Genomic DNA, 240,147 nt, shown 5'->3' with positions numbered 1-240,147 from the left:
CGACAATGCTCGAGTGACGAAATCCAGTTAATGATTTTCATGTCACCGATCAATTTAAAAGCTCTTATTTAAATATTGTCCAAGAGGCTTAAAAAAGTTACTGGAGCACCAGCTTAAAGAAGAGAGTTATATTCAAGTTTCGAACGTATATTTATATAGCTTTTGTAGATTGTAGCCAGATCAGACGGAGAGACAAATTTCTTGGAGGGTATATCTCGCTTTAACGATACAAGACAGCATTGGGTTTTCGAAACATTAAATACCAGACGGTTTTTTATTCCCCATTGTACAATGCTGTGTAGGTTCGAATTTAATGAGCTAATCATATTTTGCCGTTGAAGTTCCACATCCGAAGAGGAGGGATGTAAGTCTGGAAACAAAGATGAAAAGCTAAGAGTGCTATCGCCAGCCAAAACAAAGTATTGGATTAGAAGTAGCAGATGGGAGACGATTTATAAAAATGAGGAAGATTTGTTCCACTGTTCGGTGAGATGAACCATGAGATCACCGTGGACCTACTGATATGAAAGCCGTGTTGCCGGTAATTATGTAAGCAGCTTCCGTTCCTCAAGATATTTTCTACACTGATAATTAATCAGCATTTCCATGACCTTAGAAAAAAGGGAGGATTTGAATTGCTTCAATATTTGTTAGATTGACAGTTTTAATCGTCACTAAGTAAATTTCCAAAATATAAAAAAGTTGTTAATAATGAATTGCCAAATCTAAGTGTCAAAATATTTTTAAATATGTTGAGCTGTCAAATCATAGATAGTGACTATCGAAAATTCTCAAACTTACTTATTTACTAACTAAAGGCGGCGCTACAGTCCGGGGCACACCTGGGCCTCAACCAACATGCGTCTCCAGCCAGCTCGGTCCCTAGCTAGCTGTCTCCAGTTTCGCACACTAAGTTGGTTGAGGTCCTCTCCCACCTGGGTGCGCCACCTGAGTCGCGGTCTTCCTCTACTGCGCCGTCCCTCGGGATTGGTTATGAAGACCTTCCGGGCTGGAGCGTTGATGTCCATCCGCTCTACATGACCTAGCCATCTAAGCCGTTGGACTTTGATTCTGCTAATTAGGTCAGTGTCGCTGTACAGCCCGTACAGCTCGTCGTTATATCTTCCCCTCTATTCTCCATCTATGCGTACGGGACCAAAAATCGCCCGAAGAATTATTCTCTCGAAGCATCCTAAGACGCTCTCATCTTTCTTTGACAGGGTCCAGGCCTCAGCGCCATAAATGAGAACCGGGATGATGAGTGTCTTATAGATGGTGATTTTACATCCTCGAGAGGACTTTACTTCTCAATTGCCTTCTAAGTCCAAAGAAGCAGCGATTTTTAAGAGTTATTCTTCGTTTGATTTTAGCGCTGGTATCGTTGTCACCATGTCTTGCCCTCATTGACCACTAAACCCATCTTCTTCGCTTCCGAGGCAATGCTCAAAAATGCTCCACTGACATCACGTTTTGATCTTCCACTTATGTCAATACCATCTGCGTATACGAGTAATTGGATGGACCTTTGGAAAATTGTGCCTCTAGTGTTGACGGTTGAGTTTTACACAATTCTTTCCAGGACAATGCATCGCCTTGTCTAAAACCTTTTTTGACATCAAATTTATCGGTAAGATATTTTTGTCATTCTGCACAAACGAATAAGTTTGACAAGGATGCTAAAACTAGACATTGCTCGGTAGAGCTCTTCTCTATAGATGCTGTCATACGCGGCTTTAAAATTGATAAAGAGATGGTGGGTATCGATTTAAAGTTCCTGGGTTTTTTTCCAAGATCTGCCGTAGTGTGAATATTTGGTCGAAAGTGGACTTTCTTGGTCTGAAGCCACAATGGTAAGGACCTATCAGGTTGTTGACGAACGGCTTCAAATGTTCACATAATACGGCAGAGAGGATCTTAAATGCAATGTTAAGGAGACTGATGTCTCTATAGTTAGGGTAGTTTAGAGGGTCTCCTTTGTTTTGTATCGGGCACACTATGCTGATATCATCAAGCAAGCTTTCTTCCGACCATATTTTGCAGATGAGTTGGTGCAAGGTCCGTACTAAGTCATCGCCTGCTGCTTGAATAGTTCGGCAGCGATGCCGTCAGCTCCAGCAGCTTTGTTTGACTAAAGTTTAGATAGAGCTATCTTCACTTTGTCAAGGTCGGGTAGGCGAAGAGGAGAAGAGTCGTGCGTCGATCGCAATGTGGTCAATCTGGTTGACGGTTGAATGATCAGGAGATTTGCGCTCAAGAATTTTTGCCTGAGTCTAGTTCCAACAACAAATCCACACCCAGATAGACGCTGTCTTTGTTATCGGTAGTAGTCGCCGTAGTATACATCGCAGTCTTTTAGTTTGCATTTGCCCGTACCATTCCATCGCACGTCTTGGATGGCGGTTATATCTGCCGTGGTCTGTTAAAAATTTTATGGACTCGTTACGGTGTATTCAAGTCAGAGCGAGAAACTTCAATTGAAGATAGTTTTGTTTTCGATTTGACTTTTAATGTGTTGATTTGACGTTCCCATACGAAAAAAGTAAAAAGTGTCTCGAAAAGCATTTCTACAGTTAATCAAATTTATGAGAACCGGCATTCATATTATCTTTTGAAGAGCATAACATAGGTTATTCATATAGTATGTCTTTGAACACTCAATACAAGAACAATTTGTGATCCTGGTTTCTATCTGGGACAATTTCAGTTACCTTAAAATTGGTTTTCATAATGGCGGATAGAAGGCTATTTTGTGTGTTGCGTATGTTAGGGTTCAGGTAGCGCTCACAAGTGGAAAGTGGAGGCTGGCATGGTTACAAAAGATTTTGATTGGAGTTAGGTGAGAACTCTTCTCTGAGTCCTTAAGTGTCTATTAATCTTTCCGGCTACTTGATTGTGCCAGTGTTTTTTAAGTGAAATTTCCAGCAAGCAGAGGCAAAATACTTAAATCAAACTTATTAACCCAAAATAGAAACACAGCTATCTGCACTGATATAGCAAGGTGGTTATCCAACAATATCGAGATGAACTACACAGCCCCAACATAAACCCCGTGTCATAGTGGCATTGATCGAAATGAACCCGAACGGACTGGTGAGTTGGCCTGGGAAGGATTGGTCCATCATAGCTAACTTGCGGAAAAGCTAAATATTCCTCTTGGAGCTATGAAGGGCAAAATATTCTCAATTTCTCTGGCATAAAACATAATCCAAAACATTCTAATGGACTGTACCACATCCATGAAGATATGGCTTCCCATAACAAAAATCCTTAAATCGAATTTTTATGCAGACCCAGGCATGATATAGCCATGATCACTGCAATATGAACTGGACGGACATTCCCCAATAGGAGAGCATGCAGCAAAGGTGGGTATCTCTCATAATCATCACTGCCGTAGCTGTGAAGACCGACACGATAAAGATACTGTGATTCATTTTCTCTGTAAATGTCCTGCCCTGGCCAGTTCTGCAACGTTAAGCTTGGGAAGAGCATTCGTTGAAGATCTTGATTAACTTTCCGAGATGAAAATCAAAAATCCCTAATTTTGGAAATATAAATCCTGCATAAAATTATCTTTTTTTCCAATTTTTGCATGCTGCATGACACAATTAGCACTAGCAAGTTCCTCGTTAGAAGCCCCAGGTAGGTCTAACGTGTCAAGCAGAAACGTCTACTTGTGAATCAATGAAAATCAATGTTTTTTTAAACCGTTTTTAACGTTTTTCTTACTCTCTTAACGCTTTTAAATTTTGATACAATACATTCAAACAAGGCACTTATTGGCCAACTAAGAGCTACTTTTAACTATGATTTCTTTTCAGCATTGAAACTAATCATTGGAATTTTTTGAAATGTATTTAATAAGCTGAATATTTGTAAAATGAAACAAAACATTCAATTTAAACTCGGGGTTTCCTTATTACTATAAAAAGCATTGTCAACTATTTTCTTGAAAATATACATGAAGAAAACGATGAAACAATCATTGCTATCCAAATAAAAAGTGTCACACAACACAAATACGCCGCCTCGCCATCTATACATCAAATAAAGTACTATCCGCAACACATCCATGTATCGCGAACCAACTCGCACATCGATGATTTCTACCAACAATGCCCACATCGCATTGACATCAACTGTCAGCCAGCTGTTGTCATTTTTGACACAACACAAAAATACCCCCATATCTAACACGAAATCAGAAATCACAAAAATGCAGCAAAACAAAATTTCAAATTTCCATTCAATGATTCAATCGAGTTTTTGTTCTTCGCTCGGTAGGTTGACGATGAATTTTTTTCGGATTAATATAAAATTATCATAATTTCCCCCTCAGTCTCAACAACAACACAAAAGAATAATTCCAATTAACGTGTTTTCAATTGAAATAAAAATAAAGAAACCAAAACGACTTCAAAAAATTTTATAGAAAAAAGAAAAATTTAACAAAAATTCGAATGCAATGTATTCTTTGTGCAATCGGTGCGCGTGATAAAAATTCATAAGATTAAGAATAAAAATAAAATGCATTTAATTCGTTTGCTTTTTTTGTGTTTTTGATTTAAGTTTTTGTTTAGTTTTGCTGCACAAATAAAAGAAAAACAACAATAAATTGAAGATAAAATCCACCAACAATCTCCTTGGGGCATCCAACAACAGAATTCCAATTTGAACAACAAAGAATCTCTCAATAACTCTCAACCAACAAATAAAACAACAACAAAAGAAGAAAACGTTTAAATAAATAATTCTATTTTTGTGTTTAATTCTACTTCTTCTTCGTCATCGTCGTCGTCCCCGTCGTTGTTTTCGTGTTTTTTTCTATGTTTTGTCTTCTTGTTTTGTTCATTCTTTTTGGTCCCTTGTTCGTTTTCCGGCTTCGTCTTCGGCTACGGCTCCAGCTTCTCTTGGTTGTTTCTTTCAATTAATTCTTAATTAATTAAAATTATTGTTTAATAACTCGCGCCCACTGAGTGAGTTAACAAAATAAAAATAAAGAAATAAAGGAGTGAGAATAGTGTGTTGTGTTTTTTGGATCTGGCTTCTGGCGCTGCGTGCTGTTTTGTGTGCCGTGCCTTGCCTTGTGCCAAGAAGTCTGTCTCCATCGCATCCCAGAAATAAAGTGCATTGTATTTTAGTGCGGATTGAGTGCTGGCCGCTGCGCTGGGTCTTTGTTTTGTTGTTGTTATGGGTTCCTCCATAGCACCATCGTCGTTTGTTATAATCAAAAATAAAATAAATAGAAAAAGTATTCAAAATGCTGCTGCCGCTGCTGCTAATTCCCTTAGCATCGTTGTTTTGAGATTAATTGCTCCAGCTGCAACTGCAACTGGAACACACGATTCAAATGTGTTGCAATGTAATGAAGAAATGAAGAGGAGAAATATAAAAACTGCCACTGGTGATAGGAAAAATGCAAACAACACAATCTCGATGGATAGATTCTGCTTTCCCATCTCCACTTACTGGTTCCTGATTACACTTCTACTGGCTGTCGATGTGGCACACGCTCACAACGAACACACTTTAAGGAATAGCAGATCTGAATCAAAAGGTACGTATCTGAATGAGAAAGATTCAAAATGATAAGGAATCAGTTCATATTGTTATACATTTTGGAATAAAATAGAATTCATTTGGTTTTAAATAATAGTTACAACTTTAAGACAAGGAAGTAGAAATAAAGGGTAAGTCAATTCTACGAATCTCTTAAAATATTAGGAGAAATAAATTTACGTCTTATGCACAGAAGCACTTGTGCTATGAAGTTAAAACTTGGTGCATACTAGCTTTGCAGGAAGTGCAAATTTGAAACTTCTTATTTTACTGCATTTTGTATTAGAAACAGTTTATGATTCATTTTTTTAAGTTTGTCCATGTAAAAAGATTATAATGCCTATGAACATTTTTGGGTATTGCCGCCCCCTTTGATAAGATGTCTTTAGACTTTGAACCACAATTTTGTATGCTGTGTTGTAAAGAAATATTAATTACTTCTTTTTTCAAATTGACAAGAAACCCTTTTACAGAAAGCATTAAATAAAGTTGTGCAGAAAATAAATAAATCATTGAGTAATAAAGTTCAGCTCTCAGTTGAATGAAAAAACATGATCAACTGTCATTTTGATAGAAGAAGTCTTGACTTGAAAGTTAGGTAGATTTTTCTTGACTATCTTTCCACACAACTTTCCATTAAAGTTGCCTTAATTGGAAGGTACATTTTTTGGCATCTGTCCAACCAAATACTAGAAACTTGCCTAACTTAAAAGTCCCTTATGTCGTCTGAACCTGCCCAATATGTAAAATTTAAGCTTAGAAGTAGAAGTCAAAAATTATTCCTAATTTAAATGTTGTCGCAAAAGAATGTAATGTTTCTCAAAACAGATGATTTTATTGGCAACTACCTAAATCAAATTTGTGATGTACTTACGAGTAAAATTCAAAAATCCTTTAAAAACAGTTTTACTCTATATCTAGTTTTGAAGAAACTCAATAACAGGATAACAATCAGGCAAAGTGGGGATTTTCAGGTGATCAAAGGGACTTGTAAATAAGGCAAGTTTCTTGTCTATGGTTAGTCAAATCTTGGCTGGAAAGTAAATCAAGACTATTCTTCCTTAAAAACAACTAAATTCTACTTAAGCTAAGTCGACAAGATTGGATGATCTTTTTTTTATATTCGATAGGTGAATTTTTAGATAGGTTGTATTGAGATAGCTGTCAAAAAATAAAAACACGATTAATAATTTACATGCGAAATGTCCGATTTTTAACGATTTACGTTAACAGAAAACTATCGTTACAGAAACGAGAACAAATTCTCTAAGAGTAACTCTTGTTAATATCTATATCTGGGAAACACCCCCAAGTTCTCTCGGAACTTCTACAAAATGCCTTAAATAGGCTAACAAAAAGGGCTAAGCAATGTGGCTTGGACGTCAATCCACATAAAACAGAACTAATATTCTTTTCGAGAAGGTATAAAATTCCTCAGATTAGCCCACCCAAGATTAAAGGAATACCATTAAGCTTTTCCGACCAAGATAAATATTTAGGCCTCATTTTAGACAAAAAACTATATTGAAAGGCAAATATTGATGAAAGAGTAAAAAAGGCTACTGTAGCGCTTTTTTCTTGTAAAAAGGCCATAGGATCAAAATGGAGCTTCTTCTCAAAAATATCTCACTGGCTATACTTCGGTAATCAGACCGATACTCATTTATGGAGTTGTCGTATGGTGGACCGCACTGGACAAGATGGTAAATCTAAATAAGCTCATCAAAGTCCAGCGGTCAGCAGGTATGTGCATCACAGGAGCACTTCGCTCAATACCAACCGCAGCACTGGAAGTGCTTTTAAACCTAACACCTCTTGACATCTTGTCCAAAATGGTGGCAGCCAACTCATGTGTGAGGCTTAGAGCCACATCTCAATGGAACAGTAACAATACTGGACATACTACTATTCTAGACAATTTTAGAACTATCCCAGATCGCTTAGACTATACCACCCCAAAAATGGTATTCGGCAAAAGCTTCCATGTGTCCATCCCTTAAAGATCCTGCTGGGAAGAAGAGAGACCCCTGGAAGACGATGCGGTACACTTCTATACAAACGATTCAAAGACCGATTACGGAGTTGGAAGTGGTATCTATTAGTAACAACTGAATCTCAGTCTATCATACAGACTTCCCAATCAATGTAGTGTATTCCAGGCAGAAGTAATGGCGATTAAAGAGGCTCAAAGAAAACGTTATATCTTACAAGGATATACGAATCTTCTCGGACAGCCAAGCTGCTCTTAAATCTCTCGCGTCTGTCTCCACAAACTCTCAAATAGTCCACGTTTGTCGATCATCTCTGAATGAGATGACGGAACAGTTTAATATTCACCTCATTTGGGTGCCGGTCCACAGTGACATTCCGGGAAATTGCGAAGCCGATGAGCTCGCCAAAAACGGAACACTTCTACCTAATGTTAGACAAAAACATAAAATAGTAACAACACTTGCTACATGCAAATATCTTCTCAAGCAATATGCTCTAGAATCAAAAAATGCTAGATGATCACAGAGTACCACCTGCCTAGCAACCAAGCAAATATGGCCAAGCATAGACTTAAAACGGTCAAAAGGGTTGATATCCCTGAGCAGACAAAGTATAAGCTCTTCAATTGGAGTAATAACAGGACACTGCCTCATAGGAAGACAAGCTCTGAGGCTAAGGGTCTACACAAATGACTTCTGTAGAAGCTGCAGGGACGAGGAGGAAGAGGAAACAGTCCAACACCTTCTATGTACATGTCCAACACTCTCCATTAGAAGGAATAACTTTCTCGGTAATCCCTGTAATACCAGTGAACTGGCAACGATTCACATAAAATGTGTCTTGTTTGTTTAAGTTCATTACTCTGCCATGAGTAACCTCATTAGTGGTATCACAATGGACCCTTGAGGTCTAGGTGAGTGAATGACATCTGGACAGCCACTCCAACCTAACCTTACCTAACTCTTGTCATGAAAAGTTCTTTTTCAAATTAGCAGTTCGGATTCGGCATATAAACTGTAGGTCCCCTACATTCCTGACAACATTACTCGCACAGGAATGGGTGAGAGTTGTAAGTCACTAGGCCCTAGGCCCTAGTTCTCAACGGACTGTTGCGCCACGCAATTTATTTATCGCTTCTTTAAAAACCGTGTTAGGGGCACCATCAACTAGAATAGCCAATAAAATGTGAACTTGCTTATTAACGATTTCAAGTTATTACTATCTCTTGCACAAAGTGCAGCCAAATAAAAAAACGTTTGCTTTCTAAAAAAAATTGTTATTTTTTGTTTGGGTCTTAAGTAAGCAAGAAAGTTTCTTATCAGCTGGAGACAGGTTCAACTTAGCTAAGAGTTCTGCTCATTTTGCATTCAGCGAAATTCTCCAAGTGGTATGTTCATTGCTCGGAGATTGTATTAAATAGCCAACTGTTCAACCTTATAACAATATTTCTCAAGTAAAATCTTCTTCACTTAATTAAATTGTTAAGTGTAAAGATATTATTTTCCAAAATAGGCATTCCGAGAAAAATCTGGAGGCTATATTGTTGGTGCAATTAACGGTTGCCATATAAAGGGTGTCCCAGAATTAACGCAAGATTTGAATTAAATAGAAAACTCCGTTTTTAGTCTTTTGATAGTTATTTTTTTATTGACTCGTAAAGTACATAGGATAGGGTTATGTATGGAATAACACATCGGACAAATGGCCTCCACGGCTTTGCATGCACATGCGCACTCTTCTGTTGAAATTTTCCATGACAATTCTGCATAAATGTGGCTGAATTTCGTTGATGCTTGGGCTTGTTGACATAGACTTAAATAGGCAGAAAGAACTGTGTAATCATGTCGCGATATCGAGCAACAGTAACAGTCACTGCTTGACCAGCGTCATTTTCAAAAAAATATGGCCCAATTATGCCTCCAGCCCAAAATCCACACCATACAGTCACGTGTTGTGGATGCATTTGTTTTTCGCCAATCACATGTGGGTTCTCCGAACCCCAAATGCGGCAATTTTGCCGATTGACAAAGCCATCAAGATGAAAATGTGCTTCATCGCTTAGGATGATTTTTCTCGAAAAATCAGGGTCCATTTGTTGATGTTCAATAATCCATTCAACGAACTCTCTTCTCTGTCCATAGTCATTAGGCTTCAACTGTTGTGTTAATTGAATTTTGTAAGCATGAAGACACAGATCTTTGGTGAGTATACGCTGTAGAGAGGTTCTTGAAATTTGCAATTCTTGTCCACGACGTCGAATTGAGGTTCCTGGATTGTCAGCAACACTCTCACGCACTGCTTCGACATTTACATTTGAACGGCTTGTTTTTGGACGACCAGTGTGTTTGACGTCTCCAACGGATCCAGTCTCCATGAATTTTCCAATTAATCTTTTCACAGTTGACGAAGTTAAAACACTATTCCGACCATATTTTGTATGAAATTTTCGAACTGCAGACGCCAAGCTTTCACTATTATAAAAATATTCTTTAATAATGAAGACACGTTGTTCTATCGTGTAACGCTCCATTTTTAAAAACCCTATACTGTTAGCTGTCAAATTGCTTTTTTTTCAGGGTTGCCAACACTTCACTGCACAAATGGCGGCAAATTCAAATCTTGCGTTAATTTTGGGACACCCTTTACAAATAAAACAACCTTTACGAAACCCTATTGATTATTATGATGATTATTGATTAATATCATAATGATTATTATGTACAAAACATCCTCAAATACAACTTCAACTAACATTTTGTATCTTTTTGTTTACCAAAAAATACAAAAAGCTGAAATCAATTTTCAAGTTTCTTGAAATTCATCAGTTGTTCTGTCACATACCCCAGAAATTCTTCGTTACCTTTATATTTCTTTTTTATCATCTTAGCTGTTTTTGATCACACGTTAAACACTAATAAAAAGGTATCCGGATACCCTATCTGTTTGAGATTGAACGCAGCCATTGTCTACTAATCGGATATTAAATGATGGACAGGTTCAGACAACACAAGGGACTTCATTTGCAATCAACTTCAACCTTTGAACGTGAATTTTGACCAAGACAACTATTAAGTTTTTCAAGTGTCATAAGTTTCAAATTCAGAACTTTACTTCAAAACCCCTACTTTAAGTTCATAAAGCAAAAAATAACAAAAACATTATTGACATCAAAACATTCATAAGGCAAGCTACAAGTCCAACACGGTTTCTATTTTGTTTTGTAAAGAAATATTACTCATTTCTTTCCAAATTGACAAGTAACATTTGTACGCAAATCTTTAAATGAAGCTGTGCGAAAGTAAATAAATAATAGCGTAACAAAGTTTAACTTACAGTTGAAGGAAAAGACATAATCAACTGTCATTTTGACAGAAGTAGACTTGACTTGATAGTTAGGGAGATTTTTCTTGACTAACTTTCCAGTCAACGTTCCAATGTAGTTGCCTTAATTGGAAGGCAAACTTTTGTCAGCTGGCCAATCAGATACTAGAAACTTGCCTTACTTTCAAGTCCCTAATGTGGCCTGAACTTGCCCGATGTTATTGCCAATAAAATCATACAATTTTTAATTGGCAGACCTTTTTCGGGCAGAAAACAACACTAAATGTTTTCAAGATTGTGAAAGAATTTAAAAAGTACGAAGATAGAAAGAAATAATAAGTCAACCAAAAAAAAACGAAAAAGAAGTCGTAGGTACAAAGAAAAGTTAAAAACTTTACAATTTATCCAGGAGATCGAGACCAAGCAGGTGCGTAGTATAAACTACCTAAGGACTTTATGTATGTAAAGCCAAATGATCAAACCTCCGCACAATCTTAGATTTTCACTCTTGTCAAAATGCGTAGAAAAAATTCGACTTAGCTCCGAGCGATACTTTCTTGATCTTTTTGAAATTTTTTAAGCAAATGCTGGTTTTAGAAATGAACAAATTGTATTTCAATGATTCTACCAATATTTTGTTTTTTAAGTCTTCCAGCCGTGTAAATAGACAATTTTTAATAGAAAGACAAAAAACATATGCAATGTTCAGCGATTGGGTAGGTTCGGAAAACATAAAAGAGTTGGAAGTAGTGCAAGTTTCTAGTATCTGATTGCTCAGCTGTCAAAAAGTTACCATCGAATTAAGGAAAGTTAAGTGGAAATTTAGTTAAGAAGAATCTCCCTAACTATCAAGTCATGTCTACTTATGTCATAATGACAGTTGATGGTGTTTTTTCATTCAACTGAAAGCTGAACTTTATTACTCTATGAATTACTTATTTTCTGCACAAATTCATTTAATGTTTTTTAAAAAATTTTTCTTTCCTAAATTCGAAATAAGTAAAATTACCTTTCTATACAAAATACAAATCATGATAGACGTTAAGCTTGTCTGAAAATGGTTTTGGAAACAATAATAACTTTGGTAGTTTTTGTAACATGAACTGACGGTAGAAGTTAGTGAAATAAAGTTTTGAGTTTGAAATTAATGACATATGAAAATCATACCAGTTGCCTGAAAGAATGCAATTGACTGCAAATGAAGTCCCCAATGTTGAATGAACCTGCCCATTTTCTACCCAAACATTTTCTAATATTTGGATCAAATCAATCAATCATATAAATAGTTTTACATATCGTCCACGGTAATGTCAAAATGTTAGCTGACCATGTTTTTGTTTCAATTCAACTGAAAGCTGAACTTACGTTGTTTAGATACATGCATTAAAATGTTGAACAGTCAAAGTGAATGATTTGTTTACAAATAAGCAATTCATATAATATTGCCTTACATTTTGCAATAGAGAATTTTTGAGAGTTCTAGGAAATCGAATAAAAATAATTCTATTTTCAGTATTCTGATCTCAAAAGTGTGAAGTTTGTATGTTGTTGTTTATATTTCTAAGAATACTGAAATATCTGAGATCTTAGAAATATAAACTTGCCAGATATTTTGTTTTTTGGTACTAACTTCAAGTTCAATATAGTTCATGGACAGAACAATCTCAGATTTTATGGCATCCCACCTCAAACTTCCTTCTATTAAAATTATAAAAATCTAGGGTTTGGGCCACCCTATAAGACAGAGAAAAAAGGCTTTTTTTAGAGATACTACAAATTACATACATACATATTTGTGTGTGTTTGCAGTAATTTTTTTGAAGCGTTTTATTTCAAAAAACGGCTGCGGACTATCAGCTCCTGTTATTTCTTAATCATAATGTGGCGATCAATTTTTGTTGATCATCAGTATAATAACTGCTATGCATGTACTTAGGAAATTCGAAATTTATTGATTTGTGGCTATTCTTAAGCGCAAAGTGGAAAACTTACCCGAAAAAATTCTACGTACTTGCAAAGCGAATGTGTTTTCTGAGATTTGTACATATATTCAAAATTTCAAGTCATTTGCTTAAAAATTTGTCTATAACAACAATTTCCGCCTTTGTTGCGAATATGTGCAATTTAAAAGTGTTAATTTTATATATTTTTCAAGTTCGAGATTTCACAAAAGAATAGTAGTTTTTAAAACAGATTTAATTCATTGTAGAGAAGAAGACATACAGGATAATCCATTTTGCGGTTTCAAAAGTAAACGTAAATAAAACTCAAATTAATTATTTTATTTCATGATATTCCTTTTTTATTATAAAGTTTGAACTTTGACATTATGTATGAAATAATACATCATTTAAATGAACAGCACGCCAATTGTTGCAAGCACCAATTCTTTTTTTGTAATTTCAAACCACTTTATGACACATATTGGGCGGTTTAGTGAATGTTGGTTTTAAGTGCTCAATAGATAAAGGTTTACCTGCATAAATACGGTCTTTGGCGTAGCCCCACAACAAAAGTCCAGCAGTATCATATCGTATGATCTTGGTGGCCAGTTGGTATCGCCACGATGAGAAATTACGCGGCCAGGAAACGTCTCTTGCAATAAAACCATATTCGCTCGAGTTGTGTGGCGTCTGGCCCCGTCTTGCTTAAACCGTATATTCTCAAAGTCGGTTATCATATAAACATAACGCGAATCCGAATTGACGGTGACAGTTTGTCCATCATCGTTTTCAAAGTAGTAAGGTCCAATCACCTCTCCGGATCAAAGAGTGCAAAAAACAGTGACTTTTTGTGAATGTAATGGCCTTTCTTCAATTACTTAAGGGGGTCATCCCATTTGACGGCGTATTTTAAGGAATCTTTAGGATTTTTTTTCACGACCAGTAAATAGATACACGAGTTAGACCGGTATGAACAACTCAACCTCGAAAAAAGGGCTGGCACTTCCTCCACAATTCCGGCTGATTGGCTTATCTAAACCAAAAAAAGTAAACGGCGTTTGAATCTGTGAACCTTAATGCACGGAATTAACTAACTGCAAATGAATATACCAAAAATTGAACTTTTTGGAAACATTTGAAAAAAAATGTCGTGAATTGTGCGTTTTTTTTTTGTTGTTTGTTGCTATAAACAAATCGAAATTTTTGGAACTTTTGCTTGTCGATAGTTAGTTCCATGCCTTTACAAGTGCTGAATCCAATCCATCAAATTTCAAGTCATTCGGTCAAGCCGTTTTTGGTATACGATAGAGGAAAGTTTGAAAACACACATTTTTAAAGTTTCAAGTCCTCTTACCTATGAAAATATCGACTTACTTTTTAATCGGCGCTGCGATGCCTGGTCCATAGAGTATTCCTTTCCTTTTTCTTGAAACTCTTTCAAAGCAGATTGTTCAGCTCTTGAATTTTGCTTGTCGATAGTTAGTTCCATGCCTTTACAAGTGCTGAATCCAATCCATCAAATTTCAAGTCATTCGGTCAAGCCGTTTTTGGTATACGATAGAGGAAAGTTTGAAAACACACATTTTTAAAGTTTCAAGTCCTCTTACCTATGAAAATATCGACTTACTTTTTAATCGGCGCTGCGATGCCTGGTCCATAGTAAAAAAATCGATTTTTTGAACCCATGACATGGGATGACCCCCTTAAGGATTCTCAGAACCACAAAAACGACAATTTTGTTGATTAACATACCCGAGGGAGAAATTTTCTTCGTTACTGAAGAACACCCATTCGACGAATCTACTACGTTGTGATTTGTCAGCTGGCTTCAATAGTTGTGTGAGCTGGACTTTATATGGATCGAAATTCAAAATACGCCATAATGTGGCATTAGACAGTCCTAAGTATTGAAAGAGATAAGTTGGACCATTATGTAAATATGATAATATCGGAATCACCATTTGTAGTATAGGTTTTAACAATTTGTATGCTTTTTGCGATAGTAAGGCGATCCGTTTTCGTAAATGTCGGACTTTCAACTGACAAAAAAAATTGATTTACCAAATTAGTTTTACAGATGTCGAATTCCAGACTTATACTTTTGAATAGCAAAATGGATAACCCGCTACTATTAACAAAGAACACGATTCATTCCAAAAGACAGCAAAAATTTCGCGAAATTTTTCCTGATCTGTATGTCCTCGATAATTTCAATTCTTTCGTCTTTTAGGACTTGAAACACTTTGGACAACAAAGAAACGTCTTATGAAGGTAATCTCAGAATCTTTGGGGAAAACTTTTCTTGCCAAATTGCTATTGTTTTGCAATAACTAACATGGTGAAAATAAATTGGCTTTTTAACAATTTTTTGGGTTATTAACAGAGATGATGATCCTCATTTCTAATCACAAAACTTCAGATCATTATCGAAATGTCCCTAAAAACCATTGACTTAGATTCTAAGGCCATTGAAACGTCGAGAAACGTCAACATTTTTAATTCAACATATTGGACCAATAAAACTAACTCCTTTGGGAAGTTAAAAATCAAGAAAAGTATTAAAAGCTTAAATATTAAAAATCTGTTCAAACTGTGGCTTAGTCTAATTCTATTGTTCAAGTTCACTGCTTTGACACATAAAACCTAACGACTAATTAGTTTCTATGATATGTAAACAAAGTTAGGAGTATAACTGTTTATATAAGTTTCCTTAAAGTATTTAAAGCATTAACTTAGAAATAGTATTGTTTCTGCCCTCCTCCTTTGTCTTTGTTTTTGGCAATGTAGACAAAATAAATCAATTTCCAAAACTCTATACACATGGAAAACTCTTGGCGCCTTTAAAATAAAATCACAAAACTAGGAGAATCGATTTTTGTATATGATGGAAATTTTCTAAAGGCTCCAACAAAGTGTACTTAAGTTTGCTCTAGAAAACATAACAAAAAAACTATCTATAAACATACATAAATGTAGGTACAGTTTTATTTAAAAGGCAGAACGAACAAATTTAACATGAAAACCTTGAGACTTTAATATTCTATTTTTTTTGTTTTTAATTTTTGGTTGAGTGCTCTACTGCAGTATCTACAACAGAGTCTTTATTTTTTTAAGGAGGGGGATTTTGTATGTTTGGATGTATGCATGTGAAAATAGTGTTTTGAAAAATGAAAACAAACCAAGTGCACTCACTTGGGTCATCTAGTTTTTTGATCTTGTAGTTGTTGTTTTTTAAGTAAACCCTAGACTGGCAAATTTAATCAGCAGCGTGACCACCGGCAAGTACCATGAAATCAACCCAAGTCTCAAAAAGTAACTAAGATGATCATCAAGTTACAAGTAAATAAAAAATACAGGGTGCAGGTGCAGATTCGAATTGAAAAAAAAGTATCTTGCGGTGTGGTCCCTGACAAAGACGGTTCTTTGGAAAGAACTACTACTTCCACATCACAAGAGTGTGCTCTTCAAATATATATAAAGATACAGCTATAATTTATGTACGTATGTAGGTACTCCTGCTTAAACAAAAGGTACCTATACCTGTTCCAAAGATAGTTTACCGGCACCCTCTTGTTTTGTTTTATTACCTTTTAGTTCTTTTTATCTTTATACAAATTGAATAAAATATATTGCATAGGTTTTGAACCTGTGATGCTTCTGTCTTCTCTTCCTACCTGTTATAAGATGTACTCGGTACATATATTCTTTTGCACAGCTGGAAGGTAGTGTCGCAAACTATTTGCATTTGAAATTATCTCTCTGAGATACCCAAGAAGAAAATATCTTTTCTTTATTTTTGGTTTGTTTCGTCGAGAACCGAGGACCGAAAAGATACAATTGTAATTATTGTCACTTCCATTATTGGATTTATAATTTACATTTCAAAAGATAAGATAAGTAGGTACTAGGTAGGTTGGTTAGGTACCTAGTTTTCAACTTTTGTTGTTTATTTCCGAAAGAGAGTTCATTAAACTGTTTTGTGCAGGTCTGGAGAGGTAGGTAAGGTACTCAGTATACCCACTTGAAGGCAAGCTTGTAAATTATGTAGATACATACATTGACGTATTCAAAATGAAAATGAAAACAATAGGTGTGAAGTTTGTGAAGTGTTAAACAGATTGGAATTTTGTCGCCGATTTCAAATAAAAACACAAAAGAGTGTTTATGGTGGAAATGAAAATTATTGAGAAGTTATTGAATATGTTAAAGATATTTATATATTTGTTGATTTTTATGGAGGTTTTGATTTGTTTATATTCATTTGGGTAATTTAATATTCAATATCTGTGGCTAGCAGGTAAGACCCTTGAGGTAGGACAAGTTTAACATAGTTTTTTTTTTCAGCGAAACAGAAATAGATAATATTGAGTCAAAATTTTTAAATTGCATAATCAAAGATTTTTTTAGCTTTTAACGGGTTTTTCAACAAATTTTATAAAATAAACAATAATTTGTCATCACAAATTATTTGTTTACAAAAAAGAGCCATTGAAGTTGTCGTGTTTTCATTTCTTAAACAGGTTTGAAAGTATCAGGTGTTTTTTTTAAAGCTTTAAAAGTTTCAACATTAGTACAAAACAAAACTAATAAAGAATGTATTTAACCTTATTAATATATTAAGGTAGATAATTTGTATAGCATCTATTTTTAACATCTCATAGAAAGTTATTGTAATCGGTCCGATTTGTCAAATTAAAACTTTTGGCATATCTCGAAGGAGTTTTTAAGTCTCCAGAATGTAATTCAAAGTTGTTTTAAGAACGATGTCTTTTGGTTTGCACATCCATACGTTTGAGGAACCTTTTTCGTTGGCCAAATGTTAAGAACCGGCAGAGATGTCAACTTCTCATAAAGTTTCTTACACAGATAATACTTGAAAATATAATATTTGGCAAACTAATTCAAAATATATAGAAAGACACAAATTCATTAGTTTGGAAAAAATAAATCAGAGTGTTTTGTAACTCAATCCAGAGTCAAATCAAGGCTGCACCCTTAGTCCCGATCTTTTCGCTCTTAATATAAATGGCTTAGGGAACTGTTTATCTGGTGGTATTGAATATTGAGGATTGCAAGTTAAAGCTCTGCTATTTGCAGATGATGGCAAATTCTTAGGAATTTCTACAGCTTATGATTAACAAGTTAAAAGAATATTCTGTCAAACCTTCTGGTCTATCTGGACACATCCAAAGTAATGATACTAAAAAAGGGAGGTAAAAGAACATGTGTGAACGAGAAATGGTTTAATAATGGAAATCCTGTAGAAGTTGTAAAAGAGTACAAATATCTTAAACGCGAAATATTAAAATGCACATTCCCATATTCAAAATATTTTCGTTACATAACATAAAACCCTAAACAAAATTCTACTTAAAGTTGGTAAAAACCGATTTTCGACTCAAATATCTCGCGACTTAATTTAAGTTATTCAGAATATTTGCTCAAAATGTTAATATTAATGTTTTAAAAAAGTTTTAGAAACATCGATAGACAAACACCAATGAAAAATTTATCAGAAGGGGTCGCAACCCGGTCTATTTCTTATATTTTTTTAATCTGATAGTGAATTTTTTTTTAAATATATTTTCCGGGTATATATTCGCCGCTGCAAATTAGTCCTTTCAATCAGTCCATTGTTCAGTACTTAATGTTTGACGTTAATGGAGTGCCTTTAATATACACTTTAAATGCTTCAAAGACTACTTCTCGAACAAAAGTTGTCAGCAAATTGATTTTAGAAAAAAGTGATGTCCAAACAAACCTTATTATACTATTGCAGTCTTTGTTGCTACTGAACGATGATGCTGCCAGCCAATTTGAATGGAGGCAATTCGGTAAAGGCTCTTTGCCCTATGTACCGACATTTTGCTTATTGACGAAGTCATTTAAATGTCACAAAGAATAAGAAATCTATGATGAATTTTTATACCTCAATAATTACAAATTTTAACATAGTTTTATATTTTTATTTGTCATACCATACACAACAATCACTGTAACATTTCATGCAGCTAAAAAAACTCCCTGTAGAATACGTTTTTCGTTCCAGCAGGTTTAATTTTCGTTAGTTTCAATGCTCAAAGTGTAACTAGTATTCCGTGATTAATTGTAGTCTGAAATCCAACTTGTTTTAATGATAATGACTGCCTTTATTTTTACAAGTTGCAACTAGTATTAGCTTTGCCACCGAGTCGTCTTAAATTGTACACCAATTTGATAGTTAGTATACCAGTTTTATGTTTCTTCTTTCTATTGAAGTATTCGGTACTTATTTCATGAAAATGAAACAGGCATGGCAATAAGATACATAATAGGATTGACAAAGCTTGTAGGTCGCTGTATTTTATGATTGGTAGTTCAGAAAAACAAATGTTAATTGAACATCTGTGAAACTTAAAGTGTGAATCATTATGAGCACCTGTCAAACTAAACTGTCATTTAAAGTGTAAATATAATAGTTGATTGTTAAGTAACACGTTAAAATACTTACTACTTTTTAAAAATAATTCAAAAGTATTCATTTAAGCATTGAATTCACAATCAAAAGCTAAAATATTGGGAAAGGAAAAAAAAAATTTTGAACATTTCTCACTAGCCAGTCAAATGCTTCGCCCTCAACAATATACTGTTTTAATTTTGTCATCAGTCTTTTCATCATAATGATTTTTCACAACGATTTTGAAAAATGTAAAAAATTGGAAATTGAAATCGTCTTAGTTTGGCACCATCGAAAATGCATGCTTTTGGCATTGATGAGTCTCTTCTACTTTTGATAAGAAACTTCCTTTTGAACCGTTCAATACAAGTTTTATTGGATGGTTTCAAATCTGAAACTCATAAAATAAATTCTGGTGTCCCCCAGGGCTCTGTTTTGTCCCCGACTCTTTTCCTAATATTCATTTTTTTTTTTATAATTAGCAAAAACTAAAAGGGGTTTTTATACCTTTAATATGCCAAAGACACAGTGTGAGCATTAGGAAAAGAGGGAAGGGTTGGATAGTAGGTGTCGGTGTACATTGGTTTTAAATTTCTGAACATTGCAATGACAGGGAAAGATAGAGCGTGGCAAGGCGTTCCACATTCGCCTAGTACGGCTAAAAAAAGAATCTCTGTACTTCATAGTACGTCCGAAGTTGGGCTCAAGGGTAAACTGATTTGCATTCCTAGAAGCGCGGGTATTACGGTTAAATTGTTTAAGGAGAGGAATGCAACTGGCTATTTCACTAGAGCATAGTCCGTTAAAATAACGGTAAAAAAGGGTGAGGCAAGAAACCTTGCGTCGATGTTCGAGTGATGTAAACGAGTTGATGATGTTAATGTCACCAATCATTTTAAAAGCTCTTTTTTGAATACTGTCCAAGAGGCTTAAATAAGTTACTGGAGCACAAGCCCAGAGATGAGAGTTATATTCAAGTTTCGGACGTATATAGGTTTTGTAGATTGTAGCCAGATCAGACGGAGAAAAAAATTTCTTGCAACGTCTCAAAAAACCTAGACATCTTGCGGCATTTTTGGCAACATCGCGTATGTGATCGCTCCACAATAGGTGGTTGCTGATGCACATTCCGAGGATGTCAAGATTTTCTGTTTCGTTGATGCAAGTGCCACTCATAGATAGTGGCAAAGACGGTTTATCTCGCTTTAACGATGCAAGACAGCATTGCGTTTTCGAAGCATTAAATTCCACACGATTTTTTATTCCCCATTGTACAATGCTGTGTAAGTCGGAATTTAATGAGCTAATCATATTTTGCCGTTGCAGTTCCATATACGAAGAGGAGGGTTGTGAGTCTGGAAACGAATATGAAAAGCTAAGAGTGCTATCGTCAGCGAAACAATGTATTGGATTAGAAGTAGCAGACAGGAGATCATTTATAAAAATGAGGAAGAGGGTCGGAGACAAAACGGAGCCCTGAGGCACACCAGCGTTTATTTTATGAGTTTCAGACTTGAATCCGTCCAAAACAACTTGTATTGAACAGTTCGAAAGAAAATTTCTAATCCAACGAAGAAGAGATTCGTCGATACCGAAAGCACGCATTTTCGATAAGAGAGCAAGATGCCAAACTTTATCAAATGCCTTTGAAATATCAAGTGCAATAATCTTACTTTCACCAAAACGATGTAAAGATCTGTTCCACTGTTCGGTGAGATGAACCATGAGATCACCAGTGGACCTATTGCTACGAAAGCCGTATTGCCGGTCATTAAGAAGCTTCCGTTCCTCAAGATATTTCTTAAGCTAATAATTAATCAGCGCTTCCATGACCTAAGAGAGAAGGGACGTTAGTGCTATCGGTCGGTAATTTGTGGGAGAAGAAGATTCGCCTTTTTTTGGGATTGGCTGAGCAAATGCAGTTTTGCAACTACTCGGAACCAGCCTAGACGAATAGGATAGATGGAAAAGCTTACGCAGTGGTTTTGCTAGCGCGGAGGAACACCTCTTCAGAAAAATAGCGGGGATACCATCTGGGCCAGCGGATTTATGAATGTTGAGATCTTTAAGAACTCTCGCCACAGTTCGAGTACGAAAAAAGATTGGTCCCATAGAATCATTTACGCGTTCAAGAACTGGGGGAGTCATGACACTATCTAGTAAGGTGGAATTTTCGGCGAACTGCCTTGCAAATAAGTTGGCTTTATCAATAGAGCTAACTAAAGGAGTGTCATTGACAACAAGCGTAGGAACCGAGGAAGAGAAAGAAGTCCTCATGTTTTTTACAAATGACCAAAAATTCTTACTGCCTTTGGGACATTGCAGTATTTTTCGCCGTAATTTTTGGTCATGTAAAAATTTGGTCCTTCGAATATAGGCGTTGCAGGCCTTCCTGGCTTGCTTAAACTTTTTCCGGTTTTCCTCAGTTGGGTTGGCTTTAAAACACCGGAAGCTCACCTCTTTCTCCTTAATAACCTCTTTGCAGCTCGAATCGAACCATGATTTAACCTTGGGTTTAATACTTTTAACCCTATTCGGGATAAACGTTTCCATTCCCAAATGAATCATACTAGAAATCATATCTGCACTGGAGTCTACGTCGCTACCGAGGAAGCATAGCGACCAGTTAAAGATCCTGAAAAAATTATTGAGACCGTCCCAGTTGGCTTTCTCGTACTGCCAAACGGTTCTCTTTGGAGCTCTTTCTTTAACTGGATTTGTTTGACACGAGAAATTAGCAGATATAACACTATGGTCCGATGTGCCTAGAGGCGTCAATGCACTGATTGTGTACTTATCAGGATCAGAAGTGAGAAACAAGTCAAGGGTATTTTCTGCTCGGCCGTTAACGTCTGATATTCGAGTAGGCTCATTGACAAGCTGTGTAAGATGGTTAAACTCAGTAAAAATCTCAGCACACATTCCTCCGGGCGTTGTCTGGCCCGAATGGCGAAGCCACGAAGAATTGTGAACATTGAAATCGCCCGTAATAACGATTTCAGTGTGAGGATACAGGGAGACAATTCTTTGTATGGAGTCAGACAGAGCATCAAATTCCTGAGAAGTTGAAACTCTGTCCAGGTTTGGGCTCCGATAAAGAAAACAATAGTGAATGATGTGCTTATTCACGGAAAGTTTTAATCACATGAAATTAAAAAGGGAGTTGGTACCATGACCGTATTGTGGTAAAAGTTGATATGCAACATCATTCCTAATATATATGGCGAGACCATGGTGTGAGAAGAATAATGGCACTAAGCAATACCCATGAATAAAAAATTCAGCAGGATCGGAATCTTCACCTACTTGGGTTTCACTTAATGCCAAAACAGCTGGTCTATTAGAATTAATGTGGATGTATACAGACAGAAAATTCGATCTTAGCCCACGAACATTACTATAGTCTACTCTAAAATAACCAGTCATTGCAATATAAAAAAATCTTAAAATCAAAACAAACGAACTTCTAAGTATATTACTGTATAAGATTATTTAAAGATCTTTACAATACAACCTCACTACTAGTGTTATGCCTTTAGTAGTGACGTTGAATTGGTCCGGACCCTGACAATCAAAACAGTAATCTACAATCCATTTGTTATTGAATGAACCAACACATACACATCATTGAGCGAGCTTTCAAAAAGCTTAGCCCAATGCATGCACCTGCTGAGCCACTCAACTGTAGAGAAAAATGAAAGAAAGAGTGAAGGGAATGCACTTACTGTGTTCTGGTAGGTTTTTTTTGTATCATTATTATTTTCTGTTGTTTTAGTTTAATTTATTAACGTCTCTTGTTTGTCACATTTAATCCCTTAAACTGTTTCGCTGATGACAATACCCTCAGCTTTGGATTTCTCCGACGTTCCAAAAATTGTTCACCGCTTCTGATCTGGCTGTAATTTACAATTTCAATCGTCAAAATCTTAAATATAACTCACATCTTTGGACAGGTGCAAGTTTAAGTCTTTTTTTTAGTAGGATCCAAAAAAGGCATTTAAAAATGATAGGTAAAAGAACTATAACCAAAACATTTACATCAGGCAATTTTTCACGTCATTCGGTGTGTTGCAGATATTTTTACAAACAATGTTCTATTGAATTAGCAACTTGCAGTGCATACCCCATTAAACAATTCAGCCGTAATACTTACACTTCTAAAAATGCTCATCAATTTACCCTTAAGCTGAATTAGGGAGTACTGTCAAGTATAGAGATTCTTTTTTTAACCACTCATCGAAAATGTGGAACGCTTTACCGAACTCTGTTCTTCCCTCCCATTTTAATATTCAAAATTACAAAACCGATATGCACCGGTAGGTCCTATAAAATCCTTCCCTATTTCAATCGTCTTTTACACAATAATATTTTGATTCAAATCAAAGATGAGGTTTATCGTGCATAAAATTTTTGTCAATATTGTGGCTTTTAAAAATAGGAACAAGAACAATTTAAAAACCAATAAGATTCACTTTTTAACTTCAACTTTTGTCAATTTTAAGTTTAAAAGTTTTGTCATCATAAAATAGAATGACGCAGTTTCGTGGTATGATTTTTCACAACTTTCAATACATAGTTTCAAAGCTATCGTTTTGTATTAAATTTAATCCCTAACATCATTGACTAAAAACTTAACAAAATTCCATGAAACCCCTTTCAAAAAACAAATGATGGCCTGTTTCTTTGTCATAACCGGACAATGTAATCAACGTACCACTTAAGCGAAGCAATTAAGAACGGTATGGAACCATTTGCGTACCGAATGTCTTTGGTGAAATGCGAAACAAAGAAGTCGAATCAAGGCGTATCAAAATAGTTGAAACAACTAAATTTTTAAGTATTCATAATATTGATTCATACAATCTTGGTCCCAAACATCAAAATTTGAATTTTTTAATTTATGCCTTCAAAAACACGGAATAGCAAAGTCTTTTGAAAACTACGCATTAAAAAGTATGTTTTTTGTCTTGAAAAATGTTTTGAAAAACAATAAAGCCATTCAAAATGATGTGTTTCATAAAAAGCACGCACTAACCAAAATCTTTCATTGATATGAGGAAATAAAGAAAACTTGAACAAAACCGCTATAAAATAAAAAGTTTACCTTAATTTCTTGGCTACTTATATTTTATTTCCGTTTAAAAACAAATTTTACGATTTTAAGATTTATAGTTAATAATTTTTAACTTCCCATAGGAAGTTATTGTAATGGGTCCGATTTGTCAAATTGAAAATTTTGACATTTCTCGACGTTTCAAGGTCCCTAGAGTCGAAATAAAAGATTTTTAGAAAGATGTCTGTGCGTGCGTGTGTACGTACGTTTGTACGTCCGTACGTCCGTACGTCCGTATGTCCGTACGTCCGTACGTCCGTACGTCCGTACGTTCGCGACGTTTTTTTCGTTGTCCATAGCTCAAGAACCAGAAGAGATATCGACTTCAAATAAATTTTGTTATACAGATAATAAGGCAGAAAGATGCAGAAAGGGCTCTCACGAAAATTGCGTGGGTGGTTTTTTTACTATAGCAGTTTGAAAAAATGGTGAAAATTTTGGTTAACCCTAAATATCTTACGAACCAAAAACGCTAAAGACTTGAATTAAATTTTATATAATAGATTGTAACGTGATACCAAACAGGTATATTTTTTGAAAAAAATCAATATAACGGTTTTTTTTTTTAAATCAATAAAACTGAAAAAAAAAATTTGTCACCTCCAAAATTTTACGACTGAAATATGATTTTATCTCTAAAACAATTTTGTGCAACGAAGAATAATGTTTTTGACATCTGATAAGATTTTGAGAAAAATCTAATTGACAGTTTTTTTATAAAAAATAAAAATCTAAAAAAAAAACATTATTCAAAGTTCGTAAAAATTGAATATCGATTCAAATATCTTTTCAAAAACTTGAAATTAAGGCTTCAGTTTTATTTTATCTTATAAGAAATATTGTTTTCAACATTCTGAAAAATTTTGAGAAAAATCGAATTGACAGTTTTTTTTACAAAAAATAAAAACCTAAAAAAAAATTTTATAAAAGTTGGTAAAAATTGATTTTCGACTCGAATATCTTTTCAAAACTTTGAGATATTGGCTTTAATTTACTTTTATCTTTCAAAAAATTTTGTTGTCAACATACAATTAAAGTTTGAAAAAAATCGAATTGACAGTTTTTTTTACAAAAAATAAAAATCTAAACAAAAAATTTATAAAAGTTGGTAAAAATTGATTTTCGACTCAAATATCTTTTCAAAACTTTGAGAAATTGGCTTTTATTTACTTTTATCTTTCAAAAAATCTTGTTGTCAACATTCAGTTAAAGTTTAAAAAAAATCGAATTGACAGTTTTTTTTACATAAAATTAAAACCTAAAAAAAAAAATTATAAAAGTTGGTAAAAATTGATTTTCGACTCAAATATCTTTTCAAAACTTTGAGATATTGGCTTTTATTTACTTTTATCTTTTAAAAAATCTTGTTGTCAACATTCAGTTAAAGTTTGAAAAAAATCGAATTGACAGTTTTTTTTACAAAAAATAAAAACCTAAAAAAAAAATTATAAAAGTTGGTAAAAATTGATTTTCGACTCAAATATCTTTTCAAAACTTTGAGATATTGGCTTTAATTATCTTTTATCTTTCAAAAAATCTTGTTGTCAACATACAATTAAAAATTGAAAAAAATCGGATTGATAGTTTTCTTTACAAAAACTAAAAACCTAAAAAAATAATTTATAAAAGTTGGTAAAAATTGATTTTTGACTCAAATATCTTTTCAAAACTTTGAGATATTGGCCTTAATTATCTTTTTACTTTCAAAAAATCTTGTTGTCAACATACAATTAAAGTTTGAAAAAAATCGAATTGATAGTTTTTTTACAAAAAATAAAAACCTAAAAAAAATAATTTATAAAAGTTGGTAAAAATTGATTTTCGACTCAAATATCTTTTTAAAACTTTGAGATATTGGCTTTAATTTACTTTTATCTTTCAAAAAATCTTGCTGTCAACATTCAATTAAAGTTTGAAAAAAATCGAATTGACAGTTTTTTTACAAAAAATAAAAACCTAAAAAAAATGTATAAAAGTTGGTAAAAATTGATTTTCGACTCAAATATCTCTTTAAAAATTTTAAGTATTGGCTTTAAAGTAATTTTATCTCATAAGAAATATTGTTGGTAAAATTTTAAAAAAATCGAATGGACAGTTTTTTTTTACAAAAAATAAAACTCTAAAATAAAACAATACCAAGTTTTACTTGGTAAAAATTTACTTTCGGCTCAAACAGCTTTTCAAAACTTAAAAATATTGGCTTGAAACTTATTTTATTTCACAAAAAATATTGTTTTCGATATTCAGTAATTTTAATATAAAAATCCAACAGTCCGTTTTTTCATATAAAAAATAAAATCTACAAAAAGAGTACGCAAATTTGGTAAAAATTGATACGAGTACATAAAGACAAACTTTTAAGCAAGACAAATCGACAGACGGGATGGGAAGTTATCAGTGTGGGTCGCATCCCAGCCTCTTTTTTTTTTCAAAATCAGGGTTTTAAAAAACATTTTCTTCCTTTTTTACAAACAGAAAAATAAATTAAAACCAAAATGCTGTAAATGTAGTATAACGACACCTCTGACTCTGATCATTCAACTGAACATCTTCTGTCAGCATTCAACTGGATGAGGATGAGTTGATGCTTTGGTTAATATTTATTGTCACCTGTCACCTGTTTGTTGTTGGGTATTTTATCTTTCACGATCTACAATTAATTTTTCCCCCCAGGTTTTTCCCTCATAATATCTATATATAAACATATTTTCAGCCATAAACACAAACCAGATTTTTCCTTTTAAAGAACAAAAATTATAAAGAGAAAAACACATTTTATAAATTAGAAAAATTGGAAAAACGAATTAAGAAAACAAAAATAACTGCAATTCAATGATCTTTGTCTGATGATGATGATCATGATGATGATGTTCTTGACACTGCAATCTGCTTCTGCGTCATTTCTTCCAAGATTCCTGAAGTCAAGAGAGCATATACAAATGTATGTACGCATAGGGAATCCGGGATGAACTGGCTGTTATTTATTGTTTGTTGTTGTTTGTAAAAAGAAAACCAAGAAAAAAGAAACGTTCAACAGAACAACTTTTTCTTGTTAAAGCATCATTTAGAGGAGCCCCCAGACTCAGCTGCTGCTGCTGTCCGCGGATGCCAAACCAGGTGTTTTTAAAAATTGTTTTTTTTTTTCTTTCTTTCTAACAAGAAAACAAAAACAACGCTTTGAGCCTTTCAACATCACGATTATCACCGATGGTATTGAAATATGATTCATATTTTCTTATATTTCTTACCTTAGCCTTCAAATTGGTGAAGACCATTGTTTATTCATTCGTTAAAGAAACACACAAAAAAAAAAAAAACAAAAATATAAATAAACCATGAAGAAGTTTGATTGGACTTTTTAAAGATTTAACGGTCTTTTGCGTCACTCAACTTGTTTAAAGTTGTCAAAAAGTAATATGAAAAATACCAAACAAAAAATGAGGGATCCTATGTTTCAGTGAATAAGATATCATTTTAATTCCAATAACCCGTTCGTTGTATTATTAGCGCTTGAATATTACATTATTTGTAAGGGATTTACCAAACTGTCATATTTTCTGTCATTAAACTGTCAGATTTAATGGATTCAAATAATATATTCAAGATAGTTTTGGGTTCGATACGAGTATTAAAACGATGTTGAAATGTAAATTGAATCTTCAAAACAAAGTTCTCTTTTCTAAAGAAAGAGTAAAAGCTAACATCGTTCTATCAACTTTATTTTATTGTTAGTTAACCAAGATTTATGTCTATCTTATCATAGATTCAGAAATAACAATAAATATAAATTGGTAATTGTTATAACAATATCAAAAATTTAACTATACTTTTGCAAAATGGGATTCATTTTTCACCCTCAGAAAAGTGATTAAAATGTAACTTCTCCATAGAAATGTTGCATATGTATTTATTATAAATATATATGCATATGTGTATAGCAGGTATACTATCATAGTTTAAGTAGATATAAGAATGATGTAGTATAAGATTAAGGGAGTCTATAAGAAGAAGCAAACCATAAAAGACCTAAAAACTATTTGACTCCCTGTTCTCTTTGGGTTGAACATAATATTATACATACATATAAATACTTTACTGGCGACGAGGAAAAAAATAAAAAAAAATTGAAAGAAAGTTTAAAATTTTAATTCTCGTGAACTTTTTTTTAGAATTAAATTAACCTTAAACTGTAAAACTTAAACAAAATAATGAAAAGTGCAGCTGATAAAAAAGCAGATCATCTTTTATTGGCCATATAGAGCCTTTTTTGCTTTAAGATGATTTTCAGCAATATATTGAACGCTTAGAACACCTTTTTATTTTAAATAATATCGAGGATTCAAATAAAAAAGTGTCCCTTTTCATAAGTTTCGCGGGTGGTGCCCTTTTTAAAATATTAAAGTCATTGATTGCCCCTAAATTGGTCAAAGAATATACCTTTGCAACCCTTACAAAACTATCACGTGTTTTAACCCAAAATGAAATATACGAGCAGAGAGACACAAGTTTATGTCTTTATCTTTAAGAAATAATGAATCATTGCGTGACTTTATGGTGGAACCTAAAATTTTACCAGAAAGTTGTGATTTTGGTCAATATCTGGACCAGTCACTTTGTGACAAGTTTATTTGGTCGCAAAATGACGAGGTTATTCAGCATAGTCTTTTGAGTTTGCCTATGGAAAAGTCATTCTCAGTAGTATGTTAGACTGCATTGACAATGGAGCGAACGTCGAAAGAGGTTAAGGCCATACAGGGGACAAATAATGGTGGGGGGCAGCGTTGTTGGTGGTACAGCCAAAGATAATTTGGTTGGGAAAATAACGGAGCGGTCAGATTACAATGGAAACAGGCGAGGAAGATCAGTTAGTCGAAATAGAAATTCGAGAAATAGATCCAGTTATAGAAACAAAAGCAAGCAAGCCACGAGGTTTAAAGACAAAGTGTTACAGGTGCCAGAAATGGGGCCTTTATGCTAGTTATTACGATAAAAGGGATTGTAAAAATAAGAGAGATAAATAATGTAGATATTAGCAATAGAATTATCGATAATCTGTCTCACCTTACATTAGGTAATGTACATTTTAATAACGGAAAACAAATAAACGATTCTTTGTTGATTAAACTTAAAATAAATGGACTCATTGTAGACATGGAGATAGACTCAGATGCATGCTTTTCTATTATCTCTCATTTAACTTTTGATAAATATTTTAAAAATTCTAGTGAACTTAAATCATTTTCGAAGAATCTAAATGTGGTTACAGGTGAATCTGTTTCGGTTTTAGGATTTTTTAATGCATGCGTTTTATATGGTAATAGTAATTTGTTATTCTATTAAAAACTGAATTTGTTCCGCTGTGTGGCAGAAACTGGTTAAACGTAATTTTTTTTAACTGGAGATATTATTTTAGTTTAAAGAGTGTTTGCTTGACTAATGTTGAAAATGAGCTGTTCTAACTGTTTTCGATAATAATTTTGATTCAGGTAGAAAAAATCACATGGCAGAGATTATCGTTGAAGAGAATACAACTCCAATCTTTCATAAGGCTTATACTGTTCCTTATGGATTTCGTGATAAGGTAAACGGTAAATGGGCTTCCCCAATTGTCCCGTTGAAAAAAAAAGATGGATCGATAAGGATCTGTATTGACTGTTAAGCCACAGTTAATAAATGTGTCAAAACAGATCATTATCCATTTCCAAGAATGGATGAAATTCTGTCAAGTTTTTATGATTGTGAATGTTTTTGCATTTTGGATTTAGCAGGTGCTTTCCAACAATTAGCTTTGTCTCAGAATTCACAAAATTGTATGACGTTTATTACAGATAGGGGACTTCTTCATTACACGTGATTACCTTATGGTGTCAAATCAGCACCAGCCACTTTTCAAGCATAGCATACTCCACGGTTTGAAGAATGTGAAATGTTACATTGATGTTACATACATCGAGGTTTTTGGTCGAAAACCAATTTTTACTAATTAAAGACGATTTCTTAAAAAGTTTTTTTATTTTTCATGTTAACAAATACAGATTCGTTTAGCACAGGATGAATCCATCTTGAAGCCAATATCTTCATTTAATCACGTCGAAGTCGATATCTAATATCTATCCCTATTTGTTCTTGAGATATGAATTACTAAAAAAGCTTTCCGAACGTACGGACGTTCTCTAAAAATCTTTTATTTATATTCTAGGGACCTTGAAACATCGAGAAATGTCAAAATTTTCAATTCGACAAATGGAATCGATTACAATAACTTCCTATGGGAAGTTAATAAACCAACAAATTTGATTCCTTTTCATCTTCTCCCTTAGTTAACAATTATTCAAAACCTGATATTTTTAGTTAACATTTCCAGGATTAGGAGGCTTTTTTGATTTACCTAATAATAGATTTTCAAAAAGTTTCAATTTTTGTAAAACAGAAAAAAATAAAATAGTATATATTAGAAAAAGCCTTTACCTTGTTCAAAGCGATGATAAAAAAGGGATTTAGTCTTTCAATAAAGAGTCTGAGAATTTTTGAAATTAAGTTATTGATAATATGTATAATTCCTACTATGTAGATTTGTAGTGCAAAAAAAACACCTTTTTAGAATGTTACTATACTCTCGTAAGCGTAAAATAATTCCGACTTCCGAGTAAGCTAAAAGTGGTTAATAGGAGTATATTAAGGCCGGAATAAAACTGTTTTAGTATCTAAATGATATTTTGGCATGTCAAAAAAGAGTTTAAAAGAAAAGTTTTAACAATTTTTTGAAAAATGCAGATGGTTTTATTGAATTTTTGAATGATTCAATAGTTTTAACGACTCAGCTTCGAGAAGGACATTAAAATCCGTTTAATCGCAAGGCAATAACGAATAAAGATTTTTGGTTGAAAAATAGGTTTCGGAAAACAATTATAAAAAAATAAATAAACATGTTAAAAGGGAAGGAGGTTTTTATATGCAAATTATATAAAAATTATACATGTTCAATTTTCTGATCTTTTTTGTTAGTTACGTTTCAATTTCATTTCAGATATATAATTTTTTTTAATGAGTTGGGTTTGTTTCCGTTTAAAGTAACTAGTGATTTAGATTTTTTAAATTTTATAATAAAATAAATGACACAAGTTGGACGTAATTAAAACGGGTAAGAAAATGTTTTATAAATAAGGATTCGTTTGACGTGGCGTAAAGGTGTAGTAATTATTTCGAATCGTTTTAACTATTCCAAAGTTTAAACCATTATAAATGAAATCTGTTACAAATATTTTACTAATTTACAATGACTTCGTTTCTAAAATTAGGGTTTTTTTTTCTTTTTTCTATTTCTAACGAACAGTCACTGTGTGGACGTGTTTAGATACAACTTTTGTATTTGTAGTTTGCAATAATTATCGCATTTAAAAAAAATGTTGAACACAATATTTTAATCAAACATGCCTAAACCATTAGGTTAATTGAGTTCAAATTTTAAAGTCATATATCTAAGACTAACAATAACAATGTTCCTCATATACATTGTTTGGTCAAAATTTCAAAAACGGGCATAAATTTGTACGGAATTTTATCGAAAAACGTTGTTCTTAATTCGGCTTCCTTCGATACGAAAAAAATATCTTATTGCCCAAACAAAATTCAAATGTAAAACGCGTATTTATAAACACTTAATACGAGCATTCCAAAAATATGTCAAATAAAAATTGCAAAACTAGTTAAGACAAATATTTAGATTAAAAAAACTGTTTTAATGATTTTCGAGAAAAAAATCTTAAATTAAGGTTTTTTTGAGAAATGTTACGTAATCTTTTACGATTAACTTATTTTGCTATCACATTTTTAAATCCTAAAATATAGATACTCTTAAGACACAGAAGCAAACTCGTGCGATCCAGTCCTGCATTGTATTTTGTTTAGAAAACTTTGATAAAGTATTTTTAATTTTAAGCTCTTGTATGTTATTTGTTATACGAAAACCATTAAAAATGTATACGTACAATACATTTTATGTTATGACAAATTGCCTTAATGCGCCTGAAGTCACAAAATAAATAAGAAAAAATAATCATATTTATAAAAATGGCTAGATAGGTTTTAATTTGCTTTTCAAGAAATAAGTATCGCGTTTAAAAAATTAAAAAAAAATACCTGAAACCATTGCCTGAAGAAAGAATTTCGTTTTCATAATAAAAATCATAATTTGTTTTTACAGGTTTTGTTTGCGATTAAAATATTTAAGTTTCTTATTTATTTAACTGAAAAAAAAATCACATTAATCATTTTGTTATGTTTTCACTGAATAAATTAAATAAAATTAACAACGAAGAAAAAAAAATCATATTTTTATAGAACTACGTCAGATGCATTTTTGAAAGATTCCAATCATAGGTACTCAAAGTTTACTAATGAATTTTAAAGCATTCTATTAAAAACTTTATTGAAACAATTACACTTCTCATTTAAATTATAGCCTCTTTAAATAAAACTGTTTAGAGTTAAATAAAGAACGATATTATGATCTAGCCATTTATCAAAGTTTTATAATACTTGAAATGAAAGATTTAAGTTCTACTAATCATATCTAATGAAATGAAAAAAAAAATCGAATAGTAGGAGAAATTCTTTTTTAGCAGGAGTTTTAAAAATAAGTGCTGCCAAATGTCCTAGAATTAGACTTAATCATACATTTTGTAGAAATACTCATGGTTCAAATGCACTATTTTAAGACTAACATTGTGTATTTGATACTGAATTTTCAAAAATTGGGAAAAATTCCATATGACTTGTAAGAGTCAAAACATATGAAACACGAATACCCCTAAAGATGATGAATACCCTTAATTGTAGAAAACATTACGTACCGTTCAAAAAATTTACGTTTCTTATTCAAAGTTCTCGTGGTGAAAATAAAGATCTCGTTATGTAAGAGTGAGTATGCAGCCCCTTTGACCCTCCCCCTCTTGGGCACACTATAGGATTTGGAATAAGTGCGAGGTGTATTTTTATTTATGGCAAACCCTACTGTTAAAAGTGTAATAATTACACTCTATTTCACATGGTTTTATTTAACGCCGCGGGGCCCTTATAAAAGATTATAGCCGGAAACAGCTTTTAAGTACTCGTTTTTTTAATTTTAGTATAAAAGATATTGCAAAATTATTCATGATTTTCTACTACTCAAAGCATCAAACGCGTCTGTCTCAATATTTAATTTTTTTTAAGTTGGCTGGACACTTAAATTAGTCAATTCTCAAACGATTTACTTAAAATTTTGAAGCATCCACAATCCACATCTTAGAAAATACCTTTAATTATTAACAATTAATTACTTGACCGGTTTTAATCAAGTTCTTCACTTCCCTCTCAAAAATACTGCGATGTCATTTGCTCGTTATGATTACAAAATTGAAGGAGCTGTTGGTCCTCAAGTAACGAAACGCAGTGCAAGTATATTCTCTATTTTAAAATAAATCGCCTTAAAACTATAATTGTTACAGAAATCTCGTTTCTGTAGTCCCGATTCATTTCGTTGTATTCCTTAAAAAATAAAACTTTCGGACCTACTAGCTTAAGTCTTAAATAACTGAGATCAACTGCTTGATAATTTCAAAACCCAAGGCCAAAGCAAAACACCAAACTTCAAAAACAACTCAGATTCTATTAAATCTGCGTTTTCAGTTTTTCCTTGTTAAAGTACTGAGTATAAATTTTGTACAAAACTAATTCAGTTCGCTGAACTGAAAACATTTGCTTGCTTTGTTAATCTAAACTGTGAGTATTTAACGTCAATGACCTTGACTCTCGATGACGCGACAGGTTTCCTCCAAGCACCAGACATAAATAAATGCATACCTTACAAATCGCAATACCTATTTAGATTTCCTCGCGCTATAAAAGCTTCTTAAAGAAAAATTAAACAGAAAAAAGAAAAAAAAAAACAGGAAAAAAGAATGAGTCATTCGCGACCATGACACATAACGAAGCAAAACGTCATGCCTAACGAACTCACAAAAGGGAAGGAAATAAACTTACAAAACAAAATTGAAATATATGTAAAAATAAATAAGGCGACATTCAATGAGGATGATGATGAGATGGGAGGACCCAAGGGAACACCATCAGCAGAAAGTTATTTACTTTGAATATTTAATCTGATGTCTGGAGGAAATATAGGATTTATAAGAGAGACATCTTAGCCGCCATCATCGATTTCAAAAAAGGAGAATAAAGGAATACTAGTAGACCAAGTGAGCAGAACTTGAGTGGGAACAGGATATAAGGAATAGAAGTTAATAAAAGTGGTATATGGTCATACAACTTTGAGAGTATTACATATTTTCAATAAAGGGGGAAGTTAGACTCCTCATACTGGAACGACATTCGAGTTTATCGTGAATAGTTATTTTATTGAAAGAGGCTTTCAACATTCAACTTTTTATAGATAAATTGTGCAATTTAATGAAATTTAATAATATAGGGTTTTCCAATAGGGACGGAATGATTTTGACAGCTCGTTTCAGCCGTATTGTTTCTTTCACTTTCTGTCAAAATGTATTCTTTTAATCAGTTTTTTAAAACAAATTATCATGGTTACTGGGTGTTTTGTGTTCGCCAATTGGATTTTGTAGCACTTGGAAGTTGATACCAATTTTGGTCTAAAAATAATCTTGAGCATTAGGCCCATTTTTGAAAGAAATTGTACGTGAATAAGCAATATTACCGTATATAGGACGAAAACAATCTACGCGCCAAGTGACAATGCATCTAATTGTAGTTACCATCACCGTCAATAGCGACCGCAATATGTCGATGATCACCATCTTCTTCTGGCCTGTATTGGATGATATGGACACCGAAGTCATGTTGTTTCAACAGGATGTCGTTTCGTTACACACAGCTGAAGATACAATCGATATTCTAAGCGACGTCTTCATGACATGGTTATTTCACGCTAAATAAATTACCCACAAAGCTGATTTGATCCCTTAAGGCTTTTCCATGTATAGCTTTATTAATGCGCGTTGAGTTCGATATCCCTTTGGTTGGGTTTTATAGTCCGGTTTCTTAAAATCCCGTTTTTTATAATCTGGCATTTTATAATTCATACTTCTTATAATGGGGCTTTTCGTAATCCTGTCTCTCCCAGCAAAAAACCCGGATTTTAAAAAGCGGCATTACAATAAGCTTCTTAATTTAAAATTCACACCTTTGACTCTTATTGTTATTTAGATAAATACACGTATTTCTTAAAAAAAGACGGGATTGTCTAGGTTTTAAATAACCGGGTTCTTATTGATCTGGATTCTGAGTAAGCGGGATTTTAAAAAATAAGTATTTTAGAAGACAGGATTTTAAAACTTTTTTCTGGGTTTCTTAAAAATGGGATTTTAAACAGCGGGATTCGAAAACGCTCCCTCTAAATGCGAATTCGAGCTAAACCACAACAGCCCTTAAAGAATACATAGTTGATACCATCTGTCAAATTAAGCTTGATTTATGCGTCAAAGTCATCCCAACTGTCATATTTTAAACCCGGGTCTATTTGACCTGGAGTCTAAATTTAGAATCTAGATTAGTCACAACTTCTATTTATAAGGAATTTGGCAGCTCTGTTTAGCTAGAAAGAGCTTTAAGGCATATTCTACTACAGTTCTAGTACAATTTCACAAAATAAATATGTACTTACTGTGTTAAAGATGCTTACAGTATCAAGCATCACATTGCCTAAGTCGCTTAGCTCGCATACCGAGGAACAAATCTGATATTGGATCTTTGGATGATATGGATCTTTTATATTTAGAAAGTCAATCGTAAACTTAACAGTTTTTTTGTATCGAATCAAAACCTTTCATACAAAACGCCGTATTTTAAAATAAAAGGGAACATTTGGGATAGTGACATTTTAATTTTTGGCTCATTAATGTTTCACAACTTAATCTTCTCAATTAGTTTGTTAATTTTTGACGTTCTATAAATTTAAAGACAGCGTAAATATAGGTTATGTCCTGCTTATTTTTAGACCCTATCTTTATATACAACTTACAATTAAATTAATTTTGAATACTAATTATTTAATAATGAATAAGGTTTTTTAAAAAATCGCTATCCTGAAGGTAATTTCAACCACAACACCTTTTAAGAGTTTTGTGCGTAATTTAAAGACTTAAATAATTGTATATATATTTTTGTGATTGAGGCTTAAATGTATGTCCACCAAATTCCTGCAAGTTCCTAAAAAATAAAATGCACTATTGGGAGGCAAAAACCTTAAAGATTTGAAAATATACCTGCAAAATAAGTTTGTGTTCAAAAATTTAAAAAATTGAAAGGCTGCGTAGGCGAGGAATAATAGACGGACTGAACTGTCGGAACCACTTTTTTCGCTTGCCATAAAGTTCATGCAATTGTGTCGCAAGTAAAAATACCAACATTTGTTTATATTAATCATAAGAGATTGTTTTTCAAATATTTTATTTATATAAAAATATACCCAAAGTTGTTCAACATTTATTACTTTTAAACACTCTGAAACTTTAATTAAATTTAAAAAAAAATTAATTAAATTAATAGGAAAAGGCAAAATCTCAAAGGACTTTTGTGTTTCGGATTTTCGTACTATCAAAATATTTAAGTAAAGCGGAATGTTTTTAAGGCAACAAACAAATTCATAGCTAAAATACACACCACCTGTTATAGGTTTTCACATTGTTATCAGTAGACAATTGTTATGCAAACAAAATTTGAAATTAAGAAATATTTGGTCTCAATTGTTTTAGTTCTTTCTTTTTTATCAATGCACCAAAATCAGGTTCGTTTTACCTTTTATTATTAAAAACAATACGATCCTTTTAAAAGTTGTCCTATTTGTTGGATATGCCTTCATTTTATTATTAAAATGCGCCAAAAAGTAATCTAGATATGATTTTATTCCCTTTTGGTACACTGGGCGTATACGTACTTTTTTTTTTTTAATATTTAATAAAAATATTTCCAGCTTTATGAATGTTCTTTAATTAAGTTTGAATCACGTTAAAAATAAATAAATTGGGTGGCACAACAGTCCGTTTGAGAACTAGGTTGTAGTGACCGACAACTCTTAACCATTCCTGTGTGCTAGTATTGTTGTCAGGGATGGAAGGGACCTACAGTTTTAAGCCGAATCCGAAAGGCAAATTTGAGAAAGCACTTTTCATGACAAGAATTACTCTTGGAGAATTTGTAAATTCCTCACCAGACAGGGATTGAACCTAAGACCTCTGGTATGACAGTTCATCGCACTAACCATCACGGGTACTAAGAAGTTCACGTTAAAACTAACACAAAAAAGCAAAATATCAGAAAAACCCGTGTAGAAAAATATCACAAAGTCGGAAGACAAATACAAAATATTGCGTGGGATAAAAAATATTCCAAATTTTAGTGAATTTAAACTTTTTATTATATTTTTAATTTAAATTTTATTTTTTTAAATTAAGTACCCGAGACATACCGAGTGAGAAATGTGCTTCGTTGTTGCAGAAAATTGTGTTCGAAAAATCGCCTTCCACCTCACTGCCTGTTGTTCAAGCACCCATTCAACGACGACGTTGTGATGGTCAGCTGGCTTCAGTTATTGTGTGAGCTGGACTTTATATAGATGAAGGCCTAGATCCAAATGCAAAATACGCCATGAAGTGCCGTAAGACAGTCCTAATTCCTGTGAACGACGCTGAATCGACAGCTGCAATATTTTCAGTGGTACGAGCGAAACAATGATGCACAGGACTTACAATATCTGTAACCAAACCTGTCTCTTGAAATTTCTTCACAATTTTGCCAATTGGTTGATTAGTTGACCGTTTACCACATTCTTCTCTTGAAGCACTATATGTTTTAGTGGCAAAATGTTTGTGGTAGATTTAAACAATTTTAATGCACTGTACGATAGTTAAGCAATCCATTTTCGGAAATGTCAGACTTTCAACTAAAAAAAAATAATTTGGTCTTACAACTTAGTTTGATAGATGTGAGCCCCATGCTGGATAACCCTTTCCATAAAAATTGCTTTCCCAAATTAGCCTTTCGGATTTGGCTTAAAACTGTAGGTCCCCTTCATCCCTAACAATATTACTCGCACACAGAAATAGTTGAGTGTTATAAGTCACTATTCGCTAGTGTCAAGAGACTGTTGCGCCACAAATTTTATTTAATTTTTTTTTTAAACTTTGACTAACACTTTGTTTTTTTTTTTTTTAATCAAGAAAATTCATATTCATTTAAATGACTGACGTGCATTTTTGTTAATAAATTACATTTATTTGACCCTGAATTAATTCTAATTTAATTAAAATTATGACACTACCAAGTACTTCTTTCTTACTACGCACATTTTTTATAAAATTATTCATAAAACCTATTAAGCGTTTTTATTCCACCTAATTGTTAATTTTGTTTACATATGAAATAATTGAAATTTAACAAATTGGAAAAAAAAGAAAACAAATTGTTGTTTCACTCATGATTAAAACAAAGTTCCGTTTTGAATTAATTACAATTTGTTTTTAAAGCGAAAAACAAGTCATTTTATTATTCATTCAAAGTTACATACCAAAGCTTAGATACTTAAATATACAAATAGGTGAAATTACACCCAATTCTAATTAATTGTTGCTTGCTTAATATTTTTCTTTTTAATAACAAAAAAATGAGTCACACAAAATTAAATACTTTACACATAAGTTGCTTCACGTCTCACGTGTAATTAAACATTAAACAAAATATCCTTCGATCACAATTTGTTTTATGTTCGAGTATTGTGTTGATGACTTTTAAAAATTGTGTCAAAATTAAAACAAAGAAAACGTCTTAAGATTTTCTCTTTTTTCTTAAACGAGTAGTACAGTTTACTGATGAACTGAGTATCTTGATGAAAAGAAAGAAAAAATATAATAGATGACTAAATGAATGAATGAATAGTCTGTAATTAATTAAGGGATCAAAAGTTAAGTTAGTTAACCTTTTTTGAATGACAAGATTTTCAATAGAAAGACGAAAATATAATTATTATTATTATAAGAGCTACACACAAAAGCTTGCAAAACAGAAGAAAAAGAAAAGCAAATACCAAAGTGGTCAGCAATTTTGTAATAATTCACCTAACCTCATTGGGCGGGCAGTTCACCCTGGCGTCGGTCGTCTGTCTATGTGACAGATGACTGCATTTTTCTTACAGAAGCAACCTAAAGACGTTGACAGAAAAATGTCTGACGAAGTTTAGCAAACAATAACTGTCAAAAGAAAGTTTTGAACTTTATGATCGATAGAAGAAAAATGGCTAAAAAAATACTTATTATATTTTTACTTTCATTCAAATAAATAGTTTTTCAACTGCATAAAACAGTACGAATTATACGTATATTGAAATCTATTTCTTAACTCTTAACATATGTTTGTGGTTTTGTAAGAACTTTAGCTCCAAGTTCTGTCAGGAAGAATAAAATGCACAGAAAATCAGAGAAATGGAACAGAGTTCATTTGAACTTTAAACTTGACAGTTCGTATTAAATGAGTGCATCCAGTGCGAATTAGTTTGACTGAATTTGTTCAATAATTGCATTCAGCAAGCACATCTACACATTTTTATACAAAAATATATATCTCCTCATCTTTTAAAGAAATATTAATACAAAATTCGTTTTGTTCTTTTTTACCGTGACTGTAAGTAGCCATAAATATTATTTACGCGACACACTTTACTTATGGTTTCTATAATAAGGTTCTTCAGATGCCACATCATAACATAGCTGACGTTAAAAAATATTGAAAGACTATTATTTATGATGAAAGACAACTTGTTAACTGTACTTACTATAAAAACGTGCTATATCTATATAAGTAGAAGACCATCATATATGTATATGTACTTACATAGGGTTGTGAGTTTAGTAGGCTTTATTAGTAAAGTTCAAGTGGTCGTTGTTATTTAGTTTCATTGAGCAAATTTAAGCAGACATAATGAGAAAAAGAAGTGAAAATTAAATATACACTTGTAAATACGTAGTAGATAGTAAATTTGCAGCTAATGATGCGAATGAAGCATTAACATGTTCATAATTATGAAGTGTAGGCATAACCCTTACAACTTGATCTCGTTTGGAGAAACATTAATTTCTTTTACTTTGCACTTTTCCTTACAAAGGTTAAATAAATGAAAGCTTTTAGTAGACGACCAAGATGTTAATTTACTTTCTAAGTCAACAATAATTAGGAGCAATTAGAGTACGGTTGTGTTTTTTTTTGGGAAGTGAAATAATTTGCACTGAAGTGTTTCATTTTCAAATAATACTTTTTGTTTCTTCAATATACTAAACATGTCGCTCCCGAAAAAAGCGTAAGAAGAAATAACAGACAAATATTTTTTTCTGGAGAAAAAAGTCCAAACGAAAAAACGCAACTTGAGATTTAGTATTGCCGCAATGTTTTTATTTCGGATTAAACAATTAAAATCGCCAAAAAATTATAGTTTACAATTTTTGTGATGCTTATTAAAAAGTTAAATCTCGTAGTTGGCAATAAATCGTCACATTTCTAAAGCTTGTGATAATATCAATCAAGAAAAATGAGGAAACATGTCGTTAATAAATCAAGCAAAAATATATAAAAAGCACATAATGGCATATCTAAGAACTTTTTTAATAGCTCTTAGTTTTTCTTAGGTATATCAGGAAAATATTATGGAAAATTTTTAAACCACTGGTGCCCCATATTTTTCATAAAACTCATTTTGGCTATCAGGTTCAACAGACGTGCACTGGTGTTTGTATTTTATAATGCTTTGATGAATTTTATGGTTTTTAAGTTTATTTTTAATCAAGTTACGTGATAAATTCAGTTTTATTGAATTGAACCAATTTTCAACCAAATTATGCGGGAACTCATGCAGAAATGGAGGTCAAGATAAAAACTTACTTTGTGACCCATTTTTATCATTTCAGCAGCATATTTGATTATGATACAAATTGAAAAATTTGTATTGAACTAAAAAAAAGTTGAACACACGATTTAAAACGACGAAAAATATTTCTTTTTGCCAATAACTTTGTATAGATGTACAATTTTTTTTTTCGAAAATTGTCTTTTTAAAACAATGATGTATTGAAAAATAAGGTTTTTAAGAATATTCTTTTTACAAAATTGAAAAATGTATAAAATTATTTAACAAGTAAAACTTCAGTAGTACCCGTGGCATAGTTAGTGCGTTGGACTGTCCTTGTTAGTGACGAAGGTTGAGCTTCAGCTCATCTTCAACTCAATAAAAAAAAAGTCTGCAGGTGTCGATGGTATACCCAACGTTGTACTAAGACATTTACTGATGGAGGCAATTGACATTTACAAAACACTCTTCAATAATGCACTGAGTAATGCATATTATCCTGTGCATTGAAAGACCGCTATGGTTCATCCTCTCCCGAAAAAGAGAAAAGACAACTCCAACCCGTCAAATCTTCGGTCGATAAGTCTTCTTCCGAGCATCAGCAAAGTATTCATAAAAGATCATCAAAAGGGCTCTGACTAAGTGGGCTGCGGACAACAAAATAATTCGGGATAAACAGTTCGGGTTCAAGGTGTGTCAAAACACAACTCATGCTGCGTCTTAACTCGCTTCTGATATCCAATGGAATAAATCAAAACAACAATGCACGGGTGCTGTTCTGGTTGATCTGGAAAAGGCCTTTGACACCGTATGGTTAGAGGGTCTTTACCTAAAATTGAGTAGGTATATACTTTATGATATGATAAACGGTAGAAAGTTTGTTGTCAAAAGTGGCAATGTAACTTCTACCACAACATTCTCAATTCAAAATGGTCTTCCACAGGGAGAGGTGAATTCTCCGATTCTCTTCAGCATTTACACCAGCGAACTGAAAGGTAGTCTTACAAAGGCAATTGCGTACGCTGACGATCTAATTGCGTACAGAACGGCACGAAAGGTTGAGGTTATTAGAATTCTCTTGCAGCGTGATTTCGACAAGATTTAGCGATATTGCGACGACTGGAAACTGAAAAAAAAATGTCCAGAAGTCGGAGACAATTCTGTTCCGGACTCCGTTGGCTGGGGCCACGAGGGATACGGGCAGCCATTAGCGAGCAAAAGTGTAGTGAAGTACATCGATATCTGGTTAGATCAGTATTTATATTTCGATAGACATATAAATGCTGCTCTGACCAGGGCCAGAGGAGCCTTCGCTCTGACGAAACGGCTATTTTTTAGCAGTCGGCTTGACCCCAGATGTACATGGCCCTCATACGGCCGATGATTGTTTATGGTTGCTCTTTGTGGTTCAACGTTGCACTTCGCAGATGGAAAAGTTTCGGGTGTTCGAGCGGCAGTGTTTACGACGCTGTACCGGTTTATATCGAACAGCCGAATCTTCTTACATGCATAACTATTCCAACGAGGTACCTTACAACGGGGCTCGAATCAACAGAATTGACAATTTCGTGATAAAGCTCGTTCGAGGTCACATTGCAAGAGCTATGTCTTCGACCAACAATTTTATTTTCGGGGCGTTCTATCCGAACGACGAGTATTTTGAGAGTGCACACTTGAGCGGCTTCATTCCACCAAAGGCATTCCTCTTTTTAGATAGATGCTGTTTGATACAGGATAGATTGGCAGTTCCGCTAATCTACCACGTCAGACAAAGAATCGTCGTTAGGCGACTCCTGTACCATCGCGACGTCATGGCACAAGGCGGAGCAGAGCTCCTTCGGTTCAGTAGGGCTGTGTCCGAACGGGACCGAACTGATAGGGTGAAGCAGGAGAACCAGTTTTGGTGACTTCAATCGGCACTTGATAGTGGGTAGTCGGGATGGGGTTTTAAGCCTTTACGTTATATATATGTTTTATAGTTTTAGGGTTTAGTTTTAAGTAGAACAAGAATGGTAGCAAAAAAAAATACAAAAAAAAGCACTTTATTTTATTTCCCAACCCTCCCCCTTCATATGATGCTGATGCAGTGAGTTTAAGTGCATACAAAGCATCACAACAATATGATATTTATCATCATCATCATCATCATCAACATCAGAATCATCATTATCATTATTATTATCATTATCATTACCCTCCGCTCCCATCACGATCTCCATATCTCGCCCACACACAATTTATTTGAAATTTGATGGCAAATGCAATTCATCCAAACAAAACGCATTTTCGTGCGCATCCATCTGTCATTCGATTGGATACGATTTTGTTTTCATTTTATAGGATGTGGATGATGTTCACGTTCTTTTTCCATTTACTAAAATGCTTTGTACTCTGCTCACTCAATGGAACTCTTGGCTATAACTATGCGACTATGACTTAGGCCTTTTTATTCTGAACGTCAATTTTCTATTCAGTGTCGTAAACAAAGAAATTTTGAGTTCTCGCTTTTTAGTTTCGATTCGAACACACAATTATTTTTATTATTATTAAAAGGTGATGGAGAAGAGGGATTGAATGACAGACATCTGAAGGTCTGACAATTATTATTGTTACTCTGTTTCAACGACCTGAACTTCTCGTTGGGGCTTGAAAACAATAAATTCGTTATTAATTTGATTCAAGTGATAAAAAAGGCAGTTCTACGTGAAAATATGCGTCATTGAAAATTTATATAAAAATGGCAAATATGGCAAAAAAAGAATTGAAAAAAGAATCACGATATAACGATTTGTCATATTTTTGTTTGCATAAACACCTGAATTCTTCAGATGTATGGGAATTTAAAAGATTATAAACTATTTTGAAATGCAAAATGGAACAGATGTGCATCTGCAGATAGCAAATACACGAAATATTAAAACGTCTTTACTCATCTAGGAAATCAAAATTGATACAATATCAATCAGGTGTTCGGAACTTAAACAAATCTTGAACAGATGAAAACAATCCAAGTCAAGTAAAATTATCAAATATGACAATAATTAAAGACTTCTGCCACAAAAATGTTAGATTATAGGCGTCTTAAGTGATTATAGTGTCTAGATTTTGCAATACGCATGTGAAATAATGACAAACGCGAAAAATTGTGTGCCAATTTTTAGAAATATAAATAGTTCTGTAAATGTCACTTGTAAATCTCTTTTCTTAAATCGTTTCAAAATACTCTAGTGTGTTAAAAACCTTAATCGTAGTCTTCTTTTGGACAGATAAAAAGCTTTAAGTTTACGGCCAAAGACAGCAAACTTAATGATTTCGGATAAACGTGTGCTTCAAAAATAATGTATCCGGAAACGAGTTGAAAAGGCTGAAACTGTAGATCTCGTCAGCTAATTTATTTCATAAAAAGTATCATGCAGATAATCATTTACAAGTATAAAAACAGAGTGGGAAACAAAACGAAACCCTGTGGAACGCCATCAGATTTTTTTTAGAAGTTTTAGACTTGAACTGGTCCATGAATATTCGTACTTAACGAATAGCTCACTCTTTTGAACGGAGTTAAATAAGTAACATACGAATTTTGTAATAATAAGTGATTTATTAAAACCACCCACAATTATTAAAATAAATTATTAAATTTTAACAATAACTCACAAAATTCAGAAAAATTCATAAAGTTGTTGAAGGATACAGAGTCTTATAAATATTTATTCCATTTGAATATAATTCTAAGAATCATTAAATAATTAGAATATTGTTTTTACTAAAGAACTAAATGATTGAAAATTAAAAAATGAAATATTAAAACTAAACAAGTAAACTAGAAAAAACATCATTTCATTTTATTCGATCACGGAACTTAATCTTAACAGGACTAAGTAAATAATTTAAATGGTCCCAATCATTTATAATTTGTTTTTCAATTTTTATTTGACATCAATTGCTTCGGAATGCAAGCAATTCTAACTAGACTTCCAGTATCAAAAAGTCAAACAAAAATGTTGCTTACGCCAAAACAACCATTAACAATAAAAGTGACACATACTTCATTTCAAAAATGTTAAAAACATTTTGATTCATATCTTTATTTGTTGCATCATCACTAGAGATTATTGCATTACGGAACTCATCTATAGAAGCAACTTAATTAGAATTTTTTGGTTCTGGCTTAGAACAGCTTCGAAAAAGATGTTGAGTTGATCCACATCAAAAACAACATCTCCTTTTTTGTTTTGTTTCAGCACATTTAGACGAAAAATTCCCAATTCCAGAATAGTTAAAACATAGAACATTCAAAGCTGACGTTAATGGAGAAATAGTTGACGAACGATCATGTTCTTCAGGTGATTTCAAAGTAATAATTCTTGAATTGCTTACACCAGTTGGACATTTATTTAAAACAAGTACGTCTCTAAGCTGAGCCTATCTATAAACGAATTGTTTTATATGTGAAAGTCTTCGAGCAAAATACAGAATGGCAATATTAGAAGAACGATAATCTGACTTATATTTGCTCGTGCAGCCAGCTCATACATCATGAGAATATAACCTATCACAGTTGTATTGGCGGAAGCAAAGCTGTTTTCTTTATTCGATAACGGATTTTAAAAATTGTAAAGTTGAAAGCTTGTGGCCAAAATTTGCAAAATGAATTTTACGGAACTCTTGGTAAGTGCTTGAATTATCAATTCGTAGAAATAATTCACCTTGGAACTCAGATTTCATTGTCGAATGCATTTTCACATATCATTTTCTTCATCTAGTTTTTTCCACAATTCAACCAATTTCTTGATTTTTTTCAAATAAACTTAGTTCGATATCATAACTTAGTCATCTCGCATTATTAGAAGACCCAGCAGGAATTGCCTTATTCATACTGGAACTTAAACAATCTTTGTATAGTTTTGGTAATAGTTGAATCGTTAGTATGATCGATATATTCGATAGTACGATCGATATTATTTAATGTTTGCAGATTATTTCATACAAATATTCGCCGTGGCTGCGCCTGAAATAGTTTATCCGCAAAATCTGATTTTGGTTTACTTTTTCTGACATTTCGGCCAGTAATTCACTAAAAAATGCTTCAATATTGGCTGTCAGTGCGTCAGTCAAACCAATGTTGCAATTAAAGACATGAACAATAACATAGCCCCATACAAAATAGTCTAGAGGAACTTAATCACACGATCCAGTCCGCTAAGTGACCACTGTTACAAGTGCTGTGTTGCATCTGGTACCGTCTTGGTGAAATCATATGCCATGCAAGCCAAGCTCTTTTTGTTCCAGTTTAAATAAAGAACACATTTTTATCATCACATGGTAGCGCTTACCATTAACAGTTACATTGCGATTTGCTTCATCTTTGAAGAAATACGGCCCAATGATTCCACGACCCCATAATCCGGACTAAACAATTAAATTTTATGAATATTAATAGTTCTTTTAATGCTTTAGGCTGTTCTTCACTCCAAATTCAGTAGTTCTGTTTGTTAATGTTTTCATTCAACAAGAAATGACATTTGTCGCTAAACCCAATTTGTTAACTATTTAAGAACCCATTTACCAAAAATTCGGCGTTATGCATGGTGCTTTAGTTTCAAATCTTGCATCAGCTGTACTTGAAAAGATTCACACCTTGTTTATCCGCAAAATTTTCCATTTGGAATATAAAATCCCCAACTGGTGCGAACGCCGCTGAATTGATCACTAAAACTGGCCGATACAGCTGTGATGTTTTCCTTAGTTCGCACTTTTTGTAAGCTTGTTGGTGATTCGATGATTAACAATTTGGTGACACAACACGCTTGTAAGCTTTCAAAATCAATCATCCATTATAAATATATCTCTTAAATTAAATTTAAAAAATTCTATGAGATGTAATCAATGCAATGATATACAAATTTCGTTTATGACAAAGATCAAAAGAAGACTAATCATGAAACCAGCGTTGTTCATCATTTGGAAATGTTGGTTCTTTTAGGCCTTAAACCATATAAGATTGGAAACTAAGCTTTTTGGGAATTTTTTTTTCTAGAAATACTACAATGTTAATGAAGATTACAAAAACGCCATTTTAGTAAACATAATTATTGACTGCTTAAAATAATTTTTAGTAAGCGATTTACTGTCAAAGGACGGAGGGTTTGAAGATTCATATATTTATGTTGGTAAATTCAAAAAGTTGCTTCACAACCATCAGATAATTTGTAATAACAAAAAAACTATGTATCAAATCAAATCAAATGGTGTAGCGCAACAATCCGTTGTGAACCAGGGCCTAGTGACTTACAACTTTCAACCATTCATGTGCGAGTACTGTTGTCAGGAATGAAAGAGACCTACAATTTAAGGCCGAATCCGAACGGCTAGTTTGAGAAAGCACTTTTTCATGAAGAATATAAAACAGAATCATACGTGCATATTTTAGAAGATATATTCGAACTTTCAAGTCAATTGGTTGAAAATTGTTTTTGTTATGATTTCCTCCACTTATGCCTTTAATATTAAATTAAATGTCTTTATTGGAAAATTTGATTTGTACAAGATTTAAAAAATTGAGATTTAAGGTATTAAAAACACACCTAGTCTTAGGTGTGTTTTAATAAGTGCAACTAATAATGAAATAAGGCTGATATTCTATAAGCTGATATTGATATAAGCTACCGATTTACTGGAACAGTAATAAACAATTCCATCCCTATTAAAGCTGTCTTGAAACTAAAAATTATTTTTTTTTACAACTTCTCACTTAGTATCTACCAAGAGCATTATCTTGTAGCTCATCCTTTAGGTGTGCTAAGATTAGTAAACCAAACAGCTTTGTTTCTTTTTTTAAACTAGTAACGAATCCCACGTTTTTTGACACAAAGACTATAGTCAAAGAATTCAAAAAAAGTCGAACACGAGGTGTTTCTTTAAAAACCAATTCAAAAAACTCAACAAACATGCCCTCTTATAACAAAACGTAATAGGACTTCGTAGAAAGACTGCTGACATTTTTCTTAACTCCCAGTCATTTCCACACGACGTATTCGTTTTGACAGGAGCTTCGCTAAATTAAAGCTTTTCCGACACTAAACTTTTCAGTCAAGAGTTCGAAGTTTACAGAAATGCTCGTCATGTTGGTAATGCAAAGGTTTTTTGAGACGTTGCAAGAAATTTTTTTCTCCGTCTGATCTGGCTACAATCTACAAAACCTATATACGTCCGAAACTTAAATATAACTCTCATCTCTGGGCTGGTGCTCCAGTAACTTATTTAAGCCTCTTGGACAGTATTCAAAAAAGAGCTTTTAAAATGATTGGTGACATTAACATCATCAACTCGTTTACATCACTCGAACATCGACGCAAGGTTTCTTGCCTCACCTTTTTTTACCGTTATTTAAACGGACTATGCTCTAGTGAAATAGGCAGTTGCATTCCTCTCCTTAAACGATTTAACCGTAATACCCGCGCTTCTAGGAATGCCCATCAGTTTACCCTTGAGCCCATCTTCGGACGTACTATGAAGTACAGAGATTTTTTTTTTAGCCGTACTACGCGAATGTGGAACGCCTTGCCACGCTCTATCTTTCCCTATCATTGCAATGTTCAGAAATTTAAAACCAATGTACACCGTCACCTCCTATCCAACCCTTCCCTCTTTTCCTAATGCTCAATTTGTGTCTTTGGCATATTAAAGGTATAAAAAACCCTTTTAGTGTTTGCTAATTATAAAACAAAAAAAAAAAATGTAGGTGGAGGTGTTCCAATAACGGACAAAAATGCACATTTCTCTTCTTCTGAAGTAAAAAAGATGATCGATTTGGCAGTCTTGAAACATGTAACTCTTATCAATTCAGCATCCATTTGGTCTTCTTTAGCAGCAAAACCAATTTGTACCTACTGTTTAAATTTTACCACTTCAAATATTTATATAGTTCGATAAAAAATAAGAATTTTTAAGAAAATTTAGCTTCAAACTGTTGAATAGTTAAGTTTTACAGCTTTAATATACATGTTTAAAAATATATCTACATTCTTTTTCCAAAACGTTGTATTTTCTAAGAAAAGTTTGTTCCAAATATATTTTTATTTAAAAATTCAAATTTTTGAAAATAGCATCGGGATCGAAATATTGTATGGATTATAATACTATATTTATAGTATTGGCGATCCAAAATTATGTATGAACAAATTATTGTAGAAAAAAATTCGGGCTGGTCAAAATTCAGTATTTCAGTATATATTAATAAAGAAAATCGTGTTAGTTTTAAATTAATAACATTAATTAATTTAAAATACGTTTAAAATTAATAACATGCAAATAATTTTGCCCAGTATCTTCTTCTATATTTCTGTTTATTACATTTTGGTAATGCATTTGTTGTGAATAAAAAAATACTTAACTTTTCTATAAATTGTTCGAAACAAAACTATGCAAAAACAAACTTTTTGGAAATTTAAAAATATAGTATTATGACATGCAGTACATTGAAAATTCGGTTTTTAAAATAACAGTTTTTGAAAATACAGAATTTAAGACAATTGTATAACCAAACTATATCTTAAAAAACTGAACCCGTTCCCTCACAAAAATTTCCAAAAACAGTTAACACGATTTTGAAATAAAAATATACAAATTGTGTTCCATATTACAAAAACTTGTAGAACCAAATTGTGACTTATAAAATATTTTTCTTCTTCTTGTAAATTTTTACCAACTTAAAAACTAGGTGAGCAGTTGTGTGCCTCATTATTATTCAAATCAAGGTTTTTTTTTGTTGAATTTTTTAGCATCAATCTCCAATTCTGCATATAGATGATCCATTCAGCCAGCTAAAAATGGCCAACTTAAAAAAATATAAAACACAGACAATTTCCGGAGAACTTCCGTAGTCTGAATCTATTACACATACTCGTACATAAAACTGCACCCTCTTCTTTTGTTAAATTGTATTTATTTCATTTTCCAAATGAATAATCAACCTATCCAAACTAATTTTTAAGTTTTTCTTTTTTTTTATTTATATGCAAACTTCAATAATAATTAATTGATTTTTGTTGTTTTAGTGAGTCAGCCGACGACGACGAAACTTGACGTTGACTGCGATGACTCGCACCTTATACGTTTAAATGTCGAACAGTAGGCCAATTTGATGACATATAAAAGGAAATACCTTTGTAATTTGAGAATCTCATTAATTTATTCTGTTAGCATTTAATCATTAGAATTACCTCTGGAATTTGATAAATGTATATAAAATGCGGGTATTTGTTTCTTTTTTAAATATTTAAATAAAGTTTAAACCTTAAAGAAAATTCAAGGAAACAAATAATTGGTTAAACATAAGAAATAAAATTAACTAATAATTAATTTTCAAAGCAAGTTAGATAAAAACAAACATTTCATAACTCTTAGACAAACCTGGGCCACTTTCTGGATTAAAAAGTTGTATTTGAAACGCATTTTGCAGAAAGATTATTTCTTAACTTTTTTCGTAATCCCCAAAATAATGTCTAAATCATTATTTTTCCCTTAAATAAATTGCCAGAAAGCCATATGTTGCGAAAATTATGCTTTAATTTTATTCCAATATTTAATTTGTCATGTCCTATTGTTTTTATTTAAAGTGGGAATCAAATCCAACACAAATTATATTGTTTACCTTAAAAATAAAAGAAGAATTAAAGACATAACAAAGAAAAAAAATCGAAATACGAGTCCAAAGTTTCACTTTCTGACGCTTCGTTGAACTCAAACTCAACTACATATGGAAGTGGAAATATAAGTCAACCAATAAATAAAGATTCACTCACTTAATTTATATATTTTTTAACTTAAACAAAATCAAATTTCAATACCCACATTCAGTATCTTAAATTAGGGTACCTCGATACGATAGGTACACAATAATTTCAAAGATACTCGAACATGAGTTGAGTGGGCATCGAAAAATAAAAACAAATATCAATAATTTAGTTTTATTTCAATCCCACCCAACACGCTATCGCATCGAAACCATGATGCAGATGATGATGATGAGGAAGATGACGATGATGGTGATGATAATAATTTTTGATTTTTATGAATATTCAATGACTTTTTAGGTGCAGCTCAAATCGAGACATTTGAAACCAAACTGGGCAATTTATTCGAGGTGTTTAAGATAAGCTAAGAAGGCGTCTGAAATGGCGTCTATAAAGCGACTTACATTTCCAATACACTATAGTTTTTTTTAGCTGCATAATTTAAAAATAAAATATTGATAACATGTTCAGTTCATGAAAAAGTAAAGTTTTGGAAATTTGGTACATGAGAGCAGACTTACTAAGTCTAACTAGAAAATAAATAAATAAGTGGCTACCACTGCTTTGAAGTTTTGGAAAAACAAGAAAATGTGTTGTTTTTTGCAATAATTTTAAAATAAAGAGCTGAAATTATTTTTAGTACCCGTGGCTTGATGATTAGTACGTAGAACTGTCATGCCAGTAGCCTTGGGTTCTATTCCTAGCTGCCATGTTACATGAATGGTTGAGAGGTGTAAGTCACTACCTCCTAGTTCTCAACGGACTGTTGCGCCAACTATTTTTTGTAGGTCACATAAGTATAGAGTTTTTTTACTAAAGGTTGATCGATTTTAAAAATGAATACAACAACTTGTATATATTATAGCGTCTGCCAAATAACTTTTTTTTTTAAACATATTTTTCAAAAAAAGTATGCAATTCTCTTGTTTAGACGATATGAATTCGGTGTGTTTTGAAAATAAAAATACTTTTAAACTGTTTTGTCTTTTTCCTTTTAAAAACTGTCCAGGGGGGGGGGCCAGGGAAGGAGTATATGTTTTTAAAAATTGTGTTTACGCTTAATAAGCTTCTATACTTCATCTTTACCACTGTTTTAAACGTATTTGAAAAAAAAGTTATAGCTTTATGTTTAGGAAAGAAAACTTGATAATCTTGGAAAAAAGAGACTTACATAAATATTGGTACTTTCAGAATAGTTTAAATGAAGCTTTAAATCCTCCTGCTTCTCCACTTCTCTAAAACTGGTACATAGTTGTAAATGTTAAATATCTGTACCCTCAAGTATCGAATCTTTTAATTAAACAGAATTTTCAAACAGCTCTGAAGCATCTCATAAGCACAGGAACTTGTATTCCATCATTTGAATTTCAAAAAATATAGAATATCGATAGCTTAACTTTAAATTACAATGATGTTGAGTCAGCCTTCAGTTATCTTACTTACTTACTTAATTTCTTAAGGTGGCGCTACAGTCCTGTGTGAACTAGAGCCTCACCCAACAAACTACTTCATCTAGCTCGGTCCCTAGCTAGATATCTCCAGTTTCGCGCTACAAGTTTGGTGAGGTCACTTTCCACTTGTGCACGCCACCTGATCCGTGGTCTTTCTCTATTACGCGGTCCAGTGGGTATGAATTCGAAGACTTTCCTGGCCGGAGCATTGGTTTAATGCACTCTACGTGACCCAGCCATCTTAGGCGTTGGACTTTTACCATTCTGGCTAAGTTTACGTCGCTATGCAATTCGTACAGCTCGTCGTTCCATCTTCTGCTCCACTCCCCTTTCTATGCATACGGGTCCTTAGATCAAACGAAGAACTTTTCTCTCGAAACGACCCAAGGTGCTTTCATCCGGGGATGATGAGGGTCTTAGCGACACTTTGGTCCCTCGAGAGAGGGCTTTGCTACTCAATTGCTTTCTTAGTTCAAAGAAACAGCGGTTAACAAGAGTTTTTCTTCGTTTGATCTCAGCGCTGGTGTTGTTTTCTGCGTTTACAGCGGAGCCTATGTAGACGAAGTCCGTGACTACCTCAAAGTTACGTCTGTCGATGTTGATGTTTTAAGTTATTTTAATGATCATAATTAACCTGTACCTGATGGTACTACAACAATTCTATTGAAAACCTACTGTTTAATTATGCTTTTAAAAAGGACATTTTTCTTGACGATTATAAAATTCATTTTATTCCTAAACATAAATCTGTCTCTAATCAAGAAGTTTCTAATTACCGCATTTTATGAAAATTTTCTACCATTCTTAAAATATTTGAGATAATTATTTATAAAAATCTTACCTTTATTGTGATCGATATAAATTCGCCATCTCAACATGGACTTAAAGCTCTAAGATCCACTTCGATCTTCGATACAAATCTTGAAAACGGTTTCCAAACTTATGTTATATTAACCATTGGTGTCCGTTCAAATATTTAAAAATGATTTGCATCGACCCTCAAGGGTAAAACACAATTGGTCCTTATTAATGGCATATATTCTAAAGTAATTCATGGAATATATGGTGTTCCCCAAGGCAGTCACTTAGGACCCCTTCTATTCCGGTTGTTAATAATCACACCAACTTTTATCAACAATGTTCTCTGATTAATGTTTGCGGATGATATCAAAATCTTCCGTTCCAATAAATCTTTAAACAATTGCTTTTTACATCTTAAAGCGATCTTAAACGCTTATCTGAATTGTTCATTGCTAACCTGCTCTGATAGACCTTAATGTAATATTTTACTCCAAACTAATTTTCACATTTCATATTGATTTAGTGGCTGCTAAAGCGAACTTAAATAAGTTTAAAGATTAATTTACCTTTCTATCACTATTCTTTGAATATGGAAGGTCTTCTTGCTCAGTAATTTGGAATGCTTTTTATAAAATTCACTGTTTAAGGATTAAGGATTTAAAAAATCCAGAGCGGTAGATACATCAGCTTTTATTTTTTCCTCTTTTGTAAAATTGATCCTTACAAATAGATCAATATTTCATTAACAAGAAGCTGTCAATTTTCGAAGAAGTCTTTGGACGACACTCAGTTATTCAAATCAGCTTAACTGATATTTATAGCTTTTTGCAAGATTGAGGTGAGACTTATAAGTTTGTTCAGCAAACTTCTCACAATATTGCACAAATCAAGGGAAAACGATGACAAGTAGTGTTAGTATTTGTGCTTTGACATTAATCTTTTACTTTATTGTGATGAATTACTTTAAATTAATCACATTTGCAAACAACTGACAGTTTAAGCAGGAATAAAGACAGCTCTCGAACGCGAATGATTTAGATTTCCTCGAATGTAAATTACCTTGAGTATCACTCCTCTATATTCTGGACTTCTTCACCTCTTTCGTTTTTGTCTCTTCCAATGAAATGAATACCTCCATTTAATACGCACGTTTTGAAGATATACATAGCACATATCACTATCCGCCATCAAGTATCGTATCTGTCCAGATCCAAAGATTCTAGAGTCTAGACTCAAGTCTGCGACTTGTCACATTCTCTTCCAATTGAGTAAATGTTGTTTCTCTGCCACTCGAATGTGACCTCAAAACACTCGATGTTGTGGATATGGACGATGATGATGATGATGAAGACGATGATGACGACGACGTACGATGGATATTGCAGCAGGAAATTGCGATGGATTGTCTTCAATATTATAGAAGTCCTCTCGACTTTATTTGATTAGGTAAATGTAAATGTACAACATGCGTTCGTTAATAGCTTTTATGTTGTGTTGTAATTTTTTAAGAGCACATGAAGACCATTCAATCATTTTATAGTGTCACATCCGTTAGATTTGAATTTAAGTTCTTGGACTTGAAGACACTTTGAGATTAGCTACGTATAAGGAACTCTTGAGTAAAGTAGTTATTTTGTATCTTATAAATGAGCTTAGCTTCAAATGGTTGATTAATTGAAGGAAAAGTTTTATTTTTATCGCTTTGTTAAGTGAGTAGGTTTTGTATATGGAACGAATTTATATTAAATAAAGTGCTGCATATCAGACACAGGCACAGAAGGCACATGCATAATAAATTACTTACAGTTCGTTCATTTTAAGAGGAATTCAATTGAAATTTAATGGAAATGCATTAAAATACTTTCATATATAAACATGTTTCAAATTCAATATAATTATAGTTATGCCTGTTGGTATAAGGAAATGTGTGTTAATTCATTTAAGTGCGTTAATTTTCAATTTGTTTCTTATGCATGAGCCACAACAAATAACTTTATAGGGTTTTGTTAATTTGGAACAAATTTGATTATAATTTGTAGATGTAGGTAGGTTTTTGGGGGTAATGTGGTTATTATATAATGAGTTGTGTTTTATACCCATATGCGGGAACTAATGAAAATAATTATGAAATTACGAAATTTCTTTAAGTTAGTTGCTTTAAAGAGCAATCAATTTAAATTTCAAAATTAATTGAATAAAATCGCCTTGATAGGGCACATTTTAAAAGCTTAAAATAAGTCTGTCAAAAAAGCAGTACCTTTTTAACCATTTTTATGTTAAGTTTTTTCTTTCTATTTTATTTTGTTCTCTAGAACTTACGAAAGACTTAACATTTCAAATGAGTTGAACCAACTTTTAGTAGGGCAACCCTTTGTTATTAGACGAATATTTGGATGCGCTTTCATTTTAAACAAAAACAGACTCAATAACACATAGGATCAATTTTCTATATTTACTAAAGTTTTCAAATTAAAAATACAGGCAACCCTAGGTTATGCCCACTTTTGGTGAAGGAACCCTGTCGTTAGACAGATAACTTAATACAATTTTATTTAAACGTAAAACCGACAAAATAACACATGAGATACATTTTACACACTTAGCAAAGACTTAACACTTCCAATGTAAGCAACCTTGGGTTATGTCAGGTGTTGGTAAGGCAACTCTTTATTATTCAAACCTGAAAAAGCTATTTTTTTATTAAGGCCAGGATATAAGTCGGTTTTTTTCATCTTTTGGCCATGGACGCATCTTTTTCCTCTGCGAAATTCGGAGATGAGAAAATGCATTCGGTATAGGTAAACACACATTTAAAACTAATCTTAAAAGCCCAAACTATGTACAAAATTTAAAACGAAATGCTTATGTTTTGTTATCAAAAATGGAATAATTTGTTATGGTTATGGTTTTTATAGGTTATCTTAGTATCTTCAAAAACGTTAAGAAAAAAGGCTCAAATATTCTTCCCTTTAGATTCAAAAATAATGTTTTTGTTACTCAAGAGAAAAAAGAAAATATCTTAGCTGAAACTTTTATCCAAAATTATACGGTTTCTGCAAACTTAAGTGACATTCAAACTAAATCCCTAGTACAACAGAAGCTTTCTCAAAAATGTAGTTTTTCTATTAACCAAACAGGTATTTAAATAAACTACAACTGTAATCAAAGAATTGAAAATAACAATAACTCCTAACCTTGATGGTATCAATTACCGTCTATTAAACATTACCTAAAAAAGATATGACTTATCTTACTTTTTTGTTTAATGTCTGTATTAAACTCTGTTATTTTCCCGAAAAATGGAAAATAGCAATTCCGTTTCAGAGCAGGTTACTTCACTAATCATCAAACACTTACAATAAAGCAGTATGTTAAAAACAACCTAGAAAAAGCCCTTGTAACAATATGGCATGATAGACTTTTTTAAAACCAGACCTAATCCTTATCAAAATTGTTTGAAAATTTAAAAAAAATAGAAAATTATCTGTTTAAATCGGAATTGCGAACATTTTCCATCCACATTTGTTACGGAGTTCTACAAGGATCTGTGCTTGGCCCCATTCTTTTCAATATTTTAATATTACCTCATTTTGAAAACAATACCAAACTGAGTACGTTTGCAGATGGCTCTTTTTATCTGTAGTGTTCTTCCACAGGAAACGCTAAACAGTTAACAGTGTTCACTTCACAATCTTTTCAATTTCTTAAATAGTTGTAAAATTAAAATTAATGCTAATAAAAGTCAAGCTATATAGTTTCCACAACGAACAAAAAACAAAGCTTCTAAACCACACTTCAAATTAACTCCATTGACGTCCAATGGTCTGAACATTGGAAGAACCACGATGTTACATTCGATAAAAAACTTACTTTTGAAAAACATATATCTATAGTACTAATTTGTTAAAAATGGTGTCAAAACTTTATTACAAGTATTATAGATGTAAAGAATATAACTAAAAACTAACTATAACTCTAAAACTATGTATTCAATTAAAACTGAATATGTAAACCTAAACTGAAGAAAAAATTAAAGTAACTAACAAAATTAAGAAACTACTATTGTTTCCACTTTTGACTCTTGATATGAATTAGAGAAATGACTTGATTTTAGCACAGACTTTATAAGGTGTATGGAATTTAAGTATCATTCAAACATAAACAATAGAAAACTTTTCATTCTAAGTTTTTGAAATGGTTGGAATCCTATCTTAAGGGTAGAATTCAATTTCTTGCATTGACGAAGTTCTTTAAGAACAATTTTAGTTTTATCTGGTGTGCCCCAAGGTAGCCATCTTAGACATCTTCTGTTCCTAATTTGTATAAATGATTAACTTAGTATTTTCCTCAATTCTATTCAATTCTTTTTGCCGATGACTTACAGTTTTTACGATGTATTAAATCTATTAAGGATTTCCATCTATTACATGACAATATTTCGAAATTATTCCAATGGTGCACGAAAATCTAATTACATATATTTAAATGTCGCTAAATGTCAATGTTTTTCATTTTGACGCATCTTTTCTGAAATTATTTTTGACTACACAATTGAGAATCAAGTTCTGAAAACAGGTATTGAAAAGAAAGAGCTTGGTGTAGTTTTTGACCTTAAACTTAACTTTGCTAAGCACATTGAATTTATTGTATCCAAAGCAAAGTTCATGCTCGTTTTTATCAAACGCATTAGCATAGACTTTAAAGACCCTTATGCTCTCAAATCACTTTTTATATCCGTCGAAAAAACCTTAGGTAGCGCGTGCAGGGATTGAACCCACGACTTTTGGCATGACAGTCTAATACACTTTTTTTTTTTAATTCATTTTTATTCCTTAAATCTTAAAACTATCTTATCCTAGACAAAAATTCATAAAACAAGCCTAATTAACCATAGCTTACTGGTCCCATACGGGCACTCTAAGTTAAACAACAATACTTAATTCTAATGCCGATTGAAGCCACCAAATTTGGTTTTCCTGCTTTACCCTATCAGTTAGGTCCCGTTCGGGCACAGCCCTACTCAACCGAAGGAGCGCTGCTCCGCCTTGTGCCATGAAGTCCCGATTGTGCAGGAGTCACTTATCCACGGTTCGTCGGTTGACGTGGTAGATTAACGGAACTGCCAATCTATCCTGTATCCTCTGTCTTAAAAGAGGAATGCTTCTGGTGGATTGAAGCCGCTCAACAGTTAACTCTCAAACGGATAAAACGCCCCGAAAATCAAATTGTTGGTCAAATACATAGCTCTTGCAATGTGACCTTGAAGGAGTTTTATCACCAAATTGTCAATTCTGTTGATTAGAGCCCCATTGTATAGGAATAGTACTGCACGTTAAAAGATTCGGATGTAACTCGGCCATATCCTCATCTAAATTGGTCCAGCAATGTCACGATGAGCTTGCGAGCCTGAATATTAACCTCGGTGTCACCCTGATCTGGGTTCCGATCCATAGTGGAATCGTGGGAAATGAATGGGCTGACGAGCTAGCCAGGCAACGATCGGCCCTTCCTAGCTGACTTGCGGAAATAGTTAACATTCCTCTTGGTGCTATAAAGGGTAAAATCTTTTCTATCTACCAAACTGAATCAAACCGAAGGTGGAGCAATTTACCCAACTGCATTATATCTAGGAAGATATGGCCCAAGGCTATGCGGTTTGTACCGGACATTGGCCTTTAGGAGTTCATGCAGAGAAGTTGAGTATCTCTTACAACACCTTTTGCCGTAGCTGTAGTGACCAAAGAGAAAGCGATACCATAATCCATTTCCTCTGCAAATGTCCTGCTTTGGCAAACACTAGAATGAAATACTTTGGAAAAGCATTTTTTCAAGAACTTGATGAGCTATGTGAGACAAAGATTAGAGACCTAATCTCTTTTCTCAATGTGACAAAATGGCTCTAACATACTCGCTTTGAAGCTTCTCTATAAATCTATCCCTTTCAATCAAAGGTCAAACGAGTTTTTGGTATCAAAACGGCGCACTACAGCGCTAATTGGATCTCAGGCTAGGTTGCCTTGAGATCGCCATTTCAACCTACCTACCTACAGCGTTGTAAACACTGCCGCTCGAACACCCGAAACTTCTCCATCTGGGAAGGCGCAACGTTGAACCACACAGAACAACCATGAACGATAATCGACCGTATGAGGGCCATGTAGCAAATTACCTTTACTCTGCGGCCAAGCCGGCTGCTGTAAATCAGCCGTTTCGTCAGAGCAAAGGCTTCTCTGGCACAGTCTAATGCACTAACCGCCATGATATTTATTAACTTCCTATAGGAAGTTATTGTAACGGGTCCGATTTGTCAAATTAAAAATTTTGACATTTCTCGACGTTTCACGGCCCCTAGAGTCGAAATAAAAGATTTTTAGAAAGATGTCTGTGCGTACGTGTGTCCGTACGTTCGCGACGTTTTTTTCGTCCTCCATAGCTCAAGAACCAGAAGAGATATCGACTTCAAATAAACTTTAGTTAACCCTAAATATCGTACGAACCAAAAACGCTTGAGACTTGAATTAAATTTTATATAATAAACGGTGATTTTTTAAGAGCTTGAGAACTTTTTAAAAAAAAAAAACGCATAAAATTTGCAAGATCTCATCGATTCTTTATTTGAAACGTTAGATTGGTCCATGACATTTACTTTTTGAAGATAATTTCATTTAAATGTTGACCGGGGCTGCGTCTTAGGTGGTCCATTCGGAAAGTCCAATTTTGGGTAACTTTTTCGAGCATTTCGGCCGGAATAGCCCGAATTTCTTCGGAAATGTTGTCTTCCAAAGCTGGAATAGTTGCTGGCTTATTTGTGTAGACTTTAGACTTGACGTAGCCTCACAAAAAATAGTCTAAAGGCGTCAAATCGCATGATCTTGGTGGCCAACTTACCGGTCCATTTCTTGAGATGAATTGTTCTCCGAAGTTTTCCCTCAAAATGGCCATAGAATCGTGAGCTGTGTGGCATGTAGCGCCATCTTGTTGAAACCACATGTCAACCAAGTTCAGTTCTTCCATTTTTGGTAACAAAAAGTTTGTTAGCATTGAACGATAGCGATCGCCATTCACCGTAACGTTGCGTCCAACAGCATCTTTGAAAAAATACGGTCCAATGATTCCACCAGCGTACAAACCACACCAAACAGTGCATTTTTCGGGATGCATGGGCAGTTCTTGAACGGCTTCTATTTGCTCTTCACTCCAAATGCGGCAATTTTGCTTATTTACGTAGCCATTCAACCAGAAATGAGCCTCATCGCTGAACAAAATTTGTCGATAAAAAAGCGGATTTTCTGCCAACTTTTCTATTGCCCATTCACTGAAAATTCGACGTTGTGGCAGATGGTTCGGCTTCAGTTCTTGCACGAGCTGTATTTTATACGGTTTTACACCAAGATCTTTGCCTAAAATCTTCCATGTGGTCGAATAACACAAAACCAATTGCTGCGAACGGCGACGAATCGACATTTCACGGTCTTCAGCAACACTCTCAGACGCAACACAAACAGACGCAATATTCTCTTCTGTACGCACTGTACGCATTCGTGTGGTTGGTTTAATGTCCAATAAAGTAAACTGAGTGCGAAACTTGGTCACAATCGCATTAATTGTTTGCTCACTTGGTCGATTATGTAGACCATAAATCGGACGTAAAGCGCGAAACACATTTCGAACCGAACACTGATTTTGGTAATAAAATTCAATGATTTGCAAGCGTTGCTCGTTAGTAAGTCTATTCATGATGAAATGTCAAAGCATACTGAGCATCTTTCTCTTTGACACCATGTCTGAAATCCCTCGTGATCTGTCAAATACTAATGCATGAAAATCCTAACCTCAAAAAAATCACCCTTTATATTGTAATGTGATACCAAACAGGTATATTTTTGAAAAAAATCAATATAACGGTTTTTTTTTTATAAATAATGTTTTTGAAATCTGATCAAATTTTGAGAAAAATCTAATTAACAGTTTTTTGTACAAAAAAATAAAAACCTAAAAAAAAATGTATAAAAGTTGGTAAAAATTGATTTTCTACTCAAATATCTTTTCAAAACTTTGAGATATTGGCTTTAATTTACTTTTATCATTTAAAAATCTTGTTGTCAACATTCAGTTAAAGTTTGAAAAAATTGAATTGACAGTTTTTGTACAACAAATTAAAAACCGAAAAAAAAAAATTAACAAAAGTTCGTAAAAAATGATTTTCGACTCAAATATCTTTTAAAAACTTTAAGATAATTGGTTCTAACTAATTTTTTCTTATAAAAAATATTGTTTCCAACATTAGGAAAAATTTTGAGAAAAATCGAATTGACAGTTTTTTTTTACAAAAAATAAAAACCTAAAAAAAATGTATAAAAGTTGGTAAAAATTTACTTTCGGCTCAAATAGCTTTTCAAAAATTAAAAATATTGGCTTCAATATTCATTAATTTTTATTTAAAAATCCAACAGCCCGTTTTTTCATAAAAAATAAAATCTACAAAAAATAGCAGATTTGGTAAAAATTGATACGAGTACATATAGAAAAACTTTTAAGCAAGACAAATCGACAGACGGGATGGGAAGTTATCGGTATGGGTCGCATCCCAGCCTCTTTTTTATCTTGTAGTATAAATATAGAAAAGTAGGTAGCACATATATAATATTGATTGGAAACTACGCCCTCCTAAATCTCTTAAACTACGACATATTTAATGCAAAACTTAAAGATATCAAAAAAAAGAATAATGCTACAATTTCGCGAAGCACTATCCTTTATTCAAGCTTGAATTAAGAACGTAATATTTTGAAAATAAAGCAATATATACAGCATTGGATTGTCGATCATCACGTCTACTATATAAATGAAGCGATGTATAGTTCTTTGTTCTTAAGAACATTAATTTTAAAAGGTTCAAAATTGTTGACAATTAACAATAGTTCGATATTTTTCAAAGCTGAAATAAGTAAGAAATTTTCCAAATCAAAACGGCGACGATGACGACGTCATTACACGATTCATTAAATTTTCATAAACATGTGAAATAAAAACAACTTCATGAACAATAGCCTTTGTGTTTTGTTAATTGTTATTATCTAAAGAACTTGTTTTTTAATTAAACTAAAATTAAAATGCATTTTTCTCTTGACATTGATGACAAACCTTAGAAAAAATACGAGTATTAATAACTTTCTATAGCAATCACACTTAAATCTCAATTAAAAAAGAAGTGATATAGGTGCAGTCTATATCATGTTCTATGACAATTTCCGTTTCAATTATTGTAAAATTAATGTAGAAACTTCCATTAGTTAGTAACATTCAAACAAAAATCAATCACTTTAGCTAAGCTGTCATTGAATGATTCATTATACAAAATATTACTTGACTATCGACTGCACTACTCATCCGTATGACAAGTAAATTTACTATCTACTAGATAAGTATTGTCATTAATAATAATAATAAATTGTCTAAGGTATAATTTAGCACGTACAACAAAACACAAACACTTCTGTTTAAATTTGTACAAACACAAAATTACAAATTACAACTTCGTTTATCGTCATTGTCAATGCATTGCATATTATATGCAAATTTATATGCGTGCATTTTTTAGTTTGCATTGTGATTGCAAATTCATTCATTGTTGTAATAAATTTACAATTAAGAAAGGAAATTATTTAAACTTGAAACGTATACAAACTCTAGCGTATCAATTCGCTGTCCCATTTTTATTTTATTTTCATTTTGTTTTTGTTAATAATTTTATGTCGTCTCTTATCACAAAATGTGCTTCCGGGAAATCAAGAAGAAAAAGATGCAATGCATAAATAATTTCGAAAAGCTTTCATAATTTTAGTGGAACACATTGCAATTTCAAGGCAGACCCTCATAATAATTTGAGAGGAAGATGTCATAAATGAACCGCATAAAATTAGAAACATACTCAGTCTATTATGTCTTCTAAAAGCTTGAAAGTGATCTTCTTCCTCACCCTCAAGAAGTTCAAAGAATGTTTTTAAACATTGTTAAAGAGCTTTTAAAATTTCAAAATACAAAGTCCATAAAAATTGTGTTATATTTATGTGCACTTGGATCCGAAAGTTGAATAACCTCGTTAATAATAATGTTTGGACAGTCTTTTTGATTATGCAACACAATTTTTGTGTTTTTTTTTATATTAATTGCAATCGTCTGTCGGCTAATATACTAAACATTAAACAACAATTAACATTTTAATTGCTATTTCAAGCATAAAAATGTATATAATGATAGTGATACTATATCTACATACCATAAACAAGCTCTACATAATAACAAGCTTTAATGTAGAGAGAACATCATGAATTTATTTCCAAACTCTACTAAAGCTACATAAGCGTCAGGGGCTTATCATAATTGAGTTTATGCATATGCATGCATAACTATGCATCTGTTGTACTCTTCTAGGTACTGACACAATAGCAATTTGCAATATTTTGAAAAACAGTAGGATCATTATGTATAGTATAGGCTACAGTTACAGTCTGTTTGTCAAGAAACGGTTTTGCTTATTCTTAAAGTTAGAAGAAAATATCGAACAATTTGCGCCTATTTGTCGTGAACGACAAATCAAAAACTTACAGCTAGCCCTTGTAATCACATATACCCTGAGTCAGCAATGGAAATTATTAATAGTTATGCCTAAGCTACTACTTGAAAATATCCTTCAAGGCTTGAAAATGCCGCTTACGATAAAATGGTGGTAAGGGTTCGATATAATTAGTTTAAATCAGACTTCAGAATTTAGTTCTCCCAAATACAAAATGTTAAGATTATTCATTTAATGGTTTCAAGTTGATAGTAGCGCTGGCATTTGACACCTGTCAAACTTAGATATAATTTTAAGTGTCGTAATATCAGTTTGTTTTTCTTTTACGATATTGAATCGCTTTTCAATTAAACAACGTTTTTATATTATTACAACTTAATAGTTAAGTGATCTAAACGTATCTATTTCTTGTGCACTGATGGGCGATGATTACGATCGTCCTAATCGACTTAATGCTAAAGAATTAGGTAAAATTGTGAAGAATTGTGAATTTGCAAGGTCTGTATCGAATTGGATGCTTTTAAAATATTGCTCCAAGTGCAAGTATTGCTGATGATCCGATTTAATCGATTTATTGCAGTGCGAATGAATTCAACGTGTCATAGACCTATTTTTTGACAGTAGTGATTGAAGACCACGGTTTAGTTAGGTTAAAGCGGCCATGGTTCATTTAGGTCAAAACACTTAGACCAATTTATAGGCCCCTTGTGGTACCACATGAGGTTTTCTTGTAAGACCAATGAAACCAGTTTAAGTCTTCTACGAAACGGGAGAGACTATTTATTTGTATTTGCTTAAAATCGCTTAGATCGTAGTAGAAGAATACTTCTAAATAATTCTTGCGTTCTTGAGCTAGAACAGAAGAGGTGAAGAACTGTTTCCTCCTCTTCCTCATTCATACAGCTTCTGCAAAAGTCATTTGAGAATAAACCTTGCAGCGTGGCGTGCTCTGCTATTAGACAGTCCCAGTTATGTCACCGATTATCGAGCTTGTATGCGATCTGCTTAGAGATAGAAAGTATCTTCAGCGCTTTGAATCTAGTAAAAGCGAGATGTTTTACGTGAGCTGATGTTATTTCAGCTGTTGTTTTCCGTCTTGATAACATCTTGCATTAGCAAAATTTTACATGATGTGATTGGTATGCAAGCCAGCATTAGTTGGTAGAATATGTTGGACTGCAAAATTTTTGTCAAAAAATTCCCTGGAATGTGTCTATGGCCCGGCACTCAGCAAAGGTGAATGTTAAACTGTTGTGCCATCTTCATTATGGAGTTGATTGACAGTTATTGAGTTTTTAGAGAGAGAGTCCAGAGATTTGATAGTGAGTGACTACATGAGAAAATACGGATATCAGAAGTTTTTTTCTGATTCCCTTAGGCCAGGACAAAGCTTTTTTATATCGCCAAAAGTTCCGCCTAGAACACCCTGCAATGATTAAGAGACTCAATTTCTGTCATTCAGAGTACACATCTTCACCAACTCCTTCATTTGTTTTGAATCCATCTTTGTAAAAGTAGACTCACTTGTCTCTAGGAAGGTCCTAACCTCCCAGAAAGATATGGAAGGTATACAAATCTGGAAGTTTCTATCGAATGGAACTTGGGTGATGGTGTAGTTTGTGTGCTTTGAAATTGATTCTAAATGCTTAAGAATTTTAAAAATCATGGCTTTGAAAATATTTGTTTATAAACTGGCTTGATGTTATAGTTTCCTATAATTCACGAATTTCAGGTTTTGTCAAAGTCAGCAACAAATATCAAGATCAACATAACTCAAGTTATGGCTGAGATACTCCCAAAATGTGCTCAGAAGTGGTTAAAATATTCCTCAAAATATCGAAAATTTGTTTGATATTGTGCTTTAATCTTAATGGAAAATTCTAAACTTTATCAAAAATATATCGTTGCGTTTCTTTAAGCTGCTAGAAACTGAAATGTACAATGTATCGACACATAGTTGGATTTACTAAAGAAAACTTAAAACAATATTTTCAAGTATTGGAAAGTAAAAGTTCCAAGTTTTAGATATAATTAAGTACTTGAGTAATATTCCAAGTAATTACTAGTATTTTGTAGCCCATTGAGTTTCTTTTAATTTTCGTGTCATTTTGTACTGAACATTTTTTTTTGAAACTATCCGACAAAACTACTCGTACAATACTTAGAAGTAGATCTAAGCATTATTTTTTTTACTTCTACTTGAAAATTTTGCAAGTACCAGGGCTATTACATATCAATTCCTTTTTAATTCGTCTTCTACTTGATTTTTTTCAGTTCTTTAGACATTTGAATTCCTTCTGTAGTTTTATTTTGTCCAACTTATTTTGCACTTGTAAAAGGAAGTTTAGTGCAAAAGAAAATTAAAGTACTTGACGAATTGGAAATGAATTAAAAAATAAATAAAAGGTACAAGTATATTGTGCTGATTCTTAAAAAATTCAAGTACTAAAGAGCTCTTGAATTTTATTTAAGTTGCAATATACTTATTTCTTTTTCACGTTTGTTTGAAAGTACCGTGAAGTACTTGGAAGCACTGGTCGAATCTTTTGGCACTATACTTGGTACTTGCGACGAAGTATATGCACAGTTCTGGAACTTGCCATTTCAAGTCTAAATATCAGAGTACTTAAATAGTAGTATAAGTCAAAGTTCTTGAGTTCAACTTCTTTGATTAGTTTCATCAAATAAACAACAAATTACAAATAACAAAAGCTAAGAAAAGCAAATACTTTTTTTTTTTACTTGAGTTTTATATGCATCCTTTTCTTGTCACATAAACTTTAAAGTCTTAAAATTAAATCACAACAAATGCCAACAGCCCAACATGGTGTTGAATTTTATTATTCGTACTGCATAACTTTTGTGGGATAAACTGGAATTCGGTGCCAAAAAGAAAAAGAATCAAAAAACAGTACTTGGTCATTGTTCCCAAAACATCAGAGTACAATCTGATGGTTGTTATCGTAGATACTCTGGACAAAATTTAATTAACTTAGTTTATGTTCAAGTTTAATAGATATGCAGACTTGCAGACAAGAAATTAAAAAAATAATAAAAATTAAACAAAAAGATAGAGCCCATAGGAAATAGGCAGTAAAAAAGCTATTTTATAAACATAAAACATCACATATGCGCCCTGCCTTATGGTAGAAAAAACATACTCCACCGCATAAACAAAAAGATGAAAGATTAAAGTCCGTCTGACATTTTTATGCGGACAAAATTGTAGTAGGTAGTAAGTATTAGTCATAGCAGCTTATTTTTTTGTTACTTTTTGTGAACACTACATCAGAAAAAACAACAACAGCAAGAATGTACTTTTATGTGGCGAAATGGTATTTTTGAATTTAATTTTTGTAGAGGGGCATAACTCTTTTTTTTTTTAGATCGCGTGCATGGCTTCCGACAGAGAAAACGAAATACATTTTGTCTGTCTCTTATATAAAAAACAAAGCGAAAAAGAATACTGTTACAAGTCAAGTAGGACTTATTAAATTAACTGACAACCAACTTTAATATTTGTGCAAAATTTTCCTATGAGCTTGTCATTTTACTAGCTAGAAATTGTATGAATTTTTTACAGCAGTAGTAGTACTGCCTTGCTTCAAAAACGTTTTAAATAAAAACTTGTAAAGAAGTTTCGAGTTTTAAGGCTTTCAAAACATAAAACTCGAAGCGCTTTTAAAAATACTTAGGAGTAGAAATTGAGTAGCCACTCGAATATTTTCATCATATGCTAAAGTAAAAAACTATCACCCCTTTTTAAAAAATGAATTATAGGAACCAGGCTTGTAAAAAAGTCAATCTTTTGGGAATGCAATCATTATAAATCATTTATTGAATTCAATTCATTGATTTCAGCTAAAGATTGAGACTTATAATTTTGCAATCACTAATGATTTGACTTCAATAATTGTTCTCCAATCATTTAACTGCAATCAATTGATTGTAATCTTTGAGACTTCGTGCAGTCCTTTATTTATTCACTTGAAGTCCTCCTTGCTTTTACTTGAAATCTGTGCATTCAATTGAAGTCTTTGCATTTATTAGAAGTCTATGCAATCTTAAGTGAAATTTCACTTGACAAAATATACTGAAGTGGCTCAGACAACTACATATACATGTTTAGTGTCAAACACTGACAATTTCAAAAGTTGGTTAAATTTCACTTAAGAATGCAAAGACTTCAAAATAATGTAAGGTCTACAAAAGTATGCTAATATTATAAGGGAATGTAAAGACTTAAATTCAATGCAAAGAATGCTAGCAGTATTGCAGTCTCAAATCATTGCTATTAATATATTGCATTTTCGAGATTGGATTCTTTTAAAGGTCAAATATTTGGACTTTGCAATCTTTAGAAGCATTCAATAGGTTGAAGTCAGAAAAGATTCCATTACCTAAAAGTTGTATCCAAATTATTTGAAATTATTAAATTTGTGTTAAGATGTGTATATTCAAAATTTTAAATAGTAGCCCGCCTTGGTTAGATTCGGATTTAAAAACCTTATTAAATAAAACAAATAAGGCCTATTTGAAGTTCAAAATGTCGAAGATTGATGAGACGCTAATTATTTACCAAGAACTGCAATACGGCTTTGTGGCTCATTAAAACTGTGTGTACTATCAATTCATTTCGAATACTGAATGTGATCTAAAAATGAATTTCCATATATTTTGGATATACTTTAATAGTAAATGTAATTTTGACACATATCCAGAAGGTATAACCTTTAAAAATTCTTCAAGACATCTTCCAAACCATACCATCATTTATGTTGAAACAATTTGTGTTTTCTATCCACTGTTTCATTTTTTTTTTGGGCGAGTCTTTGAAATGCTCCAAGTTCCCAGATCTTTGGAAATATTCATAACTCCAGTGCATAAAAAAGGTCTTAAACATTTAGTTACGAACTATCGTTCTATAAAGAAATTGTCTGCTATTCCTTAATTGTTTCAATCCCTTGTCTGTGACATAATTTCTTTCACTTGTTCTTCTCGGATATGTAAACATGAACCTAAGTTTGTGAAAACAAAAATCTACAATTTCTAATTCATTAAAATTGTTGTGTGGATGCATTCAAAAAACGTTCTCAAGTCCATTGCAGATTCAAAGACTTTATAAAGGAATTTGTCAACTTAAGCTATGACATTTTTTTAATAAGTAAAATGAGACTTAGCGACCATCTCGTTATGTATATTTTGTCATATCTTAATGATAGATATTATAGTGTACTTAATATTACATTGTAAACCTATAAATTTAAAATAAATTCTGGTGTACCTCAAGGGAGTCACCTTGGTCCATTGCTGTTTATTTTATTTTTTATGATTTGCTTTCTGTTTAAAATAATTCTATATTGCATACGATATTAAAATATTTTTAATTATTTACTCCACCAAGACTGTAAAGTGCTACAAGAAGATCTAAATTTATTTTGGGAATGGTACCGTTTTATGTCTAGACTCAAAATAAACGTTTACTGATCACTACAACTATATTACAAAAACAAACTAACAAAAAACTTGGTTTCGACAAAATATTATCCGGCAGCGGTGTGAGATTTGATATATATTAAGGTCTTTAACTGTCCTCACTGTTTTCGAATGACAATTGATATAAAAACTTACAAAAATGTTCATTGATGATTATCAAAATGAAAAAATACATGGGTACATTTTTAAGTGTTTATGGGAAAGTCATTGGGGATTTAGGGTTTCAATGGTAATTCTCTTAAAACTTTTGTCATTTTTGCGCTATCAAAATTTTTATCAATTTGTTTTTGTTTTTGTGAAGTATCTTTTTTTTGTTAAAAAAGCTTTCAATTGAATTCGTCTAAAAAGTTAACTAAACGTTAACAACAGTGTTTTGAATATGATAAAACAAGTTTGATTTAATATCTGTTTTTGTTCCTGATATATTTTTTTAAAAGTTTTATTCTGTAAAAAACTGTCTTTTCGAAATTTCTAAAAAAATAACAAGGTGTCAAAAAATGCTGTCACAAAAAATTCCATACATACGCACTTACCGATATCACTCTAAAAATCTTTGGCCGGGAGACTTTGAAACGTCGAGCAATGTAAACACATTCAGTTCGACAAATCGGACCGATAACAATAAGTTCTTTTGGGACGTTTATTATCACGTGCTTTTTACCATTTCATCAAAAAAATTTAAAAACATATTCAATGTCAACAAAATCACAAACGATGAAAGTCAGTGTCAATATTTTGAATATGAAATTTATCGGTCTCTTTTTGTAACTATAGAGCAAGTATTTTCTATTGTGTACAGAAAATGGTTCCTTCTTAAAGCAGATAGCAACAAATACTCAAAAACATGGTTTTAAAAGGTTTAAAACCTCAAGCTTAAATTTTTCAATTTCTTACTTTCGATTGAAGAAAAAATAACCACTTTCTCTTTAAATCCGATTTCAATCAACCAAGAACTTCGTACCGTAAGGGTTTTCAATGAACTTTCTTAAAAAAAGAAAAAATCCACTATAATCATTTAATCAAGATTTTCCCCTTTGACCTATTGGATTTCATAACCGAAGAAATCAATCGAAATCTTTGGCATACGAAATGAAGTCCTTTCAAAATTTGTGTAGTACGAGTGTAGCTATAGCTGCTCGTTGAGCTGCTATGAGGAGATTTTTAGTCAAAAGGTTCAATTTTTTCCGATGTAACATAAATATAAGGGTTGATGATTACTTTTAATAGGGTTGGTTTTATACCTTTTTATAAACTTCAGCAACAAAAGCATAAGAGGGTAAGTAGAACAAGATATTTTCGTTATTGTTGTTGTTGTTTTTTATTTATTTATTATTTTTATTGTATTTTATCGAAATTAGATTCATGTGTTCTGCTTTTCGACATAATAATGACGTAATCAAGAAAAGGGAACAATGACTGGTGCTAAACGAGAGAAAGGAAACTAAAAGTGTATCTTTTTCTTGAGTTTTTTTAGCTTTTGTTGTTATAATTTTATTTTCAAAACATGAAAAGGGGTTGTCGGTGAGGTACGAGACGTGACGGCAGCGGAAGGTTTATTGGCAAATAAGGGTAAACAATAATGAACGATGATGTTTTTATTTAATAAAATTTTGTTGTACCAATTTTTGTTGTTGTTTGGTATGATTGGTGGATGATAAGGGTAGGATTTGATATTTTGTTCCTCTGTTTTGTTGCATGGTGATTTAATTTTATTTTATTTATGACAAAAAAAGTTCTAAACCCTCTTAATATAAGATTCAAGTTGCAAAGGAGGGTCTTATAAAAAAATGATTCATAGAGAGAGTATTTTATTTTAGTCGGCACGTGGTGTTAATGAGCTTACGAGTTTAATTATCCGTCACAAATATATAAAGGTATGAACATAGAGGAGTGCCTCCAAAGTCACCAGAGCATGTCTAATTGTTTTATTGCACGGACAGACTGATGAAGATCTATAGAAAATTTCTGTGAAGGGTTCCTGGAATGAGTAGTTTATGTTTACACTTTTCCTAGAAACTTTGAATAGAATTTTTTAGACAATAGTTTAGTCATGGATAAAATCAAAATAATTTCATTGATTTTTTGAGACGAAATAAAGAAATCACGTGCCTGACGTACATAATTAATAAAATATTTTGCAGTTTGTGAGGGAGTGCTTTTGTTGTTGAAATTTCGAAAGAAAGTCCATCATGCTTAAAATCCAGTTTTCTAAACGTCCAGAATTTTATAAAACAACAAAGGTTCTTAAAATAGTCGTTATATATTTCTACAACCTGGTTTTAATTTAAAATATTTAAAGACTCTTATTGGTATTGACAAATGAGTTAAATACCAATCGTAAACAGCTAGAAATAAATGTGAAAAATAGTAAGCAGCCTGATTTAAATATGATAATAATAATGATTAGGGTAGTATCAGTGGCATGAAGGTTAGTGCGTTGATCTTTCATGCTAGAAGTCTTGAGTTCGATCCCTGCTTATTTCATCTAAAGTTTTTTTTTTCACTTGTACTGCCTCTTGCGAGGAAATGATAAACTCTCCAAGAGTAACTTTGTCATGAAAAGTTCTTTCTCAAATTATCCGTTCGGATTCGGCTTAAAACCCTTACGAGAACCGTATAACAATATGAGAAAGCCAACTAGGACGTTCTCAACGACTTCTTCAGAAACTTTAGATGGTCAATATTCTTCCTCGATATTGACGTGGAATCCAGCGCAGATATGATTACAAACTTAATTCTTTGTGCAATAAGATATTTCATCCCGAATACGGTTAAAATCTATCAAACCCAAAGAAAACTCATGGAATTATTCGAGCTGTTAAGAAGAACCAAAGACGTCAGTTTCAAGATGTACAAAGGAAACCTCACTGATGAAAACGGGAATAAGTTTAAAAAAGCTAGAAAGAACTTTAACGGGCATATTCGAAGCATTAATTGACACTACGTCATTATCAGTTCTTTAATATACGCTTGTTTTTAATGACACTTCTTTTGTAAGCTCAAATGAAAAATCCAATTTGCTGGAAGCACAGTTTGCTGTTATTTCGATGCGGCCAATAAGTGACATAACTCCTTCTGTACTCCTTCTTTTGCACTCGTACAGTCGCTAGAGACCTTAAAGATCTTGACATTCAGAATCCGCTGGTCTGGATAGTATCACCGCTTTTGTTCTGATTAAGTGTTCATCAACGCTGGCAAAACCACTGCGTAAGCTTTTCCATCTGTCCTATTCTACAGGTCTCTTTCTGAGTCCAATGAAAACATCATATGTCTAGTCTGTCCCTTAAAAATCCGAATCCTCCCCAACCTCTAACAATCGTCCAATGCACTTACGTCCCTTCTTTTCAAGATCATGAAAACGCTAATCAATTTTCAGCTAAAGTAATATCGTCTTAACGACCGGTAATATGATTTTCGCAGCAAAAGGAATTTGATAGAGCTTGGCATCAGGCACTCTCATAGAAAATGCGTCAATTTAGTATTGATTAACTTCTTCTTTCTTGGGGTGGTAATAATCTTTTAGTCCGTTCAGTTTAAGTAGTATTGGACGGGTTCAAATCTAATACCAAAAAAAAAGCTGGTGTGCCTCAGGGCTCTGTTTTGTCTCCGACACTCTTCTTTATTTTTAGAAATGGTCTTTTGTCTGAAATATCTAACTCAGACTTTCATATTCGTTTTTAGATTCTCATTCTTGGTCTTCGGGGGTGGACTTCAAACTACTTAACAGCATTGTCCAATGGGGGATCAAAAACCGGATAGAATTTAATACTTGAAAAACTCAGTGGTGTCCTCCATCGCAAAAGCCTATACCACTATTCATGGGTGGTAGACGTTCTTTACCCTTTAGCCATAACTTAAAAAGCTTCTATTCGTCCAAAACTCGAGTATAATATTGTCATACTCAGGCTGTTGCACAATAACGTACTTCAGTCTTTTGGATACATTTAAAAGGACAGTTCTAAAATTGATTGGCCATCGTTCTTTAACTGATTAATATCATTGTTTTATCGCTGTTTTTATAAACAATATTCTAGTGAAATAGCCAGTTGCATTCCTCCCCTTACAAAATTCAACTATAATACCCGTACTTCTAGGAACGCTCATCAGTTTTCACTTGAGCTCAATTTCAGACGAACTGTTAAGTAGAGGGTTACTTTTCACACACTTTACGAATGTAGAACGCTTTCGAAGCTCAATGTTTGCTTTAAACAACATCTTGATGATTGTCTTCCATGTACAGCCATTTTGCTTCTTGACGAAGTCTCCGCTAAACACTGATTTTTAAAAAATATCGAAAACATAAATTGTGTAAGCTTATTTCCACAATTTAGAAGCGTCGTAGTTGTTCTGGCGTTAAACGATTTTTATAAGTTAAACAATAAGCAACAAATTATCGAAACTTTTGATACAGCTAAAAATATATGCATTTTTTTAAAAACTTTTTGACAATTTTAAGCCAAAATTCATATTTAGATCAACAAAATTCTTTGAGAAAGTATAAGTTCCATTCTCCCAAACAGCGTAATGGAATTGAGTCTCATAAAGGTTGTATTTCCTAGGATACTAAATTGTTTTTTTTTTTTTTTTGAAAACATTTATGCGCATTTTTGATGAAATGAAATTAGTATCTTCTTTGTAAAGACTCATTCCTATTTTTCATTTCTTGAAAATCACAAGAGTTATTTCGAAGAAAACAGCTCGTTTATGACATATCCAATACCAAATTAGACAGAAGAAATATTACCTTACCTCAAATTAAAGATATCAATACACATCAAATATTTTATTAAGGGAATTGAGAAACTGAGAGTCAGGGGTCCATAGATCTTTATTTGCAATCGTTACATTTCTGTATATGTTACGGTGAAAACTGTGCCAATTTCAGAAGCAATTAAAAAGGTTTCCTTAGTTCAGCCTCAATTGAAATTTGATTTTTTTTTTAAATTCATGTTCCTACTTTTACTTTTATCGATTCCATGAATTTTTAATTATATTTGAATGAGTAAATCTCATTTGATTCATCAATTTAAAGATTCAGATAAAATTCAAGAGAACTAAATACACAACAAATTGAATATGAAAAGGTGAGTCATTTAATTATCCACCGAAAGAACATCAGATTCATTCAATTAGCTTTTGCTGATACATTTATTCAGAGCAGGTAATCAGAATCTTCATTAGCAAGTTTCTCATTTTGATATTGAGTGTAAAATGATAATATTAAAGTATTTCAAATTTAAATTTAATGTGAAGTTTTTTTCTTTGTATTGCTCTTTGATTGCCATCACCTACTTTTTTGTATTAATCAATCTTTTTCTTTGATGATGAAAGTGATTTCTTTCATATTGTTTCAAATTTATGATTTTGTATTTTTACAAATTTATTTTTAGCGAAGAATTCCCTTTAGGCAATTTTCACACCCGTAGTCCCAACCAATTTATATAAAATGAGGTGTTAAATGGAAGGTATTCAACTTAACGACCGACGTCTTTGAACTTTCACTTTTTAAATTAAAAAGCAATAAAAGAACGATTATTCTTTTCTCTCTTTTTTTTTTTAAATCACATTCTTGATTGGCTGTCTCTAATTTTGTACTTAAAGTCTGCGAAAACTTCTAGGTTTTGTTGATTCTTTTCTATTTCTTCTACTATAAGTTTAAAATCTAGGTCACTAATTTTTGTTTTTAATATTTTGGGAATTACAACATTTCTGAAAAATTAAGATTTTGATATTTTCACACAATGATTGTAAACCGTCCGATTCTTCTAATTGAAAATTTTTACATTTCTCGACGTTTCAAGGTTCCCAAAATCTAAATCAAAGTTTTTTAGCCAGATGTCTTTGTGTGAATATAGACGTTCATATCTGAACTTTTGAGATACAAAATTATAATAATAAAAAGAGGCTGGGATGCGACCCACACTGATAACTTCCCACCCTGTCTATCGATTAAAAGTTTGTAGGTTTTCGTGTTGGGTTAAAAAAGTTGTCACTTGAATTATTCTTAGAAACTTTTAAATTACCAACAATATTTTTCATATAAAGAAATAGTTTAGTTTGAAAATCTAGTTTTTTTTAAATAGATTTTTAGTCGAAAACATATTTTTACCAATTGAAAAATATTGTCTTCAAACAATAAAAATATTGTCTTCAAACTTTTTTATTTCACAGTAAACGTTGTTTTCGATATTCAGTAGTTTTTTATTATAAAAATCCAACAGTCCGTTTTTTCATAAAAAAAAATAAAATCTACAAGAAATAGCCGCAAATTTGGTAAAAATTGATGTTTGATTCTTGATATCTCTAAAATTAATTTCATTCTTCCAATTTGTGAAAATTTAAGAAATGCTACTTCAATTGGTAAAAAATCTAAAAAGCTGTTTGAGTCGAAAGTAAATTTTTACCAAGTTTTAGTATTTTTTTGTTTAGGATTTTATTTTTTTGTAAAATAAACTGTCGTTTCAATTTTTCTCAACATATTTCCGAATATTGAAAACAATATTTCATATAAGATTAAAATAAGATAAGATTAGTTGGAAGCCATATACTCAAATTTTTGAAAAGATATTTCAACCGTAAATCTATTTTTACCAACTTTTATTAATTTTTTTGTTTAAGTTTTTATTTTTTGTAAAAAAAACTGTCAATTCGATTTTTCAAATTGTTTCCGAATCTTGAAAACAATCTCAAATGTTTGAAAAGATATTTGAGTCGAAAAAAAAAACAATTTTTACTAACTTTAGTTTAATTTTCTTTTGAGTTTTTATTTTTTGTAAAAAAACTGTCAATTTGATTTTTCTCAAAATTTTACTGAATGTTGAAATAATATTTCTTATAAGTAAAAAATTATTTAGAAGTCATTATCGCAAAGTCTTCGTGTCGAAAAACAAATTGTACCACCCTCTGTTAAAATTTCTTTTAAGTTTTTATTTTTTGTAAAAAGAACTGTTAATTAAATTTTTTTATTTAAAATTTTACCGAATGTTGAAAATAATATTTCTTCTAAGACAAAATAAGTTTAAAGCCATAATCTCAAGTTTTTGAAAAGATATTTGTGTCGAAGTTTTATTTTTACCAACTTTGAGTAATGCTTTTTTAAGGTTTTTATTTTTTATCAAAAAAAAATGTCAATGTGATGATTATTAAGTATGTAAAAAACATTATTGTTCGTTTTTTGGAGATCAAATCGTTTTTTATTGGTAAAATTCAAGTCTCTAGCGTTTTTTTTCGTGAGATATTTAGGGTTAACTAAAGTGTTCACCTTTTTTTAAACTGCTATGGTAAAAAAAAACACCCACGCAATTTTCTTGAGAACCGTCGTCCACAATGACACTCCCTATGTAAGCTCAATTGATAGAGCCAATTAGCTTGCAGCACAGTTTGCTGTTAATTCGAAGCTACCGAAAAGTTACATGAGTCCTTCTGTTCTTGAGAGCGTAAATGATTCTATGGGACGAATCATCTTTCGCACTCGTGCAGTTGCAAGAGTACTGAGAGACCTTGAAATACACAAATCCGCTGGCCCGGATAGTATTCCCCCTATTGTTCTGAAGAGGTTCCTTCAACGGTGGCAAAACCACTGCGTTAGCTTTTCCAGCTTTCCTACTCTACAGGTCTCTTTCCGAGCGGATGGAAAACAGCATTTGTACCGCATGTCCCTAAAAAAAGCGAATCATCCACCCCTCTAACTGTCATCCAAAATGATGGAAACGCTGATTAATTATCAGCTTAAGAGATATCTTGAAGAACGGAAGCTTCTTAATGACCGACAGTATGGTTTTCATAGCAATAGGTCCACTTATGGTCTTATGGTCTATCTCACCGAACAGCAGAACAAATCTTTACAACGTTTTGGAGAAAGTAAGATTATTGCACTTGATATTTCAAAAGCATTTGATAGAGTTTGGCACCAAGCTCTCTTATCGAAAATGCATGCTTTTGGTATTGATGAATCTCTTCTTCGTTGGAAATTACCTATTACTATAGTTTTTATAATTTTAATTTAATTAGTAATGATTTGTATAAAACATTATGCATAATTAAATACTGTTAACCTTTAAATAATGAATTTGTTAATACTTTATGTACAAGATATATTTAATGCTTATTGTTACCTTTACGCTATCAATCATTATAATTAAACATTATTTTGCTAAGACAATAATTTTAAACATGAAATGGAAATAAATCATCTTTACCTTTCTAACCGTTCAATACAAGTTGTATTGGATGGTTACAAGTCTGAAATTCATAAAATAAATACTGGTGTTCCCTAGGGCTCCGTCTTGTCTCCGACACTCTTTCTCTTTCTTTTATTCATAAATGATCTTATGTCTGCCACTTCTAATCCATTAACCTGTTTCGCCGACGACAGTACGCTCAGCTTCTCATACTCGTTTCTAGATTCACCGCCTTGTCCTTCGGAAGAGGAACGTAAACGGCAGTGTATAGCTCATTAAATTCTGATCTTGACAGCATTGCCCAATGTTGAGTCAGAAACCGTGTAGAATTGAATGCTTGGAAAATTCAATGCTGTCTCCTGTCGTTAACGAGAAACACACCCCCGATGCCACTATCTATGAGTGGATTTTGCATTGCTGTAATTTACGAAGCTTTCATCCGTTCAAAGCTTGAATATAATTCGTATATCTTTGCAGGTGCCCCTAAAACAAGTTTAATTTTTTTGGATAGAATTAAAAAAACTGCTTGAAAAATGATAGGCGATAGAAGTATAATCGAAACATTTACATCGCTAAAACACCGTCGCAATGTTTCGTTGTTTTATCGATATTTATAAAAACAATGTTCTATCGAATTAGTCAGTTGCATTCCAACCCTTAAACAATTCAGCCGTAATACTCGCACTTCTAGGAATGCTCATCAGTTTACCCTTGAGCTCAATTTTGGGCGTATTGTTGAGTATAGAGATTCGTTTTTAAATCGCACATCGAGAATGTGAAATGCTGTAGCCAACTCTGTTTTTCCCTCCCATTTTGATGTTCAGAACTTTAAGACCAATGTGCACCGGTATCTTCTCTTAAATCTTATTTTCCTAATGCTCGCTCTGTATTTAAATATAAACATAAAAAGGGTCCTTATTACCCTTTGAGTGCCTGTAAATTATAAAAAAAAAATTGTTGTCAAGATATTTGAGTCGAAATTCAATTCAATACAAACTTATTTAGTAGTATTATTTTCAAAAGGGCTGTAATTTTAAACGCGTTTTATAGGTTAACATCAGTAATTTTAGAAGTAAGATTTCATTGTTAACCAACTTTGTTTAAGCGTAGAAAGACTTATTTCCATGAGGAAGGATATACTACATTTTTGTCAAGAAACGTGTGAGAAAAAGTGGTCATTGTCAAAATGGTTTATGATTTAAAAGAAATCAATGTGTTCAAAAATTATAAGAAAAATGTTCCTCGAGTTATATTCAATGGTTTAATACAAAAATTAAATATCTTTAAAATTTCATTATTTTGTTGAAACTGTAACTCGAATGCCTTTGTTTTAATGTACTTTGTTTATATATAATAATCTATGTAAAACTTAACAATTTCATGGCCAAGAAAATAAAACAAAACTTTTCAACTCAAGACTGTAAAATAGTTTCCTTTCATTCAGAAAAACAAAAGACTATCTATGTATCTAAAAACTTATAGAATTTCAAAACAAATAAAATGTTATATGAATCCATAGGGAAATGGAATACAAACAAAATAGGGGTTAGGTAAAGTATGACAGTATGTTTGTGTGTCAAGAATTTTACAAACAATACAAATATTATTCAAGGACATTATGACAAGTCTACAAGCTCGTACTCTATAAACTTATGTGAGTACATGCTCACAAAATATATTGGCTCACTCTATTTCAGTTACGTTATTTATATATTTAGGTGGCTCTAAGTATATCTCTGAGTATGATATTTGTTAAAACTTATTTCAGTTTTATAAAATAAAATAAAAGTACATGAAAATATCTATAAGATTTTATATTTCCTCTCTATATGTTTTTATATTATTGCAGAAATTTGCAGTCACATATGCAATTTAGGTCACAAATTCGTGTAACCATTGATACAATTTTATTCTTTCATTTTATTATAAAGATGAGGTATTGGTTCCATTAAAACATTGATATAAATTTTTGGTTTGAAGTGAAGACCTGATAGAAAACTATTTAATTTTCAAAATCAAATTTTAACGCCTTTCGATGAACTACAGAACAAACTTTTTGACTTATCTTATTTTAAAAAAGGTTTGATTAATAAATGTTTCGCAAAAAATGCCCGAAATCCAAACCGAACTATTCACACGAAAACTTTGTTTTTGAAAAATTTGTATGGTATAAATAAATATCAAGTTAAAAAATTGCTAATTTACTTAATATAAAATGACAATGTAGATAGGACACCTGTCAAATTGCTCACTGCCTAAGTCAACGCATAATTCCATCTTTCGGGTTGTTTCATTAATAGCAGCACAGCGCCATCTATTACTTTCGAAAATCTCTAACTTCACAGAGAATTTCTGCAACGTAAAGTCAAACTATCAAATGATGCCACTTTGAAGGGAATTTCGGGGAAACTAATTCAAATCTTTCACGGTTTTCGGAATTTTCAAGATTTCCACTAACAATTTTTAATCATTATATAATTGACCACAAAATTTCGTAAAGACGTTAATTTTCCAACCACACCTAATAAATAAAACTGCAGACAAGATTTTTTAAACAAATTTTCTTAATCCACCTGTACACGAGGCACTTCGGCAAGAATGCCGAATGTATGTTTAGCAAATATTTTTATTTTTAAGAAAGGACACAATAAATGACACTTTTTTATGTGACAAATTTTTCTTGTCAGGTGTAAACATTAATGTAATTCACTGTTGTCAAATTTTAAACCTTTTTTATTACTTGTAAAATTTCTATTCGCAATTATTTTCTATGTTAAGATTACGTAAGTGTGACATCTGTCATCTTAGAGGGATGTCAAAAGTGGGTTTCCTTTTGCAGCTAAACGCATAACGTCAAATAATCTGAGCATGATCTAATTACAGTATTATTAAGCGCCGAACTGTAAAATTGCATATAAACAAATCTGTTAAATCATCTACATACTTTTTTTGTTCTTTCAATTTGATTTGTTTGACATTTTATTGATTTACTTAAACCTTTAGATAAAAAAAGGACCAAATTTACATTATATAACACATGAGGTTAGACAAAAGTGGAAACATAATAAAGTAACGCTTAATTAAGGAACTAAAATTATTCGTAAAAGAGAATTTGTAAACGACAAAAGTGACATCTCATAATTGAAAATTCACAAACATGAGGTAGATTTGAAGTGAAAAAATTCTTTAAAAGAAGGTTTTCACATTAGACTCTTTTGAACCGATTAATTTTAACGTCTCATAATTTCGTCCTGTTTTTAATTAAAATTGCAAAACGTTTAATTCAGTGCCCTTAGAAAAACTCTAATGTGATTATTTACACAATTTTTTAAATTTTGTTTTACACTTTTAAAGTCACATATATGTTTTGTCAGCACGAAACTACTTACTTCATAAATTGAATGCAAATTAAAATTGTGAGTAGCCTCAAAACGAGTACAGTTGAATAATTGTCACAAACATTTTCAATTAACTTCTTAAAATCTCTATATTTCTTTACCAATAAAATAAACGTTTTCAAGCAAACGAAACAGAACTACAATCTATTAGTTCTATTATACTGTCAAAGTACATGACATTTCACGTCATTTCCAAAAAAAAATACTGCAAAATATTGTAAACTCTGTCTTTTCACTTTACCAATCAAATTAAAAAAAGTTCTAAAACTAAGTGACAACATATTTCCGTATTGCGATTTTGAAGTTTTCGAACAAAGGAAACAGAACTACAATCGCGCTATTATAATGTCAAAGTACAATGACATTTCACGTCATTTCCAAAAAAAATTGTGAAAATAAAAGTTAATTTAAATACACATCCAATAATTGACACTTTCAAGATGTCATAATGGTGACAACACATCAGATAACATGCTATAAAATTATATCTGTTTTCTGCTAATGAAATAGTTTTCATTTAAAATTTCCCCTTAACGAGTTAACTATTTTGCGTATATGTATGTATAATTTTAAGTGTACAAATGTTACAAACCCGATAATCTGCTTTAAACTTGTTCAGGTCAACTTTCACCGAGTGCCAATTTTATTTAAGTTTTATTTTTATTTTATTTTATTTTTGCACCAACCAACTTGCTACGAGCACTGGTATGTCATCCAGAAGCTACGAGTTTATGTTCATATGTAAATTTTGTCCTTCAATTTAGAGTTCCTCAGTTGGTGTTTTACATATTCAATTTTTACAGCAGTGAAAATGTTCATCAGCTACTTTTCTTCTTTTTTAATTTTCACGTGTATTTTACTTTTTGATTGTTGTTAATGCTGTTGTAGCTTTTCTTTAATTATTTATCACCCAGTTGTTTATTATGGGTGATTTTGACAGTTGGGTTTCCCATAAAAACTTTAAAAAAACGAACATGAAAACAACATAAAATAAAAGAACAGAAACATTCTTTTTGTGTGTGAAACAGAAACAGAGAGTCATTTTGAATAATCAGAATGAAATGGTGCGACAGAATTCAGTGGGTGCTAAGTGTTGTGTTAAATGTCAAATGATTAACCTAAAAACCATCAGGCATCATTATCATCATCATCGTCATCATCAGTAAAGAGGGGCTTCATTTGTCCCATATTTAGTACATAAGTGAAAACCGAAGCGCTATAAAAAGTCGATGGATGAATGGTGATTATCGATTCTGTACACAGCACATGTGATGATGATGATGACAGTGGCTTGCCGGTAAAATGTTGATGCACACTATGCATTGCGATGTGTTGTGTTGTGTTTTGTTGGTCAGAAAGTGTATCATTTGATTGAAGTTGAATCTAGGTCAGAATGTATGGCATACACGTTAAGTGAAGTTGTTGTCTTCCGCCGCCACCGGCCATATGTTCCCATCATCGACGACATAGACATAGACAAATGTTTTAGTTTTACATCGACTAATGGGTGTACTCATGTATAACGGTTTATTGTAACCATCCACACATACCAACATAAATGCCTACCTATACGAAACAAGGGAGTTCGATGCAGTAGTGGGTGAATGGCCAATGAATGATTTATAGTGAACTGGAAACGAACTTCTACATTCATAATGGAGCTCAATTTGTACAAAACTCCTACCTACACTGGGGGAAAAATATATGAACTCACGGAACTCAAAAGATATATTTACACGTTGCAAAGATTTTTGCACACCTAGTTTATGTAATTATTACATAAAATTAAATCTTTACTTACAAATGGAATTTATGAAGCTAAAAAAGAACTTTCAGACTCACAAGACAAGTGAAATTCATTTCGCTGCAATGAACTTGTGACTTTAGGCAAATCCAAACAAAATTTCGTTGATTTTCTGTAATGATTACAGGCGCCTTTCAGTGAAATTTAGAACAACTTTTTCAGGATAATGTACTGAGTAAAATTTCAGGATCTATTAGAAACCTATATATAGTCATGACATAAATCTGTGTACTCTTTACATTAACCTGTTTTTACCTATTACATAAATATTACAATAAAATAGGTACTGATTGCATAAATCTATGTACTGATTCCTTAACCATCAACTCAGCACAAGTCGACTGTTCTGAATTTATAAATTTGTACAGGTTTTTTGTTTTATTTTAATGGATTTTGCATTTTAAAAATTGCGGTTGAATACAAATATTTTTTTTTTTTTGATATTGGTTATGAATTCGGGTTTTATGTAATGAATACATATCTTACTGTAGTGCTGTTCAGGGCTGATCTAGATATCCAGATTATGTATTCTGTATTGTATTATGGTTAAAAACGTTTTGTGGACTGATAGGGGTTCCATTTGGTACGTTAAGTGAAATGTAACCATTACATAGAAGTGTCTGGTACATATTTGATTTTTTTTTGTTTTATTTTGATGAATTTTGCAATTAAATATTGCGGCCTGAATATAGACTAAAAAAAATGTTTATTTTTGTTATTGGCTAAGATTTCAGATTTTATGTAGTGAATACATATCTTACTGTGGTGGTGTTCAGTTCTAATCTATTCTTTGAGAGTATGTCGTCTATATTGAGTTAAGGTCAAAAACAATTTTTAGAATGATTGCTGTTCTATTTGGTACGTTAAGTGAAATGTAACCACCGCAAGTAAACTTAAATCATATAGAATATTTTACTTAGAAGTGTCTGGTACATATTCGATACATTTTTTCCTCAGTGTACCTTTACCTTTAACTGTATTACTGATGCACAAACGCCAACAACAAGCGAGCAAGAACAGAAACATGTCGGAAAATAAAAGTAAAGCGGTGAATACAAAATTCTCTACTGCTTCCGGGTTAAAATGTTGGATTAAAATTTTCTTTTTCAATAAAAATGTTACCACCCTAAATGTGTACCAAGTATAGAATATGTTGAGACTAATTGGAAAGCTTGAATTATTTAGAACTTTGTAACTTTGATAAATATAAAACGTGCACAGAAACTTTTGGATTCCTTTATATCTCTGTTGGAAAAAGAGTTAAAACTTAAGTCATAAATAGGGCTTAGTATTTATGAGATGAACTAATAATAAATAAGTTAAACAAGAAATAAGGAAACGCTCTTAATACTGTAGTCACCTAATCTTGATCTTTTAAAGGGTGTCCCAAAATCAATGCAGGATCTTAATGTGTATAGAAGTCCCTTGGACCTTAGTACTGGAAACATTACCATCATAAAAACCTCTTATTTTTCTTAACCTATTTTAATCTTAATTTTGAATTTTTAATGGGTATTTAACTAAGCCGGCTGGATTAGTGACTGTAAATTTGACAGACAAAGCTTAAAAAATATGGCCGCTATCAACTGTCCAAAAAGAGAAGTCTCTTTTGGAAGACCCTTATACAAACATAAATTGATATAAATCAATAGCTTTTCAAAGGGCTTTTTTTCGTTTTATTATTATTATAATCAGTGTTACACACCTGATTCCTGGTACCTAAGCACAGAGGGCTTGAAAGGAAGTATACGTTGTTGTACATTGGTTTTGAAATCTTGAATTTTCCAATGATAGTGAGACACATAGCGTGTTAAAGTGTTTAACATTCTCAAAGTACGGCTAAAGAACAATCTTCAGCACTTTATATAACCACCGATATTAAGCTCAAGAGCAGCTTCTACGATAGCAAACTCTAGGTGGCACAATTTACTTACATGGGCAGCCACAAAACTCATATGGCCTTCATTGGACCTAAAGCGCTCTAAAGACTTGTTTTTTCAAAGCAGACTTCATATTAGCTCAATGATAGTTGTCCTTACGGGACACTGTATTATAGGCAGACACGCAATACGACATGGTGCTGCCTCAAATGACTTCTGCAGAAGCTGTATGGACGAGGAAGAAAAGGAAACAATCTCTCACCTTCTCTGCACTTTCCCTGCTCTTTCACTAAGACTCAAACTTCATCTGGCAGACTACGCTATCAAATATCTTCTTCGCTTTTTAAAAAGCTCAAAATATTTCGAGTAGTAAGAAGTAATTCTCTAGATTCATTCACAATGAGCCTTTTCATTTTGGCCTAAGTGTGTGGATTCTGATTCCGCAGCCACTTTAACCTAACCTAAGCTCAAGCGTAGTTTGCTTCGTTTTTCTGAAGACCGAAGTATCACGGTTGAATTGAATGAATTGAGAAATGCAACTGACTTTTTACTTCAGCATAAGACGGTTAACAAAATGTGAAACAAGGACATTGAGATTGTTGCAAATCATGAATGTTTTAAATACTTTTCAAGGCATTTAAGTATGTTGTGGATAGAAGATATAATCAAGCTTTAAACGAATATAATAAGATAAAAGCCAAATCAGAAGGGTAAAAATACTTAGAAAATCCAAAAATGTTCCTCCTTCCAAAACACATACCGAAGATTTCGAGATGTTAAAATTCCTTCATATAAATCCCAATCATAGATAGTAGCATTAGGTAAATAACGCCTTAATGGATAAAGGCAATATTGAGTTTTCAAAACATTAAATTCTTCATGATTTTGTATTATCCATTTAAAAATACTGTCAAGGTCAACATTAACTAACATTTCCGTTGAAGAAGCAGAGCAACTTATATGAAAAGCTGAGAAATTGGTGGATTATAAGTTTCAGGCAGAAGATCAGAACAAAAATGAGAAAAAGTATAGGAGAAAAGGCAGAGCTCTGTGGTTCTCCAGCCTGTTGCGCCAGTAATTTCTATTCCAACGAAGAAGAATCATTTACAACCTATGTCAAATGCTTGTTTAATATTCAGAGCAATTATCTTAATTTCTTCAAAAAGATTTCATATTTAAGCTAGTCTAATCATTCAAATCCCGGAAATTAAATTTTTTTCCAGACATGCGATTTATATTGTTAACACGTTTCTTGTTACTTTCATATCAATCTTCAATTTAAACACCATTAACATCAAAGTAAAACAGATTTACTGCCTTTCAAGTGTTTCCTACAAGCTTTTAAATTTATTAAATCCCACGACAAATGCCACTAAAGTCGGAACCTATTTGTAACTGTGACAATTTTTTTAACTCTGTTGCTGAAATGCTGACTGATGCCATCAGTATTCCAACCTTACCCACTAAAAAAAAATATCTTTTAAAATAGAACCTACTTACAACAACCTAAACCAACCACACAAGAAAGAAGAATATCCCAACCTTACACCTGCACAATCCCTTATTTTCTATAGGTCTGTAGAAATAGGCTCGTTTTTTGGGGTGTCTATTTTGATATATAGCGTGAGAAACTTTTATTGCTCCCATAATTTCTTTCATGTGTCATTTTCACTGATAAAAATAAGTGACACAACCCAATTTAAGGTGAAGTTTTGTAAAAAGGTTTGTTGCTCCCCTGGGTCTTATCTATCCCAAAAGCACCTTAAAGTTTATACTTATATAGAGCCTCTTCTCTAAAAAGTTTTCTATATGTACTTTGCTTTAACAATGATGTAGACCTAAAGGTATCAATATGAGAATGTGATGTGGGAGTTTTGTATTTATTTTGTTGTTTTTCATGTTCATTTATTTTTATTGCGCTTTTGAAAACTTGTCAGCGTCATCGACGACAAAGACGATAACCCTAAGCTCTACCATAACATGTTTCTCTGATAACATAAGAATGTTAACGTTTATATTTATTTATCTAACTAATAAAATAAAAGTGTTGTTGTTTACTCCCATTTAGTGTTTTATTTTCTTAACACTGTTTTATCCACTAAAACTACAAGTGTTCAATTTATCTTAAATACTTTTTTTTCTTCATTCGTCTAATTTAAAAAAATAAATTATCTTTTTAAGATATTGGAATTATAGAGCATGGTTAACCTTGTTAACTTTAACACCCAATTCAGCTTTATTTTATTATACAGCTAACCATATCTGTCTCAAGGCTAATTTTAACACTTCTCTAGAATATAAAAAGAAAACCGCAAAAATTTGTTGTGGTTTTGAAATTATATCTAGGTTCAGCCATAAATGGTTAAGTAGATTCCTCAGTTATGCGAAAATCTTATGAATTCTTCCTCCATTGGTTATTTTATGGGGGCTTGAATGAATTTTTATGGTGTTATTGTATTGTTTGCAAAAAAACACATTAAAGATACAGAGCACATGTTGGCTTTGACTCAGCCGTTGTTGGTTTTCGTTCGTTTATTGAATGTTTTGAGCTCGTCAGTAATTTATAGTCGCATACAAATTTTAATGCAAATGCACTTAACATCAGGGGAATACCTATAGTTACCATAAGTCTTCCTACTTATGAAAACTGATGGGAATTCTAAGATAAGGTAGATTTGTCAAATGAGGGACTAACCTGATGGTGTAGAAAAGAACAGAGATATTTGTGCTAAATACGTGTTTGTAATAAATCTTTAAATAAGAATAATTTAAGTAACTATATATATAAGTTCAAAAACTTCTCATTTTTCCATTTGGGAAAGTTTAAAAAAGTAGGACTTCTATAAATTTCATCATATTTTATGCATGCAACAGAATATTTTAACATTTACTAAATTATATTTTTTTCTTTTAATTTCAGGTAAGATAAAATTTTTTTGACTAATGTTGGTAAGTAGGTTCATATTTATTAATGTTATTTCGTGTCTTAATTAAAAGATTTAAATGACAGCATACAGTTAAGCACTGTCGTCATTTGCAATAAGCGCGTCTTGTGGAACCCTCTTACAAAAAATTATGAGCAATACAATATTAGACATAAGGGATATTGCTGCCTATAGAGCAGATTGTCCTTCTATTCTCGGACTGTTCAACTTCAGATTTTGAACATTGTGATTTGATTTTCAAGTTATTTTTAATAAATATATTTGTTTGATACAAATGTAAGTATAGAAGTCATTATTGAATATTTCTGTAAACACTTATTAGAAAACTTACTCAGATGAGGTGGTACCATTATTTATCTCGAAGTTATAAATGTTTTTTTTTTTTTTTTTTTTTTTGTTGACTTCCCATAGGACGTTATTGTAATTGCTCCGGTTTTTCAAATTGAGAATTTTCACATTTTTTGAAGTTTCAAGGTATATTGTAACTTCATACTAAACCAGTGTACTTTTTGAAAAAAATCAAATTAATATTTTTTTATAAATCAAAAAAACTGAATAAAACAAAATCGTCAACTCGAAAGTCTTACGAATAAAAAATTATTTTATATCCAAAACAACTTCGACGAAAAATAAAGTTTTTAACATCTGGTAAAATTTTGAGAATAATCAAATTCACGGTTTTTTTTTATTAAAAATAAAATTCTATAAAAAAACATTACTCAAAGTTGGGAAAAATTGATTTTCGACTCAAATATCTTTTCAAAACGTTTAGATTATGGCTTGCAGCTAAGTTAAGCTTACAAAAAATATTGTTTTCAACATTCGTACAAATTTTGAAAGAAATCGAATTGAAAAATAAAAAACTACGTAAATAAAAAATTTATAAAAGTTATAAAAAATTGATATTCGACTCAAATATCTTTTCAAAATCTTGAGATATAGGCTTGAAACTACTTTTTTCGTTCAAAAAATATTGTTTTCAACATTCATCAAAATTTTGAGAAAAATCGAATTGACAGTTGTTTTTACAAAAAATAAAAACCTAAACAAAAAATTTATAAAAGTTGGTTAAAATTAATTTTCGACTCAAATATCTTTTAAAAACCTTGAGATATTGGCTTGAAGCTTAATTTTTCTTTTAAAAAATATAGCTTTGAACATTCATCAAAATTTTGAGAAAAATCGAATTGACAGTTTTTCTACTAAAAATAAAAACTTAAAAAAAATTTAACAAAAGTTAGTAAAAATTGATTTTCTACTCAAATATCTTTTCAAAACTTTGAGATATTGGCTTTTAACTACTTTTTTCTTTTGAAAAATATTATTGTCAACATTCATTAAAATTTTGAGAAAAATCGAATTGACGGTTTTTCTTACAAAAAATAAAAACTTAAAAGAAAATTTAACAAAAGTTGGTAAAAATTGATTTTCGACTCGAATATCTTTTCAAAACGTTTAGATTATGGCTTGCAGCTAAGTTAAGCTTACAAAAAATATTGTTTTCAACATTCGGAAGAATTTTGAAAGAAATCGAATTGACAGTTTTTTTTACAAAAAATACAAATCTAAACAAAACATTTTTAAAAGTTATTAAAAATTGATATTCGACTCAAATATCTTTTCAAAATCTTGAGATATTTGCTTGAAACTACTTTTTTCTTTAAAAAAATATTGTTTTCAACATTCATCAAAATTTTGAGAAAAATCGAATTGCCAGTTTTTTTTACAAAAAAAATAAAAACCTAAAAAAAAAATTTATAAAAGTTGGTTAAAATTAATTTTCGACTCAAATATCTTTTCAAAACCTTGAGATATTGGCTTGACGCTTATTTTTTCTTTTATAAAATATTGTTTTGAACATTCATCAAAATTTTGAAAAAAATCGAATTGACAGTTTTTTTACTAAAAATAAAAACTTAAAAGAAAATTTTACAAAAGTTGGTAAAAATTCATTTTTGCCTCAAATATCTTTTCAAAACTTTGACATATTGGCTTCAAACTACTTTTTTCTTTGAAAAATATCGTTGTCAACATTCCGAAAAATTTTGAGAAAAATTAAATTAACAGTTTTCTTACAAAAAATAACAACTTAAAAGAAAATTTAACAAAAGTTGGTAAAAATTGACTTTCGACGCAAATATATTTTCAAAACGTTTAGACTATGGCTTTTGCAGCTAATTTTAGCTTACAAGAAATATTGTTTTCAATATTCGGAAAAATTTTGAAAAAAATGGAATTGACAGTTTTTTTTTACAAAAAATAAAAACATAAACAAAAAATTTATAAAAGTTATTAAAAATTGATTTTCGACTCAAATATCTTTTCAAGACCTTGAGATATTGGTTTCAAACTACTTTTTCTTTTAAAAAATATTGTTTTCAACATTCAACAAAATTTTGAGACATTCAGTGAATTTGATAAAAATCCAACAGTCCATTTTTCCATAAAAAAATTCTAAGAAACAGTTGTAAAAAAGATGTTCGGTTCTCGAAATCACGACTTCAAATTAATTTCAATCATCCAATTTGTATTTGTTTGTATAAGAAATAAATTTTTTTAAGAATTGCTACTAAGGTTGGTAAAAATTGGTTTCGAAATCAAACTATTTCATCTTATGCAAAATATTGTTAATAATTTTTTTAAATTTTAAGAATAATTCAATTGACAACTTTTTTAACAAAACACATAAAGCTACACATCTTTTAAAAGCAAGATAAAACCACAGACAGGATGGGAAGTTATCAGTGTGGGTCGCATCCTACCCTCTTTTTTTTAAATATTAATTACGTGCTTAGGCTCGGTATTTCGATAGCAAAAATATTATAGAATTATTATAAACAAAAACAGGATTATATATTTAACACTGGGACAGTCGAAACAATTATTTCAGGATCATAAACTGTTGATTATGCTTTCTTGATAGTGATGTTAACCCCAGCGCTGATTTGATCACAAGTTTGCTTCTCTTGATAACAGGGTTAAAAGGATTAGACCCAAGGTAAACGCCAATCTAACTGAGGAAAAAGCCAGAAGGCCGGGAAGGCCTGCAACGCCCATATTCGAAATACCGGAACACACTTTTACATGATCAAAGATAACGGAAACAAATACTGCAATGTCCCAAAAACAGTAAAAGTTTTGGGTCATTCGTAAAAAACATGATTAATTCTTCCTAGCCCTCGTTTCAATGATATTTCATTTGTTAGCTTTCTTTTAAAGCCAATTCAACGCTTCCAGTGAGTGTTCGCCTGTTATTGAGCGCCAATATTCTTTGTACTCGTACTGTGCCGAGAGTCCTTAAAATCTCAACATACATAAATCCACTGGTTCAGATGGTATCCCCGCTATTGTTCTGAAGAGGGCAACGGCCTAGTCACTGGTAAAGCTTCGGTTCCCATCGATCACCAAAATCAAGCATCAGTTACCGTGGTTAGTAGACAGATGGAGGGCCGTCTCGAAACGTACCGCGTGCTGTTGTCATGTGTTCTTTCTGTCTGTTGTTCTTTCTCTTCTGTCTTTTTGTCTTGTATTAATGTCTTGCGTTTTTATCACCTTACATAGTCTAGTCACTCAAGGTGCTGAGTTCTCTACTCTGTACATTTAGCAGCGGAGTAGTGTGTAATGTAATGTAATGTTCTGAAGAGGCGTGAAGATCCCATTCCTAGTGGATCTTAACATCTTTTTGGAGAAAGTAAGATTATTGCACTTGATATTTCAAAAGCATTTGATAGGGTTTGGAATCAGGTTATCTTATCGAAAATGCGTGCTTTCGGTTTTAATGACGATGAATCCCTACTCCATTGGATTAGTAATTACCTTTCCGATAGTTCAACAGAAGTAGTATTGGATGGGTTCAAGTCTGAAAACCACAAAATAGATGCTGGTGTGCCCCTTTCTCTTTTTTATTAATGATCTCCTGTTTGTAACTTCTAATCCAACACATTATTTCGCTGACGATGGTACTCCCAGCTTTTCAAATTTGGTTTCCCTCTTCTGCAGGAAAAAATATGATAAGCTTATTAAATTCCGACTTAAACAGCATTCTACAAAGGAAAAAAAAAACCGGGTACAATTTAATGCCTCGAAAACCCAATGCTGTCTTGTATCTTTAAAGTGAGATAAGCTCCCTTGCTCTTATCCATGGATGGCACTTGCATCAAGGAAATTGAACATCTCAATATTCACCAATCACCTCTTGCAAAATGTCGCAAAAAATTCCGCAAAATATTTGAAGTTTTGCTCCCCCCTGATCTGGCTGTTATCTTTAAGACTTATATACATCCAAAGCTTGAATATAACTTTCATCTCTAGGCTGATGCTTTTCCACTCTTTTTTAACAGTTATTTAAACGATTTATGCTCAAGAGAAATAGCCAACTGCATTGCTACTCTTAAAGAGTTCAACCATAATACTCACGCTTTTAGGAATGCTCATTCATTAGTATACCCTTGAGCCCAACTTTAATCGTAAATTCAAATACAGGGATTCGTTCTTAAGCCGTACTGCGCGAATGTGAAATATCTTACCGACACCGAAATCTTCTTTTCCTTTGTTATAAATGGGCTAGGATCGATAAGTGGGTTTCACTGTAGGTTGTTGTATGCTCAACATTTTTGCTAGTAAGGTAGACATTCGTATCAATTATGCGGGCTTCAATTAACTAAATTACATTGAAAATCTATTTGAAACCAATTTAATTATTCATTCTAATAGTGAAATCAATTAAGCTACCGTGGCAATTAACCTGCAATTAATACTGTAAGTACATAAAAATCTCTATATAAGAGGTAAACGATACATTACGGTTAACACACTAAAAAAGGAAAATTAAATACAATTTCCTTGGAAAACTAAATGTTTACCTCAGGCATTTTATACAATCCCCCATAGTTTATTTGTATGGCGATAGTATAGAAGTACAAATGGCAAAATGCAATCATTTAGCCAACCTCTTTTTCTAACCTAACCATATGGGCTCCATTAAGCCATAAACACTGCAATTATTTGAATTTTATTTGAAGCAAAAAAGGAGAGGTGGGGAAAGAAACAAATCGAAATCAATAACAAATTGCAAAATTGGCTTCTTTTATTTTTGTAGATGTAGATGCATCGCCATCGCCATCGCATTGCCCCAGTCCTATTTATATGCACTTTGTGTGTCGATTTGAACAGGAAAAGTTCTTGACTTGAGGGCATTGGCCATATTATGGAGTTTTTAGTGCGTAACGGAAATGATTGTATATAAATGCAAAATTTATAAGCAGGAAAAGAACAGAACAGAAAAGAGTTATAATTAAGTTTAATTCGAATTTAGTTAGAAAATTAAATTAAATTTTTGAACATTTAGAGAGTGGCTATTCCCGGAAATAAAATATAATCAGAACCATTACCCAAACTTATTTTTAGTGGGAAAATGCAGCACGCGGGTGGTGTTCAACGTTATCGAAATGCGTTACCAGTACCCTAATTTAAATGAAGGGACAAACTCAAGCTTCTTTTTTAAAAAGTAGTAAAATGAACCTTTAGCGCGATGTTTTTTTAAAGGTAAAAGGCAATTGAAAATGAATAGACTGACACTTAAACAACGCTTTCTTAATGTTCAAATTTATTTTAAATGATAACCAGTACCTTGCATATGATCATGTGACCATGGAAGACAACGAAGTCAAAAACGCAAAAATCTTTTCTGAATTGCCTCAAGTATTGTTTTATGAACTGAGTAGTAAGGTGACCACACTACACAACTATGTATATTCAAGTAAAGGTCTTACAAATGAATCGAAAAGAAGCTTAGGGTCACAGAAATCGCGACCAAATCTATTTATGAATCCTAGGATCCTACTAGTTTTCTTAACTATGTAGTTTAAATGCTCATTAAAAGTTAACTTGATATCAAGAATAACACCTAAGTCAGAAAACACTGATACTTTACTTAGGGACGCCAGAATTTTCAACAAATTGATCGAAATACAAAGCTATGCATTTTATTTTTAAAATTCAATGTGATCTTATTTAAGAAGTTGATGTTAAAACCTTGATTGTTTAGTTTTAAAATAATGTATTGTGACCCACCTTGTTAAAGGCTTTACTAAAAGCAGTAAATAAATCAACTTGTCTACGTTTTTCAAAAAGAACTAAACAAAAGGAGTTGAAGTTAGAGTCTGTAGATATCAAAACGGCGCACTACAGCGCTAATGGGATCTCAGGCTAGGTTGGCTTGAGATCGCCATTTCTCAAGATGGAGAATGGTACACCATCAGGGCCTGGACTAAATAACTCATCCAATTTCATGATGGTTTTAGTAATACGAGAAAACTTCTCCGGATTAGTGGCATAACATCAGTATTTCAAGGTTTACCACAAACTTACATCGAAATTATGCTCCAAGGTACCCAATTGATATAATATAAGGAGAAAGAGGTGAGCTTCCGGTGTTTTAAAGCCAACCCAACTGAGGAAATTCGGAAAAAGTTTAAGCAAACCAGGAAGGCCTGAAACGCCTATATTCGAATAACCAAATTTTTATATGACCAAAAATTACAGCGAAAAATACTGCAATGTCCCAAAGGCAGTAAGAATATTTGGTCATTTGTAAAAAACATGAGAAATTCTTTCTCTTCCTCGGTTCCTACGCTTGTTGTCAATGATACTCCTTTAGCTATCTCTATTGATAAAGCCAACCTATTTACAAGGCAGTTCGCAGAAAATTCCACCTTACCAGATAGTGTCATCACTCCCCCAGTTCTTGAACGCGTAAATGATTCTATGGGACAAATCTTTTCTCGTACTCGAACTGTGGAGAGAGTTCTTAAAGATCTCAACATTCATAAATCCGCTGGCCCAGATGGTATCCCCGCTATTATTCTGAAGAGGTGTTCTTCCACGCTAGAAAAACTATTGCGTAAGCTTTTCCATCTTTCCTATTCGTCTGGGCTGGTTCGGAGTAGTTGGAAAACTGCATTTGCTCAGCCAATTCTAAATAAATGCGAATTTTCTCACATACGCGATGTCGCCAAAAATGCCGCAAGATGTCTAGTTTTTTTGAAAAGATGCAAGACATTATTCTCCCGGTCTGATCTGGCTACAATCTACAAAACCTTTATACGTCCGAAACTTGAATATAACTCTCATCTCTGGGCTGGTGCTTCAGTAACGCATTTAAGCCTCTTGGACAGTATTCAAAGAAGAGCTTTTAAAATGGTTGGTGAATTAATATCATCAACTTGTTTACTTCACTCGAACATTGACGCAAGGTGTCTTGCCTCACCCATTTTTACCGTTATTTTAACGGACTACGCTCTAGTGAAATAGACAGCATTTCTCCCCTTAAAGAATTTAACCGTTGTACCCTCGCTTCTAGGAATGCCCATCAGTTTACCCTTGAGCCCAACTTCGGCCGTACTATGAAGTACAGAGATTCTTTTTTTAGCCGTACTACGTGAATGTTTTGCAATGTTCAGGAATTCAAAATCCATGTACACCGACACCTCCTATCCAACCTATTTTCCTAATGCTCACACTGTGTCTTTGGCATATTAAAGATATACAAAACCCTTTTAGTGTTCGCTTATTATAAAAAAAAACTAGACAGCTAATAACATGTTTTTTAAAATGTGTTGCGAAAAATAAAGATTGTTGCATGGACGGTGTGTTATTGAGGTTTGCACATAATTTATTGTGTTTTCAATTTTAATAAAAAACGATTAAAATGGTTTTGTAACACCAACCGACAATAACGTGCGGGTATTCTGAGTCCAAAATGCGTCAATTTTGTTTGTTAACGTAAAAATTGCCTCGAAAAGGGATGATGAAATTCGGTGCTCAATTCAAGCTGTTCTACGGCCCAAACTACGAATACAATAACGGGGACTAAAGATTACACTAGAATTATAGTCTCACGAACTTTTCTAACAACCTTGGGTTTTTAAAGTCCGGTATGTGATGCATTTCATCTAGAACTTCATTTCAAAAAACTCTTTATTGAGTTTAGCTAAATTTATTATGGTAGGTTAGGTTAAGCTGGCTGCCCGTGTTGGAGTAAGACACCCATTAGCCAGTTTAATGGCCCAATGTGCTACCACATGAATCTTGATGCTTTATTCTAAGCTTATAATGAATCCAGTTTCAATCCCTCAGGAAACGTGAAAGACTAATTATGTTAATATGATTGAGTTCGTTACAGAAGAATTCTCGAAGGTAATTCTTGCGTTTTTGAGGTAGAGCAGGGCATGCACAGAGAAAGTGAAGAACTGTTTCCTTCTCTTCCTCATCAATACAGCTTCTGCAAAAGTCATTTGAGAATACACCTAGCTGAGGGGTGTCCAATTATGACGCCGATTATTGATCTTATATACGATGTGCTTAAAGATTGCAAGCAACTTGAGCGGTTTAAATCTAATGTTAGCCAAATATTTGTATCACAGCACTAGTCAAACGTGGTAGAATGTCTTGGAATGTCTCTATTGCCCGGCACCCAGCAAAGGTAAATGTTAAACTGTTGTGCCTTCTCCATTAGAGATAATCGACAGTTATGGACTGTTATTGAGTTTGTAAAGACAGAGTCCAGAGATTTGATAGAATACTGAATGCTTGAGAAAATACGTTTATCAGATGTTGATATCACGTTTTCTTTAAGCCAGGATTAGACTTCTCTTATCGCTTAAAGTTCCGCCTAGAACACTCTACATCTACAGTGATTGGAAAGTCGGAAAGATAGACTTTATTTCAATCGTTCGGAGTACACGCCAATACCAACCCCTTGATTTATTTTTGATTCGACCGTATAAAATTCAATTGACTCTTCCAGGAATGCCCTATCCTCCTTAAAATAATATAAATAATAAAACCCATATAAAACTTACTTTGCTTGTTTCATAACTTGAAATTTATAAAAACAAACACACACAACAAATAAATGCACCTTTATTTAAAATGAATCGATGTAATAACCTTTTTGTTTCGATTGCATGTTGTACACAAATTGTTTTGGTAAAAGCAATTTCAGAAAAATAACCCACCTCCCATCAAAAGTCGAACTATTGATTCGCGATTTGTTTGGGTAATTTAGTTTATTTCGATAGTAATAGTAAATTTGTTAAGTGGTTTTGCTACAACACGAAGTAACTTTACTTGAATGACATGTAATTACGATTGCTCAATTTCAATAGAACTGATTAGCCTTCGAAAACGATGTGTAATTTGTAAAAATTTAAATGTTTGTTTGAACATAAAACGTTAACAAATATTAAAAGCATTTTTCATTGAGAGTGCTGATTTTGAATAGCCTATCATCTTTTGACACTTTGCCAAGGAAAAACTACGTCATTACTATTGAACGTTCGACATTTCAACAACTCATTGAAATAGCTCAAACTTATGAAAACAGTGAAGGAAATTTTGTAATTCGAAAACAAAGGCACTTTAAAGTCGTCATGAATTACTTTCATGAAAGTGTAAAGAGTGCCTTCTGCATATCAGATTGGGTAGTAGGTGATTACCTAAAACTTGGTTTGGGCCAGCAATGAAAGTTTCTGGCCATGTCGAAGTTCTTGCTTTACCTCCTCGTGGTGGCCCCGGGCAATGATTCGTGAATCCCAATATACATAAGTTAGCAAAAATTGCAAGGGCGAAAATTCCTGACTCTTCAGGATAGGTTACTTAGATTAGCACTCTTCGTAACTGAACACCATCCCGATACAGAAACCGAATATACGCATAGGATAATAACCTTGAGGCCGAACAAGCAGGATTCCGCCTTGGATCCTTCTGTATTGATCATATTAACACCCTGCGGATCATTATTGAACAGTACGTTGAATATCGATAACCACTACACCTGCTGATCATCGACTTCGAGAAGGCCTTTGATAGCGTTAACAATTAGTATATCTGGTTATCTTTTCGGAGGAGAGGCATCCCAGAAAAACTGATTGATATTATTAAAGCAGCATATGGTGGGTCTAAGTATCACATTTTGCACGATGGAAGGTTGTCAGTTGACTTTGAAATCCGAAGCGGAGTCAGGCAGGGCTGTGTTCTGTGGCCAATATTGTTTTTGGTGGTGATAAGCGATGTACTTCAGGTAGCGAAGAGATCCAATGGACATTGACATCCTATTTAAAACAGTTGGATTACCCGAACGATGTTTGCTTACTCTCTCATAGGATGATGGATCTCCATTAAAAGACAACAAGTGTGGAGGGAGAAGCAGAAGTTTTAGGCTTAAAATTAATTCTGGCAAAAAAAAATGATCAGCCTCGAAAAGGACCAAACTCTAAAATTAATAATTCCTCGCAACCGGTGGAAAAAGTAGAGAGCTTTCAATACCTTGGAAGCATCGTTTCCATCAAAGGCGGAACCGAAGAAGACGTCATCTTACGCATCGGCAAAGCAAAAGTAACGTTCGGAATGCTGTCAAAAATTTGGAGGAATAACTCTTATCAGCTTAAGAACAAAGCTACGGCTGTTTCGCACAAATGTCGAATCTGTGCTTCCTTATGGGTGTAGCACTTGTAAGGTTACTTCATCCATAACAAGAAAGCTTCAAACCTTTGTAAATAGATGTCTTCGTTACATCCTAAAGATTTTCTGGCCAAACCGTATTTCAAATGAGGTACTTCATAGAAGGACAGGTCAGGAACCTATATAATCTATAATACGAAGACGTAAGTGGCAATGGATTGGACAGACGCTTCGAAAAGGTAACGACTGCATTGCAGACGAAGCAATGCAAGTAAAGTGTAAAGAATGTTAAAGTTTGAACTTTTTAAACACAGGTTTATTGGTTGCTGTAAATAAATTTCAAGAATTTTTACAGACTCAACTTTGCACTATATGCTATAGTGTGCCCAAGTAGTATTGCTCATATGTAGTGTGCCAAGTAGTATACTTCATACTCATCGTAAAAATAAGTTGGTTTTGTTTCTCATAATAATTTGGCCTTTCACTTTGTCAAAATGCAATATAACAAACTGCTAAAAATTGGCCTTACATATGTTTTTTTAAAACCTGAAAATGCTTCAAATTTTTTAACGAAAATCAATTATAATGTCCTTTTTTTACCTAGTACGACAAAAAGTTTAAGAAACATCCAATATTTATTGTTGAAAAGTCTCAATGGCCTAAAATTTTAACTATTTAGTGAATTTTTTGGACGACTTTGCCATAAATTAGCCCAATCCAAAGTGAGCTCTGGTTCAATTCTTTACGTAAGAGGATTGGGCTATCGGTCAACGATTAATGATTATTCACAGACAGAGACGACGTCTTTTTCAAAAAGACAGTTTCGGCACTGTCTGTCACTTAAGGAACAAAACTATAGCAGTTTCACAAAAAAAGTGTCCGCCCAATTCTTGTGATTTGACACCCAATAAAAAATACTTCACTATCAATTTAAGACCTTTTGTCATAGAATGTGTGAAGATATTTAGTTCTAAAGTCGCAAATGGTTCATAAACCTTGAAACCTCTTATTGCAAAATCTTGCATGTGTTTCTGCCTTGATAAAAAACCGCCTATAAATCAAACAAAGTGCATGTGACTTAAATTCTCACAGCAGCAATTATAGAGGTTTCAAATGTTCAACCACAATTACCCCATTTGTCAATTTATATCCCTTAGATTTCCACATCACCATGAGCGTGACCCTCTCTTCAATGTGTTTGTATTCCACAAATACTTCTGTGGTTCAAGTTCTTTCAAACCAAAAAGTGTGTAAACAGAAATGCAGTAATTCTTTCAAACCCAATGAATCATCATCTCAAAACGGAAATGCATCTTTTTTGTCTTTGTTATAAAATATCTAGATACGAACAAATAAATTTAAGAAAGAAAAAAATTCCCTTCTTCCGCAAAACCAATTTTGTTTCCAATGACATAATTGGTCAAGCACACATATGTACAAATATAGAGTATGTACCGCTATCTATATGAAGAGAAGATCCAGATCCAGAAAATACATTGTTATTCCAATCCCAGATAATCCCATTGAAAATGGCAAAGCGGACCAAAAAACGCTTAGAAATCGCTTAACGTACAAAATGAAATCTTTCTTCTTTCTTTTTCTCTTAAAGTTCTCTTACCATCACATCAGCTTCATACCCTTGCGTCTTTATTTGTGCCTTCCCTTGGCCATGCCGCATGAGTTTCAACAAAAGTTGCATCCGTTTTTATGACCATATTGGTATCTAAAGTTGAATTATGGTCCATAAATCGATGGAAGCAGAAAATGACTAAAAAAGAGTTCAAAGAACCAAGTAATTGAAGCAGTCTCTGAATCTGTTCGATTCTTCGTTCGTTGTCTTCGTTGTGTTCCGTTTTTTTCTTAAAGGGAACCAAAACAAGCTTCTGCATCAATATGTACGAGTATATGGTCGGGGCTACTGACTCACCAAGGAACTAACTACCACCAGATCCAGAAAATGCAAGCAGAAAAAAAGTTCTTCTGCAGCCAGTAGTAGCATTGGCAGCAGCATAATCATGATGATTTCAGGGAAAGAAAAGACTGGAAAATGTGTTTACATACGTTGCCTGGGGGCTATATGGGGCTTTAGTGGGATTTGATAGAAACGAATGCGAGTCTACTTCAGTTGGATAAATTGATGGAGATAAATGGTGCTCCAAGCATAACGCTTATAAGGTATTTCTTTTTAGTTTTCCTACATACAATGTAATAGTCATTAATAGAACATTATATTTGTGAGCACTCCATCGACTAAACAAACCGTTCTTAGCTATAAGAACTTGAGTACTATGTATTTCGAGAATTAAGTATATTCGAACTATAAATTTGCATTAAAATGTTAACGAAACATTATTTTTTGTATGGGAAATTACCATCACTTAATTTTAACATGCTCGACGAGAGTCTAAGATGTTGATTTCGTGTATCAACATTTTGCTGTATCAACGCCATATGAAGTACTTTGGGACCAAGTCAAAATACTTGCTTTTTTGTTCTGCTCACGTTGTTCTTTGGCTCAACGAAGTGTATATCATTTATGAGCTTCCGATGTAAAATAAAATAGAGTTTATTATACTAAAATACATGTAAAAGAGGTAGAATGACCAAACAAGAACCTGTATTTGTCAACTTAATAGGAACTAGCATGAAAGCAAGTACTTGGGTGACTTACTACTGTACTTATTTGTATTTAAAAGTAGAATTTAAAGTACCTACATAAGTACATTTAGACCGCAGTACTTTTCACGTATCCAATTCCGGATACTGCAATTGGTACTTGAAAATATCAACTACCTGTTACTTTCTTGAGTACTTGCGTCAAGAACTTTTTCACGGTATATTTTATTTTTCACGGTCCAATACCCAGTATTGGGTACTTGAAAAGTACTGCAGTCTAAATATACTTAAGTTCTTTAAAACTCTACTTTTAAGGAAAAATCAAATTTTTCAAGTATTCGCCCAAGTACTTAAAAACTGGTATTGGGGATTTTTAAGTACCAAGTATCATATACTTGATTTTTTTAAGTACCAGTACTAATACTCGGTACTTGTACTGCTACGAAGAAATCATCTCCGCAGCCGCTGTTTTCATCTCAATAGGTATTTCAAATTCGCCAACATATAATTCACATCTAGAACAAACTAAAGTACACCATAAAGAACTGTGCATGAGCTTAGCTAAGTCGCCATTTCTATCTGGCTAGAGTCATAGACTGAACGTTTACTGAATGGAGTACATTCATAGTCAAATTTGAAACCTGAGTTTATTTGAACTGGAGTGTTAATTTAACAACTTGGTTAGACATAGCTGATGTTACGGAAAAAAATACTACAAGTCCCAAAGGCAGTAAAAATTTCTGGTCATTTGTAAAAAATGTGCGCAGCACTTCACATTCACTAATCACCTTTCCCGAATAGTATGCCCGCTATTGTTCTGAAGAAATGTTCCTCAACGCTGTCAAAACCACTGCGTAAGCCTTTCCATCTGTCATATTCTACTGGAGAAAGTAAGATTATTACACTTGATATTTCAGAGGCATTTGATAGAGTTTGGCATGAAGCTCTCTTATCGAAAATGCGTGCTTTTGGTATTGATGAATCTCTTCTTTGTTGGATTAGAAATTACCTTTCGGACCCTTCAATTCAAGAAGTATTGGACGGGTTTAAATCTGATATCTACAAAATAAACGCTGGTGTGCCACAGGGCTCCGTTTTGTATCCAACTCTCTTCCTTATGTTCATAAATGATCATTTGTCTGAAACTCCTAACCCAATTAATTGTTTCGCTGATGGCAGTACCCTCTGCTTTTCATATTTGTTTTTAAATTCTAATCCTTGTTCTTCGGATGGGGACTACCAACGGCAGCGTATGATAAGCTCATTAAATTCTGATCTTTACAGTATTGTTCAATGGGGAATCAAAAACTGTGTAGAATTTAATGCTTCGAAAACTCAATACTGTCTACTGTCACAAAAGTGTAACTCTCTCGAGCCCAATTTTGGACGTTCTGTTATGTACAGAGATTTCTTCTTTAGCCACACTGCAAGAATGTGGAAGGCTTTACCTGACTCAATATTTCCCACTCATTACAATGTGCAGACATTCAAAACCAATGTGCCTCGGTTTCTGCTTTCTAATCCTATCCTCCTTTGCTAATAGCTCGCACTGTGTTTAATCATTATAGGGGTATTCATAACGTTTTTAGTGCGCGCACAATTTACAATAAGGACAATATGCGTTTGCTGGATATCCAAAGTCCTTCAAATTCTTGAGATTATTTTGCTTACTGTTAGATGAGAAATTTCATGGAAGTCGTCTGTTTTAACAAAATATTTACTTATTGTGGTAAATACGCGACCATCACTTATCCTATATAACATTGGTGAATATACAAAGCAAAAAATCGTAGCGCTGGTTCTATTAAGACTTGAAAACACACAGGTATTGGCAAAGCTTTAAATAAATTTCGATCTTAACTATTTAGAAGGTCAATCATAAACTTGCAATTTTTTTTAAACAGCTTAAACATAGGTTCTGACGTCTCCAGGATATCTTTTTATGAAAGGTTAAAATTGACTATGAATAAAATAAAGTTAAATTTAGCTAAGCAACGATAAAATCAGAACTTATCAAAGAACTATGAATATGGCCTAATCGGTTTATCTTGAGCTACCGACATAACCAGCATTGATAATCTGTTGTTGATTGGCCCGGAGGTCTTGTTACCAGATGATCTTGAGTGCTCTGCCCACAGGGACCTTATACCTGTTGATCTAATTGCCACCATGGGCATTGTACTTAGAATTAGAGTAGTACTACGAAAAAACTGTTTTCCTGTAAAAGCTTAACAAGTTTTCGTGTGAAAAAAATAGAACCAGTATTTAAAATTAAAGCGAAGCTTTTATAAATTTAAGAAACGGTTATCATTACTTAAAAAAAAATTCTTAAAAATTATGATTTTATATAAGATCTTAAGACCTTTCTTATACTAAACTTTTATGTGTTTGCTTTCTGGAAGCCCAAAACAGATTAAAGAGCAAGCAAATAAAAATAGCTACAATATATCTTCTCTGAAGACTCTGGAATCTCGATTTATTCGATAAAATAGGCGTCAAGACAAGGTGTAATGGTCATCTTCTGATGAGCCCAACCATTACATAGGGGCGAAACGCATATATAAGAACACCTATGCTGGTTTATTTTTATTTCATGATTTTTAAAAATAAAAATTTCATTTTCATGATTTTAAATCATATTTATTAAAATTAGTAACTTTGACAGGTGCTGAAGCATGACAGTTGGAAAATGTTTGTATTATCGCTTTTTTCAAACATAGCCATTCCAAATTAATCACCGGAAGTATTAAAAACTCAAAAATCGCAATTATCATTATTATGTTTTCTAAAATTTCACCATTAAAATAATCCTTTTGTCCGTTATTGTATTTGTTCTTGTCATTTATTAACCACCTGTCTGAGCAACCATATGGTCAAAAAGCAAAAAGATTTTATCCTTAATCTTTGTTGATTTATTTGAAGAAGATAACATACAAAAATTTGTTCAAGCCTGTAAAATACTTATGGAAAACAAAGCAAGAAGAATTACAATAGAACCGGATGACCGGATTTTACTCATCTCTCAAGAAAAAAAACCACAAAACCTATTTATGTCCTCACAAAACCACAATAAATTCATCTTCCTTTATATATAAATGTGTACATATTGACCCACAGGTAGAAAAACGACAAACCTTAGACATTTTGACACGAGAACTGAATGAAGAACATTATTTTTTCCAATTCTATAAAATCCTCAGGTATTCAAAGACCATCCCAAAAATTTATGAATGGCGATGAACTTTTATGAATAGACAAACGGATAAAATCTAAAATTCAAAATAAAAAAGGATAAAACGATGTATTTTTCTTTTCTCAACAACAACAACAGCAAAATAAGAAGAATAAAATATATCTAAAACCTTTTCGACATATTTCCCATCAAAAATTGACACACCTTATAAGTTGTAATAAAAAAAGGATAGTTGATGAGATCGTTTAAGTTATGTCGAAGAATGACAAGATGCATACCCTTACCTTACTTCTAAGTCCTTTAGATTGATATTTGTTGTATTTGTGGCGAAAGGAGGCTAAGGCATAAACCTAAACCTATCCTACTTTCATCTTTTTGGGATGATATTTTTACCTTTTGAAATATATTTCTTGTATTTATTTTTTTTGGTTTTTGAAGACAATTGAAAAAAGTGTAAGTGACAGGGAGATTTTTTTTTGAATCGATATCCCCAGCTGTCCCTTATATAAAAATATATCAAGGCCTTCGAGTTCATAGTCTTGTACCTATCGAAAAAGGTTAGGTCAGGCATTAAAAGAAAATAACAAACAACAAAATGTTGTGGAAATTGATTTTTCTTTTTAATAAAAAGATGACGTGATGAGATTAGACAAATTGAATACAATTGAATTACGCAATCAATTTGAATGAAAAATGTGTCAAAGTGGTCATAAAATAATTAAAATTTGTATCCCTCTTCACAACAAACAATAAAATTGAATTAATGAATGGATGTGTTTTTTTTTGTTTTATTAAGACTCGTAATGAATTATATCTATCAATTCGTCAATGTTAAGTTCATAAGACATTAGATCTTTTCATTTTTTGATGTGTTAAGTGATATGACTTAATTCGTTGTTTTCATATGAAACAGTGTGTAGAGAAAGAAATTGTTTCGAGTAATAATTTCCTATATCGCTGTATAAGTGAAAGCTTTAGGCACATAATCTCCTATTTTTTATGGCTCAAGGCCCGACTGACAGCTCCTATAACTAGTAGGGTTTGAATATTACAGCAACAGCTTGATTGTGCATTTGGTTCGTTCCTTTTAATTGAGAAACTTTTTTACCGACACTGTATTTTGTTTTAATCATAATAAGTTAATTTTCTTGTTTGCTTATATAAATGCACTACTGGGTCGCACGAACTTAATCTTGTATTCAAAGAGCCTTTTTCAAAATATGTAGTACCTATATTTTAAGACTTAAAAATACACCAAATTTAACTTAAATTATATAGTCATGATCTATCAGAATTTGGTATCTTGGTAAAATTGAAACTTAAAAGCGGAAATTCATACCAAAACTGACTAATTAAAAGTGGTTATTTCATAAAGTCATCATACTGCGTGGAAAAATTTTAAATGCGGAAGAAAGGTCAAAAATCACTGCATACAAATAATGTGGCCTTTTTGATAATGAAATCTCTAGAAAAATAGAGAGATTCAATACAGATATTCATAGCTTTCATGTTTCATGCTGTTTCAACCCGATGCTTTAGAATAATTTATTTTAAAAGCCAACTCCAACCTTGTTTTCAAAAAAGAGATCCAAGAAGTCACTTTTAGATGCAGTCCATAAGTCAGCAAGGCCACATTTTGCTGAAAGGCACTAAGCTAGAAAAGTTCTGTTTAAAGATGAAACAAAAATTCAATTTCGATGTTCCAGATGGATTTCAGTCCTATTATCATAGCAAACGTCTTCAAACAAAAATAAGAATGAGTCGAGTGGTAAAATCGTAATGGTTTGGCAGATTTTTCTTCAACCGCGGAAATGGAGAAGCTTGTAGAATTCATGCCAAGATGAATGATATCGGTCGTAAGAGCAAGTAATGGTTTAAGAAAATATTGATTTAATCAATAACAAACTTTTGACCGTTGTTTTTAATAAAAAAAATTACTGTCTTCCTCCTTTTGTTTGGGTATTTTTTGGTTTATACAATTTTTTTTTATTTTGTTAAAATTGAATACATTTATACTATACTTACATTTTTTCGGAATTCTTTTAGAGTGCCTTCAATAGTGATTCTTTCATCTGCGATACTTTTAAGTATGATACCATTGACTGTGATACTTCAACCTGTGATAAATCTGACGTTATAAATCAAAACTTTGAATTATCGAAATACTCATTTCTAGATTTATCGGTTTTTCCTAAATCCTTTTAGTGCATTATTTCTGAACCACTATGTTTCTGTGTTAAATCTATGATCGTTTAAAAACAGCACGATTTTACCAAAGGGCTTTCTACAGTTGCTTTTTTAATGGAACAGCTGAAAACTGCTGAAAACTATAGTACACATGTCACGTGGCGTGATGGTTAGCAAGCGTAGGAATGTCATGCCAGATGTCTTGGGTTCGATCAAAGCCTTTGCCATCTTAAGTTTATTTCACTTGTACTGCTTCTTGCGAGGATTTTACTAATCCTCCAAGAGTTATTCTTGTCATAAAAAGTGCTTTCCCAACTAAGCCATTCGGATTCGGCTTAAAACTGTAGGTCCCCTCCATCCCTGACAACATTACTCGCACACAGGAATAGTTGAGAGTTATGTTGTAAGCTCATAGTTGTCATAGATGTGCCACCTAATGTTTTTGTTATGCAGCTGGAAACTGTATCGACTCATTTAAAGCCAAATGAATTAAAAACAACTTCAGTTAGGAGTTTGATAAACTCTCACATTAAGTTTTGGTAGTTAAATTAAGAAACCCGGGCTTAAGTGAACATTTCGCAGAATGGTTTCAATCTTATTTTTATGGAAAGATCTTACTTTTTCCTTTTCAATGGTTGCGAATCAAACAAATTCAAAGTTAACTCTGGAATTCCATAAGGTTGTCATTAAGGTCCTATTCTCTTTATTTTATTTATTAATTATTTACCGTCTGTAATGAGGAATCTAAGTGCATAGTTTATGCCGATGATGTTACAATTTTCAAAGAAAAGTTTTAAATTCTCGTGATTGTGACGACTTGCACTGCAAATTTTTTGTAACTGTCCACTTCTAAACGAATATTAATGTAAACATATGAGCTTAACAAGAACGCTTTTTATAAATTCTTTTAATTATATGTTTCACGAAGTATCACTTTCTCGTGTCAATGAAATGTCTGTCCGATTTCATTAGAAATTGAATTAGATATCGTACGAGTCTTAAAATGGAAAAGTAGATTCACCGATCAATTTAAAAAAGAGCAAATAAATTTTAAGCAGTTTTTGTATGGATGCAGCTTGTGGAGTACTGCAATGAGGCGATCTCATACCGGAAGAGAATCATAATTACCGCCTCTAGGCACATCAGACTATTGTATCGTATCTGCTAAATTCTCATATTGAAAAAACCCAGTTAAAGGAAAAACTCTTATGAGAACCGTTTGGTAATATGAGTAAGCCAACTGGGACGGTATCAATCAATTCTTCAGAAAGTTTAACTGGTCACTATGCTTCCTCGATAGTGACGTAGATTCCAGCGCAGATATGGTTACAAATTTAATTCTTTGTGGAATGAGATATTTTATCCCGAACAGGGTAAAATCTATCAAACCCAAAGAGAACTCATGGTTTTATTCGAGCTGTAAAGAGGTTATTAGGATCAGAGATGTAAGTTTCCGTTGTTACAAAGCCAACCCGACTGAGGAAAACCGGAATAAGTTCAAACAAGCTAGAAAGACATGTAATGGTCATATTCGTCGAACCAAATTTTTGCATGATCAGAAATTAAGGCAAAAAATACTACAATGTCCCAAAGGTAGTAAAAATGTCTGGTCATTTGTAAAAAACGTACGAAACACCACGTCATCCTCGGTTCCAACGCTCGTCCACAATGACACTCCCTATGTAAGCTCAACTGATAAAGTCAATTTGCTTGCAGCAGTTAATTTGACGATACCGGAGAGTGTCATGAGTCCTCCTGTTCTTGAGAGCGTAAATGATTCTATGGGACAAATCTTCTTTCGCACTCGTGCAGTTGCAAGAGTACTCAAAAAGCTTGACATACACAAATCCGCTGGACCGGATAGTATCTCTCCAATTGTTCTGAAGAGGTGTTCTTCATCGCTGCGTAAACTTTTCCCTCTTTCCTACTCTACAGGTCTCTTTCCCAGCAGATGGAAAATAGCATTTGTCCAGCCTGTCAATAAAAAAGGCGACTCCTCCTCTCCCTCTAGCTATCGTCCAATAGCACTCACGTCCTTCTTTCCAAGGTCATGGAAACGCTGATTAATTATCAGCTCAAGAAATATCTCGAAGAACGGAATGACCGACAGTATGGTTTTCGTAGCAATAGGTCCACTGGTGATCTCATGGTTCATCTCACTGAATAGTGAAACAAATCTTTACATCGTTTTGGAGAAAGTAAGATTATTACACTTGATATTTAAAAGGCATTTGATAGAGTTTGGCACCAAGCTGTCTTATCGAAAATGCATGCTTTTGGTATTGATGAATCTCTTCTTCGTTGGATTAGAAATTACCTTTCTTACCGTTCAATACAAGTTGTATTGGATGGTTACAAGTCTGAAATTCATAAAATAAATGCTGGTGTTCCCCAGGGCTCCGTTTTGTCTCCGAAACTCTTTCTTATATCCATAAATGATCTTATGTCTGCCACTTCTAATCCATTAACCTATTTCGCCGACGACAGTACCCTCAGCTTCTCATACTCGGTTATAGATTCACATCCTTGTCCTTCGGATGTGGAACTTAAATGGCAGCGTATGATAAGCTGATTAAATTCTGATCTTGACAGCATTGTACAATGGGGAATCAAAAACAGTGTTGAATTTAATGTTTCGAAAACTCAATGCTGTCTCCTGTCGATAAAGCGTAACACAACCCCGATGCCACTATCTATGAGTGGCACTTGCATTCAAGAAACTAATCAACTGTCAGTACTTGGTATGTGTATCACAGATCACCTTTTATGGAACGATCATATATTTGATATTGCCACAATTGCTGCCCCTACTGATCTGGCTGTAATTTACAAAGCCTTCATCCGTCCAAAGCTTGAATATAATTCGCATATCTGGACAGGTGCCCCTAAAACAAGTTTAAATCTCTTGGATAGAATACAAAAAGGGCTTTAAAAATAATAGGCGATAGAACTATAATCGAAACATTTATATTTCGTTGTTTTATCGATATTTTTACAAACAATGTTCTGTTCTGATTCAGCCGTAATACTCGCACTTCTAAAATTTGCTCATCAGTTTACCCTTGAGCCCAATTTCCGGCGTACTGTTGAGTATAGAAATTCTTTCTGAAATCGCACATCGAGAATGTGAAATGCTTTAGCCAACTCTGTTTTTCCCTCCCATTTTGATGTTCAGAACTTTAAGACCAATGTGCACCGGTATCTCCTTTTAAATCCTTCCCTATTTTCCTTGAAATATAAACATATAAAGGGTACTAATAACCCCTTGAGTGCCTGCAAAATATAAAAAAAAATGAAGTCTTCTAAAATTTTGTTTTAACTAAACTGAAAGACATAACTTATAAGTCAACTTAAGCGTTACGCAAATTTTTTTTTCGTTTAGCTTAGGTAAAAGTCATTTCAAAACAACATGTTTTATAATTTGAAACCTAGTTTCTCTAAGCTGAAAATTTAAACAATATTTTGTTGTTATATTTATATTTAGTACGTTAAGTAATTTAAATACATTCAAAAAAGGCAAACGTATTATATTAATATATTGTAATGTAAATCAACGAAAATTTAATGCCATTCACGCAAACGACATAAATTGGTATCCCCTTAATTGTCCATTATTTAGAAAATTGTAAAGAGAAAACGTAAACAATTAAATATCTGTTGAATAAAATATAATCTAATCTATCTGGTGTATATAAATGTGTACTTAGCTGTGACTATAAAACATCGTTTAATGTCAACATTTTCATTTCGACAAATCGGAGCGATTGCAGTTGCTTGCATTAAAAAATCTGTTCAAATATGGAATAATTTTGGAACATTTTGTACCCAATTTCCTAATCCATTTATGAACACAAAATTGATGAGTGTTACAGAATATTTCATTATTCTACAATTTTTTAAATTCACCATATTTAGTTTGAGTTGACATAAACATCCAGATACGAAATTATATAAACTAACCCATAAATTACAAAATATATCTTAACCCAGTACTTAAAACGCTTGTTTATCTCTTACATTTCAACACTCAGTACCTCTCTAAAAACGTTTATCTAAACATGGATTCTAAATAGTGTTTGAAACGCACAAGGAATATGTAAATAGTTTATAGTGCGTCACCAGAAATCTTAAAACAAATACAAAACAAAACACTGTAAATTGCAGTCTTTTGTATATCATTTAAATTAACCGAAATATCTTAACTCCAAGAAAAAGAGTCTCTCTATTCGTTTATAGGGTATATCTTGTTATTTCGGCGCTCGAGATCAAATTACATAAACATAATAAACAACAAATCTTGTTACATTTTCAAGATAATCTTTTTTCCATCCAAGAGTTTCAAGTTCCATCAAGGACAACGTCAATTCAAGTAGGTTTAGGTGCACGCTATACACATAAAGATACTTCAAACTTTATAACGCACAAGATGATATTCCAATGAAATTCGAGAAGTAATCTTTTCCATCATCATTCAACCAAATAAAAAAAACAACAACAACAAAAACATCTTTTACTCGTATATGACCTCAAGCCAAAGATCAGATAAAAATGTTCCTCATCATCGTCGCTGTATGTCGGTCTTCGGTCTTCGTGGTTGTTGAAAGTCCATCATCAAAAGAATCAATTCACACTTCGCTCTGCAAATCTTTTCATTTTCAAAAGATCCGCATCCGAACCGAATTCAATTTCAATGAGTTCACATGATTATAAAATAAAATCAATAAAACCTTCGCCGCCGCGCTGCTGAGCTGATAAGAAACGAATGAAGGACTTTTGTACTTTGCACTCTATGGTCTCGTGTGAATCACATGTGGTGCAAAATATACAACCCAGAGTTTTCGAACATATTCCCGGCAATGCCGCATAATAATAGATGTGATGTTTCGTTTCAAAAAAGAAGTCATAAACCAAAATGTTTTGACAAACAATTTATTTTTCCATCAATATGGAATCTGGAATCTGCATATGGTTTGTTTGGTTTGGCTGCTTTGCCTTGCCTTGCCGTGAAGTTTGGAGTAACACCCAAACGGGAAATACATTTAACAGCCAGGACGCGACGGGATATAATCATCATCGAGAAAGTCTGGGATTGCGAGTGAGACTGGGACTAGGACAGAGGGTACCAACATCAACAACACTAACGAATATTTATCATCTGCTTCAAATTTCATGTTTTCATCGAGTGCCATCATATATCCGTATTCCGTTCCGTATAGCAAAACAAAAAACGGAGACAGGGTCTCCCTTTCCATCTCCAACTCCATCATCTTAGTTAAGAGCGTAGCGTATAGATCAGCTCGCAGCTCACAGCTCGCAGCGAGGAAAATACTTGTGTTCTTCACAACGGAAATGGAATACCATTTGGTGGCGTAAAGTATTCTGGAATGTATATTCAGTCTCCTGCTGCATGCCAAGTAGAGGAACCCAGACCCAGACCTATAGCCATAGTCAATAGTCATAGCCAAACTATAGGGATAGGGGCAGCAAGTTGGCCTTTCTGATGGCTGTTCACCAATTAAAGACAAACTTATATTCCTATAGCTCAGCAGCTTCGAGTGATGGTGTATGGTTTATAGTAATGTGATATGAATTCGGAATTATTTCAAACGATCGTTGAGAATGGTGATGATGGTACGGTGACTATAAATACGCGCTTGTCCCCATATTTTTCAGGGCATAAGTTAGATTTGTTTTTGTTCTAATTTGTAGCCACTTTAGCAAAATAGTGATAGGTTCTACATTCATAATAGCATATGACTAATGAGCGTGCCAAACATTTTTATTTTTCAAAATCGATATTTTTAACGAATAGGAGGAATCGAATTACCCCCGCAAGTTATGTCTGCATATACTTTACAGTCAATACTACAAATAATAGGACAGAGCGCATATGTTCACACAAATTTATGACTCAAAAAGTTAAGGCTTCTCACCTTTTAAACAACCTTTTTTAAAGGGCTTAACAATTTACTATTTAGTAATTGCCAATCTTTAAAGCTATTAAAAACTGTACGACAGATTTATTCCGACTTTTTAAGAACGAGTCAACTGATACGTCTAAACATTGACAGAAAAATAGCAAACAAACATAAATCTGTTGAACGGTCCTATTGATTTGAAATGTCTGAGACTCAGAAGAGATATTAATAACATTTTTAAAATTAATAAAACGTCAAGAAAAACTTAAATACTTTAAAATTCCTATATTAATATATATTTTAATACAGTATGATACCGTGTAAATAATTTTAGTTAAAAATGTCAAAATTAATTTAAAAAAATACTCTCCTATAAGATAAATTATGAAAGCGACTGTAGACAATTTCATTCAGCTTAGTTTTAAACTTTAGCTTAACAGTTTTTAAAAAGCTTAATATTTTAAATGAATTTTCTAAAAAATCTTGTACTTTAATTTCAATAGCTGAAATTTGAGCTTTCAAGAAGGTCGTTTTAGGCAGTAAAATTAAATTTTATTATTTTTTAATCTATCTTGAATATTTTTCTTTTTCCTTTTTAAATCATAGATTATTTGGAAATTTGGCAGAAGTCAGGGAGAGCACGATTACATAGGCGACACTTTAAACCTATTTTTACTCAACTTTTAAGCTTAAAAATAAATTTTTCAAAATCCACACATAGTTTTTTTTTATTAAAAATTTTGCTAATTGGCTTTAAAAAAATGTGTAGTATTTAATTGTAAGTATGTATTAAGTAATATTTTTTTTTAATTAGCCCTCCTGACTAAACGGGTTGAGATAGACCCCCTCCCATAGTAAAAAATGCTTGTTTTTCAATGTTCTTAAAAAATCAGCTATAATATATTGTCGCCTGAGTTATCGTACCTACTCTTGCCAGAAAGTCAACACCAGTTCTACTGCGGAAAGAAATACGTGTTGAAAAAAAATTGTTGAACTTCAAGTCGCCATCGAACAGCTCAACATTTAACGCATTAGCCTGAAAAGAATCATAAGTCATAACAAATTGACTCTAAAATTAAAGAGACACAACCATATACTTCGTTGCAGCTTTGTTGTTTGTACCTTAAAGCGGCTTGAATTGGACAACGATTTTGTTCGGGTAATCATGTTTCTTGACTATAGGAATTAAAAAACAAAATTGCTGCACTTAGGGGTCCTGATATTTTGAAGCTATAATGAGATAATGCACTTTATCTCATTGAACATATGAACTGCTAGAAGAGTAGATACGTACGATTTTTTGAGATGTATTGATTTTTGGATAAATGAATCACATAATAGTCACGTTATTGTAAATAACAAATTCTATACGCCATTTCAATGAAAAAGGTATACCCTCAAATATATATATCAAATTTCAAGGAATCGGTTAAAAATTGTCCGAATAATAAATCGCATACAAACTTTAAAAAAGCCGTTACCCTAGTTTGTAACATTCGAAAACCGTGTACTTAAAGATTTGTTTCGGCAATTATTTGTTGGCACAACATTTTTGAGGTCCTATTGAACAATTTAAGATCAAAAGTTATTAACTGTTCGAGTGGCCGAATAAGGCTATTAAAACAACCCCTGAGCTTACTATGGACAAGGTCTTGACGAATTAAAGTGACGCTACTGTGAAGTCAGTCGAGTCAACTACTGATATTGAACAACTCTTCGTTGAATTCTATTATCACAGATCATGTTTCTTCTTACTAATAATACCATTACCTTTAACACCAATGTGGTAAGGCACCCAAAAACTATTCATTCGTTCTCTAAGTTAATTGGCGTTATCTCTAATTTTGATAACAAAGTCTGATCGATTGTCGACATTTGTACATCAAGATTGCCTTATAAATAGTACAGGATATACCTACATATAATATAATATTTATTAAGGATAATGCAAGTATGCAAACACTATGTTTAAAGCAATTGTACTATTAATAATTTATTCAATAACAATCAATTAAAAACAAAATTAAAAATTATAATAATAATAAATAATTACAAAAAAGTTACCTAATTACAAAAAAAGTTACCTCAGTTCAAATTTGAGAAATATTCAAAACAAAGTTAATGAAACCTTCTATGTTCGATTCCAGACCTCATGTGACTGGGAAGATTATTCCACAGTCTGACAGCATAAACGAAAAATTGCCTCCGTGATGCCAAACAGGTAAGCCTGGAGGAGTGTACAAGGTAAAACGATTTGAAAAGCAAAAATCAAGCTTATTAAACAAATAATTTGGAGTCTTGTTAAAATTTAGTTTGAAGAGAAGCAAACAACACCGATATTTAAAAAAAGCTTCCAAGTTGCAATTTAAAAGTTAACGAGCCTGAAACGAAACGTGATCGTATCTTCGGAGTTTGAAAACAAACCGAGCAATGGCATTGAATGCTACCATTTGATTACGAAGCGAGTTGGAGTCAGGATCTGCAAATATCTCACACCCATACGTTACTATTGGTATGATAAGTGATTTAACCAGCTTTAATTTAACTTGAGGAGGCAGAATTGATCTAGTAACAGATAGTCCTCGGAGTGAAGCATACATTTTGGAGATAACAGTATCGATATAGGTGTCCCACGTTAGCCTACTGTTGAAAGTTATACCTAGGTTTTTTGCATTTGTGACATATTCGATTTGGCAGGCGTTCAAGTAAAGGGGTGGAAAATTTACAAGGTGGGGTTTATTTTTACTTCTTGGAATAGCTTTTGTTTTTTCTGGATTAAGTACAAGTTCATTGCGAGTTGACCAATCGAATATTGAGCATAAATCAATGTTCATTTTTCTTATCGCATCTTTAATCATACCGATAGGAAAGCTTATATATAATTGTACATCATCAGCGTAGATGTGAAACTGGTAGTAAGATAAAACAGATGGCAAATCATTAATAAACATAGAGAACAGTAAAGGACCAAGGATAGATCCTTGAGGAACACCTATATTGACAGGAAGAAACGAAGACATTTTACCTTTACACGATACGGCTTGCATGCGATTAGTCAAATACGAATAAATAAGATTTTTGGTTGTGTCAGAAAAATTGAATTAAATAAATTGGGTGGCGCAACAGTCCGTTGTGAATCAGTTCCTAGTGACTTACAACTCTCAACCATTCCTGTGTGCGAGTATTGTTGTCAGGAAAAAAATAGAAATAAGTCGTCAGTTTATCACAGAGAAGCCTAGAGTTAACGCAATCGAATGCTTTAGAAAAGTCAAGTAGGGTTATCACAGTTGTATAATTAGAGTCTAAATCTTGTCTTATATTTTCAGAAACTTTTAAAAGGGCTGAGATGCAGCTATATCCAGAGCTAAATCTCGACTGGAGAGGGTTAAGAAGACGTGAATGTTCAATGTAATTTTTGATCTGGTTACTTAAGATAGTTTCAAAAGCCTTATATAAAAAAAGGAAGGATAGCTATTGGTCTGTATTCCATTTTCTTTCCTCGTTTAGGGATGGGTATTACTTTAGATTTTTTCCAGGAGCTGGGATAGATGGAGGTCATTATGATGGTGTTGAAAATGTAGGTTATGTGAGGAAGTATGAAAGGAAGAAGGATTTTTAAAAAATCTGAGTGTATGTTGTCAAGTCCAGTTGATTTGGGTTTAATAGAAAATATTGCTTTTCCTTCTTGATATTCATCTACTGAACAAACAGAAAAAGCATTTTTGACAGTAGATAGACTGTCTACGCAAATTACTGCTTTGCAGAAGGTGAAAACGAAACTCCTGCTTAAGACAGCAACCATACCATCTCACAATATCAACCCACAAAAAAGGATATATTGAAACTGACTTAGTCTTATTTGCACATCCAACAAATATTGAATATTTCCAGCTATATATCCATCATCCTTACATGCAATCATGATCAAATGTTTCACAAGGTTGAGGATTGGACACACCCAGCTCAGCCATAGTCACATAATTAACAATGATCCTCCAACTATATGCCATCTCTGCCAACTTAACCTCCAGCTTTGCATCAAACATTGAACCACACACTGCGTTAAAATTGGCAAAGTTTGCAACGCACTTTTTAGAAATAACCTCAAGAATCTATTTGTTTAAGTTGTTAAACTATAAGAACTGCATATTTAAATAGTATTTCCTCAAAAAAAATCTTCGGGGTCGGTGGGATGTAGTCAGATTTATTAGACTTACTACGTCTAATAAGCAAACTTTTATGTAGCCTACCCTGTGAGATTGTATATATGTAAATATAATTCATATTAACATAAAGTGAACTTATCAAAATAAATACTCCACTTAAAAACCCTAAACTTCTAACCAAATTTTAAAATTGACTTATAACATGTTTAAATTATTTTCAGTTTCTATGAATTTTTTCAAAATCCTTTTTTCAACAACCTTATCAAATCGTTGATATTCTCTTAAGGTTTGTTTTTAAGCATTTCTTTTTAAAAGTTAAACTTTATTTTAAAACGTTTTGTAAATGAAACAGAATTTATTAATTTGCAAAACAAATAACTAAAAGAATACATTTATTTAAGAAGTAAAAACCATTGAAATTAATATAATATTAAAATCATAAAACGTTTTATAAAACTGTTTTTTTTTCTTTGCAGGTAAGATGCGTTATCTGATTTCATAGCAATATTATGGTAAGATTATGTTTGTAAGAAAAAAGAAACTGAAATATTACATTATTAATATGAATCTGGCTCCACTTAACTATATTTCACTTTAAAATAATGTAGTCAACATTATGCTGATTCATGTTATCAACATTTAGTTATTTCTAGTTGTCTGGTATTCCAAGACTTGAACATAACTCGCACATTTGAGCAAGTGCTTATAAGACAAGATTAAGTCTTTTGAATAAAATCCAAAAAAGACCTTTGGACATATAAAACTATAACCGAAACATTCACATTTCTCGAACACCGCCGGAAAGTTCCATGCCTGTTTTACCGAAATTTTTAAAAACAAAGTTCTTCCGAATTATCCAGTTGTAATCCCCTCACTCTTTTTGTGCTCCCAAGACGTTTTTTTTTTGACGGGTATTAATCTTGCGAGGAACTGAAAAAGAGTTATTCCTGCCATAAGAAGTGTTTTCTTAAATTTCACGTTCAGATTCGATATAAAACCAGTAGCACTTGCACACAGAAATCGTTGAGATTTCTGTTGCGTTACCTATTTTATTTTTATTTATTTTCGTACTCCACTTCTAACAATTTAATCGTAATACTCGCACTTTTATAAATACTTATCAGTTTACCCTTGATCTTAAGTTCGGACGTCAAGTATAGAGATTCTTTTTTAAACTGCACATAAAGAATGTGGCATGCTTTACACAACTCCGTTTTGCGGTGTTCATATTTTCGTCAAACCATTTTGTAAAATTGAAAACGTCATAGCGCCCAAAACAATTTTATTAACATTTTGTTCTGTACGGTTTGGGCAAAATTACCAACACTTTGGGGGTTAAAACTTTTTTGGGTTTTATGTAATTTCAAATAAAAAGAAACGTTTGGTCTTATTGCCCCAAAAAAAAGCGAACATATCAAAAATTTTACATCGCCCAAAAACGGTTCTGTCTTTTTCAGAAGAAAATGCCACAAAGCCCAAAAGTAATGTCATATTGCCCAAATCAATTTTAAATTTATGATATTTTTAAGCATCATAACGCCAGAATTCCTAATTGAAATTTGGGCATTCTGAAAATTGTTTTGTATATTCTGGGCACTAAGTAATTTTGAGTTTTACATTATATCGCCCAAACTCAAACATTAAACGAAAAAAAAGTCAAATCGCCCAAAAACTTGGAACTTTCTTGGCGTAACACAAATGTTTGGCTCTGTTTCACTTTTAGAAATATAAATAATAGCAATTTTAATCGTTTGAATGGAAACCCGTGGCATGATGGTTAGTGCGTTGGACTGTCATGCCAGAGGTCTTGGGTTCGATCCCTGCCTATGCCATCTTAAGTCTTTTCACTTGTACTGCCTCTTGCGAGGAATTGACAAATTCTCCAAAAGTAACTCTTGTCATGAAAAAGTGCTTTCTCAAATTAGCCGTTCAGATTTGGCATATAAACTGTAGGTCCCCTCCATTCCTGACAACATTACTCGCACACAGGAATGGTTGAGAGTTGTAAGTCACTAGGCCCTAGTTCTCAACGGACTGTTGCGCCACCCAATTTATTTTTATTTATTTAATTGAAAAGAGACTTTGGCTTAAACCAACTTCGTGCCTATTGTAAGCCCAAGCAGGGAGATTGAATTGCAGCAGCATGCTCCCGATACATACCTCACACTTTATACGTCTCAAAGCCCAACACCCAAAAATTTTGCAAAATAAAAAGTTAATTTGTGACGTTTTCGTAGTGATAATTTTTTACGGCGTACGATTCACTTTTTTGGCATTATCGTCGTCATGCCCAAAATAAATCTCAAAAAACCTGAGCCTCAATGTCAAAAAGTCCAACTTCAAAATAAAAAAATCTTTTGGTCAAAATGACAACTAACAATTAGAACGTTAATGTATTTAAAATTTATTTCGGCGTTACGACATTTGCTTAGGTTTCTTTGATTTCGGGATTTCGGCGAAAAGCCCTAACGCTACGTTTTCCTTTCCATTTTAATATTCAAAACCTTAAGACTTATATGCACCGGTAGCTCTTCTTAAATTCCGAAATCCTTCCATATTTAGCTAACGCCCGCTCTTTGTTTCAACGTAAAGATAGTAAAGGGTGCTAATAACTCCTTTAGTGGTATGTAGATTATGGAACAAGATTTAATGTTGACATACAATTGATATTTGTAAGAATTGAACAATATTTAATTCCCAACACATCCCAACATTAGGATAAAGTGCTATTGTCCAAGTTGTATCTTCGCAATAAAAGCAGGTGAGTGTTTTTCAGTATAAAAATACATATCAAAAATCGCATTAAACTTCTTTTTTGTTTGGGTTTGCCCAAAAATATTTAAATTGGCTTTAAGGCAACAACTAGAATGAAAATCATCCATACAAAATAAGAACACAATAAAACCAAACCAAAACACAACCCAAAAACTTCTTTGATACTGGAATATGCTGAATGCTTTTTAAGGATTCTTTCATTTTTTTTTTGTCCATTAACAAAACAAAGCCAAAACAATTTGAATGGTACGTTACGTTTTATACGTACCTTCCTATACCTTCCGTTCTTTTGTTTATAACAATTTTTTTTTTTAATTTATTTGGTTTTGTTGTTGGTAAACCAAAGTGAAGAATCCATTGTTTTGTGTGTTTTTGCTACTCGTGATTTAAAGAAGAAAGAACTCCTTTTCTAAAGCTCTACAAAAATAAGGACAATAAGGATATTCTTCATTATTCTATTCAGAATTATAAAGTTTTTCCCCGATGGTGATGATGCGATGGTGTGAGAGTGAAAATTTATTTATTTTTTTCACTTTGGTCAAAATTAAAAGAAAACGCCATTCAGGTGGTTTTGGTTTAAAAAAAAAATAAAATTAAGAAAGACGAAACAACTTTAACAATCTTAAGAGTTCACGGTGAGAACCATGCTGTGATGTTTATACCAATTCAAATAAAAACACTAATTGGCCGCAACTTTTTTGTACTCTCCTTTCAAAAAAAAAATTAATGAGGGCAAACAAGGAACAAAATTTGTATTATGAAGTTATGTCCCACCTTACAATTCAACGCACTTAGGTCGAAAATTTTAACAGTGTGACTTTTGAGGAGTGTAATTTAACATAACTTAAACTTTATAGTACAAGGTGACTCAAATTTAATCACTTTGTCGAAAAATTGTATAAATATTTTATAATTATTGACAGTCAACCACATAACGCTATTAAACGCAAGACCATGATCGAAGTCGCTGAAAAAGTGCAACTGCTAAGCCCAGAAGTTCAGTCAACCCATCCTAAATCTAATGAACAAAGAAGATTATTTTGAGTTCAAAATCATCATTTGCGACTATGAGCATTTTAAATTATTTTTGCTTACTTACTTACAATTACAATCTGAGTCGGACCTTGTCCTCAACCAATATACGTCTCCAGCCAGCTCGGTCTCAAGCAAACTGTCTCTAGTTTTGCACGCCAAGTTGGTTTAGGTCTTCTCCCACTTGCGTGTGTCACCTGAGTCGCGGTTTTCCTCTACTTAGCCGTCCCTCGGGATTGTACCTTTCGGCTAGAGCGTTGGTGTCCATTCCCTCTACATGTAAGTCGTTGTTCATCGTTGTATCTTCTCCTCCAGTCTCCATCTCTCGAAGCAACCTAAGACGCTCTGATCCTTTTTTTTTGACAGGGTCCAAGCCATAAATAAAAACCGGGATGATAAGTGTCTAAAAAGATGGTGATTTTAAATGCTCTAGAGAGGACTTTACTACTCAACTGCCCTCTTAGTCCTAAAAAGCAGCCATTCGCAAGTTATTCTTCATTTGATTTCAGCGATAGTGTCGTTATCCTACACTACCTGTCCATGGTGACGTTTTGTCTAAGACGTTGTCTTTTAATGCCCTTTTTTGATATCAGCATAAACTTGGTCTTACCCTCATTGACCAGTAAACCCATCGTCTCCGTTTCCGTCGCAACGATCCACTGATACACGATTTGATCTTCCAATTACGTCAATATCATCGGCGTATCCGAGTTATTGGATGGGCCTTTGGAAGATTGTGCCTCTAGTGTTGACGGTTGAGTATCGATTTGAAGTTCTAAGGTTTTTTCCAAGATCTGCCGTAATGTGAATATTTGATCGACTGTGAATTTTCCGCATGGTCTAAAACCACGAGAGAAGATTTTGTAAGCGACGTTTAATAGACTGATGCCACTTTAGTTGGTGCATTTTAGAGGTTCTCCTTTTTGCAGATTTGGGCAAACTATACTGAGATTCCATTCATCGAGGATGGTTTCTTCAGATCATATCTTAAGCATAAGTTGGTGCATGCTCGTAACCAAATTATCTCCAGTTGCTTTGAAGAGCTCGGCTTTCAACCCATCTGATCCAGTGGCTTTGGAAAACTTAAGCTTATATATGGCAATCTTTACTTCGTCTAAGTCAGGAAGACCGGATCGTTTGCTTTATCGTCGTCTATGTTGAATGGATCATCCTGCCTGACAGCGGAATTAGGTTTGTCCTCTCCGTTATACAGTCTACAGAAGTGGTGATTTCATTTTTAGCATTGATATTGCAGCCCGTGGCACGATGGTTGGTGCGTTGGACTGTCATGCAAGGGGTCTTAGGTTCAATCCCTGCCCTGTAACGTGGCACAGTTACTTAAAAAAAAAAAATTCCGCGGGTACTGCCTCTTGCGAGGAATTGACAAATTCTTCAAGAGTAATTCTTGTCATGAAAAAGTTCTTGCTCAAACTAGCCGTTCGGATTCGGCCTAAAATTGTAGGTCCCTTCCATTCCTGACAACAGAACTCGCACACAGGAATGGTTGAAAGTCGTAAGTCACTAGGCCCTGGTTCACAACGGACTGTGGCGCCACCCCATTTGATTTGTTTTGATTGCAGCCCTCGGTTTGAGGTTTATGTTCCTGTGAATTTCGTTTAACATGTTCATAAAACTTTCGAACTTCATTCCTGCTTTCGGACCTCTCAACATCTTCGACCGCACGCTTCTCATGCTCTCTCTTTTTCCCTGTGAGAAGTCGGTGTTCCTATCTCCTGTTGTGGTAATAGAGCCCATCAGCAGCTCTCGTCCTTCTTTGCAGATTTGCCTCCCTGTTGTTTGGCTAGATTAGCTTCCTTGGCTACAACAAGATAGTGGTCCGAGTCGATGTTAGCTCCTCGGAAAGTTCGTGTCTGGCGTCGATCGAAAAATGGTCAATCTGGTTGGCGGTAGATTGATCTGGAGAACTCCAAGTTACTTTGTGGATGTTGAGGTGTGGAAAACGCGTACTGGCTACCATAACGTTTCGCACCGCAACAAAATCGATAAGTCTGAATCCGTTGTCGAAAGTGTTGTAGTGCGGGGTATTTTTCCCGATTATTCCACTAGCGATGTCTTACTTTCCTAGCTTGGCATTAAAATCGCCTAGGACAATTTAAATATTGTATATAGCTAGGAAACTGCTCATATGCTTTGTCCAAGACCTCGAAGAACATATCCTAAGTGTTGTCATCCTTTTCTTCTGCGGTTCTGCTGAAGACTACAAAGCTGCATCAAAATAAACCTTGTTTGTTTTCTGGGTAGAAGTCACCATAGTAAATAACGCAGTTTTTCATCCGCTTTTTGCCCAGCCCTTCACATAGCCTCTTCTGAACTGCTTTTTAGCAGTGGCCTCAGATTATTTTTCACTTGCAGATCCGAAGTTCGGCCCCTATTTCGTTTACTTGGATCTACATCAGTAAATCCGTCCGTATCCGAGGTTGTTGATGCTTCGCAAATGGGTTTTCTTTATGATTGCATTCATTAAATTTCACCTAAAAATTAGAATTTAAAAATTTGCAAATACCAATCATTTGACCTTAAAAAGACTGCAAACATTTTTCCTCCAATCATTTGACTGGAATCAATTGAATGCATTCATTTAAGACTTCATGCGTTCTTTGCATTCACTTGAAGTTTTTGCATTCTTTTACATTCTTGTGTCTTAACAGAAATAATTGAGAAGGTTTTTCTTTTTATTGAGTAAAAAAGTTTTACAAAAAATTTAATGAATAATTTGGGACATCTTGTATCGTTTAAAAAATTAAGAAAAAAATAAAAGAATTTAATCATATAGTTCAAATTCTATCAATCTCCTACAAAATTAACTTTTCTGCAGTTGGAACAAAATCCCTTCACATCAAATGTCTATACTTTTAAAAACTTTTAACTTTCAAAATAACGATGCATTGTTATAAAAAATACAAACTTTTTTAAGCTCTTGTTCTACAAACATATAACCTTTAGGTACCTATATAACCCTACATAAATGTATACAAAGAAAAACAAACCATCACCATTATGCCGCGCCTTCAAAGTGAAATATCCTTGGAGAAGTTAGGAAAAAGTTTAAAACAGTTTCCGCTTAACTTTCAATTATTTTGGCTTCAAAACAGGTGTGTTATAGAGTTTATGTAAAGAGGTAGTTTTATAGATACGAAGTGAAGGTAAAATATATGAAGAAAAAAGTTCCTTGGAAATGAAAAAATTGTTTGAAAATAGTTTTAGAAAACAAATTTCATACAAAAAATATTTTCACAAGCGACACACAAAAAATAAACTTGAAAAGATCGGATTTTTTCTTATTCATCGATGATGTGATAACATTTCTATGAAATTAAATTTTATATTGATAGAATAGTGATTGTCAAGGACTTAAAATTTTCATTAGTTCCATCGAAATTTAGTCAGAAACGTTAAAAACAAAAATATAAATATTTGTATTTCAATTTAAAAATTAATGAATTTAGGGCAAAATAATATTTAATATTATTTTGCGAGCATTCAAATTATGTTTTAAAATGTTGTCTTTATAAGCAAATCTTATGTTTCGAAGTTTTGGACTTATGGAGTTAAGTAATATCTTAATTGAATTTTCTGTCGAAAAAGTTGAGAAAATGTTGCTCTTTAGCTCCAAGAGGAATATTTATGCTATCCTCAAGTGAGCTATGAATTGCCGATCCTTGCCGGGCCAATTCATCAGCCCGTTCATTTCTATCAATGCCACTTTGACCTGGAATCCAAATAAGAGTGACTGGAGGTTGATGTTGAGGCTGGAAAGTTCATCCAGACATTAATTGACTAGTATAGAGGATGTTGTGGCCGAATTGATAGCAATAATATGCCGGCTGGCTCGCTTATATCCGTGTTTCTATGTTGGTTTGAGTTTGATTTAAGTTTTTTCCTGGTTCCCTGATTGCTAGTAACTCAGCACTGCCACTACCAGGTAGACGAAAAGATTTAGTGACATTTGAAGACTCAGATTAAATTCCTGGCTCAACTCCCCACTCCATATTTGACCCGTCAGTAAAGATAGTACTATCGAAGTCTTTAGTAACCATGCCCACTCCTTTCTGGAAAGAAAGATAACTTTGAAATGTTTACTGAGATACAAGGCAGGGGTGCAGTAGTCGGTGTCTGTCACAAAAATATTTCCCCGAATCAGTATATTAGTCTTGCCATGCTAATAGGGTCTGAAAAACCAACAGTTTGATTCCTTAGGCCTTAGCGAGCTGCACGTTACTAAATATTTGTAGGTCAAATGATAGGAGGTTTAGAATAACATTTATAGCAACTGTTTAGTAGGATCGAAGGGCCCCTCTAGTAGTGATACTAGCTTTTAATCTTCATTAATTTATCTTTGTTAAATTTCTTGCTAAGCGCAGGCCACCACACAATCGATCCTTACATACAACGGTGGTTTACGTACACAAAATCATCTTCGATTGAAAGCCCCACTTTTTACCAAAAGTTTTTCTATGTTTTTCAATGTTTGCTCTCGCACTGGTAAAAAAGAAAGAATTTTACGGTTCAGTATGGGGTAATTTTTTTTTTTTTTTTTTGACAGGAGGAAATCTTCAAAAGACACTTGGCAGTATTCGACACCAAGTAGTGTGGGACTCTTAACCACTAAAACCACCTCTTCATCAGGACCTATCTTGAAGGATCGACTTCCGATTTTTCTTTCTTAATTTTGTACAATCACTTTGGGGGAAGTTTAAACTTTTGATACTTTCCCATGTTTTTTTAGACCTTAAGCTCATGAGGCCATCTCCGAACATGGTTTCTTATATTCACTCCATTTCAGAATTATTATGACTTTGCAGTCTATGGTTGTGCGATACAGCGTATTTTTTAACAACTTCTGTAACCATTTCTATTTGTAAGTCACGATGTAGATCGGTATTTCTTATGTACTAAGGTGCATTAACTATTCCAAAGGACTTTGTTTTGGAATTTTTGGATGGTTTCGGTATTTATTTTCTTTGTACAGCCACATAATTGGATTCCATAGGTCCAAACAGGCTTTAGTACTTGATTATACAAAATTATTTTGTTTTGGATTGATAAATCAGAGTTGTTACCAAGCAACCAGTACATTTTTCTATATTTCAAGTTTAGTTCTTCTCTTTTCTTTTTGATGTGCTCTTTCCACTTAAGCTTTGCATCCAAAGTCATTCCAAGGTATTTGACCGTATTGGCGTAAGGTACAGCTTGATTATTAATGATTATTGGAATATTGTTTATCTTTTTATTTGTAAAGCTTATATGTGAAGATTTTGTTTCATTGAGTTTGATACGCCATTTTTCGGTCCAAGCTCTCACTGTGTCGACGGCATTTTGTAGTTTTACTGCTGCCTTAGAGACATATTTGTCGGGTACCAAAATTGCGGTATCATCTGCAAAAGTAGCCATTATATTGTGATTACAAATTGGAATATCCCTTGTGTATAGCAAATACAGGGTAGGACCTAGGACACTTCCTTGTGGTACACCGGCTTCTATTTTCTTCAATTCCGAGTATTCTTGATCGTACCTTACTCTAAACAATCGGTCTGAGATGTACGATTTTAATATTTGAAAGTTCTGCCTGGGAAGATCCTTTTGCAGTTTGTACTCAAGTCCCTCATGCCAAATTTGTTAAAAGCTTGAGCAACATCTAAGAAAATAGCTGAACATACTTGTTTTTCTTCTAATGCTTTTTCTATTACATCCGATATTCTATGAACTTCGTCTATTGTGGAATGTTTATTTCTAAAGCCAAACTGATGTTTTGGGATTAACTTTCTGTGATTTTGCTAAGTCTCTTCAGAAGCAGTTTTTCAAAAACTTTTGCCATAATTGATATAAGCGATATTGGTCTGTAAGCCGTCACTTCTGTAGGTGGTTTACTTTGCTTTGGTATGACAATTACTTCAGCAATTTTCCAACGGTGCGGAACATACCGTTGCTTAAGGCATGCATTTATATATATTGGAGTTTTATGAAGGCTTTCAATGGCATTTTTTTCATAACCTGAGCAGTAATTAGATCGTAACCTGGTGATTTTTTATTTGGTAGTTGATGTATACACATACTTTTTATTTCTTTAAGTCTTACAATATTTCACTTTCATCTATCTTATCAACAAACTGTAAGCTATTTTCAGCCGCGTTTGATGAGTATGGCTTAAAAACATTCGCAAGATGTTTAGCGAAAAGGTTAGCTTTTTCTTTCGGATTACCGATCCATTTTCATCCAGTATGGGGTAAATGAAGGCAGATATTTTAATTTTGGCCGTAAAGATCATCAATTCAGTTTTGCTTTGATTAACACCTTTTCTACTGCTTGTAGCCCAGCTGCTAACTTCCTTTAGAGATATCTCTATTATTTAGCTAATCACGGTGACAAACTTCCCCGACACCAGTAGAAAAAAATAATCAGCATGAGTTACCGCCTTCACCCCAAAACTTTTTAACTTTATGAGTATTTTATTCCTGATTGAAATAATAAGAGCGGGAAAAAAACGTTGACATGGGGTGTGCCTCTACTCACTTGTTTGGAAGACATTATGTTACTTAACGAAGCTTGAATCTTTCTATCACTAAGCATAAAAATTATCCATTCTTGAATATAAACCTCTACCGCAAAGTGATTAAGTGATTTGGGAATCGGCTCAGTAAGGACGTTATTGAAAGCAACTTCTACGTCTAAGAACGTAGCAAGGATAAATTCTTTACAATGAATTATCTTCTCAATGCTATACTTACTTTCTCATGCAGAGCCGTCTCAGTAGAGTTGCCTTTGAGATATGCGTGCTGAGATTCTTCTAGCGGACATTCCGCGAGAATATACCTGATGTATCTGGGTATCTAGGATGAGTTTCAGTGTTATAAGTGCAAAGAAGGTCAAACTACTTGGCCGAAAATTCTTTGCATGTTCATGGCAACTCCTACCCACTTAACCTGTCTCCATTTCTTCGATACATGATTGACAAAGAGTCATTCTTTGAAGACGATGTCCAGCCAGGTTACTGCTATGTCTTGCAGTTTTTGTAGCATTACTAGTAATATCCAAACCTGGAGAAAATAATATTAATAGCTCAGGAAAGGCTTTCTCTTGTAATTTTTTCTACATGAACTAGATTGTTGTTTGAAGTTCTAAGCGTTCCGGTAATGCAATACTCGCAGCCCGGAAATGTGTCGTTATCAATACTTCCAAAGACTCAGCTAGAAAGGCTGTCCATAATCCATCTTGTTTCTTAATAAAAGATGGATACCAATGTTCCTTCGATAAGACTACTAAGTCTAGCAAAATATTCTATGTCTTCAATCAATCGACAATATTTTCTCCAACTTTGTTTTTTGGCAGTTTATATAGCTCGCTTTTAAGCTTTAAAAAAAGCGGCTTAAAGATTGTATTTGCTAACTGGATGGGAATTTGCTTAAAGACGTATTTGTGTATTTAACCAAAAAAAAAACCTCACCACTAAGCACAATTCATTGAACGATGTTCTTTATGAAATTTGGGAAAAGAGTTTTGTTTTTACAAAATAAACTTACACAATTATAACCGTATGTTCTGGCGCGTTGAACAGTTCACAACGAATTGCCAAGCCCTACTCATTTGAAATGTTTACAAATCTTCACACTGACAAACCGTAGACAAATACCAATTAAACTTTTTTGTTAAAAAACACCCTATTTTGAAAAACTTTGATGTGATAGTCTTGTTTTAATGACAGATTCGTAATAAAAACAGAAAATTATTTTCAAAGTGCTTCTTTTCATTATTCTGTTAAAAAAAACGTAAATGTTTCGATAATTTTTAAGGAGACTAACAGCTCATAAGGAACTTAAAAATTCATAAGACATTGAATATAATCAAACTGAATATTGAATGTAGATATTTCCCTATCGAAAAATCGTAAACAATAATGTGTAAAAACTAGACTTTAAAGCGTGAAAGTTTATTATTTGATTTTCAACTGGAAAGACTTACCAAAAATTGCAATATTTTGCTTATAACTTTGTACAATTGATTTTATAGGAAATTGAGATATGGTTTTATCCAAATCTTAAGAATTTTAATTTGTTTTTTGTTTTCTTTAAACTGGAAACACTAATATTATCATTGTCAAAATTGTTTTCGCACTTCATTTCAACATTAAATAAATATAAAATACATTTTGAATTTTAAATAGAAACATTTTTATTATATTTTACATATTATAAATCGTCATTAATAAACACACATTATTGATTCTACATTCCTATAAAAATCAATGCTTTTTAAAATGAATATATTAATTTACCTACGTAAGCATTTATGGCAGTTACACAATATATCAAATTCAAGTCACGAAAAATATTGATAAGGAGTGTATCAAATAGGCAACATAATTTTTTAATTCACAAAGACTACAAACAAAAATTTCATTTAAGGAAATCATAAAAATTACAATTTAAATTCATACAATATCTCCATAAAATTTCCTAAAAAAGGAATGTCTTATTAGCTTAGTTATGTAAGAAGTCATACATTTTTTCAAATAGGTAGCAGTTTAAAGTTTTAAATATTTTCAATCATTCATTGATTATTAAATAACATAGTTTGTAAACAACATGAATAGAAATTATTCATTATCTCAAAATCAATAACTCATACGCTTTAAGAACAGACACCTTAACTTTTATTTGACTCAGCCCGCATGTTTACAAAATGTGCTACGTAATTCAGAGATATGAAATGCATTTGCTATATTTTTTCATGTAAACCACTCAAATTCCGATGATATCTTATCTCACTAATCAATTTGTTACAAAATCCAAATTACTTTAACTTTTTCCTCTCTGATACTTTTATAAAGTGTTCTTGACCCATTTCAATGGGGTTAAGGCTGCAAGTTATATTTAAAAGGTATTCAGAAAGTAAGCTATGGGTAATTTTTATCTGATGGCCTACATTTTTGACACACAAAAACTTTTTAATATTTTGATTTTAGTGAGTTACTGAGCATTTTGTGAACATTATGTCTGTTTATCTTTTAAAAAGATTTTGCAATATAATAGTATTGGCATTTTAATAGCATGGGAATTAGGGACATTCTTACTTTTGTACTCCAGCTGCATATGAACTTTTAATTTAATGCGAATAGAATTTGATTCATCCCGAAACTAGAGGTTTCATTTTGCACAGTCTTCTTTTTTGACAGATGTCACTTGTGAAGTTTTAATTTTTTGACATTTGAAAAGTGAAAAGAAACTATGAATACACGCTTTAAAAACGTATTGAAATTAAACAAAAATTGACAACTGTGTGGCGCTTTGGGCAACACAAGGAACGAAAGAATCAAAAATTTGGAGGAACGATCTTCCTGAACCATTTATTTCTCAAAGTGGGGATCACAATTGGTCACCAAAATGAAATCTCTGATTGATAACAAGAAAGCATTTATAAAACATATTATGACTTGTATCATTTTTAAACCTCATTTTTTACATTTCATTTTTGTTTTTTTTTTTACCAACTCAAGTATTGTTTATAAACTTAAAACAATACTTCTTTCGAAAATATCATGAACACCGGTGAGTAACGCATGGATCTTTAATTTCCAGAAACCCGCGACGCATGTTTTTTAAGACCTTCTGATTTTTGATGTTTACAGTAATTCTAAGCATGGAAGGCACTGTTTGATGACTTTGAACTAAATAGTTCTGCAAATGAGTAAGCTTACATTCATCAGTGGGCAAGGCCATTCACTAATCGACTTTTGTGCAGTATCTGGAAAGTGGTCTAACTACGTTGAAGATTTTGAAGTGTTCATAGCCAATTTTTCAGCTCATTTACCAAATTTAGTGAGAACACTTCCTCAAAACTTTTGAATCGCAACTACAAAACCCTTTCTGTTCAATCACCAACATATGCTGAACTAATTGATCAAAGTATATGAAGGATAATTTATGCCTCAGCTCCCAGCTCCACAAATACTTGTACTTGTGCGCTAATAAAGAGTTTAAGCAAATGTGCCTAAATAAAATTGCGACAATATTAAAACATTTCAAAAACTCTAAGGAATGTTGGCCTATTGACTACGGAAGTTGGGAGAGCGGTATATGGTATGAAGAACGTTCTCGAAGCTAATATAATAATTGTACAAACTCATACTTTTAGATATACTTTAAAGGATGTCAGGTGTCTGAACTTGAATCTCAAATTTCACTCAGATAACTTGAGAACACTTTTCGGGTTTTAAAGAACAACAAAGCTCCAAGGAGTGATGATATTCTAGGTGAGTTCTTCACAAATTCAAAAGAACAACTCAAACATTACATTTTGAGGTTTCTGTCAACGACAAAAATAAACTCCCCAAATACCAATCTATACAAATCCGCCCTAGATTTTCAACAACTGATCACAATTTTTCTATACCCAGAATTGTTAGAGATTATATTGAGAAGAATAAGAAGCTTAGTGTGGGTTTTGTGAAGCTGCTATAGCAAATAGACTGGCATCGAAGATTCAACAAAGTTTTTAATGTTGTGCATGGAATTTCTAGCGTCATAAAATGCAGTTAGTTCTAAGTTTTCAGAATTACTTGATACGTCTGTAGGTGTACCACAGGGATTCATTTTCGTGCTGTACGTTGATGGTATAGCTGATATTCTTCCGGAAGGCGTAATCTTTAAGGAAGATCTCATAAAGATTCTTCTCCATGCAGATGACTTACTGCTTATATCAGATTATCAGTTTTTTCTTTAACTTCAAATAAATCGATTAGAAATGTACAGCAAGACATGCGATCTTCATATTAACATATTGAAAACAAAAGTCATAATTTTTGAGAATCGACAAAGAGGAAGACTACAAGATGAAACTTGACGACTCAATAATGAGGGGATAGATGTGATGACCGAATTCAAATACTTCGGTGTATTGTTATTATCAAAATCAAACTTTGGCAAACATGCAAAGAGAAGAAACCACTGAAGCAAAATTTGCAATCCAAATATTGATCTTGCCGCTTAATATCAACTTGTTAACGGTACTGTTAAAACGTGTATTTGTTATAGAGTTCAAGTGTTTGGGGTAAGTTCCTTTGAAAAATTCGAAGCTTACTTACTTATTTAAGGTGGCGCTACAGTACGGGGCGGTCCTGGGCCTCGACCAACATGCGTCTCCAGCCAGTTCGGTCCCTAGCTAGCTGTTTCCAGTTTCGCACGCCAAGTTCGTTGAGGTGTTCGCCCTCCTGCGTGCGCCACCTGAGCCGCGGTTTTCCTCTATTGCCTTCGGAATTGGATTCGAAGACCTTTCGGGCTGGAGCGTTTATATCCATTCACGCTTCATGGCCTAGCCATCTAAGCCTTTGGACTTTAGTTCTGTTAACTAGGTCAGCGTCGCTGTACAATCCGTACAGTCTGTCGTCATATCTTCTCCTTCTTTCTCCATCTATGCAGAAAGGACCAATAATTACCCGAAGAATTTTTCTCTCGAAGCATCCTAAGAAACTCTCATCTTTCTTTGACAGGTTGTAAGTCACTAAGCTTGGTCTTAAAGGACTGTTGCGCCACCCCATTTGATTTTTTTTTTGACATCACGCTTTGATCTTCCAATTACGTCTATATCGTCTGTTTATCTCAGTTATTGGATGGACCTTTGGAAGATTGTGCCTCTATTGTTGATGGTTGAGTTTTGTACAATTCTGTACCGAAAAATGTCGAAGAAGTCGCATGACAGTGCATCGCCTTGTCTAAAACCTTTTTTGACATCAAATGCATCGGTGAGATCTTTTCCGACCTTGATAGTGCAGCGTGCATTCTCCATCGTCGTTCTGCACAAACGGATAAGTTTGACAGGGATGCCAAAACTAGACATTGCTCTGTAGAGCTCTTCCCTATAGATGCTGCCATACATGGCTTTAAAATCGATAAACAGGTGGTTATAAGGTCCTGGATTTTTTTTCCAAAATCTGCCGTAGTGTGAATATATGGTCGTTGGTGGACTTTCCTGGTCTGAAACCACACTGATAAGGACCTATCAGGTTGTTGGCGAACGGTTTCAGACGTTCACATTATACGGCAAAGAGAATCGTATATGCAATGTTAAGGAGACTGATGCATCTGTACTTGACGCAATTTAGAGGGTCTCCTTTTTTATGTTTCAGTTTCAGTTTAGTTTCAGTTTATTTATTTATAACGCTTACACAGTAAGATAATAGATATCTTATAAATTAGTGAAAGCCTATGACTTAACTTTATATAACAATTCAATTTAAAAAAAAAAAAAAAAAATATGGTAAGGAAATAATATAAAATTAAATTATATACAAAAAAGAAAATAACAATAATTTATAAATAAAATATTAATTGACAATAAAATAGAAATAATAGAAATAGAAGAAGGAAAAGATAGTTAAGTTAGTTAAAGTTAAGAAAAGGAGATAGTTCATTAAGTTAAGTTAGTTGCTTTGGTTCGAAAAGAAGATTTTAATACTTTTTTGGAAAATATGTATATCACTTATATCCCGCAAATGAGTTGGAAGTGAGTTCCATAGGCGACATGCAGCGATGAAAAATTGCCTTTCTGAGGTCAAACACGAAAAGCGTGGCAAAATTACCGATGTCGATCTATTCGATGTTGACATTCTGATTTTTTCAAACAGATAAGCTGGTTGGCGTGTTTTCAAGATTTTAAAAAACAGTATCAATGTTCGAAGCTTCATGAAGTCATTAAAAGGCATACTAAGCAGAATCTCTTGCAAATGTGAAATATGGTCGTACCTTCTTAAGCCAAAGATGTATCGAATTATACTATTGAATGCTATGTTTAATTTATGTTTGCTGATGGAATCGCAGTTGTAAAAAATTTCGCATCCATGAGTGAGAACAGGTATTACAAGGGTCCTTGCAAGCATTAGTCTGGTTTTAAATGGAGTGATGTTTTGGGCGTTCCACAGCGTTCTAAGCGTTCCATAAGTTTTACCTACTAATTGGTTTATGTGGTCATTCCAGGTCAATGTTTTATTGAAGATTACTCCTAGATTTTTACTGGAATTTACGAATTCTAATGGGTTCTGGTTTAGAAATATGGATGGAAAGTATGTTAAATCTAATTCTTTTCTTTATATAACCAGGCATTTACATTTGTTTGCGTTGAGAACCAACCCATTGCACGACGCCCAGTAGGATATCTTTTCTAGTTCTTGGTTCAGGGTGAAAGCGCAGTCGTCAATTAAACCCAAAGGACAGCTTTTGTAAATTTGAATGTCATCGGCATAAAAATGTTTTGATACTTCATTTATAATGAAACCGATTTTATTCACATATAATGAGAATAGAAGGGGAGATAAAATTGATCCTTGAGGAACTCCTTGTTGAACCGGAAGAAAATCGGAGAGATTTCCATTTAAGAAAACGGCTTGCTTTCTATCCTTCAAAAAGGAAGTAAATAGTTTAATAGCTTCTGAAGATATGTTGAATCTGTGACGCAGTTTATTCAGAAGTATCGAGTGATTCACCATGTCGAAGCTTTTGAAAAGTCTAATAGGACTAAAAAAGTTACATTATCAATATCCAGTTCAGTCCTTATGTCTTCAATTATTTTAGTTAGTGCCGTTATACAGCTATGGTGCGAACGAAAACCTGATTGAACATCGACTAAAAGGTTATTGCGACTGATGAAGTTGCTTAATTGTTTTTGCATTATCCTTTCACATACCTTAGACAGAAATGGAAGTATTGAAATTGGTCTAAATTCATTGCAGAGCGAGTTTTTGGGGATGGGAATTATTTTTGCTTTTTTCCATTGATGTGGGAAAATGCCAGTCGTAAGGATTGAGTTTATTACATGTGTAAAATAGGGTAGAAGCAAAGGAAGAATAGCTTTAATGAAAATAGGATTCAAATCATCAGCACCAGTGGCATTTGACTTTATACTTATACAACTTTCAACTATGTCTAAGGCGTTCACACAATCGAAACTGAACAAAGTGTCTGTAGAAGGTGGAGGTATGGTATTAAGAGATTCATGGTCTCTTAGAGTTATTATAGGTGTAGAAACAAATTTACTGTTTAGCTCATTAATATTCAATTCATATCGGGCAAACAATGCTGAGATTCCACTCATCGGGCATGCTTCCTTCCGACCATATTTTTCAGATGAGTTGGTGCATGCTCCCTAGCCAAGTCATAGCCTGCTGCTTTGAATAGTTCGCCAGCGATGCCGTCAGCTCCAATAGCTTTGTTTGACTGCAGTTGAGATATAGCTATCTTCATTTCGTCGAGGTCGGGTAGACAGAATTGTTGACCTACGTCGCCTAGGTTGAGTGGTTCTATCTCCCTTACAGCGGAATTCGGTTTGTTGTCGCCGTGGAAAAATTCGAAACTGTTCAAAGATATTTCTTAAAGCGACTATTCCATTTAATAAAAGTGATGCAAGGAATTGGAAATAGTCTTCGGTGATCGATTGCTTTAAGAACTTCTGAGAACCAATGCGTCTCCTTTGAAAAGAATGAAACCAACAGGCTTTATGGCATGACATACATATTATTGCTATCTGAGAGTAACGTTTAAGATTGACAGGACATATTTTCCATTATCATTGCCAAAGTAGACTTCAAAATATATGACAAACACCTTTTTAGAGCATCATCATCCGTCTCTACAAAAGCCTCAATCATCAATTGTCTTCTTGAGAAATTTATTTCACCAGTAACTACTCATATGAGTTGATAACCGCACTTTTAGAGCAATGTTGGAGTTATTAAGCTGAATTGTAAAGAACAGAGCAGATCTTCAGTAAAACTCGAAAATATCTTCTGTTCTATAGCTTGTATTATAGATTGTCCTAATTTGTAAGAAATTCGAAGGCTATACTTCCAGGAAAGTTTACTGACGTTTATAAGTCTCTACGATATATTGGCTCTCGGATTTAGTTCATTAAGTTTAAATTTTGTAATCATGCCCTGACCTATCGTAATAGCTTCTGAGTTATTTGATTATCAGATATTATTTGATTATTTAAAATTGTTAACCTTTATGTTTTAAATCATTTCAAATTACAAGACTTTATGTTGCAAACCATCAAAATTGTAAATAGGCAAACAATGTAATTATTTTCTTTTTATGAAATGTCATTTCCGGCAGACGGCAAATTTTGTAATGTTCGTATTCTACTATTTTTATGTTAAATAAGTTCAATCTATCATCTTAATGTGGCTTGATTTGATTGTTCATGTTGTTGATTTAATAAAAGATAACGATAAGCACAACTTTGTAAGAACAAATAAAAAAGATAACCTCTTTTAGTTCTTTTTAAAAGTAAACATTTATAGTTCCAACATAAATTATACCGCAAAATGTGAAAAGTGTCAAATATTGACAGAAGAAATTATGTCATCATGACACTTGACACATTAATGCTCATATAGTTACTATCTTTTTTTTATTAAACAAATAAAGGACTAAGAATATTTATTCAGTTCGCATTCGTTTTCTTCTTCTGTATTAATTGCTTACTCAACAAAATGATGAAGTATGCACTTAATCAAAGTGTCAAAGTTTGCACTACATTCGCTTTTCTGTCATTGTTCTCGCTTCGAATTCGAAATGGTATGACAGTATTTTCATAAATATTTAATTGAATATAATCTCCTGTCATTTTATTGTTCGTCCATCCTCATCTTGTGACATATGTGTACATAGTTATGGTAAGAAAAGAGACGCCAGGCGCCTTAATTCTTTTCAATATAGATATTGCCGGATTGTATGCGATTGGGAGGCCACGCGAATAAATTGAAATCACCCTGTTTGAAATGATAAATTTAATTCTTGGTGCGGCCAGCCGGCTGCCATGCCGGCCAGTGGCAGCGACGAACGATGGCGTCGTCGGTCGGCGACAGGAGTGTTTCTTAATGACGCCAAGTTAAAGCCTTATCGAACACAAAAGCAAAATTGCAATAACGCATCTAATTCTCGCGCCAAGCTCCACCGCCATCAAGCGAGACGTCATACAAAAGTCACAACACCAGAACTCAAAATTTATGAGTCCAATGAATTGTTATCGGATGCCGTTTGATTTATGTAATGAGAAACTAAACCGTTGCGGCTTACCTTCAAAATAGTTGTCTTTAACGTTGTCTTATGGTTATAGGTTATATAGCTTTTCTTACGATTACGACTTGAAGTTGTAATCGTAAACGTAGCGCAGCGGCTTACCTAGAATGGCATGTAATGAGAGATAAAGTCGGCATTAAGCGAGTAAAGTTATGCGATCATGTTACAACAACATTAAGAAGATGCTAGCCGACATTTCTTTATTCTTCACTTCATATCTGTCTATTTGTAGTTTTGTACAACGGCGTCGGCGGCGACGTCAACGCTTGTATACTAGGCACACCTGTGACAGTGACAGAAAAAGAGTCAAAGTCGAAGCCTCTGGGCGGCTCAACGGCGGCGGAGATTGGAACAAGGGAGCACCAATGAATGTCAACACTTATCGTGTTAATGAAGGCCGCATTTAAGTTACGACCACAAAGCAGACAACGACGACGAACGGCCGAGAAGACGTTAGCTCGACGACGGCCAACGACACAACGCAACGTGTAGGTGGAAAGTGGATGAAATGAATACTTCTGATGATGGGGGGATTGGGTGTGTTCTGTTCACCATCTTGGGTGTCAAACGCCTCAGTGCTTATTTATGCAAAGGAAACGAGTAATAAACATGGAAAAATATCATTTAAGTTTTAATTTATTTCTTTAGTATCTATGAGCTTGTATTATCTATCAGCTTTTAAGAAAATCTAGACACTCGTAAAAACAGCCTTAGGCTTATTGTTGCGGGTATTGATTTTTTTTAACAGTTTCAAAAATTTGATACTAGAAAAGGTGTTCTAGCATAATTAGTTTTAATATGATAGAATTACACCTTTTTATTCTATTAAGGAATAACATTGGACTAAAAATGTATGTAATTCAAACCCTCTATTTGCATAGCAATATTCAAGAATTTATTATGCGTCGAAATTTCCCTTCAAACCCTGTGTTTCTATTCTTGTTGTGTTTTTGACTTTGAAAAATCAAGCTGAACTGTCAGCTATCGAATGTTTGTATTTACTTTGGGATTCTTAAAAACGTGCACCAAAATAAATATCAAGCATGATGTATTTTGATAATTGGCTTCCCGGAGTGGTGCATTTGAAGGTCCAATTTTCGATGACTTTAGTGGTGTACGGCTTATTCTCATAGAGCTGCACCTTAAGAAACTAGCACCGTTAACTGTGATGGCATGGCGGGCAACAATTTTAAATAAATAGAGACTGATCTTGCCTCCAGCCTGAAAGCCTCATCAGACAGTAACTTTATTTAGATGCACTGGTACTTCGTGAATCTCGTGTAGATTGGTGGTAATTCTTGCAGACCCGGAAATGTTGCTATTCATGTAAGAATGAACTTCTTCCCTAAAGATAATTTTTCAAGTAAGATTGGGATCAACTTCGAACTGCTCCAAAATCCAATTTACGGACAAACTTGACAACTGGGTCAGTTGGATGTTGTATGGGTGCAGATTTAAATTAATTTGTAAAATTCGTCATGTTGTGGTCTACGACAGGCCAAGCACAAACCATAAATTAAAGCGACTACTCTCAAGATTCGGCATACCAACAAGTTTCAGTCTGTGCTGATAAGGTGAAAGAAGCGGAAATCTGATAAATCTTTTTCGCACCAGCTCAAGTCTGTATTTATCCACCTTCCCAATTATTGAACATTGTGTTCCAGACGGAACTTTTGGCGAAAAAAGAAGTCTTGTCATGGCGTAATATCAACACCTGATCTCCGTATTTTCTAAGGTAGTCAGGTCGCTGAACTCTGTCTATACAAACTCTTGAAAAGTCCAACCATAGTTGGCACTACAGTCTACCATTCACTTTGGCTTGGTACCGAGCTATAAAGATATTCCAAGAAATTGTAAAGCAGATGAAATCACCAAGAATGATGCAGTACAACTCATTCTTCCACGTTTATCAAATGCTGGCATACCAATCGCTACATGTAAAGTATTGCTTATGGAGGAGGCTATGAAAAACGCAAACATCAGGTGGAATAACATCACCACGTGTCAGGTCACACAAAACATCTGGCCTACACTAGATTTAAAGCGATCAAGGTGCTTTCTAACTCTAAGCAGATGGCATATGAGCTCAATAATAGGTGTTATAACTTGGCACTGTCTAATAGGAAAGTACGCCAAGAATCTGCTCTATGTCAAAAACGCAAGGTTTACATATAAGAATTCCTCAAAACGATCTTAACGATCTCAATAATATTTACATCATCAGCTTTTACGGTTGGTAACGGACTTCAATTGATTTCATTGAGCTAAGAAGAAAGTCTAAAGATTCCTGTAATATCACAATTAATCATAAAATAGGGCCAATTGTGTCCTACACCATCACGAACAGCCACTTTAACCTTACCTAACCAAGTCTTTAATTATGACAAGCATATAATTTGATGTCCAGATCAAATGGTAGTATTCGCGAATTGGCCAAAAAAAATGTTGTAAAAAGCTTCTTCATAACATAAGAATCTAAAAAAATGTTTCGGTTCCCTCTAAATCAAACCAGGACTTGAATTTCCCTTATTAGTTATTCTCATAGAAAAACACAACAAGGACAAATATATTTAGAAATAAAGTAGTTAGATCACATTGCAATTCTTCACACTCACGGAACTTGAAAATTGTAACATCGTTGGCATAAATGATGCACTTAAAGTGCTTCAAAACAGACGGTTAATTGCTTACAAATAAAATAAAGATAATAGGCCCTAAATGACTACCTTGTAGAATTCCAGAGTTAACTTTGAATTTCTTTGATTCACAATCATTGAAAAGTAAAACGAATGATCTATCCAATTAATAAGATTGAAACCGTTCCACAAAATTTTCACTTCAACCCAGTAAGTAAGAGTTTGTCAAACGCCAAATTACAAAGTACAAATTATCTTTTAATCTATACAAAACTTTAGAATGTAAACACACCTTAAAATGAAGTACAATTTCATCGTTCCATTCCTTTGAACTGTCAAAACTAAAAATTGTTTTGATTGTTATTCAAGCTGCGTTTTAAATCGAAGTTTATTAAATCTAATAAGCGCAACAAAACAAAAAAAAAACAACACATTTCTTAATTGAAACAAGTTGTCTGTTTTTTTTTTGCAAACATACGAATTTGACTGATTTCCTATACGACAAGTAGTTCCACTTCTACATTGTTTGAGCCACATTCACTTTTAATTCTTTACTCCAAAACAACTCTTATAGAAAGAAAAATGTTTGCTGTAAACCGTAAGTGGGTTGCATAAACATTTAGTACAATATTTATGTTGTTGTTATCAGGAAGAATACCTTTTGTCAGTTTGGAATAATGATTTTTGTTTGTAACCACTTAAGTCTTCATTATTTTCATAATCTTTCCATTATTCGTCAATCATTGCCATCAATGTATCTTTTTTATGCGTTCTTACAATAGAACTTAAAAAAATTAGATGGCTTCCTATTTTTAACCAAACTATAAAACTACACAATTTCAAATAATAGTTGATTTGTTCAAATAAGAGAAGTTCTATGAAAGTACAATGTACAATTTAATTGAAAGCGATTTAGAATACATTTTTATGTTGTGTGGACCTGCTGCTATTCACGTGCCATTATAATGCCACATAAAAGTATTTGATTTCTGCACCACCACGGAAGTTTAGTTAAAAAGGAACTAACCTCAATTAAAGCAATGATCTGTCATCTTTTTGGAGAAGACTTCTGAGAGTAGTGGTTCGAACGATTTGTGCAGATTAACTTAAGTTTCTTTGAATGCCCTACGTTCTATGCTGTCCAAGAAGATTAAGTAAGTTGCAGGAGCACCAGCCCAGATATGGGAGATTTACTCAAGCTTTGGAGGTATATAAGTCTTGTAGATAACAGCCAGATTAGAGGGGAGAAAAACTTCTTGCATCGCTTTAGAAAATCCAATCTTGCGGTATTTTGGCAACATTGCGTATGTGATCGTTCCACAAAAGGTGGTTGGTGACACACATACCGAGAATATCGAAATGTTCAGTCTCCTCGATGCAAGTGCCATCCATATATAATGGGAAGGGGGCTATATCTCGCTTTAACGATGCAAGAAAGCATTTGGTTTTCGAAGCATTAAATTCTGCGCTGTTTGGAACGCGGTTTAGGTCAGAATTTAATGAGCTTATCATATTTTATCGTTGCAATTCCACATCCGAAGAAGAGGGATGTGAGTCTGAAAATGAATATGAAAAGTTAAGAGTACTATCGTCAGCGAAACAATGTATTGGATTAGAAGTTGCAGATAGAAGATCATTAATAAAAATGTGCAAGAGTGTTGGAGATAGAATAGAGCCGTGGGGTACACCAGCATTAATTTTATGTTCTTCAGACTTTAACCCATCTAATCCTACTTGTATTGATCGATCCAATAAGTAATTACTAACACAATGAAGGAGGATTTTCCTAAATACATTCGGTGGTTAAAATAAAACAATTTTCCATGACCTTACTCTTGTGTCCCATACGAATTAAACCTTCGTGCAGTATTTAATTTCGATGGCTTTGAATAGCGAAATTCTAAAAATTTTCGCTTAGATTTCTATCTTTATTAATATAGCTGCATTTTGAAGGCCATGATATGAGCTGATTTATATAGTCCAAAACTCGTTGTATTCAATGTTTGAATACCAGGTAAGACACCCATCCCATTTTTGTTTTTAAACGAAATTATCACAACATTATCAAACTCAAAAAGTCACCTACCAAGCATCGACAATAAAAAAAAATGTATGAAGCTGAAAATCCAGGTAACAATTTTGAAAAGCAATATTTTTTTTATTTGAAAAAATTTCACCACCTGTCGTCTTTAAAATTGCGAAGGAAAGAAAAACCCAATAACACTCAGCACAAGTCAAATCAATATTTTACTCTCCAACTCCATTGTACATGAACATTGAACACGAACAGACAATAATTTTTTTCCTTCCTCAAATATCCTTACAAGGACAATTGGTGTAAGGAATCAATTTCATTTGAAAAAGGACCAACCCAAAAGTGATATTCACAATAATATACAATAACATTGTTGTCTAGAAACATGAGTAGGCGAGGTAAACCTATTCCAAAGTCTGTGTACCTATAGTTTTCATATTTATTATCATTTCTGTCCAATTCTGAACTATCCTTGAAATACTTGTATTGTATAAGAAAGAAAGGACAGCAGCTGCATGATTGGTATCCCGTCGATTTCTGAAGCAAAAAGGTCCTTGGTTCTCTCGATATCTTGAAATCACAGTGGGTATCACTTAGTGGTACAAAATAATGTTTAATGTTTATTGCACACTTGAGATAAAGTGTGATATGGCATATGGTGTCATTGTTGTTGGATCTCTAAAGGTATGAAAATAATTCAGCAATATATAGTCACCTAAGTGCAGGTGCAAATATTCTTAAGAGCTCAAATAAAGTGTTTTTGAATTTAATTACTCAAGTGTTTAAGATAAGAAGCGACAAGTAGATATCTGAAGATATACAAATTGTGGGATTTTTATCTTAATGTGATTTATTGTTTTAATATTCAGAGGTGGTGTTTTCCACATGATTTATCACTTCTTTGTGTGGAAATTAATTTAATTTAATTTATCCAAAACCACTAAATTAAGCTCCCTTGAATCTTAATTATTATCAATTAAGCTTTATATAACAAGTTGTGTATAAGCAGGTAGTTATAAATAGTGGTATAGACTATAAAATCTATTTCAATTAAACAAGTCGTTAGTGATGCTGGTTTGTCACACAATATGCTACTGCTGCTAATATCATCGCATATATAAGTATCATTAGACCGCCACATAAACCATAAATGCAGGTGAAAACATTCGTTAGATATCGAGTTATATCTTTATGGGTGTAACAGTGCCACTATAAAGCAAGCGACTATACTGAATATGGAACACACTTCTTCCTGGAGACAAAACGACCTATTGCTTATTTTAAAGATAATTTAAGAAATAGTCAATAGTTACAAGTTGCAACTTTCGGACAAAATTGTTTTGAAATCAGATTTTTAACATTAATTTGATATTTTTTAGAAATTTCTTTCAAAGCTTTTCCAGTCGAAATATTTGTCAAATTAGAACTTTTTTTGTTTAAGCACCAACAAATAATTAGTGAGAAAGGGTGGTTTAAGAATATTCAATCCAATTTTTGGTTAAAAATGTTTGACTTAAGAACTTCGTCAATCAAATCCGTTACTGATCTAGACTTCTAAGCTATAAAAAAGTTAAATCTCGGTACTTGAATTCGCTCATAGACAACATAAGAGTTTCAATAGTAAGAAGTGGAAAGCCTTAGAGACAGCATTGTTAGCATCAGCCTCTGATGTGCCGCGGGCTCGCGGTTATGTAAAAGGCGCCAAAGCTTTCATTGTTTGGTGTTGAACTGACTACAACTAAATTAACAAGACGGTTGGGATTTGTTGGTAGTTTCCCTCTTAACATGTAAGTTCTAGAGAGCTGGAAGTATTCATCGGTTATATATAAAGATTGAATTTAAATTTTTCATAAAAGTGGTTTTTGAGACATTTTACGCTTTGTTTGGGTCTTAGGCCGCGTTTCCATTTGCAAGAAAACTTCTGTAATAAATGTCCGATAGTCTGTCCGATAGTAAATTTGCAAGTGGAAACTACCAAGCAAGTTCTATCGCGACACTACTTTCATAACTTCTTGCGAGTATTTGCAAGTGTAATTAATTGCTAGTTTAAACACTTTTGCATGGACTCGCGACAGTTCTTGCAACTTATCGAAACAGTTTCGTATATCTCTCGCAAGTAGCTGGTTGACGTCTTTGCTTTATACAAAATGAGTAAAATACATACCAGAATCACGGAATCGAGTGTCTTGTTTTTTTTATAATAGGAACCACTTCCAAAACTTCCGGTCATCCGAGTGAAATTGAAGTATTGCTGAGCATCTTCTATATTTAATTCGTTTAATAAATTATAGAAGACACCAGCTTCTAGTCTTTTCAAAATCCAATCTCGAATGCAAGTTGATCTTTTTATCTTTTTAATAATAAAATTATCATCGCAGCTGCTAATCGTTGACGTTTTCTTGCCATGACTTCACAATTTTAAGTAAACAACCAGATTTCTTGCGACATTTATTACTCTCCTGGTGTAAATACATCTGCAACGAATTGCGACAGTATGATACGCAAGCTTCTGGCAAGACATTTATTCCAGAAGAAATTGCAAGAATTCACATGACAATGTAAACGCGACTGCAAGAAACTTCTGCAAGACTTCCGCGAGTTGACTTGCAAATGGCCTTAAAAAAGTTTGCATTTTGTTGCCAAACCATTTTTAAGGCTGTTCCCAGACACTTTAGTTCTATTTTTGAGGGGTTGATATTAATTCACCATTAGAGATAATACTGCCAGAGTCTAAAACTGTGTTCTTTTATTCTACGGTGAGCTATTTCAGGGCTTCTAGAGGTATTATAAGTTAATGAATTGTCAGCGAATAGAAGTATCGTTGTTTTTGGGATATTGATCGGTTGATCAAAGGAATTAGCAAGTCAAGTTCATGAACCGATACTTGGGTGACCCGCGATAAGAAATTCTTATAAGTAGAGTAAGTGTTTTCTACCAAAACGTAAAACTTCCGATTAAAAAAAAAAAAAAAACATTGTATAATGCAGTCAACGTGGATAGAAAATTGTAAAGATTTCAGCTTGAAGACTAGACCTTCTTTCCAAACGGAATCGAATGTTTTTTAATATCAAGCAAGTAAACTACTTTTGTGTCGTCTTTGTTAAGACTAAAAGTTACGTCAGCGTAAGGCTTCAGCAATGCGTTGAATGTGGAATGTTTGGCTTTAAAGCCGAACTGGTTATGCTGCACTAGGTCCAGTGATTGGCTCAGTGAACGAAGTTTTTTAATGATCAGCAATTCAAGAAGTTTGCTAAGATTAGAAAGAAAAAATATGGGGTGACTCTAATTGCCCCCGGCTTTTTGTGGATTGGAAGAATTTTGATTATTTTATTCAGAATAAGTGTGACGAAAGTAAAAGCAACGGACTTAAGCCTTTTAGTGACATCCGGATCAGGACGATTTCTTGGCGCTTCCACTTTAGGTTGTCTCGAAGAAATTAAGTGGATTGGTAAAGGGTATTTGATAGTCGTTTAGACTGACGAGTTATCCTCAGAGAACGTTGAAAGATGTTTCAGAGCATCGTTAGAAGTAAGCTTCGAAACCTCATTATTGACGTTAGCCAGGAATTCGGGAAGGTTAGGAGTTAGAAAACATGACCTACGTCACACGATATGAAAGTTTAATAGAATTTAAGTTCGCTAAAATAAATCACACCGAAAATCTGTATATTTAAAAAAAAAAAGTATAAACCACAATGAGAATTAAAAAGAACTAATATCAAACCTAAACATTTTGAAACAAAATCTTACGATGAATTGAATAATCTTGCTCTATTTTCAAATTATTTTCTCATACAGCTTGAGGAAGGTTATCAACCGGATTGAAGTCATTTTTTCAGATTTTGTCAAGGCGTTTGAAAGAGTAAATCATTCGATACTTACATATTTTTAAACTAATATGCGTGGGCTTTCATTGTGGTATAATTTTGTCGTGCCTTTGTTCCTGATTAACGAAACGTAACCAAATTGTTTTCGATTCTCGCGACTGTCACCTTCTCCAAGGCGATCTTGATCGTTTGACCAATGGATGCACGGATAAGGCATGTCTATGTCTTAATTTCTCTCTCATTTCCAAGTCAATCAATTTTGACTACAAAATAAAGGTCAATATTTTAATAAAAGTTTTTGAAATTCCTTTACTATTAAATACATGAAACTAGAATATTCAGAAAAAGCTCCCTAGGTAACAATGTATGGAACCTTGGCTGGAAAAACATTGAAATGCTATATGTAAACTTATTGATATATTAAGTTACCGTTAAAATATTTACTATGTTTTTTTTTCATTTTGGGTTAGTTCAAAAATATAGGACTTATATTACTATCATAATTTCTGCTTGCAACGTAATATTTCAATTTTGACTAAATAACATTTGTTTCCTTTTTCATTTCAGGTATGATAAAATCTTTAAGCTAGCAAGACTAACAATTTACTACTTGTTTAAAAAGGAAGGGTAAATATGTACATATTAACAAATTGTGTTTTGTATCTTAATATTAAAATTCCTGTTATGTATACTTATAAAATGTCATAATTTGCAATTAACGCGTTTTGCGGAACCTTCTTAGAAACAATTATTTCCCTAAGCTTTGAAATATAAAAAAACGATGTAAATAGTGCAGATTTATCTTCACTTGCAGATTTTTCACCCATTAACGGAAAATAAGTCGCATACAAAAGTTAAAATAAAGTCGAATCTCAAATCTTTTTCTGTTTCTTTGACAACCCTAATTCTCAGACTATTTTGCGATATGCATCCATTTGCTGTGTTAGTTCAAAGCACACACATTTCACCTGATGTAAATAAATAAATAAATGGAACATGGAACTCATATCTTGTGGAATAGCATGTCAGAGTGGATATGCGCCTTGGATATATGTTTTCAACCGCAAGCCAAAGCAGCACCAGCTCCACTATTAGCAGCAGCTGCTGTTGCCGCTGAACCTATACAGTTCCAATATGTTTTTCCTCGCCTTCCAAACGAAGGAATACGTCATTGTTAGTTAAGTTTACTTAACCTGTTTGCATGTCAGACTTTAAGGCGTATCTACACATAGAGGCTTTATGAGAAGAATGCGGTTTGCAGTTTTTTTTCCGTTCCTAGTCATGAATTTGTGATAAGATTTTTATTTTATGTTTGTATTATTATTAGTTAGGTCTTTAGTTTGTTTATGCCCATACCATACAAGAAATCATAATAATCATCTTCCGCATGTACATCAACGGCTACAATAATAGGGATACAACTTAATTGTTGGTATCGAGTTTAAAAACGCTACAAAGTTTTTTTTTTAAATAAAACAAAAACATTTTTGGATATTAATGAAATTCTTTATTCCTGTGAAAGTACGTTCGATACCATTATGTATTGCACGCTTGGAGAAGTCCAGACGTGAAAGCCAAATTTCGACGGTTTTTAAACATAATTCGGTTGATACTGCTGCAATTTCACGTTTGCTATTCGTAGTTCATCAATCGTCGCTGGCTTTTTGGCAGAAACCATAGACTTGACCTAGCCCCCCAGGGAATAGTCTAACGGCGTCAAATCGCACGACAGAGGCGGCCAAGCGACTTGACAATTTCGTGAGATAAAACGTTCTCCAAACATGGTTTCCAATAAATTGATTGTGATATTCACTGTGTGGATTGTAGCGCCGCGATGTCTTGTTAGAACCATATGTTCCCCAAGTCCATGTCATCCAATTAGGGTACAAAATATTCGGTTATCATTGAACATTAGCGATCCCTATTCACAGAAACGTGCCGGTCTTGATCATCACGGAAGAAGAACGGCCCAATGAAACCATACCAAACCGTATTTTTTTCGGAATACAATGATGATTCACAGAGTACGTGTAGACTGCTGCCTGACCAATACCGCATATATTGTTTATTGACGAAGGCATTCACCTGGTAGAAATGCGCCTTATCGCTGAAGATGATAATTAGATGAAAATCCGAATCATTTTTTAATTGTTGTTCATCCCAATTCCCGAAAATACGACGCTGCTGGTTGTCAAGCGGCTTCAGTTCTTGCGTCAGTTTAATTTTGGTAGGATGTAAGATCTTTTCGCAAAATTTGCCGCAACGACGTCAAAGAGATGCCCAACGCCTGAGAACAGTGCGTGAGTGACACTTTTTGGATTTTTTGCAACTGAAGCCTCAGCGGCAGCAATATTTTCGTTACTACGGTCACTTCTTTGTCCCACTGGCACGGGAACATTTTGTACTGTGCTGATACCAGTTTAAATTCCTTACCAAACGTAAGAGACTGGTAATGTTAATATGATTGAGATCGTTTAGATCTTTATAGAAGAATTCCCTTAAATAATTCTTGCTCTTTTTAGCAGAAGCAGATCATGTACAGAGGCGGTGAAGAATTGTTTAATCCTCTTCCTAATCCATACAGCTTCTGCAAAAGTCATTTGAAAACAGACATAGTCACGAGGCGTGCTTTGCAGATTTGTCTACGTTGTTAAAAACACCTTCAATGTCAAGGAAAGCAACCAAAGTGAATTCTCAATGATGGAAAGAGTATTCGATGGTGTACTTAGGTGTGTTACGCCGTTTATTTGCTGACTTGCTGATTTGATTTTACAGTAGGCATGGAGAGAAGTCTAGTATCAATACTTGCCCTTAAATGGAATTATGATAGATTTATAGGTCGTAGATCTTTAGGATTGACTTGAGAGCATTTACCTACTTTGGGTATAAAAACCACTTTAACTTTTCTCCATGCCGAGACAATATGGACCAAATATAGACAACTGTTAAAAATTGTCTCAAGAGTTGGTGCAATAATGTCTGAAGCTTTTTGTAGTTCGGGTGATATTATCCCATCAGGTTCTGCAGATTTCAATGATTCTAAGCTGTTTAGAGCCCATTGTAGCTTGTCCCTTGTGATCAGACCTTGTGGATACGTTATATTGAAACTTCAACGAATATGATTGTTGCAAGTTGCGGTTGGAGTACTAACGGAAAAATTATTATCCAGTATTAAGTTCAGCGATTCTACACTTAGAATTTTCTATGACCCATCTGCATTTCTCAGACAGCTTGGCATCTCTGGATTATTGAAAAAAGTTTGTTCTACCGCTCCACAGAAGGACTTTGATTTCCTTAGTGCTTCCTTATCACTTCTTAAGGATTCTTTATAAGAATCTCAGTGAGAAGCTAGTCTTGGAGCCTTTGGCTCGGTTAAAGAGTTTCTTATATTCTCTTCTGAGCGAGTCTAACTCTGAGGAACACCATTGCAATTTCTCATTGACTTTATTTTTAAGATCACTAATTTAAAAGAAGTCCCGGTTTTATTTAACTTTGTAGTATGTTTCTATATGTAGCTCAATTAGTTCTCCGATAATTTCGAAATGTGAAAGGGCCAGAGTTGTCACCCACATTGATATTGAATTGGTTTTATCTATGCCCAGAGAACTAGTGTTTTTGTCGATGCTTTCAAGTTCAAGATCATATAGTTAATAGTATCGGAGACAAAAATTATGTCTTGGACTTCTTGTCGCGGTTTAGTAATAAAGGTTGGTTCACTTCCAAAATTACTTACTACGATGTTAGTACTAAGGAAATAAACGAAACTAGACTCACCTCTTTCGATAATATCTGTACTTCCTCATACAGTGTTATAAGTGTTAACATTGTTAATATGTAAGGATACAAATTTTAAATGTAATCATTTAATTATAATTCAAAACATATGTTTCAAAACAAAACCTCTCTTTTAAATTTTTGCGTTCAGTGGAGCAACGAAATCCAAATCCAGTTATTAAGAAAATCACTCAAAAACATAAACATTGTGCCTATGGAATCCGAGCCTAGTTAACATTCCAGTATACTTGGATATGTTTTCATAGGCAACATTCTTTAGTATGTCACGATTTACAACTTGTTTAAACTATTTTATTCATAACCGAAATTGAGCGTACGGTCAATTGATAGAAGTTAACTTTGAGTATTAAGCTGTCACCTCCAAGTTTTCTAAAGAGATTATTCGTCAAGGTAAGACTCCTGCATGAACTATAAACTAGAACTAACTTGCTTACCAAAATCTCTTAATTGTAAATACCTTTTAAACTATTTAACTCAAAATTTAGTAAAATGTTCCTTTTATTTTGTCCACAGCTGTATATCATCATAGCATGAAAAGCATACATGTATGTTCGGTAAAGTTATGAATATGAAATTAGATGTAATATTTAAAGGGGGATTAGATTAAAAATAATGGGAACAAAGTGCGATTAGCTTAAAAGTAACCATATACATACCTACCAGCAGCCAGAGTATATATTTTCTTGAGAATAGGGATATACGAGTATATAAAAAGGAGTTAAGAGAGTAAATGAATACTTGAAAATGTCAACATAGTCTCGAATGGCTGAAAGGAACTTTTCATTCACTTAAGAATTTATATGCAAAATATCAACATACCTAGAAGGAGGTAAAAAATTATAAATTTGTCATCATAATTTTGTGTACTTACATTACTTTCAGTACCTCAGCGACTCACCCGTTCATACATATAAGCTTATCAATTTAGAGTTAATTTAAAATCAAGCCTTGACATAAGAAAAGATAAGTTATGTATAGCTGAGACTTTATGTGAACTTCCAGAATTCTACAAATATTTAATAGCATAAAAATAGTCTTCCTATATTTCCCTCTAGAGAGAAGATTTTTTTATCAACAAATTGAAGAAAAAGAAATTTCAATTTATTTTAAATGGTCATTTAAAATTATGTTTCACTAAGGTTTTACAAGGTTGTCTGTAATTTGAAATGGCAACCATTATATTCATCATATGTTTGTAAAACAAACATTTTTTCTAATAAACGAACCAAAGTAAGTAATTAAAAAATAACTGGTTTATATTTAATTTTTAAAGTACGTATACGCCCGAAGATAATTTGATTGTTTCATCTTTGGCCTTGACAAAAAAGATATATTGCAAAATATAATCCTTCAAGGGCAAAACCTTTTATTGGTTTATTTATTCTTCATTAAATTAATATTAATGTTTGTATAACTTGACTCAAACGTTTTATACATGATTTTTAAGATAAGACTAATATCTTTAAATTTTTTTTGCCAAGTTTGATGGTTGAAATACTCCCTGAATATACATTTAGAAACAAACAAATAAATCATTTTTAGATACTTGGTTAAAAGGTGGTTACATTTTAAAGGCCGATGCAGATTTTAAATAAAACACAAACTATTGACAAAACTACGGTCGTTTCTTTTTATTTTGATAATATTGGTATAGTTTAGTTATGTAAAGAGCATAAAATAAGGCTCAAAAATCCGCCAGGAGTTCGGCGACACACCTTCTTCCGGTGGTCCAAATTTTCTATAACGCTGATGCAAAATTTAGGTTCTATGCCGTTAATGTAGCAAATTATCTTATGCTTAATTGCTCTTGAATTGTTGCTGGATTATCGACATACACCCTTTCTTTCGAATAACCCAAAAGAAATAAGTCCAACGGTGACAAACCACATGATCTTGGGAGCTTATTGATATCGCCACCACTTGAGATAACACGGCTATTGAATTTTTCGGCAAAAACCATTATTTTGATGACTGTGTAGTGGCATATGGTAGCGTCCTGTTAAAACCACTTATCGTCTACATCCATATCTTCCATTTCAAGCCATAAGAAGTTCGTTATCATCTCACTATAGCGAACACAATTCACAATAACTTCCTGACCGGGCTTATTCTGGAAAAATTACTGAACGATGATGCCACCAGCCCATAAACCGTTCTAAACAGTAACTCTTTGTGGATACATTGGATGCATCATTTGCCCAAATGCTGCAAATATGCTTATTGGCGAATGCACTTCGGTGAAGGTGTACGTCTTCACTAAAGATGGTATCTTGCCTTTATTCCGGCCATTGACGACACGGACGGAAATTATCAAGAGGCCTTAGTTCAAGTTTTTATGCATTATGTTCATCAACGATGAGCATGAGAAGTGTTATTTTTGGGCATGGTGAAGAGTTGAGGTGGACGGTTCTTCAGCTCAGTACTGCAAACAGCAACAACATTTTCTGCAGTACTAGCATGCAGTGGTGTTTTGATATCTCCTACAGATATGGTTTACTACAATTTTCAAAACGATTTTTTGGATTGTACGCACTTTTGGACGATTATATTGACCGAAAAAATCAGGAACGCCCATTTTCATAATGAGCCTGAATAACTTTAACAGCTTGCTCGATTGTGTAGCTTTCCATGGCTCAAATTGACACAGTCTAAAATTAAGAAATATCACATAAAATGCAGACAAAACTTGACATTTAGGTGTAGTTCACATTCAACATCGGTCTTAAAATATAACCACCTTTTTTTGCCATAGGTAAACAATTAATATATTTAAATAAATTTCAAAGAATTTAGAATTAGCAATTTGTCCACATTTTATTCCATCAAATTAAAGGAAAATGCTTACTTACCCGAAAGTGGATGTTGTGTACTTTATTCGCCTAGTATATGATAAATGTTTTTAAATCTATTATAATTATGCAACTAAAAGCAAGAATTTCAAAGTTTTCAGTCACAAATCATTTGACTTTTAAAAAATTCCAATCATTTTTGACATCAATCAATTCATTGCAATGATTTGAGTTATCTTACACGAATTTTGCATTCAACCATTTTTTACTTCAATTTATTAATTCAATAGATTGTAGTCATTTTTGATTTAATCAATTCATTCAAAAGATTGCCATCATTTTTATCTTCAGTCAATTGATTTCATTCATTTAATTCATTAAACATTCATTTTGAATTTCTTGAATTCTTTGGATTCTATGCATTTATTTGAAATCATTATATGTACGAATCAAATGATCAAATCAAAGCGTCAAGTCCTAATGATTTCAATCTTTCTAATGAAACCACATTGGTGCGCTGCTGAACTAGAAATACTCAGGAAAAGTTGTAGAAGGCTTTTCAATCGTGCAAAAAAGACTATACACCCCCAAGATTGGGACTCCTATAAGGAATCCCTCAAAAAGTATAAACAAGAATTGAGAATAGCCAAAAGATCCTCAATAGAAGAATCCTCGGAGGCATCAAGGATAAGAAAGATTATCTCGACAGATCCAACCATGCCTAGTTGTCTTAAAAACTCAGATGGTACATAGACTAACTTTTTCGAAGAAACGCTAAACCTGCTACTAGACACCCACTTCCCAGATAGCTCCAAATCCGTTAATACAACAAACCGTAATAGGTCGGGTATTAACTTAACTTTTCCTCGAGGTCTTGTTACAAAATAAAAATTGACATGGGCTCTGCATAGATTCGAACCTAATAAATCTCCAGGTCCAGATCAAATTGTACCAGCTGAGCTACATCATACCATCAATATAACTGTGCCCATCATTGAGATGATCTTCAAAAGTTGTCTAGATCTGGTCTATATACCTCAGCGATGGAGAGAAGTAAAGGTAGTTTTTATTCCCAAGGCAGCAAATGCCCGCATGTCATCCCAAAAGATCTAACACTTATTACCCTATCATCATTCAATCTCAAAACTCTGGAAGGATTGATTGATATCCATGTACGTTATAGCATTGATAAGAGACTATCGATGTCTCAGCATGCTTACTGCAAAGGGAAATCGGTAGAAACAGCCTTGCACACTCTGGTAAGAACTATTAAATACTCCCTAGAGCAAAAGGAGATACTATGGTAGCCTTCCTGGATATTGAGGGAGCTTTAAACAACGTTGACACATCCGCTATTACTTCTGCTATGACAACCCTAAACGTCGAATGCTCACTCTGTGAGTTTATTAATCTAATGCTAAAAAGCAGGATCATCAACTCTAAGAAAAGGTCTGTCGGTAGAGGCACTCCGCAAGGTGGTGTTCCGTCCCCTCTCCTGTAGAACATAGTGGTTAACGAACTACTAATATCCCTTGAGAGGGAATGCTACAGAGTGGTTGCATATGCCGATGATGTTGCTTGCGCCGTCACAGGGAAACATCCTAATACACTGAGAGTCCTTCTCCAAAATGCACTCAATATGCTCACTAGATGGGCTGATCGCTGTGGACTTAGTTTTAATCCTCAAAAAACAGACCTCGTCCTTTTCACACGGAAATACAAGATCCCAGTGAAATGAGTGAATGAAGCCAAATATCTTGGTCTTATATTGGACAAAAAATTAAGTTGGAAACCTAATATTCAGGAAAGAGTTAAAAAAGCTACAGAAGCTCTTTTCCTTTTCAAGAAAGCCATAGGAAGCAAATGGGATTTTTAACCTCGCATAACCTATTGGCTATACAAATCGGTCATCCGACCAATACTTATGTACGGGGTTGCAGTATGGTGAACTGCACTGGAGAAAGTCACATACTACGACAAACTCAGCAGAGTCCAACGCACTGCATGTCTCTGCATAAGCGAGCATTGAAAAATACACCCTCAGCAGTGTTAGACACTCTCCTTCATCTACAACCCTCGAAATTTTCAGCAAACAAGTGGCAGTGGGTACAGCTATAAGACTCAACGCCTCATCTTAATAGACCAACAACAATGTGGGGCACTCCATCATTTTGAACCTCTTTGGTTCTATACCAAAGTACATAGACTACACTATTCGAAAATCCTAATTTGGAAAAAACTTCCAGGTATCCATTCCATCCAAAGATAAATGGAAAGACAAAAAACTTGTGGATGAGAAAAGCATTCATTTTTATACAGATGGATCCAAGACAAATGAGGGATTTGGTAGTGGTGTGTACTCAGAAAAACTTAATCTAAGCATCTCATTCCGCCTCCCTAGTCATTGTAGCGTTTTCCAAGCGGAAATTTTAGCGATCAAAAGAAATTCTATACTGACAAAAAGAAAACGTGATATCAACTTCTGATATCCGCATCTTCTCTGTCAGTCAGGCTGCTATTAAATCTCTTGACAAAGTCTCAACAAAATCTCAAACGGCCCTCGATAGTCGATCGTCTCTTATGAAGATGGCGCAGCAATTTAACATTTACCTATGTTCGTGTTCCGAGCCACACGTGAAATTGTAATTTTAGATGAACTCGCTAAAAATGAAACCGCCTTGCCTATTTCACCTGAAAGGGAGGAGATAGGTATACCGATAACTAAAGGGTGATTTTTTTGAGGTTAGGATTTTCATGAATTAGTATTTGACAGATCACGCGGGATTTCAGACATGGTGTCAAAGATAAAGATGCTCAGTATGCTTTGACATTTCATCATGAATAGACTTACTAACGAGCAACGCTTGCAAATCATTGAATTTTATTACCAAAATCAGTGTTCGGTTCGAAATGTGTTTCGCGCTTTACGTCCGATTTATGGTCTACATAATCGACCAAGTGAGCAAACAATTAATGCGATTGTGACCAAGTTTCGCACTCAGTTTACTTTATTGGACATTAAACCAACCACACGAATGCGTACAGTGCGTACAGAAGAGAATATTGCGTCTGTTTCTGAGAGTGTTGCTGAAGACCGTGAAATGTCGATTCGTCGCCGTTCGCAGCAATTGGGTTTGTGTTATTCGACCACATGGAAGATTTTACGCAAAGATCTTGGTGTAAAACCGTATAAAATACAGCTCGTGCAAGAACTGAAGCCGAACCATCTGCCACAACGTCGAATTTTCAGTGAATGGGCAATAGAAAAGTTGGCAGAAAATCCGCTTTTTTATCGACAAATTTTGTTCAGCGATGAGGCTCATTTCTGGTTGAATGGCTACGTAAATAAGCAAAATTGCCGCATTTGGAGTGAAGAGCAACCAAGAACTGCCCATGCATCCCGAAAAATGCACTGTGTGGTGTGGTGTGGTTTGTACGCTGGTGGAATCATTGGACCGTATTTTTTCAAAGATGCTGTTGGACGCAACGTTACGGTGAATGGTGATCGCTATCGTTCAATGCTAACAAACCTTTTGTTGCCAAAAATGGAAGAACTGAACTTGGTTGACATGTGGTTTCAACAAGATGGCGCTACATGCCACACAGCTCGCGATTCTATGGCCATTTTGAGGGAAAATTCGGAGAACAATTCATCTCGAGGAATGGACCGGTAAGTTGACCACCAAGATCATGCGATTTGACGCCTTTAGACTATTTTTTGTGGGGCTACGTCAAGTCTAAAGTCTACACAAATAAGCCAGCAACTATTCCAGCTTTGGAAGACAACATTTCCGAAGAAATTCGGGCTATTCCGGCCGAAATGCTCGAAAAACTTACCCAAAATTGGACTTTCCGAATGGACCACCTAAGACGCAGCCGCGGTCAACATTTAAATGAAATTATCTTCAAAACGTAAATGTTATGGACCAATCTAACGTTTCAAATAAAGAATCGATGAGATTTTGCAAATTTTATGCGTTTTTTTTTAAAAAAAAGTTCTCAAGCTCTTAAATAATCACCGTTTACATGTAAACTTATGAAACAGCTTTTGCGATATCAAACTCTAGTTGGCACAATTTACCAACATGCGCAGCCACAAAACTCATATGGCTTGAAAATTAAGAATGAAACAACAACAACTTGTGTGTGCTACCACCAAATTCATAGGCTGGAGTTATAGCTATTTCACGGGAACCAACCCGATCATCCGACTCCTTTAGTGGTACTTAATCGCTTTTTATGTTCAATTTAATTTTTGAAGAACTTTTGCCCGAGCTGGGCTTGAACAAGCGATCTAGCGTGTGAAAAGCTAGTGCACTACGCACTACGCCACCGCACCCACATGAAAGTTGGAAGCCAATTACAGGTTGGTAATTTACAGGTATGGCTTTCACTGTTGTTATCTCAAAGTGGACTTCATATTAGCTCCCTAATATGCGTCCTTACGGGACACTGTCTTATAGGCAGACACGCAATACGACTTGGTGTAGCCTTAAATGACTTCTGCAGGAGCTGTATGGACGAAGAAGAAGAGGAAACATTCTCTCACCTTCTCTGCACTTGCTCTGCTCTTTCACTAAGACGCAAACTTCTTTTGGGAGACCACGCTTTTGATAATCCCAGTAAACTAACTAAAGAGGATAAAAAGGATATCAAATATCTTCTTCGCTTTATTAAAAGCTTAAAATGGTTCGAATAATAAGAAGTTATTTTATTTTAATCTAACCTAAGCTAACCTAATGATTTTTGATTGCAACATTTCCAAATTGATGTCAAGCAGTGCAATCTTTTAGTTGAATTAAATAAAATATTTGCATTTACAAAAGCACTAAATTCTTTTAAAAGCTTGTCTTCGCAATTTTGCTTACTACTCAACTTTTTCACAAGATACACTATCCATTTAAAACTAATATTCCAAAGATTCAAAATCCAGGAAATCAAAATCCCCAAAAACCTAAAATCCCGAAAGTAAAACTAACTACTTTTGGGTATGATTGATGGATGCTTTTGTTTTCAAATAAGACTTTTACAAAAAATTAAATAAGCAATTAAGGTCCTGAAAGATAGAAACTTTTCTAAAAATTAGGTTTTCAAATTTATTTATATTGAGACCCAAAATAGACACCGTGTGAATTTTCGCTTTTCTAATTCAGATTTCCGATCAGTACTTCAACATACTCAATCTTGAAAATGACTTAAAAATATTATGAATTCAAACCTACTACAATCACCAAAGTTCCCCAATTGGATGTTTTTTAAATTGTTTTTCCAATCAAGTTGTTTGTCGGTTAATTGATGCAACAATTTCCATGCTGTGCCCTTGATATGAAAACTACTGTCTTACTTTCTGGAACGGAAACCATTTATTTTAATTTAATAGCTTATATGTTACTGATGCATTTTACCGATTAAGGTCTTCACTATAAAGGTCAAATCCAAATTGTTTTTAGTCTTTTTTATAATTCTCTCCATTGTCTTCAAATACATAACCTTAACGGGCCATTATTCAGCTAAATGAACTTAAATATCTATTTAAATGAATTTCTTGATTCGAGAACACACCACACGCACGCATCTCGACACACCGAGAATTGTTCGAAGCTCGTACCTAATTGTTAATCTCCTAAAGTCGTTATCCAAATCCAAGCGCTAAGAGTTGATAAACTATCAGTGAAATGGAAATCTCCTATCATGACATCTCTTTGTTTCAAACTATAAAACTGTGATCCAAATAAATCCGTAATTGGCCATAAAATGGGATTTCTTTTCTACCGCTTTTTTTGTAGGTATGAATAAATCGATTTTATTTTGTTTTCTTCGAAATAAATAAAGATTTCCCGGCAGCTCAGTGGGCTGCCGCCGCGGCCGTCGCCGTTCGATATGGTGATGGTACCGTTTGAGTGCGGGATAGAATAAATTATAATATATCTTTTGTTCTATACTTCACTGCACATTTTCGAAAAGCTATAAGAATACAAAATAGAAACAAAGTATCTTAAAATTATTTCGAGTCTGATGATGAGTAGCGGTGCATATAATTAATGTTTGTTGCACGATCACGCTTCTTATATCAATCACATGCATTGAATTAATTGACAGAGTTCTATAGGATTCACTTTATACCTTCTTTGTCTTTCTCAATACGGCTTTTCTTTTGTGTTTTTTTGATTTGAATACCGACCGTTCGTTCCGATCCATTTAAAATGCATCTAAAGGGTGTTTCTTTAAGGTGTGGTATATGGAAAAAGATCTTCTGAATGCCGCCGCCGATTGCGTTGGCGACTCTTAGTGACGTCGAACCGTATTTTTACCTTGCATCTAGGTCATATAAAGTCCCTCCCTAAGTCCATCTCATTGATAAGTCTATCAAAAGTATCTAAATACTGGAACTGGAGTATTTTGTTACATCATTTTATTTGTAAATGTTTTCTCATTAAATCAAAAGCCCCATTATACAACATAATGATGGTTTTTGTTGCAAAAATAAATATGTAATCTAAAAATAACAAAGTGTCCTCATAAAATATTCATCTGCTTCATCAGTTTGTTGTTACAACAGCACATAATCTGGTGTTTTCCTTTCTCCATCAGAAAAGATGTCCTCGTTTGTTTTTTTTTGTATACAAAGATTTTGTCATTTTCTAAGATGACAACGCCCAGAACCAGAGCCCAGATGTATCAACCATCTTCAGAACATGTTTTCCTCCATATTGTCGTCATTGTCGTTGTCGTCATCGGCATCAGCATCGTCTTCATCGTGAAAGTCGTCGTCCTTGAATGTCAAAACTATACAACAATTAATCTTAAATTAATCCAACAAGAAAACTTCAAAATAAAAGTCCACTCTTCTTCTACTTCTTTCTTGACACCACACCGCATCGAAGGAACCACATCGCCCTACAATTATATATTACCGCACATCTTCATTTTATACCTTACCGCAAAATATCTGCAAGTTTAGAAGAAGAGAGACTAAAAAGAGTTAAATTGAATTTCTAATGACAGGACACAAAAAAAGGATATGAAAACTTTTGACTTCATTTTGAGTTTTCAATTTTCCGCTTCCGTGACTGCGTATTCTGATTTGCAAGCGAAAATGGGCGAACTCAAAAGCATGCAGTTTTCTACATTCGAAACAGTGGGGCATAATCGATTTGAAAAACCGACAATTCATGTGAAACATCATCAAATTCTGACATTTTTAAATACTCTCGAAAGATTTAGATACTGTCATATGGTCACTGATATGGAACTCCCTTACGTTTTCCAATCGGACAGTTGAAACATTTTTTACTTTCTTATGGACACAATATTTTATTTCTGACTATTTTAAATAAAAAATACACATCTATTAGCTGTCAACTGTCAAAACTTCTGTCACTTGAAATATTGAATCAAACTTAATAAAATTTATCTCACTTCACATACAATTTGATAACACCTTTAGGAAGACAAAAATTAAACAACGTTATGTTTTATTAAATGTCACTTAGAAAAAAAAACTGGAAACTAAATATTAAAGTACGGGTTAAGAAGGCCTATGTTGTCTTCTACGCCTGCAGCAAAACTTTCGGCAAAAAGTGGGGACTTCAGTCGAAGATGATTTTATGGACTAACACAGCCGTAGTACGTCCAATCTTAACATATGGGTCGATTGTGTGGTGGGCTGCTCTTAGCAAAGCCTATAATATTGATAAGATAAAGAAGGTTCAGAGAACAGCTTGCGTGGGCACCACAGGGGCCATGCGTACTTGCCTAACGGACGAATTAAACGTTATTTTGGATCTTCTACCAATCGACCTTTTTATTAAATACATAGTTTCCTGCAGCGCTTTTAGGCTGAAGGAATCAAACAGCTTGTTGTCAAAACCTTATGGTCACAGCAACACAACGAAATGGATTCCCTTAGATATTAACTCGATAGACACCGAGTCCTACTTTGAGCCTTAGTAACGGTTTTAAGGTTATTTTCCCATCGAGAGAAGATTGGGAGGATGACATCGTGTCGATAGGTTTCGACACAACCATCTTTACTGACGGCTCAAAGATGGAGTGCGGAGTTGGTTCTGGGATCTTTTCTGAGTCCCTAAATGTAGCTAAATCCTTTAGGCTTCTTGACTTTGCTAGCGTTTTTCAGGCTGAACTGCTGGCAATAAGGGAGGCATGTAAGACACTTAAACAAAGCCCAAACCAGAACCGAAATGCGGCTATCTTAACAGACAGTCAGGCAGCTGTCAAAGCCATTAAATCGGCCGCATCCTCATCTTAATTGTTCCAGCAATGTCGCGATGAGCTTGCAAGCCTAAATATTATCCTCGGTGTCACCCTGATCTGGGTTCCGGGCCATAGTGGTATCGTGGGAAATGAACGGGCTGACAAGCTAACCAGGCAAGGATCGGCCCTTCATAGCTCACTTGCGGAAATGGTTAACATTCCTCTTGGCGCTATGAAGGCTAAAATCTTTTCTATCTACAAAACTGATTCAAACCGAAGGTGGAGCAATCTACCTATAAGCCTTAAGGAGTTCATGCGGAGAAGTTGGGTATCTCCTACAACACCTTTGGCCACAGTTGTAGTGACCAAAGAGAAAGTGAAACGATAATCCATTTCCTCTGCAAATGTCCTGTTTTGGCAAACACTAGAATGAAATACTTTGGAAAAGCATTCTTTCACGAACTTGATGAGCTACATGAGACAAAGATTAGAGACCTAATCTTTTTTCTTAATGCGACAAAATGGCTCTAACATAATCGCTGTAAAGCTTCTCTATAAATCTTTCCCTTTCTATCACAGGTCAAACGAGTTTTTGGTATCAAAACGGCCGGTGGCGCACTACTGCGCTAATTGGATCTCAGGTTAGGTTGCCTTGAGATCGCCATTTCTACTTACCTAGAAAATTTTGTTCAATAAACATAAACAAATCGTAAGAAAAACAACTTTTATATGTCAGAATCGAACAGATTTTGCAAGGAGAAGCTGTCATTTCACCTCTTAAATAAAAAAAAGACAAAATTCATGTCAAGTTTTAAATTGTGTGTCTTAGAAAATAATATTACCAATGTAAAAATACAACTTTAATCACCAAACGTCATTTTAAATTTGATGAACATGTCAAAATGTGTGACAAATGTCAAACTTCCTATTTCTTGAAAGAGTTTTGCCAATTAAAAAAATAATTGAGTTGAGTTGAATTGCAAATAGAGTTTACAATTAACAGCCTTTTTGGGCTGAGACTGGTTGGTTTCCATGCGCTCTACGTGACCCAGCCATCTCAGTCGTTGGACTGTTACCCTTCTGCCTAAGTCTACTTCGCTGTACAGCCTTTACAGCTTGTTGTTCCATCTTCTACTCCACCCCTTCTTTGCCTACGTGACGGTACATTATGCGAAAAAAGCCCATGCTTCTGCACCGTGTAACAAGACGGGGATGATGAAGGTCTTATAGCCCAAAGAAACAGAGGTTAGCATGGGTAATTCTTCGTTTGATCCCAGCGCTGGTGTTGTTTTCTGCTTTTATAACGGAGATAGGGTAGAAAAAGCCCTTAACTACCTCAAAATTACGTCTGTCGATGATGGTGGACGTTTTGTCAGAGACGTCGGTGTTTAAGGCTAGAATTTGGAATGAAAGTGATTCTAGTGTTGAAGTGGAAGCTCTGCACCATCACTTTGTCTAAAGCTTTTTTGACATCGAAAGCTTCTGTTAAGTTGTTTCTAACCTTTATGGAGCAGAGCGAATTCTTCATGGTCATCCTGCACAAACTGACGAGTTTTGTAGAGATACCAAAGTTAGACATGGCTCCATACAGCTCGTCGCTGTAGATTCTGTCATATGCCTTGACATCAATGAAGAGATGGAGGGTGTCGATTTGATGGTCTTGGTTTTTTTCCAGGATCTATTGTAATGTGAATATTTGATCGACTGTGTACTTCAATGGTCTAAAACGGTTCTTGACGATGGCCTTTAGACGTTTATATATTACGGCAGAGAATATTTTGTGAGCGATGTGAAGTAGACTGACGCCTCTATTTTTGATGCAGCTTAGAGGGTCTCCTTTTTCAGTATCGTGAAAAAAATACCAGATTCCATTTATCGGGCTTGCTTAATTATAACCATATTTTACAGATAAGTTGGTGCGTACTCCTAACAAAATTATCTCCAGCTGCTTTGAAGAGCTCGCCGTTCAAGCCAACTGCTCTAGCGGCTTTGTTAGACTTCAGCCTAAATTTAGCAATATTAACTTGGTCTACGTCGGTAAGACGAGTTTTTTGGCTTTTGTCGTCTATATTGCCTGACTTCATAGTGACATTATTTAATCTTTGACATGTTTAAATGAAAAATACAACTACTTGTCCGTCACTTGTCAAATTTTTTCTCATTCAAATCAAATCATTAAAACTATTTGCTTTTTGAATCGAACCTTACATAACTAATTTTAAGAATTACCATGACCAACTGGCATTAATTAGTCTCTTAAGGTCTGACAATATTATTAGAACTTTTACTCAAAAAATTCGCTCCAAATTTAAACTACCTGTAAAACTGTCACTTATAAAATTATTTTTAATAATATAAAAAATAAATTTCCTTAAAAAATAAAACTTTAAGTCAAATTCTAAAAAAACTTGAAAAGCTGACAGTTCACCTGTTAAATAAAAAAACACAAAAATCATATGTCAAACTTTAAATATTGTATCTAACAATTGAAAAACCACAACTTTATTCAAATCTTAAAGACGTACGAGTTATGCCACTGAAATTGTAATGAACTCTTTAAAATGTCTTTCAAATGTCAAACTCTCTGTAATCTGAAAATAGAGTTTTACGTACACGGAAACCAATATGTTCAACAGGTTTTTAATTCCATTAGGCAGTAAAAAATATCTATCTGTCAACTGTTTCTGTTACAAAATCTATAATTCGACAAATATGAACTGTAAAATCCTCATTTTGAAGGATATTTTAAGTCAAGTTTTATTTAAATATTAGAGAACAAACTTTCAAAAATCACCTTTTATATGTCAAAACTGACAAGCTATTGTTTACTATGAACGGAAATCAATTTATATTTTTTAATTAGAAATCTCCTGAAAGGATTTCAAAATTGTGATTTTTTGTTTCATTTTTAATAATTCTGCCAATTAACAAAAAACCCAAAACGAACCTCACATTTAACTTTTTTTGAAGAGACAAATTCTGATGTCTTATTCTTATCATTTTATCTCACTCTCACTTGATGATTTTAAAAAGAATACAAATTTGGTAAAAAAGGAGTAAGAAAGAGATAATATGATAAAACGTCAAAAAAGTTGCCTTATAAAAGGTCAATTAAAGTACCGTGTTCTAAGTGAAACTATAAATGAGTTTCACAGAGATACGCTCTTTCAATTCTGTCTTACAATAAAAACCTTGTGAAATATAATTTGTCTGTAAAAAACAATATTTAAAAAGTTTAACTAAAATAAATTAAAATCATTTGTTTATAAAAACAGGATTGGAAACTAAGACATAATTGTCACACTTAAATTTGAGTGTTCCATTAATTTAAATGCTTTTTAAAAAAAAAAAGAAGTGTCAACATAGAACAAAACTGATTTACTTTGAGCATGATTTATTTGCTCAGTAAAACAAGTTAAGTAATGAACTGTCAAATCTTCCATCACGAGAAATTGTGTTGTCAAAAAAAAAAACTTTACACAAACAAATGTCAAAATTTAAAAAAATATACAGCTATTACAGCTGTCACCTTCAATTTGTAGAAACCAGTATGTCGAACATCAATCTTCAAGTGGAAAATATTTGTCATCTAATCATAAAACAAATTTTGCTTTCATTTTTATTTCTAGCACTGATTCACTATTGTTTTGCAAATTCTGTTGCTTTTTTGTTAAAGAAGGTGTTCTGTTGTCCCCACTGTACGTAATGTCACGTCATTGGCAGTAGTTTACTTCATTACGTAACTGTCATGTAATTTGAATTTATTCTATAATAAAAAGTAAAAAAGATCATCTGCAACCAAATTGACACTTCTTGTATAGAATTTGAAGACGAAAAAAAGTAAAAATCTCAAGAATTAAATTCAATGTAGACACAGTTCTTTAATTCATTATTCCATAAAACGTATAGATACCATCACCGCATCGAGAATTCCTCGGTTGCCACTTCAATTCCAATTCCAACTCCAACCATCATCATCTCAGGGATCAGATTGTGGTCAGTGAATAAATTTATTCATAGCTGTCTATCAATTTTTGTTTTTATTTAAAAATGTTTTTCTCTTTTTTTCCATCTTTATCTTCATTTAAAACCTTTTAAGCATTAAAAATATCCAGATTCATCGATTGAGTTATGTGTCTCGTTAGATATTCCAGGAAAATGTTAAACAAAAGGGTTCGAATTTAAAAATATCGAAGGAGGAAAAATTGAAGTTAAATGAAACTTTTAAATCATAAGTGTTGAGTTGATAAGATAAAATATTTCAACCAACACAAAATGCATCCATTTGAAAATTAGATAGGTTTGCCTTAGTAAAATTTTAGAAGAAAAAAAAGATGAAATCAGTTTTATAGAGAAGCCATCGTTTTAGACAAAAGGATAACCAATTAATTTGTTGGATGGGAAAAAAGATATGAGGGTAAATTTGTAACCTTTTTATTCCTATATGATCGTAAGGTAGGGATTGAAAATTAATTTATTGTGAGTATCATAGAGATTTTAAGAATAATGACATGCTGGTGATTTGAAGAACTACATTGATTTTAAATGCAATCCGTGCATTTTAAGATTAAACTATATTTTGTTTAGGTATAAAATAAAAAAATCTTTATTGAAACCTTTTAGTTTTGTCTGATAAGAGTGTTTAAGACATGACTGCCGTTGGGGCGATGGCTTTGAATAAAAAATAAAATCTAGAAAACAATCGGACGTACTTGCTGGTGTATTATCAAAGCAAATTATAATTTCAAATTTGTTGCTGCATTAGAAGTTTCGACAGTTGTGAATGTCAAAATATGTGTACCTCTCTTTCAGTCAGCTTTTGAATTTGATCATATAAATCTTTCAATTCCAGGACAACGCTTCCAAATAGTAGAAATTTACTTTCGCAGAAAAAATTGTTTTTGAAGTTCATAGACTACTTTGGCATTTTACAGTGACTAAGCTCATTTCAAAACAACTGTTTTAACTAATTTCTGGTCAAATAAGAAAAATTCTAGTATTTGGAGCAAATCACCATTCCATCCATTAAATTTGACTGTTTTGTGTGGTTTACAGGCTGGATGGCCGCATGATCGGTCCTTTTTTTACTCGAAATGAAAAATAAGCTGCTGTAACGATGAAATGTTTCTAAAACTTCGCCAAGTAAATATCGTCACAGTCCAACAGACTGAATAACTTGCTGTATACCGAACTTAGCTATCAATTTATTGCAGAATAATTTTTACAAATTTATTTCCATAAGTAATCCTACCTCCTCGTTCTTGCAACTTAACACCTCGATTTCTTTTTAGGTCGATGTTTATATATTTATTGTTGTAGTACTGGAAGCCATTATTCAACCCAAAATGTACGCTATATTGCTTGATTTATTGAAAAATGTAGTTAAAGATTGACATGATCGAGTGAACCGCAGTTCTTATTGCTTTAACACATAGTGAGTTGTTCAAAAAGTTTAAAATTTAGAAAACAATATTTTAGCTTGGTTTTTCCGTTTTTAATATTTTACTAAATATTGCGCCATATTGTATTAAATAATACTTCTCGAAATTTCTTCAATAATTCTATAGAATTTTAGAAATCTTAGCGTAGAAAATATGGAAACAAATATTGTTAATAATACACGTTTCGATTTTTCTGAAGGGATTGTGTTTTTAACTTTCCATAGGAAGTTATTTTTATTTGTCTAATTGAAAATGTTGGAATATCTCGAAGTTTCAATAAAAAATCTTAATCACAAGTTACTCGAGAGATATCAACTTTTTTTAGACCTCATTAATCATCATGAATTCCGTCGTAATCAGAAAGTTTTACAAATCTCGAAAAACTGTATCATGAAATTCGTTCGTAGTGGAAAATCTCATACAATTTTGCATTCCGAACGGATTTCATGATACAGTTTTTCGGGATTCGTAAAAATTTCCGATTACGATGGAATTCATGATAGGGCTGAATATGATAGGTAGGTAAATATGGGTGTCACAAGCAGCTCTTGCTGTGAAAGTCAATTAGCTCTAAAAATTACCGTAAATAAAACTTGAAAATCATAAAATAAAAGATAAAATTATGTCGAACTTATTTTGACAAAATCAGCTTAACTAGGAGCCTTTTTGTCGCCTTCAGAAAGGAAATCAGGTCTTTGATTTTCATCTCGGAAAGTTCATCAAGATCTTTAAGACCTACTAAAGCTTAATATTCTATTGGTGTAACGGACCAGGGCAGGATATTTATAAGGAAAGTAAATCACAGTTTCCCTTTTATGTTGGCTTCCGCAGCTACGGCAGCTTTGCTGCTTAACATGATTTTTGTTGCCTAATCAACAAGGTTGATGATGAGGCTGGATATTTCATACCGAAATTGTTGGGCCAGCATAGAGTAGATTGTAGCAAGTGATAGCCATAATAGCCACCTGGCTATCAACGCAGACAGCCGTGTTTCTATTTTGGTTTAAGTTTGATTCGAGTATTTACATGCTTCTCTGATTGCTAGTAATTCCTTACTTACTTAAGGTGGCGCTACAGTCCAGGGCGTACATGCACCTCAACCAACATGCGTCCGGACAGCTCGGTCCCCAGCTAGCTGTTTCTGAGGTTCTGTTCCATCTTCGTGAGCCATCTGAGACACGGTCTTCCTCTACTTCACCGTCCCTTCGGATTGGCTTCGAATACCCAACCGTTATAGTTCTATAGCATGGTCTAGCCCTCATTGAGCACTAATATTATCGGCCCATCCAATTAGTTGGATTGTGCCTCTAGTGTTGACGGTTGAGTTTTGTACAATTCTTTCCAGATCGATTTTGACATATGCGAGAAATCGAGAATTGGAGAATTTTTCAATTCCTCGCAAGAGGCAGTACCCGTGAAAAAACTTTTAGTTGGCATAAAGGGATCGAACCCAAGACCTCTCGCATGACAGTCCAACGCTATAACCTTCGTGCCACGGGTACTACCTTCAAAAATATAAATGCCATTTTATTAATTCAAAAAAAAAGCCTTGATATATAATTTTTTTTTCGAAAATCGTTGGAGCCGTTTTTAAATTAATTTGTTTGTATATACACATTTAAAGAATGTAGTTTTATAGAGCTTTTTAATATACATTTTACATTTAGTTTTCGTAAGAAAATATTAGCTCGTTTTTGAGATATAAAATTTTGAAAAAAGTAAAATTTGGCATTTTTGACCATCAAATAGTAAGACAGAAAGAGAAACTTATTGAAATCGATTAATTTGTTTTTGAGAAAATTTAAAAGCAAATTTTTAAAAAAATTTTAGAAAAAGTTTATGAAAAATCTATTGGGTTGTATTTGAGATAATCGAAAGAATATTGGGAGGATGACATCGTGTCGATAGATTTCGACACAACCATCTTTACTGACGGCTCAAAAATGGAGTGCGGAGTTGGTTCTGGGATCTTTTCTGAGTCCCTAAATGTAGCTAAATCCTTTAGGCTTCCTGACTTTGCTAGCGTTTTTCAGGCTAAACTGCTGGCAATAAGGGAGGCATGTAAGGCACTTAAAAAAAACCCAAACCAAAACCAAATGTGGCTATCTTTACAGACAGTCAGGCAGCTGTCAAAGCCATTAACTCGGCCATATCCTCATCTAAATTGGTCAAGCAATGTCGCGATGAGCTTGTGAACCTGAATATTAACCTCGGTGTCACCCTGATCTGGGTTCCGGGCCATAGTGGTATCGTGAGAAATGAACGGGCTGACGAGCTAGCCAGGCAAGGATCGGCCCTTCATAGCTCACTTGCGGAAATGGTTAACATTTCTCTTGGCGGTATGAAGGCTAAAATCTTTTCTATCTACAAAACTGAATCAAACCGAAGGTGGAGCAATTTATCTATATAGGCCTATAGAAGTTCATGCGGAGAAGTTGGGTATCTCCTTCAACACCTTTTGCCATAGTTGCAGTGACCAAAGAGAAAGTGAAACGATAATCCATTTCCTCTGCAAATGTCCTGCTTTGGCAAAGACTAGAATTAAATAATTTGGAAAAGCATTCTTTCAAGAACTTGATGAGCTATCTGAGACAAAGATTAGAGACCTAATCTTTTTTCTCAATGCGACAAAATGGCTCTAACATAATCGCTATGAAGCTTCTCTATCAATCTATCCCTTTCAATCAAAAGTCAAACAAGTTTTTGGTATCAAAACGGCGCACTACAGCGCTAATTGGATCTCCGGCTAGGTTGCCTAGAGATCGCCATATCAACCTACCTACCATTTGAGATCATTAAATTTTTTTAGATTTAATTTAATTATTTTGTAATGTTAACTTATAAAATAAATACGCCAACGAAATTATCCAGTATCTTTTCAACAGTATTTCAATTTTATAGTCTTATTTAAAATTTTTAAGACATTAGTTATAATATGTTGCTATTTTTGAAATATTAATTATAAAATTATCCAAATTCATAATGTCAGCTATCAATTTTCTCTTTTTAAGGGTTGTCAACCCTTGACTTCTCTCAGTTCAATTGCAAATCTTGCGTTTATTATATTTTATTATTTTATATTTTATCTTATAAAATAAAATCGATGAAGAGCCACTTAACCAAGTACCTACTATGGGCCATATGTTTTCTTTTTGTAAGAATAGTTAAAACAAAAACGTCAAGTCATCACTTGATCCTTATGCAAATCAATATTATAGATTTCTTGTTTCTTTGTTGCCTATATATGCAATGCATAGGTAAGGTAGTTAAAGGTCATGGTCATGGCCATAATTTGCACTTCGTGTAGACGTATGAAACAACAAAAATTCTCTTTTTTGCTTGTTAATTAATATTATTCTTTTTATTTATTTATTTTGTTTGCTTTGTATGAAGTCATAAGTGTACCTATTTGCCACTATACCTATGTACTTGTATGTAAGCTTAGTTGAATATGACATAATTATTCGAAGCGAAACAAACAAAGAATATGAAGAAAATTATATCAAGAAAATAGAATTGAAAATTACGTTTCCGTGCTTCAGAATTTAAGAGCAGTACTGTAAGCAAAATTTAAACTTAACAATTTTAGAAAACTGCCGGTTTGATATAATTCTGAAGAGAATTTAAATGTTATGCGTATAATTGTTCTTGGAAGTTCGTTCAAAAAATAATCATAAAAAAGAAGCACCGATTCAAACAAAATTAATTGGGTAATGGGTACTTTCGCGAGTTTTATTAATTTTCGAAAACATTTGTGAAATTAAAACTCGATGAAGCGAATTTGTCTTTATTTTTTATGGTATGATTTTATACTTTTGTACCCATGGCAATCAAAGTTCTATAAGTTCCTTTACAATTATGTGTACCTCAAGTAAAGCGAAATCAAAGCCTTTATAAGGCGTTTTATAATTTAAGTTTTTAAGTGCTACTACGAGTACTACTTTGAAAAGTAGGTTCCTTTTTTTAGTACTCAAAAAAAAACAATAATTCGTTTATTTTTTCAAGTCTTATATGAGGTGTAAATTAGACAAAGGTTGTACATCATTTGAATGATTTTTAACTTTCAATAGGAAGTTATCGTAATCCGTCCGATTTATCAAATTGAAAATTTTGACATTTATCGACGTTTCAAGGTCCCTAGAGTCGAAATAAAAGATTTTGAGAGAGATGTATGTGGGTGCGTGTGTACGTACGTTCGTACGCCCGTACGTCTGTACGTTCGCGACGGTTTCTTCGTAGGTTATAGCTCAAGAACCTGTAGAGATATCGACCTCAAATAAATTTTCTTATACAGATAATAATGCAGTAAGATAGAGAAAAAACTCTCAAAAAAATTGAGTGGGTGGTTTTTTACCATAGCAAAAAAAAAGTGAACATTTTGGTTAACCCTAAATATCTCACGAACCAATAACGACTTGAATCAAATTATATATTGCACCGTGATACTAAATAATTATATTTTTGGGAAAAAAATTCCAATTAAAGTCAGCTTGACAAATGACAGCTGGTAAAATTTTGAAAAAAATCGAATTGAAAGTTGTTTTATACAAAATAAAAACCTAAACAAAATATTACTCAAAGTTGGTAAAAATTGATTTTCGAAGCAAATATCAAATCAATCAAATATCTTGTAAAGAACTTGAGATTATGTATTCTTACTAATTGTATGTTATAGGAAATATTGTTTTCAACATTCATTTATATTGTTAGACAAATCGAATTGACAGTTTTCTTGCAAAATAAATGAAAACCTTTAAAAAAACACAATACTAAGAGTTGGTAAAAATTGATTTTCGACTCAAATTTCTTTTGAAAAATGTGAGATATTGACTTCAAATTAATTTCATTGATAATACAAATTTTTAAGAAATGCTACTAAAATTGGTAAAAATTGGGTTTCGACTGAAAATCTCGTTAACAAAAATAGATTTCGAAATCGAACTATTTCATTATATGCAAAATATTTTGTTGGCAATTTTAAAATTTTTAAGAATAATTCATCTGACAACTTTTTTTATTGACCACGGAAACATAGAAACTCTTAAGCAAGACAAATCGATAAACAGGATGGGAAGTTATCAGTGTGGGTTGCATCCCAGCCTCTTTTTTAAAATTGTATTGTTTCTGGTATTGTTTAAATATAAAAGCTTTTTCAAATTAACAGTATTTCTTAGAAGCTGCTCATATCTGTTACCATCGCAAATAATATTTATTTATTTTTGTATCCTAAAGTGAAGTTGTGTTAGAAATAATGTTTGCCAATAAATATAAACATTTTCTTGAAGTCTTAGGTCACCCAAGAATTAATAAATTGTGCCCTAGGATCTCAAAAATGTTGTGCCAAAAGATTATGGCTGCCAAAAACCTTTTAGTACTGGTTTTTTAAATGTTCGCATTAAAGTTATTGCAAAATTATTGATATTTTTGTACTATTCAAAAATTCAAACATGTTTATTCCAAAACTGTATTTTATAAGTTCGTCGGAAACATAACTCAGACAATTTTCAACCGATTAACGTGAAATTTTTAATATTTCTTTAAAATAACGTGCACCTTTTTCAACATTGCATAGTTTCTTGGTTATTGAAAATTATGTGACGATTTTGTCAAATTTTTCACTTGGAATTGTACCAATTGGTCAAATAATAATATATCGTGAAAATTATTCGTACTTTTCTTACAAGAACTATTAGCCCGGCAGTAGAGCCTTTAAAAAAACACTTAATTACAAAATCGCTGCACATTCGTTATTTGGAAATTAATTAATTAAGAAAAACTGAATCGCACAGTAATATTCTTCATGAAAAAAGTAAAGATTCTGTGATTCGACCTACACTGATAACTGTCGATATATTTTAAAGACTTACAAAATATAAATAATAAAGATTTTGTGTTAGATAAAAAAAAAGTTCTAAATCAATATCTTTCTTTCTTCTTTAAAAACTTAAGTCAAAAATATTGTTTTATCAGTTAAAAGAACATTTTGCGTATGATAAAATAAGTTTGACATAAAATATAAAATATAAAAAGCAGTCAATTATATTTTTTATTTTAAATTATACCAAACGTTAAAAAACAATGTGTTTCATAAGATAAAATTAGTTTGAAGCAAATATCCTTTCTTGTTGCAAAGATATTCGAGTTCAAAATCAATTTTTACCAACCAAGGTTTTAATCTTAATATATAAATTAAATTAAGTATCACGTTGTTTCTCCGCGATAGATTCCTAACCTACTTAAACGATTTTAATCAAATTGCGATATGTCAAACTTCCAAAAGTTTCATATAAACTACATTTTAATAGTACAACCACCACATGTTGCAAAAGCTAAAGTATAGGTTAAATTTTTTTTGTAGTAAACAAAATACAGTGAGTTCTGCTGTTTAATTTTTTGGTGTTGGCAATTTTCCTAACTAGTTACTGCGGTATATGTTTGGTTATCAAAAAAATCACCGGAAATATTGTCGAAGCAACCATTTTAACTGGAAAGTTTAAAGGAAAATTGGTCCTGTTGCCACGTATTTCAATGATAACTTCAGATTCTACTTCTACTTCGTTTAGCTTTGTCATGTCTATAAATAAGTCTGTGGGCCAAAAAATTATCATTTATGGTTTTGATTTTTAAACCCTATGTTTTTCTCGTGTTTTTCATGTTCACGTGTAGGAAAATCGTCGAACCTATTTGTGTTAACGAAAGACAGATTAACCAAAAATATTCTGAAAATTAAAAGTATTTATAATTCAAAATGATAAATATTATTGTAAGAAAATATTAAACTATCCGCCCTACCTACCTCATTTATAAGTTTAAATGTCACATCTTATTTAGAAAAAACCTAGTAATATACTCATTTGTTAAAAACTTGAATAAAAAATATATAACATTTTAAATTTAATTATTTGTATTGATTTTTACTTACATCAACTGTATTCAAATATTGATAAATTTTGTTTAGTCTTTCCCTTTCAAATCCCAAACAAGGAAAATGTAATACCAGCTTCAAAGTTTCCTTCTTTCATTTTAATAACGGGTATCGATAGTAGAAAATCATAAATGAAGGTTGCCATGTCTGATGTTCTTCTACCGTTCGCCTTAAATAGCCTACAATAATTTAATATGACGAAGACGTCATAGCAACACGTGGCCGGGTCAGCTAGTTTCTAATACAAAAAAAATGTTTTCAAGACGTTATTCATACAATTTTTTTGAGGTAATATCATTTTATGTTTGCTAAATATTCAAATGTTTTTTTCAGATTTTCGATATATAAAAAAATAAAAAACGACACATATTAACCATAATTGTAATTTAATCGATTTGAAAAGTTAATTAAACACTTTTCTTAAATATATTTGATGATAACTCTTACGGGGCACGCTGCATAATTACATAGCTTGAGTTCAAAAACGAATATAGTTATGCCAAATTTCGGGTAAAACATCAAATGTTAAATTAAATAATTGCTTTAGATAATTTGTGTTCTCACACAAAAAGTATTTTATCTAATCAAATAACTATTAAATTAAACAAAATTAAAATTCACAAATAACAACACATTTTTCTAGACATAGTACATACATCAATTTATGAACTTTTGGCCTTGCCACCAGTATTCATTCAAGAGGTTCCCTCTTTGCATGAGAAAAAAGGTCAAAAAGAAAATAAAAATCACAGAAAACCATTTTACCTACCTCATACCCAACCTAGGCTATAATTGAAAAGCCAGAAACCAAACAACCCATCAACTATGCTCGTACGTACCGTACATGCATTAAACAAAACCCAACCGCACAGAAACCAAAAACTCTTGAATTAATTAATTACTAACAAACAAACGAAGAATTTGTTTAGCAAAATATAGTGTTGTTTTTTTTTTTAATATAACTCGTATAATGTATATTCGTAAAATGCGGCGTTGAAAGATACGTATCCATACGCACAAAATCCCAGATGCACTCCTCTCGAAAACTGAAACAACCTCAAGCTCGAAATGTTTATTTTTGTAACAAGGATTTGCAAAATTTCTTATCCCACCGATGATGCACTCGTTTTATTAGGCACTCGTCTTTATAAAATACACTCTGCATCAAGCGATTAGTGCTTTTGGTAAAAATTGATTTATTTCACATTTTATAGCAAATCAATAATTTGCAACGATTTTTTTACTGACTATTTTATGGTGTTTTAGAATTCAAGGTGTCTACATGAATGAAGGGATCTCAAAGCATTTTAAATTGATCCCGCTTAAGAAGTTTTACTTTTTGGGCTTTATTTGACTTATTCGATATGAATTTCCAAATGTTTCAATAAAAACAAAATCAATTTGAAATCCAATCCAGCGTTACTGAATGTATGCGGAAAGACTCTTTTCTTATAACACAAGTAGCTCACTACTTTAATGCTTGGATTCACCTGAAAGGCAAATGTATCTGAGATGCGGTTGTAAACCGAGTAAGAAAAAGATGGAAGCGAACGCAAACCGAAAATCCCCTGGTTAACGTGTGCCAAAAAGATTCAAAAATATTAAAAGACAAAAAAAGATACATTTTCTGCGACAGCCGGGAAGATTTTGTTCTGCAAATAGATGAACGCTAAGAACTCATGACCTATTCGTTCCGAATGGCAGCTTCAATTGATTTCACCATTTCAAACCCTTTATCCTCCAATTTTCTTCAATAAGTTCGTTCTTAGAAATGAAATAAGGGAGGCGAGCGCACAAAATGGCACCTTTTCTTTTTTATTTCTTTTGGTGTATTCCAGCAACACTTCTTTTGACGTAAATTTGTGCCCAGAAAAAGTACCTCGTTCGGGTGAAAATTTCAGAGCAGCCTTGAGCGAGAAAAAAAGTTAACATCCTTTTTGACGGTTTTATTCTTCGCCTTCGTGCATTTCCCGTGTCAGGGTAGAAGTGTGAAATTATTTGCAGAAGGAAAACTCACTTTAATCTTCCACATGCCCTATGCCACGATATTATAGCAGAACAAAAAAAAAAGTATCTACAAAGAGAAAAGTAAGGAATATCATTGACATTGATGGATGTTTTTTAGTATTCATAGTAAAGCAAGTGCAATCATTTCCAGACGGAGGATTAGATATGTCAGCTGGAAGCCCAGAAGCAGCATCAGCATCAGATGCGAGTGAGAGTTAAAAGACAAAGAAATCATATAAATTCAAGGCCAGTCGAATGAGTGCCATTCGAGCGAGAGTGGAGGCCAAAGTTCTGGAAGTGATTTACAAGACTTAAGTGCTTATAGATTGTTTAAAAATAGATAGAACATTTACTCATGTACTCGTATGTATGTAAATGTTGTAGCTCATGAGTTATACGTATGGATAAATAATAATTTTAATTCGAGATTTAGAGATTCATAATTTTGTATATTTGGGACATTTAAAGTCACTGGATATTTATTGTCATTTGTGTGTTGCCATTATTTTTACATTCAACTAATTAACATTTGGCGCAACTTTAAAAAATGTGTTAGTTTTGGAACACACATATCTATCTTTTCTAAGAAAAATAAATATGTCCTTCAGTAAGTACTTGTTATCAGTCATTTGTAAAAATCGTGCCCGTCAGTCGTTATTTCTAAAATTTTAAGAAAATATAACATTTTTTGTAAGATTACAAAATTTTTTATAAAAGATATATAAAAATACTTGAGTCCAAAACAGTTCTCATTTGTTTTTGTTGGTTTTGGGTTCTTTTCTAAAAATAAGTTGTAAACAAAGTCTAGTCTATCTAAAAGTTAACAACAACATTTTGCAAAGTAAAACCACTGGGAATGCTGTGAATATGAAAGGACGTCTTCTCCAGACTTCCTGACTGAACCGAATCAAACTATTAGACAGGATGATTCATCCAATATATACGAACAAATCCAACAATCCCTTTCTCCCGACTTAGAGAAAGTAGACGTTTCCATATCTAAGCTGAAGCCTAACAAAGCCTAAAATGTTTGTTTTCACGCCATTTAGAATTTGGAAAAAACTTATAATTTAATGCTTGAAATTATATTCATAAAATTTGTTTCTAAGAAAAAGAGCAAATATTCAGTTTCTAAAGGAGAAACCCTGAATAAGAGATCGTCAATTTTCTATTAAGTTGCCTTTAAATTCCTGAAACTGGCCTTAAATTTCATCATATGTTTTTGAAGTGAAGTGATTTTTACTTGCGACATATGTATAGGAACTATGTATATGGCAAGTATTGTACTCATACAAAATTTCGGACTCGTTTAATCAAACACAAAATTACGATGTTAGAAAAGTCGAAAAAAGTGGGTCCCCCCTTCCGTCCGTCGGTCAGTCTGTCTGTCTATACTGGCCGCTACAGCCCAAACCATTGTGTCGATTGATGTTAAGTTTTTTGCCGTTTAGCGTAAAGTGTTTTTTTTTCATTTTTTAAGACAAAAAACAAATTTTGTTTCTAAGCTTTAATAAACTGATTTCAATAATCTTCTCTTTTGTGTAAGCTCTTGTCGACAAGCAAATGATCAAATTGATGATGTTGATGATTAAAAATGTAATTATTTATTTTCGACTTAAAAAATAAATAATTTTTTTTTTACAAACCTCGATACCTCAAAAAGGAGTGAATTGTTTTTAATTTCATTTAAATGTAAAATGTATAAGCACTAAATAACTGCATACCAAAAATATTTGTAAGAGAATATTTAAAAATTTTATAGATATCTATATGAATTTAAAAAAAAAACCGTTCGAAAACAAAATTCATCTAGATTTTTTTTAAAATAAAATGTCATTTCAATTTTTAAGATTAACTTAATTTGCGACCCAGTCGAGCATTATAATTCTTTCAAAGTTGATAAAAGCTAACAAAATTAAAGAAAACTACTTTTATAAAGTGAATTTCTTTAAGGTGCTCTAGAACTGAGATATAAATACGAATTTCAAGAATATAAATGTCCCAAAAACAGCAAAAAAAAAAAAACACTTTTGCTAAACTGTAATGGCTAATTGAAAAATGCAATGAACGTTTCAAATCTATTAATTTAAAGGCTTTGAGAACTGAAGTTAAAAGATTTTCTGAAACGAAAGTTTCTTCCAAACTTATTTGGTTCTTATTTTATATTCAGAGAAATTATGTACTTTCTTAAATTTAAGAACCAAACATTCTTCTCTCTACAATTATTTAGTTTTGTTGACTTCTTTAAGATCAACACATTTCCTAGCATCAGCTCCAATCTACGAGTAAGAAGACTGATAGCGATAGTAATAATAGACTTCCAAAAAGAAAGAAACAACGTTAAAAAAAGCCAGAAAATTCGTAATATCGGATTTTTTCTCATGTTCTAGGGTTTTGAATTGTTGTTCCGTTTATCGCATTAACAGAAACGGCAACAAAAAACTAATATATTATTTTTGGAAGAAAGCTACTTTTCAAAACAATGTTTAGATTTCTGCGTGGAAGGAACAAAAACCCTCTAAGACATTGTGATATCAGATGTATGACATATTTAGAAAACTGTTAGAATCTTGGAATGCTTTCATTATATGGAGTCATCCAAATTAAATAGTCAGAGTATACCTTACTGGACAACAGTGTTCTAAAATAATTTAATAACTAAAGTTGTCACTCTAGCCCTTGAAATGTGTAAATGTTTAAAAAACGTCTATATGTTAAGAGCGTGGCACCAACAAAGTCCTTAACTATTCTGTAAATGAAAAATAGGCACTCTACACTGTGATGTCTCATTCTGCATCCATAGTCATATTTTCTAAGTTTCAACTTCTGATTTCCCTTATTCGAAACATCATTAAAAACATAAGCCAGTCTATAATGACTTTATCATCTTTAATGCCCAACCTTTCTGCATCTAGAATTCCATGATGGGACTTTTAAGGTTGTGACACTTTTTTTCAATTTCCAATATATCCTAACATAAATAAGTTATAATGTATATAAACATTAAGATTTTTATTCAAATGTATCTTGTATCTTTTTTTCTAAATTGTCAGTCTTAGCTCTTAAGCAAAAAAAGGAAACAAAAACAAAAACAAATAAAATCAAGTATTTATGAATCCAAACAAACGACATATGGTAGAAATCTCAGAAAATGCTACTTCGGCGCCAACTTAAATGTAAACATTTATGTTTTGTATATATAAATTTATTGGACACATCCGAGATTACATTCTACAATATAAACATATAACATGCCTCCATGTAGATTGCATTAAAAGTAAAACGAAAGGGTCCCGGAAAATTAAATATTATAATGGGTTTCTAACATGTCAATAATAATGATTACAATCAGCATCAATGCATTTAACATTTAACATTAAGACAAAAGAACCAACAAAATTTTAATGGTGAATTTTTTGGTCTTAAAAGATTTATATTATTTTTATATGTATAATGTTTACAGTAGATTGTATATATAAATAATGTATGGTTATGGTATACAAATGGACAATCTGCTAAATGGAAGAGTTTAGTATATAAGAGTTAAGAGTTTTGTTGGCTTATTTATTACATAAGAAAATCCATAAAATAGAATTTTTATCACCATTTTGTAAACATAATTTATTTCAGTTAGGAAATATGTCCATCTTATATTTTATTAGACCTAAATAAAATCTTCCTAGATACATGTATGGTAGCTACTTATGCTAAAGTGAAGAGAACAATTTAAAAGCTTCCATCATCTGGACGATTATTCATATCTGATTTAAGGCAAGGCTTAAATTAATACATTTGTCGGGAAACGAAATTATACCAACTTTAGAAAATGACCTAAACAATCTGGGACATTGTCTTTTAGAAATATTACAATTATGCACAATAATAACCAACATTTTTTAAAAAGTCCTTAAGGAAATTTTTTGTGGACATTCCCTATAGTATTTACTTTAATCCTAATTTTGGTACATTTGCTTAAAGAAATCCTACATCAATGACACAAAACTAACAAAGTATTTTTTGAAGTTCTAGGCAATTTACTGGTGGAATATTCGCAGTAAATTATTTATTTTAATCCCAGTTGTGGGCTTTTGAAAATTTTACAATCATTAAAAAAAAAAAAACAACCTGTTTTTTCAAAGTCTTTTAGAGAATTAATCTGTGGGATATTCGCAATAATTACTTTAATACCGATTGGGGAACATTAGTTTTCAAAAACTTTACAACCATGGCAAATAACTAACCAATGTGTTTTTAACGGTATTGCCAGTGGATTGGTGGGATATTTGGAATAATATTTACTTTATTCCCAATTCTGGGACACAATTTTTTAGAAATTTGACAATCATTAAAAAAAACTAATCAACGTGTTTTTTTAAGGTCTTAGCAGTTATTATTATGGGATATTCGGAATAATTTCAACTTAATCCCAATTGTGGGACATAAGCTTTTAGAAATCGGGATATTCGTACAAAATTGGAACTTTAAAGCCAGTTACTTGTAAGGATATTTTCAAAAATATTAAAACTTCTCTTACTTGCCATAAAAAATCTACTTTAAAATATCTACTTGTTTGTTTAATTTGGGTTTTTGGGGATATTATGTGGGATATTCTTACAAAATTTTAACTTTAAGGCCACTTACTTGTCAAGATATTTTCAAAAATTATTGAAACTTCCCTTACTTGCCATACAAAATCTACTTGCTTGTTTAAACTGGGATTTTGGGGTATTATGTGGGATATTCGTACAAAATTGTAACTTTAAGGCCGGTTACTTGTAAAGATATTTTCAAAAATATTAAAACTTCTCTTATTTGCCATAAAAAATCTACTTGCTTGTACTGGGATTTTGGGGGTATTATGTGGGATATTCGTACAAAATTGTAACTTAAAGGCTAGTTACTTGTCAACAAGGTTTTTGGTTCTTAAGTTAAAATTAAGATAATTTTATACGATACAATTTGCTCTAGATCATCTTTGAATTCTGATTCGAAATTTGTGGGATAATCTGTATCATTTTAAAAACTTACACAATCCGCATATTAAAATTTGTTTGTATGTGAAACGGACACAGGTTTTTTTCTCAAAACCTACCTCTGTCTATCAACTCCTACTCTCACCTCCCCGCGGTAAACATCGGGTGCCTAGTACCTCAACAGGCGATTGAGTTCTAACCCCAGTGGAAAGTTGTTGGGGGCAGCAAACGGGAAAGGGGGGAGAGGTGTTTCCACTAAGGCACCTCTCCTTATCCAGACGGCAGCGGACGAATTCTCGAGATGGAATCAACAGTGGCGTCTACAGTTCCAGTAAGGTTGAACTACTTAGTGAATACCTTATAGGGCTTCTTCGACATATTCGGAACCCAGGCCTGTAAGGAGCGGTTTATCCGGTTCCCCGTCCTTGGAGTTATACTAAGGATCTGGCCATACAGGTTGGCGGTTCTTCCGTCAAGGTGACTTCCTGACCACGTTAGAAAATACTCTAGTTGGGAAGCACCAACAATCCTCGGATACGGACGGATTCACTGTTGACAACCCAAGCAAACGAAATAAGGACAACGAACTTCGGATCTGTACGTGAAATGTTAGTTCCCTTAAACTGGGCCACGTGCAGCCGAACAATTAGCGGAAGCCCTAAACTGCTGCAATGCAGATATAACCGCCATCCAAGAAGTGCGATGGGAGAGACCGAGCAAACGAAAACTAAAAGACTGCGATGTAAACCACGGTGACTGCTACCGAGATCAAAGACAGCGTCTTTTTGGGTGTGGATTTGTTGTTGGAACTAGACTCAGGCAAAAAGTCTTGAGGTTCAACAGTGTGAGTGAGTGCATGACGACAATCTGCATCAAGGTTAAATTCACCAACATAAGCCTAATATGCGCGCATGCCCCAACAGAGGAAAAAGATGAAGACAACAAAGACATATTCTTCGAGCTCTTGGACAAGAGATATGAGAAGTGCTCTGGCTATGACATTAAAATTGTCTTAAGAGATTTTAAAGCCAAGCTTTGAAGAGGAAACATCTTTGGTGGCACAATCGCGAGATACAGTCTGCACGACACCACCTCCGACAACGGATTCAGGCTGATCGATTTCGCTGCGGGCGAGGCGTTCTGGTAGCTAGTACGCAGTTCACACGACACACATGTCAATGTTCACAAGGGAACATGGAAATCTCCTGATCAATCAACCGTCAACCAGATTGACCACATTGCGATCGATGCACGACACTTCTCCAGTATACAGGATATCCGAACATTCCGAAAGGCCAACATTGACTCGGACCACTACCTCTTTGTTGCCAAGGTACGGCTACGGATATCCCGATCCAAGCCAAAACAAGGAAGTACTGTGAGAAGATTCGACGTTAGACGGCTACAATCGCAAGAGACTTTCCGATCGAGTCTCTAATAACCTCTTAAGGAGTCCTATGCTGCCTGCATTAAGCATTGAAAACTAGTCGCAACATTGCCTTGCAGTCATCAGATATGCCTCCTCTGAAGTACTAGGTTTCACAGGGCCACAACAGCGAAACCAATGGTTTGGCGACGAATGCCAGCAAGCTCACGCAGCGAAACAAGAGGCATACAAAACGGCGCTGCACAAAAGGACGAGAGCTGCTCGCGAGCTCTACGAGCAGAAGAGGAGATAGGAACACCGGCTTTTGATATGGAAAAAAAGAGAGCACGAAAAGCCATGAACCAAAGCCTGTAAAGATGATCAGGGGAACATCGTAGTAGAACCGCAGTCTATGTTAAGAACATGGAAAGACCACTTCTCCAAATTATATAACAGCGATGACGATACCGAATTCCGCTGTAAAGGATATAGAACCACTCAACCTCCGTGTACAACAGCTTCCATAGGGAAGAGCTTTACAGAGCAATGTCTAGTTTTGGCATCCCTGTAAAACTTATCCGTTTGTGCAGAATGACGATGGAGAATGCACGCTGCTCTATCAAGGTTGGAAAAGATCTCACCGATTCATTTGATGTCAAAAAAGGTTTTGGACAAGGCGGTGCACTGTCATGCGACTTCTTCAACAATCTCCCAAAGGTCCATTCAATTACTCGGATACGCAAATGATATTGATATAATTGGAAGATCAAAGCTTGATGTTAGTGGAGCGTTTTTGAGCATTGCGACGAAAGGGAATAAGTTGGGTTTAGTGGTCAATGAGGGCAAGACCAAGTATATGCTGTCATCAAAAAATAACACTGAACAACGACGTCTTGGACAAAACGTCACCATGGACAGCTAAAGCTTTGAGGTATTTAAGGACTTTGTCTAGCTAGGCACCGCTATTAACTAAGACAACGACACCAGCGCTGAAATGAAACGAAGAATAACTCTTGCAAAATTGAGTAGTAAAGTCCTCTCTCGAGCATCTAAGATCACCATCTATCTATAAGACACTTATCATCCCGGTTCTCATTTATATCGCTGAGGCCTGGTCCCTGTCAAAGAAAGATGAGAACTTCTTAGATGCAAAGATGGAGAATGGAGGAGAAGACATGACTACGAACTGTATGGGCTCTACAGCGACACTGACCTAGTTAACAGAATTAAAGTCCAACGGCTTAAATGGCTAGGTCATTTAGAACGAATGGATATCAACGCTATAGCCGAAAGGTCTTTGAATCCAATTTCGAGGGCAATAGAGAAAGACCGCGAGTCAGGTGGCGCACGCAGGAGGGTGAAGACCTCAACCAACTTGGCGTGCGAAACTGGAGACTGCTAGCTTTTGACCGAACTTGCTGGAGACGCATGTTGGTTGAGGCCCAGGTCCGCCCCGGACACTAGCGCCACCTTCAGTAAGTAAGTAAGTAAGTATATGGGAAGTTGATGACCTAAAGCCTTTTGTATCACGCTCTCAAAAACCTTAAAATTAATAACTTGTCTGAACTCAAATTTGTCCTGAGCTGAACAATATTTAATGCCTTCGAATGTCATGCCAAAGGTGTGGGTTCAATCCCTGTTTGTGAGTAATTATTTTTGTCATTTAAATTTTTTTTTAAATGAGCCGTTTACATTTGGACATAACTGTAAGCCCCCCTCCATCCCTAGCATTACCTTGGTTCCTCACGAGCCTTAGCACAGTCACTTTTTTTAAAGACTTTTTTAGCTGAACTAACATGCGTTATTTAAAAAATCTTGCAAATACTCTTAGAAGTTACTGTTTAACCTAATTCCTACATTTGACAGCTGTCAAAATACTCCGTAATATATTCATCACTCAGACAAAGCCACAAATCTTCCTCCGAAATAATCCGAATAAATCCTTTTGTCTGGTTAAGTTGATTATTTACAAAATGACTGTGTTCCCTTATTTGTATCCTCACATTAATAAAGTTTACTTTAAGATGTCGCTTTGACAGATGCATTTTACTTTTATATCCCCTTTTTTTTGGTGTAAGAATTTTCATATGACACTTTTTTTAAACTGTCACCAATCTTAATCAATACATACTTATAATTCTTAATTCTTCGTCTTCAAACCAAAGCGAATAAAAATGACCCTATACCTATCAACGAACGGCAAAAATATAAAGACAAAATCTGATAACTTTCAAAGCCATCTACAATATCGTAAGTCAGATTAAGTATACCGTGACAAATATGGTCGTAATATGTGACAGCTCGTTGAAGAAAATTCAACTTATGCGATAAACGATATGTAGTGCTTCTTTTCGATGTCATTTTTGTTTTTCGAAAGAAAACACATGAAACATTTACACATCGCTGCCTGTAACTCTTATAAGCTTCCTTAATGTCATTAATTATAATGTCACTAAGTCGTATAATGTACCTAAGAGAACAAAATGTGGTACATTTAATATTTTTGTATTTTAAGACCAAAAATGCTTTATGGTATATTTTTAGATAATTTGAGTTAAATTTAATTGATAGCTTATTCGGTTTTATTAATAGAAATTAGTATTAATCTTTCCCTTTTTTCTTTTGTTATTTCAGGACACAATAGTGCACATGATTTTTTTCAATCGGTGCATGAATTCTCAAACCATGCGGTAATCAAACCGGAGCTATATAATGAGCGACATAAAAGAGCAATCAAAAGTACATTGGATACAGAGGTAAGTTAAGTCTTAAGTGCGACCAAAATATATTATCCGACATTAGTTTATGGATGGAATATTCCAGTCAATATTCCTGATTTTTAATGTACCATTTCTAATATGAAGTAATTAATTAAAACTGTAATTTTGAACAGAAAAATAGAACTTTGTACACGAAATGTAGAGCATTTATGACAATGCTAGTATGTAAAGATTACCAAACATAAATGCCAAGTATTAAGCAAATTGTTCACCATTTTTTTGTTTTTTACATTTTGAAAATAGCAAAAAACCGTATTCGTAATCAAAAATTTGTTGACGAAAAAGTTTGAGCATCAAAATTTGTTACCCAAAAATAGGCGTTTAACTATTGTTTGCAAAAGTACTTAAGCATTTTATAAACGTCATTTTGAGTAAATGTTTTGACAGTTGAGTTTACCTTTAAAGTTCAAAATTGTCAATTCCCAACCGAATGTTTTGTTGAATGTTTCCTAAATTTTGTGTTTTTTTTTTGAAGTGCAAGCAACCTAAATCTGACGAAAACAACCATATTTGGCAGCTGACTTAATGGATTTATTTACCACTTGCCCAAATATAAAAATTGTTTTCGAGAGCTTTGGGAAATGAGGTTCAAAAGTTCTTGCGTCTCTAAAGAAACAAAATATTCAAACTGTTTTTCAACATAAAAAAAATGCAAATATAACCCGTGGATAGTATAATTGCGGGAGGGTTAAGCATAAGTGACAGTAGACATCATAGAGCTTTCAAAGTTTTGATTCTATATTGACAATATTTTCCAGATGAAGAATTTAATATAATATAATACTAGAATATGAACCTTAAACAAATTTGAAAAAAAACTATTGTCAGCCAAAAACTTGTTTATGAACTTAAAAATAAGTGTCGGACACAGAACAAACCCTTGAGGCACACCAGTCTTTATTTTGTGGATATCGTATTTAAAACGCTCCAATCATGTTGAAGTCCAAAAACTAAAAAAAAGACAATTATCGATACCAAATTTTTACATTTTTTAATATTTTTGATATGTCTAATGCCTTAATCAACTTTCTCCATAAAAATGTAAGGTTTTGTCACATAAACAGTGAGACAAGTCATAAGACCACGAAAATCGTACCGGTCGAAAAAAAAAATTATATAATAATTTGTGTCTTTCTTGCTTTGGTTATTTATTGAAAATGACGTACCTGGGCCTCAACTAACATCCGTTTTCAGACAGCTCGTTCCCTATCTAGCTGTTTCCAGTTTCACACACCAAGTTGGTTAAGGTCTTCTCCCACCTGCGTTCGCCACTTGATTCTTTAGTCTTCACCTACTGCGCCGTCCTCCATCCATTTAAGCCATTCGACTTTTATTCTTTTAACCAGGTCAGTGCCCTATATATCCCGTACAGTTCGTCTTTGTATTATCTCCTTCATCTCTATCTATAGAGACGGGTCCAAAACTCACCCGCGGAATTTTTCTCTCGAAGCATCCTAGGACGCTCGCATCTTTCTATGACAGAGTCCAGTCCTCAACGCCATTGATGATAACTGGGATGTGAGTGGCCAATAGATGGTGATTTAAAATACTCGAGAGAGGACTTTATTACTCAATTGCCTTCTAAGTCCAAAGAAGCAGCGATTTGAAAGAATTATTCTTTGTTTGATACTAGCGCTGTTGTCGTTGTCTGAGTTTCTAGCGGTGATGTTTTGTCGAAGACGTACCCGCGTGGCATGATGGTTAGTGCGTTGAACTGTCATGCCAGAGGTCTTGGGTTCGATCCCTGCCTATGCCATCTTAAGTCTTCTCACGGGTACTGCCTCTTGCGAGGAATTGACAAATTCTCCAAGAGTAACTCTTGTCATAAAAAAGTGCTTTCTCAAATTAGCCGTTTGGATTCGGCATATAAACTGTAGGTCCCTTCCATTCCTGACAACATTACTCGCACACAGGAATGGTTGAAAGTTATATAAGTCACTAAGCCCTAGTTCTCTACGGACTTTTGCGCCACCTAATTTATTTATTTTATATATTTGGTCTTGCCCTCATTGACCACTAAACCCATCTTCTCCGCTGTGGCAATGCTCAAAAACTCACCACTGACATCCGCTTTGATCTTCCAGTTATGTCAATATATTTTGTCATTAGCGTACCCTAGTAATTGGATGGACCTTTGGAAGATTGTGCGTCTATTGTTGACGGATTGAGTTTTACAAAATTCTTTCCAGAACGATATTGAAGAAGCCGCATGACAATACATCATGTTTTGACAATACAACAACCTTTATTGACATCAAACTCATAAGTGAAATCTTTTCCGATATTGATAGAACAGCGTGCATTCTCCATTGTCATTCTGCACAACGGCCTGAAGCCAAATCTTTTACAAACATAGTAACATCCTTTATTTGAATTATTCTTTGTTTTCTATAGTTTCATATAACACTTTAATTAGTATTGATTTTGTGTAACAGACTTACTTTACCATCGATTTTCAAGCCCTAATAAAAATAAATTGATTAAAATTTATAGTAGGTAACTATCGAACTCATTAATGGAAGGAATTTCCTATTACACTACATAAATTCCCACATTTTGGTTACGAATGAACTAAAAATCTACCACCTTATACCTCCATCGAAAACCACCTAAATTATTACGTAAGATAATATTAATTTCCACACTGAACGATCCCAGTTCCAGTTCTAGTTCCATCCAGTGTGATTACAATGCGATGATGAGCAATTAAAGCTGATAGCTTAATTAAAACTCATCATCATCATCAGCCTCATCAACAACACCCGGTACTGTGTCACCAAAACCGAATATTCTGTCGCTGAGTGTGTTAACTAACAGGCAGGCACTTTAATTAGACCTCATCGCAAAATAAAGTGAAAACACCCTTAAGTCAGTATATATCATCGGCGTGTGTCGTCTTCGTAGGTATATCAATATCATTGTGTGGTGTGTGACACCGATAAACCAGAAGAGATACCTTCAAAAGCTGACGCTTGCTGCCGCTCCATTATATAAAGTCACGATATATACCTTACCTATACCTGCCATATCATGGGAATTAACATGAGCTAAGCGTGTATAAAATTAGCACCACATCCTCCAAAAATTCTAACTACTTTGTCGGATTGGATTTGGAATACCTGTTAGAGAAAGGAAGGATGTTCTCATATAAACCGCACAAACCATCTCAGCCGCACATCATTAACGGTTTCATAGATTTAATTTTCCAAAATTTCATTGCATGTTCGCATTCGATGTTTCATTTGTCGGATCAAATTTCAGATTTCCTTTTCTTTATTAATCAGAAAACACCAAAAATGTTATTACAGGAAGGTGCAAAAAAATAATTCATTTTTTTTTTTCAAAAAATTCGTGACTGAATGTGATGAGTGTCACATATCACATGAGTCTGATATCCAAAAAAAAGTCTTAATTACCTTTTTTTAGTGTCAATTGGGTTAGTTGGAGTTTGATTCGAGACTAGGTTAGGTTGGGTTAAAGTGGCTGTCCGTGATGAATTAAGAAACTCTTAGGCCAGTTTAATAGCCCATTCTTCTATGCTTGGAACCAGTTTGAGTCCCTTACGAAACGTGAACAAATAATTATGCTTATATGGTTGAGATCGCTTTAGAAGAATTCTTCTAGGTCATTTTTGCGTTTTTAAGCTAAAGCAGGGCTTGCACAGAGGAGGCGAAGAACTGTTTTACTCCTCTTCCTCATCCACACAGCTTCTGCGAAAGTGGTCCGAGAATATGCATAGCCGGCTGGCGTGGTAGGATTGGTTGTACTGTAAAATTTCTGGCGAGTTTATCAGCCTTACAGTTTCCTGGAAAGTCTCTATAGCCGTTCAGCACCCAGTAAAGATGAATGTTAACTTTTTGTACCATTTCCTTTAGAGATAATCGTCAGTAATGGACTGTTATACAGATTGTAGAAACGGAGATTTGATATCGGCCTGACTATTTGAGAAAACAAGGATGTCAGATATCAACACGTTTTCTTTAAGTAAGGACAAGCCTTCTTTTATCTGCAAATGTTCCGCCTACACGCTACAATGATTGATAAGCAGAATGATCCATTTAGTTTCAGTCATTCAGAGTACCACCTCAACCAACCCCTTCAATTGTTTTTTATCCATCTACGTAAAAGTACGGCGACTCATCGTTCAGGAATGGCCTATCCTCCCAGAAAGATCTGGAAGGTATAGAAATTTGGAAGTTTCTGTCGAATCGCAGGTGGGGGAATTGATTCTAAATACTTAAGAATTATGGAGTGGCCGATGTTCGCGACTAAGCGTCCTAATTTTGTGTATACGGAATTCTTGCGAAGAATTAAGAACTTCTGTAGGAAAAACCTCTTCTTACAAAATAACTATCTATTGGCATAAAATTGTAGGTTCCTTCCACTTAAAAAATTTAAAACCAGAAAGTACGGGGTGGTCAAACAAAAGTGGCTTCCTATTTTAAACAAAAAATATTAACTTTTAATAAATTTAGAAAGTATGGAGATTTTTTATCTAAGTATGGATTAAAATGTCTCACAAACAAGTACCAGTTACATGGTCAAAGGGACAGGTGTTTCTAGTGTTTTTATCATAGCACATATCTTGGGACATGTCTGCTTCAATCCTTCTTTAGGTTCGAGATAGTGGTTGGTTACTGGCTGAATACTAGATACGAAGTTTCAACTGGAGCTGCAACTGGAATAAATAAATAAATTGGGTAGTGCAACAGTCCGTTAAGAACTAAAGCCTAGTGACTTACAACTCTTAACCATTCCTGTGTGGGAGTACTGTAGTCAGGGATGGAGGAGACCAAATGTTTTAAGTCGAATCCGAAATCACTTTTCATGACAAGAATTACTCTTGGAGAATTTGTTAATTCCTCGCAAGAGGCAGTACTCGAGAAAAAACTTTAGATGGCATAGGCAGGGATAGAACCCAAGACCTCTGGCATGACAGTCCAGCGCACTAACCATCAACTGGAATAGCTCTCAAACTATTGAATGCACACAAATTCAATGTTAAAAACACAACGCACTAAATTTGTTCGTTTAGCAACTTCTAGATTTTAAAATGTATAGAGAAATATGTCAGTGCTTTTAAATGTTTATTAGAATCAGTTAGGAGCAGGAAAACTACATTTAGTTACGCCACTATGTTAATGTTAACATTATTCTACATTTTGGGCCAATTTGCTTCCGAATAGATGTTTTGTTCAAACTGTTTTTTAACCAAAGCGAATAAACAAATCATATTGGTTTGTATTCATTCTGATTGATTTGAACAACAAATCGAGAACATGTTCTTTGATAAAAACTACTTTTTAAATAACCTCTTCCATTTCTGTCTTGGTAAAAGACCGCACTCACCATCTTTGCTGTTTTTTTTTTTGTTTTTTTTTTTTTTTTTTTAAATATTTCAAAAACAAAATCTTTCATTTCAGTATCCATTTTATCGTTTAAATTACTTGAAAAATTTACCATTTTTCAAAGATTCAACAGGTGGCTCCAAAAAATGAAAACAAAGCATGAAATGTCAAAAAGCTGCATGCTTCATTGTAAAAATAGAACATACGAGACTTTTTTCAGCTTTTCCACCTGCATCATGCAATTAAAGTTGCCTATTGTGCTCAGAAGTTACCCTTCAAATATTACGACAGTTAATGTCTGTTGCAATCTAATTTGTGGAAGAGAAACTTCATCTGGCTGGAATGTTATCTCAGTACTATAAGAAATCGATGATCTCAAAATATGTTTCATCATTGCCCGAAACTTTTCACTACTTTTGGTTACAATATTACTGGCGTTGTCTTCATAGAAAAATGGCTCAACAATTATTTTGTTGGTAAAATACAATACAGTACCCAAAGATCAATCTTGCTTTAGGACAATGAAAATTCTTTAGCTTAAAGAAGATCAACTAAAGATCGTTATTGACGAAATTGTGCCACCAGCGCCGTAATCATGTGCGTCGAGAGTGAAGTTTTCACAATAAAATGACACCGATAAGCTCTATGCTGGAATAAGCAAATGGTTTTATATTTTTCAAACAAAACGTTAAGCTCTGTAGTTCAATTTAGTAAATTTCCCAAGTTTGTCCTATAAGTTAAGTAAGAAAGCAAAATTAGAAACACAATTCTTACAAACCTTTTACGAGACTGTGAGTAACTTAGTCCTGTATTATAAAACAATGCACCTTTTTGCATCAATGTAGTAAATTAAAAATTATAATAATTTTGCACATCACTGTAGAGTTTTGTTAAGTTTTAATATAAATTTAATTTTTAATTTTTCAGAGTGGACTACATGTGCCTCATATCACACTATCATATCATCATCTAGGCCAAAGGATAACTGCCGACCTACATTTAAATGAACGACTTATACCGGATGGTCATTTTTTGCGCTATCAGGAAACCACAGCACAACATGGCATTAGGGACATAGTACAAAATTTTACAAAGACTGATATAGACCTATGCCATTATCAAGTAAGTACTTTTACTCAAATTATTATGAAGCTGACTTGACTATATGTTAAACTGACTTTAGAATGTTGATGTTTGGTCAGATGATGGTGGTGTAATTTAAGGTTAACAACAATAATGCTAATGTGTCATAAAAATATTTTTTGCATTTACCTAGGGTATCATTAGAGGCAAACCAGAATCCAAGGTAGCTATTTCGACTTGTAATGGAGGTGTAAATGGTGTTGTACACGATGGTATGGATACTTATTTCATACATTCTGGTGTTGATGGAAGAATTCAGGATGATCACTTTTTATTCAAGTAAGTATTTTGTTGGTTATTATCATATTTTTATAAGACTTTTAAAATAAAACCTTATTAAAAGTCACTTAAGTGGTTATATAAAATAATAAAAAATGAAAACAATGAAAACCTATTAATGTTAAGCCTAAAGTTAAGGATGTTGGAATTGATGGTTTTGTTTACTACACTTTTTATTGCTTTTAACAAGTTGTAAACTTACCTCATTTAAATGATTTAAACATTTTGAGGGGAACATATTCATGTGTAGGAATTTTAAAAATGAAATATTTTACAACTTGTGCTTTATATTGTATTGTATTTTTTTGATGTATGACATTTTCTTTGACAACTGTCTTAAATAATAATGTTTCAATCTTAAATCTGTTCGCAAAACGTGCTAAAACAAATCTATGTGAAGTTCCTGAAACTTCAAAATTTTTGGAAAGTAATTCTTTTCGTTGATAAAAACGTTTCAGTATTGTTTTTTTAACTATCCTGTCGATGAAAATGAACTTACATTTGTAGCTCTTCCTATCTTTCCTTCTTAAATTAGTTGGAATTGTTTATCTTCAAGAAAATTAGTCACACCATATATTCTTCATTTCTCCACTATCTTTATTTACTTGATGACATCTGTCAAAGCTACTAATGTCATCCATTTGCTTAAATAAAGGTTTGTTAAATTTTAAAGGTCGATGATGATTTTGAATAAATTATTTAGGAAATTATTGTTATTAGCTTTTGTCATGATAATATTAATATGGTTCAATTATGTATGGAACAAAATATCGGCCAAATGGCCACCGGACACACTTCCACTGGTGCACATTTTCGATGACGCAAAGGCATGCGCCCGCCGTTAATATGCAGAATTATCACATCTTTTAGCTCTTGAATTGATGCTGATTTATCGACGTACCTTTTCTTTTAAATAACGCCAAAGAAAGAATTCCAAAGGTGTCAAATGACATGACCTTGGCGGGCAACTGACATCACCACCCAAGATAAAACGGCTATTAAACGTGTTGCTTAGAAGACCCATTGCTTCATTAGCTGTGTGGCAAGTGGCTCCGTATGCTTCCTGTTGAAATCACATATCGTCAACATCCATTTCTTCCAAATACCATTCACATAGTAACGGCCTGCCGGCCACATTTTGGAGAAAAATACGGCCCGTTAATATCGCCAGCCTACAAGCTGCCATCCCACCAAACATGCACTATTTGTTTGTGCATTGGTTTTTCGACAATCACTTTTGGATTATCATTCACCCAAATGCGGCAATTTAGATTATTGACTAATCCAATCACGTAAAAATGTGTCTCCTCACTGAAGATGATTTTCTTAGAAAATTGATCATCTACTGTTGCCATTTCTTGCCACCATTGTGAACATTGATAACGCTAGAAATGGCCAGGAGGCTTTAGTTCTTGAGTCAATTGCACCTTGTAAGCATCAATATTAATCAATGACGACGAGTTGAGGTGGACTGTATGTTCTACAGCCACACCATCGCAAACAGCAGCAATATTTTGTGCAGTACAAGCTGTCTAAGCATATACTGGGGATGCATGGGTGTTTTCAAATCTGTCTTACAGACCTGGATTGCTAAAATTTTCGCACGCTTTTTCCAACTGTACGAACATTATTTGGACGCCCATTTTCATAACAAGCCGCAATGTCATTTTCAGATATTAAGTTGATTTTATTACGATTTATGGAAAAATTAAGTACATAACTTGACAATGAAAAAATTGTCAGCAATTGTTACATGTGTAAAACAACGACATCTGACAATTTTTAACGTTCGTCCAAAAACTAAAAAAAAAGCATTATTGTCTTCAAAACATTCCTCAGGCAAGCTACAAGTTCATCGCGATTTGTATTTTGTATTGTAAAGAAATATTTCTTATTTCCTTTCCAATTTGGCAAGGAACCCTTTTACACAAAACATGAAATAGAATTGTGCACAATTCATAAATCATAGAAAAAAAAAGTTCAGCTTTTAGTTGAACGAAAAAACATGATCAACTATAATTTTGACGTAAAAAGACTTGACTTTATAGATTTTTCTTGATTTACTTTCCAATAGTAAAAAGCCTTTCAGATAGTAAAAATTTGCCTTAGTCTCTTATGTAATCTGAATCTACGATTGCCTACATTAAAGTAATATTCTAACGGATTTTTGTTTGGTAAGAACTTTCACATTATGTTTCAACAGCTGTCAAAAGTAACCTATAACAATCTGTCAAAATATTTATTTAACTTTCTCAGTCCCAAAATGTGTAGATTACTCTGAACTGAACTTAACTGATGTATGAGTGGATTTTTTTATACTAATCAAACTCAAGCCAGACCGTTATACTTAGTTTTGGGAACTTGTAATTTGTAATTACTTATACAAATATGTTATACTTGTTTAAGTACCAGTACGAGGGTTTTTACAGGGTCATTCATGTCGTTGTTTGGAAGTTGTAAGTTGTGTCATAAAATTAGCTCAATATTTTCCATTAACAATAATTGATATTATTTAAGCTTACTACAAAAGTGTTGGTTGAATCGTAGTCACTTTTCACGCATTAAGCTATAATTTAAGTGTGAAGAAGTGTGGAAGAGTTACTGATGTTCTCAAATATTGCTGATGCAAGTTCAAATGTTGATTTAAATTTCAATTCATATGGTCGAATTCTACCCGGTTTTTTCTAACTGTTACTACTTTACTTAATAACTTTTGAAGTCTGCTTACAATTACGAAACTGTAGTCTTAATATAAATGTTGTACTTAATTTGTAAAGTGCAAGTTTAATTTTGTACTTACAAAAAATTTTAAACTTCTACAAATGTAGTTACCAAATGACTTCAAATTACTTCCAGAGAATTTTTTAGAATCTTTGTGTCGAAGATACTCAAAAAAATACCAATATAAAAATCAGTAGATACTTTAAAAGTGATAGAAACTGAAGTAAACATAACTCAACTTTATCGAATTTTTAATTTTCTTGGACCTATGATTTGGATTCATTTCTAAAACATACAATATTGAAATAAATTACTAAATTGGTTTTCCCTTCGTTAAATTTTTACTATATAATAATTTCGATCTTATTTTTTACATGGGCACCAGCATGCTGGTCTGATGTTCTCCTATGGTTGCCCTTAAATAATGTAATATGTCGAAAAATGTTAGGCACAGCAACGCGTGGCCGGATCTGCTAAAACATAACATTGGCATTTCATTCAGATTTCAGACATGGTGTCAAAGAGAAAGATGCTCAGTATGCTTTGACATTTCATCATGAATAGACTTACTAACGAGCAACGCTTGCAAATCATTGAATTTTATTACCAAAATCAGTGTTCGGTTCGAAATGTGTTTCGCGCTTTACGTCCGATTTATGGTCTACATAATCGACCAAGTGAGCAAACAATTAATGCGATTGTGACCAAGTTTCGCACTCAGTTTACTTTATTGGACATTAAACCAACCACACGAATGCGTACAGTGCGTACAGAAGAGAATATTGCGTCTGTTTCTGAGAGTGTTGCTGAAGACCGTGAAATGTCGATTCGTCGCCGTTCGCAGCAATTGGGTTTGTGTTATTCGACCACATTGAAGATTTTACGCAAAGATCTTGGTGTAAAACCGTATAAAATACAGCTCGTGAAAGAACTGTAGCCGAACGGTCTGCCACAACGTCGAATTTTCAGTGAATGGGCCCTAGAAAAGTTGGCAGAAAATCCGCTTTTTTATCGACAAATTTTGTTCAGCGATGAGGCTCATTTCTGGTTGAATGGCTACGTAAATAAGCAAAATTGCCGCATTTGGAGTGAAGAGCAACCAGAAGCCGTTCAAGAACTGCCCATGCATCCCGAAAAATGCACTGTTTGGTGTGGTTTGTACGCTGGTGGAATCATTGGACCGTATTTTTTCAAAGATGTTGTTGGACGCAACGTTACTGTGAATGGCGATCGCTATCGTTCAATGCTAACATACTTTTTGTTGCCAAAAATGGAAGAACTGAACTTGGTTGACATGTGGTTTCAACAAGATGGCGCTACATGCCACACAGCAGCAGCAACTATTCCAGCTTTGGAAGACAACATTTCCGAAAAAATTCGGGCTATTCCGGCCAAAATGCTCGAAAAAGTTACCCAAAATTGGACTTTCCAAATGGACCACCTAAGACGCAGCCGCGGTCAACATTTAAATGAAATTATCTTCAAAAAGTAAATGTCATGGACCAATCTAACGTTTCAAATAAAGAATCGATGAGATTTTGCAAATTTTATGCGTTTTTTTTTTTTAAGTTCTCAAGCTCTTAAAAAATCACCGTTTACAAACTTACTGGTTTGAAATTTTCGTACAATCAAACATCAATGCAAAAGAATTATATTAAAAATATATTACAACTTATGTTCAAGGTTGTAACAAATGTCAATATTTATAGGTATAACAATGTTTTTAGTAAATGAAATGTGACAGTTAAACTTATAAATGAGGTATGTTGGCGGATAGTTTAAAATCTTCTTACAATAATATTTATTATATTATTTTGAATTATAAATACTTTTAATTTTAATTTAATTAAACGCTACTCGGTGCACAATGTTTTTGGTTAACCTGTGTTTCGCTAACACAAATAGGTTCGACGGTTTTCCTACACGTCAACATGCAACATAGATTTTTCATTTTTAACCACTAAACGAATTAAAAACTGTAATCTTCTAAAGGGTATGTTAGACAGTATCATTGGAATACGTGGCAAGAGGACCACTTTTCCTTTTAACTTTTTAATTACAATTGTTGCTTCAAGAATATTGCCGGTGATCTTTTTGATTTTTTTTTCCGATGGAAATCTTCAAAAGACACTCGGTAAGAATCGGTACCGAGTAGTGTGGGACTCTTACCGCTCTAAAACCACCGGTGAATCAGGACCAATCTATGAAAGATCGACAAATGATTTTTATTTCTTAATTTTTAAATCACATTGGGGGAAGTTTAAGGTTATAACACTTTCCCGTAGCTTTTAGCCCATCAGCTCATGAGGCTTGGTTCTTCTTAATCTCCGAACATTGTTTCGTACATTTAATACGGTCTCCATTTCAGAGTTAGTATGACTTTGCAGTCGCTGATTGTGTGATACAGCGTGTTTCTTAACCACTTCTGTAACCATTTCAATTTGAAGGTCACGATGTAGATCGCTATTTCTTATATACCAAGGGGCATTTATTATTCCACGAAGGACCTTGCTTTGGAATTTTTGGATGGGTTCAGCATTTGTTTTCTTTGTACAGCCCCATAGTTGGATGCCATATGTCCAAACAGGTTTCAATACTTGCTTATATAACATTAGTTTGTTCTGGATAGATAGGTCAGAGTTCTTTCCTATTAACCAGTATATTTTTCTGCACTTCAAGTTTAGTTCTTCTCTTTTCTTTTTGATGTGTTCTTTCCATTTAAGCTTTGCATCCAAATTCATTCCAAGGTATTTGGCGGTATTGGAGTAAGGTACTTCTGTACTGTTTATAAAAATTGGAACATTGTTTATGTTTTTGTTTGTAAAGTTTATATGCGTCGATTTTGTTTCGTTTAATTTGATACGCCATTTGTGCGTCCAATCACTAACTTTATCGACTGCATTTTGCAATTTTTGTGTAGCCTTTGTAACGGATTTATCTGGCACCAATATTGCAGTATCATCAGCAAAGGTGGCCATGATAGCGTTGATGTCCACTGAAATATCCCTTGTATATAACAGATACAGGGTTGGTCCTAGGACACTTCCTTGTGGTACACCGGCTTCAATTTTCTTAAGTTCCGAGTAATTTTGGTCGTATCGTACTCTAAGAGTCGGTTCGTAACGTAGGATTTCAGTATTTCGTAGTACTGCCTGGGGAAGTCCCTATGCAGTTTATACTCAAGTCCCAAGTGCCAAACCTTGTCAAAAGCTTGAGCAACATCTAAGAATACAGACTAGCATACTTGTTTTTCTTTAAGTGCCTTTTCCACAACATCCGTAATTCGATGCACTTGGTCTATCGTGAAATGTTTATTTCTAAATCCAAACTGATGGCTCGGAATTAGTCTTCTTTCTTCAATTACTTTGCTAAGCCTTTTCAGTAGTAGTTTTTCAAAAACTTTTGCCATGATTGGTATAAGCGATATTGGTCTGTAAGATGTAACTTCTGTAGGTGGCTTACCTTGTTTAGGTATAACAATGACTTCCGCAATTTTCCAATGATGTGGCACATATCTTAGTTTAAGGCATGCGTTTATTATAAATTGGAGTTTCTTGAAGGCTATAAGAGGCATTTCTTTCAGAACCTGAGCAGTTATAAGATCGTACCCTGGTGATTTTTTGTTTGACAACTTATGTTGACACATGCTTCTTACTTCTTTGAGCGTGACAAAAGGTATTTCACAGTCGTCGTTTCTGTCAACAAACTGTAAGGGATCTGTAGCTGTGCTTGCTGGGAATGGCTTGAAAACATTCGCGAGATGTTCAGCAAAGAGATCAGCCTTTTGTTTCGGGTTTCCGATCCATTTACCATCTTGAGATTTTATCGGCGGGTTTTGTGACTGAGGTCTTTTTAGGCGCTTAGTTGCTTTCCATAAGGAGTATTCTGTAGAAGCATCCGTCGTCAGACATTTCAGGAATCTACTTAGTGAATCATTTTTAAACTCACAGATTCTTTTTTTTTAATTCGTTGTTAAGACGGTTAAAAACTACCTTATCATCTGGGAATCTCGTGGATTGCCATTTTCTTCTAGCTCTTCTTTTTTCCAATATCAACTCCTTTCTTTCGATAGGATATTTTATTTCTTTTTCTCTCGCATTCGAAATAGTTGGAGTACTTTCTTCTGCAACCTGCTGCACATCAGCAATAAATTGTTCTACTTCATGATCAATTTGTTCAATTGTTTGTATAGGGGATCTTAGGTTTATAAAATTTTCAAGTTTGTCTCTGAATTCGTTCCAGTTTGTTCTGTTATTCACGAGCTTGGGATTATTTTTTTCTATTATTTCTGTTTCGCTCAGTGATAAAATTACTGGAGTATGATCTGATGATAAATCGTAATTACCTTCGACACTTACATAATTTCGTTTAATACCTTTAACTACGAAAACGTCTATAAGGTCTGGTATTTTGTTAGTATCAGATGGCCAATATGTTGGCGAACCAGAAGAATAAAATTCGCAGTTGTATTTTCGGCCTGCTTGGTATAGCCGTTTACCTTTTGTTGTTATGAGCCTTGATCCCCATTGGGTGTGTTTAGCATTGAAGTCGCCACTAACAAGGAAGTTATGTCCTAACAAATGTAGGAGTTCTGCATAGTCTTCTTCAGTTGGAGAGCGCCTCGGAGGGCAGTATATAGCTGCTATTTTGAATTCTTTCATCATGAAGAGTGAAGGCCTCTTGCTACTACTTTTATCGATCTTGTAGCTTTATTTTCGTACGAGTGCCACTGAATTTTCTTTTTGTTCAATTCTTCAGTGACAGAACTATACGCATCGGCGTCTTTTTGATCTTTTTGATGACCAAACGTATAATTAAGGTGGATTCAAACTATGCACGAAAATAATAGGTGAACCAATCTTTAATCGAAAATTATGTCGTAGCATTTCAGGTATATCTAGTGAATTTAAAAACTCATTTGGAAAATGTACACTTTTATTTATATGAACAACAATATCGATTGATTTAAAAGACATCAGCTCGCCTGGTAAAAACTGTTGTATCTAGATATTGATTTCGTCAACATTTTTGGCTGTCAATATAGCCCGATAACTGTTATAATTCAAGTAATTACTCTGTATATTCGTAAAAATACTCTCAATCAATTATTTTTTTTTCCTAAAGTACAGTACATATTCATAAAAATATGGTTAAGAGATAAATCAGAAATCAATAAAACTTTCAAAATCTGTTGAAACTTAGAACATTATGAATTTCAATTCACAAAAAATTGAAAACTGATTTCATTTCAATTCGATTGCAATCAAAATGCATTACATTTACAATATACATGTAGAAGTCTAAAATAGTTCTTAAACTAACATTTTCTCAATTATTTCAGTTTAAGACTTAAATTTAACCTAATTTACTGATTTTTGCTTCAAGTCCAATTCTTCAGCAATTCTTCGAATTTTGACTTTCCCATTTCAATTTGCAGTTGCATTTGTTTATTTTGTCCAAACAAAAAAGATACATATGTGTCTACATAAAGTTTACTCATTCACTTTATTTATTCTAATTGATTTGTTTGTTGAAAGTGATGAATTGGTTTCGTTTTTTGTTATTTAAGATACAGAGGAATTCTTAAAAAATTAAATTTTGTATGAATGCAGTCATTGATTCATTATTCAAAACATTTTCTCAAATGCTGCAGTTTATTTTGAAAGAAGAAAGAAAGAAAATCAATAAAGTACTTCTTTCCACCTTGCTCGCCACTAGTTAGATGTACCTATAAGTTTGAAGCTATACCTCTCCGTCCAAGGAGCACCCATCGTCGTTATTTTTGTTCTAATTCTATTTGCGTAAACAATTTTGAATTATCTTCTGTTTGCTTCCAAACGAAATCGAAAAGATTTGTTTTTTTACCACCTCCGCCAATGGCCACCTATCATCACCGATGGATGTTTGTCGTTCCGTGTCATGTTCACTTTGAGTTTTGTTTAAATATTTGCTAAAAACAAAAAATCATTCGTTTTCATTCACAAAAATATAATAGATAGACGCCACTCACCACTCGTTCCCATTTCGATTTGAATCTTTTGGCTTTTATATTTGTTTCTCTTGTTTACTAAAACCTAAAACTACATTTGAACATGAAGATAAACAAGCAAACAAGTGGTTGGACAAACAAAAGTTGACCCAAAACGAATGATCTTCTCAATTAAGTTATTTCAACACCTTCACGAAAATGAGGATTCTTTAAATTCCATTTCAAAAAAAAAGTTGTATGAACACCATTTGTGTTGTATTTCCTTGAGGAACATTGATTTATTTATTTTTTCTGCTATTTTCTTGTGTCGAAACCTTCTAGTTAAAAAAGATCTCCTGAGAGAACCATTGGGCAAATACGAACCAACTAGTTCGGTCTCTTGTGGTACCCGTGGCATGATGGTTAGTGCGTTGGACTGTCATTCCAGAGGTCTTGAGTTCGGATTGTTCGAATTCGACTTAAAAAACTGTAGGTCCCCTCCATTCCTGACAACAGTACTCGCACAGGAATGATTGAGAGTTGTATGTCACTAGGCCCTAGTTGTGAACGGATTGTTGCGCCACCCAATTTATTTCAAGATCTTTAACTGAATTATGCTTCTTTGATGATGGAGTTCTTTTGCAGTGCTGGGTTATTAAAGGTATTTTTCGTCCTTAACCTTATGGCCCAAAATTGAGGATGTCAAAGAGTGCAAAACAATTTTTTTAACATTTTGTTGTTCTATTTGGGCAATTTTACAGAATGCTTGAGCTTTTTTTGGTCTTATAACATTTCAAAAAAGATATTACCGTAACCAATCAATAAATTCAAGGCGTAATGGCATTTCTAAATTTGGGCGTTACGACATTGAAATTTATAATATGACATTTATGACGTTTTTAAGTGATATTTTTGTGTCGTTTCTCTTTTTGGGCTTTATGTCATTTTATGATTTCAGTTATATGTCGTTGGGTGACAAAACCTAATCGTCATAATGCCAAAAATATTTATCACAAAGCCTAAAACCCAAATTCAAAATTCTTTGCGTCCAAACAATAACTAACAATTTGGGCGTTGTTTAATTTAAAATTTGTTTGGGCGTTACGACATTCGCTTTGGATTTTTTTCGATTTGTTTTTTTTTTTTTAATTTTTGGTCTTTAGACAAATTTTGGGGTTTATGACATTTAAGGCGATATAGTTTTAGAGGTTAGCAGAAACATTTCAAGCAAGGCTGAAACGCCTATCCAACGCGACAAATTAATAAATGGCCAAAAATACTGCATTGTCCGGAAAGCCTATATTCGACGGACCAAATTTATACACTGACAAAAATTACGATCTAAATTTCTACAAAATCGATACATGTTTTAAGTCATTCGTAAGAAACTTGATAAATTCTTCCAAACGATTCTTAAGTTAGCTCAATTGTAAAATCTAAATTCATACTTCGTTAATAATGTCATAACTACCTTAGTTCCTTAACGCACTAATTATTCTATGAGACCAATCTTTTTTCGTACTCGTATTGTAAAAGTTCTAAAACATCTAAACGTGTATAAATCCGCTTGTTCGGATCATATGTCTGCTTAAATTTCAAAGAGGTGTTTTTGCAAAACCACTATATAAGCTTTTTCTGCTCTTCAGGCCCCGTTCTAAGAAGATGGAAAGAGTATTTGTTCTGTCAATCCCCAAAAATGTGAATCCTCTTCTCCCTCAAATTATGGACCGAATGCACTAACGGCCTGCTTTCAAGTTAACGTAAACGCTCATTTCTTATCCTAAGATATATTTTGAAATACGATAGCTTCTTAATGACCGGAGTAATGGCAATACTTCCGAATAGTGGAACAAATCCTTATAGAGCAAGTAATATTATTTCGCTCGATATTTCGAAATCATTTTATAGGTTTAGACATCAGGCTCTCTTATCGAAATTACATGCCTTCACTTAAGATCTTCATGGAATTTGAATTTAACTTTCAGACCCTTCAATACATATTGTATTGGATGTGTTAATAAATAAATGCTTGTGTGCCCCAGGGCAATGTCTTGTCTCCAACACTTTTTTCATGTTTATTATTGAACTCCTAGCTGAAACATCTAATATAATCCACTTACCTGCTTCGCTGATGACAGTACCCTGACCAGAACATTTCGAAAATTTCGGTATGAGTATCTTCAACCACCTCTTCTTTAAGGATAAGGAAGGCCGCAAGATATTAGAGTTTCCTTAGCCGTTGCAAGAAGTTTGTCTGCCGTTCTGATTTGACTTTCAACATTTTATATTCGTCCGAAGCTTCAGTATAACTTATTTATGTTTCTTGAAGAGTCTTTAAGGAAGAGTATTGTCTTTAATTTTGTACAGTATTATACTTAAGTATTAAAGCCAGTTGCATTCCTCTTTTCAAAATATTGGACTGTAATTCTCACGCCTTCAAGAATTTATTTATCAGTATACCCTTAAGCCCAGCTTCAGCCGTACTACGCGAATGTGGAATGCCTTCAGGAATTCCAAACCAATTGACAACTAAAAGTATAACTTTACACAAATTGAAAAAAGAAATTGCAGTTTAAGATTAAAACGCTTCATTAAAAATTTGATGTCTATATTTAAGTGCTGTTTTGCAATATGCATATAACTTTGTGAAATCCATTTCCTGTAGAAGGCTTATGATTTCTGTATTTAAAAGAAAGTCACTGCCTAGGATAAGTCTTCTTATTTCTCTTAATAAAATGAAAAACATCCTCGCGCTCTTTCAAGTTGCACAGATTGCATAAAATCGGTAAGTTCTCGCGGTAAGGAACGTAGTTCAGATTAAGAAGTTCTCCTCTTAGCCGGAATATGCACGAAATTTGTTCGATGATATATTTGTCTTGGAAGTAGTTTCTTACCCGGAGATCGTGGTGTAGTCTATTGTTAATCATGCGTTGTAGTGAGCTTTTGGCTTGCTCCTTGTATTGTTCTCTTGAGGCTTTATTCAGACGAGCTATTAGGCGATATAAAGTTGGCTTCTAAGAGGCAAGGTTACTATAACTTAGGTCAACATTCACCCGCTCGGCTAGTTCTATCTAGTCTTTAAATTATCCACTTCGGGATTGGATTCTTTGAAGAACTACTTTCTTTGGGAGACGATAACTTAACATATCCAGAGTTTTGAGGATGTAAGCGACCTGCAGCTTGAGTGTTTTTATAAATAAAGGCGATAAACCCGTTTCCAACATGGTCATGTAGTTTGGTGTACTCGAAGGAAGGTGGAAAATCCGTTTTTTGTAAAATCTGAGCAGTTTTTCTACTTGTTCATATTTTCGACCTCCCCAAGCTTGCGCCGCATAAAACATAAATAATTCCAATATATGTTAGCTGACTGTTGAATATACGCGAGCAGAAAAATTTCATCAGCGAAAAGAAGAGCTTTAATGTTAACGCCTGCGTACTCGATTCCTACTTATAATGTTTGGAACCATTCTGATCAGCATTGGCTATTCTACACAGATGCTTTGGCAGTCTTGTATAAATTTGCAGTACTGTACCGAACTTAAGCGACAATCCAAGATTCCTCTGTAGTTTTCCGGAACTTCAGTGCTTCCCTTCTTGCGGGTTGGGAATCAAGCCATCGCTGAACTGATTTGGGATGGTTCCTTTCTCAAAGGTTAAATACTTGTGTTAGATAATTCTGCGGGTATACCATCTGAGCCCGCAGCCTTTCCATCCTTTTGTTTGTTAATCGATTTAAACACTTCTTCCATTTAAAATATTATTTTTGAAGCCAGGCTTGGCATACTGATTCAGAAACGTATTTGGCGAATCTGGATTTAAAAGTTGCTCAAAATATGTTTGCATTCTATTTGAATTAAGTCCCGGGCTAATAGTAAATGTTTTTCCTTCAAGTTTTCGGACCAGGTTCCAAAACTCAGACGACTTGTTACACCTTGCAAGCTGATGTGCTTGGGCTTTTGAATAGTCTTTTTTCTCTTTTTTTCACCCATACCTTCTTTTAAATCTTCTTTCCCTTTCCTAATGTTGACACTGTGTCCTGGCATAATAAGGGTTACAAAATTTAAAATATAAATACAAAAATTAAGATCACTTAAAATTAGTTACTACCTAGATAATCATTGCAACTTTTAATCTCACTTTCAGACATGCTGACATCTTACACAATGCAACATGTGGATACAACAGTGAATCAAATCACATTCACGAGACGAACGAACGGCCTCAAAACTGGGATAACATTCAAAACCGAATCGATGGCTCTGAGTTCAATCGAATCTTACGAGTAAGTTTCTTTACCTCATTTCTCATAAGCCTTCAAGAAGATCGATGCACCAAATAATAAAAATATTAAATATTTTTCTTTTGCAGTACAAACGATCGAACAGCATTGATAATAATATAATTCGTGGACCTTTCAATGCCAACAAACATTCATCGTTCGTCGAACTGGTCATAGTTGTTGATATTAAAGTTTATAAATCATTGGGTGAGAATATGAAGAAAGTCCATAGACATTGTAAGGATTTGGCTAATATTGTTAATGCGGTAAGAATTTAAAATAAAAAAAAATTGATTGACACTTTTTATTAATTTATTTTTATTTTATTTTTCAGCTCTATGAACCTTTGAATATTTTTATCGCTTTGGTTGGGGTTGTTGTATGGAATGAAGCGAATGAAATTGATTTCTCTCAAGATGGTGATGTGACATTGAAAAATTTCTTACATTATCGTCGTACGAAATTGGCTGTGAATCATCCTAATGATAATGCTCAATTATTGACTAAAGAGCCATTCAATGGTGGTGTTGTGGGTAAGTTACATAAATCAGTGTCTTTTTTCGTATTGATTAAAGTTTTTTTATTATTTTCTTTATTCTGAACTTTGCTTCTTTTAAATGGAAACATAAACCATTTAAATTAATTATTTGTTCCCTATTTTGGGCCTCAAGGGTAATTAAAGATGATGCTAAGACACACGAATGGCTCTTGCATTTTTAAAGAATGTTTTTGTTTGTGTATCGAACTATGGAATAGTATACAAATAATTCTTTTTAAAATGTCATGTAATTTGACTTTATTTGAAAGATAATCTTTTGACATTATAGTTACCGTCTGGAAGTATCTGGAAGTCTGCCGTTCTATGACTTTTTCCAGCGCTTTTCCATATATTAGCAATAACGCGGTGAATGTATTCAATCGTTTCGGTCTTATTGGCTTAGACTAGCGGATTGACAAACTATCCATTTTGAACCGGCCCTGTTGTTAAACCCACAAAAGCAATCTTGGTTTTCAGTAACCATTGACAGTGACGTTAGTGTAGCTCAGTTCTGTTCTTTTTTTTAATATATAAATTCTGTCGAAAAAAGTTCTGGCTACTTCAAGTTCTACACTTCTGAAAAAATACAAAGAAAGTCCATGGGTATAGAAATATATAACCTCAACAACCCTACCAGCCATTCGTGTGAAGATTCCGGTGGAGTTTTTGATCTTCCTCTAGCATTTCTGAAAGATTTACTCCTGCAAATATAGAACAACCTTCCTCTTTGTGAGTAATGTTTTCAGAGATGGGGGGACCTTAAGTTTTTAAGCCGAATCCGAAAGGCTAATTTGAGAAAGCACATTTTATGACAGGAATTACTCTAGGAGGCTTTGTCGATTCCTCGCAAGAGTCAGTACTCGTAAAAAAAATTACAAATTACACGGGTACTTATAGAAAAGTCTTTAGTACAGCGAAAACTCCCTTAAAATCCTATAAATGCCTAGCTGCCTAAAAACTGCTGACCACTTCTAAGAAAACTCAAGCAAAGAATCGATCAACCTCCTGCTGGATGTCCACTTTCCTGTTCCCTTGTTGTTAATAACATTGACCTAACAATCCTTGGCAATAACCCCACACCAAGGTCTAATTCCTAGGAAAATTTCAAATGAGCAATCAACGGCTTGGAAACATATTAAATAGATGTTTTGCACTGCCTCGCATTCCATTTTCCAGACAGTACACCCCGGTGTAAAGAGGCCCTCACCCGATCTTCCACAGTTACCAATTGCGCACTCAAAGTTGGATAAGATCACTACCTACTACTATTGCTTTTATTCTAGCGGCTAGGTCTAGGTCTGGACTCATCGTCTTTGCATACTTGACTAAGCGAAGAACTTTTTTCTGAAAGCAATCTAATTATTTTCTTGGCCCAACAGCAAAGTTGCTTTAATAATTTATCGGAATACTTTTCTCTGACCATATCTACTAACATTTTTAAGAATGCATGAGACTTCTACTTAAATGATGCCAGTGATCTGGTGAATTCCGATATATGGTCTGAAACATATCATAACTAGCTCCAAATGGTTTTAACGAGCTGTGAAGTTCCTTGTAAGTGTCTCGGCTTTTTCAGCCATCAGCTACTTTAACCTTACTAGGTAGATGCTCGGCATTATGGTCAGCTACTCCAGCGGCTTTGTTTGATTACAGCTTAAGTGTGAGAACTTTCAATTCGTCCAAGTGAGGTTTTTGAGAATGTTGGACAGTTAATAACGGAATTTAAATCGTCATCGCCCTTCTTCCATATCCTTAGAGTTAGCCAGAGTTGTTTTAGGATGTTTAAACTTTTGTCTTTGTAGAACGGTTCAAGGTTTATAAATAACCTTGTACATTTTGATTGACTTCAGAGTAAAACTTTTAAACGTCATTTCTGCTACTGAAAATCTCAATATCAGCTACAGCACCTTCTGAGAAGTTGGTGTTCCTCTCTCTTTTTCTGCTTCAATAGCTCGAGAAAAGCTCTGGTACTTTTATGTAGATTTGATTGCCTGTGCATTTTCCTACACACCGACCCAACGGTCCTCATAGAACGAAGCAAGTGAAAAGCGACTTCTGCGAAGACTTCTTATGCTGCCAATAATTCTCTTAATTTGTCTTTGTTCTGAAAACCTGTAGTGTCACCTTGACTATATTGAAGGTAGTGGTAAGAGAATTTTTCAAGTTAGCTCCTCGGAAAGTTCTGATATCCATGATATTGAAAGCTTGTCTACCATAGATCGCACTACGATCAATCTGGCTGACGGTGGATCGAATTGAATAACCTTAAGTTCCCTTTAAAATTTTAAGGTGTGTAAAATGTGCATTCGCCAAGCTACAAAATCAAAGAGCATGAATCAGTTAAAAATCTCCCAAAACAATTTTATATATATTTTTGATGTTCTTTTTTGTCATTTTGTTTTTTTTTTCTGTATTTTCTTGCAGGCAAAGCTCTGAAAGGCCCAATTTGTACCTACGAATATTCTGGCGGTGTTTCCATGGAGCATAGTCAAATTGTTGCCGTAGTTGCCGCAACAATGGCTCATGAAATGGGTCATAATTTCGGCATGGAACACGACACTCCCGACTGTCGGTGTCCCGAAGAGAAATGTATAATGTCGGCATCGAGTACTTCGGTAGTGCCACATTATTGGAGTTCTTGCAGTATTGATCAACTAAATGTTGCCTTCTCACGTGGCATGAATTATTGTTTGCGAAACAAACCCACAAAACTATTCGATTCCCCACAATGTGGAAATGGTTTTGTCGAACCAGGTGAACAATGTGACTGTGGTTTGCCCGAGTATTGTAAAAACACCTGCTGCGATCCAAATACTTGCATGCTAAGGACGAATGCATCATGTGCCACAGGTGAATGCTGTGATTTAAGTACGTGTCGACCGAAGACTGCCGGGACAAATTGTCGACCATCGGAAAACGAATGTGATCTGTCCGAGTATTGTACTGGTGAATCGGAGTACTGTCCAACTAATGTCTTCAAACGCGACACTGAGACCTGTGATGGAGGGAATGCTTATTGCTATCAAGGAACCTGTAGGTCTCGCAGCAATCAATGCAGGATCTTATGGGGACCGTCTGGGGAGAGTTCAGAGCATTGTTATTGGAAAAATAACAATGGAAGTCGCCATGGCAACTGTGGCTTTGATCGAATTAACAACAAGTACTTCCAATGTAAGAAGGAGGATATATTCTGTGGAATGTTGCACTGTCGCCATTTAAACGAACGCCTTGAGTTCGGAATGGAGTCTGTAGCTGTGCTTTCGCATAGTTTCTTGAATCACGATGGCAATATCATTCCCTGTCGAACTGCTATTGTGGATCTGGGTTTGCAGTCGACAGACCCTGGTCTCACTCCCAATGGTGCTAAGTGTGGTGAGAATAAAATGTGTGTCGGTCAAAAGTGCATTGGCATCGAAGACTTACGATCGAGTGGTTTTGGCGTCGAATGCCCCGAAAACTGCAATGGAAACGGAATTTGCAACAGTAAGGGCAACTGTCATTGCAATGAAGGCTATGCGCCGCCCTTCTGTAACGCTCCAGGACCTGGTGGATCAAAAGACAGTGGACCAGCAACAAATCCAAACAGTAAGTTTAAACTTCACATCATAAAAGAGCTTTTTAATATCTTATATCTTTTTTACAGGTCTCGAAGGATTCACACGCTTCATGTTCATATTCTTCTTGGGAGTTGTTCCTGTTATGGCCCTACTCGGTTTCCTCGTCTACTATTGTCGCAATAATCCTCAAATGCCAGGAAAACTATTCGAAAATATGTATGTACATTCACCACGTTCATTGTGTAGTAACAATTCAACGCCTTCTTCTTCTGAAAAAACAATCATATCCACAACTGCACCCTCTTCTGAAACTACTACTACTTCTTCTTCTTCAAGCATTAAAAATAACAATAATCCTACTAAAAGAAAATTACAAATAACTGATATTAAATTGTGTTCAACTACTAATCCGCACGCACTTAGCCATAGCACAGATTATACTATAGATTCAAATAATAGGTTTGTTTATCAGTTAACGTGATATTCAAAAATATTTTAAAATACCAAATCAAAATCTCAAACTCAATATGTGCATTGGGCTTTTTTTCGAATTAGTTAGATTTTATTTTATTTTTATTTTATTTTTGAAAAAAGAGCATAAAATGCTAAAATAATTATAATTAATATTTTATGCAAAGTTTTGTGTTCTAATTATGTCTGATTTTGAATTTTTGTTGGTGAGATTTTGAGTAAAAGTTCATGCGTTACACATTTACATTTTCATGAAGTCTTAAGTTTAATTTGCAAATGAGCATTAATTATCCTTGAAGTAAGTCCAAGAGTTTATTCCTAAAAAATCATTCATCATTAAAAAAAAACATTGTAAATCAAATCCTTAACTTTCAAGTTCACTTTTAATTTAAGTCCCCAAAGAGGGTCTTAGGTTCCCTGTTCGGATACGATCTCAGAAGTAATATTCAAGCTTATAGACCCATTGCTTCATCTTCATTTGGTCGACAAAGTTTTGTTCCTGGCAATTTTACTAAACATTTCGAATAGCCTTAATGTAAATCCAACTAAAAAACCACTTATCACATCAGGTTTTTGAGATATTCCTTTTTATAAAATCGAAATGAAATATCCCACTTAATTATTGGCGTACTACGATATTCAAACTTTAAAGCCATTTCAAAGCATTTTCAGACACGTGGTTTCGTACAGCCGATATCCGGATCACCTAGTAAAGTTTTAAAAGTGTGTCAAGCTGCAAAAGTGCCTGGAAATAAAATTCGTCCTCGGATCTTTGATGTTTTTGACTGACTGGGGTCTTTGATGTTTCTTTGACTGAAAAATCAAAAAATTACATCAACGCAATGTGAGGCTGAAATTGGACAAACATTATGAAAAAAAAAGTTTACACGATTCTGATTCTGATTGATTCTGAGGTCCTTTACAATATTTGAGTTTTAAAATGAAAGCCTCAAGTTTTAAAAACAAACAAAAAACATGTCGAATACGTTAAGGAATACAAAGGCAGGTCAAAGAGTTTTGTGTATTGATGTGATATATTTCGTTAAGGGCAGATTTAATGTTTAATAAACTCCAACAGTTTGCTACAATTTATAAACCTGACACCTATAGCGAAACATGTTATCGAAGTAGTTATGGTGTGGGGCCACATGACTGCTGCAGATGAATATGTGTTGGTTTTCATCATCGTCATTATGGACATTTTAAAATTAAACATTAAAAAAAATGTTTTAAAAAGCTAAATCCTTCACAAAATCGTTCACAACAACAACTTCATAAATACGGTTCACATTTAATGTATGTAGTCAGCATTAACTTTTACACTGACTCCGACCTACGATACAATCTCCGGTCTTATATCCAATAGACAAACGTGTAAGAAAGCGTGAGATTGTTAATAAATATTAAAACGCTAAAAGGAAGAATCTCAATATAATGGATGCATAGTCACCAAAAAACGAACTTCTTGCCTAAGCTTATAATTTGTTAACCGGTTTTTGTTAACTATTTTTTAAAACTTGAATCAATTCAGTAATTTTGTTATAAAATTAACTTAATTTGTTAATTGCTAAATGCAACCATCATTGAAATAATTGAACAGCATTAAATGTTTCTAACAGTTAACAAAAATACTTAAAGTTTGGAAATTGTTATGTGCAAAGAATTAATTGCTGCACAAGACTTTCGAAAATTCTAAATGAATGGAGAAGTTCTTCTTTAAAAACATTCGTGATGGTTTTCTAAATCTCAATTCCCTATCTTCAATATTCAGTTTAAATACTTGAAGTGTTCTTTATAAGTTGTTGGATTTCACTCTTCTTTATATAACTTTAAAAAAAAAAGTTGAACCATTCATGTTTACGGTTTTTAAAAGAAAAAGTCAAAATGCTTTCTAAGTATTTTTTGTAGTTTATTCGTCCTCGTGTTCTAAGAAATGTCAAAAATCAAGTTTTGAAAATGATAAAAATAGTTTTAAAAATTATAAAAATAATTTTAAAAATAGGTATTTTTTAAATTTTAGTAAAAGTCCAGATTCTGAATTCTGTTTCAAAGATTTGTCCTTTGTAAAATCATCATACAGTTTATTGTTAAAAACTGTTTCGGTTTTAACCTTAGCCTTTAAAAAACCGTATTAAGTTGCCTTTGAAATTAAAAAAAAAAAATCTTAAAAACCTGATGTGGTAGAATAACTTTAAGGCGAGAATCGAACTAATGACAACTTTATCCTTTAAAAAAGTATTATTATTAACTCCCACTCATTTTCATCACATAATCAAATTATCAAATCTCAAAAACTCACCTTAATTTAAAAACAAAAATGTATTATGCCAAAACGTACTGCCGATCTGTGTTTTTTAATTACTAAGTTAGCTATATTTTGTTTGTAAAATTAATTTAGATTAAAAAAAATATATATAAACAATTTTATAATTTAATAAAATAACATTTGTGTTGTAGTTTTTTGATTTTTTGTTTTTCTGTATTTCAAATGCTTTATGGTAATTTTGTTGTTGTTTCGCACGTTTACGTTTTCACCTTCACACGTTTGTATGGTTAATGGTTCTTTGTTTTTGGTTAACTCTCTTCACGTAAAATTTCTATCTAAATGCACTTTTCAAATTTGATTTCATTCCAATAATTTAACAACAGTCTTGAAAAACTTTCTTTCAGTATGAAATCAACAAGCAAGGGATCAGCTCCTCGAGGACCACCATCAGCGCCGAATGGGGGATTGCCAAAATCTACACCAAGCAGTACGGACGATATGAATTCAGCGTTGCTCAAGTCTCCGTCGGATTCGGATGCATCGACAATTAACAACGGAATGTTTGGAAAATTCAAAGGATTCACTTTGAGACCGCTCTCAGATTCGGCTCCACCTACAGCAGTGGTTGCACCGAATGTAGCGTTTGTTCATCCGGTTAGCAAATCGTCAATGGTTCATGAGTCCAGCAATGGAGGTGTCCCTGCACGTTTGGCTCCTCCAGTTCCAAAACACGCGACACTCGATAGGATGGATTTGCAAAAGCCAAACGGTGTTGTGCTGGGTATGAAGAAGGCCAGTACTTTGGGGAAGATTTCAGATTCATCGGCACCTGCACTTCCTCCTCCCAATCCGGGCTCGCATCCACGTCCTATAATTTCAAATCCTGTTCTTGAGACCTCAACTTGCAGGGAGATAGGTATTACACCGAAGACAAGTGAAGCTATTCCTGTTCGACCTGCTCCAACTGCTCCACCGATCAACCATCCAGCTCCACCTCCACCAGTTCCATTGCACACGGATCCCAAGCTAAACAACCGTCAAAAAGATGGAACTATCAAACGAATTGCGTCTTTCCTAAAGAAGGAGGATAAGTACACTCCGAAAGTCAAGCCAGTAATTGACAAGGAGAAGCTTAAGAATATCGAAATTTCAGCTCCAATTCCTCAAACGGACACATCCAATTCCGACTCGGAACTTCAAGATGAGACCAAAAATCTAGTGAAGAGGGCTCAAAGTATGAGAAGTCCAACGAAGAAGCAACCTATCGTTCAGACTTTCGGTTCCATGAGAAATCCACCTGGTCTTAACCGTCCCAAGAGTGTTATTGGAACGGCAAGACCCAAGAGTCCTCCGCCAAGACCACCAGCACCACCGGGAATAAAGAAAACCCCATCGACAACTTCTTCGGGCTATCAACTGCCTATATCATCAAAAGTTGACCACACCTATGATGACTGTGAGGCGGTAGAAGAGCCACTTTCGGATATCAAAGAATCACCATCCCCAACGGGATCCGATAACATTTATTCGGTGATCGATGAGATCGTGTCGCCTATTCAGGCCTCCGCAGAAGAAAGCTCAGATGGTCTGGGTCTTCTTGGAGAGATTGTGAATGAGATCGAGAAAAGAAACGTAGACTCCATATACTCGGCTTCGACCCTCAAAAGTGCTACCAGTTCCGAAGGGATAAAGCCAATAGCGCCTTATGAAAATGTCCCCAGTGGGGATCAAGAATCAGAACCGGACTACATCAAATCCACAAGTAGCACCGCTTCTGGTGGCTATATTCGACCGTCGACAGTGAGTAGTGCAGCACCCATTGCTAGGGTCGCTCCAACTCGATCTGACACATCCACTCCAGCGAATGCAAACGCAAACGCAAACGCTTTCTCCAGCTTCAAACCCAAAGTTGAGAACGAATCCTTAACGGGCAGGACCGGGAGAACACCAACTATCAACCCCAAACCTTCGACAATCGCCTCAAGAGGCAATAAATCATTTAGTAAGTCACCCAGTCCCCTGGCTAAGACAACAGCCCTCGATATAAAATCAGTTGATGCGGCACCTAAGAAATCACTGCCCTCATCAGGTGCTGCTAAACCAAAACCACTTACAAAGCCAACTGTCGGAAGTGCAGGCACAAAGCCCACAGTTGGTCGGACGATATCAACAAACAATAAAAAGCCTCTCGAAAATGCAAGTTCATTATTAACAAACGCAACTAAACCACCCGCAAGTACAGCTCAACGTCCAGCAACTGCAACATCAACAACAGGCAAAGTGTCGTCTTTGCAGCAAAAATTCGAAAACTCACCGAAAACGAAGCCTTTGACTGGAAGTTTAGCAAAGAAATGAGAAGATTTTGTGTGTTCTATATCGGATTCCCGAACCATTCCTATAAAAAGTATGCCCTAGATAAAAAAGAAGAGAAAATATTAATTTATGTTTCCCGAATTAGATTTTAAGTTGTTTTTGTATTCTTTCTTAAAAAACTAAGTCCTGGCTACGCACCTTAACGTCGAAAACGCTACTTTTTTGTTTTTCCTTTGAAATTCTACAAAACTAGACTGAAAAGAGACTGCTTTGTGGGTTTTTCTTGTTAAGGCTCGATCTCTCTGTGGAACTTAAGTTTTTCTTTTTATATTTTTAATAATAAAAAAATAATTTTATTTTAATGTAGCAAGGACATCGTATATCGTAACACGTTATAGATTATATTATTTATAAATAAAAATGTGTAAATAACTTTTCTGACTACTTAAGAAATTTCTGAATTTTAGTTTCTTTTTTAATAATTTATGTTTTGTTTAAATCCTAATTATTAAGGCAATATGCATTTCCTAATTTTTATTTTAAATAAAATCAAATAAACAAAAGAAAGAAGAAAATATTATTGTAAATTAATAAAATTGTAAATAATGTACCAAAGATTTCTAAGTTGTAAACAGCGATTTTATTTATTATTTGTTTGTTTTATTTTGCAATATTAAATAAAGCTGAGTCAAAAGCGGTGCTTTTAGCATTGCATTAATAAAATTTTAATTGATTTAAGTTTTATTTAAGAAAAAAAAATTGTCATAAAATCAAAATGTAACGCAGCTAAGTCTTTAAACAAACATAACAAAATGCATACACTTACGAAAAACAAAAGAACAACAATAAAATATGAATAAAACAAAAACAAACATCAAAAAACGAACTAATAGGTACTATAAATTATATTAAAAATACATTTATTTGTTAGCTATGATAAATAACAAATGAGATATTATGTAAAATATAAGAAATCATGTATAGGCATTATATATAAATATTAAATAATAATATTAAATATAGGTATATACAATAAATGAATAATAATAACTCTTTTTGACGAAATTATAAACGCGTTGTTTTATTTTATTGTTATAAATATTTCTCCCAGAAATGTTCGCATTTTTATAAATTACGAAAACTATCGCATGGAATTTATTGGAAATTAAGGTTTCTATGGTTCTCTAACTTTCTTATCATAGGCCAAAGTCGCGCTTGGATCATTGTCACTTACGAAACGTGATTAAGATCGTTACAGAAGAATTCTCCTAGTTAATTCTTGCGTTTTTGAGCTAGAGCAGGGTCATTCCGTAAAACGATAATCGTTAGACGATATCGTTTCGACGATAGTCTTACTTCACGTAAGACGATAATCATATGTAAGCATTGTTGTTAAATAAATAAAACAATTGTCATTTTGGAATTGCAAAAGAGGACTTTATAATGATATTGGAACCAATAAATTCGCCAGACGGTTGTCGTTCTACATTCATACAGTTCTGTTCACTTGACTAGACGCACATATTTTTTTTACATAAATTTGATTTTTTTTATAAGTGTGTGCAAGAAATATCAAGCAATTGCATTTTTTAGAAAGCTTATTAAGTTCTCAACAAAAAAACACCAAAAAATGCTAGGAGAGTGGAAGATAACGGATATTTTTTCTCTTTTTTGTATATGCTGTATCATTCAGTGCAACGTTTTGATCTTCAACTTTCATTATACTATTCATGTCAGTTAAGTTCATAGGGGATAGGAAGTGGTTTCTAACTGCATTAAAAATTGGGCATCCTAAAAGGAAGTGTTCAATTGTATCATCTTCCTATGTATTACACAATGTGGAAATGTTCATTGGGTCAAATATATGTCTATCACCGTGTAAAACTAAAACTTCTGTGGGCATATCTGTTCGCGCACCTAATATGCGCTAAGACTTTATGCACGTATGGTTTGCAGGATGAATTCAGGTACGGAGCCGGTTTATATTCTGGTTCTTGTATGTTCGCTAAATAAGGAGCATAATAGCAGCAAGAAGTTGAGTTAGATGCCTTCCTGAAATCTTCATTTATAATGCTTCTCTTCTTGTCTTCAAGGATGCTTACAAAGTATTGACGAGCAGGTAATAAGTTTTGCTGTTCCCATATATCTATAAAATTACTCATTAAGGCGGCCTTAAATTTTGTTGCCCAGTTTGGTCGTTGGGAGTTGTTATGGGTTCTCAAAATTTCGTTGTAACACTTTTTTATTAGGCGCTCATCAGAGGCATTCAACAATTTTTCCCAGAAATGCAAAGCTCTTTTCGCTATCTCGTAATCTAATGGAATTGTACCAGTTTCTAAGTGAACCATATTGCTTTGTGTGTTTTTAGCTAGACCAAGCAACTTCTTTAAAACTGAAGTTTGAATAACTTCAATTTTGTCTCCAGCTTCCAGACCCCATATCTCCACACAGTAGGTATAGTAAAGTCGATTTAATTGTTGAATTATAAACTTTGATTCTTCCTTCCCAGTTTTCCATGTAAGGGCTCCTCATAGCTTTTTCGGTTACTACTGCTGCTGCTCTTGCCTTGGTTTTGAAGACATTCATGGTTTCATTACAAGATCCAGTTCGACTCAAGGTTATTCCCAGATATTCAAAGCTATCTACAACTTCAAATGAGTCTTCTTTATATGCAAATCTTTCCGGGCAAGATGATATTTTTCTTTTTGCAAAGTTTACTATCTTCGATTTTTCAGTATTTAATGTCATATCTTTTGCTGTAAAATATTTTTCAAGTGATTTCAGAGTTTCTCTTAAATGAAGCTCAGACTGAGCGAAGACAGCAATATCGTCAGCATATGCTATCACGATAGCATTTGTTGTTTCCAAAATGTCTATTCCTGTAAGGCCCTCGATTCTTAAGAATTCTTCAAAATCATTTATATATAAGTTAAATAGGAGGGCACTTGATGGATCACCCTGTAGAACACCCTTTGTGACATTCGCTTCTTCTATTAGGCCACTTATTGTCTTAATAGCAATTTTGGTTTTCACATATATGTTTTGAAATGCATGTATTATTTTCCCACTTGCTCCAATGGATCTAAGGTGGGTCCATAGCTTATCGTGATTCACACTATCGAATGCTCCTTTAAGGTCAACAAAGACTACCAAAAAATTTCCTTTCTTTTTTGCAAGAGTAATCTGTGATTGCACTTAGGATAAAGAGGTTATCAGCACAACTTCGTCCTTTTCTGAAACCGTTCTGGAATTCAGGAATTAGTTGCTCTTCTTCTGCCCACTCTTGAAGTCTGTTTGATAGGATTTGGGTGTAAACTTTCATCAAAGAATTTTCGATCGCTATAGGTCGATAGTTCGTTGGTAGAGATTTATCACCTTTTTTAAATATCATTGTAATGTCTGCTCTAAAAATGCCTGATAGGTTTCCTCCTTCGTTATCGAACAGGCTTTGAAAGAAAGAAAGTAAATATTCACACCATAGGTTTGGTAGATGCTTAATGAACTCGTTTGGAATCCTATCCGGACCCGCGGATTTATTATTGCGCAGCCCAAATATAACTGTTATAAGCTCGTCCATGCTTATGTCTCTATCAAGAAATGGATGATACGTATCGGCAAAAAGTCTATACACTACCTCATTGCCACTATACATATCCTGGAGGTAATCGTCCCAAACTTCCTTCGTAATATGGTTTCGAGCAATAGAGTTCGGTTGGATGCTTTTGATTGCTCTCCAAAAATCCTTGCTGTTTTTTGTTTTTTGAAGTTGTTCTGTTAGGTCCTTATTGGATTGCTTTTTAGCGGAGTTCAAGGTTGATACGTATAATTTCCTGCTGGAGATGTACTCTGATCTTTTGTTTATGTATGTTATTAGGGTCTTTTCGATAACTTCTCATTTTCTGCTTCATTTCTCGTTTTTGCAATCTGCAATCATTATTGAACCATTTATTCTTTTGGAACATTGGAGCAGTACAAATCTTATAGTGTTTAATCATTCACAATAACTATAAAAATCACAAAATAGTTGACATGTGACATGACATGACAATACATTTTTTGCAAATTTTAAAAATTTCCCAAAGACAAAAAAAAAGTTTAATAACATTTTCAAGTTATTGAACAAACATTATATTTCGTTGAGTTTATTTTGACATTTCAGTCATAGCACAAGAGTATTTGAAATATAATAAATTATATTATACTGAAAACGACGATAGTGATAAAGTTACGTGAAGCAAACTATTGACGATATCGTTAATGATAAATCGTTTTGACGATTACCGTTTCAGAATATTGACACAAATCATTAATTGCAAATAGTTATTAATTGAAAATGTACTTATAGTTGTTGGGTGCATAGATAGCACACAATTTTATATACAAAGACCACGGGAACACGAAATGAGTTTGACGAAGTTGTCGTTCAATAAGATACCGGCCTTGGCAACAAAGATGGATGAATGGTTGTCACTGATGAAATCAGATGAGACAACTTCCTCCTCGGTGTAATCGAGGATTCCCTTGAGGGGACCTTCGGTAGCTTCCTTAACCTTCTGCTTGATGGCTTCGTATGAGGCTGGTTTGCCCAAACGCACAGTCAAATCGACGACGGATACGTTGGCGATTGGGACACGGAAGGCCATGCCAGTAAGTTGAAGATGATGTTCTGGGCAGCACCACGGCCATCACGCCACAACTTGCCAGAGGGACCATTGACGGTCTTTTGGGTGGCGGTGGTTGCGTGAACAGTTGTCATCAGACCTTCAACAATTTCAAAGTTGTCGTTAATGACCTTGGCCAATGGAGCCAAGCAGTTGGTGGTGCAACTGGCGTTGGAGACAACCTTCATTGATGGATCGTAAGCATCCAAGTTGACTCCGCACACAAACATGAGTGCGTCGGCTGATGGGGCTGAGATGATGACCTTCTTGGCACCACCGTTCAAATGAACTGAAACCTTTTCAATAGTTGTGAAGACACTAGTCGATTCGACAATGTATTCAGCGCCAGCGCTGGCCCATTTGATGTCCTTGGGATCACGTTCACTGAAGACGGTAATCTTTTGTCCGTTGACGACCAAGCAGCCACCTTCGGCGACCGTGGGTTGAATCGAATTTGAACAAGTAAACCATGTAGTTGACATCAATGAAGGGATCGTTGACAGCTGCAACGGTGGCACCTTTTAAGATGGCGGCACGAAGGACCAAGCGTCCGATACGTCCGAATCCGTTAATACCAATTTTCGACATGATGATTTATTGTTTTTAAACAAATTCACAAAAATATAGAACCGACAAAATGCACAACTTCACTCTACGACGGATAGACGACGGGTCTATATTTAATTGATTTTCTGTAATGTCGTTACGTCTTTCGAGTTGTTCAATGAATTTAGCTTGAAACATTGCACCCTGCTGAAAAATTTAATCATTTTCCATTTGAGCATTTAGTAATTCATTTGTATTCTTCTGTTTTCGGCGTTTAGGGGTACTGGCTGCCAAAAACGGGGTTAAATTTCTATATTTCACAGAAAAGCAATAATGTAAATATAATGTAGAAAGTTAACAACATTTTAAGAAACCAACCTTTTCCTATTTTGTACAGGCTCATTTCCTGCCTGGGGAATGCTGTGGATTGATGTCAGCTCAATTATTCTGTCCTTATATTCCGTAAGTTTTACTTCTTCGAATGGCCCACCTCTGGTCTTGCATGGACAGCAAATTTTGGCTCAATTTTTTCTTGGCTAGATATTTGTAGTGTTTATAACATAAGTTATTTACACAATCACAATTATATTTACCTTCCTCCAACCAGCAAGGTTTTTCATAGGTGGGCCATTCGAATTTAAAATATCAATCAATTCGTCCCACAAGTTACTAAGGTCTGCCTTCCCTTGTACAGAATTAGGTTTATACCCATCGCTAAGGAAGGATGCTCATCCAAAAATTTAATACATATTTGTAGCTGATTTTGTGTTACTGACCTATGTATGTATGTATGTATGTATTAACAAAATTATATATTTAGATTTATCAATTTAAAAACATATCAGACAGAAAAACTTATATTTTGAAACTAGAGTATTATGGTCGGCGGCCACAAATAAAAACAATCAAAGTAACAGTAACAATAACAATAAACGTCACAAAATAGTAGGCATGCTTGATAACATGACATTTCTTACAGATTTTCAAAAATGTCCCATAGAAAAAAAATAAGATATTTAACATTTTCAAATTATCGAACAAGCATTATCTTTCGTTGAGTTCATTTTGTTACATAAAGTTACATAAAGTTACGTGAAGCAAATTATTCCATACAGCTTCAGCAAAAGTCATTTGAGAATATGCCTAGCCGGGCAGGTAGACAGAGCCCGGTTAGAGACCGATTATCGAGCTTACATATACATATTATGCGATCCGCTTAGAGAAAGCAGACACCTTGACTGCTTTAAATCTAGTAAAGGCCAGATGTTTTTCGTGACCTGACAAGTGGTGATGTTATTCCACCTGATGTTTGGCTTCTCATAGCGTCTTGCATAGTGATAGTTTACAAGTGGTGATTGGTATGCCAGCATTATCCAAACCCGGTAGAATGTGTTGTAAAGCACCATTTGAGGCGAGTTCATCTGCCTAACAATGTCTCTATGGCCCGGCACAAATCGAAGGTGAATATTAAACTGTTGTGCCATCTCCATTAGAGGTGACCGACAGTTATGGACTGTTATAGAGTTTGCAGAGATAGAGTCCAGAGATTTGATAGCTGCCTGACTATCTAGGAAAAACGGATATCGGATGTTCGTATCACGTTTTCTTTAAGCCTGGAAAAGACTTTTTATATCGCCAAAAGTTCTGCCTGGAACCCGCTAGTGACTTAATTTCTGTCGTTCAGAGTACACACCTCCACCAAATCCTTCATTCGTTTTTGATGCATCTGTGTAAAAGTGGTCTCACTCGTCTTCTAGGAATGCCCTCCTAGAAAGATCTGGAATGTATAGATACCTGTAAGTTTCTGTCAAATTGAAATTGTGGGATGGTGTAGTCCGTAGTTTGGAATTGATTCTAAATACTTAAGAGTTACTGAGTTTAAAATGTTGTTGTTAACCCACTGCAATGAAGCTTTGAGGCGAATATCAGAGTTTGCAACTATTTGTTTGCTAAGGATATCGTGCGAAGCGATCCGCTTGTTTATAGGCAACGTTTTAATTTATTTAGTTTGTCGCGGCTTATAGCTTTTTCTAAAGCAATACACTATTGTGCCACAACCGTACAGTAAGATGTGTTTGATAATTATGTGTGTAGCCCATGCGTAATTCGAGATTGTAAGCCCCATTTATTACCAATAGCTTTTCTGCAAGAGAAGAGAGCTACAGTAGCTAACTTGACTTTTAATTTTATATTACGTTAACAATTGAGTCGAGATACTCAGATAATTAGCCTCGTCTAAGAACTTTAATTGAGTACCTTTAATATAGGGATAGATAGAAATCATGTAGCAATACTTGCCCTTAAATGGATATCAATCAATCTTTCTAAGGTTCTAAGAAGGAATGATGATAGACTTATATGTCTTATATATATTTAGGGTTGACTTGCGAGTATTTTCATCCTTGGGTATAAAACAATTTTTAGTTCTCTCCATGCCGAGGGAAAATGGACCTGGTTAACAGCTGTAAGTAATTGCTTCAAGCATTGTTGCAATTGTCATAAGGGGCATCTTTATTGAAAAATTGACTGGAAAGTTAGTCAAGAAACATATACATATATAATCTTGTTTTACGAGTATATAAAAGGTTTCCTTGTCACATCGGAAAAGGAATAAAAAATATTTACTTAAAGTACAAAATACAAGTCGAGATGTATGTACTTGTAGCTTGCCTGAAGAGTGTGTTGTTGTCAATAATTTTGCTTTTGGTATTTATTGCACAATCAGCTGAAAGTAAAGGCCAGTGAAGTAAAGTTCCAAATTTTGAAGTGTATGACACTTGAAAAGTTAATGAGGTTTTCCTTGGGTTAGTTCAGATTTTCGTCAACAAGTTGATTTGTTTTCCGTGGCGCATAAAAAAACACGATTGAAATTATTTTGTTTTTGTTATTATTATGGTGTAACTTCGTCTACGCAACAGTCTGTTGAGAACTAGGGGCCTAGTGACTTACAACTCCTGTGCGCGAGTACTGTTGTCGCGGATGGAGGACACCTACAGTTTTAAGCCAAATCCGAATGGCTTATTTGAGAAAGCACTTTTCATAACAAGAATTACTCTTGGAGAATTTGTCAACTCCTCACAAGAGGCAGTACCAGTGAAAAACTTTAGAAGGCATTGGCAGGGATCGAACCCAACATCTCTAGCAAGACAGTCCAACGCACTAACTATCATGCCATGAATACTACAAAACTGACAGATCTAGATCAAAAATAAATTGATTTATATTACCTGGGAAAACCGCAAAAATGACAAATGTAAATTCAAATAATGGAGTTGACTGCAAGTAAGTCGCTTATGTTGTCCAAACCTGAATGAAAAGGGTTCCATGCAATGCCTTAATATTCCAAAATAGATCACACAAAGCTGAAATACAATGTTCTTATCGTAAGCATAGGATATGAAAAATGATCTTTTTAACATAATTTACCAACTTTACCACTATCCATGCTTTACACTTGCATCAAGAAAACTTCAAACCACTAAATGCTCGGTATTTATATTAAAACCGCCTCTTGTGGAAGGATCACATATGCTTATTCTTATGGGATTTTCCATGGGTAAAATAAATCGCTTTATTTTTGATCTAGATCTCTCAAAATACGTTGATTTATTTTTATTTAAGGTCAAATATGTAGATACCCCTTTTTGCATTAAAACTAATGCAGTTTAAAAATATGTTTTGTTGGGAAATCAACAACACAACCGCACTCTCTTTAACGCTTTTCTGTAGTGATATGTCTTCGCATTATTTAGCACATTGATATTGACATTGTTAGTGGGAGTAGCTTGTTGGATTTAGTATGAATGTGCCTCCATTTGGGCATTTCTAAGACCAATGAAAGGAGCTATTCAAACTATTCAAAAATAAAACGAAAATAAAAAAAAGAAGCTGGTACTGATAACTTCCCATCCCGTCTGTCGATTCGTCTTGCTTAAAAGTTTGTCTATATGTATTTTTACCAAATTTGCGCACACTATTTTTTGTAGATTTTATTTTTTATGAAAAAACGGACTGTTGGATTTTTATATAAAAATTACTGAATATTGAAAACAATATTTTCTCTGAAATAAAATAAGTTTGAAGCCAATATTTTTAATTTTTGAAAAGCTATTAGAGCCGAAAGTAAATTTTTACCAAGTTTTAGTAGGTATTGCTTTTTTTTAGAGTTTTATTTTTTGTAAAAAAACTGTCAATTCGATTTTTTTTAAATTTTACCCAATGTTGAAAACAATATTTCTTATAAGATAAAATTAGTTTGAAGCCAATATTTAAAATTTTTGAAGAGATATTTGAGTCGAAAATCAATTTTTACCAACTTTTATACTTTTTTTTTAGGTTTTTAGTTTTTGTAAAAAAAACTGTCAATTCGATTTTTTTCAAAATTTTACTGAATGTTGAAAACAATATTTCTTATAAGAAAAAATTAGTAAGAACCTATTATCGCAAAGTTTTTAAAAGATATTTGAGTCGAAAATCATTTTTTACGAACTTTTGCTAGTTTTTTTTTCGGTTTTTAATTTTTTGTACAAAAAATGTCAATCGATTTTTTTCAAACTTTAACTGAATGTTGACAACAAGATGTTTTGAAAGATAAAAGTAAATTAAAGCCAATATCTCAAAGTTTTGAAAAGATATTTGAGTCGAAAATCAATTTTTACCAACTTTTATACATTTTTTTTAGGTTTTTATTTTTTGTAAGAAAACTGTCAATTAGATTTTTCTCAAAATTTGTCCTAATGTTGAAAACAATATTTCTTATAAGTAAAAATTAGTAAGAACCATTATCTCAAAGTTTTTAAAAGATATTTGAGTCGAAAATCATTTTTTACGAACTTTTGTTAGTTTTTTTTTCGGTTTTTAATTTTTTGTACAAAAACTGTCAAATCGATTTTTTTCAAACTTTAACTGAATGTTGACAACAAGATGTTTTGAAAGATAAAAGTAAATTAAAGCCAATATCTCAAAGTTTTGAAAAGATATTTGAGTCGAAAATCAATTTTTACCAACTTTTATAAATTTTTTTTTTAGGTTTTTATTTTTTGTAAAAAAAACTGTCAATTCGATTTTTTTCAAACTTTAATTGTATGTTGACAACAAGATTTTTTGAAAGATTAAAGTAAATTAAAGCCAATATCTCAAAGTTTTGAAAAGATATTTGAGTCGAAAATCAATTTTTACCAACTTTTATAAATTATTTTTTTAGGATTTTATTTTTTGTAAAAAAACTGTCAATTCGATTTTTTTCAAAATTTTTCAGAATGTTGAAAACAATATTTCTTATAAGATAAAATAAGTTTGAAGCCTTAATTTCAAGTTTTTGAAAAGATATTTGAATCGATATTCAATTTTTACGAACTTTGAGTAATGTTTTTTTTAGATTTTTATTTTTTATAAAAAAACTGTCAATTAGATTTTTCTCAAAATTTTATCAGATGTCAAAAACATTATTCTTCGTTGCACAAAATTGTTTTGAAGATGAATTCATATTTTAGTCGTAAAATTTTGGAGGTGACAAATTTTTTTTTTCAGTTTTATTGATTTAAAAAAAAACCGTTATATTGATTTTTTTAAAAAATATACCTGTTTGGTATCACGTTACAATCTATTATATAAAATTTAATTCAAGTCTCTAGTGTTTTTGGTTCGTAAGATATTTAGGGTTAACCAAAATGTTCACCTTTTTTTCAAACTGCTAGGGTAAAAAAGCCACCCACGCAATTTTCTTGAGAGCCCTTTCTGCATCTTTCTGCCTTATTATCTGTATAACAAAATTTATTTGAAGTTCATATCTCTTCTGGTTCTTGAGCTATGGACAACGAAAAAAACGTCGCGAACGTACGGACGTACGGACGTACGGACGTACAAACGTACGTACACACGCACGCACAGACATCTTTCTAAAAATCTTTTATTTCGACTCTAGGGACCTTGAAACGTCGAGAAATGTCAAAATTTTCAATTTGACAAATCGGACCCATTACAATAACTTCCTATGGGAAGTTAATAAATTGAGTAATATTCGAGACTCTCAACCGGAAATAAAGAAGTCGGTCATACTTAAAAGCATTTACATAGAAATTTATCATCATCACGTAAATTGAATCATTTGCCTTTGTAGGCAAATTGTATAGATGCAGAAATTTTTTCACAAACATTATATTTTTATTCAAAACATTTCAAAATTTAAATAACATAAACCTTTTGTATTTTTTTAAGCAGACACAACTTACAGAAAGACGATAATTTTGTTAAAATATCTGTTTATTTAAATATAATGGTTGTTCTTTCCAATTGATAGATGGCGGTAAGGACGGTAAAAAGATATTGAAGCGTTAACTTTATTTTCTGTTAAATCAAAGTTCCGAGTTTCTGGATGAACTTGTGTTTGTTTACAAAATTCCATTTTGAATTTTGTGATTTTCAAATGAATACATAAATGGTTTTTGTGAGAATAAAACTTAGAGAAACTAATAAGATGCATAATTATTGCTTTCCTTGATTTGATTCTCGTAACAAGCTCCTTAAACACTTGTAACACTTTTGGAAATTTAAGTTTTTTTGAATGAAACATTTGCATAAATTATTAATATTTTAATCCCAAAAACTTTATTATTGAACAACTTTTGCATATGTTTTTATATATTTTTGATGTGCAGGTGGAAAAATGAACTGCTCATCGCTTCCCGGAAGCCGATAATCTTCCATTTTGCAAACATTGGTGCATTCCATGCCCATAAGTTCACATAATCGTGCTGAATAAATGCTCGTGCAATCACATGTAAAAAGTGAATACCCCAAAGCTTTACCAATTTGCATTGATTTTTCATACAATTTCAAACCAATTCCATTTCCACGGAAATCTTTATGAACAGCCAAGCCATTTCCATGCAACGCTAATTTGAAATTGTTGAACTTCTTGAAAACATTAGCATCTCTTTCAACTTTTGCTAATATCTTCAAAACTTTTGCGTACTGACTCCAAGGTATTTCGGATGCTTTTTTCAATAATACCTGTTCTGCGTCTGGTCCTTTGGTTAATAACGACCGAGCTCCTACAATCTGATTTTCATAGAGAGCTAGTAAACAGAATCGATCAGCTACGTCCACACAATTTGTCATATCTTCCTCTGCACCAGAATCCTGCTTTTTCGGTTCAATAGAATAAGTTAATGTTTCATAGGGAAAATAGTGCTCCCGTAAAAATTCTAAAACTGCTGGTTTATCGGTACTTATAGCTAAGCGGAAGTGAATGATGTCTTTCATTTTGGTTTATTTTTTCCCGTATTTTGAATTTGTACCTGCAACAAAGGAATTATTATCAATATCAACTATAATTTGATGATTTGACTGAACTTACCGATGCAAAGGATTAAAGAAGTAATATATTTTTTAACAATATACGGTGACTGGAAATAAAATAAACACAATGTATTGTAAATAATTGTGAAGTTCTGTGGAGTACGGAATGCTAACGAAATCACCACGATCAGTAGAATGATTTAAAGAAGTTTTGTCTACTGTTACAAGATACATCAAATAAATAAATTCATGAAGAAAATAAGTAAAATGAAAATTTTATTTACTGCACGTACATGGGTAAACGTCATTTTAAATTATTTTTCGCGTTTGCAGTTGCGAATGGATTGTTACGTGACGTGCATCTAAATTCATCGTGTAATAGGCAACTTTGTTTGATATCTCTGTAACTATGATGACAGATATTAAATTAATTTTGTGTGAAAAATTTGCTTACACATGGGTGAAAAGATTTTATAGGGAATTGGAAGGAAAATGTATACTTATACATAAATGGAAAATTCAGTTTTGAGAAAAAAGCAATATATACGGTACACAAATTCTTCGCAAAAGTTGCATATTTTTCACGCTTACAAATTTGAATGCTGAGAGTTAAGTCTTATATCGGTTATTACACTCTACTCTTGAACTATACACACATTTCAAACATTTTAAACTTTGTATATTTGAAATTTTTTTGGTGGTACCCGTGGCATGATGGTTAGTGCGTTGGACTGTCATGCCAGAGGTCTTGGGTTCGATTCCTGCCTATGTCATCTAAAGTCTTTTCACGGGTACTGCCTCTTGCGAGGAATTGACAAATTCTCCAAGAGTAACTCTTGTCATGAAAAAGTGCTTTCTCAAATTTGCCGTTCGGATTCGGCATATAAACTGTAGGTCCCCTCCATTCCTGACAACATTACTCGCACACAGGAATAAAAAAACGGTTCTAACACTTTTACATAAGGTCGTAACCATTATAGAAATTTTAATAAAAGAGTATACTCGGACTTTACTTAAATACAGAAGTCGATTCTTTACAAAATTGTCGCATTTGCAGTTCGGGAAATTCAAAATCACACTATAAGATCCCGTGTACCCGTGGCATTATGGTTAGTGCGTTAGACTGTCTGGAAGACCGCTGTGGTTCATCCTCTCCCGAAAAAGGGATAGGACAAATCCAACCCGTCAAATCTTCGGTCGATAAGTCTTCTTCCGAGTATCAGCAATGTTTTCGAAAAGATCATCAATAGGGCTCTGACTAAGTGGGCTGCGGACAGCAAAATAATTCCGGATAAACAGTTCGGGTTCAAGGCGTGTCATGACACAATTCATGCTGCGTCTAAGCTCTTTTCTGATATCCAATGGAATAAATCAACACAACAATTCACAGGCGCTGTTCTGGTTGATTTGGAAAAGGCCTTTGCCACCGTATGTTTAGAGAGTCTTTACCTTAAACTGAGCACACTTGGCATTAGCAAGCCATTGGTAGAAAGATTGTTGTCAAAAGTGGCAATGTAACTTCTACCACAACATTCTCAATTACAAATGGTCTTCAACAGAGAGTGGTGAATTCGCCGATTCTCTTCAGAATTTACACAAGCGATCTGATAGGTAGTCTTACAAAGGCAATTGCGTACGCCGACGATCTAATTGCGTACAGAACGGCCCGAAAGGTTGAGGTTATTAGAATTCTCTTGCAGCGTGATTTCGACAAGATTCAGCGATATTGCGACGACTGGAAACTGAAAATAAATGTCCAGAAGTCAGAGACAATTCTGTTCCGGACTCCCTGGGCCACGAGGGATACGTGTAAGAATTGGCGCAAGATGGTCATCGTTGATCTTCACGGGCAGCCATTAGCGAGCAAAAGTGTAGTGAAGTATTATTTATTTACATCTACAAGCAATTTACAGCTAACAGATTACGACTAAAGAATTCTTAAAATAATGACAATAATTGATGTTATTTTTTAACGATATCTATATACAGTATTAAAAAATAAATAAAAGCAAAACACTTTCCTTAAAACAATTTCTCGAACTACTTAAGTCAACATAATGGCAAACTTTATTGAAATTAATGATAGCTCTAGAGACCGGCTCATTAAAACCATAGTTTATTCTGTGAAACTGTTCATAAAGTAAATCTACTGATCTAAAGGATCTTAGCGGCGCGTAGATAGGTATTATCGAAAGAAGTTGAGGGCATCTTACATGGTAGCATAACACATCCCTCACAAGCATTACATCATGAATTTTTCGTCTTGATTCAAGAGACTTAATACCCAACAAAATACATCTTGCTCTGTAATCTGGTGAAAAATTCCAATTCATTTTATAAAATATAAATTTTGTAAAACGCCTTTGGACTTTTTCAATTCGATCAGAATAAGTGCTAAAAGTTGGGTTCCATATAACATCAGCATATTCTAATACAGACCTGACAAGAGATGTATAAAGCGACAATAAAGCAAAAGGGTTCACTAAAATCAACACAATTGCGCTTAATAAAGCCAACAAGTGAATTGGCTCTGCTGACAATATAGTCAATATGACTTTTAAAAGAAAAATTTGAACTTAGAATTATGCCAAGGTCTTTGATTTTAACCACTCGAGAAAGTGTATTAGCCTCTATTAAATAATTGAAATGAATAGATGTTTTAGATTTGAAGAATGTGATCACATTACATTTTTTTATGTTTAGATTTAAACTGTTAGCAGTACACCAATTCGAAATTAGGTTAATATCAGATTGTAAGAGGTGGCAATCTTCAACACATTTGATCTTCAAAAATAATTTCAAGTCGTCAGCATATAAAAGACACTTTGAGAATTTTACAGTTGACGCAATGTCATTAATAAAAATATTAAAGAGCAGAGGACCCAAATGACTACCCTGAGGGACGCCAAAAGTGCATGAAATAGATTTTGAAAGAGAGCTATCAATGATAACTTTTTGCGACCTGCCCGTTAGGTAAGATGAAATCCAACTTAAAAACTTAGAATGGAAACCAAAGATTTCCAGTTTTTGCACCAGAATGTTATGATTCACAGAATCAAAAGCTTTGCTAAAATCTGTATAAATCGCATCTACCTGATACTTATCTTCAATGGAATTTATAACATATCTTGAAAATAGTACCATATTGGTTGTAGTGGATCGCCCAGATATAAAACCATGTTGGAATTCAGATATAGATTCCTTGGTTAAGAATTCAATTTTGTTTTTTACAATACTTTCAAACAATTTAGGTATTGCTGAGAGCTTAGAGATACCTCTATAATTTTCTATCATATTCTTAGATCCAGATTTATGAATTGGAACTAGATATGAAGTTTTCCATGTGTTGAGAAAGACTCCTTCGGAAAGGGACTTATTAAAAATACAAACAAGAGGAATACAAAGTGCTGAAGCACAACGTTTGAGAAATATAACAGGGATGCCATCAGCTCCAGAATCAAATTTTGGTTTTAATGCTTTAAGTCCTGATAGCACTTCAGAACTACTTAGCTTTAAATCACCAATATCAACCTTACTTGGTATATTGGGAAAACAAGAATGATTGATAATATCAGGAGTTGAGTATACCGATTGGAAGAAGTTTGCAAATAATTCAAGAATAGAATCAATATTTGACCCTTCGGTATCCTTATAGGACATATTTTTGGGAAATCCATTTGATTTCCTTTTCGTGTTGACAAACGACCAGAATGAGTTACAATCTTTTTTAATATTACTCTCTATATTCATGATGTAACTCTTGTGAAGGAACTTATTAAGTGTGAAAAAATCTTTACGTATTTAACTAAAATAAGCATAATTTAACTCACTTTTTGATTGCTTGTATTTGTTAAAAGCTTTACGTTTAGCGTTTCTTAGGTTAGATAATTGATTATTGTACCACGGAAGCTTTGGATGTGTATTTGATTTTGAATTACGAGCACAAGGTATAAATTTAGAAAAACCTTCAAATATTATAGAAGAAAAGCGGAGATACGTTTTTTCGAGATTTAAATTTAAAAATTCATTGGACCAATTAAACTTAATTAGAAAATTATTCAATTCAATAAAATTTGCCTTCTTGAAGTTAAAACTTGTTGAATGATAATTAGAAATTCTTCATGATGTATAGATTTATTTAAGAGAGAAAAAGGAACATTTGAAACTCTAGAACTTAAGAGATCATTACATATAAAGACCAAGTCTAATATTTTATTTAAGGAATTATAAATTCCATTAATTTGAATAAGATTTAATGCATAAAGAGAATCAATAAAAATAAATTCATAATCTTTTATGAAATTACTAGCTATTAACATTTTATCACAATCAGACCAATTCCATTCTATATTTGATAGATTAAAATCGCCGAGAACACATACATTATCAAATTCTGAGCAGTTATTATTAATATATTCTATATTCATAACATGTTTTTCATAAATATCTAAATTACTTCTTGGAGCAATATAACTAACTATAAAGTAAAAAGAAATATTTTGAGTTGTATATAAATTAATTGAAATACAAATTTGTTCCAAATTAGATTGAGGCAAAGTAACTTCTTTACAAGTAAATGAAGAACGGACAGCAATAATTATTCCACCTCCACGCTCTGTTGCAGACTTACATCTGTCAAGTCTGTAGACGTTGAATAGACGAGAATCAAACAGCTCAGATGAAGATATATCGGAATGCAACCACGTTTCAACAATAATAATTATATCATAATCCATGTGACTGGAGTTATTGAACAGATTTGATACTTTTGTTCGAATGCCACTAGCATTATGGTAGTATACATTAAGTGATGTTTTATTAAGTTTTGTGGGTTGCGCATTCAGGGATGAGCATGATGGATGAAAAATAAGGCTTGAGGACATCAGTGAGTCCTCAGATCTTGCTAGTTTTTTGGCTTGAACGAGAAAGGGCGAATCTTGACACCATTTGGCCAAAAAGTGTCGACATAGATTTTCTTAGATGATTCAAATGGAATACCAATCTTGAAATTAACAAAATTCAGCTTTCGTTCGTCGTTCAATTTGACTAGTTTATTGCATAAAATCTCAGTTGGTTCAATTTCAAGATTGTTGGATATATATTTAATAATCCCTTCGGTGTTAGTTTTGGGATGAAAACTTCCAATATTGAACCATTTCAAGTTTTTGGCTATCTTAAGATCATTGCATTGCAATTTGGTGCCAACAATAACCTTATTGGCAACGATATTATAAGTTTTTGACGTACCTTGCTGGCTAGCACCATTTATAACATCAACATCAACTTGTGGGCGTTCGGAAACATCTGATTTTGTTCGAAGAATATCGACATTAAGAACATCTTCATCAACAGCAGCACCAACAGCAACATTATCATCAGCAGGCAAATTACCAGCAACAGAACCAGCAGCAATTTTACCAACAACATCAGCAGGAGCATCAGCATCAACTTTACCATTAAGAGTAGAAGCGAAATCAGTGTTAACAGAAACAACACGTTCAGTCACATCATCATTATTGTCAGCAGAACTATCAACAGGCGCGGGGCCCTTAGCATCAGCTTCACCTTCGCAACATCCATCGGTTGCAACGGATTTGTTTAAAGCTAAAGCTCTTTGCGAATTCACACAAGTTGCAGTGTTTGAATTGGAAAGTACCTCGGTATCTGGTTAGATCAGTATTTATATTTCGACAGACATATAAATGCTGCTCTGACCAGGGCCAGAGGAGCCTTCGCTCTGACAAAACGGCTGTTTTTTAGCAGTCGGCTTGACCCCAGAGTGAAGGTAATTTGCTACATGGCCCTCATACGGCCAATGATCGTTTATGGTTGTCCTGTGTGGTTCAACGTTGCCCCCTCCCAGATGGAGAAGTTTCGGGTGTTCGAGCGGCAGTGTTTACGACGCTGTACCGGCTTATATCGAACAGCCGAATCTTCTTATGTGCATTACTATTCAAACGAGGTCCTATACACCGGGGCTCGAATCAACAGAATTGACAATTTCGTGATAAAACTCGTTTGAGGTCACATTGCAAGACCTATGTCTTCGACCAACAATTTAATTTTCGGGGCGTTCTATCCGAGCGACGAGTATTTTGAAAGTGCACGCTTGAGCGGCTTCATTCCCCCAGAGGCATTTCTCTTTTTAGATAGATGCGGTCTGATACAGGATAGATTGGCAGTTCCGTTAATCTACCACGTCAGACGAAGAACCGTGGATAGGCGACTCCTGTACAATCGGGACGTCATGGCACAAGGCGGAGCAGAGCTCCTTCGGTTCAGTAGGGCTGTGTCCGAACGGGACCGAACTTATAGTGCCGATCTGCATTCCACCCGCAGCGCACGTGTCGTGAGAGTCTTGTCCCCATTGTACCTAGTTGTCTACCTTTGTTTATAATTGTTGTCTGTTTTAGAAAAAAAAACTAGAATAATACCTAACCAAATCAATATAAAAATACAAAAAAAAAAACTATTAACAGTTCACCCCTTATGTGTTTTCTTCAACTATTAATTAAAGTCAAATAATATATAAATCCCGCGCCGTGTCAACAAATTATTTCAAGTGCAGTGTCCAAAGCCAAACAACAAAAAAATCAAAACCTAAAACTAGTGTTACAACAAAAATTCATAAGCAATTAGCGAAATGGCAAAAGTTATAATGATAAAACAATAACACAGTGCAATGGGTAATCCCTTCTCTCCCTTCCCTCCATCCCTCACAGTCATATTATCTCAATCGATGTAGACATTGCGTACGGTTCTTTTTATTGTTATGCAGTGTATATATGGATTGAGTTGATGTGTCTTCGGATAGATTAGTACATGTGATATCTAGTTAACCAGGGGCGGATCGATATGCAGATTTTTACTAAGGCATAACACTAGTGAAAGTCTGTTATTGAAAAGTCCAAATTGGATTCTAGTTATTACATTTACTATAGGTAATTGTCCGAATTTGTTGTTTTACAAGTTTTTATACATTAAAATGTTGAGTGAATTCAGGGTGGACTTTAGTAACATTCGTGGTTTAAGAAAGAATTCCTATGCCACATATGTCCACATTGCGTCAAACAGGCCACCTGTTTTGGCATTGAGTGAAACTCAAATAGGTGAAGATTTCGATCATTCGGAATTCAATCTAAATGGGTATAACTTAGTGCCATTATTTTTTCCTCATCATGGACTAGCCGTATATATAAGAAATGATGTTGCATACCAACTCCAGCCACAATATGGTTTGTGCACTAACACAAACTTTAATTTCATGTGGTTAAAATTCACGGTAAATAAACACATCATCCACACTTGTTTTTTATATCGAAGTCCAAATCTGGACAGAAATTCAACTTTTAACGAATTTGATGCTCTGTCTGACTGCATTCAAAGAATTGTTGCCCATTATCCTCATACTGAAATTGTCATTGCGGGCGATTTCAATGTACACAATTCTTCTTGGCTTCGTTATTCTGGTCAGTCAACACCGGAAGGAAGGTATGTTGAGATCTTAAATCAATTAACCCAGCTTGTCGATGAGCCAACTCGAATCCCTGACGTTGCAGATCAATCCGCCAACACCCTAGACTTGTTTCTTACCTCTGACCCTAATAAATACACAATTAGTGTATTACCGCCTCTAGGCACATCAGACCATTGTATCATATCTGCAAAATTCTCATGTCGAAAAAACCCAGTTAAAGAAAAAACTCCTATGAGAACCGTTTGGCAATATGAGAAAGCCAACTGGGACGGTCTCAATGAATTCTTCAGGAACTTTAACTGGTCACTATGCTTCCTCGATAGTGACGTGGATTCCAGCGCTGATATGGTTACAAATTTAATTCTTTGTGGAATGAGAAATTTTATCCCGAACAGGGTAAAATCTATCAAACCCAAAGAGAACTCATGGTTTGATTCGAGCTGTAAAGAGGTTATTAGGATCAGAGATGTAAGTTTCCGTTGTTACAAAGCCAACCCGACCGAGGAAAACCGGAATAAGTTTAAACAAGCTAGAAAGACCTGTAATGGGACGAACCAAATTTTTGCATGATCAGAAATTAAGGCAAAAAATACTACAATGTCCCAAAGGTAGTAAAAATTTCTGGTCATTTGTAAAAAACGTACGAAACACCACGTCATCCTCGGTTCCAACGCTCGTCCACAATGACACTCCCTATGTAAGCTCGATTGATAAAGCCAATTTGCTTGCAGCACATTTTGCTGTTAATTCGACGCTACCGGATAGTGTCATGAGTCCTCCTGTTCTTGAGAGCGTAAATGATTCTATGGGACGAATCTTCTTTCGCACTCGTGCAGTCGAAAGAGTACTGAAAGACCTTGACATACACAAATCCGCTGGCCCGGATAGTATTCCCCCTATTGTTCTGAAGAGGTGTTCTTCAACGCTGGCAAAACCACTGCGTAAGCTTTTCCATCTGTCCTATTCTACAGGTCTCTTCCCGAGTGGATGGAAAACTGCATTTGTCCAGCCTGACCCTAAAAAAGGCGAATCCTCCTCTCCCTCAAACTATCGTCCAATTGCACTTACGTCCCTTCTTTCCAAGGTCATGGAAACGCTGATTAATTTTCAGCTTAAGAAATATCTTGAAGAACGGAAGCTTCTTAATGACCGAGAGTATGGCTTTCGTAGCAATAGGTCCACTGGTGATCTCATGGTTCATCTCACCGAACAGTGGAACAAATCTTTACATCGTTTTGGAGAAAGTAAGATTATTGCACTTGATATTTCAAAAGCATTTGATAGAGTTTGGCACCAAGCTCTCTTATCGAAAATGCGTGCTTTTGGTATTGATGAATCTCTTCTTCGTTGGATTAGAAATTACCTTTCTAACCGTTCAATACAAGTTGTATTGGATGGTTTCATGTCTGAAATTCATAAAATAAATGCTGGTGTACCCCAGGGCTCCGTTTTGTCTCCGACTCTCTTCCTTATATTCATAAACGATCTCTTGTCTGTCACTTCTAATCCATTAAACTGTTTCGCCGACGACAGTACCCTCAGCTTTTCATATTCGTTTCTAGATTCTCATCCTTGTCCTTCGAATGTGGAATTTCAACGGCAGCGTATGATAAGCTCATTAAATTCTGATCTTGACAGCATTGTCCAATGGGGAATCAAAAACCGTGTAGAATTTAATGCTTCCAAAACTCAATGCTGTCTCCTGTCGTTAAAGCGTAACCCACCCCCGATGCCGCTATCCATGAGCGGCACTTGCATCCAGGAAACTAATCAACTTTCAGTACTTGGTATGAATATCACAGATCACCTCTTATGGAATGATCACATATTCGATATCGCCAAAAATGCTGCCAGATGCTTAGGATTTCTCCGAAGATGCAAGAAATTTTTCACCCCTTCTGATCTGGCTATAATCTACAAAGCTTTTATCCGTCCAAAGCTTGAATATAATTCGCATATCTGGGCAGGTGCCCCCAAAACAAATTTAAATCTCTTGGATAGAATTCAAAAAAGGGCTTTAAAAATGATAGGCGACAGAACTATAATCGAAACATTTACATCGCTAGAACACCGTCGCAATGTTTCATGCCTTTCGTTATTTTATAGATATTTTTACAAACAATGTTCTGTCGAATTAGCCAGTTGCATTCCACCCCTTAAACAATTCAGCCGTAATACTCGCACTTCTAGGAATGCTCATCAGTTTACCCTTGAGCTCAATTTCGGGCGTACTGTTAAGTACAGAGATTCTTTCTTAAATCACACATGGAGAATGTGGAATGCTTTGGCCAACTCTGTTTTTCCCTCCCATTTTGATGTTCAGAACTTTAAGACCAATGTGCACCGGTATCTCCTCTTAAATCCTTCCCTATTTTCCTAACGCTCGCACTGTGTTTAAATATAAACATATAAAGGGTACTAATAACCCCTTGAGTGCTTGTGAATACAAAAAAAAAAAAAAAATAGGGTAGCAGGAGAACCAGTTTTGGTAGTTTCAATCGGCACTTGATATTCGGGATGGGGTTTTAAGCCTTGACCGGCTTACATACTTGTTTTATAGTTTTAGGGTTTAGTTTTAAGTAGAATAGGCATGGTGGCAGAAAAAGAAATATAAAAAAAATACAAAACAAAAAAAAAACGAAATAATAAAAAAAAAACATTAAAAAAACATGGACAAAAATAATAATTAAAAAAAGAACAAAATAAGAAAAACAAAAATGTTAGATAGTTAGATTTGCTACTGTGGTTGTTCTAGTTTTAAGTAGTTTTTAGGTAGAATAGGCAGTTTAAGTTAGCTTTAAGTTTTATATTAAGGACCTTATTTTAAGCAGTTTTTAAGTAAAAATAAAAAAGTATCTTGATATTACTTTTTTTTTAATTTTCTAATAAATACAAAAATAAAAAAGAGGCTGGGATGCGACCCACACTGATAACTTCCCATCCCGTCTGTCGATTTGTCTTGCTTAAAAGTTTGTCTATATGTACTCGTATCAATTTTAACCAAATTTGCGTACTATTTTTTGTAGATTTTAATTTTTTTTGAAAAAATGGACTGTTGGATTTTTATATAAAAATTACTGAATATTGAAAACAATATTTTCTGTGAAATAAAATAAGTTTGAAGATAATATTTTTAATTTTTGAAAAGCTATTTGAGCTGAAAGTAAATTTTTACCAGGTTTTAGTATTGTTTTTTTTAGAGTTTTATTTTTTGTAAAAAAACTGTCGATTCGAATTTTTTAAAAATCTTACCAAATGTTGAAAACAATATTTCTTATAAGATAAAATTAGTTTGAAGCCAATATTTAAAATTTTTGAAGAGATATTTGAGTCGAAAATCAATTTTTACCAACTTTTATACTTTTTTTTTAGGTTTTTAGTTTTTGTAAAAAAAACTGTCAATTCGATTTTGCTCAAAATTTGTCCTAATGTTGAAAACAATATTTCTCATAAGTAAAAATTAGTAAGAACCTATTATCTCAAAGTTTTTAAAAGATATTTGAGTCGAAAATCAATTTTCACCAACTTTTATACATTTTTTTTTAGGTTTTTATTTTTTGTAAGAAAACTGTCAATTAGATTTTTCTCAAAATTTTATCAGATGTCAAAAACATTATTCTTCGTTGCACAAAATTTTTTTAGAGATGAAATCATATTTCAGTCGTAAAATTTTGGAGGTGACAATTTTTTTTTTCAGTTTTATTGATTTATAAAAAAACCGTTATATTGATTTTTTTCAAAAAATATGCCTGTTTGGTATCACGTAACAATATATTATATAAAATTTAATTCAAGTCTCTAGCGTTTTTGGTTCGTAAGATATTTAGGGTTAACCAAAATTTTCACCTTTTTTTCAAACTGCTATGGTAAAAAAAACACCCACGCAATTTTCTTGAGAGCCCTTTCTGCACCTTTCTGCCTTATTATCTGTATAACAAAATTTATTTGAAGTCGATATCTCTTCTAGTTCATGAGCTATGGACGACGAAAAAAACGACGCGAACGTACGAACATACAAACGTACGTACACACGCACGCACAGACATCTTTCTAAAAATCTTTTATTTCGACTTTAGGGACCTTGAAACGTCGAGAAATGTCACCCAATCTATTTTTTTTTAATATAAGATCAGGTTTTTAAGATACCTACTACTTTATAAAATTTTAAAAAAGTTTTTTTGAGGATATCTTAACTCTTGACTTAGTTTTTATTATCTTCAATATTTAATTTGAATATTTATTTATTTGTATTTCATACATTTTCACAAAATCTTAAACTTTTCTGAAACACTGAACCACTTATGCTTAAACTGTTTTCAACAGATGAACTGAAATAAGTAATTTATACTTTCCTAATTATCCGTCGTGTTTTTGAAAAACTTATATTGAAAAAAAATAATGTTATTTTTAAAATTTGAATATGCAAATAAAATTGAATTTCGAATTCAAAATCAGCACTTAATTATTTTTAACGTTTTTTAACCATGAGGCATTTCACAAAACTGCAAATAGAAGCAAATGAAGAATTATAAATAATGGGAGTTTCTAGGGTTAGCATCCGGAATTAACAAGAGCTCGCAAAAGTGAAGCGGGATCTAATCAAAACTTGGGCAGCTTTATATTTGCAAACTAACAGCATGGAGGCTCCAAAGGATTCTAATAGATCTTGATATCTGTTGACTGGATTGAGTAAGTATTCAACAGATGGCGCTTTCTCAAACTTCTAAACATTTCATATAACCAAACGTAATGCATTAGACTGACAGATAGTTCAGGAAAAAAATGAATTGATTCAGAATATTTTTATGGATACAGAGAATAATTAATGAGTGTTATTGGTGGTTTTTGAAATGGTTTTTGATGACAGCCTATTTAAATGTACATTCATTTAAAGATTTTTAATGTCAACAAATAAAAGCCCAACTAGCTGATGATTTAACCAAGCCAAACCACAAAATAACACGATAAAAGCCATGAATGCTTTATAGTATTTAATCAATTGTATTGTAAAGGTAATTTCTTGAAATGATTGTAAATTAAAGAATTTTCACTTAAGTTTAAATTCAACCAACTGATAGCTATTGCGATTTAAGTCGCGAATGTTTATTTGAACGTTATGAATTAATATGTAGAGGCAATGCCTTATTGAAGTCTATGTCAATACAAAGGGTTTGGCTTTTGAAAATTATGTTATAACTTTCAGGCGTCGAAGTTTAGCCAATCCTTAAAAATTATTATAAATCATATTTTCATTATGGAAAATATTATTTATGACTTCAGTAACGTTGTTGAAGTTATCATTGATTTTTCACTCCTGAATTTCTATTATTTTTGTTTTTAAATGTTATTACCCTAATTTATTCTGCATATTCTTTTTTTCTTAGTTTTTCAACACTGTTTCACTGTTGAACGTCTATCCGTCTTGTCAAGCATATCATTATCGGATCCCGTTCATTTTATCTCCGTCCACCAGTTAGTATATTTCTCTTATTATAAAATTAGTAAATTAAAATCAAATTTAAACAATAATTGGATCATCTTTATATCTATCTTGTTGAAAATAAATTCAATTAACATAATTATCTTAGTTTTATAAAATATGAATAATTGTTGACCTTGTCAAACAACGTTATTATATGTTATATTACCGTACCTTGTAATGAAAAATACTTTTTCAAATTATCCGTTCGGATTAGGTTTAAAAATGAAGGTCCTCTTCAGCCCTCACAACAGTTTTAGCACACAGGAATTGTTAAGAGATGTAATTCACTAGGCCCTAGTTTTAAACGGACTGTTTCACCACCTAATTTAATTTAGAATTCCTACGGAAAACGAATTAAGCATTCTTATTTTATATTTATACTTTTTATTAACATTACAAATTGTCTACGTTTGTTAATAAGGCATGTACATATATCTGAAAAAATACTGACACACCCCTTTCTACGACCTTAAATTTTCAACAGTTTTCATAATTATTGCATTGCAACTTCTTCTCCTTGACTTTTGGCTGGGCTGCTAAAAACACGATTTCAAGACGTATAATTGCTTTTTATTGTATACATTTTTCTGAAATTTTCGTAATTTCGATGATTTGAGATTAAAAAACAAAGCGGAAAACAATTTGAATAAATAAAATTCAAAATCCTAAAAGTAGCACCAATATAAAAGAAAATCCAATAAAAAATTATAATTCCAGGGTGGAATTATTAAAGAACTTAATATCGAACGCTATGTAAGATTTTATTTGTTTTTGTGAAAATGCAAATAGATTGTAAATGCATAGTTTTTGAGCTCCATCTGAGCGAAAGTACAGTAGTTTGGTGGTTTTTCCAAACCCACCAATATTAAGCATTCGAGTTGGTTCAATTCACTTAAAGAAATAATGCAATAAAATGTTCCTACAGTCGGGTTTTCATAGTTTTCCTGACTTTAAATAAGTCAGTGTTTCAGTCCGCTAAATACAAACTTTGTCAAGAATTTTGAATGATTCAGTTAAAATTTCGAACACAAAAAAAAAAGATAGTTTTCAAAATAAATATGAAATCGTAGGCAAATTTATGAAACAGTCCTCAGTTGAAATGATAGCTTAAAATGGCTGAAGCTTCCTTAAAACTTCAACGCGTGAAGCATTTTATGGTTATATTGACTTAATTTGAACTATAAGAACTTTAAATTTTGAAACAATAAATTATTAATTTAATTGCTTTGCTTTAAAAATGCGCAAAGATATGTATTTTATATTACTATCTTAGATAAACATTGTGTATCATAAAAAATTATAAATACCCTAAAATATAAATTAAAATAAAACCATAAACAAAGTAAATATACAAAAAAAACCGTATAAAATCTTTAGCGATTGATAACGTAAGCCTTAGTATATTGTTGCTTGATCCGTTATTATTGAAACAACAATTTTACTTTTCAACAAGGCACAATAATATTATTTTATTTTGTATATATTTAAATGTATTTTAACAATGAAAGATTCTCGCGAATTATTTATTTTAAGTTTATCAGAAAACATATGCACCCTGCGTGTCGGTTTACAAAAAGTATATAAATCTGAACAAACTAAATGGATACTAAATGGAGATAGAAAGATATTTCTTCCTGCCGCATCATCTCCATCTGTTGCTTTTGCAGTGAACTATTTATTTGAATTTATTAGCTCTGTTTGATTCGTGAAACACTACATTACCCCCCTTCCAGCGAAGCGAATAATTTTTGACGTTTTGCTTTGTATACTTTTTCTTGTTTATTATTTTGAGTTAATATATGGTTTGAGTCTGTCGATGGAAACAGAATAATTTTTGTTGTCTTTAAGAACAATAAAGTATTTTCTTAATCTTTTAATTATTTTATATGGCCCTTCATAAGGAGATTCTAAACTACGTTTTATTCTATCTCTTCTAATCAGGACGTGGTCGCAAGTTTCAAGACTCTTTGGAATGTGGACAGATTGTGTTGGCAATTTTCTTGTTTCTAGTGATGTGTTTGGTATATTTTCAAAGTATTGTTTTAATTTTTCTACCAAATTCGATTCATTTGTGATTTCAGTTGAATTTCTTGAAAAATCTAGTGGCAGTTTAATGTTTTCTCCGTAAAGGAGTTCCGATGGTGTGTGTTTTGTATCATCTTTATTTGTGGTACGAATCCCAAGCAAAATTAATGGAAGTTGCTGTGTCCAGTTAATTCTATCTCCAGATGCCCGAATGGAGGTTTTAAGTTGGCGATGAAATCTCTCAACCATGCCATTCGCTTGTGGATGATAGGCCGTCGTCCGTATTCGTGTTGTGCCTAAGAATCTGATCAGCTCTTTGAAAAGCTTTGATTCGAATTGCGAACCTTGATCAGTGGTGATAGTGTCTGGAACACCGAACCTAGAGACATGCTCATGAACGTACGTTCTGGCAATTGTTTCGGCATTAATGTCTCGAATGGGATAGGCTTCAGGCCATCTAGAGAATCTGTCTACGATCGTTAGCATGTATTTATAGTCGTTTGAGGGTGGAAGCGGACCAACTATGTCCATATGTATGTGTTAAAATCGGCCAGGAGGGATTGCAATTCGTTCAAATGGTGACTTTGTGTGTTTATGAACCTTTTCTATTTGACATGCATTGCATTTTCTTGTCCATGAGTTTATGTCATGGTTCATTCTTGACCAAAAGAACATTTTTGCAATCTTTTTGCGCGTCGCGCGAATTCCTGGATGGGAAATCGAGTGAATTTTATGAAAAATTGTTTGACGCAGATTCCTGGGTACATATGGACGATAGTTTTCGGTGGAGGTTTCACACCACAGAGAAGAGTTGCATGCAGGGATTTTTATGAATTCTAATTTGATTTTTGAATTCTTTGGGATGTTGTTTCGAAGAGTTGTTAGTTCTTCGTCGTTTATTTGTGCATTGGCTATAGTTTCTATGCCAATCGGTGTTTGGTCAATCGAATCTGTATTTG

The 240,147-nt window shown here is 33.5% G+C and overlaps 2 protein-coding genes and 1 pseudogene across 3 annotated transcripts; 1 reads left to right on the top strand and 2 right to left on the bottom strand.

The window, feature by feature from the left end:
• Positions 1-4,257: 4,257 nt before the first annotated feature.
• Positions 4,258-212,570, top strand: LOC129943417 (disintegrin and metalloproteinase domain-containing protein 12). 2 transcript variants are annotated; one of them, XM_056052966.1, is made up of 10 exons: positions 4,258-5,557; positions 182,670-182,791; positions 189,091-189,285; positions 189,440-189,585; positions 202,418-202,556; positions 202,643-202,819; positions 202,888-203,086; positions 205,516-206,676; positions 206,735-206,864; positions 209,790-212,570. In XM_056052966.1, the coding sequence occupies exons 1-10, from the start codon at positions 5,191-5,193 to the stop codon at positions 211,738-211,740; spliced, it is 4,587 nt and encodes a 1,528-aa protein (XP_055908941.1). In that variant the 5' UTR covers positions 4,258-5,190; the 3' UTR covers positions 211,741-212,570. The 2 variants fall into 2 exon arrangements, with proteins under 2 accessions (XP_055908941.1, XP_055908861.1); XM_056052886.1 differs by having other exon boundaries at positions 209,769-212,570.
• A 3,501-nt stretch (positions 212,571-216,071) lies between these two features.
• LOC129939690 (glyceraldehyde-3-phosphate dehydrogenase 2-like) lies at positions 216,072-217,027 on the bottom strand (annotated as a pseudogene).
• Positions 217,028-223,481: 6,454 nt separating this feature from the next.
• On the bottom strand, positions 223,482-224,406 carry LOC129940270 (uncharacterized). Its single transcript, XM_056048554.1, has 2 exons — positions 224,263-224,406; positions 223,482-224,203 (listed from the first exon to the last, which is right to left on the bottom strand). Exon 2 carries the CDS (start codon positions 224,166-224,168, stop codon positions 223,515-223,517), a length of 654 nt encoding a protein of 217 aa, XP_055904529.1. The 5' UTR covers positions 224,169-224,203; positions 224,263-224,406; the 3' UTR covers positions 223,482-223,514.
• Between the last annotated feature and the right edge of the window lie 15,741 nt (positions 224,407-240,147).

The sequence above is a fragment of the Eupeodes corollae genome, chromosome 1, assembly GCF_945859685.1.
Source record: "Eupeodes corollae chromosome 1, idEupCoro1.1, whole genome shotgun sequence".
Lineage (NCBI taxonomy): Eukaryota > Metazoa > Arthropoda > Insecta > Diptera > Syrphidae > Eupeodes > Eupeodes corollae.
This window is presented reverse-complemented; position numbering and strand designations above follow the sequence as displayed.

What these genes read in the sequence shown, in the direction of transcription:
- LOC129943417 (XM_056052886.1), top strand. Translation starts at nt 5,191, where the DNA reads ATGGGTTCCTCCATAGCACCATCGTCGTTTGTTATAATCAAAAATAAA. An exon ending in AAAGTACATTGGATACAGAG is followed by an intron (nt 182,792 to 189,090) that starts GTAAGTTAAGTC and finishes TTAATTTTTCAG; the next exon opens with AGTGGACTACATGTGCCTCA. An exon ending in TGGCTAATATTGTTAATGCG is followed by an intron (nt 202,820 to 202,887) that starts GTAAGAATTTAA and finishes TTTATTTTTCAG; the next exon opens with CTCTATGAACCTTTGAATAT.
- LOC129940270 (XM_056048554.1), bottom strand. Translation starts at nt 224,168, where the DNA reads ATGAAAGACATCATTCACTTCCGCTTAGCTATAAGTACCGATAAACCA.